This window comes from Drosophila willistoni (assembly GCF_018902025.1).
Source record: "Drosophila willistoni isolate 14030-0811.24 chromosome XL unlocalized genomic scaffold, UCI_dwil_1.1 Seg142, whole genome shotgun sequence".
Classification (NCBI taxonomy): Eukaryota; Metazoa; Arthropoda; class Insecta; order Diptera; family Drosophilidae; genus Drosophila; species Drosophila willistoni.
This window is the reverse complement of record NW_025814053.1, coordinates 4,532,536-4,820,893: the sequence shown is the minus strand read 5'-3', so window position 1 is coordinate 4,820,893 and position 288,358 is coordinate 4,532,536. Positions and strand designations below refer to the sequence as shown.

Sequence of the window (288,358 nt, the reverse complement as noted above, 5' to 3'; positions counted from 1 at the left end):
TATTTTTCAGTAAATTTTAATAGGATGCGAAAAAATAAGGAAAATAGTGGAGTTCCCAATATGGCAACCGATTAAATGTTCCTTGCATTTGCTCAAGTGTTAATTTGAGTCACTTTATATGATTTGTCGTTGTGGACTGGAATAGTATTAACTATTTTTCAGTAAATTTTAATAGGATGCGAAATAATAAGGAAAATAGTGGAGTTCCCAAAATGGCAACCGATTAAATGTTCCTTGCATTTGCTCAAGTGTTAATTTGAGTCACTTTATATGATTTGTCGTTGTGGACTGGATTAGTATTAACTATTTTTCAGTAAATTTTAATAGGATGCGAAATAATAAGGAAAATAGTGGAGTTCCCAAAATGGCAACCGATTAAATGTTCCTTGCATTTGCTCATGTGTTAATTTGAGTCACTTTATATGATTTGTCGTTGTGGACTGGAATAGTATTAACTATTTTTCAGTAAATTTTAATAGGATGCGAAATAATAAGGAAAATAGTGGAGTTCCCAAAATGGCAACCGATTAAATGTTCCTTGCATTTGCTCAAGTGTTAATTTGAGTCACTTTATATGATTTGTCGTTGTGGACTGGAATAGTATTAACTATTTTTCAGTAAATTTTAATAGGATGCGAAATAATAAGGAAAATAGTGGAGTTCCCAAAATGGCAACCGATTAAATGTTCCTTGCATTTGCTCAAGTGTTAATTTGAGTCACTTTATATGATTTGTCGTTGTGGACTGGATTAGTATTAACTATTTTTCAGTAAATTTTAATAGGATGCGAAATAATAAGGAAAATAGTGGAGTTCCCAAAATGGCAACCGATTAAATGTTCCTTGCATTTGCTCAAGTGTTAATTTGAGTCACTTTATATGATTTGTCGATGTGGACTGGAATAGTATTAACTATTTTTCAGTAAATTTTAATAGGATGCGAAAAAATAAGGAAAATAGTAGAATTCCGAAGGGATGGACTCTAAAATGTAGTGTCCGTTGAACCTAATAAACAAAATTCATCCTTTTGCGGATCATGTCTTCATTTTTGGACCATTCAGACTGGATGGACTCCAAAATGAAATGTTCCCTGCATTTGCTCAAGTGTTAATTTGAGTCACTTTATATGATTTGTCGTTGTGGACTGGAATAGTATTAACTATTTTTCAGTAAATTTTAATAGGATGCGAAATAATAAGGAAAATAGTGGAGTTCCCAAAATGGCAACCGATTAAATGTTCCTTGCATTTGCTCAAGTGTTAATTTGAGTCACTTTATATGATTTGTCGTTGTGGACTGGATTAGTATTAACTATTTTTCAGTAAATTTTAATAGGATGCGAAATAATAAGGAAAATAGTGGAGTTCCCAAAATGGCAACCGATTAAATGTTCCTTGCATTTGCTCATGTGTTAATTTGAGTCACTTTATATGATTTGTCGTTGTGGACTGGAATAGTATTAACTATTTTTCAGTAAATTTTAATAGGATGCGAAATAATAAGGAAAATAGTGGAGTTCCCAAAATGGCAACCGATTAAATGTTCCTTGCATTTGCTCAAGTGTTAATTTGAATCACTTTATATGATTTGTCGTTGTGGACTGGAATAGTATTAACTATTTTTCAGTAAATTTTAATAGGATGCGAAAAAAAAGGGAAAATAGTGGAGTTCCCAAAATGGCAACCGATTAAATGTTCCTTGCATTTGCTCAAGTGTTAATTTGAGTCACTTTATATGATTTGCCATTGTGGATTAGAAAAGTCAAAAAAATTTTACAATAAATTTTAATGTAATGCGAAAAAATAAGGAAAATAGTAGAATTCCGAAGGGATGGACTCTAAAATGTAGTGTCCGTTGAACCTAATAAACAAAATTCATCTATTTGAGGATCATGTCTTCATATTTGGACCATTCAGACTGGATGGACTCCAAAATGAAATGTTCCTTGCATTTGCTCAAGTGTTAATTTGAGTCACTTTATATGATTTGTCGTTGTGGACTGGATTAGTATTAACTATTTTTCAGTAAATTTTAATAGGATGCGAAATAATAAGGAAAATAGTGGAGTTCCCAAAATGGCAACCGATTAAATGTTCCTTGCATTTGCTCAAGTGTTAATTTGAGTCACTTTATATGATTTGTCGTTGTGGACTGGAATAGTATTAACTATTTTTCAGTAAATTTTAATAGGATGCGAAATAATAAGGAAAATACTGGAGTTCCCAAAATGGCAACCGATTAAATGTTCCTTGCATTTGCTCAAGTGTTAATTTGAGTCACTTTATATGATTTGTCGTTGTGGACTGGAATAGTATTAACTATTTTTCAGTAAATTAATAGGAGCGAAATAATAAGGAAATAGTGGAGTTCCCAAATGGCAACGATTAAATGTTCCTTGCATTTGCTCAAGTTAATTTGAGTCACTTTATATATTTGTCGTTGTGGACTGGATTAGTATTAACTATTTTCAGTAAATTTAATAGGATGCGAAATAATAAGGAAAATAGTGGAGTTCCCAAAATGGCAACCGATTAAATGTTCCTTGCATTTGCTCAAGTGTTAATTTGAGTCACTTTATATGATTTGTCGTTGTGGACTGGAATAGTATTAACTATTTTTCAGTAAATTTTAATAGAATGCGAAAAAATAAGGAAAATAGTGGAGTTCCCAAAATGGCAACCGATTAAATGTTCCTTGCATTTGCTCAAGTGTTAATTTGAGTCACTTTATATGATTTGCCATTGTGGATTAAAAAAGTCAAAAAAATTTTACAATAAATTTTAATGTGATGCGAAAAAATAAGGAAAATAGTAGAATTCCGAAGGGATGGACTCTAAAATGTAGTGTCCGTTGAACCTAATAAACAAAATTCATCTATTTGAGGATCATGTCTTCATATTTGGACCATTCAGACTGGATGGACTCCAAAATGAAATGTTCCCTGCATTTGCTCAAGTGTTAATTTGAGTCACTTTATATGATTTGTCGTTGTGGACTGGAATAGTATTAACTATTTTTCAGTAAATTTTAATATAATGCGAAAAAATAAGGAAAATAGTGGAGTTCCCAAAATGGCAACCGATTAAATGTTCCTTGCATTTGCTCAAGTGTTAATTTGAGTCACTTTATATGATTTGTCGTTGTGGACTGGAATAGTATTAACTATTTTTCAGTAAATTTTAATAGGATGCGAAATAATAAGGAAAATAGTGGAGTTCCCAAAATGGCAACCGATTAAATGTTCCTTGCATTTGCTCAAGTGTTAATTTGAGTCACTTTATATGATTTGTCGTTGTGGACTGGAATAGTATTAACTATTTTTCAGTAAATTTTAATAGAATGCGAAAAAATAAGGAAAATAGTGGAGTTCCCAAAATGGCAACCGATTAAATGTTCCTTGCATTTGCTCAAGTGTTAATTTGAGTCACTTTATATGATTTGTCGTTGTGGACTGGAATAGTATTAACTATTTTTCAGTAAATTTTAATAGGATGCGAAATAATAAGGAAAATAGTGGAGTTCCCAAAATGGCAACCGATTAAATGTTCCTTGCATTTGCTCAAGTGTTAATTTGAGTCACTTTATATGATTTGTCGTTGTGGACTGGAATAGTATTAACTATTTTTCAGTAAATTTTAATAGAATGCGAAAAAATAAGGAAAATAGTGGAGTTCCCAAAATGGCAACCGATTAAATGTTCCTTGCATTTGCTCAAGTGTTAATTTGAGTCACTTTATATGATTTGCCATTGTGGATTAAAAAAGTCAAAAAAATTTTACAATAAATTTTAATGTGATGCGAAAAAATAAGGAAAATAGTAGAATTCCGAAGGGATGGACTCTAAAATGTAGTGTCCGTTGAACCTAATAAACAAAATTCATCTATTTGAGGATCATGTCTTCATATTTGGACCATTCAGACTGGATGGACTCCAAAATGAAATGTTCCCTGCATTTGCTCAAGTGTTAATTTGAGTCACTTTATATGATTTGTCGTTGTGGACTGGAATAGTATTAACTATTTTTCAGTAAATTTTAATAGGATGCGAAATAATAAGGAAAATAGTGGAGTTCCCAAAATGGCAACCGATTAAATGTTCCTTGCATTTGCTCAAGTGTTAATTTGAGTCATTTTATATGATTTGTCGTTGTGGACTGGAATAGTATTAACTATTTTTCAGTAAATTTAAATAGGATGCGAAATAATAAGGAAAATAGTGGAGTTCCCAAAATGGCAACCGATTAAATGTTCCTTGCATTTGCTCAAGTGTTAATTTGAGTCACTTTATATGATTTGTCGTTGTGGACTGGAATAGTATTAACTATTTTTCAGTAAATTTTAAAGAGATGCGAAAAAATAAGGAAAATAGTAGAATTCCGAAGGGATGGACTCTAAAATGAAGTGTCCGTTGAACCTAATAAACAAAATTCATCTATTTGAGGATCATGTCTTCATATTTGGACCATTCAGACTGGATGGACTCCAAAATGAAATGTTCCCTGCATTTGCTCAAGTGTTAATTTGAGTCACTTTATATGATTTGTCGTTGTGGACTGGAATAGTATTAACTATTTTCAGTAAATTTTAATAGGATGCGAAATAATAAGGAAAATAGTGGAGTTCCCAAAATGGCAACCGATTAAATGTTCCTTGCATTTGCTCAAGTGTTAATTTGAGTCATTTTATATGATTTGTCGTTGTGGACTGGAATAGTATTAACTATTTTTCAGTAAATTTAAATAGGATGCGAAATAATAAGGAAAATAGTGGAGTTCCCAAAATGGCAACCGATTAAATGTTCCTTGCATTTGCTCAAGTGTTAATTTGAGTCACTTTATATGATTTGTCGTTGTGGACTGGAATAGTATTAACTATTTTTCAATAAATTTTAATAGAATGCGAAAAAATAAGGAAAATAGTGGAGTTCCCAAAATGGCAACCGATTAAATGTTCCTTGCATTTGCTCAAGTGTTAATTTGAGTCACATTATATGATTTGCCATTGTGGATTGGAAAAGTCAAAAAAATTTTACCATAAATTTTAATGTGATGCGAAAAAATAAGGAAAATAGTAGAATTCCGAAGGAATGGACTCTAAAATGTAGTGTCCGTTGAACCTAATAAACAAAATTCATCTATTTGAGGATCATGTCTTCATATTTGGACCATTCAGACTGGATGGACTCCAAAATGAAATGTTCCCTGCATTTGCTCAAGTGTTAATTTGAGTCACTTTATATGATTTGTCGTTGTGGACTGGAATAGTATTAACTATTTTTCAGTAAATTTTAATAGGATGCGAAATAATAAGGAAAATAGTGGAGTTCCCAAAATGGCAACCGATTAAATGTTCCTTGCATTTGCTCAAGTGTTAATTTGAGTCACATTATATGATTTGCCATTGTGGATTGGAAAAGTCAAAAAAATTTTACCATAAATTTTAATGTGATGCGAAAAAATAAGGAAAATAGTAGAATTCCGAAGGAATGGACTCTAAAATGTAGTGTCCGTTGAACCTAATAAACAAAATTCATCTATTTGAGGATCATGTCTTCATATTTGGACCATTCAGACTGGATGGACTCCAAAATGAAATGTTCCCTGCATTTGCTCAAGTGTTAATTTGAGTCACTTTATATGATTTGTCGTTGTGGACTGGAATAGTATTAACTATTTTTCAGTAAATTTTAATAGGATGCGAAATAATAAGGAAAATAGTGGAGTTCCCAAAATGGCAACCGATTAAATGTTCCTTGCATTTGCTCAAGTGTTAATTTGAGTCACTTTATATGATTTGTCGTTGTGGACTGGAATAGTATTAACTATTTTTCAGTAAATTTAAATAGGATGCGAAATAATAAGGAAAATAGTGGAGTTCCCAAAATGGCAACCGATTAAATGTTCCTTGCATTTGCTCAAGTGTTAATTTGAGTCACTTTATATGATTTGTCGTTGTGGACTGGAATAGTATTAACTATTTTTCAGCAAATTTTAATAGGATGCGAAATAATAAGGAAAATAGTGGAGTTCCCAAAATGGCAACCGATTAAATGTTCCTTGCATTTGCTCAAGTGTTAATTTGAGTCACTTTATATGATTTGTCGTTGTGGACTGGAATAGTATTAACTATTTTTCAGTAAATTTTAATAGAATGCGAAAAAATAAGGAAAATAGTGGAGTTCCCAAAATGGCAACCGATTAAATGTTCCTTGCATTTGCTCAAGTGTTAATTTGAGTCACTTTATATGATTTGCCATTGTGGATTAAAAAAGTCAAAAAAATTTTACAATAAATTTTAATGTGATGCGAAAAAATAAGGAAAATAGTAGAATTCCGAAGGGATGGACTCTAAAATGTAGTGTCCGTTGAACCTAATAAACAAAATTCATCTATTTGAGGATCATGTCTTCATATTTGGACCATTCAGACTGGATGGACTCCAAAATGAAATGTTCCCTGCATTTGCTCAAGTGTTAATTTGAGTCACTTTATATGATTTGTCGTTGTGGACTGGAATAGTATTAACTATTTTTCAATAAATTTTAATAGGATGCGAAATAATAAGGAAAATAGTGGAGTTCCCAAAATGGCAACCGATTAAATGTTCCTTGCATTTGCTCAAGTGTTAATTTGAGTCACTTTATATGATTTGTCGTTGTGGACTGGAATAGTATTAACCATTTTTCAATAAATTTTAAAGAGATGCGAAAAAATAAGGAAAATAGTCGAATTCCGAAGGGATGGACTCTAAAATGAAGTGTCCGTTGAACCTAATAAACAAAATTCATCTTTTTGCGGATCATGTCTTCATATTTGGACCATTCAGACTGGATGGACTCCAAAATGAAATGTTCCCTGCATTGCTCAAGTGTTAATTTGAGTCACTTTATATGATTTGTCGTTGTGGACTGGAATAGTATTAACTATTTTCAGTAAATTTTAATAGGATGCGAAATAATAAGGAAAATAGTGGAGTTCCCAAAATGGCAACCGATTAAATGTTCCTTGCATTTGCTCAAGTGTTAATTTGAGTCACTTTATATGATTTGTCGTTGTGGACTGGAATAGTATTAACTATTTTTCAGTAAATTTTAATAGGATGCGAAATAATAAGGAAAATAGTGGAGTTCCCAAAATGGCATCCGATTAAATGTTCCTTGCATTTGCTCAAGTGTTAATTTGAGTCACTTTATATGATTTGCCATTGTGGATTAAAAAAGTCAAAAAAATTTTACAATAAATTTTAATGTGATGCGAAAAAATAAGGAAAATAGTCGAATTCCGAAGGGATGGACTCTAAAATGTAGTGTCCGTTGAACCTAATAAACAAAATTCATCTATTTGAGGATCATGTCTTCATATTTGGACCATTCAGACTGGATGGACTCCAAAATGAAATGTTCCCTGCATTTGCTCAAGTGTTAATTTGAGTCACTTTATATGATTTGTCGTTGTGGACTGGAATAGTATTAACTATTTTTCAATAAATTTTAATAGGATGCGAAATAATAAGGAAAATAGTGGAGTTCCCAAAATGGCAACCGATTAAATGTTCCTTGCATTTGCTCAAGTGTTAATTTGAGTCACTTTATATGATTTGTCGTTGTGGACTGGAATAGTATTAACCATTTTTCAATAAATTTTAAAGAGATGCGAAAAAATAAGGAAAATAGTCGAATTCCGAAGGGATGGACTCTAAAATGAAGTGTCCGTTGAACCTAATAAACAAAATTCATCTTTTTGCGGATCATGTCTTCATATTTGGACCATTCAGACTGGATGGACTCCAAAATGAAATGTTCCCTGCATTTGCTCAAGTGTTAATTTGAGTCACTTTATATGATTTGTCGTTGTGGACTGGAATAGTATTAACTATTTTTCAGTAAATTTTAATAGGATGCGAAATAATAAGGAAAATAGTGGAGTTCCCAAAATGGCAACCGATTAAATGTTCCTTGCATTTGCTCAAGTGTTAATTTGAGTCACTTTATATGATTTGTCGTTGTGGACTGGAATAGTATTAACTATTTTTCAGTAAATTTTAATAGGATGCGAAATAATAAGGAAAATAGTGGAGTTCCCAAAATGGCAACCGATTAAATGTTCCTTGCATTTGCTCAAGTGTTAATTTGAGTCACTTTATATGATTTGTCGTTGTGGACTGGAATAGTATTAACTATTTTTCAGTAAATTTTAATAGGATGCGAAATAATAAGGAAAATAGTGGAGTTCCCAAAATGGCATCCGATTAAATGTTCCTTGCATTTGCTCAAGTGTTAATTTGAGTCACTTTATATGATTTGCCATTGTGGATTAAAAAAGTCAAAAAAATTTTACAATAAATTTTAATGTGATGCGAAAAAATAAGGAAAATAGTCGAATTCCGAAGGGATGGACTCTAAAATGTAGTGTCCGTTGAACCTAATAAACAAAATTCATCTATTTGAGGATCATGTCTTCATATTTGGACCATTCAGACTGGATGGACTCCAAAATGAAATGTTCCCTGCATTTGCTCAAGTGTTAATTTGAGTCACTTTATATGATTTGTCGTTGTGGACTGGAATAGTATTAACTATTTTTCAGTAAATTTTAATAGGATGCGAAATAATAAGGAAAATAGTGGAGTTCCCAAAATGGCAACCGATTAAATGTTCCTTGCATTTGCTCAAGTGTTAATTTGAGTCACTTTATATGATTTGTCGTTGTGGACTGGAATAGTATTAACTATTTTTCAGTAAATTTTAATAGGATGCGAAATAATAAGGAAAATAGTGGAGTTCCCAAAATGGCAACCGATTAAATGTTCCTTGCATTTGCTCAAGTGTTAATTTGAGTCACTTTATATGATTTGCCATTGTGGATTAAAAAAGTCAAAAAAATTTTACAATAAATTTTAATGTGATGCGAAAAAATAAGGAAAATAGTTGAATTCCGAAGGGATGGACTCTAAAATGTAGTGTCCGTTGAACCTAATAAACAAAATTCATCTATTTGAGGATCATGTCTTCATATTTGGACCATTCAGACTGGATGGACTCCAAAATGAAATGTTCCCTGCATTTGCTCAAGTGTTAATTTGAGTCACTTTATATGATTTGTCGTTGTGGACTGGAATAGTATTAACTATTTTTCAGTAAATTTTAATAGGATGCGAAATAATAAGGAAAATAGTGGAGTTCCCAAAATGGCAACCGATTAAATGTTCCTTGCATTTGCTCAAGTGTTAATTTGAGTCACTTTATATGATTTGCCATTGTGGATTAAAAAAGTCAAAAAAATTTTACAATAAATTTTAATGTGATGCGAAAAAATAAGGAAAATAGTTGAATTCCGAAGGGATGGACTCTAAAATGTAGTGTCCGTTGAACCTAATAAACAAAATTCATCTATTTGAGGATCATGTCTTCATATTTGGACCATTCAGACTGGATGGACTCCAAAATGAAATGTTCCCTGCATTTGCTCAAGTGTTAATTTGAGTCACTTTATATGATTTGTCGTTGTGGACTGGAATAGTATTAACTATTTTTCAGTAAATTTTAATAGAATGCGAAAAAATAAGGAAAATAGTGGAGTTCCAAAAATGGCAACCGATTAAATGTTCCCTGCATTTGCTCAAGTGTTAATTTGAGTCACTTTATATGATTTGTCGTTGTGGACTGGAATAGTATTAACTATTTTTCAATAAATTTTAATGGGATGCGAAAAAATAAGGAAAATAGTAGAATTCCGAAGGGATGGACTCTAAAATGAAGTGTCCGTTGAACCTAATAAACAAAATTCATCTATTTGAGGATCATGTCTTCATATTTGGACCATTCAGACTGGATGGACTCCAAAATGAAATGTTCCCTGCATTTGCTCAAGTGTTAATTTGAGTCACTTTATATGATTTGTCGTTGTGGACTGGAATAGTATTAACTATTTTTCAGTAAATTTTAAAGAGATGCGAAATAATAAGGAAAATACTGGAGTTCCCAAAATGGCAACCGATTAAATGTTCCTTGCATTTGCTCAAGTGTTAATTTGAGTCACTTTATATGATTTGTCGTTGTGGACTGGAATAGTATTAACTATTTTTCAGTAAATTTTAATAGGATGCGAAATAATAAGGAAAATAGTGGAGTTCCCAAAATGGCAACCGATTAAATGTTCCTTGCATTTGCTCAAGTGTTAATTTGAGTCACTTTATATGATTTGTCGTTGTGGACTGGATTAGTATTAACTATTTTTCAGTAAATTTTAATAGGATGCGAAATAATAAGGAAAATAGTGGAGTTCCCAAAATGGCATCCGATTAAATGTTCCTTGCATTTGCTCAAGTGTTAATTTGAGTCACTTTATATGATTTGTCGTTGTGGACTGGAATAGTATTAACTATTTTTCAGTAAATTTTAATAGAATGCGAAAAAATAAGGAAATAGTGGAGTTCCCAAATGGCAACCGATTAAATGTTCCTTGCATTTGCTCAAGTGTTAATTTGAGTCACTTTATATGATTTGCCATTGTGGATTAAAAAAGTCAAAAAAATTTTACAATAAATTTTAATGTGATGCGAAAAAATAAGGAAAATAGTAGAATTCCGAAGGGATGGACTCTAAAATGTAGTGTCCGTTGAACCTAATAAACAAAATTCATCTATTTGAGGATCATGTCTTCATATTTGGACCATTCAGACTGGATGGACTCCAAAATGAAATGTTCCCTGCATTTGCTCAAGTGTTAATTTGAGTCACTTTATATGATTTGTCGTTGTGGACTGGAATAGTATTAACTATTTTTCAGTAAATTTTAAAGAGATGCGAAAAAATAAGGAAAATAGTAGAATTCCGAAGGGATGGACTCTAAAATGAAGTGTCCGTTGAACCTAATAAACAAAATTCATCTATTTGAGGATCATGTCTTCATATTTGGACCATTCAGACTGGATGGACTCCAAAATGAAATGTTCCCTGCATTTGCTCAAGTGTTAATTTGAGTCACTTTATATGATTTGTCGTTGTGGACTGGAATAGTATTAACTATTTTTCAGTAAATTTTAATATAATGCGAAAAAATAAGGAAAATAGTGGAGTTCCCAAAATGGCAACCGATTAAATGTTCCTTGCATTTGCTCAAGTGTTAATTTGAGTCACTTTATATGATTTGTCGTTGTGGACTGGAATAGTATTAACTATTTTTCAGTAAATTTTAATAGGATGCGAAATAATAAGGAAAATAGTGGAGTTCCCAAAATGGCAACCGATTAAATGTTCCTTGCATTTGCTCAAGTGTTAATTTGAGTCACTTTATATGATTTGTCGTTGTGGACTGGAATAGTATTAACTATTTTTCAGTAAATTTTAATAGGATGCGAAATAATAAGGAAAATAGTGGAGTTCCCAAAATGGCAACCGATTAAATGTTCCTTGCATTTGCTCAAGTGTTAATTTGAGTCACTTTATATGATTTGTCGTTGTGGACTGGAATAGTATTAACTATTTTTCAGTAAATTTTAATAGAATGCGAAAAAATAAGGAAAATAGTGGAGTTCCCAAAATGGCAACCGATTAAATGTTCCTTGCATTTCCTCAAGTGTTAATTTGAGTCACTTTATATGATTTGCCATTGTGGATTAAAAAAGTCAAAAAAATTTTACAATAAATTTTAATGTGATGCGAAAAAATAAGGAAAATAGTAGAATTCCGAAGGGATGGACTCTAAAATGTAGTGTCCGTTGAACCTAATAAACAAAATTCATCTATTTGAGGATCATGTCTTCATATTTGGACCATTCAGACTGGATGGACTCCAAAATGAAATGTTCCCTGCATTTGCTCAAGTGTTAATTTGAGTCACTTTATATGATTTGTCGTTGTGGACTGGAATAGTATTAACTATTTTTCAGTAAATTTTAATAGAATGCGAAAAAATAAGGAAAATAGTGGAGTTCCCAAAATGGCAACCGATTAAATGTTCCTTGCATTTGCTCAAGTGTTAATTTGAGTCACATTATATGATTTGCCATTGTGGATTGGAAAAGTCAAAAAAATTTTACCATAAATTTTAATGTGATGCGAAAAAATAAGGAAAATAGTAGAATTCCGAAGGAATGGACTCTAAAATGTAGTGTCCGTTGAACCTAATAAACAAAATTCATCTATTTGAGGATCATGTCTTCATATTTGGACCATTCAGACTGGATGGACTCCAAAATGAAATGTTCCCTGCATTTGCTCAAGTGTTAATTTGAGTCACTTTATATGATTTGTCGTTGTGGACTGGAATAGTATTAACTATTTTTCAGTAAATTTTAATAGGATGCGAAATAATAAGGAAAATAGTGGAGTTCCCAAAATGGCAACCGATTAAATGTTCCTTGCATTTGCTCAAGTGTTAATTTGAGTCACTTTATATGATTTGCCATTGTGGATTAAAAAGTCAAAAAAATTTTACAATAAATTTTAATGTGATGCGAAAAAATAAGGAAAATAGTTGAATTCCGAAGGGATGGACTCTAAAATGTAGTGTCCGTTGAACCTAATAAACAAAATTCATCTATTTGAGGATCATGTCTTCATATTTGGACCATTCAGACTGGATGGACTCCAAAATGAAATGTTCCCTGCATTTGCTCAAGTGTTAATTTGAGTCACTTTATATGATTTGTCGTTGTGGACTGGAATAGTATTAACTATTTTTCAGTAAATTTTAATAGAATGCGAAAAAATAAGGAAAATAGTGGAGTTCCAAAAATGGCAACCGATTAAATGTTCCCTGCATTTGCTCAAGTGTTAATTTGAGTCACTTTATATGATTTGTCGTTGTGGACTGGAATAGTATTAACTATTTTTCAATAAATTTTAATGGGATGCGAAAAAATAAGGAAAATAGTAGAATTCCGAAGGGATGGACTCTAAAATGAAGTGTCCGTTGAACCTAATAAACAAAATTCATCTATTTGAGGATCATGTCTTCATATTTGGACCATTCAGACTGGATGGACTCCAAAATGAAATGTTCCCTGCATTTGCTCAAGTGTTAATTTGAGTCACTTTATATGATTTGTCGTTGTGGACTGGAATAGTATTAACTATTTTTCAGTAAATTTTAAAGAGATGCGAAATAATAAGGAAAATACTGGAGTTCCCAAAATGGCAACCGATTAAATGTTCCTTGCATTTGCTCAAGTGTTAATTTGAGTCACTTTATATGATTTGTCGTTGTGGACTGGAATAGTATTAACTATTTTTCAGTAAATTTTAATAGGATGCGAAATAATAAGGAAAATAGTGGAGTTCCCAAAATGGCAACCGATTAAATGTTCCTTGCATTTGCTCAAGTGTTAATTTGAGTCACTTTATATGATTTGTCGTTGTGGACTGGATTAGTATTAACTATTTTTCAGTAAATTTTAATAGGATGCGAAATAATAAGGAAAATAGTGGAGTTCCCAAAATGGCATCCGATTAAATGTTCCTTGCATTTGCTCAAGTGTTAATTTGAGTCACTTTATATGATTTGTCGTTGTGGACTGGAATAGTATTAACTATTTTTCAGTAAATTTTAATAGAATGCGAAAAAATAAGGAAAATAGTGGAGTTCCCAAAATGGCAACCGATTAAATGTTCCTTGCATTTGCTCAAGTGTTAATTTGAGTCACTTTATATGATTTGCCATTGTGGATTAAAAAAGTCAAAAAATTTTACAATAAATTTTAATGTGATGCGAAAAAATAAGGAAAATAGTAGAATTCCGAAGGGATGGACTCTAAAATGTAGTGTCCGTTGAACCTAATAAACAAAATTCATCTATTTGAGGATCATGTCTTCATATTTGGACCATTCAGACTGGATGGACTCCAAAATGAAATGTTCCCTGCATTTGCTCAAGTGTTAATTTGAGTCACTTTATATGATTTGTCGTTGTGGACTGGAATAGTATTAACTATTTTTCAGTAAATTTTAAAGAGATGCGAAAAAATAAGGAAAATAGTAGAATTCCGAAGGGATGGACTCTAAAATGAAGTGTCCGTTGAACCTAATAAACAAAATTCATCTATTTGAGGATCATGTCTTCATATTTGGACCATTCAGACTGGATGGACTCCAAAATGAAATGTTCCCTGCATTTGCTCAAGTGTTAATTTGAGTCACTTTATATGATTTGTCGTTGTGGACTGGAATAGTATTAACTATTTTTCAGTAAATTTTAATATAATGCGAAAAAATAAGGAAAATAGTGGAGTTCCCAAAATGGCAACCGATTAAATGTTCCTTGCATTTGCTCAAGTGTTAATTTGAGTCACTTTATATGATTTGTCGTTGTGGACTGGAATAGTATTAACTATTTTTCAGTAAATTTTAATAGGATGCGAAATAATAAGGAAAATAGTGGAGTTCCCAAAATGGCAACCGATTAAATGTTCCTTGCATTTGCTCAAGTGTTAATTTGAGTCACTTTATATGATTTGTCGTTGTGGACTGGAATAGTATTAACTATTTTTCAGTAAATTTTAATAGGATGCGAAATAATAAGGAAAATAGTGGAGTTCCCAAAATGGCAACCGATTAAATGTTCCTTGCATTTGCTCAAGTGTTAATTTGAGTCACTTTATATGATTTGTCGTTGTGGACTGGAATAGTATTAACTATTTTTCAGTAAATTTTAATAGAATGCGAAAAAATAAGGAAAATAGTGGAGTTCCCAAAATGGCAACCGATTAAATGTTCCTTGCATTTGCTCAAGTGTTAATTTGAGTCACTTTATATGATTTGCCATTGTGGATTAAAAAAGTCAAAAAAATTTTACAATAAATTTTAATGTGATGCGAAAAAATAAGGAAAATAGTAGAATTCCGAAGGGATGGACTCTAAAATGTAGTGTCCGTTGAACCTAATAAACAAAATTCATCTATTTGAGGATCATGTCTTCATATTTGGACCATTCAGACTGGATGGACTCCAAAATGAAATGTTCCCTGCATTTGCTCAAGTGTTAATTTGAGTCACTTTATATGATTTGTCGTTGTGGACTGGAATAGTATTAACTATTTTTCAGTAAATTTTAATAGAATGCGAAAAAATAAGGAAAATAGTGGAGTTCCCAAAATGGCAACCGATTAAATGTTCCTTGCATTTGCTCAAGTGTTAATTTGAGTCACATTATATGATTTGCCATTGTGGATTGGAAAAGTCAAAAAAATTTTACCATAAATTTTAATGTGATGCGAAAAAATAAGGAAAATAGTAGAATTCCGAAGGAATGGACTCTAAAATGTAGTGTCCGTTGAACCTAATAAACAAAATTCATCTATTTGAGGATCATGTCTTCATATTTGGACCATTCAGACTGGATGGACTCCAAAATGAAATGTTCCCTGCATTTGCTCAAGTGTTAATTTGAGTCACTTTATATGATTTGTCGTTGTGGACTGGAATAGTATTAACTATTTTTCAGTAAATTTTAATAGGATGTGAAATAATAAGGAAAATAGTGGAGTTCCCAAAATGGCAACCGATTAAATGTTCCTTGCATTTGCTCAAGTGTTAATTTGAGTCACTTTATATGATTTGTCGTTGTGGACTGGAATAGTATTAACTATTTTTCAGTAAATTTAAATAGGATGCGAAATAATAAGGAAAATAGTGGAGTTCCCAAAATGGCAACCGATTAAATGTTCCTTGCATTTGCTCAAGTGTTAATTTGAGTCACTTTATATGATTTGTCGTTGTGGACTGGAATAGTATTAACTATTTTTCAGTAAATTTTAATAGAATGCGAAAAAATAAGGAAAATAGTGGAGTTCCCAAAATGGCAACCGATTAAATGTTCCTTGCATTTGCTCAAGTGTTAATTTGAGTCACTTTATATGATTTGCCATTGTGGATTAAAAAAGTCAAAAAAATTTTACAATAAATTTTAATGTGATGCGAAAAAATAAGGAAAATAGTAGAATTCCGAAGGGATGGACTCTAAAATGTAGTGTCCGTTGAACCTAATAAACAAAATTCATCTATTTGAGGATCATGTCTTCATATTTGGACCATTCAGACTGGATGGACTCCAAAATGAAATGTTCCCTGCATTTGCTCAAGTGTTAATTTGAGTCACTTTATATGATTTGTCGTTGTGGACTGGAATAGTATTAACTATTTTTCAGTAAATTTTAATAGGATGCGAAATAATAAGGAAAATAGTGGAGTTCCCAAAATGGCAACCGATTAAATGTTCCTTGCATTTGCTCAAGTGTTAATTTGAGTCACTTTATATGATTTGTCGTTGTGGACTGGAATAGTATTAACCATTTTTCAATAAATTTTAAAGAGATGCGAAAAAATAAGGAAAATAGTCGAATTCCGAAGGGATGGACTCTAAAATGAAGTGTCCGTTGAACCTAATAAACAAAATTCATCTTTTTGCGGATCATGTCTTCATATTTGGACTATTCAGACTGGATGGACTCCAAAATGAAATGTTCCCTGCATTTGCTCAAGTGTTAATTTGAGTCACTTTATATGATTTGTCGTTGTGGACTGGAATAGTATTAACTATTTTTCAGTAAATTTTAATAGAATGCGAAATAATAAGGAAAATAGTGGAGTTCCCAAAATGGCAACCGATTAAATGTTCCTTGCATTTGCTCAAGTGTTAATTTGAGTCACTTTATATGATTTGTCGTTGTGGACTGGAATAGTATTAACTATTTTTCAGTAAATTTTAATAGGATGCGAAAAAATAAGGAAAATAGTAGAATTCCGAAGGGATGGACTCTAAAATGTAGTGTCCGTTGAACCTAATAAACAAAATTCATCTTTTTGCGGATCATGTCTTCATATTTGGACCATTCAGACTGGATGGACTCCAAAATGAAATGTTCCCTGCATTTGCTCAAGTGTTAATTTGAGTCACTTTATATGATTTGTCGTTGTGGACTGGATTAGTATTAACTATTTTTCAGTAAATTTTAATAGGATGCGAAATAATAAGGAAAATAGTGGAGTTCCCAAAATGGCAACCGATTAAATGTTCCTTGCATTTGCTCAAGTGTTAATTTGAGTCACTTTATATGATTTGTCGTTGTGGACTGGAATAGTATTAACTATTTTTCAGTAAATTTTAATAGGATGCGAAATAATAAGGAAAATAGTGGAGTTCCCAAAATGGCAACCGATTAAATGTTCCTTGCATTTGCTCAAGTGTTAATTTGAGTCACTTTATATGATTTGTCGTTGTGGACTGGAATAGTATTAACTATTTTTCAGTAAATTTTAATAGGATGCGAAATAATAAGGAAAATAGTGGAGTTCCCAAAATGGCAACCGATTAAATGTTCCTTGCATTTGCTCAAGTGTTAATTTGAGTCACTTTATATGATTTGTCGTTGTGGACTGGAATAGTATTAACTATTTTTCAGTAAATTTTAATAGGATGCGAAATAATAAGGAAAATAGTGGAGTTCCCAAAATGGCATCCGATTAAATGTTCCTTGCATTTGCTCAAGTGTTAATTTGAGTCACTTTATATGATTTGCCATTGTGGATTAAAATAGTCAAAAAAATTTTACAATAAATTTTAATGTGATGCGAAAAAATAAGGAAAATAGTAGAATTCCGAAGGGATGGACTCTAAAATGTAGTGTCCGTTGAACCTAATAAACAAAATTCATCTATTTGAGGATCATGTCTTCATATTTGGACCATTCAGACTGGATGGACTCCAAAATGAAATGTTCCCTGCATTTGCTCAAGTGTTAATTTGAGTCACTTTATATGATTTGTCGTTGTGGACTGGAATAGTATTAACTATTTTTCAGTAAATTTTAATAGAATGCGAAAAAATAAGGAAAATAGTGGAGTTACCAAAATGGCAACCGATTAAATGTTCCCTGCATTTGCTCAAGTGTTAATTTGAGTCACTTTATATGATTTGTCGTTGTGGACTGGAATAGTATTAACTATTTTTCAGTAAATTTTAATAGAATGCGAAAAAATAAGGAAAATAGTGGAGTTCCCAAAATGGCAACCGATTAAATGTTCCTTGCATTTGCTCAAGTGTTAATTTGAGTCACTTTATATGATTTGCCATTGTGGATTAAAAAAGTCAAAAAAATTTTACAATAAATTTTAATGTGATGCGAAAAAATAAGGAAAATAGTCGAATTCCGAAGGGATGGACTCTAAAATGTAGTGTCCGTTGAACCTAATAAACAAAATTCATCTATTTGAGGATCATGTCTTCATATTTGGACCATTCAGACTGGATGGACTCCAAAATGAAATGTTCCCTGCATTTGCTCAAGTGTTAATTTGAGTCACTTTATATGATTTGTCGTTGTGGACTGGAATAGTATTAACTATTTTTCAGTAAATTTTAATAGGATGCGAAATAATAAGGAAAATAGTGGAGTTCCCAAAATGGCAACCGATTAAATGTTCCTTGCATTTGCTCAAGTGTTAATTTGAGTCACTTTATATGATTTGTCGTTGTGGACTGGAATAGTATTAACTATTTTTCAGTAAATTTTATTAGGATGCGAAATAATAAGGAAAATAGTGGAGTTCCCAAAATGGCAACCGATTAAATGTTCCTTGCATTTGCTCAAGTGTTAATTTGAGTCACTTTATATGATTTGCCATTGTGGATTAAAAAAGTCAAAAAATTTTACAATAAATTTTAATGTGATGCGAAAAAATAAGGAAAATAGTTGAATTCCGAAGGGATGGACTCTAAAATGTAGTGTCCGTTGAACCTAATAAACAAAATTCATCTATTTGAGGATCATGTCTTCATATTTGGACCATTCAGACTGGATGGACTCCAAAATGAAATGTTCCCTGCATTTGCTCAAGTGTTAATTTGAGTCACTTTATATGATTTGTCGTTGTGGACTGGAATAGTATTAACTATTTTTCAGTAAATTTTAATAGAATGCGAAAAAATAAGGAAAATAGTGGAGTTCCAAAAATGGCAACCGATTAAATGTTCCCTGCATTTGCTCAAGTGTTAATTTGAGTCACTTTATATGATTTGTCGTTGTGGACTGGAATAGTATTAACTATTTTTCAGTAAATTTTAATAGGATGCGAAATAATAAGGAAAATAGTGGAGTTCCCAAAATGGCAACCGATTAAATGTTCCTTGCATTTGCTCAAGTGTTCATTTGAGTCACTTTATATGATTTGTCGTTGTGGACTGGATTAGTATTAACTATTTTTCAGTAAATTTTAATAGGATGCGAAATAATAAGGAAAATAGTGGAGTTCCCAAAATGGCAACCGATTAAATGTTCCTTGCATTTGCTCAAGTGTTAATTTGAGTCACTTTATATGATTTGTCGTTGTGGACTGGAATAGTATTAACCATTTATCAATAAATTTTAATGTGATGCGAAAAAATAAGGAAAATAGTGGAGTTCCCAAAATGGCATCCGATTAAATGTTCCTTGCATTTGCTCAAGTGTTAATTTGAGTCACTTTATATGATTTGCCATTGTGGATTAAAATAGTCAAAAAAATTTTACAATAAATTTTAATGTGATGCGAAAAAATAAGGAAAATAGTAGAATTCCGAAGGGATGGACTCTAAAATGTAGTGTCCGTTGAACCTAATAAACAAAATTCATCTATTTGAGGATCATGTCTTCATATTTGGACCATTCAGACTGGATGGACTCCAAAATGAAATGTTCCCTGCATTTGCTCAAGTGTTAATTTGAGTCACTTTATATGATTTGTCGTTGTGGACTGGAATAGTATTAACTATTTTTCAGTAAATTTTAATAGGATGCGAAATAATAAGGAAAATAGTGGAGTTCCCAAAATGGCAACCGATTAAATGTTCCTTGCATTTGCTCAAGTGTTAATTTGAGTCACTTTATATGATTTGCCATTGTGGATTAAAAAAGTCAAAAAAATTTTACAATAAATTTTAATGTGATGCGAAAAAATAAGGAAAATAGTTGAATTCCGAAGGGATGGACTCTAAAATGTAGTGTCCGTTGAACCTAATAAACAAAATTCATCTATTTGAGGATCATGTCTTCATATTTGGACCATTCAGACTGGATGGACTCCAAAATGAAATGTTCCCTGCATTTGCTCAAGTGTTAATTTGAGTCACTTTATGATTTGTCGTTGTGGACTGGAATACTATTAACTATTTTTCAGTAAATTTTAATAGGATGCGAAAAAATAAGGAAAATAGTGGAGTTCCCAAAATGGCAACCGAATAAATGTTCCCTGCATTTGCTCAAGTGTTAATTTGAGTCACTTTATATGATTTGTCGTTGTGGACTGGAATAGTATTAACTATTTTTCAATAAATTTTAATGGGATGCGAAAAAATAAGGAAAATATTAGAATTCCGAAGGGATGGACTCTAAAATGAAGTGTCCGTTGAACCTAATAAACAAAATTCATCTTTTTGCGGATCATGTCTTCATATTTGGACCATTCAGACTGGATGGACTCCAAAATGAAATGTTCCTTGCATTTGCTCAAGTGTTAATTTGAGTCACTTTATATGATTTGTCGTTGTGGACTGGAATAGTATTAACTATTTTTCAGTAAATTTTAATAGAATGCGAAAAAATAAGGAAAATAGTGGAGTTCCAAAAATGGCAACCGATTAAATGTTCCCTGCATTTGCTCAAGTGTTAATTTGAGTCACTTTATATGATTTGTCGTTGTGGACTGGAATAGTATTAACTATTTTCAGTAAATTTTAATAGGATGCGAAATAATAAGGAAAATAGTGGAGTTCCCAAAATGGCAACCGATTAAATGTTCCTTGCATTTGCTCAAGTGTTCATTTGAGTCACTTTATATGATTTGTCGTTGTGGACTGGATTAGTATTAACTATTTTTCAGTAAATTTTAATAGGATGCGAAATAATAAGGAAAATAGTGGAGTTCCCAAAATGGCAACCGATTAAATGTTCCTTGCATTTGCTCAAGTGTTAATTTGAGTCACTTTATATGATTTGTCGTTGTGGACTGGAATAGTATTAACTATTTTTCAGTAAATTTTAATAGGATGCGAAATAATAAGGAAAATAGTGGAGTTCCCAAAATGGCATCCGATTAAATGTTCCTTGCATTTGCTCAAGTGTTAATTTGAGTCACTTTATATGATTTGCCATTGTGGATTAAAATAGTCAAAAAAATTTTACAATAAATTTTAATGTGATGCGAAAAAATAAGGAAAATAGTAGAATTCCGAAGGGATGGACTCTAAAATGTAGTGTCCGTTGAACCTAATAAACAAAATTCATCTATTTGAGGATCATGTCTTCATATTTGGACCATTCAGACTGGATGGACTCCAAAATGAAATGTTCCCTGCATTTGCTCAAGTGTTAATTTGAGTCACTTTATATGATTTGTCGTTGTGGACTGGAATAGTATTAACTATTTTTCAGTAAATTTTAATAGAATGCGAAAAAATAAGGAAAATAGTGGAGTTCCAAAAATGGCAACCGATTAAATGTTCCCTGCATTTGCTCAAGTGTTAATTTGAGTCACTTTATATGATTTGTCGTTGTGGACTGGAATAGTATTAACTATTTTTCAGTAAATTTTAATAGGATGCGAAATAATAAGGAAAATAGTGGAGTTCCCAAAATGGCAACCGATTAAATGTTCCTTGCATTTGCTCAAGTGTTAATTTGAGTCACTTTATATGATTTGTCGTTGTGGACTGGAATAGTATTAACTATTTTTCAGTAAATTTTAATAGGATGCGAAATAATAAGGAAAATAGTGGAGTTCCCAAAATGGCATCCGATTAAATGTTCCTTGCATTTGCTCAAGTGTTAATTTGAGTCACTTTATATGATTTGCCATTGTGGATTAAAAAAGTCAAAAAAATTTTACAATAAATTTTAATGTGATGCGAAAAAATAAGGAAAATAGTCGAATTCCGAAGGGATGGACTCTAAAATGTAGTGTCCGTTGAACCTAATAAACAAAATTCATCTATTTGAGGATCATGTCTTCATATTTGGACCATTCAGACTGGATGGACTCCAAAATGAAATGTTCCCTGCATTTGCTCAAGTGTTAATTTGAGTCACTTTATATGATTTGTCGTTGTGGACTGGATTAGTATTAACTATTTTTCAGTAAATTTTAATAGGATGCGAAAAAATAAGGAAAATAGTCGAATTCCGAAGGGATGGACTCTAAAATGTAGTGTCCGTTGAACCTAATAAACAAAATTCATCTATTTGAGGATCATGTCTTCATATTTGGACCATTCAGACTGGATGGACTCCAAAATGAAATGTTCCCTGCATTTGCTCAAGTGTTAATTTGAGTCACTTTATATGATTTGTCGTTGTGGACTGGAATAGTATTAACTATTTTTCAGTAAATTTTAATAGGATGCGAAATAATAAGGAAAATAGTGGAGTTCCCAAAATGGCAACCGATTAAATGTTCCTTGCATTTGCTCAAGTGTTAATTTGAGTCACTTTATATGATTTGTCGTTGTGGACTGGAATAGTATTAACTATTTTTCAGTAAATTTTAATAGGATGCGAAAAAATAAGGAAAATAGTAGAATTCAGAAGGGATGGACTCTAAAATGTAGTGTCCGTTGAACCTAATAAACAAAATTCATCTCTTTAAAGATTGCCATGCCATTGTGGATTGGAAGAGTCAAAAATATTTTACAATAAATTTTAATGTGGAAAATAATAGATGTTGACTCTGCTGCGCCGACCAAATGAATGATTTTAATGCCACAAAATACTCATATTTATACCAGTCAAAGCCACAGCCTACTTGACGATAAAAGAAAATAGTGTGACTGTAGTCGTTCACAACGAAAAATGCATGGCTGAAATTTCAACGAACGAAAAATAACCTGGTCACTTTAATTTTTTGGTAAATATTTACCTAAGTCACTCGGGCCCAAAACGCGCATAAACTACATAAATTTGGTATCAAACGATAGAGAAAAATTCCACAAGCACGACCTCAGGTGTGCCTTGTCGATTTATTATGTAGTTTTTGTGTAATTAGCAACAGGAAAATTATGTTTTTAGCGGGACTATAGCTAAAAGTAGCTATTTCCGGCTAAAAGAAGCTGTACAATTTTGGAATAGTGTTGTCAGATGCCAAATTTGGGATATTCGAATACGCGGGCTTTTTGAAACTTTTGTTCGCACTATTCTCAACGAACGAAAATATTGTTGAGTTTACATTATTTCTTCATTTTAGAGAACAAATATAGTTCAGAATACAATATTCGGATGCCAAAGCAGCCGAGTATTCCCTAATTCAATAATTCAGAGTATAATATTTGGCTGCCAAGGCGGTCAAACAACGCGCCAAATAAAAAATAGCATTGGCCAACACTGAAATCTAGCTTTAGCCGATTTTTTCACTTTTCAACACTGAAATCTCGAGTAGCCTAAGTAAATATTTCAATTTTTTTTTTTATTTGAGAGTTTTTGAGTTTTGCATGAGATTTTAATAATTTGTTAAATACCAAAACGTTTGTCTTTTGCAGACCATGGCTAATACTATCTCAAGTTTTATCTCAGGCTATGAACGTTTTTCATGTATAAGCCATAGAATAAGAATCGAATAAGACATGGTTCTCAACTGAACCGATAACAAAGAAACTGAATATTCAAATACATTCCATTGCTAGACCAAAGCAGTAGTTTTAAGGAAGGAATTCGCTAATTTTGAATAAAAAGTTTATTTTAAGATCATGTCAAGTTTAAGTAAATAGAATTCGGAAAATTCATATCTAAATTGAATTAAACACAGATCCAAGAAAATCTCACAATCAGACAAATTTAATTAGTCTATCAGTTTTTGAACTGTTGTTCATGCTTATCAAATTGCTTATTTGTTACTAGACGTCTAAACTTGAAAACAATTTATGCGATTAAAGCAGCTGTACTCTGATCCTTTGCTTCATAACGTCGTCGAAGAATGAAATATACTTGATGAATGGAATGGAATGGAATGGTCAAATCCCTCAATTGTATGAAAAAAAGGAGATAGGCATTGCTGGCTACCTAATACGTGGAATAAAATGTTCCCTGCATTTGCTCAATTGTTAATTTGAGTCACTTTATATGATTTGTCGTTGTGGACTGGAATAGTATTAACTATTTTTCAATAAATTTTAATGGGATGCGAAAAAATAAGGAAAATAGTGGAGTTCCCAAAATGGCAACCGATTAAATGTTCCTTGCATTTGCTCAAGTGTTAATTTGAGTCACTTTATATGATTTGTCGTTGTGGACTGGATTAGTATTAACTATTTTTCAATAAATTTTAATGGGATGCGAAAAAATAAGGAAAATAGTAGAATTCCGAAGGGATGGACTCTAAAATGTAGTGTCCGTTGAACCTAATAAACAAAATTCATCTATTTGAGGATCATGTCTTCATATTTGGACCATTCAGACTGGATGGACTCCAAAATGAAATGTTCCCTGCATTTGCTCAAGTGTTAATTTGAGTCACTTTATATGATTTGTCGTTGTGGACTGGAATAGTATTAACTATTTTTCAATAAATTTTAATGGGATGCGAAAAAATAAGGAAAATAGTAGAATTCCGAAGGGATGGACTCTAAAATGTAGTGTCCGTTGAACCTAATAAACAAAATTCATCTATTTGAGGATCATGTCTTCATATTTGGACCATTCAGACTGGATGGACTCCAAAATGAAATGTTCCCTGCATTTGCTCAATTGTTAATTTGAGTCACTTTATATGATTTGTCGTTGTGGACTGGAATAGTATTAACTATTTTTCAATAAATTTTAATGGGATGCGAAAAAATAAGGAAAATAGTAGAATTCCGAAGGGATGGACTCTAAAATGTAGTGTCCGTTGAACCTAATAAACAAAATTCATCTATTTGAGGATCATGTCTTCATATTTGGACCATTCAGACTGGATGGACTCCAAAATGAAATGTTCCCTGCATTTGCTCAATTGTTAATTTGAGTCACTTTATATGATTTGTCGTTGTGGACTGGAATAGTATTAACTATTTTTCAATAAATTTTAATGGGATGCGAAAAAATAAGGAAAATAGTGGAGTTCCCAAAATGGCAACCGATTAAATGTTCCTTGCATTTGCTCAAGTGTTAATTTGAGTCACTTTATATGATTTGTCGTTGTGGACTGGAATAGTATTAACTATTTTTCAATAAATTTTAATAGGATGCGAAAAAATAAGGAAAATAGTAGAATTCCGAAGGGATGGACTCTAAAATGAAGTGTCCGTTGAACCTAATAAACAAAATTCATCTATTTGCGGATCATGTCTTCATATTTGGACCATTCAGACTGGATGGACTCCAAAATGAAATGTTCCCTGCATTTGCTCAAGTGTTAATTTGAGTCACTTTATATGATTTGTCGTTGTGGACTGGAATAGTATTAACTATTTTTCAATAAATATTAATGGGATGCGAAAAAATAAGGAAAATAGTAAAATTCCGAAGGGATGGACTCTAAAATGTAGTGTCCGTTGAACCTAATAAACAAAATTCATCTATTTGAGGATCATGTCTTCATATTTGGACCATTCAGACTGGATGGACTCCAAAATGAAATGTTCCCTGCATTTGCTCAAGTGTTAATTTGAGTCACTTTATATGATTTGTCGTTGTGGACTGGAATAGTATTAACTATTTTTCAGTAAATTTTAATAGGATGCGAAAAAATAAGGAAAATAGTAGAATTCAGAAGGGATGGACTCTAAAATGTAGTGTCCGTTGAACCTAATAAACAAAATTCATCTTTTTGCGGATCATGTCTTCATATTTGGACCATTCAGACTGGATGGACTCCAAAATGAAATGTTCCCTGCATTTGCTCAAGTGTTAATTTGAGTCACTTTATATGATTTGTCGTTGTGGACTGGAATAGTATTAACTATTTTTCAGTAAATTTTAATAGGATGCGAAATAATAAGGAAAATAGTGGAGTTCCCAAAATGGCAACCGATTAAATGTTCCTTGCATTTGCTCAAGTGTTAATTTGAGTCACTTTATATGATTTGTCGTTGTGGACTGGAATAGTATTAACTATTTTTCAGTAAATTTTAATAGGATGCGAAAAAATAAGGAAAATAGTAGAATTCAGAAGGGATGGACTCTAAAATGTAGTGTCCGTTGAACCTAATAAACAAAATTCATCTATTTGAGGATCATGTCTTCATATTTGGACCATTCAGACTGGATGGACTCCAAAATGAAATGTTCCCTGCATTTGCTCAAGTGTTAATTTGAGTCACTTTATATGATTTGTCGTTGTGGACTGGAATAGTATTAACTATTTTTCAGTAAATTTTAATAGGATGCGAAAAAATAAGGAAAATAGTAGAATTCAGAAGGGATGGACTCTAAAATGTAGTGTCCGTTGAACCTAATAAACAAAATTCATCTATTTAAAGATTGCCATGCCATTGTGGATTGGAAGAGTCAAAAATATTTTACAATAAATTTTAATGTGATGCGAAAAAATAAGGAAAATAATAGATGTTGACTCTGCTGCGCCGACCAAATGAATGTTTTTTAATGCCACAAAATACTCATATTTATACCAGTCAAAGCCACAGCCTACTTGACGATAAAAGAAAATAGTGTGACTGTAGTCGTTCACAACGAAAAATGCATGGCTGAAATTTCAACGAACGAAAAATAACCTGGTCACTTTAATTTTTTGGTAAATATTTACCTAAGTTACTCGGGCCCAAAACGCGCATAAACTACATAAATTTGGTATCAAACGATAGAGAAAAATTCCACAAGCACGACCTCAGGTGTGCCTTGTCGATTTATTATGTAGTTTTTGTGTAATTAGCAACAGGAAAATTATGTTTTTAGCGGGACTATAGCTAAAAGTAGCTATTTCCGGCTAAAAGAAGCTGTACAATTTTGGAATAGTGTTGTCAGATATTTCTTGATTTTAGAGAACAAATATAGTTCAGAATACAATATTCGGCTGCCACAGCAGCGAAATATTGCTTAATTTTATAATTTAGAGTAAAATATTTAGCTGCCAGGGCGGTCAAACAACGCGCCAAATAAAAAATAGCATTTGCCAACACTGAAATCTAGCTTTAGCAGATTTTTTCACTTTTCAACACTGAAATCCCGAGTAGCCTCAGTAAATATTTACATTTTTTTTTTATTTGAGAGTTTTTGAGTTTTGCATGAGATTTTAATAATTTGATAAAATATTAGTAGTATTTAAGCAAATTTGGCCCTTTACAACACTGTTTTGGAGTAAATTTAACTTCTTCTAGTACAAGAAAAGCAATGTAAAATTGTTGTCCCTTAAATTGATAGAATTCTTTTGCTGCATCAAAGAGAAACGAACAGCATGAGATTTATTGAAAATATTAATGAAAATTGAGTTTTTTATATTTATTTCGACGTGTAAAATCTTAAGAATAGTTCACTCTTAAATTATATACATATGTAAATACTTTTTAGTCCACGTTGGAGAATAAAGATATGAAACAGTTACTTAAAGCCAATAAAGCATGCCGTAAGTTTTTTTTTCAGTTATAGTGTATTATCCTGGCTCAGTTGTTTGCATTTGCCATTTTTTTTTCTATCAATATTTCCGTAACATACTTTATGCTGGAGCTTAAACAAACAAAGCAGTAAATATAAACACGCACACACACTTACATACATATATGTATCTAGTATATGGAAAAGGAAAAACCACATAAATAGTTGAAAATCCATTTTGTCTACACGCGCAATTATCTGCACTTTAAAATGTACATTGCTCAATGGTTCGTCGTGCGTTATGTCTGTCTATCTTTCAGTGTGTGTGTGTGTGTAGAGTTGGTAAACACACACACAGACACAGGGGCAAAAACTGAACGTGTAAACATAACCTTACCTAGGCTCTAGCCCGGCTCGGCCCGCATTAAATGCCTGTCACACACACACACACACACACACACACAGACACAGCACAGCAAGAATTAAAAAGATAGAGAGAGAGAGAGAGAGAGAGAGAAAGAGATAGAAAGAAACGCATACAAACATCTTGGACTCACACAGACGCACACACATACACAGTTACAGTTACTAAAAGACTAAAGTAAAACTTAGCAAAATGTTAATTAAATTCCAACAACGAATCAAGTAATTTACAACGACCAAGTAGAAAACCCCAAAGCATCGTTGGCTATATCTAACCATCCCCTCCACCCCACCTCCCCCCTCCGCCCGACCAAGCAATCCTCATTCTTGCCATCTCCTACGTCCTCTTGCCCTTCCTGTCATGACAGTAAAATACGGGAAATGCTTAAAGCTAACTGTATTTTCGTGTGCGGCCTGATGCCTCTCAACTGCCTCTTTCGCTCACACTGAGTCTGGTTAATACGGTGGCATGGAAAAAGGGGCAAATGGGTAATAGGTAAGGGGCCCGTTTTGAAAAGTCCTCTTCCACGTGCTTCCTACATCTCCCCACTCTACTTTATGTCTACTTCTACTCGCATTAGTCAGCCGACAAATGATAAAATATAAGTAGCAGAAAGCTTTAAAAATAAACGAGACATTCAGAACAGAAACCGCGTCGGAGAAGAAACAGGGAGTTATAGAGAGAGAGAGAGAGAGGGGAAGAGTTGGAAAAATGGAGAAAAATCAATCAAAAATTGTTCCAAAAACCATCGCAATATTATTTGCATATGAAATTTCATATTAAGAAATAGCAACAAAAGTTATAAAGAGTAGAAAAAGTGAGTTTTCAAATAGATTTTCTGTTGTTCTCCAGTTCGAACCCCGACGTAGGTGCAGCTTCCCCCTGATGAAGCAATACTAAAAGGTAGTCGGGGATAATGGAAACGATTGTGGATAACGAATAATTGTTTTCTAATTAAAAATTTGTAGATTACAGATTCATATACAGTTGAATCTCGATAATTTGAAATGACAAGGGAACAAAATTTTTCAGGAATTACAGTTTTTTAATTTACCGGGTTTTCCAATACCAACGAAGTTTTTTCTTTCTTACGAAATATTGAGGTTTTCGATTTAGCGGGGTACGAATTATCGAGACTTGACTGTACATATATATTAAGGCATGTTGAAAATCGTTCAACTAATATTGAATAGAGAACATATTAACCCATCAAGGAATGCATCCCTTATTTGTATGCCAAAAGATAATGAAACTACAGCCAAAGTTACTTGGAATGACATAATTTTTGTTCAACTTTTATGCCATTTTTCGACACCAAATCATTTTGGCGAGTTTTTTTTTAAATGTGTCAAATAAGAAAAGTGCACTTCTATTCCAGCCGAAAAATATATTAATTGTTAATTTATTAAATAAGCTAATAACCTTATGGAAGTCCAACATAACTTACCCAAATGAGTAGGTTAAATCAGTGTCTTATCTTATTTTCGCAAAACAATGTTTGTATTAATTAAGAATTCGTTAAGTTGCTTAAATTTTATTCTATTAATTTAGAATTTCGTAAAATAAAGGAAGTTTTTCGATTTGATTATTACTTGTTTCATATTATACGCGTTTTGGTTGATACTTTTACCCCATAACCTTGAGTAATTAACATTGTAGTGGTGAAATAGCAGGAATTTTCATAAATAATTATAAAGTACAATCTGATTGTGTGAGAGACATATATCCATATCCTTATTCTAGCTAAAATAGTCATATATGAGTTAATTAGGCCTTGATGTGTTGCAAATGTCAACCAAGTCCTTTTAGAGTAATATTTTTAATCATACACGGCGTGAGCCTTTACATTTTCTTATTATATGAAGAGTCATTTTTTGAAGCAAGTCAGACAATAATCATTTTTTGATCAATAAGAGGGCTCAGGCTAATTTCTGTACCAATAATCTTTCTAAATGCTGGGAGATCAGAATTCGACAGATTATGAGTAAATTATGTTTATATTTTTGAGGTTTGAATGTGGCATTTTCTATGATATTTTAAGATATTTACATATGAAATGAATGTGTTAACGATGGAATTAAAAAAAAATATCAAAGAAGCTAACATCGGCTATGCCGAAGTTTATATACCCTTGCAGTCCTTGGTAATAATAATTTTACATGTTCAAAATTTGTTTTCTGCAACTCAATTCATCAATATACAAACAAAACAATTTTACTCTCTATTTTACAATTTGTTCTTCTTCCTCGCTTATTCCCAAAGCAAAGCCACGCACGCATACACATACAGTTCATGTAGCGTTGCGTCTGTGTGTGTTATATTTATCCGATCACATTCATATTTTGGGATCTGGGGTTTTATATCCAATATTATCACATATAGTAAATTTCATAGCATACTCCGATTTTTATGAAAATGTTTCTTCTAGTTCTTCTAGAGCTATATGATATAGTGGTCCGATACTTATGGTTTTCATACTTTATTTTTCCCGGGTAATAAAAAACCCCGAAAAAAAATTTCAGCCCGATAGCTCTTAAGACGGCTGAGTAAAACGCATACGCACAGACGGACGGACGGACGGACAGACGGACATGGCTATATCGACTCAGCTTCTCATCCTGATCAAGAACATATATACTTTATAGGGTCGGAAACGTCTCCTTCTGTGCGTTACAAACATCTGACCAATTTTATAATACCCTCTGCAAGGGTATAAAAACAAGCAAAGATGGGAAGACTTTGGAAATAACAATTAGATGAAATCTAAAGTTTAAAGATTCAAAATATTTAATAGAAAAATAAATCAGCTTAAAGATACTTTGCCGAATCCTAGCAGATGTTCTTCTCTATTCCCTAATAGATTCTCACATGTACTGGGATAATCTGATTGTTTGGATTCAAATTTAATTAATCGCTTTGGGCTGAGTTGTCCAGTTGTACTTGTCAGCCAGTTTTCTTGCTGCTATGGTCCTTATTCGTTGTTGCCTTCGTTCATTGTTTGTACGTGCGAAATGAGTGCAAAAAGTCGCCTCAAGTAGTTTTTGGTTAGGTTATGACGGTTTTGCGCGGTGCAATGAACAGGCCCAGGACCAAGCTTCAGTTTCATCTACAGCTACAGCTCCAGCTCCAGTTTTAGCTCCAGCTTCTGTTTTGGCAGAGTGGGGGATAACTTGGGTGGGGGAATAAAGAGAGAGAGAAAAAAATAAGAAGTGATTTCCCGCCGGCGGCAACTGCTGCTGCGGCCTAGGATGGATTTTTATGTTGTCGCTAATGACGCAGCAGCAGAAGCAGCAGCAGCAAAAGTGGCATGAGGAGCAGGAGGAGACTTTGTAGCCCTGAAGGGAAAATTGAAAAAGGACAAAAACAAAAATATAAAAGAGAGAAAATAAACTACATTCCTACCTACCGCGCATCGTCGTGGCGTCGCTGCCTGTCGAGAGTCCGCGGAGTGTTTTGTCTGAATGCTCGAGGGTTTTTCCAAATGGTCGAGGCTGTGCGTTGTGTGTCAGGTCGGTGGTGGTGGGCTGGTTCTGGGAATGGGAAGGGGACTGGGACTGGGCATAGAGTCGGGGGAGGGTAATTGCTGGTCTGCTGGCCAAGCTAACAACACAGTTTTTGAACTGGAAAATAAAATACAAGTTAGTTAATCCCACAACGTGTTGAATTTAATCAGTGACCAATTTTTCAATGTTTTTTTTTTGTTTTAGCCATCTCTTGGAACATTTTTTTCGCTCAGATGAATTGGTCTCCAATCTCCAACCACTAACCTGATGAGGGTCATGTGTGTGTGTGTGTGTGTGTGTGTGCGCTTGCTAGTCCATTGCTCCATAGCTGTTGCTTTTGTGTGTTAGTTAATCCTCTTCCTCTTCTCGCCTTTCTCGATTTTTGCTCTTCTCACTGACTTTGAACACGATGCCTTTTCGCACATATTTGAATTGGGTTAGCCCTCTGGCTGGGATTTTGGCTCTGCGCCGAGAGCTTTGTTCTCAATAATTGCATTGATGACGATGATGATGATAATGATGCTGAATAGGCAACTGGGACGAAAGGGCGTACCAGACCAGCTAACAATTTGAAGGATTAATTGGGCTTTAAGCAGAGTTTAATTGGTAATTGACAGATGAGTTTTCTCTACTCTTTGTTTCGACCAATTGTGGGCAGAGATAGAAGAACTTGACTTGCAGAACAATGGAATTTTTTCTTTCTTTTACCCGCAAAGAGCTAACGAAATCAATTTGACTTACGTAAAAGTTGTAATTTAAGTGGTGAGAATCGAAATAATTAAAAATAAATGTGTTGGATTCCCTTTGAATTAAAGTTTTCGCTTCCAATAGAACTATATACATATTAGATAAATTAGATTAATCGATAATTTAGGTTTGTATTTTCAATGCTATCGATTAATTGCCATCTCTCAGGTTATGAGAGAAAGTTCTTGTTACGAATAGAATTATATATTAGATAATTAATCGATGTTTTCCATGAAATATTTTAGCTTATAGCTTAAAATCTCTTGCTCAAAGCACTGTCAAATCGATATTGTATGATTAAATATACCCAAAATGGCAACACATTTCGCACCCAACTCAAACGAAAGCCAGCTATCATCGTTGTATCGCAGCCGTTATGTCGTTCATGTTGTTTACGGTTTTACAATTCCGCTGATTGCCAATGACCAAACACATTTATCCCACACTCACAGCCATTTACTTCGCACAGGCATCATGGTACCGTCAACTCCTGTTCCGGTTCCTGTTTCAGCGCGGGCTTAGTGTCTCGTCAGAGCAAACACATGAAGCTGTGCTGGCTGAGAGGAGCTTCCTCCAGGTTATGGTAGAGAAATTAGTACAATAATCTGGCGACTAAGACTGACAATTAGATAATGCGGCCTGGCTTAGTCTTGGCTCTGCTGTGACTGCCGCCTTCCATCCCGTGTCCCCATGTGCCCTGTTCTGTTTCTGGCTTTTGTGTGCTCTCTTGTTACGCTTTTCGTTTTTACCCCGTGACCGTAGTAGACTAGAAGGGGTATATACGCCTTTTTGACTTTGCCATGGCCTCAATGTTGACCTGGTGGATCATTAATGGGTAACCTGGAGACGAGGCAGCGTTTCTTGTTTTCCTTTCTCACTTCTTGGCTTAGGTGCCAATGTCCCGCGGTGAGTGGACTATATATACTTAGTTGTATCCGCTTCCTTCCGTTTACTTTTTTTTTTTTTTGCCATCATCATATGGTTATTGTTGGTGTTTTGACAGCGCCTAATGAGCCATGGAACTTAATAAGCAAGCACTTCTAATTACTTTGTCATCTCTCCCTCCGTCTCGCTATCGGCTACTTGTTTTTGTCTGATGTCTGACCATAAACATATACATATATATATATATATATGTATATATAGGTATGTGTATACATATATTCATCTGTATATAGGTGAGGCCATAAAGTCTGAGTGTGCAAATTTTTTCGGATAGGTTGAGGGGGATCGGGGCGTGGGATGTTGCTGCGTGTTACCGGGTCTAAGCATGGGTAAGGGCAAGGCCAGGATTCGGTCATAAAGCGCGCATAGTAAATTGAATTTTGTAGCCTTTTGCGGCACAGTGTTTTGCCATCGCACTTTCTGTTCTGTACTGTTCTGTTCAGTTCTGGGCTCCCTACTTGTTTTTGTTAGTGTTGTTCGGCTCCTTCCTCCCTGCCTGCTCATCTTCCTGCCGAGGACAAGGACAAGTGACGCACAAGAGCAACAGCTGCTTTACGAGGGCTCTGCTACTTATGTATATACTTTATATGCCCAGGTTAGCTGGCACTTTTCGTTTTCGTTTTTTTTTTTTTTTTTTCAAGTTTATGTGAGGTTATGTTGAGTTTATGGTCGAGCATTTTCGTAGAGCTCTGAAACCGGGATGGGATTGTGGATTGTGTGTTGGGATTGGGACTGGGATTGTGGATTGGCAATGAAGTTGGAGTTGGGGTTGGAATTTTTAGAAAGTGGTTGCCATTTTTTTTGACAGCAAAGGTAAATGATATATGTATGTTGTAGTCATGTATTCCCAAATGATCAATACGATTTCATGACCAAGTACAGTTATGCACAATGCAAGTTTTGTGTAATTTCATTAAATGAGTTTGAAAATTAATTTGCTAAATCCAAGCATTAAAAATTAAATGTTCAAATTTTTAAGGCACTTAAAATATCTTTCGATAAAGCAAAACTTCACTTTTGGAAAAGTTAATATTAGGAAAACCCTTTACCCGACTTTCACTATAGAAAAACGATTATCTTCATTGCCAATATGTTGTTTATAAACTGACAAAATGTTGACTTTAATGTCGATTTGCAATACTAAATTACAGTAGTGGTCGATAAAGTGTGTACAACATGAGATTGAGTGCGATATAAATATCAAACTAAAACCGGGAAAACATTGACACTTAAACTGAAAATTAAGTAGCTTTTGAAAACTAATCAAACTGGTCAAAGTTATAGGTACAGAGAGCAAAGGGATATTAAATTTCTCATTTCACAATTTCTCGCTTAGGCAGCAGCCAAAGAAGTTGACACCTATTTGCTAATAAAGTCCTTGATTGCTGCCATTTTGCTTCCATTTTTTTTTTGTTTTTGGTGTTGTGAGGGTTCCAACTGTACCCGGGTATTGCATCAATTTGTTGCATACTCAATGACCCCCACGTTGTTTGAAGTTTTGCTGTTGTAGCTGGTTTCCGTCCAACACCCAATCGACAGCAACACGCTCGACAAATTTCAATAAGAACCGAATCAAGCCGTCAATGGTTGCCACTTTGCCACTTGCTCATTGCCACTTGCCCGTTGTCTGTGGCCCGTGGGCCCCCTCCCTCATTTTTGCTATTTGCAAAGGCAATGCTGATAATAGGGCAAAGCGTGGCAAGGTCGGGACATTTTTGTCCCAAAAAAGCGTTTCGTGTTCTCTATTGTTGGCAATGGCTTTGTTTCTGGTTGGCGCTGCTTCATGATGTTCATGTTCATGTCACTTGTCAGATGTCGGTTTGACGGTCGTTATGATATCCACCTGTTTTCCCTGACGACAGAAATGAGGCAACCAAATATTTACAAAGAACTCACAAAAATGCTTTTGCTGACCAATCAAAGTGAGACCATGAAGTCTTTCTTCTGTTGGCAATTACATCGATGTATTCAAAACAAGTGCTTCAGTCAGAATTTTCTATACACTTTATATAGACTCTGACTGGGGCTCCACAAAAAAAGTAAAAAAATGAAGACCAACTTACTTAAACATAAAGACGTTCAATTCAGCTCACAGGAAGGCTGGAAGAAATTGAAACCAATTGACTTTCGATAAAGGTAAACAACAATTTCTAATAGGCCATCTATAAATTGCTACTCAACTCGTATATACAAAAATAATTATATAAATAAATTATTCGATTTCAGTGTAACAACCTTGTGAACAACAAATTCTGAATAATTCATACTCTTCCCTCTTGGCTTTCCAACAGGCAAGAGCTACTCAATTGTCCGTGCCCGCATTGCATATGCCTGCCAATTGTTGCTTATATGTCATCATGTCTTTCATTTTCAATGGAAATGCAATGCAAAAGAAAAAAAAAAGTGTAAGAAAAAAACGGTAACAAAGAAACAAACAAAATTATTGTTCTTTTACAATTACAATAGTAATTGAGAATTTTTACTGCACACTTTTGGGGGCATGCCTGGGCAGCGAAAATGTATAAAAAACCAAGCAGCAAACAAAAACAATACAAAAAAAAAGAGGAAGAAAAACAAGGCAACTGCAAAAATGAATGTGAATGGGCATGGAAAAGTAAATGGGCCTTGCCTTTTTGTTGTTATTGTTGTCATCGATGTCGAGTCGCCGCCGTGTTATTGTTTCAATCACCCATCGCGAAACGGCTGCAGTTCCACTTTCTGGCTCTTATGCACATTCTACGGCTGCACATTCACGTCATTCGCATCCATATGTCGCCCGGCATTTGTACACACAGCGGGAAAAAAGTGTTTGCAAACCACAAACCATTAAAATGAAGGTAGACTCGAAAATTATTTAATTTCATTACCAAACTATAGAGCAAAGGAAGTAAATTGACAAAAATATAATTCGAAAAATTATGAAAATTCCAAAAAAAAACCGAAACGCTGCGAATCTGTAACATTTTCAAACTTTAATCGATTTTTAGAAAAATGAAATCTGTTTCTAATGTTAAATTTTAAACTGAAATGTAATCCGTAGTATAAGTTCAAGTTATATTTTCAAGCGACTTTTTAGTCTGCATTTGAAAGTTGGGAACTTAATTTTTTTCCAATTTTTTTAACCAGGTTGAAATTTATTTTTCAATTTATTCAAATGTTTGACGTCATATTAAAATAAATTGCAATAAAATTGAGAAAAGACTTTTTAAAATCGGCTAAAAATTTCCCAAAAAACAAATGAACCAAACAATTTAGTGTTAAAAAAGAAAAGAATTTCTTTAAAATCGTCTTTGACTGAGTTTTTTATTTCTGTTCTATCTAATTGATATTTAGGTAGATGCTGCTGACGGATTTGTTTGGAAATACAGTTTGAAGTACTTGAATATGAATTTCATTTAGGTATTTTATAGATTTACTTCGAAAAGAGGATAAGATTTTTGCATTTGATTTTAAAGGCTTGCATTCAGTGGATATTTAATTGTTAATATATTTCTCTCAGTGTATTTGATTGTAAAATCGCATAGTTGCAGACAGTTTCAGGATATCGTTTTGCTGTGTGTTGGTGTGTTTTCTCTTTTTTGGGCGGAGGTATGGAAATGTTATTGTCTCTCTCTCTCTCTCTCTCTCTCTCTCTTTGTCTTACTTTCTGTGTGTGTGTGTGTGTGTGTGTGAGTATTGACGCTTTGCACATTAACCGAACCCTGACGTTTGTTTTTTCTCCTTCGCGCCAGCAGTTGCTGACCAGCAGCAGCCCGGTGAAATGAACATTCCGATGCGGTAATAAAGTCAGTTGACTTTATGAATGAATTTCAGTGTCTAATGGACGAATACCGTTGTAGTACTGAAATTCTTCGATTTGTCATAGCATACTTTTCGGAGTAGTAGAGACAAACAGGTAAAAGTACGAGAACAAATTAAAGAAACGTGGACTTCACTTTCACGAATAATATATCTAAAATATATATTTGGCTTTGTGAACTAGATTAATCTCATATAAATTTATTAATATGTGTTTTTTTTTTATTTTGTGTTGAGGTGGGTCTCTCTCAACTCAATGCATGCATGATCACACACATACGAATATATATATGTAACTTTGTATACTCTCTCTCGAGATGCGTTAAAGAGAACAATGACTCGATGAGAGACAAATCGAAGTTAGTCGCGAATAAACTGCACAACCAACCACACGCATTCTGTTTTATTATAACAATAGGTTATGGACCCAGGCAACGTGCCTATGTGGTTGCTGTGGTAATTTCTAGAAGAAATTAGATTTCGCGCTGTGTTCTAGACGGTTTTTTCACAAAGTATATATAAACGAGTATAATGTCGGCGTTATATCAGATCGATAAACTCGAGGACAGTAATTATGACTCGTGGTGCATCCAGATGAAAAGTGTGCTGGTGCATGCGGATTTGTGGAATGTGGCGTCAGGCGTATTGGCAAGGCCAACTACGGGGGAGAACACCGGATGGACGACGCTGGATCAGAAGGCATTGGCAATGATCACCTTGAGCGTCAAGACTTCACAGTTGGGACATGTGAAGCACTGTGCAAGTGCACATGAGGCTTGGAAGAAGCTTCAGGAAGCTCATCAACCCAGAGGACCCGTTAGAAAAGTAGCTCTTTTCAAGAAATTGCTAAGTAAACGCATACAGGAGGGTCAAAGCATATCAAGTTATTTGTCGGATTTCAGGGAAATCTTGGACAAGCTTGCTGGCGTTGGAATTGAAATATTGGACGAGCTTGTAACGATTATTTTGCTATCCAGTCTTCCAGACGAATTCGACAATTTCGTTGTCGCCATAGAGACGCGCGACAGTTTGCCGAGTTTCGACATGTTATGCATAAAGCTGAGAGAAGAAGGAGAACGCAAAAGAGAGAGCGAAAAACCGATCGAGAGCGCAAAAGCGTTTACAGTGGTGGAAAAGCAATCGATGCAGAGAGACAATTGGAAGAAAAAGCAAAAAGTTTTGAACTGTTTTGCGTGTGGCGGCAAAGGCCATTTTAAAGCGAATTGTCCCAGTGTTAACGGTCGGAAGGTTGCATCGAACCCGAACAAGGCAGTACAGTCATCGTTAGGTTTGCTGAACGCGTTGGACGCGAAATGTGTTGAACGATCGAACTGGTGTCTGGACAGTGGCGCCACCAGCCATATGTGTTGTAACAGAGATTTGTTTTCAACATTTGTGAAACATTCGGAGAAAATTGTTTTGGCTGATAATAACTTTCTTCAGGCTGAAGGAAAGGGCGAGATAAAGCTCAACATGGTTTCACGTATACTTACATTAAAGAATGTATTGTATGTACCCAAAATGAGAGGTAATTTCGTGTCGGTGAGCAAAGCAGTTGAACATGGAAGCATCGTTGAATTTGGACAAAAGTATGCACGAGTGATCCAAAAAGGTGAATGCATTCTGAAAGCGGACAAAGTTGGCCGTTTGTATATTTTTGGAACAGCACCGAGCGAATGCTATGCCATTGAACAGTCTTACGAAGATTTGTGGCATAAAAGGTACGGACATCTCAACTATGGCAGTTTGGCTGAAATTGCACGAAAGGATTTGGCCCGTGGCATGGGAACGTTTGACTCAACGTCGTTGGAACCCTGCAAGATCTGCATGGTAAGCAAGATCACAGTACAGCCATTTCCAGATTCGACCAAGAACAGAGCTAAGGAAATCTTGGAGCTGGTGCATTCAGATGTTTGCGGTCCGTTTGATACAAAAAGCCTTGGAGGCAGCAGATACTTTTTGACATTTATCGATGACAGGTCACGTCGCATATTTGTATATTTCCTGAAGGGAAAGGATGAAGTATTTGGAAAGTTTGTCGAGTTTAAAAACATGGCAGAGCGGCAAACTGGAAAGAAGCTGAAGTGCATTCGGAGCGACAATGGTCGCGAGTACGTCAATAAATCGTTTGACGAGTTTCTCAAGGGCAATGGAATATTGCGGCAGCTCACGGTACCATACACGCCGCAGCAGAACGGTGTAGCAGAGAGAGTTAACAGAACTCTTGTGGAGATGTCAAGATGCTTGCTCATCCAGTCTGGTCTACATCAATCTCTTTGGGCTGAGGCAGTTTATACAGCTGCTTATCTGCGGAATAGGTCACCAACTCGAGCCCTGGTTAACATGACTCCAATGGAAGCATGGAATGGTAAGAAACCATCAATAAGTCATTTAAAAGTTTTTGGGTCTATTGCAGTGGCACTGGACAAAGGACATCATAAGGGCAAGTTTGATCCAAAGGGCAAAGAATACCGAATGGTTGGTTACTCTCGAAATGCGAAAGGGTATCGGTTGTACGACGCCGAAACCAGGCAAGTTGTTGAGAAGCGAGACGTTTTGTTCGACGAGCGTTTCGGCAATGGCGATTCGAATGGTGATATCGTCAAGTTTGATTTTCCATATGCGGATGATCAGGATTCAGGATCTGTTGATGCAGCAGATGACTTGAGCAGTACAGACGACTCTGATGCAGAGGTCAGCGAGAAGGGCAGCAGTAGCGAAGATTTCGACATGGCAGTTGAACGAGAAGTGGCAGAACCTGTGGTTGAACAACGTGTTGGACCCGGCAGGCCGAAGCTGATTCGAACTGGAAGGCCTGGCAGACCAAAGAAGCAGTTCAACATTTTAAGCGCATTGACTACAAGTGAGGTGATCATACCAGAGACCTATGAGGAGGCGCTTAGTAGTCCGTTTGCTTCGCATTGGCGTGAGGCTATGCAAAAGGAGTATGATTCCTTGATGTCAAATCACACTTGGCAGCTTAGTACGCTACCGGAAGGGTATAAACCTGTTGGCTGCAAGTGGGTCTACAGTGTAAAGCGTGATGCAAAGGGAGAAGTCGAGCGTTTTAAGGCGAGACTAGTAGCAAAAGGATGTTCACAGCGCTATGGAGTGAACTACAATGAAACATACTCGCCTGTATGTCGCTTGGAGAGTGTTCGATTCATCTTGGCCCTAGCAGCGCAGTTAAAATTGTATCTACACCAGATGGATGTATGCACGGCTTACTTAAACAGTGATTTGGGCGATACTGTATACATGAGGCAGCCCGAAGGATACGCAACTGAAGACAAAAGTAAGGTACTTCTGTTGAAAAAGGCGTTATATGGACTCAAACAGTCTGGACGGGAGTGGAACTCCAAACTCGATAGTGTTTTGCGAGCTAATGGGTTCATACCTTGCGACAATGAACCATGTCTATACAAACAGCAAGCAAAAGGTAATCTATCACTAATCCTTGTCTATGTAGACGATCTTCTTATAGGATGCCAGGAGAAATCGGATCTTGACAGGATTAAGTCAGCTATAATGGCAGCGTTTGAATGTGTTGACAAGGGACCTGTGCGTTTGTTCCTTGGCATGGAGGTTCACCGTGATGGCGAATTGGGCGAAATATCATTGGGTCATTCACAGTACATCAAGGATCTACTGGAGCGATATGGCTATGCTCAGTGCAGATCAGCTGCAACACCGTTAGAAGCAGGGTATCAGGTAGCCTGCGATAAAATGGAGTGTAAAAGGGTTGATGCAACTCTTTATCAGTCAATGATAGGCGAGCTAATGTGGCTTGCGTTGACTACTAGACCAGATATACTTCACTCAGTATCGAAGTTGGCTCAACGTAACAAGGACCCCCATAATGAACACCTTGCAGCCATAAAGCATGTTTTACGATATTTGGCTTCGACAGTTGGCTTCAAGATTCATTACAAGCAGTCGGATGCGGCGTTTACTGGTTTCGTGGACGCAGATTGGGCAGGCGATAGGATTGATCGCAAGTCTTATACAGGATATGTATATTTTCTGGCTGGCGGACCGATATCATGGAAATCGGAGAAGCAGCGAAGTGTTGCTCTTAGCAGCACCGAAGCAGAGTACATGGCGTTATCAACAGCGTGCAAAGAAGCCATTGTATTGCGTCGATTAATCATCGAGATTGGTTGCGGAGAGGAAGATACATCTACCGTTTTGTATGGCGATAACCTCAGCGCGCAGCAATTGGCTAAGAACCCGGTACATCATTCAAGGACGAAGCACGTGGACATTGGATATCATTTTGTTGGACAGGTGGTTGATGATGGTCAGGTTGTTTTAAAGTGTAAGTCTGCTAATGAAGTGATAGCTGATGTCCTAACCAAGAATCTTGCGAAGAAGAAGCATGTAGAGTTTACGAATTTGTTGGGTGTAAGATGGATTTGTGGACATGCTTGCATTGAGGAGGGGTGTTGAGGTGGGTCTCTCTCAACTCAATGCATGCATGATCACACACATACGAATATATATATGTAACTTTGTATACTCTCTCTCGAGATGCGTTAAAGAGAACAATGACTCGATGAGAGACAAATCGAAGTTAGTCGCGAATAAACTGCACAACCAACCACACGCATTCTGTTTTATTATAACAATATTTTGGGTAAATTTTTTTGGTATATTATTAGTTAAAATATATAATATTATTTCTTTTTTACTTTTTTGCAACATTTATTGCATAAAATTGTATGCAAATGCTGTATAAAATTTGTATAACTATTAATAATTTTTTTGTAGAAGTTTTGTGTGTGTGTGTGTGTTTTTGTTTATGCATTTATAAAACTTATAACTTTAAATCTTGCATATGGAAAATGTTTGAAACAAAATGAGAAATAGGAATATCTCTTTTATAGAGGAATAAAAATGATTATGATGCCCACTTTTCAATCAATTGCCATTTGTCATAATTTCATTTTGTCAGAATACCAGAGGCAATAGCAGACAACAGCAAAAGCAACAGCTTCAATCACAATCAGAAGCAAATGAAAATTTATACATTACGCATACGCAATGTGTGATATGATGATATATACATACATATATTTATACATATATATAAATATATGTATATAGCCAAGCATATACAATGTACATATGTATGATAATGCCTAATCAAATTAAGGTCCCATATGCCACAGAAATTCATATAGCACCACGAAAACTACTTATATTATGCACTCCTCTGACTGCTTGAAATGAATTGAATTGAAGGCCAATTCCATTGCAAAACTTTCATTAAAGTCGTAAAGCTGTAAATAAAATCCAAGTGAAATGCAAAACAAGCCAAGCCACGTCAAAAAAAGTAAGGGGAAAAAAAGGCAATCTAAAATGAGCAGCAGCAGTAGCAGCAGGCGGAGAAGTATAAGTAAGACATCGCGTATATACCACATACAGCGAATGGGAGTGTGGGTCGGCAATAATCAGCGGCAGTTTCAGTCTCAGTCTCAGCCTCAGTCTGAGTCTCAGACTCAGGGCTTGCTACCATTTGCCATCTTCATTTCCATCATCATCATTATCATCATCATCGTCATCTGCTGAGCATCTCTCGCATCATCATAATCAACATGAAAATCAAATTTGAATTTATGAAGCACCAGCTTCATTCAGTCAGACAGACAGTCAGTCAGTCAGACAGTCAGTCCTTTAGTCCTTCTGTCAGGGAGGACAAGGATGTAGCCTCAGTCAGGCAAAGCCATCATCATCTGCTTACATTTGCTCATTTTCATTTTCATTTTGTGTGTTTTTCGTTCTCTCTGAGTGTGTGTGTGTGTGTGCGTGTGTACACTTCTTCCGTTTTTGTTCGTTTTGCCAACTTTTGGGCCCATCTCCATTTGGATGTTGCTGTAGCAATAAGCGGCAAAACATGCGTTGCATTCAGCTGACGATACCAATGGAGGCCTTTTCGTGGTCTTAACCCACTTGCCATCTATCTCCCTCCTCCACCGCTTGCCCATCCCACATACATATGTGTCTGGCTTATTTATTCATTTGCTTCAATTTCATTTGTTGCTTTTTCTACCTCGATGGGCATATGTATGCCAGTTTTTCATAATCGAAACCAAATTTGATTTGAGACTCTTAAACAAAAGTGGTTACTAAAAATCAGTAGAAGTAGTAAATAATGATGGTAAAGTATCGATCATTTATCGATAACTAAAAATTGATTGTTACTCAGAAAAGTTAAAGAAGGAATACAAAGATATGAGTTTCATTTGACTGTTAGCTTAGCTACTGTTTCTTACTTTAGCAAATTAGCAATTTATGCTCTGAAAATGGTATTTTAATATCCTATTTTTAATACATTTGATTGAAATAGTACTTGAAACACTCTTGATATTTCAAGTACTATTTGGCAGTTGTTTTTCAATAAGATGTGACAACCTTTTAAGCTTTCAGTTAAGCAAAGATTTCTTAATATTATTGAATTAAATATATTGATATATTGACACAATTTTATATAAAAAGAAAGTCTGAGAAAGTTGAATTTTGTTTTGTGTGTTTCATTGTTTTACATGCAATTAACACGACTTTTGATAACTAGAGGAAAATAGAAATAAACGACAAAGAAGTTAATCGGCTTTAACATATCATCAACATAAATTGCAAAAGCAATTGTAAACAATTTCTTCCCCATAAGCTTATGTCATATGATGCAGTTTCTTAAGATCTTAAACGCCTCTGCCCCATCCTCATTCTCAATTTACTAATGCCGTATCTTTTTAATATCGTTTCCCCCTATTTTGTAGCCATCTCTCTCTCTCTGTGGTGCGCCCTTTCTCTCTCTCAAACTTTGTCTCCCCATCTCTGTTTATGTGTTGGTTTGATTCCATCTAATCTTACTTACTGACTACTGACTTTGGGTACTCGTTGCACGTTAACACAAACATTATGTAAGGATATACATATATTTGGGGGGGGGGCATAAGGAACATAAAGACGAAAGCGTATACATATGATGTATGTATGTATATGTGAGTGTGTGTAAAGCCAACTCTTTGTGCTATTTGTTGGGATCAGTTCGTGGGACCAAAGGATAAGTATCAACTAAGCAGTTGGGAAATCTGTAAGCTGGCTAACCCATGACCCCTTGTCTTGTACTTTCAATTCGCTTTCTCAGTCTCTATCGGTCTTCCCGTTCTCTCGCACTCTATCTCACTCTATTTCTAAACCTGCCACTGCCCCTGCATCTGGATCTATTCTGTTGTTGTTGTCGTTGTTGTCTAACTCTGGGCTTTATTTTCATTGTTCAAGGATGTGTGTATATATGTTCGTGTAGGGGCTGTTTGTGTGTGTGTGGATATGGGCTGGCCCCGCCTTTTAGCATTGACTTTGTTTGTTAAGTTTATCTGGCACTGCACTTGTCTGGTTTTGTCTTCATCTGCTTCATCTCCATTGCTTCTTCTTCGTCTTCTTCGTCGTATTCCTGTATTTTCTGTATCTTTCTCTTCTGTTTGCTGCTCCTTTGGCTGCTTTCAACTTATTGTAGTTGCTGTTGTTGACCCTTTGTTATTATTTATTTTACTCTTATTTCAATCTCAAGGCCCTTCACACACACACATACACACACACACACACCCATACAGTTATTGGCTCGTAAATTTCTTCCTTTTCTTCATTTTTTTTTGCTGTTGGTTTTATTATCAGTTTAAATTTAATTTATCTCAAACTGGTAGAGAGAGTTGCCTATAAAGCAAGGCTCAGGGTGGGAGACGAGAGATATATGCCTGAAGAGTGACGGCAAATGACTACATTGAAAATCAGAGAGCCAAGATGATGAGGATGTAAAGTGGGTGACCGCAAAAGGGTAAGGCGCTTGGCTTGATGTCTGGCATTTTGATGGTTTTCCATTGCGAGATGTGTTCGAAAAACCATCCTTTCTAAAAAGATCTTTTGAACTACTCAAAAGCTTTTTAAGGATCACTTTACTTACTTACTGCTCTCAGCGATATTTCATTTGTTTGTATCATTTTCTTTGATGATTGTTGTCTCTTGTTTTAATATCGTTTCTGTTGATTTAACCTTAGTATTTTGTATTTGCTCTTACTTTTCAAGTACACCTCGTTATATGCATATATTGAAATGGAATTTTTGAGGTTCTTTAGTTTTTTTTTTTTTTGCGTGCGTGAGTGTTTTTTGTTTGTTTCTTTTTCTGCTTTCAACTCTAACCATAGCATTTTATTGTTAAGATTGCGATGCCGATTGCGATACCGATACGACCGATTCCTTAACATTACGGTTTTTGGCCTTCAATTTGAATTTGTGCTTTTGCTGTGTCTTTTATAGCCCCATCGACACCTGTGGGATGTGTGTGTATGTGTGTGTGTGTGTGTGTGTGTGTGTGTGTGTGTGTGTGTGTGTGTGTGTGTGTGTGTGTGTGTGTGTTTGGCTTGTCCAGCATATACAATGTATGTGGACATGTGCTTGTGTTTGTGAGTTTATCGGCATCTTGCTTGGGTCCTTTGGAGTCCTATTACCACAAAGGGACGACTCACGTCCAACGCATACTTATTAGGCAGTAATCAGTTGCGGTTGAACACAATAATAGGCAACTGGTGGTCAACTTGAAATTGCTATTGCTTTGGCATTTCGATTTCAAGTCAATTGCAGTTTGTCGTTTTCGTTTAACCGATAACATATCTATTTCATTTATCGAAATTCATCAACGAATTTTGTAGTTTATTAGACAATTAACATTTAACCATAAACTTTTAATACTTCATTTGTAAACCAAATTTCTGAACTACATTGCGGTTAGTGTTGTGGTCATATAACAAAACTTTTACATAAAAATATGTACTATCTATGTACACAAATACAAACATACTTTGTAACAGCTTCACATCTAAATGCGATTTGTGGATGGTTAGCCAATTGTTGCTAAAATAAGTGATCAAAATGGAAACATTCTATTCTTATTCTTACTTCCAATCTATGGGTTAACCTCCCTTCATTTTAAAGAAATTGATTACAGAATAACTATGTTAATCAGTGGAAGATATATTAATAATTAATTAAAGACAAAGCCTAGTCTGACCGCTTAATATTTAAGTTGTATTTTAGACACCTTTTTTATCAACAAGGTATTTATTTATATATAAGTTATGGAAACTTCATTTATCAAAATTTAGGAAATCGATAATTTCAATTTTTGAAATTCCTTAAAATTCTTAGCTCTGAACTTTGCTAATCTGTAACTTACAATTAGTCAAATGTTCACAGTTTTTCTAAAGTAATTTCTCATTTTAATGCTTTGAAATTCAAATTCAAATTTTGAATTAAAATATACAATAATTATTGAAAAATACTAATTTTATTTCATTATGCTCTAATTAAATTTTGAGTATTTGAAAAATCCATTTCTTTATTTTCAAGTTTGAATAATGTCTTTCAATCTGCATGAAAATCTCGAAATCTAAATTATTTGTCCATTTTCACTGAAAATCGTGAGTTTTTTTTTTTTCAAAAGTTAGCTTCCAATATTTTTTTTGTACAATCTTTTTATATCCTTTTAAAATATGCTCAATTCCAATTTTATAGAGATATAACTATTTAGGATCGGTTAAGGAACTGAAAAAAAATTACAGAATAACCAAAACTTCATTTCAAAAATTCTAAAAAAAAGAAATTATCTTTGGGAATCGTTTTTGATCGACTTTCATTCGTGTTCACATTGGAAAAAGATCTTCCTATGACCCCGAAAGTTAATATTTTTGGTTCTCTAATTAGTCCGGCCTTGAGTTTTATTTAATTAATAGATTAGAAGATGTGTGCTTAAATTTATTTATCTCATTGATATGCCATTATCTAGAGATTCAGTGTTTTAAAAATTTATACACTATTTCAACTATTCGAACACAATTTCTAAAATAAATACTACATATGAATCATATTCCAATGATTCAATGGCTAACAATAATAATAAATATTAATTCATGATCTTAATAATTAAATTCCTCAATGATTTGTTGTTGATGACGAACAAAAGCTAATTTTAGAAATTAACCGAACTTACATTTTAAGAGCTCTATATGGTTTAATATCTAAGCGTATTTTCAGAAACGAAATTATGGAATAATGATGATTTAAAGTATTTAAGTTCTTAAGATGAATGATCCTACACCTATTTTATTTATCTTTTAAAAGGGTATTTAACGATAAATAGTTTTAATGACTCATTATTTGATTAATTGATCATTTATATTCTACTGATTGAAATGTTTGACAACAAATTGGAATCGTTTGTTGCTTAACAATTTGTAGTTCCATTGCAAATTCGCCGATTGTAATTCGAATCCAATACGATATAAACTATTCCTGAATTATACAAAAAATATTGATGCAAAATCTTCTGCAATGCCTGTTGGAAAAATAAACAAGAATAATGAAATGGAATGTCAGTGGAATAAGTTTTCTGGGCTTTGTTGATTGTGTTAGTGTTTTGGTTGTTGTTCTTCTTTTTCTTGTTGTTGTTGTTTGTTACTGGTGGTTTGTTCAACTGTACAACTGCAGCAGTTTCCGCACTTGAATTGATTTTGATGTTCTCCCAAAAAAACATACATACAACAAATCCTCTCTCCCTCTCTCTCTCTCTCTCTCTCTTTCTCTCTTACTATGTTCCCTTTTAAAAGTCATGGCTTTTATTGTTGTCGTCATTGTTTGTTTGTTGGCTGCTTCTGCTGCTGCTGCTGCTTCTGCTCTGTTGTCCATGTGCAATTGAAAGTCAAGCTATTATTATTTTTTTTTTTTTTTGCAGTTTGCCGTTCGTTGTTTTGCACTCGTCGGCAGTCAAAGCTCCGCCAACTGCTTAACAAGCAGAATAATGCAGAAAATGGTGATTCCCATCCAATTCTAACCTGCTCCAACACCAACAACCAACAACAATAACAACGACACTTGCCTGTTCATTGTTGTTTATAAAATTGGCAAGGAATTTTCAGCGATTTCATTGTAAAGAGAGAAAAGAAGAAAATACACACACATACATAGACGACGAGGGCTATGGCTATGGCTATGGTGATGGAGAGAGGAGAGAGGGTAAAGAAGATTACGGCAAAGAGGAGACAGTTGAGTGGTGTAGCTTTGCGTGGTCTAACTTAAGGCACAATAAACAACAAGCCAAAAGCAAAAGCAAAAATCCAAACAAAGCAACAAGCTGGCGCGGACAAGCTTAAAAATGGCGCCCAACGTGGGGACGCCCTGCTAAATCTAAAGATGTCGTCGGTCGAACGGAAACACCGCCTGCTGCATCCCTCCAATTTAAAAACCTCTGTACCCTGGCCCATCCCATGCCATCCAGACAGCACAAAGGCGAACCAGTGCGGATTATTAGGTTAATACGCTCGTGGTAACTCTCCGGGTGGGTCGATCCGAGACAAGGAATGATGGGGCACGTTTCATTGTTGTTGTCCTCGTCGTCGTCGAGAAGCTGAAAGCTAAGCATCCAAATTGTTGGTGTTCTTGTTCAACTTGTTTTGTCGCGATTGATAAGGAAACGGGACAAAAGCATAGATTCCCCCAAATCTAGACGAAAACGAGAAAAAGATAGAAAGAGAGAGAGAGAGAGAGAAACAGAGGAGCGAGAGTAAGTCAGCAAACAATAAAAGAACGCAGTTGACTGAACAAAGAAAGCTTTCCTTGGTAAAGTGAAAATATAATTAGATTAACTAAGTGTCTGAAGAGTCTAAGTAGTCTGATCTTTTGGCACCAATAAAAATATAACATACTTACACATATGTATGTATTGACATTAAAAGTGCCTTACAATACAATAAAATTTAACAACAAAAAGCATTGGCAATAAAAACTTTATTTCATTAATTTCAAAACGCTGTTGATGTTTTTTTGTTTATCTTTTTGTTGACATTTCAAATGAATTAATTATGTATTTTATTTCTTATCGATGTTATTCATTTGTTCAAGGAAAGGGAAACGATTACTTTGTTTAAATATACATAGTTGTTTACGAATAAATACTTATACATATCTATCACATATGTACATAAGTCATAACAAAGTAAAGTTGAATGGATGTTAAAGTTATTCTATTAATATTTAGGTTTATCTATTTCTCATTGGAAATTATATTTGTGATAGTTCTTGCTGCTGCTATCAACTTGTTCAAATTTTTTAGCTTATCCCTTTGGCTATATATTTCTTCCTACTTCTACCTATTAATTTCTATCTAATTGTTTTTACTTCTTTCCATTTCTACATCATTTCCCTTTAGTTATAACTCCTTCTAAATATCAGTCTAATCCTAAAATATATCATTTTACTTCTTTCTTTGTCTATTTTATATCTTCTACTATTATTACTACTACTTCTCTTTAATTCCATGTAATTCTTTCTTAATCTACTACATTTTTCTGCTTTTTCGTTTGCTCTTCTCTCTAATTCATTCTATATCTGTGTACTTCTTTCTAGTTATTTCTACTTCATTCTTATTCATTCTACAAAGTCGACACAACGACTTACATACTTACTTTATATCTTCTTTTTTCTAATTATTTCTACTTATCTCTCTAAATCCATTTTCATTAATTTTATATATTTTTATACTTGTTATTATTTCTCTATATTTTTCTCCAGCAATTATTTCTTCTATTTGACAAAGGTATACGTGTTAGTAGCACATTGCGGTTTCCAATTTAATTTAAGTCATTTTCTAGATACTAGATAATACAGATAGATAATACATGTACCTATATATGTATATGTATGTATATACATACATATGTATATAGAGATACAGGTATCCCTCGTATAACGCGATAGTTACGTTCCAGAAGAATTGCGCGTTATGTAATTGCGCGTTATCTAAAACATAGTTTTCATATAAATTTGGGGGTTATGTTCCAATAGGTTTTTTTTTAAATAAAATACATACAAAATAACAGATGCACATATATTTTAACTCAATACTAAAGTTCATACTTTCTTATACAATTAAATACACAAGATATGAATAATAATACATATGTACATACATATTTCAAAATTCAAAAAACAAACTAAAACAAATTAAAGGTTTATTAAAAACTTCATTGTTATTCTTCAAACTTCATATGGTATTTAATCTGTTTCACTGTCTTCAAAGATCTTTGCACGTGGGCGTTTTGGGGGAGCAATAGCTTCATCAGAAGATATTTCTTCAACATAGTTTTCGCTATTGGATAAGAAACTAGTTGTGGGACCTTGTGGTTCTTCTACTGGTTTTATAATTGCAAAATCTGTTAATTATGTATTTTCCCCTTCGCGTTATATAAACCTAAATTTCGCATTGTACTGAAACCCCTAATTTTTCCAAATCGCGTTATATCGAAAACGCGTTGTATAAGAACGCGTTATACGAGGGATACCTGTATATGTGTAATTTTACAAGTTGATTGAAATGAAATGTTTGCTTTTGCTTTCATTATTAAATAAATAATAATTTTACAAAAAAAATTTTTTTTTCCTGTTGATTCGAATAATTGATTTTTGTTGTTCATTTTTTTATGTTTTATTATTTTATATTGTGCCAATGTTAATTAAGATGGGCTAGCATCGGTTATTGTTTGACCATTCTCATATTGATACGCCCACAAACAAGACCAGACAGAGATGGAGAGAGAGAGAGAGAGAGAGAGAGAGAGAGAGATAGAGAGAGAGAGAGAGGGAGAGAGAGAGAGAAAATGGGAGAGTGAGCGATCGATATAAATACATCGCCATATATATATACCTATAAATATATATATTACTTTTTCCATATCTCTCACTTTTCTCCACATTTTGATGCAGGGAAGAGTCTTGCTTATCGCGGTTAAATCTCTTAATTTAAACAAGTATGAGTGTGTGTCTGTGTGTGTTTATAATATAATACAAGCAACAAAAAACGGGCAGATAATTAACGCTGGAATGTGAAATCAGTTGCCTAGCAATAGCAACAACTACGAAGAGAAGAGCCCAGTCAAACTGCTGAAACAATGTAAGCTTTACATTTATTTTGCATCGGTTAAATGATGTTCAACTATGCGTGTATGTAATATGATAATAACCATACACAGACACACTAACACACAAATACACATTTAAGTCGAATAGTATGAGAAATTCTCTGAACATGGAAAATCATATCAGAAATCGCTTTAAGTAACCCGCATTAAAGTCACCAAAAAGACAAAAACGGATATACATACATACAAATGTGTGTATGTTGTGTCCATGATGTTTGTTCAACAAAAGAAAAAAAACAACAACATGAAAACGAAGAAAATTTTTAAATCCCTTTACCAGCAGCACAGCGGGAACTGTTGCAAGGGGTTTATAGAGGGCATATTCAATAACAAAAGGCAAGCTGAATGTAAAAAGTTCAACAACCAAACGACACGTGTGTCCATTCCAGTCAACGTATGTGTGTGTGTGTGTGTGTGTGTGTGTGTAAGCTTAACCCCATCACATGTGAACCTTTTTTGCTTTCATTTACCTGGACAGACAACTGAACACACCTGCTGCTGCACCCCCTCCTCCATGGTCAGCCCCTGCTGCTCTTTTAGCTGCACCATATCAAATAATACATTTGTATATACACATAGTAGGTATCGATCGAATTACTTTGATCGTATCATGTTTCTATAACAACAAAAGTGTATTCAGCTTTCAATGTTTGAAAGTATTTATTTTTATCTATCCCCCCCCCCCCCACCCCTTTCGTTCGCTTTCGACCACCTCTCTGCTCAATTGGGATGTTTTTGTTTTTTTTTTTTCTTTACCTGTCATGCTAAAATTGACCAACCGCAGCCGGAATAAAGTTTTTCGGTTTTTTGTTTTTCATTTTCGTCTAGACTAAAGTGACATTTATTGTACTACCAATAAAGCAAAAATTCAAAATAGAATTATAAAATAGAAGTGGAAATAGAAATTCAAACTTGGCCAAGCTGTTTGCCTAGACTAAATGGAAAACAAAAATACAACAAAAATAAAGCCAATATCAGAGCCAAGATGTGCAATGTATAAGTAAAGTTAAAAAGATGACTTTGGAATACTCTATATAGCCTTAGCTTAAACTATTTATCTGTTTACTTTAGCTAAAGACTTAAAATTTTCTATGGTTATTGGCAATTTTTAAATACAATTTTTATTAAATTTTTTTAAAATTGATAAAAGATAAATTGAAATAATTGATAATTTCTTGTCATCATCAGATTGTCTTTAGGCATATTTAATTTATTTCTCTTTTAATCGACTAGAAGCAAGAAAATGTTCATTTTACTTGAGGAAAAAGTAATTAAAAGTCTAAGCTAATTGCCGGAAGTTATTTGGGGCGGCCATTTTGAGTCTTGCAGCAGCCACCTTAACTCTGGTTAGATGCTCAACTATCGCATCCGGAGCTAGCTAGCGGAAGTAACTAAGCGCCAATGTATGATTGAAAGCTTCGAGCTTATACCAGCATATATATTTTCAATATTATTTCTAATTGATTTGCAGCAAAGTGAAGAAAGTTTTTAAAAGCTTTAGTTTCCAATAAATGCAAATACATTAATCAATCTGTGTGACTTTTCACAAATACCCTGTGCGTTATTCATACGATTATTTGGTCATATAAAAAAAGAGAAACAACTTTACCATTCAGTTTTTATTTATATTTTACTTTTCCCCATTCTCTTGTATTTCAATGCTATGCAAATCGTATAATATTTTGCAATAGTTTGATGCATACTTATAGGCGGCAGCTGTTATGGGATTACTTCTCCTGTACTATGGGCAAAAAGTCAATTTCATAGCATTTACTACAAATTGAATGTTGGAGAATTATAAATTAACTGGTTATTTCTTTGAAATATACTGAAAAAAGCAAATGCTTTTCTATTTTTATTAACATATTTTACTTTGACAAGATGTAAAATTAAAATTATATAGATTATTCTAACTGACTTTACGATTTAAAAAAGCCTATAAAAATATGTCAGCACAGATAAGATTTTGTTCCTTTATTTGCAGATCAATTTATGTACACCAAATAATTATTTTTACCCATAGTATTTTTATTTCTATTTCCTCACAAAAGTTAATTACCAAAATATACTGAAATTTTGTACTGATGAGTACAAATTGTCAAAGGACTTAATGAATTTTTGCCAATAAGACAATGTTTCCCCATATTCGCCTCTTGGAATATCCTTTAAACGATTATAGTATCTATTGCCTAGTATCATGCTTAAAAGAACAAATATTTAAATCTTCTCGGTAGATCAATATATTCTGAATTTCAAAGTTGAATCTCTGCTACATTCTGTCTAAAAATCCCATGGAATGAAAGTCTGAGCCAGGCACACATATACATACATATGTGTACACATACACATACTGCGCGGTCCAAAGAAATATGCAATGCAAAAAATGCACTTGCAAAAAACAAAAAAAAAAAAAAAAGAAGGAATACGAAGAGCAATTACAACAACTAAAGGCCAGAGGTACCGCATAACAAACAAAATAGTTAGAGGGGGAAAAAATTAAAAAACAAGAAAAAAACTGGTACACTCTGCCTTTTTTTCCTTTGGTTTCTTTTGTTGTTGCTGTTATACCCTGTATCCACCATATGGGTTAAAACAAAAGTATATTCAACAAATATGCCAAATGGCAATCAAAATTTTCGGCAAACCGTTTCTAAATGAGTGAAGTCAAAAGTGTTTAGAATGAGATTTGAGATTGGATATTAAAAAATTTGTTTACTAATGGAGTATCAATGGAATAATCTTAAAAAAATGAATTGATAAAAAAAAAAAAAAAGGATAGATTGAAAAGCAAAAATGAAAAGGAATGATCAATAAGAAAGATAGAAAAGACACAACCACAGATTTCTCTCAGTGAGGGAGAGAATTTTCCACATTTCATATTAAAAGTTGGATACAAAATCAAATGCTAAATTTAATTTTGACTTTATCTTCCCGAAAGAGATTGATGCTGAGACGACATAGTAAGGTAAGGGACCTAAGTAACTTGGACAAATAGTTTTAAAGTGAGAGCAAAGAAGCTCCAATTTAAGCCATAAATATTAAAAAGTTGATCAGGGCAACCAATTTAAAGACTCCAATGATCTTAGTTCCTCCTCGTCTTAAGGCATATTTTCTTCATTATGATTTTATCTTGACAGTTCAATTTAAATTTATTTTTATAAAGGGTAACTTGTAGTCGTTTATTTTTAAATGTGTAAAGGGTTCACGGTTTTGTTGTTGCTGGATTCCAGCGAATTGGGGATTGCAGGCAGCAAACAAATTCTAAAAATGACTGAGCAAACACATTGATTTATGAAGTTATCGGGGAGAGAGAGCAAAAAGAGGACGAGAGGAAGGAATGAAAGAATGAGAGAGTATAAAGAAAAACTGTGGAGCGGAGGTGTGGTGATGGCCTGGGGTGGGGGGGTCAGCGTGAAAGCTGCTGGCAAATGCATCCATATCGAGTTCCTGTATACTCATATCGCTCGGCTCTTCTATCCCATGCCTTAATTCAATAAAATACAGCTGACTGAATGCTTGAATCATGACCTGCCGATTTGAAATGTTTGCAAATGCAAAAAGCGAGTTGGCAATAGAGAGTGAGAGAGAGGGCAAGAGAGAGGAAGAGAAGGAACTCCAACGAGTTGCTGAACACGCTCCATGGGGAAATCTCTTTTGTTTTTTCCTGTTCGCGCGCGTATTTTCCCTTTCCTCGTTCACGATTTCTCTTCCTATATATGTATGTATTTTTTTTCTTCCTGTTTTACAGCGCCGCAACAAAGAAACGGACGAAACCAAAACTCAGCGTTCAACTCTCAACTCTGAACTCTCAACTCTCTGGACTGGGCTAAAGCTGTACTCGGAATGGCTCCAGGATCGGGTGCGGACGAGGGGGCGGACAAACGATTTTGATTCAATAAACGTCAATAGGTTGGTCGCTCAGTCGACGGACAGCGGATAGGTGGAAGGTAGGATGGAGGACGACGTCAAAGGTGCTGCTGTTGCTGCCGCTGCTGTTCGGTTTGGGGCTGAGACTGAGGCTGGGACTGCTCAAAAGTTGAACTAATAAACCGACGTGATTCAACCAGCAAAAGTCTTTTGAAGTTGCCTGTTTTTTGATGTTGTTGTTGTTGTCATCGTTGGTGTATTTTTTTGTTGTTTTTTTTTTACATTTTCCCTCGATTTGTTTTTGCGTTGAAGGCTTCGAGAGTGTGGCAAGGCGAGGCAATCCTAAAGGAGCGATAAAATTGGCTCAGACAATCAGCGGATTGCCAGGAGCCGTAGCCGTTGCCGTAGCCGTAACCATTGCCGTTGCCAGAGTCAGATATGGGCATAAGTGATGCGATGCCAGAGCAAGCGATGTAGAAGGAACACACACAAGATAGATGTGAAAGATGGAAGGTGGAGCTGGAGGTGAATGGAGCCGATACCATGGTAGCATTAAAACTTTGAGTGTATGTGAAATTGTTGCAAGCAATTTAATGGATGCATCGATAAGTGCAAGAATGTATTCGCCTATGGATAACAAATTGAAAAATGAAATTGATATGGGATTGCAGCAATTGAAATCATTTCAAAGTATGCACACGAATTACTATGAATATTGCTCATGAATAATTCATAGATAATTAAGCAAACATGCGTTAAGCGTTTAAACATTACTCTAAACTACAGGCAAATACACCGTTTTCTGTAAGTATAAAGATTCTCGACTTTAAATAACCGAAAGGCAAAGTTGGTGAATAAATTGAATAAAAAAATTAAACTTTGTGAATGTTTTGGGCAGTTGAAATAAATGGAGTGAAGGGATTTATATACACATAGAAATTTTAAGAATGTCAATTTCTTTTTTAAATGTATAAATATTTAAGCATATATCCTTAAAATTTGATACAAATCAGATAAATATTTTTAGATATATAGCTGTAAGACCATGTCAGAGTGTGATTTAAGTGATTGCTGAAAGTTTAAACTATTTGTTTTTCAAAAGTATGTTATTCAAATCGGTGAAAATTACTTAACCAATTGCCTTAATTTTTCATTTTTAATATTTTTGGTTAGATTGCCCATTGACAGAACAGAAGAAGGGTAATGAATGCATTTAATTGGAGTCGTCCACCACATAATTGTATCAACTTACCTGCTGATCCTTAATCGCTCTTTGTGTGTCTCTCTCTCACTCTCTCTTTTTGTCTTCTTTTACATTTTACTGGGCGCTAACCCAATTAGTTAATTAGGTCCCATTCAGGTATTTCTTTTTTGTTAGGTTAAGAAAAAAAAGGATTTTTTTCTGATTCGTTTTGCCATACGAAGTAATTAAAAATTGTATGTTGAATTACTTGCAATTGTTTATGCAGCTGTCAGTTTCACAGCTCGAACCGAAAACTATGTAGCTAGTTAACATAAACACAACTGTACTTTTTTGTAGTTGTTTTTTTTTTTATTTTTTATTACAAGTTTTTCGCATATCTACACATTTTGTGGTTATGTTTGCCATTTGCTGGCCAATTGGGCGCAAAAGTTGCGTTGTCGGCCGCAATTAGCTGTGCTAAAAGCTTCACACACACACACACACACATGTACATAAATGCATACACTACTAACTAACATATATATATGTATACAGCCACGTTCAGTGTTAATGGGCATGCCGAAAAGTATGCAATCAAATTATAAAACTGCAAAAATAATGCCCAGCATATGAAAAAGAAGTAAAAATAAAAAAGAAGCAAGCCTCACACACACACACACACACACACACACACAGAGAGAGAGAGAGAGAGACTGTGAGAAAAAGGGGCAGAAAGTTGGATAGAGAAAGCAAACTAAGTTAAAAGCTGCAGCCTCATATACATGCATGTGTGTGTTTATGTTTCTCTTTGGGTCTCTCCCCTGCTGGGCCATGACAAACCCACAGACATTTTATCAAGTTGCATGCGGTGGACTTAAGTTGAAGTTAAAGTTAATGCCATGAATTTTAAATTGAATTTAATGCGTATGTGAGTCCAAGTACATGACTACAGTGAGCATAAGTGCATGATGAACAAAAGTATGTGTACACTGAATCTTTGTGGTTGTGTGTTTTGCTAAAAACTTGTTAAGGTATATGCCAAAAATATATTGTAAGGTTATAAGGACGCAATTGTTTTGGGCCAAGGAAGTGTTTACTGTGGTCAGAGAGACATATACAGCAGTAGGAATTGTATGTTACAACAACAGCAAAAGCAGAAGCAACAACAGTCATGACAATAACAACAACAACAGCAACAACTCACCAAGTTCGTCATGATGAACGCAAAAAGTTTAACTGCGTACAAAAGTATGCTACGGTTTTTGGTCACTTATTTATTATTGGCTCGACACACACACACATATATTGAGATAGAGAGTGAGAGGGAGAAACACACACATACAAACGCAAATGGACACGCACACACGTGTCTTGCGGTAACTCCTCAGCCCCTTGCCATCCCTTGTGCTCTTCAGTCCAGGATGAGGAGCCACGACAACTTGGACTAATAGCAACGGATACAAGCGGCAACGGCATCGGACGGTTCGGACAGTTCGTTGGCTTCTCCTCCGCTTTGGAATTTGGACGCCAGCGATGCTGCTTAAATAATTTAGCAATTTGTATGCATGGAAAGCGCTGCCCGTGGTTATGGGGGATAATACCAAAAGTCGAATAAGCGCATCATGGAAATACATAAAATCGCATCAACGCAAAAGGCGCTGGATACAAAGCTGCGTAAGAGAGAAAAAGATAGAAAAAGTGTGGCAGAGAGAGAGGAGAGAGAGAGAGAGAGGGAGAGCAAAAAATATGAGGAAAGGAGCAGCAAACGCCTCGTTGCCATACCCTTTTTTTCTTCTTTTTTTTGGGGGGATTTCGGAAGGGGAGGGAAGAAGAGTTGGATAGCCTGTTGGCAGACAGCAGACACCAGCAGCAGCAGTAAAATCGCACTGAAAGCACAGCAAATGAGCATTGCAAGGAATGCAATCGTGCATACGCACACACTAAAACCGAAAGCAATAGCAACCAAAAGCGTGAAAGAGAGGGAGAAAGAGAGAGTGAGTCCAAATGTTGCTAAACTGCAAGGGAAGAGAGTAGAGTGCAACATCTAGAGGGATGGCAAAAAAAGAGGTGAGAAAAGTGCAGGAAGCCAAATAAATACCTTTTAAGCACTGAAAGAAATTCTTCATAGATTGAAGAGTGTACAACTTTTGTTAAAAAGAGTTGGAAAACAAATAGATAAGTACTTCAACTCTAACTCTTCGTCTTCTTTTGTTAAATTGTTAAATAGTTTTCTAATTTATTTAATGAATATTGTGAAAAGTAAAGTAAAACTTGTTACATCAGTAAATAGTGTTTTCTAATATTAAATTCAGTTATAGAAAACATTGCAAGACGTTCAAGGCTGTGATTTTTCAAGGCACTTTATTTAAGTAGATAGAATAATCTTTATAAAGATGATCTCATCTTAATTATACTTACCTATATACCTATATATATATAAACATAACTCTATATCACTTGCGATCAATTAATATTTCTCTCAAAGGAAAAACTTAATTTAATTTGCCACTAAAAATAGCCGAAAAAATATGTTGCCTACTTTTTTGAAACATTTTTTCTTACAGTATATCACTAAGGAAGACAGTTGCAGATGCAATTGCAGTGGGTATGAATAGGGGGAGAGAATGAGGCTGGTCATTTGCAGGGGGTGTTGGTTTGGGCTTGCAGCTGAATCAGAAGCTACCAGCCCAAAAATGTTATCATTTGGCACATTTGTACTTTATGTGCCTTCTATGTCTCTCTGTGCTTGTGTGTGTGTGTGTGTGTGGCTGTTTGTATGCGTGTACGAGGTTGTGGGTGCTGTGTGTGTGTTGACAAAACCTTAAATTTGCCAACTAGTGCTAAGAACGAAAAAGCAAAGCCCTTTCCAGCCCTTCCGTTGGGGAATATACGTAAAAGCAAACGGCTAAACAACTGAAAGCTCAATGGGATTTGAACTTTTAAAGGATCTTTCTCTGATGATTAAATGGCTTTAGATGTCTACTTGAGGGAGAGAATTAAGAATGATCCACTTTGATCAATGATCATTTGACTGATTAAACTAAAAGCTTTTCAATCTGTCGCCTGAAGTGAGGGCCAGAGAGATACATAGATAATGCATTTCAGTGATCACTGGTGAAAGCTTTTTCAGCGAACAAAGACCATAGAATGTTGGCATAAGCCTTTTGAGAGCTATGGCAGCAGGCAGAAGCAGCTAAAAACGGGAATTGGTTGGTTCAGAGGGGGGCGCTGTGGGGGTTTATATATGGATTATTGTTGAGGGGAGGGATGAAAACACTTTGTTAGAAAAAAGTCACGTACTCATATTAAAAATAACCGAAAAGGCGTTCGTAAGTGGCAGGAGAACGTGCAGTGAAATATATTTCAAGAGCTGCCACAAACACACACATAAACACACACACATAAACACACACACACACACACACACAAACACACACATACATACAGAAAGAAAGAAGGGAGTGACGCAAAGTGGATAGAGGGTTTTTAGTGGATACTAGGTGAAAAAGGTGTAAGCGTACAATGAATAGTATAGAAGTAGAGAAGGATGGGATGAAGGAACAAGGAGGATGCCAAAAGTCAAAGTAGAGCAGTCACCGTTGTTGTTGTTGCTGTTGTTGTTGTTGTTGCTGTTGCGTTGTCGTCATTGCGAATAGTCCCCAGCGACCATTGACGATGGCTGACAAAGTGAAAATGTCCTCATTGAAGGCGACACAAACGCGCGTCTGTGAGGACGACGCGTCGTCGTCGACAACATCTTGGCGATTTTGTTGTTGAAAGCATCGAATCGACGCGCATATTTTCTGGTTCTGTTTGATTTTTGCCGCAGCTGTCAAAGCGTCAAACATCTTTTTGCCGTTTTGTCTGACAAATGCGTGCTCTAGCTGTCTTGCTAGCATCCTGGGGTCCTGCGTCCTGAGTCCTTTACATTTGGCACACACACACACACTCGCACGCATAGATACAGACAAAAGTTGTTGTAATATATTTTGCGTAATGGCGGCCATGTCAAGCAAACTGACTTTAGCATTTATTTATATATTTGTTCAATTCATTCAATTCATGTGTGTGTGTGTGTGTGTGTGTGAGGTGTACCTGTTTCCTGCCATTCAATCAGCTGATTTACGCCAAAGCCACAAAAAAAAAACAATAAAAAAACAGAATTAACAATAAAAAAAAGAAAAAATTCAACTTTGTTTCACATTTTGTTGAAAATGTTTATTTTTGACACATTTCACAATGTCATTTGTCTTTGTTAAGCTGAGGGCAAAAGAGCAACGAGACAGTTACACACACACACACACATCCAAAGCGTGAGAGAGACAGCTAGAGAGCTGTAAAGTACAGTCTAGCCCAAAATGTGCATGTCATTCAATGCAGTTCTTTCCCTTTCTCTCCTCCTCTCTTCTCTTATTCTCTATCCCGCATTCTGTGCACTTTGTGGTTATTGTTGTTGCTGCGGTTGTCTACTGCATTGTAAATTATGCAAACTTCCCTTCATATTCATTAGAAACTAACAAAAATAATAATGAAAAAACCAAGTGCGAATATGTATGTATTTGAATGTGCTCGTGTGTGTGTGTGTGGGTCAGAAAAAGAGATGCGAACAAAAAATGGCTATGGAAATGGTCATCAACGTCAAGCAATGTTGCTGAGTTAGTAAACCACAGCTTCAAGTGGGTCATCTTGTTGGTTTTTCATTCTTCTACCCCTACAACCACCTGCTTATCCCTTGGCCAATTCTTAACTGACAATTGCAGAGACCCTTTAAAGAACCCACATAGAAAAAATGAAGAGAGAATTGGATTAAGTAACAAGAAACCAAGGACCTTAATAAATTCATTAAAAAAACTAATGAAATCATTTGAATGCAATTAAAATGTTATTAATAATTAAGTAAGGAATTCCATTACGAATGATTTAAAAAAGTGAGAAACAGCAAAAAAAAAAAAAAACAGTTTCTTAACCCTTTCTGACATAAATTAAACTGGGGGGCAAACTGAAAATTATTATTATTAATATCAGTACTACTTTTAATTACCAGCACTTTGGCCTTCGGCTTATTGCTGGACGAAAAAGTACATCCATACACTACCCTGGGGACTCGAATCAGGATCCTCGTTGATTAGGCCACTTAGACAACTCATCTACCGAGGACCGAAAACTGAAAATTATTTGATGACAATAAATGAATCTAATTTTAAGATCCAAGATATGCTGCCTATGGGCAAGGCTGCTCTTCAAAGGGTGTATCTTATGTCATTTGATGTATAGTGCGCGATATTTGATGACCTTACCTTATCTAAGTAACATATATTAAACCTTCCATTATTTGGTTTCATTTGATTAAATCTGTCGCCACTCGGATCAAATGAGAAAGATAGAGAATGTATATTAGGTTGGTAAAATGTTTCAATTTAATATCAATTCAAGTTTTATTGTGGAAATTTAACAAAAAAAGAAAAAAATGATTTAAAATGGATGACAAAAGTTTATATTTTCAAGTTCCAAGTCTTTGTTATTTCACAATATAATTGACTTCATATCCTTGTGTGTATGTGTGTGTGTGCGAGTGTGTCAACTTTGACTCGATTGCATTTTGAAAAAGAAAAAAATAAAAAAAAAACTCTTTTATTCTGATCAAAAGTTAGCTCGCTTTTGATTATGTACCTGGTCTAATATAGTGACCTCCTGGATTGAACAATGATGCTCTTTCTGTCTTTCTGACTTTCTCTCTTCCTCTTGGTATCCCTGGACTGTCATTCCGGTTGAGTTCATGCTGCTCATTTCATTCATTCATAGTTTTGCATTGTTGTGTAGAGTTTGCTTTTGTCCTGACCCGTTCATTTCTATTCTCTCTTTAAATGGCAGATTTATATGGTATGCAGCAGAAGCTGGGGCAATGGCAACCAATTCCCTAAACAACTTAGTCGCAGTTTTGCTATTTTGCTGCACTGGCTTCAAGTTTCGAGTGAGTGACATGTTCAGCATTGGACAACATTGGTATGCAATGGCTAGTCTTGATATCTTTGGTGATAGAACGGGGATGGAAATGGAGATGGGGACAGGACAATTGTCGCCCAACACAGTCATAAACAGTGAGAGAGAGAGAGAGAGAGAGAGAGAGAGAGAGATGGGACGGAATGACGGATAAGGGCATGGAATAGAGGGTTTCATCGTAATCCCAAAACATATACTTTGAAGTGAGCTTAAGCCAACAGGCAGATAGAGAGAGAGAGAGAGAGAGAAAGACAGTTAGACTGACAGAGAGACAGGCACACAAAAACAATAATAAACAGGAAGCATAACGGAAACACATAAAGGGCAAGCCAAAAGGTGGAGAAGAAGGTAGAGCAAGATGCTAGCTGTGGGGCAGGGGTTTGCAAGTGACGCTTGGGTGTTGCACGAGTAATAACAACTGTAGCAGAAACTGAATAAAAATAATTAAGCTCCTGTTGACGCACTTTTTCGGCATGCTTAACACGTGATGGCAGTCAGAAAGAGAGAGAGAGACAGAGAGATATGACAGAAGGGCTAATGGGGACCTGCTAGGGGGTAGCCCATAGAAAGATTATAAAAAAGTTAAGGCGAAAAAAGCCGTGATAGTGCCACAGAGATGAGCAAAAGAGCCAGAGAGAGAGAGAGAGAGACGTATGTATGTACAGTATGCCCATTAAAGTAGTATAAACCAGTCCGAAGCAAAGATGACACATAAAATGTGCCACAAAACATAAAAAAATAAAAGAAAAAAGGCCAACCAAATAGAAGGAGAATCAACAGAAACAGAAAGATAAAAGGTCCAACAGACAGGTAACACCGTATATTGGGGTCACAACAAGGTTAAACAGCCAGGAATGGGGGTCGATCATGCTCTGGATGCGTAGCTACTACTTGGCATTAATGAAAGATAAGCCTTCTAACCAAAAAAAAAAAAGCCTACATAAAAAGGTAATTGTAATGGTAGCATTTGACTGCCAAAAAGGTAATTAAAACATTTTCCAAAGGTTTCCTTCTCTAACGATAGTTAGTTCCTATTTTAGTTTCCTTTAAGTAACCATAAGTTTTGGATCCAAAAATCTAAACTCTACAAAATATTTTGAAATGAGTCTTTTAGTCTGATACTCTGAAATCAAGTGTTTATCTTAATAGGGAAATGTAAATGGGCCGATACAATTTATTTACTCAATTTCAATATATCGTTTCTATTTTGAAACCATTAAAATGTTAGCTTTCCCATGAATGGCCAGGTAGGGACTATATATAGGATAGCCAATTCAATGATTTTCACATATACCGAAAACTAATCTTGTGACCAATCGAAAGGAATATTATCTCTCATTATCTTATATAGGACAATTCGTTACATTAAAATTTTGAATTTGATTAATTGGTGTCTTCGATTCTATTCGATTTTCATTTAGTTCTCAACTGATTACTGATTGACAATGGATACTTAATCCCTTTTGCGTCCTGTGATTGAAATTCCATTGATAGTCTCTTAATTGAGCCATCACTTTCACTGACACTGTCTGAAACAGGAAAGAAGAGAGTGAAAAAAAAGAGATGAAAAAAGAAAAAGAAAAGTCGAAACACCTGGCGAATAAAAATTTTGCACTTCCTAGCAAAGTGAACAGCAAGTGAGTAAGGTATAGGGTAAACAGGACAAAATGGAAGAAATTGTAAAACCTTCTACATCATTTTCCATCTATTACCCGATACAGTGACGAAAAATTGTTTTCTTTCACCTCAACTGAGTACAATTATACAATGGACAGGATGAATAGAGGAAAAAACGGGGGCGACAAAGAGAAATCGAGCAAGAGAGAAGTCAGTCGGCAACTAAGTCATATAGGAAGAAAGATGAAGTAGTGCAGCAGCCAGTGTGAGTCACTGTGACAATGATGATGATATTCCTGTTGGGGCAGGGGCATTAGGAGGAGAGAATGGTGCTGATGGAGTTGGTCTACAATTTTGCTGCTGATGCTGGCCGACGACAGCATGAAAAATATGGCATGTAATAGTGACAGAAACAAGCTAAAACAAAAGAAAAAAAAAGAAAAGAAACAAAAAAATCTCTAACAAAAAATTGGCAAGAAGAATAAAAGCTGCTGCAACAGCGAAAAAAGAGTAGTGGGAGCATCGAAGCTTAGCGAAAAGCGTGACAAAGTGCCAGAGGTTCCCTGGGTATGCTGTTGTGGCTCTACTTTGGATGTTCGGACAGACAGACGACCGATAACAGAAAGATGAAGGGAAAGAGCAACAGAGGAGATGCAGCAGAAAGTCGCTGGCGTTGATTGTTTGCACTTTTCCACACACTAAAAACTCTATGTGACACACACGCATCACGCAGAAACTAAAACAGAAACCAAAACAAAAAAAAAAAATATTAAAAAAAACCAAGAAAAACCCATCATATACATATGTATGTATGCACTCATGAGGGCTTCTGACATATGGTTAGGTTAAGAGGAAAAGGAAAAAACTTGCTGAAGATATAGAAAGAAAAACCAAATCAAAAATGACAGCAGCAGCAGTTGAAAATATGAATAAGAGCTAAAAATGTTGTTAAGTCAAACTAAAGTGATGGACAAATACGTGAACATGGGAAATATACATATATATACATACATTTGTATGTATGTATATAAATGTAATGAATATTTGGTAATCTAACTAATTTATTCAAGCAAAAATTGATGTCAATTCTGGCTGACAGATTATTTACATTCACATCGAATAAAATCAAATCTATTTCTATACCCTATAAATTTCATTTAGGTGGCTGGTATATTTATACACAAAAAGATGTACTAGGTCAACTGTCGTTTATTCACACTTCCAATAGACTATTTGTTAAATTTTAATATCCTAGCCAGCCTATTCTGCATTTGTCAAAGATCCTCATTAAACAGAGACTCTAATTCAGCATGGCTCCTTATCGAAGAGTGCTCAAAGTGTAGACGGATCTGGGTTGTGAAATTGGTGATATAATAAGTCTATCAGAGTATTTTTTGAAACATCTTGAAGCTGAAAAAACTTCAATTAAATTATTTCTATTCTTCGACTTGGAGTGTTGCATACTTTAAGGGAGTAAAAATTATTCATTTTTCACATGCCGCTAATAGTTGTGGTTCTGTCTTCACTTCCCAAGTTAAGAGGATTTATCTTGAAATACCATTTTCCTCTAATAGAACTTATGACTTGGACATAATTTAATGAACTCGCCACAATATTTGTTATATCAATTAATATATTATTTATTTATTTACCATAGCACTGCTTATTTTTAATCAATTTAATGGAGTTTCATCAAAATTGTTGCAACTTTGTTTGGCAAGGCAAACATCAAGAACCTACTAGAGACTCCTTTGGCCACATCTAAACTAGATCCTGGGTGAAGTGTATATACATATATATATACATATATATATATCTTATATCTTATATATATAAGATATACGCACTGTATGTACCTATGTATATACATACAAGTGTAAGTGCGTGTGTGTGTGTGTGTGTGTGTGTGTGTGTGTGTGTGTGTGTGTGTGTGTGTGTGTGTGTGTGTGTGTGTGTGTATGACCACTTCGTATGTTTTACGACAATAACTTGGATACAATTTGACAGAGCGAGGAATAATAAAAATGAAATGCGAGAAAAGAGAGATGAAGAAAAAAGAACCATAACCAGAACCAAATGTCTGATGCTGGCAGCTAGCATCACGACGACAGCTTGACGACGGGCCCGACTGAATAGTGCAAATTAAGTTGTAGCTACGTAGAGACGGGGGCGAAGGGGAGAAACTTTAGGGGGGGGGGAAAAAATAGTAAAAAAGGGGGGAACAGATGAGGTTATGTTGATGTTGGACGACTTGTCAACGCTGCAGTTTGCAGCTGTACGCAGGACGCAGGTCGGGGAGCAATATACAGCAATGGAATGGCCTCCCATGGCGTCTACTTGATGAGGAATGTATAAAAAATAGAATAGAAGAATGAAGGAAATAAGGAAATACCAAAAGGAAAAAACGAAAAGATGAAGAAATGAAAAGAGAAAATGACGATGAGTCGCCTCAGGCGTGGCGTCTATGATTGGAAGGAAGGTATTGCCAAGATGGTTATATGGAGGAGTAGTACTATGTGGGGTATTTAGGGTATTGCGCACGCCAGTCTTCAGTAATAGAATAAGTAGCCAAGTTTCAGAACAGTAGGTGGGTTGGTTGGATGAATACTTTCTTGATGACACGTCACCGATGGGGGCTAGAACATCATTTGTAAGAAGAAATAAACAGTTTATAAAGTGTTCGATTTGTATATACCTACAAACATAAAGTTTTTGGAACTGCAGTGAAATGAGATTTTTCGTTCTAATTAGGGTCCGCAAAATCCTTGACTTTGGTTGCCATAATTTGTATCTTCTTCTGCCTGCACTGTGTGCCTTTCTTGCTTTAAAGCCCATGGACAACTAAGGTCGAGTTCTAAGTTCTTGCCTTGCCTTTCGTTGCCTTTTCTGTTGCCTACTTTTGTGCGCTCGAGCATAAAACTTAATAAATTTCCCATGTATATTTATGCGCACACATAATCACCGAAACATGCAAGCCGAAACGAATATGCAAGTGACAGGAAAACCAACAGCAACAACAACAACAACGGTATCCTACAGACATCCTTACACAAACTCGCGACCAAGCAACAAAACTGGTGCCACACCTAAACCACAATCTCTGCACCACCTCACCGAGCTGACCGCAGAACTGAGGATACACAACTGTACCTGGTCTTCAGAGCCGCAAAATCAAATTACATAGTCCCCTCTGCCCGCACTGCCCGCACTGAGCCGAATATTGTGTCACGGTGCCTTTAGTTATTGTCGACGGAGCACTTAGCCATGGTAGTTGCCTTCGTCTGTGTTGTTGTTGTTCTGGTTGTCGTCACCGACTCCATATCCAGCTATATGTTCATCCATGTCGTCCATCGTGGTCTTAGTTTCGGTCGTGCGAGCTCTACTCTCTGTAAGAGCGACCGGGCGTAATTTCATACGCCGTGAAAAGCATTCGCACTTTGCACAATCTTTCACTTGGCGCTCAGCCTCAGCTTTAGCCTTAGTATCAGCCTCACCGTCAGCACCAGAGTCCACAGAAATGGCCTAAGTAGCGGTATCCATCAGCGGCATGCATCCAACAATGTCTCATTCTCATTTTCATCCTTGTTCTCGTGCGTAATAAAAAATGTGGTATGTCGTATGTTGCATGTCGCAGAACAGTGGGCCACATTTAGGTTAAAAGAATAATCTTAAAACAAGGTTAGTAGGATAATATAAATAAAGGAAAGATGATACGAAGATATGGAAATCTGTACAAGGATGAAAGCTTTTAAAGACGAGTTATTGAACTGCAATCTTAGAAATGAACTTACCTAGCTAGAGTTATCGATTCGGAAGTATTGAGCTAGAGTTAGCCATAGTTTTTGAATTCAAGTTTGTTCAGATAATTAATTTTCAAATTTAAAAAGCAAAATTGGAAGTAAAAACAAATAGGAAAGTGTTTTCAAAGGGAGTATCAAAATAGAGAAATGTGAAAAAGAACACAAGAGTTGGAATGATTTAAGGAAGTAAGAACAAAAAATAGAGACAATCCTATGACCTTTAAAGAGACTAGAAGATTGTTATAAATGGACAAGACATTTTTAAAGGCAGCAGGTCAAAGAACAAGAATGAGATAATAAAAGAAAAAGGAATGAAAGAAACCAACAAAAAAACAAAAAAAAACAGCCAAAGGACTCACGGAAGAAACAAGGAAGAAATTAACGGCAAAGGACCAGAGACAAAAAACAAAAAAATTAGAACGGGAAAAGTACAACAAAGAAACAATGACTGAAGAAGTATACAAACAACAAACAAGAAAAAGTGAGCGAAAAAAAAAACTAAACATACTTTTAAATGGTAGATGAAAACAATAAACAAAGAACATTTAAACAGAGAAGAAAAAATGGGGCAACACAATGCAAAGAGAGGAAGGGAGAACTCTCTCTAGAAAGTGAGTAAAACAAAAGAAGAGCAAAAAAAAAAAAAGAAAAACGGAAGGCTATATTAACTCTCCATTCGATGACAATGATTATGCCACTGTGCAACGTGTGTATGTAGGCATCCAGCTACACATACATACATACATAGGTATGATAGGTAGGCTGGTAACATGTGCCACCAACGTCATTATCGTTCCCCATACTGACGACTGGCGGTATTCGGTGCCGCCGTGCCACAGTTGCTATGTTGCGCTGCTGCTTCGTGTGGCACCATAAACACTCGCGGGCAGGCAGACAGGCAGACAGCAATTTTGATGCACTGTAACTGAAGATGAGAAGGAAGTGAAGCCAGCATTTGAAGAAGCAGAAGAGCAAGAAGAAGAAAAGCGAGAGCAACAACAATTACATTTGAGTGCGCCCTAAAGGACATTTTACTGATTTAATATTTGTTGCAAGTTGCAACTTGATATGCGTCGAGTTGCTGGGACCAGAGCAGAAAGTGAGCGAGAGCGAGAGCGAGAGAGATGCCAACGATAGCAACCGAGCCCAAGGATCTATCTGGCTGTGGATACCGTTGCTTAGCTAGTGGCATTTCTTCCTTTCCTTTCGGGCTTTTTGCCGTCGCATTTCTTGGCGTTTGGTTCCCTTCTTTTTTTTCTTTTCTTTTTGTCACTTAACTCGAAGCGCGCTCAAAGGACGCTAAATATTGCATTACGTATCCTTGCACTTTATGGCGGTTGGCTGCTGGCTTCGGTTTCCTTCCGCCGACTTCCGACTAGCGCTCTGTCTCTCCACTCACTCCATCTGACTGCTGCATGCCGTGATGTGTCTTGGGTGTGAATTAACTTGGCAATGATGCGAGGTGTGGCTGGCTGAAGATTGGCTGGGATACTCGACAACAATGATGCCTCCCCATACTTGCAACTCCTTATTTCGCTTTACTTTTTGATTGTTCACATCACTCATATGTCGTGTGTAACACAGAAGAATTTGATTTCCTTTTTTCCCTCTCATGCCTCGTTCTTTATTTTATTTAATAATTTTTCTTTCCCTTTTTTTTCGGTTTTTGTTATATTTTGCTTGTTCCTTTAGAAAGCCACATAAACTGCAAGTGCTGTTAGGAGACAGAAGACGACGAGTTGAGATGAAGGCGTGGCAAGTCGTAAAAACATTTTTATTAGTAAATGCCATAAACATATGCTCGCCCATATTTCTCCCTATCGCCCCCCTCACCCATTCTCCTGCTGCTGCTGCTGCTGCTGCTGTGTCTATCTAAACCGAAGAGGCGTGGCCAAGTGGAACATTAAAAATTCACAAATTTTTTCCATAGCAGCAGAAGCAGCAGCAGTTGCCCCAAAATGTTATACATATGACGGAAGGGAAGGAGATAACTTTGAAGGGGTGGTGGTGGGGGGAGTTGTTCGTGTCAGGTGGAGCTAGGGAGCAGTATTTACCTCCTCCTCAGCTGTTGCTTGTAGTTTGCATTTGTAATTGCTTTTGCTGCTCTCTCGTTTTTTCTTATTCTTTTATTTTATTTTGTTCTTTGTATATAGTTTAGCTTTTTGTTTTATAGTCCACCAAGTTGCTGATGTTGTATCTGTCTATGTGTGTGTGTGTGTGTGTGTGTGTATGTACAAAGAAGTCGAAACAATAAGCCAAAAGTTTGCCATGTCTTGGAACATGGCAAAATAGAGAGAAAATTGGATTGTTTTGCAAAATCAAGACTGGCGTTAAAATCTTTAGGGAAATATTTAGTTTTGAAAAGACAAATACATATATTTAAGCACATAAATGTGAGGAACAACAAAATTTGTGTTTATATTTATGTAGATTAAATAAATGAACTTTTAACTCAATTTTGTTTCTTCAAATTGCCATTGCAAATAACTTGTAAAAGTATCCGAAATGGATCCATCATGCAAATTACCTGTTCAAAATTAAATCATGTTTAAACTTAAAGCTTATGAAAAGTTTCGAGATAGAAAAAAATATTTGACCCAAAAGAATTTTATGTGAATTGGCTAGTTTTTGGCGAAATCCTAAAATTTATAAATTTAACTACCTCTAAAAGTTTTGGCAGTTTAAAATGACCGAAGTCGGAAAGTTGAATCAAGTTTAGCCACCTCAATTAGAACAAATCTGATTAGCAATCGGATGGATTTTCAACACTGAAAGAATCAAAGTAACTAGCAAATTACGAGTTATTGAATAGCTAGAGTAATCGATCGGAAGGAGTTTCCAAATTAAAGAAAAACTATTCGAATAATTGCTTTTGAAATTGTAAATTAATATTTAATGCTATTTCAATCGATCAATTTCCCTTTTTCCTCTGTCAAACAATAGAAGTAAACAAAACTCGTTTACTTCGCTTGGCCAATTTATTCGTTTTAGCATATGGGATTAAAATAGGTAAAAGAAAGGAAGATAAAAATAAAAAAAAATACAAAAAAAACTGGTCTTCTATATTTAGTAAGTGCAATTGGCACAAAAGCCTCTTTTATGCAAATTCAACTAGAAGGAGTGTCAGACCAATGCTGCTTCGGTCGTGGTTGACAGAGGAATGGATACAGAATAGGTAGGCATAGGATGGGGGCCATTGGGGCCGGCGAGGCGGAGAGGCAGTAAAGGGACTGCATTAGACTGACCCCATGGCAAAAGTGAAACAAAGTGCTTTCACTTATTTGCTAACGAAATTTTAGACTAGCAACTAAAGTGCCCAACGAGTATGAGTAAGAGTGTGAAAACGAATTGGCAAGGGGCAGTGGGAAATGTCGGTTAAAGTGGGTGTGGGTGAACAAAGGAGCCCAAGTGGGGGGTGGTGCTGCTGTGCGGCAGGGAATGTGCACAACTATTTTAACTTAAATCATGCAGCAGTCAACAATAACAAGAGTTTCTTTCGAGCAGCGTCATAGGCCATGGTTATGATAGTAACCAAACTATGAGAGCTCCATCATAGAGCAGAAAACCACTACAACAACTCTGCTTAAAGTCAGACAAAGACAAACAGTGTTAGATACCACGGCAAAAGAATAAGACAGAGAGAGAGTGGTGTGTGTGTGTGGGCAAAGTTCACTGTCAAAAGTATATGAAAAGTTGTATGCTCTAGTTTAAGCAACAAATGCAAAGGAATTCCGCAGTTGAAATTCAAAAAACAGAGCTGCCAACTTGTTATATTTTGTTAAATGAAGACTTGACATGGCAAAAGTTAAAGGCAAAGTTCTAAAAAAACAAATACTAATAACAATTCCAACCCTTTATTTTAAATTAACAACATTAAAATATATGAGATGTCCTAAATTATCGACGCTAACGCTAATATGGCAACCTTAAGATGATAGACTTTCGATAACCAATCGATAATGATAAGGAGACATATAAAACTGAAAACTAAAAAAAACAAAAATAAATTTTGAGTTCGTTAGATAATTTTAAACACCTTTTATTTTAAGCTATTCGATAGTTGTTAAGCCGTTTTCTGTTTCGACTGTCATTTACAGTGTTCTACAATTTTTTTTGCATAAGTTTTGGATCATTTTATTTGGATCATTATGTTAGAAATCATTTTTATTACTAATTCAAGGAGATTTTCAAAGAGAGTTTACAATTTTTAGAATTTATAGTCTACTATGCCTACTAACTTGTGAGAGTCAGTACATATACACCGAAATAGACAGGAAAGTCAAACTATCGCCTTGATAAGGTAAAAGCAGAACAATAAAAACACAACAGACTTTTGGCACTTGGCAGACAAGGAGAACGATGACGATGATGATGATGATGATGATGATGATGATGGAGAGAAATGTGGATGTTTTGGCTCTGGCACAACGGTACAACGGCGAGTAGTAGGAAGAGAGAGAGAGAGAGATATAGAGAGGAAGGAGGAGAAAGAGAAGAGTTGCACAAACTCTAGATGCCAGGGACACTGATTTCTACAAACGACTTCAACTCCGGCTTCAATTGTGACTGCAACTGCGAAAAGACATTTGAGTGTCACTTGTGCAGCAGTTTTGAATATTTTGTGAATAGTAAATTACGATCACGAGACGGAGAACGTTGTTGATGATGATGATGTTGCAGCATAGTGGAATGTGTTATGCTGGAGAGTTAAATGGAAAGTAGATGATGATGATGATGTTGTTTGTCTGGGTTTTTCGATTCAAACGACACGCATATTCATTTAGAGCAACTTTGCTGTTACCCCCTTCTCCCAAAGGCTGTATGTTGTCTTCATTTGGGCCACTAGCTCCACTCCTCCCTCGTGTTCTGTCATCTGTGTGACGCTTCAGACTTGTGCATATTTGCGGCATTGTTCCAGCATTTCGTCTAGCTGGAAGCAAAGCAATGCAATTTTTACAAGCCTCAGTGGCAGTAAAGGTGCCAGAAACGCCAAGAGGACAGACACTCAGAAGTGGTTGTGGTGGTTAAGGGGTGATGAGTCTTTTGATTGAAGCTGGCACACTAATTGCAAGACCCAGTACCCAGTAAAGAAGGGTCCAAAACCAAAGCCCAGACTTTGACTCGAGACTGAGACGTCGATGGAGACGCATACCATAATTGGGTGTGTATTGTGTCTGAAATTTCATTGGCAGTTTCCAGTTATCTGGCTTTTGCTTAAATCCCATTGTTATTCTTGTAAATGGTAAAAAGGCATTCTCTTACGACTTTTCCTAGTGCCATCCAAATTTCAGTTACAGCAACGATGTGATTCAAAATGCATTCATTAATTAATCATTGGGCCAGTCAACATAATGTTAATTGATCACATGGATCTCCCATGTGGAGTTAATTGCAGAAGTAAACAATTTTTGAATTTATTTCCACAATTACATATTAGATTATAACAGATTCTTCCATATATGAAGGGGATTATGGTTTGGATGTGAAAATGAATATGCAAGTGACATGAATAAAACCATTAAATTATTATAATAACTAAGGTTTGAATTTATATTGTTTCCATTTGAGTTTCTCTGGCAATATCAGCTTTATATGCTTTTATGTAGTTACTTAATTTATTTTAGTTTTATAACTATTTGATTTTGTTTCTTTTTTGTGTTGGTCTATGTGGTGAAATTTACAATGGCTTACCGGCTCGCATCCCCTTTGTCCGCCTCTCATCCATGTAACTTGCAGTTTTTCATGATGCAAGTCAAATATTTTGTTTATAGAGTGGAGAAATATACTATAAACCATATTCAATATGCATAACACATATGCAGTCAGACATACACACACACACACACACACACACACACACACACACACACACACACACACAACCATACACACAATGGTATGTACATACATATGTGATGTGCATGTGTCACATGAATTTAATTTTACTGAAATTATTTTCCTTACACGCACAAAGAGGGCGAAATAGAGCGAGAGCGAAAGAGAGAGAGAAAGAGAGTGAGAGAGAGAGAGAGAGAGATAGTGAAGACCTTAAACATAACCAATGATTTATTTGATTTTATTTTATGCTTTCGTCTATCGCTTTTTTATTTTATTTTAAATAATTTTTTTCCTAGTCATTGACCAAGTTAAGAAATGAATAAAGTTATTGTATAATATTTGATTCTATACGTAGTTCTTATACCCTTTTAAATGGCAAATGTTTCAATTTTGAATTAAATAAGAATTCAATTGATTTTTAAATTAAAACACATTAAAAGTTTGAAAATGTGCTAATACAATTACTATTGTTAATAAAAAGTGAATAAAAATATTATGCAATTTTTAAAAAATTATGTCATTGCCATTGTAAAGCTTTTAAATTGCTAATCCAGTTATAAATTGGAGAAATTCTGAGGAGATTTGGTATAATAACCCTCTTAGTCTCGAAGTCCTAGACATTCATATGCGGTTCTATGGTTGCCACCTGATATGAATCAATGTAAATCTTTGTTACTTGTGGGACATATTTACCTATTATGTATGGATTTTGATGATTTTCATTGAACTATATTATAGTTTAATTTTGGTCCGATTTAATTTTTGATCTGTAATTGCCAGTGTTGGTAAATTCTGTATGTGTAAGTCAGTGTTTTAAAATGTCTTAATAGTTAATATTAATTTATTTTACAATTTATACGGGCAACAATTTTTGCATCTCTCGATTGGCAATATCTTCCCAAAATTCTAAATATATTTGTAAATGAGTGTGTGTGTGTGTATGTGATACAAGTGCATAAATATGCAAAGGGCATTTATTATTATAAATTTTATTATATATTCATATAACTGCTACAGAATCTAATGCTATTTGAGTTGCATTATTTGAATTTTTGCTAGCAGTTTTCATTTTTGCCACTCTTAGACTGTTCTTTGCATTCTGTTTTCTCTCACTCGTTTTTTTTTTTTTTTGTGAAGCAAAATTTTCTCAGCTTGTGCCCTTTAATTTAATGACATTTTGTAGTACAAAGGCGAAAAATGAAATGCAAATTACAACAAGCAATAGCAACAGCAGCAGCAGCAGCAGCAACTATGGCAACAACAACAACAACTGACTGACATGGAATGGCCTCGACTTAACTGTTGGATGAAGTTAGTTTTGTTTAGTTTGGTTCAGTTTTAGATATACTCTGGTCTGGTCTAGTCTGGTCAGTTCTTTTATGGTCTGTTGTCTGTTGCTCTTCATTAAAGGCCAACAGCAACAAGAATTAAGCAACCGACTACGTGGCATGCAAATATCATACATACTTTTGTTGTTGCATAAATAACATCAGCTATAGATGCATGCAACACGCATAGTAACAGCAACAGCAACAGCAACAGCAACAACAACAACCATAATAAGAACACACATTTCACACATTTTGCATACAAAGCATTCACAACAGTGGAAAAAAATAGTTACAAAAAATACATGTGTAAAATAAATGTCCGCAACCACTTAAAATAATAATTGTAATAACATGATGAGTACAATATGTGAATGGAAAGGGGAGGGGAGGCGGAAACTGTTACCTCAAACAGCGACAAAGTTGAAGTAAATAATTTTTGAAAAAGGAAAAGTTTTGAATATGGTTTTTGCTACAAAATGAAAAATACATATATATAAATATAAAATATTAGATTAAAATCGATATGAAATGTATAATAATTTGTCGTCCAAGTTTTATGCAAAACATTTTCTGGATTTGTACACAATAAAAATGACTAAAATTTATGTACATATATCAAGAGGGGGATAAAACAAATATACATATGTATAAATTGTAAGGAAAATGCAATGAATTTAATGAGATTCACAGAAAATATAGCTCTTTCCACTCATACTATACTCCAGAATTACTCTCATTTAGTTTTAATTTATTAAGCATTTCAATTTTGAAAGAAAAAATATTTAAATTGTCATAAACCATTAGACCAAAAATTATTGTCTAATAGAAAATGATTTACTATTTAAATTATATGTTATTTTTTTTTTATTTGCATTAAGCCATTAGAAGTTTGGCTCTTAATATAAATAGATTGTGAGATTAATGTTTATTTCCAAATTTTCAGATTAAGCTCCATTATCATTTGGTTAGTAACACGTTTGTCATACACATATCTCTTTCTCTCTCTCTCTTCTGTGGGCATTAGAAATTGCATTAAATTGAATTTTATTATTCCAATATGAAATGTTTGAAATACACTCGGCCCTTTTATTCACCAATTCCACTTATTATCAACAAGATGCAGTTCGTGAAATGAATTTTAATTTGAAATTTCATTTTTGCAACATAAATTAATAATGAGCTTAAAAGTTGATGCATTTTTTTGTAACCTTCAAATCAACAGGCAACAATATGAGTTTAACAGAGCAAATGGGGAAAAAAAACAACACATAGATACCACAGGCTCTTCAAATATCCTCAGGCAAAGATAGAAAGATGGAAAATGAATATTAATGCAAACAGTCAGCGACATAAGCATATAATCTGCATTATAAAGAAAATAAAAACAAGCAAAGGGTGAGAAATTATACAATTTTAAATTTAAAATAAGAAATTGTGTTACAAATATTTTGAAACAAGAAATTATTTAAAAACCGGAATATTTCTGAATTTGCAGCTTAAGGATATTTCAATTGAATTTGTATTTAATATTGCAACAAATGAAATTGTACAACACTAGAAACTCTATCAACTCGAATAATGAAAAAAGATATCGAAACTCTTTAACCCTCTAAGGCTCGTAAGTTTTTAATAGATTGTCATTATATTTTATGAATACTAATACTGTTTTGAAAATTTTAAAAATTGATTTAAGTTAGGCATAAACAAATTAAACTTTTTAACATTAAATAATTTCCCAAATGATTTAAAAAATAGTCAGAAATAATGATTAATTATCGATATGTGCCTTGAGGCACGCTTAAGTCTTAGAGTCTCGTATCAACAATTAAATTGAATTGAAATCGAATCGGATTAACATAGATTTACTTTGAAACGAAGACCTTTGTTTTAGGTTTTTCGTCTGGTATTAGTAAAAAAAACTCTCATATACCTAATATATATCTGTAAGTTCAAGATTTCATTTTGATTTTGAAGTAAAATAATGTAGAATGAATGTCAATACAAATATGACGTTTACTGTGTGTGGGAAATGTATATAAATGCTTTAGTTTAACCATGGAGTTTCAGTAGTTCGTATTACTCCTTCTGGCTTGTTTTGCTGTGGTTGTTTTTGTTGGTTGTTGGATTGTGGCAATGTTTTTTTTCTTTTGTCCCTTTTTTTTTTGGAAAGCGTCGCGAGCAAATTGCAAAAACGGCGCCTCGACTCGCATTTTCGACACATTTTCCTTTAGTTTTTTGTTTTTCTTTTACCATACATATTATACAAATATATATATGTATATGTGTGAGTTTATTTTTTCATCCTTTTTTGCCAGACTGCTGCTTGTGTGTGTAGAAAGTTGTGTCATTTTGGCAAGCTCGAATTGATTTGCCTGAAAGTTGCCATCATTTTGTGGGTCTCTTTCCCCTCTCTACAAACTGACTTGCTTACCTCTTGCCATCATGTGAATCATCATTTGCATAAAATCAAACCGCAACGCAAAATAAACTCCTCTCCCGATGCTCTTAAAGTGTGTGTACCACAGCCAGCAGTCAAACCGGCCCGCCCACTACTCAAATTTTGTCCTTCACCCGCACTACACCGCACTTCACCTCAATGCCCTTTCACAATCATACACATTGCTGGATCGCCCCAGACCCATCCAATGTTTCTGTGCATTGGTTTAGCGTAAGTTTTATGTGAAATAGGCGTAAAGTGAAGCAAAGTTATGCGAACTACGTGGACGCCAACGACACTGACGCCATTTTTGCAATGTTTCTAGAGCTGAACATTGTGAACTACTAACTCATTGGGTAGAGAACTAGCTCAATGAACCGGTAGAATAGTTAAGGAATAGTTTGCAACCAAACTTGCTACAAGAACGATCAACTAATTGAGTGATAGGAATTAATTAACACTGACGTCATTGGAACTAGTTCAATAGAGAAGTATTTTGTAGATCTAGTGTCGATCAACCATTGAAACTAGTTCATTACTGAAGTTATAAACTAGCTTGCAGATCTGGTTTCTCTGCTAAGTGTAAACACTTTTTGTATCAAAGCAGCATTTTACGAACTAGTTCCATGGCACTTGCCACCACAAAACAAACTGAACGACGGACTTGGTGGGAGCCGCTGTGTCGAAAGAAGACACACGATGACGGCGGCTACAAGACACTACGACATGCCGCCATTTTTCGTAGAGTAACAGCATCAGCCTGTTTCCCTCCTTTCCCTACAGATATTGTCTGTGTGTGTGTGTATATGTATAGTGTACTCAGCCTTAGTACGAATCCCACATTCGCATCTCACATCCATATCTCGTGCCACCTTTTGGTGGTGGCAAGTAGTTTATCGCATATTTGCAGGAGAAGTTATAACAACATATGCAACTGTGTGTGAGTTTACATTATAACGAACACACACACACATAGAGAGAGGGAGGGAGACACAAATACAAACTGACATACCTTCTGGTTGTGTGTTCTGGGTATGTTGCCAGTCGTATTCGTCTCTGTGCCCGTTGTCCATGCCTATAACCATGCCCAAGCCCCAAGCCCCAGTCTATGCTCATTGCCAGCGGCAGAATCCTTCCCAAGCGTCGTAACGTACCAACGTCGCAGTGTCGACCTCCTCGCCGTTGTCGTCTACAGCTGCGGGCCATGGCCCGTGGCCCGTGGCCGAAAACCATTGCGAATGTTAATCGCACGCATTAGTATTGGTGTCAGGCCCCTGGAGGAGCCTCAGCCGGGACGCGCCATGGGAGCAGCTCGAGCTGGAATATGTGTGTGTGTGTGTAGACATTGGCGCGTCATTTGGCCAACGCCAACAACATTTGTTTTTTTTTTTTTTTTGCTTTTCTCTCTTTTTGTCAAACCAGGCAAAACCCAAGTCACAGCCAGAACAGAACTGAACAGGCAACCTAACAGCCTGACATGCTGTTTATGGGGCTTGGTTTTGCTTTTGGGTTTGCGTCTGGGTTTTGGGCAGTGGCTCTCCTCTTGGATTTGTCGGAAAGTGGCCTCGTTTACGTAGCTGCCGCTGCCGACTGTCGCCTCCGTCTTTGGCTAAAATGGGCTTAGGTGTAGGTGTAGGCGTGGAGGTGTAGACTAGGCGTTAGCGTGGGCGTGTGTTTTGCGGTGTGTGGCTAAGAAAACTTGAGGTGCTTAACAATAATTGAATGAAACTTGAGTTAAGTGTGCCGAGCTGTGTCAGCCGAGCCTAAGCCTAGCCCTATTCCCATATTCCACATCGTATACACACACACACACACACACACACACACACACACACACAGGGAGAGAGACTCACTCATTCACTCAAATGGCATAGGGGAATATTAGATAGCACATAGAACTTTGTCCATGTGCGTATATCTACATATGATGATTGGGTCTATTAAAACACAAGTTGTCCGCTTCGGTGTTGAAACAATTGTGATGAACGGAGAAAATAGATTCATTGCAAATGTCACCCAAAAAAAAAAAAAAAGAAGAAAGAACTGACATATTATAGCAAAGGTTCCACATTATCCTTCATTTATCCTTTTTTTTCATTTTTTCATATTTCAAACAAATTTCAACATATCTATTTTCCTATTAACGAGTTTTTTTTGGACAGCTTGTAAGCTTCTATCATGTTACAGTTGATACTAATTACGCTGTGCTTTCAATATGCCTTAATTTAATTAGACTGGGCCCTAAAAATTTGCGATATTCATGTTCATATTTAGGCAAGATACCTATTCTATTTGAACCTTGATGAAATTGTCAAATAAATACATACAAAGCTAAATATATTACTCATGCGACATGCTGTACAAACATTTTATGTTTCGGAATAAACATCGAAACACTATTAGTTCAATATAAATGAAATAAAATTTATAAAAATAATACAATTAAATAAATATTTGTATTAATTTATGCCTTTCGAAATGAACCAACTAAGCGTATGCGTAATAATAGTCAGTTAGATTAATCATTTGTTGATTACAATGATATATGCAGCAAAAGATAATAAACATAAAATAATTGTGATCCATTGTAGCAACTAGAATATTGTTACAAAAATAAAATCGTTTTATCCAGTCTAATTCATCCTAATGGTTTACCAAAACTGTCTAATTATACATAGCTTATTCTCATTCACATTTCATAAATTGTGAAAATTTGGCAATGACCAGATCAGACCATGTATGTATGTGTGTATGGCTATGCGTGTGTGCACATCACCGACCCCAAAACCCCAACCCAAAACGAAACTCAAAATCGCCTAATGACATTGAGCCTCTATGAGCCAGAGCTGATTTTGAGGCACAAACTATGGAAACGTATTCATACAGTTCTCTGATGCCGTTGTTATTGAATGCAATGCAAATACATTTCGTATTTGTGTGGCTTTCGCTGAGGTATGGTAGATGGTGAAAAGTTGAAATGATGGGCCAACACTACATTTTGGGTGAACAGTAGAGTAGGGTAGCAGTCCCTGCCCTTCCCCTGGGGAATTGGATAGTAATGGTATTCCGCCTGCTCTTGTGGTTTTGCCTCGCATAGCATCGCATCGTTAGGCGTTGTGATTTGGACGGTAAATGTTTCAAGTGCTCTGTGCTCTGTGCTCCTGTTCTGTATTTGAGGGTTTCTCTTTTTTTTCTATACTATTTTATTTTTTCGGCGCCCAACGAACAAGCATCACAACGAAAATTACCAATAAACTAAAATGTTTGCACAATGATGGATGAGTGTTCATGACCGTGTACAAGACACATTCGTGTAGAGACAATGAGTCTCTGGTCCAGTGACCGCAAAAGGCCCAAAAACAAAAAAAAACAAAAAAAAAACAAAAACAATAACAAAATGAAACCACAGCATAATTGCTGTACACTTTATTTTAGTATACACTGTTTACTTTTTTTTCTAGTGTTTTTTTTTTGCTGTTGACTGGTGGGAGAATGTAAGTAAATTGAATGACTGGCTATATAGTGTGTTTTGGATGCCGTTTACATATATATTGAACATTGAACATTCAACATCATGCTGTGCTCATTACAAAAGCCGCATTTCATTGCCGCCAGCCAACAAAAATGATAAACGCAGATTTTGAATCGGTAATGTAACCGGAAAGTGTGTGAGTTGTGGTATTATGATTACTGATGATTTGCCAAAGACAGGTGCGAATAGAGGACATAACAAAAAAAAAAAAAAAAATGTAAAGAATTTCCACTCTTTCAATGAAGTGAAAATTTGTGATTCATTCAAGTCGTTTGTTGATTGATTGTTTTTTTTGTTTTTATACCCTTGTTTTGTCATGAAACTCGGCAAAGTTCAATTTTCATTCAAAGATAATTTAATTTTGTTTCAGTTTTATGACAATATTAATCTTTTTTGACATTTACATTGAACCCGTTTGCAGAAACCCTTTCCTTATCATTATGTATTTAAGATGACTTTAGTGTTTTGGGGTAACAAGTTTTCCAGGCATTTCATAAGTTTTCCACAGAATTTCACACAAGTTCAAAGCACAAATTATCAAAAGGCAAATCTTACATGCTATTTCTCTGAAAATTCAGGATAAAAAGAATAATTACATTTAGGCCTTTTCTCGGATTTGAGACCTGTTCTCACTTCCGGTTCCCTCCACCTATTCTCCAGTTTCGAACCGTTTGCCTTCGAATCAGTTGAAATAATCGCAAGTATGTTGTTGTCCAAAGTTGTCTTTGGAGTATTTATCGTTATCTCCTTTAAGCTACTATAAGGGGGTATAAACAAATTATCTATAACGATGTATTGGGGCTTATTATAGATTAAGATATATATTCTTCTATAGCTCTTGCCCTATCAAGGCAAAACGAGATAATAACTTTTTAAATTTCCACTTATCGTCTTTTTATCGGCTGGTTTTTTTTTGTTTGATGGCTTATTTTATGATCGATGGCTAAACTCTTTATCAAAATGCTGAATTACTCTATTATTAAAATAGAGTTTGGAGAGGCTTTTAAATACATATTTCAATAAACTTTGATCGTTTCTAACCTCAAAATGTTTGCTGCCATGTTCGTCGAAAGCCACATAATCTACTTAAGATGTAGACTACCGAGAACAGAACTTACAACTCAATTTAAGCTTGTCATTTCACACAAACACACACGCACAAAGGAGTTCTCGAAAGAGACATAGCGAGACAAGGTGAAAGGAAGAGAGATAGACAGAAACAGAGAGAGATAGAGAGAGAGAGAGAGAGAGTTGGCAAACCTAACCTAAGCTTACTTACTTATTTTACCGCAATGTTGATCGTCTCAATATAGGGAATGATAGCTGATGCTTGGCTCACACCAATTTCTCCAATCGGAAGGCATCTCAAGAGTGGGCGACCGCAACTACCGACACCAATAGCAACAACAACAACAAGAGCAAGAACAAGAACAGCAACAATCATCAGGTGACAGCCGCTTGGTGGCTTTTCATCACAATCAGAGAACATCAGGCTATGGCCATGCCCACAACACTGTGCACGCCTACACACGTACACAATGGCGTTGGTGGCAACAACATCGAGTTGGAGTTTATTTTCATTTTCCGCGAACCAACAAACAATTTAATTTCACACGCGAGCGCCAGTGTTGTCGTGCGGCATGTGAAACCAGCCAGCCGATGCACACGCACACACTTATTCACTCACACACACGCACACACACACACACACACACACAGTGTGGGAGAAAGAGAGATGGAGGACACATACGTAGACACATGCAAATAGTAATGATGCTTAAGATTCTCTCAGGTGACACATAACTTGGGACACAGACTGATATCCAGAGACGTTGCCTGTTAAGTCAATGACTTTTATGTACATTTTGATGGACTTTTAATCCATTCACTCAGCCAACGAGCACACACACACACGCACACACATACAGGACGTATGTATAAGTGTGAGAGAGGTAACCGCAAGTGCTGTACTTTTGCGACCACCGAAGCCTTCAGGTCTTGGGCCCAATGTGCTTAATGTGCTTAAGATGAGTTACATTATATGTGTGTGTGTGTGTTAGTGAATGGCAAAGAGTCAGAGGCGTCAATTAAAACTTTATTCAAAGGGGTCATTTCCAACGAAAAACCGTTTATAATCAGAATTGAAAAATATATTGGAAATTGATTGGAGGTTCGCACAAGAAACTGATAGAACGAAAAGCAAAGGGGTCGTAAAATATGAGTTTGTCAGTGAATACATTTAGTATGATTTATCAACACTATCATTTAGTAGAGCACGATCTCACAGACATGCTGAAAGTTAATAGAGTGTGGGCAATGAATTTTGACAAAAAAATGCGATCATCTTACATATCAACACTAAACTATAAAACAAAATATTATTGTAAGCACTTGTATGATTTAGTTAAAGTTTAGTTATGCCACTGGAATTTGGCAGTTTGTATCTTTATCTTCATCTGTCTCTCTTGCACTTCCGCTGACGAGTGAGAGCGAGAGAGAGAGAGAAACAGAGACAGAGCGAGCAATGGTAATGGCAGTGGGCTTAAATGGGTTGGTATTGGGTAAAAGGGAAATTCCATTTTGTAATGTGGCAAAAGTATAAAGTGTACGAGAAGGAATATTGTGCTTTTGATTTCGTTCGTCGTTTTGCTCTTTGGTTTCCTTTTTGACCATTAATAGGTGTACTTATATGTTTAATGGAGTGCCACTCGACCGACCGACCGACCGACCGTTCCAACTACCGACCCACAATCTTACTGTGTGTTTTTGTGTGTGTGTGTTGAAGTTGCATGCACTATGGGTGGTCGGTCGGTCGATATATATATATACATATATGTATATTTATATGTAAGTAGGTTGAACTCTTCTTTGGAATGATTCTTCTCTAACTCAAACTAGTTTGTATATATGTATGTGAAATGTTTCATTATGCATCTGTTGTTGTTCGAATGTGTGGCAAATACTCGCAGTTTCCATTTGACTATTTGCCATACTTACATACACACACCCACACCCACACTCTCTCACACACACACACAGGTAAGTTGAAGTGGCATTGTCCACATATTCTGGCCTTTAAATTAGCTGAGTTAATTGCATTATACAAATTTTAATTGGTGAAATAAACTGAATTCAACTAAATGAAGAGCTTTTCATTAACCATTGGTCAATGCAAAATGCTAAACGACACATATCAGCCACTCAATGGCTACTTAACCTTACCATAACCTCTGACACTCGATTCTACTTATGTTCAGTCAGAAAGAAATACTTAGTCACCGATGGATCTAAGTTTTTATGAACAATTAAATTATTTTTCTCTCTTCATGTGTGTGTGTGTGTGTGTCATTAACTTTAATTGGATAGTCATTAGGTTAGTCAAGATTAAATCTCTCCAAGGGGGCTTTAAAGTAAATATTGAATGATTTATTTGGATTCCTTAGTTCATTTCATCAAAGATTCATGTGTATTTGATGTCTTCTTCTTATTCGTCTTATGGTTGTTGTTGTTCTTGTTGTATCAACATTTACTTGATGGAAATTATAAATTGTAGTTTGCGTAGGCTAATTATATTTCAATTTCAACATGGCTTTCGTCGGTCTTGTCATTTATGTACGTATACACATTGTCTAATTGAATGGAATCATATGAAATTGCGAAAGCCCCCTAAAATATGCAACAATACGTCATGTTGTTTGTTTGATTAGAACAACTAAATGCCCCAAAGTTTGAAATATTATTAATTAAATTTTGCTTAACCGTTTGGCCAAGACAAGTTTCACTCAAAACATGACCATGCACCCACTCATTTATACATATACACACACACAACACACACACATACACACTTAAGGCAATCAACAGCTGTGTATGCCGAAAACTTCCCCGAAAGGCAACATATCTTGTCCAAGTTTATCAATCTATGTATTTCACAACGTGGCATTCGATCATGTTTGGTCAGTGGCGTCCAATAGAAAAGGGTTTAAAAGGTTTAATTGAACGTTGATCAACTTATGATTAAAAATCTCAATAAATTTAAATTAAAGCGTAATTTTCTTTAATTTGAAAAACCGCCAAGCAGTGTGCCCGCCCTATGATTACATCTCGGACAATTGTTGTTTCTTGCACTGCGTTGTTGTCACTCTTTTCAGTCATCACCATCAGCAGCAGGACCTCTCCCAGCTCTAGCCACCTTACACTCTCAGCATGACCAATGCAGCGTTATTTGGCCCCTTCCTTTTACATTTTCACACTCTTCAAAGTACGTCTGTGCCTTGGCCAGGCGAAAACTTTTGTGGAAAGAACACTTTGACTTCAGTCAACACACACACACACATACATGCACACACTAAGGCCTGGAATACATAGCTTTCAATGTGTGTGCATATGGCACAGATAGCATTAAGATGGCCAAACTGGTGTCCTGAACCTCCTGCTGATGCTTTTTCTTTCGCAGAAGAAAAAATAAAAGCAAACAAATGAAAGGTATCACAACTATGGCAAACAATTCATTTCAGTTATAGCTTGTAACCATAATGTTCTATGAGTCTAAGATATTTATCCGAATAGGCTTAATGTGACGAGATCATCAATAAGAAATGGGAATTTCGGTGAAGAATTAATTAAATGTTAGTTTAATTATAGCACTGGACAACAAAATTACAGGCTTAGGTGACTTTTCTCATTACCAACTTAAAGTCACAGTTTAAAAAATGTAACTTCAATTGTTTCGTAACAATTATCAAAACTGTTCTTAGTCCTTAGTTCTTATTCAATTCTAAGTTAATGTTTTTCGATAGAAATAATAAATACTTACGGACCAAAACAAACTGATGTTCACTTTGAAATATGAATTGAAATTATTGTAAAAACAGTAATTTTTAACTCAATTCAAAGGTTCTTAATATTTGTTTTAGATTACTTTATGAATTGTATATGGATTAGCAGAGTTTTTTAAACTGATTGAAAAAAGGTCAGAAAAAACAGCTTCTGAATATATTATTGATATGGTGTAAATAAGGAGGACATGTGAATTATATGTATTGATATGTTTATGAATGATAGTACATTTAGAGAATCTGTCATTGCCATTTCTGGGATTTGGTTGTCCTGGACAACTTGGACAACAAAGTGAAAAAGCTTTTTACAATACCAACAAATCGCACTTTGACAATATCTATGTCGCTTTCTCTCTCTCTCTTGCCTTTGTTCCCTTGTTTTCTATCTATCTCTGTCTGGTATGTTTTATGTTTGCATATTGTCTACGGGAATGCCATGTGAATCCCTAAGCTTTGTCTACTCTTGCTGCTTCATGTCCTTGGTCCAAGTTTCTTGGTATTCCTAGTTCCTTTTCTATTTATTTCTTTTTTTTTTTTTGCCTTTTTCCATGATTCTTGTCTGAATTTGAGTACTCACAATACACAATACATAGGTGCGTGTGTGTGCGTGTGCGTGTGTGTGTGTGTGTGTGTAGATATTTGTATGTGTTTGCATTTGTTGTATGTGTATGCGATTTGTTCCCTTTCGACATCTTGTTCTTCTTGGTATTATTATTATTGGCATTGAGTTTGATTTATAGATTTTTTGCTGTGTTGAAACTCAATTCAATTTATCAGAAATTTTTGCCCCAAGTATCTAGTTAATAAGCTAAGAAGTCAATACTCTATAACAAGAAGCAGAAGAAGAATTAATTGTATACAAGCAATATTTATACCATACACCCATAGGGTAATATGCTATATTTATGTCGCCAAAAATGTTTGTAACAAGCAGAAAAAAGCTTCTCCGACCATATAAAGTATATAAATTATTGCTAAGAGTCATCGGACGAGTTAATTTAGCCAGTGCCGGATTAAGTTTGCGCGGGGCCTGTAGCAATTGAAAAGCCAAAACCATTAGCTTTCTAGGTCATAATGCAATAAGTTAGAATATAAATAAAACTCGCTCAAAAACGATTCGCAATGAAAATGTTTCCTTTTTTTTCGAATAAACATAAATTTCTGGTTAATCTGTTAGCCGATTTCAACAAGTTGTATCTCTATCATGATATGTTTAGAAGATTGAAAGACATTATTCTGACTTCAAACTAAAGTTATGAATTTTTCAAATATTCAAAACATTTTTCAATTTAGAGTATCACAATACTGCCCGTCATTGGCATTTGTTGTCTCGCTTGAAACTATAACTTAATAATTAGCGTATTTTATATTTTAGTTCAAGATTAAATTTAAAAGGCATCACGTTTAAAAAATCGCTTAAAAGTTTGGGAAAGTTACAGATTGGCAAAGTTACGAATTTTTCAAAATAAAAGTTTTGTAAATTTACTTTTCTTTCTCTGACTATTTTTTGCTAAACGAATGACTTAACTTTTGATCTAATACCGTGAAGCCCCAGAAGGCGCGGGGCCTGTAGCATTTGCTAATCCTGCTATGTGTTTAATCCGACACTAGCCATATCCGATCGTCCGGCTGTCCGTCTATGTCTCATAGACTTGAAGAGCCTAAGTTCACCAATTCATTGTAGACTCGTTTGGTGTTGACTTGCCTTTATGCGACCCCCGAAATTTAAACGACAAATGATGTTCTTAAATACTTTAGTAGCTGGGGACATCAGTTTTGGTATGCTTACTCATTACATCATTATTTACACCAACTTTTTAACTATTGCTAAACTGACACACTAAAAATTGCTCAGTTATAAGTAAAAGCGTTTTATCGTCTTATAAATTTGGTGCTTGGTATAACGAAGTCGGTGAAATAACTTACTTACTTCATTTTAATTAGCTTGAATGATGAAAGATTACGAAATGCTAAACATATTTTTCATTTTATTTGTTTTTGTTTTTTTTATTTTATTTTGATTTTTGATGGGTTAAGCAATTTGATGATCAATTCAAGTTTCAGTAAGTCAATTATTATGTGCATAAGCCCTTAGACATATATTATTTTAATAATTGATTGCTGTTGTTGTTGTTGTGGTTGCCTAAACCAATCAATTATAATGATAATTTAATTAATTTAAATAAACAGCTTACTGATTACATTGCAAATATCCATCCTAAAAGAAAGAAAAACAAAAAACCCCCAAAACGGAGCAAGAAGTGGGCTGAGTGTTGACGGCGAGGAGGCGGGGAAAAATTTTTGAGTTACTTTAAAATTTATGCATTTTATTTATGGTCTGATGTTTTTGCAAATTCGCGCAATTTTTTTTTCCTTTTTTGTTCATTTTTCTTTTATTATTATTATTTTCGTTGTTGCTGAATTTTTGCCAAGCACATAAAATATAAAATTAATTGTTTATGTCGCTTGGGCCACAGCAGCAACAACAGCAACAAGAAAAACAACAAGCGAAAATGAAAATGCTGACAAAACTTTTTTGTTGTACCTTTATTAGATACTTTATGTACCTACGCCCACACACAAACACACACACACACACACACACTCACACAAAAATGCAGCTCATCCTATACTTAAAGAACTGGCAGCCAAATAAAAGTTCAAGGCCCCTAAAAGAGAAACAAAAAAAAAACGACTTATAAACTTTAGTCTAAACTTGAAAATTTTACAATTAACAAAAAAAAAAAAAGAAAACACAGTTTACATACATGTCGTTGGAAGTCGATTTTAAGACACCCTTTAATAAGTTTAAACAGTCACTGAATCATAGAAGCTAATTACTTTAAATTCATCTCAACATAAAATAAAAAATAATTAAAAAATAAAAAAAAATTATTTTGAGTGGAATAACTTGGTGAAGATTTGTGCGAACCCAGTTATACCTCTTAGTTAATGAAAAGTTTTAAATAAATACCTAGGGGATAAAAAAAAAGGAAATTGACAATTAGAATTTTTTATTAGTTTTAAAACACGATTTGCTTAAATATTAAAAATGTGTTAGATTTTCCAAAGCTAACAAACTTGATTTCAGTTCTATCAGGGTTTTGGTTTTTGGTTGTAGTTTAAGTTTGTAGGACTTGTTAAAGTTGTTTATGGTTTTCCTTTGGAGTGCATATGATTTAATGTTCAATTAACGTTTTCATATATGTATGTAACTGAATATGCGGCTTATACCTCGCCTAAAACATTAGGCACGTGCTGGTCCTTGTTACATTTTTTTGTTTTTGTTTTTGTTCAAGGTCTTTGGTCTTTAACCGCTACCGTTTTCCCTTAGAGTCGGTCAATCATAAATTGCCTTAGCGAGAAAGCCTCGACACAAAAGCGTAAACAAGTCGACGACGCGAAGGAGGAAACCTGACATTATTATATTTGCACGAGAAACGATTTTAGGACCCTCTTGCTGGCGGGTAGAGAACCAAAGAGAGAGAGAGAGAGAGAGAGAGAGAGTGAAAATGCAATGAACAACATTTTCGAAAGGCCGCTACAGAGGAAGCCAAAGGAGGAAAAGACGCAGCATCGTGGTCGTAGTCGTCTACTTAGCGCGTCCTGGCGAAAACACAAATATTAAATGCCACAAGGTGTACATCAGGAGAAGTTTCGTGTGTTTTCGGGGCTCAAGCGAAAAAAAAGGGGCATAAATTGTGTGTGGATGTAGGTGTGTTCTGAGTGTATGTGTGTGTAAGTGTGTGTGTGTGTGTGTGTGTGTGGGGGTACGCTGTGTATGTTGTGGCAACGTTTTAGCTGATTTTATGCTTACATGAAAGAGGGGAGCGTCTACCCCAATAAGTAGGCCACGCTTTTTGCCAAAACGGCTGCTAAATCACATTGCAAGGATCTTCCTCTCCATGTGGGTGTGTTTGTGTGTGTGTTGGAATGAAAACTAACATATGCCAGCCGAGCTTGAAAGATGGTCACGATAATTAAAGAGAGAGAGAGAGATAGAGAGAGAGAGAGAGAAGGAACTTGACAAGGGAAGACAACGAGTGAATGAAAACGAAGAGAGTGAAAACGAGCTAACAGCATCTAAAACAATTGCACAAAAGGGGCTAAGACAGGCAGGGAAAGCGAAACAACAGCAATGGCAACGGCAACGGCACCGGCAACATGGTAATCATTATCAACATAAACAAATCAGCAACTGAAAGCACCGGAAACAAGCCCCAAAACAAGCCGCAAGTAAGCCAAAAACTGCCAGTTACACCCACCACCGCTGCCGTTCCACGCTAAGCGATAAGACCCAGAAAACAAGCCTTTGCCATAGCCAGTAGCCAGTTCACTTAGTTTGCTTAGCTTCAAGTTCAGGTTTAGATTTAGGTTTTCTGGGTTTAGGTTCGTTAGGTTCATTTTTTTTTCCTTTGTTTGTCTTCTTTTTTGTTTCGTTTTTTTTATTTTGTTTTGTTTGTTTCTTCTTTTTAGTTTAATCAAGATGAACTTATGTGGAAGCTACCCACCTGTTGTTGCTATTGCTTTTGGTTACTCTCGCTTCCTCTCATTTATCCATTTGCCACATTATCAGTTATGCGCTTTGATATCTGATAAGCCCACATCAAAAGGCAGTACTGAAAATCAAACAGAACACGGAACAAAAATGAAAATAGGCGGAGGCATAAAAATGAAAGAAGAAAAGGTTGCCAAAGTGGAACAAAACATAAGGCGAAGAAGTTGGAAGACAGAAATAAAGTTGAGCAAAGCAAACAGGTAAGCAGTGGCAGCCAAGTTAAAGATGGCAGATAGAAAGCGGGGATGGATAACAGGAAGAAAGGAAGGATGGAGGGCAGACAAACTGACTAGCTGACATGCTGCTGGCAGGCTTACCACATCTCTTGCCTAACGCGTTTTATATTATGAACGTGAATTTGGACTCATGTCAGGGGCCGATTTTTATGCGAAACGCGGCCCAAGACTGATGAACTGGCAACCAACTGTTAACGGTTACAAAAAGTTGCCAAATTGACAATTGCCAATAGACCACAAATTGGATCTTATTTTCTTTTTTCTTTTTTTGATTTTTTAACTTTTTATCCTATGCCATTAATATGACAAAAATGTATAATAAAGTGGCTCAAATTAGACACAAATACAGCATTTTACGATATGCGATTTACGGTGTTTTAAAGTCGACTCAATGTCTTAATTACTTCAATTTCTTTCTAAAGGGTATTAAGGGTGTTTAATAACTTACTTAAACTTGAAAATTATATCTCAATCTTTAATTATTCATAGTTCTGCTTGATTTATACAGATCAAAACATGCGATCGATTAAATAAATGGTTTAGTCGTTTTTGATTTAATTTCTGCAACCTTTTTCACGTCAATTTCTGCGAATAGCAAGCTGGAAGATATTAAAAATATTATTTTAACTATATTGAGTTTTTCCAACTTGTCGTATGTGTGATATTTTGATATTTAGAACTTACAATTAGATCAAAGATGAGAGCACTCTCTGACAGATAAATTAAAAGAAATTACTTAAATGCTTGAGGAAAACAATTAGAAAAGAGCAAAACTATCACATAGACTACAGAGAATATACATATGTATACTTCGAAAGGCAAAAATTATGTAATATGTATGTGTGAAAATTTACTTGGTCTGTGAAAATAGTAACAATCCTTTTGCTTTTTCAGGGAATTAGCTGACATGCTTTTTCCGAAATCTGACTTTTTCCAAAAGTTTTTGCACTAATGGCAAATGGAATGGTAGAAAAGTTACAGCTGTGTACATTTCTCGTATGTGCTAGGGTATATAAACTTCGGTTCAACCGAATTAAGCTAATGGTATTTGAGTATGTGTATTTTTTTCTCTTTTTTATACCCTTGCAGAGGGTATTATACATAAATTTGGTCAGATGTTTGTAACGTACAGAAGACTTTTTTGACCCTATAATGTATATACCTATATTCTGATCTGCATGAGAAGCTGAGTCGATATAGCCATGTCCGTCTGTCCGAATGAAATTTGATACATAAGCTACTTATAACCCCGGTAAGTTAAAGTATGAAAATCGTCAGGATCGGGCCACTATATCATATAGTTATATAAGAAAAATGGATTAAGAAGTTGGAGTAACCTTATGAAATTAACTAATATTATAGTTTGATATATAAAACATTCAGTCCCGAAATTGCAATCAGATTGGATAAATAGAACACAAGTTACCGTCAATATAAATCGGTTCTGCTCAAACGCTGCTGACAGAGCTGCCATTGAGTATACACACACAGACGCTACGCTACATAAACGAAATGTGTATGCGTGACAATCGCCGCTCGCATGTAAATGAGGATGGGGAAGAAGAAGAAAACGAAATGGAAACTATATTTTGGAAAAATATATATTTGGCAGGTTTTGTCTCTGCATTGATGAATTGAGTTACAGAAAAAGGACTGGAAGGGTATAAAAACTTCGGCACAGCCGAAGTTAGCTTCTTTGATATTTTTTTCTTGTCGCTCTGTTTGGTTGTGGTTGTTAGTATTTCCATTGTTTTAGGTGTGCGCCAGCTGTGCGGCCACTCAACAAAACAACAACAAAAACAGCAGCAGCCAACACAAAGGCACTTTGCCATGACCATGCCCACCTGTCCAGGCAATTCTTCATTTCTCGGAGAGAGAGAGACTCGGTCTCTCCCACTCTCTCTCACACGCACTCAGTGTGTTTTTATCTCCATCTCTGTGGGTTGTCCGTGCTGCTGTTGCTCCTGCTGCTGTTTGTAATCCCATTTTAGCTTAAGCATTTTTTACGCTGCCTTTCACACAATCCCCCTCGCTTTTTCCCCCTATATGCCCGCAACAATGCCGTTGCCAAAGAATTTTTGTTAGTTTTGTTTGTTTTCCGTTGATTTCTGTTACCAGAAAAGTAACTCAATGTTTTGTTTTTTTGTTGTTTTTTTGTGGCCGATATTTGCTTTTAGGTGGACGAAAACCGAAGAACCCGCACACGCACCCACAACATCCTGCCGAAAACAATTTGATAGCCGCCCATCCCAAAAGTGAAGGCATTTTTGGAATTCTCAAAACTTACTACAAACAAAGTAGTAGCCAATTAAATCATTTTTGCATTGGAGAATACAAACCAATTATTGAGAGTAATTCTATAAATGAATCAAATCAATTAACTTATTTCATGTCTTAATTGATCAAACTTCGACAAAACTATTACGAAAGACATTGCAAATTAAAGTTACTTTTAAAATTTTTTGAATTAAAGGCAACGAAGCAACTGTCCAGGAGAGAAAATAATGCAAGAGATGGCGAATATTTTCCGACTTATAAGTAATTCGTAAATCATTTAACAGTATTTTCGTTTTTGGTAGAATGGTTTTATGTAATGACACTTGACTACATGCGATTACGTGACTTTATGAAGCGGCAACGCAATTTCTTAAATGGGCATAACTTTGACGAACAAGTAACCACAAAATCATAGTCAAAGGAGAATTAATTTGTCATGACAACTAAGCGGTGTCGGTAGGCATGTTATACACTTGCAATTAGGGCATATTAATTTTGGTCAGAAGTCTGATACACATAGGAGGAAGCATCTTCGACCATATAAAGTCCGTCAGTCCGTTCGTACTTCTGTTCGTCAGTCTGTATCAACCAAAACGTGATCGTGAAAGCTATAGAACTGAAATGTAAATTACTGCAGAGGTGGTAAATCTCGGATTCGAACGGATCGGGCCACAATATCATATAGCTTTAATTTTCTCAATAACTTCATTATCATCTTAAGTATTTCAAAAATATTTGTTATTAAAAAGTGTGGAAAATTTCATCAAGATCGGATGTACATATCAAATAGCTTGCATAGAAACGATCAGTTACCATGATTAACATTAACATGTTTAATATATCTGCACCAATTTCATTAAGATCAGATTATGACCAAACAAGAGAATAAACTTATGCAGATAATAATCTACAATTCCGGCAATTCTGTTCAAAATCAGAAAACTATAATGCTCTTTGCCAGATGCGCTGCATTGCTGCAGTCTAACTCTTTTACTTCTACAAAGTAACGAAAGAGTAACAAAAAAAAATTGTAAGGGTATAAAAGCTTCAATAAGCGCCGAAGTTATCCTAGCCCTCTGGTTTTAAGTTCAAAATTAACAAAAAATCGTTGTACTTGAATAAGTGGCATAGTGATAAAATAGAGCTATAAATAGTTTCTATGAGACACGTGAACCGAGACCACACCTACTTAGTATCTACTAGTATTATCTAACTTTGATTTTTCGTTGTCTACGGATAATAGATATCTTTTTCTCTGGTTTTTTTTCTGTCTATCTCCTAGACACAGCTTAAGGAAACATTTAAAGCGAGCTTTGTAAAAACAAGAATGCCCTATGAAATATTTACTTAAATTTATAAAAAACGAAAAAGGTTTTTAAAAGTGTTAATTGATTACAAAAAAAAATATTGAGCTAAGAATCAAACTTTATCAGTGTTTTTAAATAATTTGGTCGGACACATTGTATGGCATATTAATCATGCCACATAAATCGTCGATAAACTGATTAAAAATTCATCAAAATACATAGATTTAGATTTAATTAGTTTAGTTAGTTGTTGGCTAATTGATTGATGTGCGAGTGTACACCTCAAATATAACGAAAAGAAATGTGTATATAGCTTCAACTAAAAATATGTATCTCTGTATATATATAAATGTATATGTATGTACTTAACCACCTGATGCCAGTAAGTTTGTAAGGTATCTTAGTTATAATCTGATTGCTTCGTTTTGAATACCCTGTGATCTTAAGATTCCAAGCGTATGCAGTTGTTTGGAGTTTCGATGAAAATTTTGCTAATTGTGGCTTGACTTTTCATATATGATTATTTTCTTTTTCTATTGCTTAAGTTAAAGTAATTACACTAGCTAATTTTTATTTTGCTTTAGAGAGGGTAACTCTGTTGTCCTCTCCTTTGGTATTGTGCTGCCCTGTTTACTGCCTGATTTCAATTTTCATATTTTTATTTTCTTTTTGGTTTTTTTTTTCTTCATTTTGCTGTTTCTGTTGTTGGTCCTGAGGGCATTTTCGTTGACTCGACACTGACCAAAGCAAGCAAGCCTGTTAGAGGTTGTTAGGAAGGGAAGGGAAGACATCATCTGAGAACTGTTGCCTTGGTTGACTGCACGGCTGGAGGGCGTCTCCTTTCATTTCTCTTCCATTTTTCCCGGTAACGTTTTGTCACCTGTGAACTAATTGGTGGCCAAGTCCAAGATGAATTTCTGCCTTATGATAAAGCATTGGCAATTTGACTCACAGAATTTCACTTCTCTTTCATCTACACTTGGCAAATGTGTGTGTATGTGTCTAGGCAATCAATTTAACACCATACAGAGAGAGAAAAAAAGTAGAACTTCAGAAGTTAAAAGTTGTGAAAAGTTTTCCATTTTCTTTTTTTTTGGCAAATTTAATGAGCCTCAAAATACGTTGGCACTTCTCCTCCCTAAACTCTGATCTTATCTGAACTGAATCAGGCGAACTGAGTGACTGACTGACTGACTGACTGACTGCCAGAGTGACTGACAATCAGCCTCAAAGCTCAAAATAGGCAACAGACTGTAAAATGTTTGCAAGTGGCAACACCAGCAAAATGAAAATGAATATAAAATAAAATCCGTAAATGGGGAAATAAAAAAGGGAAAATTGAAAACGCGACAAGGTGTAAGTTATATATGTGTGTGTGTATCTGTATGTGTGTGTTCTTTCTGGTGTCTACATGGAAATTACAAGCGAAACCCCTGTCCCAGGTCCCGGTCACCCCTCAATCACATATAAAATGCATGGATTGTTAAAAATAAATGCCAAGCGCAACAAAATAAAAAAAAGTTTCACTTTTTTTTTTTCGTTTTGCCGCTAATGTATATTTTATTCTTTGTCCTTTTTATTATATTTTGTTTTTAATTTGCGTGATGCTAGGGCAAATGGCCTGCCTGATGATGGTTGATGGTAAGAGGGAGTTGGGGTGGTTTTTCGGGCGGGGGATGCCTATCAGTGAAAGCAATAAATTTTTTAATTTTATATACGTATGGTACGTATGTGTGAGTGTGTGTGTGTGAGGCAAAGAAGTGCATTTATGTGCGCCAATTTGAATACCCCGCATATAAATGTCTGATAGAGGGTAGATATATATATAGCTATTTAAAATTATTTTACTATACAGTCTAGTGTCTCTTCTAACTGGTAGGGTATCTAGAAGTCGCTCACTTTGGTTTTGCTCATGGAATATTTTCATTAATTTTTTAGTGGCCAGTCCATGAGAGGGCAGCTTGATGTGGCAGGGACCATTGGACTGGACAAGCGCTGAGGGCCTGAGAATTGTAAGTGGGATTCGGGTCTGGGCATGGCGTGGCGTGGCGTGGGGCTTACATACATTCATATATGTGGGGTATATCAATAAATTTATAACGCTTAACTGACCTAACTTGATTAAAAGCTAAAAGAAAGCAACAACAACAAGGGAAGAAAATGAAATCGAAGGAACTAATTAATTGATTAAAGCGAAAAGTACACTAAAAGGTCTTAAAAAAAAACCCAAAAATGTACATGAGAGTGAAACTAGTTCATAATTTGTTGGCTCTTTTTAGGTCTAGAAAAGCAAAAACAAACTTGTATTAATTTCTCAGACATCTATAACCTTTGCAATTGGCTTAAAAGAATATTAATATAATATTATAATAATAACCAATTATTTGGCTTATAAACCATCATTTAGTTCCCACAAAACATTTAAGCAGAAGGTTAAATTTTTTAAGTTTATTAAACTTTGAACTTGATGTACTTTTCATCGATTGTTCAAACGCAATTTCAGTCAAATCTCTTTGATATTTAAATCTCGTTCTCGTTTTAATCTGGCCATCTCTGTAGTAAGCCTCTCTCTAATCCTTGTGTGTGTGTGTGTGTGTGCAATAATCTTGCTGCATTGGCGGTGGGTGGGGTGTAAGCAAAATGATATCAGCATTAAATCAATGCCCGTTGACTAACACTGTCGGCCAGTGTTACCACCTAATTTCGACAATAATCTGTCACAATTAAGCCATGGACTCTAATTTGTTAGGCTAAAGGACTGGCCACAACTCAAATCCTCACACCCATCATGCCACTTGACTACCCCGCCCCACCCTGGTGGTGCTCTACCCTATGCCATAGCGGATCCATCTACAAGGCTTGTTTATTTGTTTCATTTTGAAATGTTGTACATTATTTTGCTTTTCGCTTGTTTTTACGCTCGTTTGGTTTTTGCATTCCCCTTGCCTCTCCCTTTTGCTATGCTATTTAACGCTGCCCGTCTGACACTACCTCACCGACTACATGCCCCTAGCTCCTCCTACTGCTCGTCCACCTACTCATTTGCTCTTCCTCTGTTGTACATTCTTTTTTGTGGCAAATGAAAAAATAAAATTGCGTTTTACGCAAATCATTTTTAATGAATTTTAATATTGCCAACGTTGTTGTTGTTTTTCTTGTTTTTCTTGTTGTTGCTGATGCTGTTGCTCCTACTACAACATGCAAACATACACACTCACCGCATATAATATAACATTAACAGCTAAAAGAGCCACCGTTAGGTCATTAAATTTTAAATGAATTCAACGCTAGCAATTCGCGCTCAGCTACGCTATATAACATTGCCCAATGGGCGGTGTGATGCGGTGTGGTGGGCGTGGGCCCATAGGTAAAAATCGTAGTCGACCAACAGGCCACATCCATAGATGGGATGAAGTACAAAGGCATCAGATTCAGCATCAGTGCCAGCAGCTTTCATATATATGTACATACTTACCTATATACATACATATGTATAAGCCAAGAGCTATATATTCATTTATATATACACAGACACATACATACATATATATATATATGTGTGTTCAGCTATGGGCCATAAATGCGGTTTCAGCTTCCGCCCAAGAAGCAGTAAGAAACAAAAACCGCCAAAAAAAAGAGCAAGAAAAAAACTGAAAAGCAGGAAAAAATGAAATACAAAACAAAAAAAAAACAAAAAAACAGGTACAAAAACAACAACAATCCTACCTAGACACGGTAGCTGAGCTATTTTTCTTTTTATTTCATTTTTGTTGTTATTTAATTTTTATGGGTGTATGCATGTGCGTGTGTGTGTTTATATCTAACATACCCTGTACGAGAAATGAGCCCACAGGGCGGCTTATCATTATGTCGAACTATCTCCTTCAAATTGTAAGTAATTATAGCACATCTCAAAGCTAAATTTGCAAATTGAATGAAGAGTCTGGCAATATTATCATTTCAATTGAATTTGCAATATTGAACTTCTAATATTAAATATTCAATCATACATTTAAATCAAATTTAATGGTAATATCTTTTAATTTAATTCAATTCAATTATACTTACATAGTTGAATTAGCTTCTATTTCAATTTTACTCCTTCCCTGCTCCTTCGAGTGTTTTCTTCCAAAAAACTAAAGAAACCAAACAAAAGTCTGCTCACTAAATCTGCTAAATATGTGGAATCGGTACTCATAAGCATTAGAATATATAATTTTTATTTGTTTGCCACCTCGTCGATAAGTTTGTTCGGAATAATTCTGGCCAAACTATCCCCACATATCAATCGAAAGACTTTCAGACTTAACATATGTATATATGTATACGAAAAACAAAAACCAAGTTTTATCACAATACGATGCATTGATATAGACAGTCAGACAGAAGGACATCATCATATTAACTCTGTTTTTCAGGTTAATCAAGCCTTTATCTGCTTTATGTAATTTTATAATTCCTCTGCAAGGGTTTAAGTTAGGTTATCTATAAATGTCTTAACTTTGAGTTAAGCAAATCTGAAGAACAGTTTGTCTCTCTTCATTTATTCATTATTTATTTCCACAATAATAACATTTATATTTGTTAATACAAGTATTTTCTACTTAGAAGATGGGTAATAAATTACGTATACAGCTTAAGGATATAACAGGAAGAAAAGTTTAGCAGACATATTTTAAATATTTTATATTTTAATTAAATGACTAAACAAATAGGTACTAATACTTAGTTTAAATTTTGTATTTTATTTGCAAACGACAAAAGTTAAAAAATCAACAAGTTAAGCAACATTCACATAACAAATAATTAATTAAAATTTTGACTTTAACATACCTAATTAAAATCGAATAAAATAGATATTTAGGAAAAACTCTAAAATTTGCGGGAAGTTTCTACATTTTTTCAATATATTTTTTCGTTTCCAAAAAATCGAATGAACTCTTTAAGGATTGAATTTAAATTATTTTTTTCTCAGTAACTGCTTTTCGTATAGATTCCTTTAAGGAAACTTCAAGAGTATTGAATTTGAAATTTTTTACATTAAATGCCATTTAATTAAGGAATTTGTTGTTCTCACTTTGATTTAATTGCATTCCAATTGTATATTCCATTCAATTGAAAGAATATATTTTCAAATCTTTTATTATGAAATCTTTTTGAACCGCATTGACGTTAAGTCATTTGCGTTAAAACTTTTCTCCCATCTCATCACATCTAACTTGCCTATATTGAATTAAATTGTTGTTAGTGCAACTCTAATCAAAGGCAATTAAATCAAATCAAGTCGTGTTGAATTAAATGAAATCATAGCTAAATAAAATTAAAACAAAACGAAATCAATTAAAATAAATCAGCAATTAATTAAATCGTTATTTCTTTACTTCTAGTTTTACTTTTGTACTTTCTTCGTCTTTTCATGTTCAATTTTCTACTCGAATAAAAATAAATGTTGAAAATCAAGCGAGTTCGTTTACTCAGGGCTCTTCAGGCACTCCTGGATAACTTCATAGTCGACGACTTCTACCCTCGGTTTTTCCCCTCCACGGTGTAAGTGTGAGTGTGTGTGTGTGTGTGTGTGTGGGTGTGTGTTTGTGTGTGTGCCTTTTTTCGCTTTCTTTCTGCTGACTTGCAGCTGTTAAACAAATAGCTTACTTCTGCTCTCATTGTTGCTGCTGTTTCTTCTTGATGCTGCTGTTGTTGTTGCCTATTGTTAGCCAGTCGCCAATGTGAAATTGGCAGTTTATTTTTCACTTTTTTTTTTTTGGTCAAGGTATGAGGCACCCACCTAAGGTAACAATAACAACAACAGAAGAAGGAGAAGAAAAAAAAAAATACAATTATATTTTATGATGGCCAAAACGAAAATTGAAATGGGAGCAGTAAGGAAAACCCAGGACACAAGAAGATGATAAGTAACCAAGTGACCTGTGTTGTAGGTCAATGAGCGTGAAGGTGAATACTTATACGTTCGCATCGTTTCATTAGCACTTTAAGCTACTTAGTAATGACTCAATTCCTGTTATCAGCAAGAATGCAGGCCAATACACTGATTACTGAAAATAGAAATAGGTGAAAACGAAAATCAGCAAGTTTTTCCTCTGTGATAAAGCCACAACATAAATGTCACACACACACATACATACACAGGAAAAAAAACCGATTTCCTTAAGCGGCAAAATTGTCTGCCTTAGTCAATTGCCAATGTCCGACACATAACTTGACCACATTAATCAATATAAATCAGGCAATTCATTCAGAGATTGGCTATGAAAATAAAACGCCCACACACACAAACCGAAAACCAAACACAAGCACAAAACACCAACACCAATACAAAGCTAGGCAAAAGCTGTGTGAAGGGGCAAAATAGGATGGGCTGTAAGGGCATGGAATGGAATGGCTCGGAATGCGTTGTGCCAGGTGAAGCAAAACAAAATGAGCGGCCGACATTGCGAAATGCCATAGCGAAATTCCTTAAATGAACTTTGCCAGTCTCCACAGAATGCACGAGAAGAAAAATCAAGCAATAGCACAAATGGAGGGGCAAAACACACAGAGTATATAATAAAATAAACAACAAAACGAAACGATACGAAACGAAAATACGGAAGTATGCGGCATGCCAAAGGTGAAACTGAGGGTGGAGGTCGCAGTTATGACTGCGGATTGAGCTCCTCTTTCAAGTGCCATCAAGTGGTTTGGCGAATTGGCTTTGATTTGATATGATTTGTTTGATTTTGGGGTGGGAATAAAAAATAAACTGCAATCGAAACTTTCACCGTCTAAGTATTTTTAAACGTTAGTATTACCGATTCGAAATAATAATCAATCGAAATACATAAATGCTAAGAGAGAAATGTCCAAGGTATTTTATTGAAAATAACATTAGGCACATAAAATTTGACCATGAAGAATAACTAAATATTTGTAGGAATCTTTGTAGAGTATAAATACTTACGCGTATATATCAAATATCTGTATATATCATGTTATTATTCGGTATTATATACGATATAAAAATATTAAGTAAATCACTGTTCGATAGTCCATTCTAAAGTTTTACGATTATCAGTTATTAAAATAATGAAAAGAAAATTTTAATAGAGGAAGCATTCAAAATTTCATTTAGTCACATCTATGTAATAATTTTTTTTAAATTAAGTTTTTAAATCTAAACTACATTTATAGAGGATTTGATTTCCATTTGTTTTCTCGGTGCCATTTGCTAGTAAGTAATTTTCACAATTGCCTTGATCCTTTTTGGCTCAGCTAATGGCTTTGGCTCACTCAACCTTCGCTTATGGTATGTGTGTGTGTGTGTGCACATCATCCATCATCATCTATCAGCTGCTGGTTTCGGTTTTTGGGTTCTGAGTTTTGTCTCCATACATTTCATTTCATTTCATTTCAGTTCGTTTCGTTTCGTTAAGTTAAGTTACGTTTTGCAGCAGCTGCAGCTGTCCAATAGTTTCACATACATATTTAGAGCAACAACAACAACAATAGAAACCATAACAAGAAAACAACAACCACATCAGCAGCCCAGCAGCAGCAGCAGCAGCAATTGCATTTGTCGATGACGCAGCTGAAAAGTATGCTATGTTATTTTACCTCTGCCTCTGCACCTTCACCTCTTCATCCTGCCCGCGTGTGTGTCTGTGTGTTTGTGGCAGCCATTTTGTAAACTTAACAGCTCTAACAACCGGAAATCGTGCAAGTATTTAAATATAGCCAAAGTGGTAAGTGCTGCGGATTCTCAGCTCAAACTATGAACGAAGGACCCATAACCCAAAAACTGAAATAGATGAAAATTTATTTCAATTGCACTTGCCATTCCCTCTCTCTCTCTCTCTCTCTTTCTCTCGCTCTCTCTCTCTCTATCTGTCTCTCAATGTGTGGGTATGTGTTATGTGGCATGTCGTTCATTTCATTTAGTTGTTTGTTTTCCCCTATTTCACACCCTTACCCCGTTTCTCTGTCGCTCTGACTTGCATTTACATGCACTTACCGTTGTCATTGAAAATTTACATTTGCTTTGCTATGAATCTTTACCCCCACCTCCTCTACCCTCTCTCTATACTGTTTTTTCTCTGCATCGTCCACGAAAAAAAAAATACAAAAAACAAAAACACAGATGATATAAAAACTCAAAGTCTTCGCTGCGGGACGAGTCATCTCCATTTTTTTTTCAGGCATTATCGTTACCCCTTCACATTTTCATGTTATGAATTATTGATTTGATTGCTCGTCAGACCTTATAAACCCCTCACCAACATTTCCGTCTCTCACCCATGATTCCTGTGTCTGTCATTTCCTTGCCTCACTGCCCTTGTGCCACGGCCATAAGAGAGATTATACATTTTTAATTTGATTCCTTGAGCTTTTCTCCCTCTTTCAGTGTTTCATTTTTTTTTTTTATTCCAAATGTTTGTGTGTGTGTGTGTCTGTGTGTCGGAGAGAGATAGGCACTCTGCCGTGGGGCAGGACACATTTATGACAAATTAACATTGTTAAAATGCCATAGTCCACGCAATTAATCATAAATAGGAGGGCCAAGTGCCAGAAGGGCCTGAGTGAATGAAATGTTTATTGAAAGCACTTCAACTTATTGACTACAAGAGGCAACTGAGTTCAGCATGTCACGTCAAGATATTTCAAAATCACTGTACTATTAACAAGCGTAGGTAATCGATATAATCTTTCCTTTACGTTGCTTCAAATTTAACTAAATTTTATTGTATACGTAAAACAATAGAAATTATAATGAGCCAATGCTGTGCCTCAACCTTATTCATATTCAACTAGTTGGGACTGCCCGTCGCAGATTACGATAGTTTGCCTATTGATTCATCATAATGATGAGCAAAATTTGAATACGCCATTCAAATATCGTTAAACAATGCCTGTCAGACACAAGTCAAGCGTCTTCAGGTTAATTAACTATAATGCCATAATAATGGTGATGCTAATTATTCACATCAAAGAGCATAAATCTAATGCATTCAGATCGAAAAGCTAAAGTAAGCAGGTAATTGTTTTAGACCACACATTTTGATCGACTTATATTCTTGCAGGGGGCTTATAAAGATGGTCAGATGTGTGTAACGCAGAGTGGGAGACGTTTCCGACCCCATAAAGTATAATCTATGTAATATAAATTGGTGAAGGAGTGGGAGTATCTTTACCAAGTGAACTAATGAGATAGTTATGCATGTATAACATGATATCCCAATCGGAAAAATCGAAAACAAGTTATAGTCATTACAAATCGGTTCCAACCACGTGATTGCTCGAAATCAGCAGAGCACACACATTCAGGCGTAACTGTATGTGTATGCGTCCAGATCACTGATATATACATACAAACGGTTGCAAAGGGGATAGAAAAAGGGCGACGAAAAAGATATTGCGGGTATGGCGAAATACAAATGGACAGGGTGGGAGTTTGAAGGTTATGTAAATATGTTATAAATATGGGTTATGTAAATATGTTTGTATATATGACCATACATTTATGCAGTGAGATACGGAAAAAGAGTTTGGAACATGTATAAATATTATGGTATAGGCGAAGTTAGCTTCTTTGATATTTTATCACATTTTTATCAATTATACTAGATCGACTCGGCTGTTGATACTTATCAGACTCTATTAACTTTCGCTTCCTTCAGCTTGTTACACCAAATTTTTGTCAACTTTAATATTTCAATTTACCCGCTGGATGCATGGTACAATGACAACTATTAATTCCGAATTTCAATTATATTCAATTTCCTTTTTGAGTGTCGTTTAACGGCTTCTGTTATTCGCTCCCTTTCTCTCTCTCTCTCTCTCTCTCTCTCTCTCTTTGTCTGTTTGTTCTATTTATTTGCTCTTTCATACACTTGTGTCGAGCCTGTTTGGTTTTGGTCATAAGTCTTGTCTGGCTCTACCATCGACTTCATCAGCTGCTGTTGCTGCCGCTGATACAATTGCTTCGTTATTAATGTTAAGTCATCTGTTTCTGCTGACCAACTTGTCATTGAACCACTACCCCTCCACCACCCCTTCATAGACCATAGGTCTGCACATGTGTTTGTTTTGCTGTATGTATGTACATATGTATGTTGACCCAGTTAAATCTAATCTAAGGCTCACAGGCAGAAGGTCTAAGCTTATACTACTTGTAGCATTTTTTTTTTGTTCATTCGTTTCGTTGTCGTTGGTTTTTTCCTTTCTGCTTTTTTTTTTGCTTTTTTATTGTATTTTCCTAGAGTTTGTATGCAAAAATCTGTTTGGCAGCAATATTTTATAGATTGCTGGTATATGGCGGGGAAAAGTGTGGAAGTGATGTGGTAAGGGGAGAATGGTAGCACACCTAAAGCTTCGTCCGCTCGTGTGTGACCAAAGAACGCATGACTGAGTGAGGGATACACTGAAAGAAATCAGTGAGAAAATGAAATCCCCAATATGTTGACATAAACAGTCGTTAGTACACTATATATTATATATGGACAAACCACACTTATAGCAATACATATTTAGCTTAGATAGTCGTTATAAAGAATCGGCGAGATTTAATAGATGCTAAGGGATGACGTCGGGGTCACCCTTTGCAAAGCGTTGTTAATGTTTTCTGTGAGATACAAAATTTGTTAATGTTTCTTTTTTTATTTGTGGTCAATTTTGTGCACTGTATGAGTATTTTTCACTTTATGCTAGCTTAGATTCTAACTCACATACACACACCCACACGAACGGCCATGCCTCGGCCCCAGACTCTTTGCCTTGAGGGCGGGGCATGTGTCAAGAATCATTGACGGAAATCAATGTCGCACTTAAGCGGATTCGTAAAATTGGCTATATGTTACTTTTTTTTTTTTTGTTGCTTCTGACCTATTTGTTGTTGTTTTTTTTGCTTTTGGCACTGGTAACTATTAAGCCAAGTAAACAAACAAATACATAGACACCACACACACACAACCATGTGTCGGGCAGCTGTCGTCACTTGACATGTGTATAGGTAAGTGTTAACACCCACGCACACACACACACACACACAGACGACGACTTAAAAGGAAAAGTAACAAATGCCCGACGGAAATCAAGTTGAAATTTTATTGAGTGCAGAGAGGAAATACAAACGGAAAACCAAATGAGCGAACCAAGCATACAATTCCAGGCAATAGAAATTGAAATATACAGAAAACACACAGAAATTGCAATTGAAACGGCAATAGAAATAGAAATCGAAATAGAAATAGAAATACCACCATCAGCAATAGCAACAGCAACAGCAGCAGCAGCAGCAACAAATGGCAAATGGCAAAAACTATGAGGTAAATAAATGGGAAATTTATTCTCCAGATTCTTTCTACAAAACAACAACAACAACAACGTCAAATTTGCCACATCATTTGCAAAACTACAAAAAGGTTTTTCGCCAATATATATATGTATATACCTAGATATATACGTGGACGATCTTTAGCCCGCTTTTCTCGCATATTTCATTCAAAAGAAGAGATTGCGCAATTTATAGAAATAAACGAATAATTTCAATGTTTATTGAGTATTTTGATGGCAAATGATTCTTGCTTGCCTTTTGCCAATACCTTGTGCCAAATTTGTTCCATCACATACAATGGTAAGTATATACATATATATATATAGATGTACATTCATATGCCACAAATGAATTTAGTGGCCTCTGATTAAATTGTGCATTGATAAATGCATTTAGATTAGGCTAAAATAGTGTTTGAATGTTTCACTCATAGAATTTTATTCGATAACTATGTTGTAACATGACATGAGATTCACTATGCCATTGTGTGGTGAAATGATGTTTCTTCGTTAATTCCAAACCGAATTGTCTATATGCCATTGAAATTATTAAACAATTGTAGTCAAGTTTAAGCAAAACACGGCACTCAGCTTGTGGCTATTTACATACATATAGAACATGGCAACTTCTTGGCCTCATTATCAATCATTATTCTGTTCACACGCTTTAGCAGGCTGACTTTTATAATTGTTTTAGTTACCAGCCTATCAACTATCTACACTTTAATACCAATATTTTGTTTGGAAGGTTTGGTTTTTTTTTTTTTTTTAAGGACTTCGTTTCCTATTCGTGGTTCTTTCTGACTCATTTGATTTCTATATATTTTTAAATAGGGCTTCTAGTCTTTTTGGTTTTCAAGTTTTCTAGACTTCGTACTTAGTCTTCTGCTCTTACCAGTTTACCAGCATTGTATTGAAACTATCCAAAAGTGGTTCGAATTGAGATCATAAACTTTTCAGTTCTCCATACCAAATATTCACTAAATTTTTTCTTTCTCATTTAGCCAATGACTTGTTTATGTCATTACTTGATTAAAGTTTGTAAAAAGTACAGATATATCCTCAGTCCCCCATCAAAGACTTTTTCTTCAGCATAAAAGACGTCTCAATCAGACTTTAGATGAAATCATATAACAAATTTTTTTATCTCATGTCTTCTCCTTTTTGTCTTGTCGCCTTGCTCTTGACCCTTCAACTCTTTTGGCTATAGTAATTTAAAATATTTTGAATATCCTTTACCATGTGACACATTTCTGACCACTTTAGCTTTGAGTTGGGGCATAGTTGGCAAATGTCTCTTTTAGATTTTTGTTTTTTCTATGTTTATGTTAACTTTTGCTTTATGTATGTATGTATATGACTTATGCTGACATGGGCATCACTTATTACATCCCGAATTCATACAATTATTTTCAGGATATTTAGCATCAGTTAGTCACTTTTGGCATATTAAAATTAATGGTGACTAAAGTGCTTAACAAGCATGTCCTCAGATTGAGTTATAGGAGGCAGCTAGCCAGAAATTCTTGAAGCTAAAGTTATTTAATTTATTATTTATTTTAACCTGTTTTAGTTAATCTATTACATCAAGTTGATAAACTTGGTAAACCTGATATGAGAAAATTCAATTAGTGTTTTAATGGGGTTCATACTTGTATTATATAACCCAATTCGCTGTTTTCCTCTATCTCTGTCTTTATTGCTAACATTTCTATACGTTTTCCCTTCTCTAACGTATCCATACGCTCTAACAATTTTCATATTACTCACTCCATTAATTATGCTACGGAACATCGAAAATTCAGCACTAGAAGCCCCTCACAAAAGTGAAATCCGCCCATATACACACACACACACACACACACACACACACACACACACACACAAACACATATATAGTCATAGATGGGTGTAAATCCATAACCATATCCATATATTGTACATATATATATATATATATGCACCATATACCAAGAGTAGCATGTATTTAAGGTCACTTGGTGTCAAAATAAATAAATCAAAATGTCGCTGATTTGTTGTGCGGGCAGTTCTTGATTTCAGTTTCAGATTTGGCTACCAATACGCCTCCCCATTGTGGCACCACCCACAACTACTACTACTACCCACTACTAAACAGCACAGTGTTCGCTACTCATGTACGAGAGTTGATCCATAGATATGGGAGAGTGATGAGTTTAAACAAATCAATGAGCCCACATATCATTAGATTTCCTATGGATTTAGTTTAAAAACATCGAAAAAGAAAAATGCATCCTCTAGGTGCGGTAAAGTGCTTGAGCAAGCGAGTAAGCATGTGTTTTAAAGTTTTAGTAATTATTTCTTAGAAATAACTTAATGAACAACCCTCGTATTGTTCTTGCAGTGTCAATAAGCGAACTCTCGTCTATAGAGACTGAGGTAAAGTGCGACGGAGGTATTGAAGTGGGACGAAGGCTTTTCCTTTGGTCCCTTTAGTTTTTCGGCTAGTGACTGAGACAGCAAGACAGGGAGACAGAGAGAGAGAGAGAGAGAGAGAGAAAGAGCGACATAGAGTTGAGCTTTGCAAAAAACTTTTCTCTTGCGTTTGAATTTTATGCGAGTTTTTGGTTTTTTTTTTCTCTCCCCATTCTCCTCTTATATTCTCTACGTTTTTTTTTTTCGGCGTGTCGCATAAATTTAAGTTAGCAGCACATTTTCGCATTGCTTTCCAACGACACCACAGAAAAAAACACAGCAGAAAAGAAAGAAAAAAAGGAAAAAGAGTAGCAGAAATGGAGAAATCTAGCCGCCCTTTCCAGCCTCAAGGACAACCGCAGAGTCACAGTTTCTCTCGGTTTACTTAATGCGCCGCTAAAAGTTTTTCTATTTTATTATTTCTGCTTTCTTTTTACATGTACTCATTCGAGCAACCCCCCCTTCCCGCCACTTACCCCATCCTCAATCCTTTCTCCTCTCTCCTTATTTTCGTCTCCCAATTCTTTGTGGACTTTCTTCTTTTTTTGGGCTCGCTTTGGTTTTTCAATTTTCGCTACTCAAGCCAAACTATTTATAAGTTGTATTTGTCTTGTTTTTCGATGTGGTTCAAATGAAAGCGAGAGAGTGGAGGATAGGGGCGGCGCTGAAAGGGGGGGTGTAAAGTTTACTTGCTCTTTTGGTATGAGCCGCGGAGTGGGGGAACGGGATGAAGGAATGCCTTAATGAGCAAGTCGAAAATAGTTGAAGAAACTGTAAAATGCAAAGGACCAAGGAAAAAAAAAAGAAAAACAAGTTACCACTCAATGAAAAATGGATTAGAAGCAACTCCAACTCACGCGTGACTCACGAAGTAAAGAATAAACCAACTTTATTAAGCCATTCAATTTAGTCAATTTCGACTATATATAAATTTGGTAAAATGGAATTTCCATTGCTTTTGCTTTATTTGAATGATGTCGACAACAAAGGAAGCCACCTGATCCCCGAACCATAAAAATCAATTTATTAGTCTATTAATTAATTGATCAATTAACAAGTTAAATTAGCTGACTAGCTAAGGACTCTTTTTGGTATGTACTTCATAGTTGATTTTCTTTAATGCTCAGGTTAATTGTCAAAGGTGCCCATGAAGTAAAATTATCTGATGGCCAAATATCGTGGTCAATTAGTATGACCTTTATTGCATGTGTATGTATGAATGTATTGAAGTGTGTTTCTTATTGAGTAACACCGAATGGCATTATTAGATCCTGGAAAGTCTCGAAGGGAGAGAGACTGAGACAGAGACTTATCCAACAATATCTTGCAAGTCGTTTGAGGCATCTGGATGATAGTGGACTTTTTGACACCTGCAATAATTTAAAAACCCAAACCCAATATTAATTTTTTATTCAACTCTAAAGGCTTACATGCAATCAGATAACGATAAAGCGTGGCGACTTGACGTCAAAGTCTTAATGTTACATTTGTATGGAAGTCACATAAAGTTTTTAAAGTTTATCTATTGCTTATATTCAGTTAATATTATCTCAACAATCTATTTTCCGTTTACATTGCACATTTCGATGCAGTCTTAAAGTACCTGAAGTTCTATTTTAAGTCAATAACAACAAAATATAGATGGTAAAAACCATTTTAATTGTTAAGGGAAACCCTAGTTTGGATGTAAATAGTTTTTCTTTTATATAAATTAATTAAAAGTACATTTAGTTTGTCCTTACAAAGTTTTTTGACTACTTTGAGACATCATAAATTGCTCGAATTATGTCTTTCTTGTTGGAAGGTTTTTCCCTTCGCCCCCCCATCGTTGTATTGCATTCTGCTTCATTTCAGCATCACATTGTGGTTTTTTGTCTTGTATATTCCAAAGTTTAACCACATTTGTAGAAACACAAGTTAAGTTTCTACTTTGACAGTCATTAATTTCAAACGATATGAGTAGTTTTAAAATTTAAGAAACTAAAATGTTATCTAACCAAAATCTACAATCAACAATAACTCGCAAAAAGTCCTTGATTCCACAACTGGTTAAGTAGATATGTATGTACATACTGTAGCAATATGTATTAATATTAAGTATATCTTACTCTTTCCCCCAGTGCAATATGTTTAGAATTAAGTATATCTTACTCTTTTCTTTGTTACAAATTAGTATTAAGTTTTATGCAATGGTACAGTACGAGAAGCGTGCTGTCTCACTTTAAAGAAAAGAACAGAGAGGTTCAAATAAAAAGAATGAGAGCGGCTCAGTTTTTATGGAGAGCTCACCAGAGATAGACGTGTTTTACTCGCTATAATTTCAGAAGTGGTCATAGTTAACCCAGTGAAAAAACAGTGAAATAGCTATAATTTAGCAAAGACAAAATATATATTAAAAAACAATAATGGATTCAATAAATCCTGACGATTTTTCGAAGTCCCAGTTACAAATCTGGTGCAAAAACCTAGGTTTACCAGATACTGGCACTAAAAATGTGCTAGCCGAACGTTTAAACCAACTTAGCCCTGTAGCGAGAGGGCAACATCCAAAAGATGGAGCTGCTCCTAACGGAGGCCTAAGTAAACGCGCGGATCCCCCTGAAAAAGATAGCTTGGAGCACCTAAAGAGCATTTTGTATTCATCGGACGATGGCGCCGGTCAGACGCAAAATTTCGAGGAAGACTTGTTCCAAGGTCAACAGCAGCAAGAAGTAACGGCAAACGAACAGAACGAAGCAGAAAATGGACAGAACGAAGCAGAAAATGATCAAAACGATGCAGAAAACGAGAGCATTACGAATGAACCGCAAGAAATATCAAAAGCAACAAATGAGAAGTCAAATGAAAAGAGCAACAACGGAGAGCGCAACGCAACAAATGAGAAGTCAAATGAAAAGAGTAACAACGGAGAGCGCAACGCAACAAATGAGAAGTCAAATGAAAAGAGTAACAACGGAGAGCGCAATGGAACAAATGAGAAGTCGAATGAAGAGAGCCAAAAAGAAGAAAACATAGTAAAGCAGGGGTAGGCACAAAGAGAGCCAGCTCAAACTGTCAATGTATGCGTGCGCTTGCTTGTGTACGTAAGCTGCTTTACACTGCGCGAATCGTATGTGAAGAAACGAATAAAAAAATTAAACTGCAAGTGAAAAATAATAATTCCGACCTAATTGTTGTTCAGAAACTCAACTATTTCCTTTACTTCTATATTGTTTGGATAACTTTTTATACGAAGGAGATCTTCTAAATAGCTATCAGTAAGACTATTTCGAATTGAATCTTTAATTAATTTCATTGTCGAAAATGTGGATTCGCTTATATTGTAATATACTTTTTACCCTATTGGGACAAAATATAAATAATGGCAAAATATTTTTGTTGTTGCCATGTAAGAAAGTGAAGCATTAATTTTTCTGCGTGTAGCTGCGTAACAAAGCGACATAGTACTGCTTTCGTCAAAAGTCTATGCGACACTAGCTGTTTTTTTATGCACTCAACTTGTACTTCGTGCTCACATCGGCATGCACACAGACGGCCACACGAGCAATTGCCGAGCAAAAGTGCCCGCACGGGCTATGGGCGCCTACCTCTGTAGTAAAGCAGGGCCCGGCACAAAGAGAGCGCTAAAAAAGTTTAGTTGTATGTGTGCACTTGCTTGTATGCGTATGTTGCTTTACACTGCGCAAAATTAAACTTCATCAAATTCTGCCTCGAATCAAGAAAACGAGTGCAGCAAATAATCTTATGCAAGAAAAAGATAGAGAAAACAAAGCAGCGATCAATTTTTTCATGTGTGTTTTCTCAACAAAGCGACATAGATCTGCTTGCGTCGAAATGCTGAGGGAAACTAAATCAACCCTCATCCTCTGTGTGAGGACTTCGGCAGCCGTTCGGTTACACGCATACGAGGTGCCGTACGTGTTCGTCCCCCGGGGGATATGAGTGCCGGGCTCTGTAGTAAAGTACACTTTGGAAAAAAAGCTGGAACTACTTTGCAAAGAAATCGAACTGGTTCGTAGAGAGAACGAGTTTTTGCGCCTTGCTGGCAACCCTGAGTCTGGCCACTCAAGCAGCTGGCTGGCGACGAAGACAGGTGACCAGGTCTTGGCCAAAGATGTGAAAGATTTTGTACTCGATTTTGACGGTAATGGAAATGTTTATAGTTGGATATCTTCCGTGCTTCATTTGGAAAGATCATTCAACTTGAACGAAAATAATTTACGTTTGCTTGTCTTTGGTAAACTAAAGGGCAAAGCTTTGGATTGGATACACTCAAACCCTGAGTGTTTGTGTCAGCCTGTGAAAACCATATTCGATGCCATGGGAAAAGTCTTCGGATCAAAGAAGACCAATGTAATAATTCGAAGAGAGTTTGAGGCACGCAAGTGGTGCGTCGGCGAACCGTTCCTGAATTACTTTAACGACAAAGTTGGCTTGGCTGGCGGCTTGCGTTTGCCGGAGGACGAGATGGTCGAGTATATTGTTGACGGAATACCAGACCTTCACTTGCGAGAGATGGCTTGTATGCAGCGTTTTGGGTCTAAGGATGACGTGTTGGCAGCATTTGTCAACATAGTGCTGCAGCGGGAAAAACCTGTATCTCTGCCAAATGTTTCCGCAAAGAAGAAGCCCACATTCAGGTGCTTCAACTGTAACTGCCTGGGTCACCTAGCAGCCGACTGTAACAAACCAATAAGAGCAACTGGTGCTTGCTTTGGATGTGGTGAAATGGGTCACCGAGTGGCAGATTGCAGTCAAAATAAGAAGAAGCCCGCAGCAATATCAGTAAGTTTGGATAATATAAGAATTGTAAAAGTTCACATAGGTAATGATGTATTTTCCCTAGGATGCCTCATAGACTCGGGAAGCGCAGTTAGCTTAATTAAAAAGGAGTTCGTTTCAGATGAAATTAAATTGGAACCCGGTCCTGAACATACATATTTTGGTTTAAATAAAAGTAAACTTGAAGTCTTTGGAAGTATTTTATGTTACGTTGAAATATTAAATAAAAATGTTTACGTTCGACTACTGATTGTTTCTAACGAGTCTATGGGAAGTCCAATACTGTTAGGTAGAGATTTTATGAAAATATGTAAAGCTAAAATTGTACTGCAGCTTGACGATGATCTGTGTAAAGAGTCAATGGCCGAAAGTATTAAGTTAAGCCATGACTTGAGCAAAGAGGATAATTTTGAAAACCAAATGCTAAATATTGATTGTGACGTGGTAAATTCAAAATATTCTGTTGGCAAAAGTTTAAGTTTCAATGAAACGACAATGTTTGAAAATATTTTTTCTAAATTTTATCTGGAAAGAAATCGACCAAATGAACCAAAGGTTAAATGCGAAATGAAACTCACAATCAATGACATAAGTCCGTTTAGCTGTAATCCAAGACGACTTTCTTATAGCGAAAAGGCTGAATTGCAAAAAATAATTGACGAATACTTAAGCAAAGAATATATTAGGCCGAGTGAGTCAGAATATGTTTCCCCAATCGTGCTCGTAAAAAAGACTACAGGTGAACTTAGAGTGTGCGTTGATTTTAGAAAATTAAACAAGGCGACTTCAAAAGATAGTTATCCTATTCCACTTATTGATGATCTGTTAGATAGACTTGCAGGAAAAACCTTATTTTCGAAACTCGACTTAAAGAATGGGTTTTTCCATGTATACATGCATGAGGATTCAGTGAAGTTTACGTCATTCACGACACCGCTTGGTCAGTTTGAATTTCTTCGTATGCCATTTGGCCTCAGAAATGCGCCGTCTACATTTCAAAGGTTTATAAACAGGATATTTGCCGATATGATCAGGGATGAAAAAGTTATTATATATTTAGACGATATTATGGTAGCAACAAAAGATTTTGATACGCATCTAGAAATTTTAAAAGAAGTATTTGACCGATTGGTTGACAATAAATTGGAGTTGAGATTAGATAAGTGCGAATTTCTGCAGACGAGTGTTAAGTACCGAGGGTATTCGATTACAGGCAAAGGCATCAAAGCTGACGATAAGGGTATACAAGCAGTAAAGGATTTTCCAGTTCCGACTAAAGTCAGCGAGGTTCAAAGTTTTTTAGGACTATGTTCCTATTTTCGTAGGTTTATTAAAGATTTTGCTACTATTGCCAAGCCATTATATGACCTAGTTAGAAAAGACAAAAAGTTCATGTTTGGGAACATCGAACTTAGTACGTTTGAAAATCTAAAGTCTAAGTTAACAGAGGCCACAATACTTGCGCTTTATAGCCCAAATGATGAAACCGAACTGCATTGTGACGCAAGTTCTATTGGTTTCGGATCGATTTTGCTACAAAGGAAAAGCGATGGTAAATGGCATCCAGTTTTCTATTTTTCTAAAAGAACTACCGATGTGGAATCTAGATATCATAGCTTTGAGTTAGAAACATTGGCGATAATTTATTCGTTAAAACGATTTCGTGTATATTTGCAGGGAAAGCATTTCAAGATCGCGACAGATTGTAACTCGCTTACATTGACACTTAGCAAAAGAGAAGTTAACCCCAGAATAGCCCGTTGGGCTCTAGAGTTAGAAAACTACGATTATGTGCTAGAGCATAAGGCCGGCAACGAGAATGCAACATGTAGATGCTTTAAGTAGAAATACTAACATTATGGTTGTGGAAACTAACTCATTTGAAGATAACTTAGTAATATGTCAGAACCAAGATGATGAAATTTTAAGATTAAAGTCAATGTTAGAAAGGTCTGAACACAGTTCGTATGAAATGCGAAACGGTTTAATTTATAAAAAACTACAAAATGGTTGCCTTGCTTTTTACGTACCGAAAAATATGGAGTCACATGTCCTGTTTAAATATCATAATGAGTTAGGCCACACAGGCATAGACAAAGTTGTAGAAGTTATCACAAAGTCGTAATGGTTTCCAAAGTTACGGAAAAAAGTAGAACAACATGTAAATAATTGCCTAAAGTGTATAGTCTTTTCGTCAAAAAATGGAAAACAAGAGGGTCATATCCACAATATACCTAAACCTGATGTGCCATTCGAAGTGGTTCATATCGATCACTTCGGACCAATCGATGTCAAAGGAAGCACAAAGAAACACGTGTTAGTGGTGGTTGACGCGTGTACGAAATTTGTCAGACTTTACTTAGCGAAAACCACAAAATCTAAGGAAGCAATAGAAGCACTTAAAGAGTATTTTAGATCCTATAGTAGGCCAAAGTGCATAGTGTCGGATCGTGGAACGTGTTTTACGTCTAACGAATTTTCTAGCTTTTTAGAGTCTTGTAATATACAACATGTCAAAATTGCAACTGGTTCTCCGCAAGCTAATGGCCAGGTTGAAAGAATAAATAGAAGTCTAGGCCCTATGTTGGCAAAATTATTAGCCTCAGAAGAAAATGTTAGTTTTGGTCAGGCCATAGAGATAGTAGAGTATACCATGAATAACACTATTCATAGGTCATTGGGACAGCATCCAAGTGTCGTACTATTTGGCGTCGGCCAAAAAGGACGACAAGTAGATGAATTAAAAGACTACTTGTTAGAAGACAGGTCTGTGGAAAGAAATTTGGAGTCGGTACGAGCGAAAGCTAAAGAAAAAGAAAAGAAACTTCAAGAGTATAATGAATGTCTAGCGAATCGAAAAAGACGAGGGCCAAAAGTTTTTAAGCCAGGCGACTATGTGGTAGTTAAAAATTTTGACACTCACAAAGGGGTATCCAAAAAATTAGTGCCGAGATTCAAAGGGCCTTTTAAAATCGTTAAGTGCCTCGAAAATGATCGATACGTTGTAAGTGACGTCGACGGATTTCAGCAGTCGAAGATTCCTTATACTGGAATTTGGTCTATCGCAAATATGAAGCCATGGTTCAATTGGTCAGATGAAACTAATAAAGTTAACGTAAATATAAAGAAAGATGAAAATACTAATGAACAGATAAAAAATAAATACAAACCTAAATGTAAATGAAAATTCTATTAAAGAAAAAGTCAGTATGTTAAGCAAAGGTCGTCATAAAGAAGACTAGGATCAGGTGATCCTTAATGTCAGAATGGCCGAATTGTAGCAATATGTATTAATATTAAGTATATCTTACTCTTTCCCCCAGTGCAATATGTTTAGAATTAAGTATATCTTACTCTTTTCTTTGTTACAAATTAGTATTAAGTTTTATGCAATGGTACAGTACGAGAAGCGTGCTGTCTCACTTTAAAGAAAAGAACAGAGAGGTTCAAATAAAAAGAATGAGAGCGGCTCAGTTTTTATGGAGAGCTCACCAGAGATAGACGTGTTTTACTCGCTATAATACATATATATATACCTTAAGAACAATTTATATATAATTCTTATACATGTAAGTAGCTCTAACCAAAAGTAAACTCCATTCTTATTCTGACTATATATTGTTTTTTAATTTTATTTGATAATGATTTCTCTTATGCTATTTGCTTTTTCGGTATTCAAAACTCACATTGTCTTTTCTTTTAACACTGCAGAAGTATTTTTTTTTATTTATAAATCATATCCTTTAGATGATGATATACGTATATATCACTCTCACTCACTTTCTATACGAAACTATTTGAGGTTTATAATTTATCATATAATTGATTTCCCATTTGTTAGTTCGTTGTACACACAACACAACAAGGGCACTATGCATATATAATAGCAATAAACTTTAAGGGATGAAGCCAAGAGAAGGAGGAATGATTGAACAAAAAAATTGGAAACAATTACCCTCCATCAATTGGTCATGTTGCATAAAAATTAATAATCATAAATGGGCAAACTGGTAACATATGCACGCGTATGGAGCCCAACGGAGAGACCAGCAATCCATGGAGCGATGGCACCATAGATCAAGCCAAAAAAAAAGGAAAAAACAAAAAGAACGCAAACACTCAAACGCACATAGTATGAAAATAAAAAAAACCAAACGAATAAAATTAAACAGAAAACAACAATTTAACAAGAACTAACTGGAATGATACCCTAGAAAAATTTGAGATTTTATTTTGCTTTTTATTTTACTTAAGGTTATAGTATTAAATAGAAAAAAATAATTTTTCTCCTCTTTTAGTTGTAATTCCCAACTAGTTTTGATTATTGCGTTTCTATTGTCTTTGGCAAAATCTGTTAAAAACTAAGAAAAGTTGTTTTTGCTTTAAAAAACAGAGAAATACTTTTGGTAATTTAATCAACTTACCTACCGTACCTACCTTTTGTGTGTTGTTTGCGATTTGGTTTATCGATTTATTTTCCTCTAAATTCTGTGCAAAACTATGATTGATCGAGTCGAAAATACTTGGTATCCCTTTTGTATAGGGTATACTATAAAACTACGTTTTCCACGCTCTCTCTCTCTCTCTCTCTCTCTCTCTCTCTCTCTCTCTCTTACCCTCACTCTCGTTTTTTGTGTTGTATTATTTAAAACGTGTGGCCAGGCGGCATTTGCTTGTTATAGTTGTTACAATTGTTGGACATTTTTCATGTGTTTGACATTTGAAGAGAGATGACCAAAAGAAAAACATACAAAAAACACTCACACACACACAAACATATATATACAAAATCATTCCTCTCTGTAACGTCATCATCATTAAAGCAAAGACCTTCATATGGCTGGCCAAAAATTTCACTGCAGGCTAATCTATTTGTCATGTTAACGGAAAAACTAAAGCGACAAACGCCAGCGTAATTTGCTGCGATACTTTTCCGGTTATCCGTGGAAAAACCACCTACTTCTCAACCCTAGCCGCTTGGTCCGAAACCCAAAAGCGGAAAAGACATTTCAGAAATTCAAAAGCGTTGGCTTTGATAAACGAGCGCAGTGCTGCAGCAACTTGGACAAATCGAAAAACGAAGAAGCAGCAGGAGCAGCAGCAGCAGCAGCGGCCGAAAAAGAAACAGAGAAAGTCGAAGCCAAGGCAAAAGAAAGATAAAAAAAAAAAAGAAAAACAAAACTGAGCTGAAACTGGACTGGTCCAGGAATTGGTTATGTCCTTGGTCCTAGTCCTATTGCAATTCAATTTTTTTTTTCCGCCACCACAAATGCAATTTCTATAGGAATTTTACTGGTTTTCGGACTATACCCTATTATACATATACTTAGAAAAAAGGGGACCAACAGCAACATAAATTGAACAAAGAGTACAATTTGCGACACTTTTTTTTATCAAATGCATATTGCAAATTGTAAAATTAAATTTCCCTTTCTTTTAATTTAATGATCATGAATTTGTATAACATTTTAAGAAATAGCCTAAGAAATATATCTGAGATGGGAAATGTTTTTCTTATTAAAGGAATTTTCACCCATAAAGATATCTGCATGCTTAATAGAGAAAAAAACGGCTATCTAAATGAAGTAGTCAAACAATTCAAATTGTAAATCAGAGTTTAAGTTATAAATTTGTTGTTATTAAAGTAAAATGTTAAATATTATCAACTTGTACTTAAAAAGACTAATGTAAACAAACCGAATTTCAAGCCCTACTAAAACTTTTGACTTTGGTTGACTTTTCTTAAAAACTTATTGAGAGGCTTTGCCTGAATAGATATCTACTCAAAGTTGTTGTAACTTAAGCTTAACACGAATCAAATTTGGTTATCTAGGGTAAAAATTGGTCGATAAATGGTTTTTGCATTAGAAATCCATCGAGTGTCTATCATTTGCCTAGAATTTGTGCTTGTCTTTGGCAACAGTGGCTTGGATTCCACCATAAAAGAGGAATCTGTTTTCATGGCAAAGACTTTCATTTTGCAGTCGGGCAGTTGGGAAGGAAAGAAGGAAAGCAAAGCCAAAATCACATCGCATTGCAGCGTTTCAATTCGAGTTGAGTGTAAGCAAAGTTGCCTTGCCAAGGACAAAAGATGTGTTGCACTGCCAACACTCCATCAGATGTGGCGAATATGAGCACACACACACATATACAAACTTACGGTTACCTATAATAATGTATATGTGTGTGTGTGTTTGTATGCGCTAGTGCAAAAGTTCTGTTCTGGTTGCATTTCAACTTTTGTCGCTTTTGGGAGACTCAAAACAAAAAAGAAACTGAAAAAAAAACAAAAACGAAAACCTCGCAAAAATTGAAGAAAGTGGCACAAAAGTAATATACATACATATAAGTATCTATATGGATATAGATACATGTGTGTATGTATATGTATTTGTGCCTCTTGAGAAATTTAGCGACAGATTGAGAAAACACCAAGTAACCCAGAACAAGAGCACGATGATGGCCAGAGAAGGAAAGGGAGGCTGGGGAGGGATGGGTCATGGCAAATGAAGCCTGAGTGAAAAAAAAAAACATGAAAAAGTTGCAAGAAACAAAAACGATTTAAAAAGCGATTTCAAAGTCAGATTTGAAAATCGAATCAAAATCGATTAAAGATGCAAAACTTTCCTTATCACATCAAAAAGTTTGCTCAAACAGATTTATGGCCCAGCCCTTTCAACTGAAAGCTGAGAATTTGTTGATTTTTGCTTGGAAGCAAATCAAAATAAATGCATTGTAGTTTAGCAAAAACATTACCCACTAATAGCTAGGTCAACAAAACGATAAAAACAAACGCATTTCTCGTTTTTCAATCAGAAAAGGTTTCAATTAGAGAAAAACTTGTTCTGATCCTTTTATTACATATGTATAGTGGCTACTTATAAAAGTCTTAAACTAGTTACACTTAATACATAGTATGTACATACATGTAAAGCCTTACAATCGATAGCATTTTAAACGAATTTTCCATATATCATTTAGTAAACCGAATTAAAGATAACAAGTAGTTCCGAAATGCAGGGCAGTTTTTTTATTGCAAATTTTTCCAGCCGAAAGACTGTCATTACCAGTGTCCTTTGAAGTCTCTGAGTCTCAATGCAATCTCAACCAGTTGCATACCGATTTCCCTGCCATCCTTTCATACCATCATACAATGCCAACCTCAATCTCAATCTCAAGTTGGGTAAATAAACGCATATATCGTCATCTTCTTGGTGCTCTGGCAGCTTTCGCGTTCGTAATACTCGCATTTCCCATGCAATTGTCAAATGCCAGGGTAAGAATTTATGCATAGCAAAAGCCCCGGCATCTCCAGCGCCTTCTTCATCTTGTTTTTTTATCGAGACAGGGGAGACACTGACTGAAAGAGAGAGGAAGAGCGAGAGAGGAAGGAGCCGGAACGTCGCTGCAAAGTATAGACCAAAAAAAAAAACCCAGGCGGAACCAGCCCGTATCCAGAGCCAAATCACACTTTGTTTGCATACAATTTTTGATAGATTATTACAGAATGCGGCAGGCAGTCAGGCAGTCAGGCAGGCAGGCAAGAAGACGTCTCTGACAGTATCTAAGAGTCGCACAGCCAACAACGCCAACTTGACACTAACATTGAAGAGGGAAAGATGGTAAATTGGATGGGGGTAGATGGTTTGGTGTATTGGAGTGGGAAGTAAATCAAGTCAAAGTTGCCTTTTCACATATGAGAAAAGAAGGGGAAAAAAACGAAAATGAAGGAGCAAAGGAAGATGGCAAGATGTTTGATGTTGTAGAGAGGGAACGTAAAGCGTATTGCGCTTGTTTGGTCTACTCTGCTTTGCTCTGGATCATCTTCAGCATCTACTACAGGATATGTGGATATGGGTCTACATATGTATGTATATGATGCATCCCTGGCACCTTGTCATATAATCACCCACACACACACACATACTCGAACACACGAACACACGCGTACACACGCAAAGCATATATAGATAGCTAGCGATACCCTTGACAGTACTTAAGAATAAAGAAGAAGAGAAGCAAAACAAAAAAAATAAAAAATGAATATACCAACAACGAGGATAAAAAAGTTTACTTTTGTTTGCTCCAGCCATTGCTCCTTATCCTACTTCTACTTCGTCTACTTGTATTTTGCTTTTGGTCTCATCTCTTGCCTCAGCGATTTCTCTTACTCTCTATCTATCTCTCTCTCTCTTTCTGTTTGCTTAGCTGCGTTTTAAATTTGCTGCTGCTGCCGTCGATGCGCCACAAAAAAATATACGAAAAAAAAAACCAAAAAGAGATGCGAAAAAAAAACTCAAACTTTTCCAGCTTTCCCTCTGACTCTGCCTCTGCTTTTGCCTTTGCCAAATTGTCTTAATAGATTTATGGGCGTACGCAAAATGGCTGCACTTTGCTATCCGAAACGGATGGTCCTAGTGTAGGGTGGGGAATGCAGGGGTATACTGCTGCTGCAAAGGGAGGGAGGAGAAGGGGGGGTATATATACTTTTAATTTGCTTGCGCAATTGGCAATTGCTGTAAAGACTTCTTTGATACCAAACCAAACCGAACTGGCCCAGAATGGCCAACTCTTCATTAGCCTGGCTAGCTTAAATTTTCTCGTTCGTGCCTTAATTCAATTCAAAATTTTCGAGACTTCATAAATATGAATATACATACATAAAGATATGTATATGTATCTGTATGCAAATTATGCTTCGAAAACTAAACCAAAATGGAGTGAGAAAACCCTTCATTTCCGTTTTAGGAAGAGTTTTACTTTAGTTTTCGATTAAACCCCATACTAACCACAATCATGCAACTAAACAGTCAGACGCAATACGTATGAAAATGTATATGTATTAAGAGAGAGAGAGAGAGAGAGAGAGAAAGAGTGAAAAAGAGAGAGAGAGCTTGTAACACCCAAAATCTTAGAGGAAACTCAAAGAATCCCATGGCCCAAGGACTTTTTTAGGTCCCTCTAACTTCTTCACTTTGGTCCATATGCCGTGTGTTGTCTGACGTTTTGCTAACGACTTTTCAATGGCTGGCTGCTGCTGCTGCTGCTGCGTCAGGGCATAAGTTTTGTGGTGTGTATGTGTGTGGATGTGTGTGTGTGTGTGCAAGGATTGCTTGTTTCAAGTAAACAGTTTACTTCTTTTACTCTTCGCCCCTCGCCTTATATTGGCTGGTCTTGGGCCAAATGTGGCTCTTCTATAGCTATGCAAACAAACATGTGTGAGTGTACGCCTGGTGTGTGTGTGTGTGTGTGTGTTTCGCCTTCGTATAAACCTAAAAACTGAAGAACTGCCACAGTTGTAAAAAGAAATTAGTTGCTACTGCTGGTGTGGCTTGCTGTCTATTGATGATGAGAGTTTTCTTTCCGTTGACCTAGAGACGTCAACGTGAGCAGCAATTCCTTGGATACATGCCCCTAAAAGTATGCTGGCATTTCCAATGTGGCATATTTGATTTCTACTATGTGAATACCAAAGCTTACTGCCAACAAAATCTCATGATGTTGTTTTTCTATTCCAGAAAGGGAAAGAGAGAGGGGGAGATATATTTTGTATGATTTTGGCACGCCCTGCGTATACTTAAATTCTGTATCTGTATTTGAGATATAACTTAAGAATATTTTAACCGATTTCTGAAAGTTAAATTTTCGATTATATGTTAGATAAAATCTTCAGATAAAATCGATTTGAAAATCGACTACTCGGACTTAATATTAATTTTTAAATATTTAACTAAATGAATGTATAACAAATTATATGATTAACATTTGAAATTTCTAATAAAACAGTTCTTATCGAATAGATAGATGAATCTAATCTTATCAAGTGGATTTTACATTTTGTATGTGTTCATCTCTAGTTTTCAATTGTTAAAGGCGATATGAACCATGAGTTGGTAACCTTCAGGGATACTCGAAAGAAAAACCGCACACACACACACACACACACACACACAGTCACACAGATGCACACCCATGCTCATACACGAACAAACAAGGCACAATGTAACCGTTAATATAAAGCACCCAAACCAATCTCTCTTAGTAGATGCTCGCGAGCGAGTAAGTATATCATATAAACATCAAGAGGATGATAGGGGTGATGGGTAGATGGATAGATGATGATGATGATGATGGTGATGATGGTGAGAGATGGTAGAAGTGGAGGTAGGATAGGAGGGACAGTACAGGAAGGGGGTGGTGCTGTGCTCGTTCACATGCTGAAAATGAGTTAATAAAATGCGTATGCGTAATCAAATTATATGTCAAGTGTGTTGACAACAGCAACAACGACATTGAATGTTGCCAGCATCCTTCTTCATCCTTCATCCCCATCCTACATCCTCAAACTCATTCTCATCCTCATCCTCATCATCATCATCATCATTATGAAGCAAGACAAGTCAAGTCAGTCTCCTTTTCCAAATGCGATTTTAATGACTCGAACAAAAGAACATTTAAGCGAAATTTATTACATTGATGAGTTGAGTTTCCTCTTCCCTTTTTGGTCTCATCATTTGCTTCTGCTTCTTGTGGGACTTCTCCTTACTCCCACGGCTTCCCCTTTCGACCGACTGCAACAGCTTTGATAAGACACAGGCCAAGCCTTCAGGCTAAATTGTTGCGGCTAAAACATAGAACTAAAGCTGTCACCTGTCATCATCATCATCATCATCATCTACACCGAGAAATGCCATCATCATTATCGTTTACTTGGATCAGAGTTTGGCTAGAAAATGCTAATTAATTTCGTTTAATAGATAAGAGAGACAGCAAATTAATTGCAACTAAAACGTTTTTCAGTTAAATACATATACATATTCGTATGTGCACATTTATCTGTTTGTTTGCCATTCCATAAATGTTTATAAATAGAATGACATATCAATAAACATTTTGAACATTTCCAAATTAGAACAAATAAAATTTAATTTGCCATTGCGCCTGTCTGGCAATCAGGGACAAATGATGAAATTCAAACACATTATTATCAACACATCTGTCTCTTTGGCCACTCCTTCCATTGAGACATCCTGGGCTTCAATTTAACTCGAATTGAGTTGACATACTATGGACGCATTGCTATTATAATGTGTGAAAGATTTGTAATTATTGCTTCAGGCTTTAGATATTTGCTTGCAAGTTTATCAATTGAAATTTTCATGACACTAGACATAGTTTTGATACCCAACACCCAAGACAAAAGACCTAAAAGGGGCAATAAAATTCATTATTGAAAGTGAAAGCAATAAGTTAAATTGATTTACATTTTCGTTAAGGCAGCTCACACAAGACAACAGCTGGTCCATAAGTCCCTGAGAAATCGAATGAAACACAGTTGTTTTTTTTTTCGTTTGACAGAATAAGAATTGCTTTATTTGTAAATTCAATAATCCAACGTATAGTGTCTCATTTGGCGATAATTCCTTAAGTGAATTGGCTTCTTTGTAGTCCTTGGAGGTTAAGAAAGTTTTATGAAATATATTTTAAGTTCGCAGTTATATATTGTTGTCACGACATTATAAAACCTGTAGCTGAGGGTTCTGTTTGGTATAGATAAATTGGATCTGAAAGAAATAATCATTTTCTGATGGTTAGCAAATTTAATAGTAAAGGCCTGCGTAGCAATTATTGCCACCGTCTGTGACTTTACTCGGATGTATACCTAAAGAGTTTTAACCCATTTCTATGTATATATGGCAAAAGAAACCGGTTCATCTCTGGCTAATCGTTAGTAGCAGTAGCCATTGAGAATAGTTTTTTGACAGGTTTTCATTCTTGTTCAAACTTTCACATTGGAAATCTAATAGTTTTCTAAATTGCAATATGCCCCAAGAAACTTATATTTAGTTTTTTGGATTGCTTAATCCGGCACTGGGTAGCAGTTAATGACATATGGGATGCCATTTAAAGCGCCCCACATGATTCGTAGGTCCTTTTATATTGATTTCTTTGTATTCCTCACAGTTGTGACCTAAGTAGAACTTACCATAAATGTGTGATTTGAAACTCAATGTTACGAAATAACGACAGTAAAAATACATTAACCTTAATATGAATGAAAACTAATTGGTACACATAGCACAGTGTTTCATTTGTACGTGGTCCCATTTGTGCTCTGATTCAGACTTCCTCCACTTGTTTTTATAAAAGCATAATGAGAAAGAACAAGAGCGAAAGCGAGTAGAACAAAGAGAGCTGCAAAAGAGTATCAAATTTTTGAAGGTTTCAAGACCATTGCGATGTTATTCTTATAGATAAATGACCAATTAAGAATAATTTGTTTGCCTTGCGTGTTTATGGCTTTAGTAGATTCAATGCAAACTGTTATCCAGAAGACTTCGAGCAGCTTAAGTTCCATAATTTTCAAGTTTAAAATACTATTGGGCTTTGAGTATTTGAATATCGAACAGATTTCCTGACAAATCAGGAAGATTTTGCTAATCCATGTAAAATTTTTTGTTGGAACCTTTGATGGATCTCTACGTTTGAGTTGGAAGCTGTAAATTGATTTCCATAATAGTATCCGAATCGACTTAAGAATCGTATAATAGTGGCATCTTTGATAAATTGAGTTAAAATTCAATATATTATATTTATAAATGCCAAATATTACTTGTGTAATCTCTGCGAACCAAGCCACATAGAAAATCCAGCCAACGGGGCGTATGAATTAATTTATATTTCGCATATTTTGTGACATTTGCTTAATCCACGACTTAGAATTGAGATAAAAATAAAAACACTCATATTCACATACAAATCTAAAACCGCAACTATTAATTATGTTATAAAGTTATTAACCATAATTAAATGATTAAATAATAATGCAATAAAAAAACGCAATAAGGTATAGCAGAAGGAGAATGAAAAACAGAAACAACAAAAATCAAGCAAATAAAAATAGTAAAAACAAAAAAAAAAAAAAAAAATAGCAATGAGTTAATCATGTACAAAAATAAAAAATTTCCTTTATTTGCGGTTATCAATTAATCGCACACAAATTGATTTTGTGAAAATTTATTGTACAATATTTGTACGTAAATATATTGTATAAATAAGTAGGCAAACACACATACATACCTATATGTATGTATGAATACATACCTCTATAAGTGAATAAAAATGTATCAATATAAATTTCAATTGCAATTAAATGTGAAGTGAAGTGGTATAAGGTAAGCTGGCAATCAAAAGTGAAAGAGAGATGCAAGAGAAGTGAATCAGACATAATGAAAATTACCTATCGATCATATTTAAAAATTATTAATAAAGTAAGGCTTAACTTGAAAAGATAAATACAGTTTGAGGTTCGTTCAGTTTAGTTAGGTTCTCTCTTCATCGACCCTGAACGCACACAGTTAAATGTGTGTTTGTTATACACATACACATTCTATATACATATATATGTACATATGTATTCGACGTGTTAAGTAGTTCTGAAATAATTTGAAAAACGCAATAAAAATAGAAATACACACCCACTCTTAGTGCAATGTGTGTCAATTGATATTTGACTAAATTTTCCATGATGTATTTATTCTTCATTTGTTTTTTTTGTGTTTTGCTTTGTCATTGTTTTTGTTTATATATATGTATATATATATATATTTTTTGGGTTTTTGTTGGTATATGTAATGCGAACTGCGGTATGCTCTTATTTGCTTAACTTGTTTGATGTTAAATATTAAATTTAGTTTCGTATGTGTTTGTGTGTGTGTGTTTTTCTGTGTCTGTCTGTGTGTGTGTGGAAGTTTTTTGGTTTGTGTTGGTATTAGTGTGTGTGTGTGTTATACATATTCATTCATATTAACATACATAGTTTGACTAAAAGTACATTAATTAAATGTAGTTTATGCTCAAGTATCAATTATTTTCATCCACTTAATTTGCCACACCCATTTGAAGCCCTAATTACATTTATGTTTAATTATTTATGTATGTAGGTTTAGGCTAAAGTTCAACTTATGTTGCTAATCAAAAAAAAAAAATAGTTTTTCGTTTCTTTTTTTTTTTGTTTTGTTTTAACTAACATTTATTTGGCTTAATTCTAGAATTTTCGTAATACAATTTCATTATTAAATATGAAGGAGATGAAGTAGTTCGATTTTACATCAAATACATATATGTATATATGTCGGTTTTTGTTTTTGTTTTGTTTTTTTGGTTTGTTTTATTGGTTAATTAGTTAATTACTACATACATACAGTTTAGATATACATACATATATCGTAATTTGTTGGTTTATTTTATATTTATTATTAAATACATATACATATATATATATATATATATATTAGCTATATGCCTATTAGTAGTACTTGTATAAATTGAATTATGCTTGGAAATCTATGTGTGTGTGTGTGTGTGTGTATGTATTTGTGTTTATTTGGCAATTAAATGCACAGCTGCTCTATAATTAACTATAAATTTAGTTACGAGCATTATCCATTGATTTCTTTATCCCCTAATCGGGTTTGCTATATCGTTTGGTTTTTTTGTTTTTTTTTTTTGGTTTTTTTATGCCACAACCCATTTTAATATGTTAAAGCATCGTTTTTCCCGCCTTTTTATCTCTATCTCTCTCTTTCGCTTTCGCTCTAATTGTCTCTCTCTCTTTCTTTCCTTCTATTTTATATTACATTTTTAGCCATCTTGTTCGATTTGGCTGAATGTCACAAATTGAATATGGCAGCAGCAACAAAATTGAGAATGCAAAAATGAAAAAAAAATCAAATTAACGTATTGCCTGACCTGACACTAAAAATTTAATTTATTTTCAATTAAAATCGTGTTAAAAAAATCATAAAAAAAAAAAATAAATTAAATTCAAAAATGCAAAAGGAAAAAAAACAACCTCAGTTGAAGGGCTTTGCCGCCAGTGGTCTCCAGTCATATTCAGTTGACAGGCCATGGCCAATGCGCAAAACGAGTTGGCAGCTCGTGACAAACAGTAAAAAATTAAATAAACCATGTGAAAAGAAAAAAAACGAAAACCAACACCAACAACAACAACAACAAATCACAAAAATCAACAACAAATACCAGTTCATGCGCTCAATTACCCGCAATCAAAATGCATTTAAAAAACATTTAAACCTAATTGCCCCATCGTGCAACAGGAGCTTGCGGCAGGCCATGCCATTCCATGGCACAAACTCCAAACAAATCACACAAAAAACAACATACACCAAAAACCCAAAACAAACCTCTCCCACCCATCCAAAAAAAAAAAAAAAAGAGAAGGCAACTTAAACACAGATCAACAATTTGTAATGAGGAGCCGAACTGGAGACAGCTGGCAGACAAGCCCATCCCATCTTCTCAATGGGACTGTAATTAGATAGCAGCACAGCCCAAAGGCACAGGATAAAATGGTCAAACCCTGTCCAAAATAACATTTACATGAGAGACTTGTTATAATTTTCAATTAAATTAAAAGGCATTTGCAATACTACCCCAAGCAAAACTACTGAATTTTCAACACAAAGCAAATGAGCCAATTGAAACTGAACCAGAGGGCCGGGGCTAACTTCGACCGCGTCAACGTTTTTGGTAACTCTTTCCTTACCTATAGCCATCAAAGTGGAAAAACGTGTTATCGAAAAAGGCTAAAGAACGGCCTACAATCTAAGCATAGGTAAAACTAAGATATTGATCAAAGTCACTGTTTTCCACCGATCGTTCCTATGGGAGCTATATGATATAGTCACTTGATCTTGAGCTAATTTGGCAGAGAAGTTTATAGGTGTTATTACACCTTATTATTAACTAACCAATACTAAATTTCGACAACAGCTCAGAAACTAACGAAGTTATTGAGAAAAGTCACTGTTCGTATGGGAGCTATATAATATAGTGGTCCGATCCGGCTGAATCCTAGATATACAACCTGAGCAGTATATACAAGCCTACATGTAAAATTTCAGCTCTATAGCTCTAACGGTCTAGGAGAAGTTTGCGTTGATCCAGACGGACGGACATGGCTATTTGAACTCGTCTCGTCGTGCTGATCAAGAATATATATACCTTATATGGTCGGAAATGGTATAAAAATATCTCCTCTTCTGAAGATTGTCTTTGTCTTTTGAGTGGGGAGCACTTCATCATATTAATCCTCAGAAAAATCTCAAACTTTCCTCAATTCCAATGTACAAATATTAGTTTCTCTGTGTCTCTGATCAAAATTAATATACCCTTTTTGGAAGGGTATATAAAACACATTCCGATTTGAATTGTTAGGGATTATTGTAGGTAATAGAAGACCAAATCTACGCTTTATAGCAAAACATAGTTGTTTGTGATTAAACTTTCAATTTCGCTCTTCTTGGTGTGATTAATTTTCTTTCAATCTAAAATGCGGTTTTTTTATTTGGATTGAGAACCCAAAAAACAAAAAAAAATTGAAATTTTTTTTATATCATTTCGAATTGACAATAGCATTCTTTTATAAGTTTTAAGTCAAAACAAAGTAATTTAACCATTTTTGAAAAGTAATTATTTTCTTTTTCAAATCGTTGCTTACTTCGAAATCATTAAACAAATCGGTTAACCGATAGTTGCAATTGTAATCTATTGTGATTAATTTGAAATTTTGCTTAACTTTTATTTGCGATCTCTGATTTAGTGAAACAAGGAACATCATTTAGACAAGACACAATGCAACCAAAAAAAAAAAACTATGTACATTCAAAACTATATACAATTTAATATATATTTTCCCTAATTTTAAAGTTGTTTTACCTAAGACCTACTTAAAAAAAAAAAAAAAAAGCCTGCCTGACTTTGGAGCAGGGCCCTTTTAAATATACTTTTAGTTAGTGTAGCAGGGTGGTTTTTGTTTTTTGTATAACAACTCAAAAGCTTTTAATGGAAATTTCAATTTTATGGCAAGAAGAAGAAGAAGGAAAGACTCGTCGGCTAAGCCGCAAGTGCACTGTTGTTGTAGGTCTTTTAATTATTTATGAATGCATAAGAAATAACTTGAAAATATCAAAAGATTAAAATGCTAAAGGGTGTAGTATTGCACATACGTATATTTGGGTTCAACTATTTTTTTCTTGCGCCCCAAAAATGTTAGAATAAATAACCAAAAAGGCATAAGAATTCACTTAATGATTCAATGAAATTTAAACAATAAGATTTTAATTTCCTGTGTGTATGTCTGTGTGTGTGTGTGTGTCAATTTGAATGATTTAAATTCCTATGGAAATTGTTTTACAATTCCATACACAATGCAAACTTGTTTTGTTTAATCAAGAGCAATAAAATGCATTTGGCAATTGCATTTTGAGGTCTAACAACTGATTAACAAACATATTAACATTTTGCCTCAAGGTGGCAGGTCAATAATGCATACATCGAACACTGTAATACTCGATCAATCAAACAACTAACAATAAACAACAGCAATTTCGATTTCTTTCGAAACGAAAAGGGATACATAGATAGAAAGAAGGATAAACACAGAGAGGGCGAGGGAGAGGGAGAGGGAAATAGAAAGAGAAAGCGAGAAAAATCAATCATTGAATTTACATTTTCATTGCACGTTTTGACTGTTCGATTCGATTGCCATTTGAGAATGCCGCAAGAGGACAATTAGAGAGTGTCAAGAGGGGGAGCCAAACAAATTAGGGGAGTGATGAATGGTAAAGGAGGAGGATGGGAGAGGGGGTCCAAATCGCACGTTAAAACAACTAACTAACAAATCGCTTAAATAAACTTTGTCCTTCGGTTTTATACAATTTGTCATTTTCATTTTCATTTTCATTTGCATTTGCATTTTGTTTGCACTTCTTCTTTTGTGCTCTTCCTCTCTTGTCACTCCTTTGCTATGCCTTATTTGACTCTTTCTCTCTCTCTCTCTCTCTCTCTCTCTCTCTCTCTCTCTTTACGCCCAACAGCAACCTCAGGGCATTTATTATTCATAGTTTGTTATGTATTTATTAATTTCTGTTTTCATTTGTTTGGCATTATCCTGGGGCTGTTGCGGGGGCAACACAATTTCTTTTCCAATTATTAATGCAGCTTTTTCGATCATTTTTTTTTTGTTTTTTTTAGCGATTTTCACATTTTTTTCGTATTGTGTTTGTATTTAAATGTAGTTTCTATTAGTTAGCTTAGTTCATATTTACACACATATATATATATAATAATAATAATTGTCATCATAAATATTTTTTGTTTTAGTTTCTTGCTTTAAATTCAATAAATAACACGATGAAGTTTAGGTAGGAAAAGTGAGTAAAATAAGAGTCATTTTACTCTCAGTGTATCTGCTTGTCAAAAGGTGTGTGTGTGTGTGCATAATATTTAAGTGTGTGTGTGTGTGTGTGTGTTCATTTTTACAGTGTATATAGTATATGGATTTTCACTTAGACACGTATCACCTCACCTGGTGCTGGCTTGGGACACATGGCAATGCTATCTCTAAGACGTAGGGCTGCATTGAGCTCGGCTCCCTCTTCCAACAATATCTGCTGATGTCCGACATCAGTCTGATCATCATCGTCCATCATATCGCGATCATCACCTTCATCATCAACATCACCGCCATTAATATGTTGATCAGGATTATGATCTTTGCCGATCTCTTTGTCCTTTTCCTTCATTGATGATCAGCTGACTGGTCACATGAACATATCACCACCGATACCGCCACCGGATGCAAGGGATTTGCGCGGCGTTGTGGGCACACCATGGGGACAGGTGACAGCTTGTGAAGATCCATTCTGCTTGGATTCATCCTCAAAGGTGACCATTTTCTCGCTACGCGGTTTAAGCTGCACAATTTGCAATTGAGCTGGAGGCGGTGGAGGAGCTGCTGCTGCGGCTGCTGCATTGGGGCAAAGTAACGTTTGCGGTGGACCCAATTGGAGGCCATGTGGTAGACCCATTCCAGTCATACCCACACCCATGCCCATTCCCATATTAGACATACCCATGCCAGGGCCCATGCCCGACATGCCAGTCATTCCCATGCCCGGATTCATGGTGTTGATGTTGGGCGAGAAGCGTCTGGGTGGGGGCAATGCCAGATCCCCGACACCCGATAGATTAAACTCGCTTATGCTGCGCGGCACAAAGTATTCCATATGATGCTCGGGTATCCCTGTGGAGCGACGTATGGGCGTGTTTCGTTGAAAAGCCGAACCGGATAGTGGACCAGCTGCTCCGCCGACTCCGCCCATGGCGGCATGCAAATGACTGCGCCTTGGAAGCGAACTGTATTGGGTCAATGTGTGGGCCGGGCCAAAGAACATGGTCTGATGTTGGGCCAGGCTGCTGGCTGGCTGCACGCCCACCGTTTCCGCAGCACTGGGTCGTTGTCAGGAGGGTTTCGGTGTTACAGCCACCGAAACGAGAGCCAACTCCTCCGCCTTGGGCATTACATGATCTTGGACGCTGAATTTGCGCAACCACAAAACAATTTCCGTTTGTATCAGACTGAAGCACATGGCCACCACTGCCATGCCCACCAATATATACGCGGAGGCTGTATACAAAGTCAAAGGGCCGCTAGGCGCCAGCTCCCCGAATCCAATGGTGCCCAACGATGTGAAGCAAAAGTACAGCGATTCGAGGACACTCCAATTTTGCAGCTTGTGAAAGAGAATGGCTCCACTGGTCACATAGCAAAGCAGTACGCATACGCAAATTGAAATGGGAACACTGGGCGATCCGCCTCCATTCGATGACTTTTTGCCATGATGCTGCTGCTGCTGTTGGTGTTGGTGTTGCTGCTGCTGCTGCTGTTGCTGTTGCTGATAGACGGAAGGTGGTAATCCATATTGATGCAACTTGCTAGCGCCGCTACCACCAGCACCACTACCTCCGCCGCCGGCACCACCACCACCATGATGGACATAATGTTTGCTGCTCTTGTCCGATTTTCGCCCGCTGCCACTGCCGCTGGCACCACCTGATCCAGATACGGCGCTGCCAACAACGCCGCCACCGCCTCCTTTAACACAGCTGCGCTTACGACGAAAGAGGCAACGCATCCCTGCAGACAGAGCCTCACCCATGGCCGATAAGTAGAGCAGGACAATGGGTATGCCGAAGAGTGCATAAACTAGAGCAGCCACACGACCCCATTGAGTGCGGGGAGAGATGCCGCCATAGCCTAGAAAACACAAGAAAAGAAAGCGGCACGTTAATGAGTATAACAGTTACAGTTAGAAAGTAATAAAGATTTCTTCGATAAAATGGAGCAGGTTCATCCCCCCCAGGTTAAGGGTTAAAATCGCTAGAAAAGGATTTGAAATATTTAAAAAGTGAAAACTGATCCCGACTCTTATTATACCTTCAACCTTTGCAGTTTTCCCTGCAGCGAGCTCTTTAGTTCCCAGTATAACAGTGGCAGAAACTTTGCTGGCAAATGGTGTAATTGCAATCCCAATGCTAACCACAACGGACACACAAGCATCCAACCACCAATCTCATTAGCAGAGCTGACTATTCGGATTACCAACTGGATGAAAACATTTGCAGGAATGGCTCCTGCTGCAGGCTACTCCCCCAGTGGTTCAAACTCAACACAACTGAACTCAACATGCACACAAACATAAATGTTCATATAACCTTTTACCCCTGTTTTTTAAAGTTTTTTTTGTATTTTTTGTTATTTTAATATTTTCTATGACCAGCCAGGCAAACAAGAATACAAAAATTTAACAGTAAAATTTACAACAGAGGAAAAAGAAAAGAAAAAAAAAATAACAAAATAAATAAAAATAAGTGTGGAAAGGATGGCCGGAAAGGAACTAACTTTTCCATCGAGACGACTTGGCTTTGATGTTGTGTCAACGTAAACGTGGACTAGGCAAAGGCAAAAGCAAGACCAAAATAGGGAGAGAGAGTGAGTGAGAGGAATCGAGTAAATGGCAAGCGGATGATGGTGCCGCCTATGGGCACGACCTGACCCAACATGGTCACTTGTCTGTCTGTGTGTTCCTGCAACGTTCTTGTCGACGATCCCAAACGTTGCCTATCTGTCCGTTCTTCTGTCCTTTCCGTCTCCATGTCTGTCGGACCGTCTGACCGTCTGACCGTCTGACTGGTTGGCTGGTTGGTTCGTATGTTCGTTCGTTCTTTCTTTTCTGGCCTCAGCAATGAACTTTTAATGTGGAAACTTTTATAATTGAGTAAAAATGTGCGTCTATGTGTGCCTGTGTGTGTCTGTGTGTATTAAATTTTATTACTTAAAAAAAAAAAATGTAAGTAAAAAGCGAGCGACAAGAAGAGAATACGTATATATGTATGTACTTACATATGTATATGTTCGCATAACAGAATGAAAAACACAAAATGCTTTTGGCCCTGCCCTTAATGTACAAAATGCCTTAAAACCCCAAGCACGTTTAAGTGCATACATATGGAAGAGGGACATAAAGATAGATGAAGAACAGATGTAGCAAGTGGGCGGCAACGAGAGGAGGAAGTGAAGGAGGGGGCGGCAAGAGGGATTGTGGATGAATGTTGGAATGAGTTGAATTGCAGGAGGCAGAGGCAGAGGCAGAGGCAAAGGAATGGACCAAAAAGTAAAACGATGCATGTGTAGGCCGACGCTGGTTGGCAGGCTGGCGGGCTACTTGCTCCCTCTTAGGGCTATGTACGGAAAAGTTGTTGAAAATTATCATCATCGTGCTTATGCTCACATCTGTCCTCTTGTTACCCGGTTCCCGCCGCTCTTCTGTTCGTTAAAAACCCTTGACCAAAAAAAATGTACAAAATTGTTAGTGAAAATTATAACATTTGCAATATGAAAGGAAGGCAACGCAATGGATGCTGGCGGGGGGTAGGGCTATTTGGGGGTTATGAGGAGGGTATCCATAAAATTGTATGTAGTTATAACTAACTAACTAACTAACGGCCCACACATGTCGACCGGATCCGGACTCAACTAGCCGACTAGCCTCGAACTGTTGGTCCTTGTACCCTCAACCCTCAACCTCAACCCTGGACTTAAACCTTTCTCAAACTGGAAACTCATGAAGATTTGTAATGAGAGACAAAGGATGGGCTGGATCGGAGATAGGAGAGAGTCATGGCAATGGGCATTGGACATTGGACATGGCCAGGCTAAACCAGTCATAAAGTAAAGTCCACCAATGGTAAAATGGTGCAAAACTAGATACGGCCCAAAAAGAGGCAATTATGGGTCGCAATTTTCAAGCAACAAAAAACCAAAAGAAAGACTCTTGTATTGTCATTTGCTGCCGAAATTGCTGCAGCTTTTGTTGTTTGTTGTTACAATTCCAAAGCTGCAAATATATTCATGAGTAGGCGAATTGGTTTTCTCCATGTTGCATACAAAGTCACTTTTCATCACCTCGATTCTAAAGCAAACTTCACCCAAAAGTAGGCAATGAAACAACTAACTGAATTTTTGTTGATTACTAAATCGAAAAATTTTTGTATATCGCACTATGGGATAAAACAAGGTCGATTTCCTGGCATAAATGGATAGTACTGTTGGTCTCTTTTGGCATTTATATGATTTATATTTGAAATCTTAAAACTTCAGAGGGAATGAAAACAATTTTTATTTTTATTTTTGCGGCATGCCATCAATGTTTGACAGCTTGTCAAAATCGGACGATTTAGAGGCGCTACGAAACATGTCAATTTTGCTTTTCTTCTTTGAGTTTAAACATATCTGACGCCTTGATGTGGCAACAAAATGTTACGGAAAATATGAAAAAAATTCGTGTGGTACGCTATATATTCTTAAGTTGATTTTGTTTTTGCTTTCTTATAGGTGGATCTCACTAAGAATTGGTGGAAAATTGATTCCAAAAGTATGCAATAAGCAGTCTAAGAATTCGCTTTTTTTGAAATATTTAAAGTAGTTTTGAAATATTCTGTGGATAAAAGAAAAAACCTCAAAGCAAACATTGCTTATGGACAATTTTGAAGTGATAAGATATTTGAAATTTATAATTTATTTGTTGCAAATTATGAATATTTTTCTAGACTATTGCATACCCTATGGAGGGAAGTTACCACATTTCACAGTCCCAGATCTGACGATGGCTTTCTTAAGTATATCTTTTGAATCCTCTTGTTGGTCATTTACATAGTTTAGTTTTGACTACTTCTATCACTTTTAACAAATACAGAAAACTGTAACATTTGAAAAGTGTTTCTGGATAAACACAATTCATTTATATCTTATAAGCAGTTTAAGGTTCTAAGACATTTTTTAGAACAATTTGTAAAGATGATTGGAATGAGAAAGTATTCGAATACAAATACTTGGTGGTTAGAGCAGGTTTACAATATGTTTTGAGTTTCTCTTTTGTCATGTTTCACATTGCGAAATAAGGACATTTTGTCCAAACCCGCGCCGCGTCCTTAAATCGTCTCCTTGTGCTGCGCAATTTTAGCTTTTTGCTACTTTTGCCAGCTTAGCAAGTCGTTTGATTTGATTAGTGGCCATTGATTACAAAATCACCCATTCCTCCGACCCCACCGCAATTTGGCCACCCGCTACTTGCCCTTTGCTTCTGCTTTGCCACACAATGCCCCAGCGGCAACGCCAAAAAAGGGCAGCCCAGCCTCTGGCGTAAGCCCCAAAAACAGAAAACCAAAGAAGAATAAGAGCAGAAGAAGAACAATATTACCGCAAAGACTTTTTGATACCCTCGAATTATTTATTTTAACTATCATAAACTAGATCTGACAGCACAAAAAGATTTTTAGCTCATCACTAATATAGCGGACAAACCTAACACGATAATTTTTCATCGATTTTATAGACGATTTATAAACCTCTAAAGCGTTAATTACAGGGTATTTAAGCAAAGAAAAAGATGAGAAAAAAATGAAAGAGAGAAATATTTTACTATGGCAATTTTCGGGGGCATAAAGTAATTACAAAATACTCGCTAGAGTCTCTCAAATGGCGGCAATGTAGACGAAAGACAGATGGGGTCAGAAGGTCAGAGGAAAGTGGACAAAAGTGTGGTGTGGTGAAGGTGGGGGGAGGGGGTCAAGAGAAAAGGGAATCTCGACAAGAGTCTCGCTGTAATAGCTAAGAAATTAATTTTCACAAAAAGCTATTAAGAGAGTCACAACAATTTTCAAATATAGAACTAAACAATGCGCATAAATGGATGGGGTGGAGCTGTGGCTGCCTTCCTACCTAGCCAAAAGCAGCCACCCACCCGCCAATGGCCTTGGGGTCAAGTAGCAATGGCTGACTGACTGAGTGACCTAGCTCCTAGCTCAACCAACATCAGGGTACCAATTTTTTTTTTCCTTTTCGAATTCTCCCAGCCCTCAACCCCCTGCGAACGTTTTAATTACAGATTCTAACAAAACAGATACTCTCTTTTTCTCTTTCTATAGATGTGTGTGTGTGTGTGTGTGTGTGAATGCGTGTGTGTGGGATGCTTAAGATCTTTGAGTAATGAAATTGCGGCACAATCACGCGCCTCATCGCGTCATAACATAGACAAATCTTTAATAAACAATGGGAAAATGAACGAATGGAAAATATCATCATAAATAATAATAATCATCATAATAATGATATGCAAAAGTGGTGGCGGAAGGGACTACAGTGGGCGATGGGCGAGATACAGAGAGAATGTAACGGTGGTCGCAGCAAAAAATAAAGAGAATAAAACAAAACATGTCATTAAACGCCCCAAACAACCACGGCAACATTGACAGGGAGAGCAACAACATCATCAACAACATGAAAGCAAACATTTTTTTATGACATGGCAACTGGCGCTTGAGGAATTAATTAAAAATTAAATGGCCTATTAAAATTGTTATCGAGACGCGGCGACGCCAACGCAAACGCCACTGCCAACGGCAACAACAAACATCGGCGCTGGCCATTTAACTGTCAGACAAATGCCAAATGGTAACTAAAGTCTGCACTGTCAGAGACAGAATATGAGACAGAGATACAGGACTCGAAGACAAAGGCAAGTGTGCAAACGTTTAACGGACCAGCCCGGCCAATCGCAATCTTTGTGCGTGTGTGTGTGAGTGTGAGTGTGAGTGTGCGTGTAGGAGAATATGTGTGTTAGTCATAAAACGACATGGATGCGCTTGGAGACATTGTGAAGTGACGCCAAACGATGCTCAAATATGTCAAAACATGCGTAAAGTGCGGTTGACTTCAGTGTGGTGCGGCGCTTGTGTGGTTAGAACGAGAGAAGTAAAAGAAGTATATATGTATGTATGTATGTATGTACATATGTATGTATTCGCTTTGTATACACAAAGATGATGAATATATTTTGTTAATGGCTTTCTTAACTGCTGCATTCAAGAACAGTTTGCATGGGAAATATTGACACGAGTTAACAGTTTGTATAAACAATTTCTGTTATGTATGTTCATCATGCTATGAACGCAAGCCACAAAAAATACACAAAGAGAACTAAATCAAACTACTAGTAAAGTTTGTATAACAGTTTGTATAACCAGGTGTATTACAGATTGTATAACAAAGCGTATCACAGTTGTTATAAAACCATTTGAATTAGAGTGTGTATGACAAATTGTACTACAGTATTTATAACAGTTCGTTGTATAACAGTTAATATTTATAACAGTGTTTGAAACTATTGTAACAGTTAGTTATAACAGTTTGTAGAACAGTTTATAGAACAATTTATAAAGCAGTGTATATTCCATATTTCTCCAAAGTTTGTATAACAAACTGTATAACAGAATTTATAACAGATTATGTAAGAAATTGTATGACAGATAATATAAGCGATCACATAAAAGTGTGAAAAGTCATTCAATTGGGTTGTTTTGATGAGCAATTTCAAATGCATTGCAGCCCAGAAATAATATTACTCATACGACAAGTGGTTCACGATAAATGTTCCCTAATCTCTCCCAAAGAATTTTGCAAAGTTCATCAATGGAAAAAGTTGTCCTAGTAATGGATAAAAACTCTCTCTCTCTCACATATACATATGTCAGTTTTTTTTTTAAGATAGGAGAATATATTACGTGTACGTCAGTTCAATTAAGGCAAAAAAATATTGATCATACCAACTGTTGTACCAAAGACTACACTGCATACCATTCGCTTATGTGTCATGTAGTGGGCATATGTACGATAAGTTTTGTAAAAAGCATCATATAAATATTGCACATACGACATGTTAATCAATAAAAACATTGCTCATACGCCCTGTTGTTCACTTTGGTTATACAAAATGGATCATTTAATTCATGTAAGCAGTTTATTTTTGTTTGATTTATATCAGGTTCAATAAATAGCAAAGGGTTTTATTCATTTTCTATATGCAATACATTTTGCTTTCACTACAGCAAATGTCTTTAGGGCCAAACACGTCATCACCGTTTAATGAGCAGTTTTTGTCAACAAACGGTGTTAACGTGTAAAATATTTTGCCCTGTGGACAATAAATTAGCAATTTTACAATTATTTTACAATTTAACCTCAAGCCGAATGAACATCAACATAAACAGTAGAAAGTTTGCTAAGAAGCATCTGTAATCAGTTAATGGTTTTATCTGTATAACTATTTTGTTTTGGCCATCTTGTCCAAGCATATTTCCAAGTGTCAAAATAATTTAATGTTTGTGTTTTTGTTTCGTAATAATGGTCTATATAATAGTCTTGCGTAATGGTTAGCTAAGCACTTGAAGTAAAATTCAGCTAGGTCAAGATTGTGCTCTTTCTTTTTGTTTGTATTACACTAGAAATGAAATATGCATAGTGCATGGATGTATGCACAAAAATTGCAAGTTCATTTTTATGAAGAATCATCGCACATATGTATGTACGTACAGTCGAGATGGCAAAAATGTGTTGACCTACACACCCACACACAATCGCGCACACACACACACATATCGATGTCGTTGCTACAGTCACAACAGTCAGTCAAGTCAGTATGATGGCTGCAAGGTTAAGGAGACTGAGTGGCCACTCGAATGGCAAATGGCGTCGAGGGTGGTTTGGGCAGGCAGACATCATTCCATAAAGTATGCTATGCAAAAGGGCATGACATACAAAAACACATACACACACACACACACACACACACACACACACACCAAGTCGTATCACATTAATATGGGTAACATATGACACAAAATGCCAAAAGCCAAAGCCATTGACATTGTTGTTCGCCGTCTTATTGCCGGGTCTGAGGGGTTTTTTTTTGCGATTTTGATTTTATGACATTATTAAGCATTGATATACGAACAATAACAAATGGTCGGAGTGGCAAACCAGAACACAGAATGTAAATGGAAGTGTGAGTAGCGCAAATAAAAAAAAAAAAAAACACAGAAAGAGACAGAAACATATTACACAAATCGGATCGGAGCAGGTTTTTCCCTACCTTCATAATCGGTTTGACAATTTTAACATTTTAACTCATACATCTGCCACATGTGTATGTACATAAACCATTTGTCTTCCAGCTATCAAGCTTTAAATGCCAAATGTGCAAAAGTTGGCGAAAATCTGCTCTTTACTTTTTGGTCACCATGTCTATTTGGTTCATCGTCTTGCCTTTCTTCTAACTTTTGTGTGAGATTGATTGCCTGCACTAAACCGTTGCAGGAGATGAAAAACTACCCAAAAAAAGACGGTTGGAGGCAGGAGAATTGAATGGAGGCAGGCCATGACATGGCATGGAGATGTGGTTTGGGTTGACACACATATCTCAGGCCTCTCATGATCATCGTCAAGCGTCGACATTAAAAAATGTATGTATGCTTGTTAAGGGGCCTGCCATTGGGCGTTCCCCGTCCTATTATGTCAATATATGTATGTGTGCGTGTGTTTGTGTACACTACACACACACACACACACATAATAGACATGGCCTAGGCGGCACATAGGGCACTCATTCAGTCATTCATTCATTCATTCGTTCGTTCGTTCGTTCGTTATTTCATTCAGGCATTCATCCTCGTCAGCGGAATGTTGACTTATCTGTGATTACCATTATTGTTGTTATTGTTGTTGTTGTTGTCCCAATGCTTTTGGCATTATTTGTTTTATATATTTGACACTATATAGCAGCCACTTCCCGCCCCGAAATTGCTGTTCACCGCTCGCCTTAAACACAAAAACAAAACAAAAAAAAACAACATAAAGCCTCAGCCCACATAGTTGCCATAAAAATCAGTGTGAATTGCAATAAAATAAAATAAACTGCCACACGCACACACACACACACACACAACCACACTCATACACACACCCATTAGAGAAGAGGAAGAAAAATGTGAGTTGAAAAATCCCATTAAACGCATTTTTGGAACCATCAGCGTTGACATTACTTATGGTCTTTGATTAACCCCACTAACAAACTGCATAAATGTCTAAAATAATAATAAATATCTAAAAATTGTCTTTATTTAATTTTGATTTAAAGTTTTGATTAATCCACTTATCTTTTTTTTATAGATCAAAAGGTTTTTGATTAAAGTTTTACATCGTCTTAAAAAATATATAACTATTTCCGCTTGTCTTTAATTAAAAGAAAATTAAGAGTGATTTCTTAAAACTACTACTTAATATAATGTTTATTCCTATCATCAGAAACTAGTAGTTAAGCTCGCGATTAAATCAATAATTTAAATGACCAAAAAAAAAAAATAAATAAATTAATAAATAAAACGCAAACAACGACGACCAAAAAGTCCATTAACAGCTTGCCAAGCAAATTGCTTTAATAATAATAATAATAATAATAGTAAAACAACAAAATTCCTATATATCATGGGTTAAATGGATGCCACATATAGGTTGCGAGGGCAATCCAGTTAGTTATGATGAGAGCCTGCCATGTGCAGAGAGAGGAGTCGCAGCAACAGCAGCTGAATCAGAGGTCAATATGTTTAATAAAGTTATCAATAATCAGACACACAAAGGCGGCCAATTGACATGGTTGTGTGTGTGTGGATGAGGCAAGCGAGTAAGCCCCATAACAATGACAATGCAGTCCATAAAACTAGGTAAAGCCATAAACAATCCACACCCTCACCCATACACACACTCAAAGACAGGCTGTGGGTGAAAAAGGAATGCAATTGACAACTTTTCCGCAGTTGAAGACAATTTTTGCAGTATATACGAGCCATATACAATGCATTACTATACATGCGTGTTTGTTTTCACTTATACGTATGTTTGTATGTATGTGTTTGTATTTGTTTTCTGCGCAATTTGTAATTCAAAATGGCAACCGGAAATGGCAGACAAAAACAAATGGTCGAAAAGAAGCAGAAAAAGATACAGACCATTACATATGAGTAATTTCATATACATACATATATGGACTTTATACTATATTTTATGGCTCTAACAATTGAAGGTCAAGCCCATAGAAAATATACTCAACAAAGTTTCTCAAAATTCGAAATCTTTATTGTGTGCACTTTATTGATCACTTAAATAAATTGGCTTCGTACGTATAAAAACGAGATTATTTGTTCAACAATGGTTAATGGAATTATCAGGCAACTTGTGGGCGAGTATTTACGTGTGATTAAGCCTATAAAAGAGCATAAATGCCTAACCATAAGCAGATAGAGCAACATATGGTTAATATTTATGGTTAACTCCAAACAAAAACTTAACATAAATCACAAAATGGCGACAAACGAGGACTTAAGAATGCAAAATGGTTTCAATGTGTTAATTTTATTGCTTCAACTTCAAATACAATATGTAATTTGCCATAATCTGGGCTAATATTCAAATTGAAATACGATCTAGTGTGTGAGAAGAAAGCCTAAAATCCTTAAAATAGATAGATTCAACATACACACACACACACACACAAACGATATGTATATGCCTGCTCTTGGGTACCATCAATTAGTTGGGTAAATCATATGGGAATAAAAATGGAAAACCAAACGCAAATGCTTTAAGTGATAGACCATGGTAAATGGGAAAGAGAGAGAGAGAAGAAGAGTATACGATATGCAATTCATTATCAGATTGAAATTTGGATTACCCTTAAAAGTAGACTATTTAATTTATAACACATTTCATTAAGCCAAAGGCAGAAACCGTTAAATATGTTCCACATTTCGCGTTGATCATTGAAATCACCTACTCCATTTTGTTATTCGATTATTTCTTTATTTATTTGCATCTCTTATGGCAAAAGTAAAGCATACCTTTAGCTAAGTAAGAGAGAGAGAGAACTCTAAACCGTGAAAAAGATTGATGCAAAGAACTCGATTGCCGTATAAACAGGAATTAAGTTGCTCTTTCAGTAGCCAATTTCAACATAAATTTTATAGTCATTGAGAGAAGTCAAGGCAAATGAAAGTTTTCTTTCATAAGTTCCATAACATTAAGGTGAACTCTATACAAAGTATTTGCAGAACATATCTTTAGAAAGAATATTTATACTTAAAGATATTTTTAACCCCTTAGGATTGCAAATTTCTTTTTGCTAACATCGCATAATGAAAGAAATTACATTTTATGAATGAAATCTAAATTTTAATCTAAGGAAATGTCTTTTAAAATATGGGAAAGGAATTATGTATTTTAATTTATATTTCTGCAAAGGCTATTCATTCTATATTAAAATACTTTCACCTCAAAGGAGTCCTTTTATAGGATTTCAAAGATAACAAATTTGGTCTCCATGCACATGGCAAAGGGAAATTAAAAACAAAAAAGGAAAAAAAGAGTATTGTTACTTTAACTCTCTATTTAGCGATTGTTGCCCCTGGCAGCCAATCAAAAATAGCTTTTTTTCTGTTTGCTTTCTTTTCTTTTTGTTTTATCTGTTGGCTGTTGTTGTTGGCATTTCTTTTGCCTGATTTTGTAATTTTAGTTAAATATATGTTCATTACTTCATAAAGAGCTTAGACCGACTGGCTAACAAACTGATATGCAAGTGGCCAGAGCCCCAGCTCAAGACAGCCACAAATAAGCGGATAAAGAGAGTCTCCTTCCTTTCTTTGAACCATTATACAGGACAACAACAAAGAGAGAAAGAAAACGTTTAGCTGCAATTGAGGGGAAAAGTTTTTCTACCAGCTCAACGTCAAGCTCAATGGATTTTTTTTCTTATTTTTGTCTTGTGGCAATCATAAATGTCCCTTCTGTATGCGTCTCTCTCTCTCTCTCTCTCTCTCTCTCTCTCTCTCTCTCTATCTCTCTCTGTCTGTGTGTGTGTGTGTGTGAGGTCATTTATTATATTGTATTTATAGAAAACACATTAACTGGAATCGAAGCGAAAAAAAAACCAAACTGAGCGTATTTTGTACAAATTGTTTCATAATTGATTGATGTGCAGGCCGACAAAAAAAATTCCAAGTTCTGCGCCAGACAACAAACTCACTTCGAAGTAAAATGGCAACAAGAGCTTAGAAATGCTTCACTGACTCGTATGTATGTATGTACTTTCTTCCATCCTTCCCCGTGCTACTATTATCCTTGCTGCTCTGTCTACACTTTTCCACAGCTGACTAAAATGTGTTATTTTGGTTTTTGGCCTGCCAAACCAGCTGCCATTGGCAGTAGTCGTTCTTCCTCTTCACCCATCTCCCGTCACCCAAACCCTCCCCAGTTTAACTACATTTTCCGGACTGATGTCAAAATAATTTCAATGACGCCCACAAAATACACAAAACACTCAGAGGAACAGAAGAGACAGAGACACAATGAGAGAATGAGGTACATATAGAAAGAGAGATGAGGGAAAATGGTAGGACCAGAAAGAGGTTGGCAATGGGGAGGCCGGGGGGAACACATCGAGTTATTTAGACAGATTTTTGATAGCCACCCCACAAAATTGAGTTTTGATTTGAAACTCAATTCCCCCATCATACATATATATATACATAGATGGTTGGTTCCGTAAAAGTCTGTGGGGCCAATGTGGGGGAGCGGTGGTGGGGCTATCAGGGGCTGTAAAATGAGTGGTAATGGTAGGAAAGAAAGAAACTTGACAGAGCTTGTAGGTGGGAGAAATGGTGAGCCTACGCTGTCGCTGATTGCTACAAATTCAATTGATTTGACAGCCGCGTTTATTGTGGACAAATTCTTTGCCCCTCCACATCCCCACACCCTCTCTATCAGTCTTTCTTTCTGCTCGTTCAGCCTGTGTCTCGGTGTGAGTGTGTGTGTGCTGTCTGCTTTTGATATGTTCCTTTTTTTGCTTTTTTCGATGTGTCAACCCAAAAAATGCGTATGCGAGAGAGGAAATCATCAATTGGTCATAGTTCACTGAACTACAGCAAAATTGTTTCTATACACTTTCCAAAAAAAAAATAAAGCTAAGCCGATTAAAAGTCGCACAAACTAAACAAAATATATAAAATATATGTATGTAGATTTTCAGTTAGAAAATGAATAAAGACATTTGCCATAAAAGTGAGATAGACTGAGTAAAATTAGCTCCTTCCCATTCAGTTTTAACCTGACTTAATTCAAATTTGAATTTATATTCTGAAAATATTATAGACTTAGAATATATTTGTCATGTAGTCCAAACAGGATCTTTGGAATATATGTATAAGATAGATAAAATATCTGAAATCTTGCCAGTGTATACAAATTGCGGTTCGTGGCTTATTTAAGATGACTTCTGCTTTATTGTTTTTTTTTGCTATTCCATTCTGTGATCACAATTTTCGGACCCACAAAATCAAATTAAGACCGGAAGATTGTGGCTTAAGGAGAAGACGGGAACGGAAAGCCGAGAGAATGTAGAAAGTTAATTACATTTTGCCTGTATCTTAATTGTGTGTGCGTCTCACTCTCTCTTCTCTCTCTCTCTCTCTCTCTCTCTCTATCTTTTTATGTATATTCCAATTTATATTTCGTTTGTGAAATCTTTTAACCACAGAGTGATACTTTTTCTTTTACTTTATCTTTGGCTATGGCTTCGGTTTCGGCTTCTTCTGCTGTTGTCAGTAGAAAATGTGCTTAGCCCTGAGGATATTTATAATTTATTGAAATCTGGGCAACAAAAAACCAAATTGGCGTTAACATCAGAGAGTCAATGTGGGGAATGTTGGAGTGAGTGTATGTATGTATGTAGATGAGTGAGGAAGATGGGCGACGCGTTTCGCAAATTGAAAAATGCTTTTTCAAGTGGTTGTTGCCCATCGACACGACGACAACAACAACGTCAATAAAAGTAGAGAAAAAGATGCAGCAATCTGCTCATTCTTACTCCCACAATTGGGTTGACAGTTTGTTAATTAAAAACAGCAGCCGCTTGGTCAGGCTGTTGGTCATGTCCCTGGTCAGCAGGCAGCTCACTCAGGCGGTCACTCAACGTCTCCTCACACACACACACACACAGCAGAAGAGAGAGCGAGATAGAGAATCACACAAAGAAACACACGTGCCCAATGCAGACACGATGGCAAATGTCAGACAGGGCTAATAAATAGCCCAGAAAATCGAACTGGGAAAACAACAACCAGAGACAGATAGATGGAGAAAGACAGAAAGGAAGTAAATGCAAAAAAATAGAGCGACCATTTCACTCACCTATCGTTGTAATTAATGTCAGGGAGTAGAGAAAGGCTGAAGCGTAAGTCCATTTGTGAGTTGGCGCATTCATTTGAATGCCTCCCGGCTGATAGACCTTCGACTGCCTTACAGCACGCAACAGAGTGTCCTAACGAGAAAGAAGGAAATTCAAGAGAGTTTTCAAAGAGATCCTTGCTATAGCTAACCTGAAAAAGTTGAACTTCCTGGGCAGCCAAACGTGTCCAGTTCTCCTTATAGAGTATATTCAGATCCTCAGTTATGGACCACAACCGATCAACAGTTCTAAAAGACAACAATTGTTTACAAATCAATCACAAAAAAAAAAATAGGATTGAGTGAATCTCACCTTGAGCGTATTTCGGCATTAGCCAATTCGGTACGTGGATAGGGTTTTGAGGCCGCCACTGCCGTCTCCAAGGCGGTTGCATCCTCTAATTCACCTTCGAGTGTTACGAATATAATTGAGCCCATGGCCGTGTATAGTAGGACCAATAGAAGGACACCTGTCACATTGAGGAATTCATTTTTAAGTATATATTTACTTATTTTTTCAATTGATTTCATCTTACCTGTCGCTGATATGCAATGCGATTTGGGGGCCTTCTGGCAACCGCACAAACTAATACCCCCCGAGCTGGACTCTCGATTTGTTTGTTTCTCCGTTTTGCCATTGGCTCCTGTGGCCGATGTACCGGATGTGGCTGATGATGTTGATGAATTGGCAACACCTCCACCACCTTGGGCACCATTTGCTGGACCGCTGGCAAAGCATAGGGCCGAACTGCCGCCACTTTGTCGTCCCGATCCACGTCCTCCACCGACGGTGACGCCGCCAGTTCCACCACCACCACCGTTCGATGCATTGGCAATATTGTTGCTGCCATTGCCATCGCTGCCGCCACCCAGAAAGGCCGCCAGCGGCAATGGCGGCTTTTTGTTCATTGTATTGCCGACTCTCCCGATCTCGGTCGAATGCTACTTGTGCCTAGGTTTTCTATGTCCTGGTTTCTAGTCCTGGGCCTCTCTCGCTCTATGTCTATGTCGTCTTGCCGCTGCGGTTGGTCAATCAATCAGTTAATGTGTGAGTGAGTGACTGGTACGATTGTTGGTGCTCCGGTTGCTTTTGCTGCTATGCGTCGGGTGTTGGCAATCAAATCAAAAGCTTTGACGCTTCATATGGCACGTAATTTGCATCGTTCGTTCCTGTTGCCGTTGCCGTTTACCGTTTGGTTGGATGGTTGCTTGTTTGTTATTATGCGACCGTCATAAAATGTTGTGTGACGACAGCAAGCAACACCAACAACAACAACAATGACGATGCTGTTGATGACGATGATGATGATGATAACGACGATGATGATAATGACGATGTTAACGCCTACGTTGCCGCCTCTCACGTTGTGTTGCCTTTTATGATGCTCGGAAATGTTTTTGTCGCTCTTCAAAACTCTGTATCCTCCGCCTCCTCCTCCTCCTCCACCGCTGCCGCCGCCTTCTTTGCACAAATTTTTGCCGGATGCTGCAAATGCAAAATATTTGCGTGAAAAACTGTCAAAAATGAAAATGAAAATTGCGATTCTGCACATACAAACATATGTATACCCTCATAAACTCAAGTGTGTGTGGGCGTGTGTGTGTGTGTGTGTGTGTGTATGTGTGTATGCGTATGGACAAATTGCATGGCAAATGCCATGTAATTGAGTCAACAACATTAAGACGAAATGGAAAGAGTGGTAAAGTGAGTGAGCATGTGAGTTTACTTCAATCAAATTATTACACAAAATTTCCGAACAATTATTAGTTTAAAGTAAAAGAGAGAAATAAAGGAAAGTACACTCTGTTGTGTATCAATTGAAGAATAACAAATAACAAATCACATCCATAGATATCTAACCTAATTGCCCTGTCACACTAAACTCATTACACATTGAAGCCTTCAACCCATGCTAGGAATTTTCCTAATACACATAGAGAAAATATGAAAAAGAAATACTGAAATACAATTCTATTTCAATTTTAAACACATTTTTTACCACAAGTCATTCCAACTAATTGTAGATTTTTAATTAAAATAATATGAATCAGTATTATCCGAGTTCGCTCTGCACAAAATGTGTCCAACATTCTAATCCTGAAAGTTTAGGCAACGTTTTCAGACTATAACAGCTTTGAGCCATCTAGTTAATCTGTATAGAAATGTGCTAAAACCTATTGGGAATTACAAATTTATAGCAAGTAACGAAATTCAAGAAAATTTAAATAATAATCCATGAGAAATTCCTAAGCGAAGTTGTTATTTAAATTTTATTGTAAAAAAATATCAAAGAAGCTAACATCGGCTATGCCGAAGTTTATATACCCTTGCAGTCCTTGGTAATAATTTTACATGTTCAAAATTTGTTTTCTGCAACTCAATTCATCAATATACAAACAAAACAATTTTACTCTCTATTTTACAATTTGTTCTTCTTCTTCCCTTATTCCCAAAGCAAAGCAACGCACGCATACACATACAGTTCACGTAGCGTTGCGTCTGTGTGTGTTATATTTATCCGATCACATTCATATTTTGGGATCTGGGGTTTTATATCGAATATTATCACATATGTAAATTTCATAGCATACTCCGATTTTTATCAACTCAGCTTCTCATGCTGATCAAGAATATATATACTTTATGGGGTCGGAAACGTCTCCTTCTGTGCGTTACAAACATCTGACCAATTTTATAATACCCTCTGCAAGGGTATAATATGTAAGTGAACAAAACTAATTTGAAATTTTTAATTTGTATGGTGCTTTAAATTACGTATTCCTACTATGTATTTTCTTCGAGTGTAGGTGATTTGAATGGAGGCCAAAGAAACAATGCTGCGTGTGTGAATTTTGTTTGTTGTCCCGCGTAATCTGATAAACGTGAAGATGGCCAGGCATTTAAATTAAAGATTGCCTCAGAACCAACCAACCGCATACACTTGCCCAAAAATTGTGACTGTTAGTGTGTGTGTGTGTGTGTGTGTGAAGAAGCACGTGCCATACTGCAAATAGCTATAGCTAGTGGTCCTGTGCCTAAACAATGGCACTTCAATTAGCAGGAACACCAACACAAACAGACTTTCGTTCGTTGGTTCGTTTTGTTTGTTGCCTTTGCACCTCCCTCTCCCCCCTCCTCCTTTATCTTGTTGTATTTTGTGGTTTTTGCTTATTACTTGCAATTTTGCTGTCTCGGCTTTCAATGCTAATTATGTGTAGTGGAGTTCTGAAATGCCGTCGGCACGTTTGGCATACTCATTCCCCACAGGAAAACAAAAAAAAAATATATATTTCCAAAACTGTTAGATCTCTGCACTAAGATAAGTGGGTGAGTCGAAATTGTTATAACCATCGCAAATCAGACAAATCATCCAAGTTAATTGGTAATTGGATCTGCACAGAATTTTGCTCCATCTCTCTCTCTCTCTCCATCACTTTCTTTCCTGCCTCCCTGCCACCCTTTATCCCTTTCTCTCTGCCACTCATAGACTCTCTGTATTTATCGATATATATGGTTTTGAAAGGCATGTCTGGAGTGAAATTGTAATTTATATGCCTTTTTTTTTTGTTGTGTCTCTTGCCTAAAGCAGACAATTTTTGATTGCCTCTGTCAATGCAAAATTCATAAAGGCTTCGCAGAAATTCGCCTTAATTTAAGAATTTCTATTGTTGTTTCTTTTCAAAATTTTAGGCCAATTTGTAGTTCAAATTGGAATGAGTGAAGGCATAGATAGACAGAGACAGAGAGAGTTGGGTTGTCTGCCCCGACTCTCTCTGTCTGTCTTGTAAAGAAGATAGCAATAAATTTTTGGAAAAACTTTCAAAATATTCATGTTGGAATTTAAAGTAAGGACCAATTTAGTTAATAAAGCTTAAGCATTTAATTTTCATTTGAGTTAGTAAGCAAAGGAATTCAGAAAATAAAACAAGAAGCAATTTATCAACTCATTGCAAGTTTGATTTTGTTTTCCTCGGATTTTCAAACTGAATTTCAACTGTTTTTCTCCTGGGCCGAGTTATCACACACACACACAGAGAGACGTCCTTGGGAACGCCAAAAGCAATTTATTACACAGAGTTTATGCAAGTTGACCTTTAATCATGTTGGCAAAGTGAATTACAGAAATTCAAAATCCAAACAGTTCATTCATTTCTTATGTTCCCTTTACCGATTTTACATATTTCAAATAAATGACAAGTTCATACTTTATCTTACTTTATGCAGAGGAACAGTTCAATCAATTTCAAAACTTCATACTTTAAAAATTGTATGCTTAAATGGACTCCAAAATCAAAATATTCCATTAAAAAGGACGAACTTGCATATAGGAATTTATGGAAAGGAGATGTCGGTTGCATGTATTAATAAAATGCTTTATAAATGAAAACTATTTTTTAAATACATAAATCAGATTATACAGGAAACACTCTTTAGATTGAACTGTTATTGCCAATAGATTCATCATTTATTATTTCAACTAAAGAAAAATTAAGGCTGCCAACTTACAATTACAGAAATTATAGATCATTATATGGCAACTTTTTGGTTAAGAGTTCATAAATTAAGAAGGAACTAATTAACTGGCAGTAATCGCAGAGTTTATGATAAGTAGCCACTATAATCGGTGTCATTTTACAAAATGCTCTTTGATATATTTTGGAAAGTTTTTGTTTTAAATGAAATGAAAAATTTCCGTTTGTACGGTATTTTTATTGAAGTAAAGGTTATAATGAAGCAGCTTATGGCCAGATGGTTAATCATGCATACGCACAGAACACACACACACACCCACACACGCACACCCACTGCAGAATATCTGACAAGGACGATAGGGATGTCGATACAACATTCATTGCACCTTTTTAATTGCTGACATTTATTGAACACCTCGCCGTGCGTTTAATCTACCATAAAAGTAAAGAAAGGGAAGAGGAGCCGACATATGGTTGATGAGCTAAAGGTGAAGTATGGCGTATAGAGGAGGAGGTGGAGGTGGAGGTGGACGTGGAGGAGGAATGCTTTTGCTGTGTGTGTGTGTGTGCCTTTGACTTAAGTGCAAACTTATGCCAATTATGCGCAGCTTTTGCCTGCCAATCCTTGCTTGTGGAACTTTTTCGCTACACCTTGATGAGGGAGAGAAAGTGAGGCAACCAATAAAAGTAAAGGGGCTAGAAACAGAGGCACGATAAAAGGGAGAAGCTCAACCAGATTACACGGATCATTAGCTCAAATGAGAAAGTTCACATATTGTATATACATATACGAATGTGTGTGTTTGTGTGTGTGTGTGTATATATATATATATATGTATACTTTCCTTTGCACTAAACACGACACGACTACGTCCAGCACTTAATCAAAATGCAAAAGGAAAGGGAAGAAAAGTCAAAGAATAGAAACTGGAATGGTTGGAAATCGAATTGAGGGGAAATGAAGATGGCATGACAACCAGACGAAGCTTTTAAAAAATACTCCATTTGATTGAAACCAAGTAACTTTCTTGCGACATGACATACATACATACACACATACATAGCTACCCACACACAGACATTCACAATCACATTCACATGACACGTGCAGTTATTTGCGGAATTTTGATAGATTTTCACAAACTGATTTGCGCACGTACATTTTGGAGTAGGAAAAAGTGAAAGAGCCGGATGTAGGTGGAACCAAGTATGGAAAGACTTCAAGTAAATGGAGCGTAGTCTACTAGCAGTGGATGCATAGTATAAGTCTTCCTTAATTCTACTTTTCAACATTCGCTACCCTAAGTATTTCATTTTACTCTGGCAATTTCACATGGGTGGAGTTTCTAGGGGGGATTCCAAGAAGCAAACATTCAAAGATAAATTCAATTTAACCGGAATTCGTTTGTTCACAATAATAGTTTTTTGTGTTCCATGAAAATTAAATATTGCTATATTGTTGACAAATGCCGCGAAGACTTTAAAAATGTGTCCGATGAGAACTCTCTGTGACACTTAACAAGTGTAATGGGTTTTTGTTTCTCACTCTCTCTCTCTATGTCGGATGCTAAAGGCACATCATCAGGCCCGATGAAAACCCGGCACCAAAAAAGCACAAATTTTGGAATTTCGCAGAGAATTTTATCTGCTGCATGCATAAGAGTGAGTGGTTGGAGTCAAGGTAAGAGCCAAAATACCCATTTCTCACCCATTGCGTTTTTGGCAACTTGCTGCACAATTAAACGGCAAATCATGCCTAGGAGTTGGTAAAAGCATTCAAACATGCAACAGGAACAACACTGCGAACGAAAACCACAGAAAAAGCAATTGGGGAAATGGACACAAAAACACAACCAACACACAAAAAACAGAAAAAACAGAAAAAACTTAAAAGAAAAAAAATGAAATACAACCCACGTACATACATATAAGCTGCAAAAAGAACTGAAGCATGGCCAAAGGCGTAAGGCAAAATGAGAACAGAGATGAGGGGAGATAAAGAAAGGCAAACCCGTAAAGCAAAACAGCGCATTAAGAACGACCAACGGCTGACTATTCGACTAACCTGACAATGGCAGAGCAACTGCAAATGATTTGAACAGACAAATTGAAAGAACAGTAATCCAGAGATCGGTTAGAGAATTTTTTTCTGATAAATTGAATAAATGGATAATTCACTTTAGCAAATGAAGCGGCAGGCAGACAGAACGAAAAAGAAGAAGAAAGAGAGGTAAAGGCAGACGCTAGATGGTTACAATCAATTATATTGTATATATATATTGTCAAGACATAGTAAATCCCCAAGCAAGAGAAGAAAACAATTGGTAAAATGGGAAGAAACATCTGGTGATACGATTAAAGAAGGTAAAAAAATAATAAAACATAATAATTGAATGAGTTGCACTTACATCTTCATTAGACTTTAGCTTAACTTTAGACACATTTTTTTAAATCTTTTTTAATATCTCAATATAGGCAAAGCAAACTCTACTTTTTCAATAGCATACTTTACAGCATACACAAATTAATAGCATTTCGCAGGAAAATCTCTTGCACCAGGGCAAGTTGTTCCCAAACCGCAAACACTGGACGTTCCAGGATTGCAGAATTCTGATGCCCCCTTAACAATATTTCAGCAAATTCCATCACAAATTTGCTTTGGGGAAGCAACGCGCACACTAATCGCACCATATTCCCCAGCATTTCCACCAACTTGCCAAACCCACTGCAAGTTGAACTTGAGCCTTGAGCTTGAGCCGGCAAATGCTTAGGCTTAACCCACTTGAGCGGCCCTTGGGTTAGATTGTAACAAACTCAAGTTAACCCATTAGATTGTTGTAAAAGAAGCCAGAGCTTGGTGCTCAGGGCATGGACCTGAAGGGGACAAAGTGAGAGCAAAAATTGCATACAAATAGAAGCTATAAAGTGGAAGAATGGCGAAGAAATGGAAATAAGCGAAGAAAAAAATAAACAAACAAGAGAAGAAAAACAATTTCATTGCAAAATGAAACGTTGAGGCACGTCTGCCCAAAATGGAGGAAAACTGAATGGCAACAGGAGACGGGAATGGAAAGTTAAAGCGGGTTTGGATTGGTTAAGGAGAGGCGGGGGTATATATATAGGGAAGAATGTCTTTTTACTTGTTGTTATTGCTTAGCTGGTGATTTTGTAGGGCAAGCAAATAAATTGAAAAACAAGCAAAAACGAAAAGAAAATATAAGAAAAATCAGTCAGAGTGAGCGACGTTTCCCTCTTGCGTCAATCCTCCAATCCTTGAGGCATGTTGAGCTTGAGTCTTGCAATGATTGAATGCCCAGACTGAAATACACACACACACACACACACACAGAGGCAGAGACACATACAAACATACATATGCAGAAGACTCTCTCGGGTTGGTCTAAATTCAATTGAAACTCTCAGCTGAAAAGCAAATGAAGAATTTTTCTCTGCATTTTTACCAAAACAACCATCACACGTACAAAATGTGATATCCACCAAGGGGCTGGCGAGAAGAAATAGAGAAGTAGAGAGAAAGTGGAAAGGCTAGGTGAGAGGAGGCCGAATTGCCGGGTGTGGTTGGTGGTGCTGATGCTGGTGGTGGCATGCAACAAAACCAACATAAAATTTGTTGTGCAAAACATAAAAACCAAAGAGAAAACGACATGAAAATGTGGCAAAGCGAAAGAAAAATAGACGCCAGGCCAGTCATGAAAAATGTAAAAGGTAAAGGTAACAAAAAAAACCCACACAAAAATACAGTAAAAACCCAAAAACAACAACTAGATGATATCGCAAAAAAGCAACAAAACTAAAAGGGAGTGCGAAAGAGATGACATCAGAAAGACATACAACAAATAAAACAAAAAATAAAACAAGATACAAGTCCAAACGTCCAAAGAGTACTAGGAATTTTGATGCACTTACGAATATGTGGACCAAGTCCTGCGTCAATGTCGTTTTCTTACACATTTATCTACCCACACACACACACACACACACACACACAGACACAGAGAGAGAGAAAGAGAGAAAGAGACAGAAGCATCACAATAAAGATGCCAAGCACAACAAGACAGCGACTAAGGCTAGGTCTGTGGGTGGGTCCAACTGCCACAAGTGGCGTTGAGGCTGATTGGCACAAGGCCAGACACGACGACGAAGAGCTATGGGAAAACCAGAACAAATTTCTTCTCTACGTCTCGCTAACAAACTCACAAGTTTCAAGTGTTGTTCAGAGAATGAATGCGAATGCGAATGCCAATGCGAATGTGAAACTGAGAACTAAGGGAAGCATCAAAGATAATGACCAAGGACCCTCAATTAGTGAAAAGGCAAATGTCCAAAATGTTGGCCATCATCATCATCATCATCATCATCATCATCATCATCATCATCATCGTCAGCATCAGAAGCGCATTGGTGAAATGTCTGGAGAGTAGTAAAGTGGAGTGCAGTTTGCTAGTTACTCGTTACTCGAATAGGCAGCAACTTGAAAATAATTTATTTTGCCAAAGCTCAAAGTGCACAAAATAAAACAAGTAAAATATAACGAGTAGGTGCCAATGAATATAATCAGAGAGTAATGAGTAGCTAACAAACGAGTAAATATCTACTCGTTAGTTTAGGTTTTGAAAATACTGGGAATATCTTGCCAACAGATGAATTAAATATAATTTGTTTCTTTTAAGATATAGTCTTTTTTATATTAATTGTTAACTACTCGTTGTTTGTAACTTTATGATGTATTATCGTTACTCGTTACATTCATACAATCTTTGGTAAGCAGTAGTAACTACTCGATATATCTAAACGCTATGCGATTCGTATTCGATTGACTCTATAAGTAGCTGAATTTACTCTTTCACTGATCAGACGTCAATTACACTCGTTACTGTAACTGCTATTTTACTGTTAGCTGTCCCCCATTTCGTTTTTTTTTTTCTTTTCTTTCTTTCTCTCGATTTCCATCAAAACATCAGAAACTTTGGCACTTAATCGCCAAATTACCCTTCACTCACATCAATAACTCTGCCCCACCATTGGCACTTAGCGCCTTAAATCACTGATTGACGTCAAAAAAGCATTGGGGGGCCGCAAACTTGATGGATACCCAAGCACCCAAATCTCTAAAAACGAAAAACCCAAACAACAACAACAGCAAAATGAAATGGAATCCAAATTTAAAAAACCGCAATAAATAAATGTTTTCTTTTGGCCCAAGTCATGGATACGAGAGATCAAACACTGAGAGCCATCAGGCTATTGGCCATGGCCAATAGGCATAACACTGTGCCAGTATGCTATGCCTGTAACTGGACTTGGTTGTGTTGGCCATGGACGTGGATGCGGATGCGGATACGGATACGGATAAGGATGTGGATATGAATGCGACGCTGCGGGGCTTGCGCCTGCATAATGACCCACAAGCGTACACAAAACTTTTTTTTTTTTCGTTTTTCATTTCTTTTGCTCCCTCTTTGGCTCTGCTCCTATCGTCGCTCGTTTTCTCAACCACATGCCAACAACTTGGTAATCTTTTGCATCATCGAGAGTGAATGAAGTACGTGGCCAGGCAAAGAATGAGCATGGCGTTATTTTTAGAGAAGAGTTCTCTGTAGAGAAATGGTCGTCGGCAGGCGGTCGGGTGAGGTGTCAGCAATGGCAATGGTTTGTATGGCGACTGTTGCTTTTGCTGTGGTTCTAGAAATGCATAAACAAACAGCCTGGCCTTAGCCGGGTCTCCTCAGTCTGCCTCAGCCTGCCGCTGGCAGACGTCATTTGAAATACCCAAACGACGTTAGTAGGGAGAAGTCAAGAAAACCGTAACCGAAACCCAAACGCGAACCGAACCCAAGTCTGATGGCCAACTGATGGGTGGGCTTTGCTCGAGCCCGTCCAGTTAACAGTCAAAACTGGAGAATTGGGCAGGGTAGGGCAGGAGGGCAGGAGGGCAGGAGGGCAGGAGGGCAGGGGAGCAGTGACAGTGGCAGTGGCAGGAGGAAAAAAATCCATTGCCTGGCACGGACAGTTTTTGGTTGCCGAACGCGTACAAATTTTTGTACAGAGCATTTCGCATATGCCGGCACGTTCTTCATTCATGCCCATGAAACATGTTAAGGAGCCTGTCGAGAAGCAGCAGCAGCACCAGCAACAACAACAACAACAACCACTGAAGGTGCGGAGAGGGGGTTGTCATTTTCAATGCAAGTCCTGTCGAGAAATACTTTTTCTCCTCACACGTCTCCATCTCCTAGTTTGTGTGTGTGTGTGTGTGTGTGAAACAAATTTAATCAGTATAACATTTCGACAAGCAACCTGAATTTAGATAACAAATTATGCCCCTTCACAATTGTTGCACATGTGTGTGTGTGTATGTGTGTGATAGACATAGCGGCAAGCGATGGCTTTTGTTGTAAGGGGGAGGGAAAAGAGGTAATAAAAAGAACCGATTGGACTGTGGACTTACGCAATGTAAGCCTCTCCCCCCTTTTTTTTGGTTGAGGGTAAGGTCTGGCCTTTTGTGGGCGCGTAAGGCTTTTAGGCTCGTTTTCGCATTTCTCTTTTTGCTTGTGTTTTTCTTTTTTGAATCATTTTCTTTTCTGTTTTGGCAGAGGTCAGCAATTCTCATTTTGACTTCATGTTACCGAACCAGTGGTAAATTTAGTAGGTCGCCAGCAAATGACAGTTATTGCCCCACATCCTTTGTCCTTACCCGGCTGCCTGCCAGCCATTGCCATTGCTCCCGTTTCTGTCACACACACACACACACACACACACTCACACAAGCACACACACAGACGAATGCCAAAAAAGTAAAGTTCGTTTTTACACCACAATTACGAGCGATGAATGAAAATGCAATGGGGAAAATGCCTTTTTAAATGGGCTGCTGGCCAGACTTGTCTCCCCTTTTTTTGCTACCACTTTTCCGTCCCGCCCCCTTATCTCTTTCCGCTCCGTCAACAACGTTTTGTCCGTGTGGCCTCCCTCTCTCCCCGTCAGCCCATACCAAAGCATGCTGCGGATTTTTTACAAAGCGAACGCTCAAAAGTATGCTATGTTTTGTATTATTTTTCATTCTACATCTTTCTCTCTTTTTTTTCTCTCTCTCCCTCTCTTTGTGCCGTGCCCACTGGCCTCCTGTCAGTCAGTCAGTAGTCACGTGTTGACGCAGTTTTTCGTTGGATGTCTGTGTGTGCCTGTCTCTGTGTGTGTGTGTGTGTGTGAGGGGTTTGATTTCACTTTGCTTGAGTTTGTTGTTTAAGCTGAAATTGAGTTATATAGGCAAAAAGCCTTTTAAAAAGGATGAGGCCTCAAAACGAGAAGCAAACGGGATGGCAATCGGAGGTGAATGGGGCCAGAATCAAGTCAAGTCATCTGGAAGGTAGCCTTAAAATTGAGAGAACGTAATTGGACATACACAGTGATTGGTGCAAAAAAAAACCCCTTACTACAACAACAGCAGCAACTTAAACGACAAACAACAAAAAAATCAAAAAAAAAGGCAAAAAAAAGAGCAGCAACTGCATGCACAAGCTAAGTGAAGTGAAGTGAAGTGTTGTGATGTGGAATCAAAGCACAACTGTACCTTCAATTGATACTTTGATAAATCTGCGCAGATTTAAGAAATCTCTCAAAGTTGGGACAAATCTGTTGCAAATTTACACAAATGTTCTGTGTTTTAGCTGTTTGCCACCAAATGTTACAAATGACAAAATTTACTTATGTCTTACCTAATTGGGAGTAAAATTCATGGAATATTGATTAAAATCCTTCTTTGAATATAATTTAATATCTAAAACTAATAGCTTATTTTAAGCTTTCAAAAAAAATTTCGTATATATTATGTGGATTGAACTATTCCATGAAAAGTCTCATACTTTTCGAAATAGAAACCTTTGAAAACGATAATAATAATCCTACATAATATATATGTATGTACATTGTACTTTAATAATATTTCCAGCCGAAACATGAACTCAATTAAAGCTTTTGTTTGGCCTTGATGTTTCATTTGGCCTACTGAATACAATTGAAATCCATATGAATATTACAATAAAATACTTTCAATTACTATTTTCTATTAATTGTTTTTGATTTTAAATATTTTAAAATTGTTTCTTTAGTGTTTATGCCCATCAAATCGGCTTGTTTATTTTTATTTGGATATTTTAGTTCAATTCATTTTATTTCGTTTTGTTGTTTTTTTTTTATGTTCAAACCAAATGTTCGTCATAATCCAAAGCCAAAAAACCAATAGACCGAATCACGCATACACACACACACACACACACATGCTCACAAATACCCACACATGTTCGGCTACAGCCACAGAGCGATCTACTGGAAAAACTCTCAACCCAACACTCTATCCCTTTTCGCTAACGGAAAAACCACAGCTGGAATCGACCAAAAAGCGTTACCAACAACAACAATAACTTTTTTTTTGCCTAGATTTCTGTTTTTCGGCCAAATAAATGAAATGAAATGAAACTTTTTAACAATAAATGCAAATTTAGCTAAGCTGCCTATTGGCGGCAACGACAAAAGCAACAACATGAACAAAATACACGCACACACACACACATACACACAGAGAGAGAAATCGAAAAGTCTATAAAGCAAAGCGAACACAACGCAAAAAAACGCCATGGGCTAAAAATAACTGTAAAGATATATACGACATAAAGTATACCCATCAGAAACGAAAGATAAAGAGTCAGCAGATATTTTGTTTAAAAACAATAAGAATTTGCAGCAAACTTGCAGATCAACTTGATGTTAATATACCCATTAAAATGTCCTACATAACGGGTATAGAGAAACACCAACCGAAATAAAAGCAAAAAAAAAAAAAAAATAAAAAGGCATGCAAATTGTTCGCTTTATTTTCACGCGCAGCTGATACAAAGCTCTATTTCTCGCTTTTCCCTTTTTCCATAGCTCTTCTACGCCCTCGCATCCTTTCCCTGTGCTATGCGTAAAAAGTGAATGGGGAAAATGTGTCAGCATGCGGCATAGCATAGCAGATGAAGAGAACGCAAGAAGAAGTGAGTTTCCGAACCGATTTGGTTTACGGTTTCCAAAAATTTGTTGCCCGCTTTTTTGGGACGCTGACCAATTGTATGATTTAATATGACAATGTGTGCATGTATGCGTGTGTGTGTGTGTGTGTGTGTGTCAGTGTGCGTTTGTGTGTACAATGGACTGACTAAGCTGTTATTCAATAACAAACTCAACACATACGGGCGGTTGCCCTTAGGCATAAAAAGGCACAAAAACCCACACAAAATCAAATAAAATAACAACGAAAAAAAAAATTTTTGAAAATGAATTAAAGAACTAAAAAAGTTTACAGAGTCAAGTAACATTTGTATACACTATAGACAAAATAAAAAACTAGGCTAAACGAATTTCGTGCATTTGTATTTTGATCATATCTAAAATGATCATACCATAAATTCGTACATATGACCGCTCGAAAGCAATTCATCACTTTAAATTAAACCTAAATCTATTTGGCATTTTTGTTTTTGGCCCTGTCACATTTCATTTCTATCAGAACTCACGAGTTTTGTCTATTTCCTTTTGCCATCCTTTTCTCTTTTATTTCATCGAAAACAAATTGGAATGAAACCGTTTTGTGGAAAAATATTGTAAAAGAAAAAAAATGAAATAGTAGAAAGAGAAAAATGAAAGAAAAAAGGACTTGAAATTTGAAAAGTAAACGAAATGACGATAAACTAATACAAACAAACACTCTTCATATGAGCAGCAGCACACACACACACACACTTATATAGGGTTGTACATTTTGTAGTGTATTGCTGTGTGTGTGTGTGTGTGTATAGGTAGGTCGCTGCTTGTTTGGTAGTAAATGAATGGGGGGAGGTCGATTCGTTTTTGGTTATAGATGGCTGCATATAAACTGAAAATCGAAAACCATATTTCAATTTGCGGCATTTAGCACACACACATACCCACACACACACATAGACCCATAGAAACGTGGAGTGAGAAAGGACACGCATGATCAAATTGATTCGCTCGCCGTAGCGAGTAGAAGTCGCATTCACAGTCGCAGAAGATGCTAAAGTAAAAGTGGAGAGAAGATTGTATGTGAATGAGCGAGTAAATGGGTGAGGTAAGCTCTTTGGGTAGATTTGTTAGAGTACACGTAGCTGGAGTTGGAGAAGGCAATGGTAATAATGAGAAGGGGTCGAGGGTAGGGGTCGAGTGTTGCAAACTAATCGAAGCAAATGCCGCAAATTACAACTCTCAGTCTCAATCTCTCTCCCTTTCGCATTACTTCAACATGTAAGAACAGACGTGTTTTGTGAGCTACTTGAAAGGCTTTCAGAATGTTTGCAATTTACTCACAAATGCAATGGAAATAACATTAAATTGGTATTATTATTCCGTTATTGTAGTAGTAGTTTTAAGTTAGGCATTCATATGTCTAAGTGTTAGAGAAGCTCACTTTGGCTGCACCAAATATACCCGTTTATATAATTAAGTTTTTACATCCTTCAATAAATTTTCTTAAAGAAGTTTCATTTCAAAAAGTACTTTTGTATTTCATAGGATTTTTCTATGTTATGTAAGGTGAATAAATATTCACAATCTTCCTTGATATAAATGAGAGAGTTCTTCCGACGTGATGAGAAGAAAATCATCCATTTCGAAGGATTAATTTAAATCTCTAAAATTCATTGATTGAGTACATTACTTTTAAAACTATTGATTTGAAAATTCAAATCAATTGCAAGTTGCTTAAAAATTATAAGTAGAGCTTCTGGTTATTATTCAATCGATGGAATTGTTGATTTGAAATTTCTTTTTGAGTTTGGTGAACATAAAACTGAAAGCCAAATTCTTTTTTTGGCGCCCAACGTGGCGCCTCAACAAAGTATGTATGTAGTTAAGCTGTAAACGAAGAAAGAAATAAAAAGCAACTTGAATTTAATGTCAACATTATGTTTATGTGGGGCATTCTTAGCATAGTACTTATATCGATTCTATATCAATCGTATATATACGTATGATCTATGACTCTTCTATTGCTATTGCTAGTTTATAGCACAAACTTTCAGCAGGGAAAAGCAATCTGCACATACATATTAACATCTTGATTGATTTCCACTGTAAATAGGTTTGTTTGTATGTATATATCTAGATATGTGTGTGTGTGTATATAGTGGCTATATATGTACATATGTATATTTGCTGGACCTTTTGTTGGCACGATTTTACACCTCGTCCGCAGCCCGCACATTGCGGTATTTGCGTGCCTGCTTCTCTGTTTCGCATTCCCTCTCTCTCTCTCTCCCTCTTTTCATCAGGCTTTCTTTCTGTATTTTCGGTTCGTGTTGGGAGGTTGCGAGGGTCCGCATGGCGCCCCAAGTTTCATACATCATTCAACAATGAACGGTCCCGGATAGGTCTCAGCATCGTATCTGGGTGTCTGTGTGTATATGTGTGTGTGCACCGGATGTCATTTGTATAAGTTTATATGGTGGGATTTTCGACTGACTTGACTAAACCTCAGTCCATCTCTCTCTTGCCCATCCTCTGATTCGCCATTGCCCTTTTCACTTTGCTTGTAGCTATGTGTGAAATGTTTGGGCCAGCGAAGTGGAAAAGTGAAATAAGCGCATCCTTTAACATACATATGTATCTATATCTACATACCTATACATCCATATGTATCCATCAAATATATACATACATACATATGTACATATATACTACTAGCAAAGTCAATTCTTGTTCTGCGGAATTCAACGTTTCAACGCAGTTTCCATCACAGCCAAGCAAGTAATTAATACTAATGAGTTTATTATGCACACAATTAAGATATCCTCGAAAATGGACAGGTGAATATAATTGAAAATCAAGAGACCGAAACATGGAAAGCTTTTGCAATGCTTAGGAAAATTTTCATTTGCCATCTGCTTAATTTTTCAACAACCACAGTAACAGGGCAAAATTTCGTAGGCTTAAACTATGTAGATATAAGAACAACAACCTAAAAATATCTTATGTTAATAAACTATTCATTTTACTCTGCTGGTGTCCTTTGAGATTTTCTTGATTTCGGCAACGATGACCTTGGGATTAGAGCTTCATTTTGGCTGCTGTTTTGATCAAAAAGTGTATGTACATACAAATATTAATTTTATTCAAAACCTTGGAAAGGTGAAGCAATTTCGACAATATACAAAATACAAAAGTATACTTAGATAACATAATGAACTGAATTTATACACCTTGCAAGCTTTTGTTTGTTTCACTTAGTATAGACTATAACCAACAAATTAAAGATTTAATATCTAGACATGTATATATATCTTTGAAATCGGTCAGAATTTACTTATATCAAATTAGGTCAGATCAAATTCAGATCGTTTATTCTAACTGTACAGTTTCAGAAGAGAATCTCTTTTGGGGGGTCTTCCAATTCTTGTCGTATGTTTGTAATCCAGCGAAGGAAACGTTTCTGACCCTGAACCATAAACTATCTACATTGTTGACCAACGTGAGAAGCCGAGTCAACAGAGCTATGTTTGTCTCTCCCTTCATTTCCTCTATTTCAACTAGCTACTGAAATTAAACTTGGTACTTTAGCTTTTCATTAGCTAGTTGAGATTAAGTTTGACAATTTATCGGATCGTACCACTATGTATAACATATAACTTTCAATGAAACCAGCCATCGAAGAGTCTACTTTTTTGAGAGATTTCTTAGTAGAAATATAGCAAAATCTTATTAAAGTAGGTTTATTGAGAAAAATCGTATAATATGGAAAGATAAAATTATATAAAATATTTGGAAAAGGAAAATAAATGGTAAACTCATATTGAAAGAAATTTAGTAAAGAAATTAACGATTTTAAAATGAAATGCATTACAAGAGTAGCCAAAGGTAGTTTATTTTTAGTTTTATTCTCATATTTCTATCTTTCACTTCTCAGAAATTCAGTTAACTCTGAAAAATTAAGTTATTGCATTTTTTTAACATGCTCATTTTATTTGCTCTAATTTGATATCATTCAATGTATCAGATGCATCAGTATCAGATTAACTTTTTCTTTAACGATTTTCATTTGCTTCTATCGAAGCCATTCAATAGCATTTTTTCATATTCATTTATTTCAAAAATTTTTCTTTTTTGTCTCTCTAAGCTGGTGTCTCTCTTCGCTTCTCTCTCTTACTTTCTTTTTTTCTCATGGGTGTCTGTGGGGCGAATTATTGGCCACAATTATGAGGTACTTTTAATCATATTACCTTTATCCTCTTTCCCGACAAAAGTAAAGTCCATCAACCATCACCAATTCCTGCACCAGTTCGTGGTCTTTCTACAATGCTTTCTGCTTGACGAAGCGTTGCCAACTTTCACTCATTTTTTTTTTTTTTTTTTTTGGCCGGCGTATTTTTAGCTTCATTTCTTTGGCTTGGTGGGGCTACCCTTGACCTTCAATTGGCAAAAAAAAAAAAAAAGAAAAAAAAACAGCCACCACATCCCATGACGACGGTTTTTCTTTTTTATATATATTTTTTGTTTCCTTTTTGCCTAGGTGACCTTTTTCAATGGCTCTCAATGGAATAAACGCGCTCAATTCAGTTGAATGCTAGAATCCTGAACACAATGCTTATCGCTTTTCTGAATATTAGACACGCACCGTGCCCCGACCCACCATGCCACGCCCCGACAGGCTGCTTATCGGAGCGCCAAAGCTTCATTGTTTCATCGAAAAGTGCGCAAAAGAAGGAACTTGAACTTTTACTGTGCAATTTGAGGAGCATCAGCCATCTAGCCAGCCACAAAAACAAAACAATTCAACCAAAATGCCAACTGCTGACCACCACCATGAGATCTTCATTTCTCTCTTTGCCTTCCAGTCGAAACCAAGCCAACACAATTCATCCCTCCATCCCTCCATCCTTTCATCCATCTATCCATTCTCTGTTCAGTTCTGTCTTTCTGTAACTGTAACTGTAACTGTAAGTAATTCATTTGTGCTTAAGAAACAAAATGATTTTGTTAAATTCACATTCAACGTTCTTAAGTAAATAAGTCTTGGGCTCAAGAAGTTTTGAATTCCGAAACCGCAAAAATGTAAATGTAAAGTGCGCATAATTTTACGAGACATTTGCGGCAAATGGAAAGGATAGGCAAAGGACTTCTTAAGCACTGGCAATACAGGTGAATGGTTGGTTGTAGGCCAGCAAAAAGAAACGCAAAGGGGACAGACGAGAAGGGAACGGTTGACAAGGTAAAACAGGACACTGACAGTAAAGTCGCTGCTGTGCCTAATTGACTGCCATTTGAAGTGGGGCACGGGTTATATTATGGAGGTCTTTGGACAGTTTTTTTTTTAGTTGAAAACTTGTTTTCGACTTTGCCTTGTCCAGTTTTTATGTCACCATTTTGCAGGAGCAGAGCCAAGAACAGGGACAGATGGAGATACAGGTAACTGACACCGAGTATAATATAATTTATATTACAGCAGCCGACTATACCAGGGAAAGGGAATTTATATAGACGTATATATGTATGTACAATATGTATAGTAGTATATATGTACATACATATTTGCGAAAAACTTCTCATCAAAACACAATGGGAATGAGAATTACAAAGATTTTCTAATGAGCAAACTTGAAAGCCAAGCAACAGCTCAGACAAAGTTTTTTCCCCCAAAAACCGCTCCTTCTACCCAACTCTCTGTGTGTGTGTGTGTGTGGGTGTGTATTAAGCTCATTATTGCATTAAGCTTTCTCATTGAAAAGCTGCCACCTCCCCAACACGGATTGTCGGATCGGTCAGTGGAAAAGTAAAGAAAAGGCTAAAAGCGAAATTAAAGCCAAAAAACTTGTAGTTGGGAGTTTCAATGCCCTATCTCAAAGTTATGTGCAAATTATTGAAGCGATAAATACATTAATTAAAGTCAAGTTGCTCATAAATAAATTATAACAAAAAAAAAAAAAAAAAAAAAAAATGAAACTGAACAGAAACAAACAGAACAAAAAATATGCTGAAAGCTGAAAAAGCAACGCCCCAAAAAAAAGAAACAACAAAAAACAGAAAATGAATATAAAAAAAAACCAAAAAAAAAACCATGAAACTGAAAGCTGAACCCATTTAATGAGCGCCCGGAGAGTAAAAGAAGCCCATAAGGTGACATTTTTGTGTGTGAGGTGAAGTGAGATGGGTGGTGAGATGAGGTGAATGGAGCTGAGCTGAGATGGTCGGAGGTGAGATGCGGTGCGTGTATTTATGCCTGACTGGAGCTGAAGTTGCGGTTAGGTTTGCGGCTTAAGACCAAATTGATTAAAGCGTAACCCGAACACAAAATGCCAAAGAGTCAAAGGTAACATGAGAAGAAAATGGCAAAAATTGCAAGAATGAGCTAAAAAAGAGGCAAAAGCAAGGCAAAACAAAAATAGAATATAAATCAGAGATCTATGAGTGTAAACATAATTTTAAGATTAATTAAGTAACCACATAACAAAACTAAAATGTTCCGAAATGAAAATGAATTTAAGAAATCAAATAAAAAAAAATGACACTATGTTTAAGTTCGAATATCTTTCCCTAAAGTATGCAATAGAGAGACAAAAACTTTGAGAGTCCTAAAGAACTTTTGGAATGCCCTGTCGAAAACAGAATTGGATGTATCTTCAAATAACAACATGTTAGCCACATGTGTAACATCGTTTGTTACATACATTTTGTTGGATTTGGACAGCCTAAAGCATACTTTAGGGGGCTAATTTCTTTTAATTTATATCTCTGCAACTAATTCTAATATGGAACTTCATAAAAGCCACTGACATCAATAAAACTTCCTCTAATAAAAGATCTCAATTTCCTCAAGCTTTTTAATTAGCCTTGATGCTATTTGAAATGAAAATCAAAGCATGAAAAAGGATTATAATTATAGGTACATACATACATATATTCTCTATGATTTGCTAGCAATTATAAGACTTTGCACGCGCCCACAATCAGCGATGTGAATTGCAATAAAACTTAGAAGTCGACAGTGCGCCAAAACATCAATTAAAGTGCCACAAAATCTAATATGGCCCCACTTAACCCATAGCCCGGCCCTTTTACACTACCTTCTTTCGTGCTCAATTCAAGCTGTGAACCGAAAAATCTACAGAACAAACTTCTTCTCTGTCTTGCTCATTTGGTCCTTGCAGTCTTTGGATGCTTTCAAGTTGTCGCCCCAAAAATGAAAACGAAAGTTTTCTTGAGCTCCAACGCAGACGTGCAAGTCATAAACAGGGTGAGAGTCAAAAAAGAGAGACTTGTGACTGTGCGGATAAGATGGGATGAAGTGAGGTGAGACCAGAGCCAAATACCCGCCACCTGTCTTGATAATTATGAAAACGCGCTTCGCCGCCGCTGCTGTCGCTGGCATCGCTGCCATCGCCATTGCCATCACCATGTTTGTTGACAGCTAAACAAAAGCGCTGAGAGACATCTGTCTCCAACCCACGAAGAATTCTCGCGGGATATTATAGCCGAAGTCAAACTGAATAAAAGAAAAGTTAGTGAGCAAATAAGAGTGAGAGTGAGGAGATGGATAACCAACCAACGCACCACCTTCACCCCTTAGAAACGTATTACAGCCACGTAAATGTAATTAAACCATACATCAACGTGAAATATGCCGACAACGAGCACGACAACGGCGGCAGCGATGAAGAGTTGGAGGTGGCGGGTTCCCTCAACTTGGTTGTGTGTGTGTGATGTGATGACGAGGATAACGACATCGAGGACGACCATGATAATGATGATGATGATGATGCTGCCCTTTAAAAAAAGGGTAAATGGAGTTGCCATATAGAACCATGTACATTACTTTCAATGAATACTCGCTAAAAACTTGTAAAAAGAAACTGCATGCTCTCCTTTACCCCGAGTTGTGTTTCTCGGCTTCTTTATATCAAAGTTTCCCTTATTATAAGAGGTATTTTAACTTTCATCATATGTACTCTCTCTCTCTCTCTCTTTCTCTCTCTCTCTCTCTCTGTCTTCCATTTGCTGTTGCTCTTATAGGCCAAGCTTAGTGATGTTGCGATGTCGTCGTTACAAGAAAAGGTAATATAAATACACGTAAATATAAAGCAGAATTGTAATTATGTGCTTAAGGTGAACGATGCTTTCGCACCAAGCCTTACAGGCCTTACTCCCTGCCCAGGCACATACACACACACACACACACACACCATCGCACACCACCAGACCCTTGTCCAATGGCAGTCCCAGTTGCGATATATAACCAGCGAGATCCGGTAGTCCGGAGAGTTTGGAGGCTCTTGGTTTTTGGCTTTTACTTCCAACCAAACAGCAGGCAGTTGAATGGCATCAAGACAAGTTGCTTCTAATTTAATTCTTTCGCTGACTTTTTGTGTTGTTGTTTTTGTTGTTAATGTTGCTGTTCCTTGGAATAGAAGTCACTGGTGTGAGATGAAAATGAGGCAATGAGCTTGGTAGGTAAATCCGTACCCACTCAGTTAAGCCAACCAACAGAAACAAGCAAAAACGATGGGGGTGAAAATGGACAAATGGCTTGAGGTGGGTCGCAAATGTGTTAAAGTGAAGTTAAATAGTAGCGCACACCCACACGTACACACACACACAGACACACTAAATAAGTGCTATGGCTTAGTTTTACTAGTACTAGTAAGCGTCATCGTCAACGTCGTCATTAAGTTTTAAACATCTAATTTTGTTGTGCTTGTACTTTTATGATTAATTATGAGAATTCTAGGAAATTTGATTGTCCAATTAGTTTTAGTTAGCTAATCGAGATTGACTTATTATTATGGTTACAGGGTACAGGTCAAAACGCAAGCAGAGATAACAAAGCGAAATGAGATGATAATTTCATGGAATTAAAAAATAATAATAAATACTATATAAAAATTAGTATTTTCTTTATTTTTTTGGATTATTATATTTTTGTTTGATACCCATTTGCTACACAAATATATTTAAATACATATATAGAGAGAGAAAGAAATAAGGGAAATTTGCTCACGAAACCTGCCCAGGAATTCGTTTTTCAAAACATATAAAAAGTTTTAGAATATTCTGTTATTAAAAATTAAAAATCCTTAAAGCAAACATTTCTTTTAGACAGTTTTTAAGTTAAACAAGGGTATAATAATAAATATTTTGCCAGCCTACATACTTGAAATTTTCCATTTCATAGTCCTAGACCCACCTAAGCTATAAACAATTACTACCTTATTGTAAAAGAAAGAAGATGAAATAGAAACTTTTGTTGCATACTTCTTGGCATCATTAAAATGCATTCTTAGGTAAGTATATGCAATTTTTGATTGATATTCAATAATATGAAATAATATTACATGAGCAAAGTGAGTAAGCTGAGAAAATAATATAAAATAATATTACATAAACAAAGTGAGTAAGCTAAGGAAAATGTCTGTCCAATTATTTGGACAAACTGCAGAAAATAGTCCATCAAGATCTGATTTTAAAATTATTAAAATATTTTAAATATCACTTCAAATTCTTTAAGGAAAATAAAAATTAGAGCATCATAGTTACAATTTAAAAGCGAGAGAGTGAGAGGCAGAGAGAAAAGATACTCCTTGTGATAGCCACATCAATTTCATTTGGAAAAAGAAAAAACAACTTTAAGCAAAATTCCTTTTCGTTCGTTCGCTCTTGGGATGGAACGCATGAATGCCAAGAACCAACTATTTTTTGATGCTGCCCTCCACTCCACTCTACTCCACTCCAAATGCCACCTGCAGCAGCACTAGCGGCACTCATTGCCATAGTTTTTAATCCTTGTTATTGAGAGAGAGAAAAAATTGAGGGCGGAGGCTGTGAGAGGTGAATCAAAAAATAAAAAAAATAATGAGCTACTTAAAAGAAATATGTATGCGTGTGAGTTCTGGTCGCAATACTTTTTCTCTGCGTCTCCTTCTCTCTCCTCTCCCGCTTTCCAGGCTGTCAGTGTGTGCACAAGAGGAAAAAATGCATCGAGCTCAGCCAGAACTAGTGGGGGTCGACTCACGCTCTCGCTTTCTCTTTCTCTCTATACTAAGCACTGCTAATGCGCAATTTACCTACGGTCCCGTCTCAAGACTATAAATTTCCGGCTAGGGCAAGAGCATTTCGATGGTAGGGGCCTAGGGGGATCGAAAAGTATGGGCATAGGACACATTTCACGGAATACTTTAGGCATGGGGCAATAAAAGGAGTGGAGGGAGGGGAGAGAGTAAGAAGTGAGCAGTCTAATGATGCTGCGCCGCCGGATTTGAACAACGAGAGTTGAGTAGGGAACCAAGAGCGGTTGACAGAGGTATGAGGAACTAAGACAAACTAAAGGAAGACATGAAAATTTTCGATATCCGTGCCTAACGACTGCCGGGAATCGTGTGTGTGTGTGTGTGTGTGTGTGTGTGTGTGTGTGTGTGTGTGTGTGTGTGTGTGTCTTAGTTTGGGTCTATGCGTTTATGTAAGTAGAGACAGGGTGACATGGGGCGGCAATGAGATTTCAAGAGCTTCCACTTCCGTTTAAGCAAAAATTTGTTATCGCCATACAGCAGCAGCAGCAGCGCCGGTTGAAAAATGGTCGGTAGCAACTGGGCCGCCACCGCCTACTCTACACTAACGAGCCGAGGGAATAGCAGGGCAGGTAGGATGAGAGGTACCTATCCACTCCACCTATCCGCCAACATACCGCACAGGGCCCGATACCCTTGAGGCGCCCGTTGCCCGATTTGCTGCTTGTCTTGCATTTAATGTCACACGCTTCATTATTTCTAATTGGCAAATTTTCAATCAGCAAGCGCAAGCAATGACGATGAAAGAGGGACCGATAGAGAGGAATGAGAGATCGGAGGATGACGACAAAGAAAAGGAGGTGTAGCTAACGTCGTTGTTGCTGCTGTTGTTGTTGTAGTAGTCTATTCCCTGCGCGTAAATTTGGCTGCGCTGTGACTTAACAACTTCAGAATTCAATTATGCGACACACAGAGTGAAATCAACATTATTGATAAGCCGCAAGGACAACAGTAAAAAAAAAAAAAAAAAAAAAACAGGAAAAAGTAGGGAAAAGGCAACGAACAAAAAATAAAAGACGAAGACGCTGCTGACGATGATGATTTGAGGGCGGGCAAGAGAGTCAAGAGAGGTAACTAAAATATAGTAGTAAGGCCTGCTGCTGCTACCAACGTTGGTGTTGTTGTTGTTGTTGTTGTCGTCACCAAACAGAACAGAATGGAACGAAACAGAAGAGTACAGAACGAAGAGACGCGCAATCAGCCCAGCGGCGACATTGGAACTAAGTCAGCTTTTTCAACTAACCAACAAAAGTTTTGTACCCACACCTCCTTCCCCCTCTGTTTCTTTACCATCTTTTCTCCCTTCGACCCTCCCACTCCCACTCACACTCTATCTCTCTCTCTCTCTCTCTCTCTCTCTCTCACTGCCTCTTTGTCGCTTTCTGTGGCTGGACCAAGATGGACCCAGGGCCAACAAAAGAAAACGTAACGCGCAAATTATCGTAATTATAAATTAAGTCGACGTCGGCCAGGCGAGAAGTGGATGCTAGAGAGAGAGGATCGACTACTTTGACGGATGAAGGGGAAGAACGAAAATGAGGCGGGAGAGGACAGTTCTTCTCGTTGAAATGTGGAAGCAAACGTAATGAAAAATACTTTTTTGCTCTCTGTCTCCCTCTCTCTCTGCTCTGGGTATATGTGTGTGTGTGTGTGTGTGAAGCGACGAAGGGAATTGTGCGAAGCCTGACTGGCATTCGAAAATAGATTTTCACTATAAGAGAAAGCATCCCAAAGACGGGGAACTTCTTTGGATCCTATAAAGTGGAAAAGTTTTTACTTCGTTTATTTGTTGTTGTATTTTTTGGCGGGGGAGTAGGCGGAGAACAAGAAAAAGAGTACAAAAATGAAAAACCAGTCACTCGAAGATAGAGCTGTGAACCAACAGCATGAGAAGAGGGACCGGTACGGGTTGGGAGGTATGGGGTAAGTTTTCTACAGTTTACTGAAGCTATAAATGAAGCCATTTTGCGGCAGTCGAACCAGAATACAAGAGCGTTATGAGCTGAGCTCCGCTGAGCTAGGCATTATTATTTTTTGTTGTCAGACTGACTGAGTGAAAATGGATTGGGGAGGGGGGGTGGTTGGAGTTGAAGGACTGAGGGTAGACGAGCCGCCTAATTGTTGGAGATTTAAACAAAAGTGTTGCCTCCTGTCAGTCGAGTCGAGTCGAAAATATTCTTAGCTCATAAACCAAAAGCGTTAATTGGACGCTTGGCGAAAAGTTTTGCGCCCAACCGCCAAAGTCTTTTGCAGACAAACAGTTACATTAAATAGATACAAACTCGGTCCGGAGAAGTTCAAAGAAGTGTATAGCGGACAACAGGGAGCAGGGGAAGTGGAGTACTCTGAAATGAATGTAAATGCCGCTGGGCATGTAAAGCAGCAGGAGCAGCAGCAGGAGGGCGGAGGAGCAGGCGTAGCCGGACGGAGACGAGTGTAAGAAAAATTTACAACTTCCATGTCCACATCGAAGACAACGGCAGAACGACAAGAATAGAAACAAAATGGCGGCTATTAAAAATGTCGTCGGAAAACAAAATGGTTGGTGGGCAGGGGTAGCCCAAACAAAAGAAAGAATGACATACATTTACAATGTATAAAAAGATGAAAACAAAAACAAACAAGACGAAGCCAAAATGTTCTTTTCTAACCTAACCCTTTGAATCTAAGAGCAAAACAATTAACACCATAAAAGACATGAAAATATATATTATAAAAGTATTACAAGAATATTTAAAAATATTTGAAAAAGATAACGTTACACTTACAAAATTACCTTGAATTTCAGTAAGATTAGTCAAAAACAATCGATTAATCTGCCAAAACTCTAAAAAAAAGCGATCAAAAATGCCAAATTGGCATAGTCTTTGAATGAATTAGAAATGTGCTCACATTGTATACGGAATTTTTTAGTAAATCATTTAATGTTTCCGATAACCGAATTCATTTTTTCAATTCAATTACCAAAAGCTTCTTTTCACTAGCATTTTAGCTAGACACTTTGGTGAGGGCAAGAGAATAATCTTATTTTTTTTGGCAGCCTGATAGATGTTTCAAAGACGCCCCCAACCAACCGCCCCATTAGACTCGCCCCCTTGTAGCAGCAGCCTAATCTACCATTCGACGCCCAACTGGCCCTTCCAGCTACTGGTCTTGCTTGCCGCATAAGTAGCTGTGAAATTAACGCAATGGGGAAGAAATTTTAGTTGGATTCCGAAGTGACAATGGGAGTGGGAAGTCCTTAGAGGTGGGGTGGGGTGGGGTGGCAAGTCAATTGCTTTAGCCTTGGGAGGGAAATTAAATTTAATGGTTATAAATTGAAAATGACCAAATGAAATGCGTAAATATTGACTGATTGACTCAAGTTGACTTCTCTCCTCTAATGCTCCAGTTCATGTAGGCGGCGGTGGCGGAGGAGGATCCACTTGAAGTTTGACAGCGCTAATTTGTTGATTTGCTTTAATTTAATTTTTTTTTTTTTATCTAAGCTTGCTGTCCCAGGACGAAGCCAGCCCTCTCTCGTTCAAGCTCACTTTATCCTCCTCCTTACACCCACGATAACAGTAGCGAAAAGTTTTGTGAGCCAACTAATGAGCTTAGGAGTCCTTAGACCCTAACCATTCACAGACCGAAAAATGCCCGGAAGTAATTATGATTGTTTTCGACATGATTTTTGCCATTCTAATTGAATTGCGTAAAAAGGAGGGAGCGACCCGGGTAGAGAAAGGAAGAAGATGAAGAAGAAAGAAATGCGCAGGACACCAGCACGTGCAGGATTTTATATTCTTTCGGTGGGGTGTTAGAGCATTTTTGGGCAAATATTTTATGACAAATGCCAGACAAGTCATAATTTCTGACATTTTTTGAAGGGCAATTAAAGTTTACTTCACGCTCTTTCTGTTCTTTTTTTTTTTTGTTTACGAAACGATCTGTTCCAAAATTAGCATGAATCCTTAGTTAAGACCCAATGGGAGGAGACCCATTACCCAATTCGGGGGTAATGTCAAATACACTTGAAATGGCTTTAATGAAATTCCTTTCCATTATTTTTTGGAGTATATTCTATAAGTTAATATATATGTGTATGTGTGTGTGTGAGTGTGTACTTTACTCCAAGGTCAGACACATATTCTTAAAACATTGTCATACATATGTATGTATATATTGAAAAGAAAGTATCCTAGATATACGAATGACTACAATAAAACTCACTCATAAATGACAAGAAGGGCGAGAGAGAGGGAGGGAGAGGTAGGGAGTGATAGTGTATATGTGTGTGTGTGTGTACATATGCCTTGTGTCTCAATGGTGATTTCGTGGGTGGGGTGGGCGGTGTTTTGGGTTTATCTCTAGGCACACATCTAACTACACACTTTACATATACATATACATATGTACATACATATACAGATATGGCTATGGCCATATAATAAATCGAAGTCACGACAAATATAAATAATAAAATTTATTTTATTTTATTTCTATATAGCGTTTGTCTCTCCCCGACCCCGCCCCCTCTCTTTGCATTTCAACGTGCTTTTAGTACATAAATCTCGAGCTTAGCAGCGGACAGGCGAACGAACTCCGCATACGCAGCCAGCATCAGAAGCCTAAAAAAAAGGCAAAAGCAATCCAGCATATTAATTTCAGTTGTCGACTAACAATATACCCTGTATTTACTAGAGAAGTCAATAAAAATCTGAAGTTAAATCAAAAAGATTACTCTAAATGTACATATTGCCTACTTTTCTGCGCTTTATGCAATTATAATTCTTAATTGGATCTAGTTCTCTCTCAATCTATCTCCGTCTTTAATGTAAATTTATACGATTTCAATGCTAGCCTAGATTACTGGGTATGCATAAACGAAAGCTGAAAAAATATCAATGTTAGGGCGCCTATAACAACCAAAGCGAGCCATAGAACCGTGGGCGTAGTATAGTCAAAATACCCAAGTACCAAACACCCAATCGCCCAACCGCTTCTACTCACATCTAAAGCCATTCGCATGCCCAATCCCAACTGGTATATGAATATTGTTTGTGCATATATAAAACAAAAAAAGCAGCAGCAGCCAAAGGAAGAAGTAACAATAACAAATCCAATATTAGATGGCTATAACAACAATGCGAAGTGAAGTAGGAGGCAAGTAACATCGTGTCGTCTGGACGAGTAGAGCAAAGGCAGCTGGTGCCGGGCACTGGGAAAGACAGACAGACGAACTGCTGAGTATAAAGATGAGAATGAGAATGACGATGAGGATGAGGATGAGAGAGTTTTCCAACACACACACATATACAACACATACAACACACAAATACACACACTCGTTTGTTCATGAGCTACACAAATATAAGCACTTGGAAAAAAAAACGAATTGAAAGCAAAATACAAAAAAGGGAAAGAAAAACACAACAAAATGAAATAAAAGCAAAAAAGAGAATTACACTTCAAAAGTTGCTTCTACAGGCAAATTAAAGAATTATGCAAAAATAATTGTCAATTTCCGTACAGTTTTCTTCTTGTTCTTCGATTTTTTTTTTTCCCTCACATCTTTAAATGTAAAGCTATAAAGATGTAATCGAACCGAATGATTACTCAGATTTAAAAAGAATATGGAAGAATGGCCAACAGATTTTCCCCTAAAGATATAACTTAACTTTATGATGCATAAATTGTTTGGATATAACAAACAAAAGTTTTACTACCCAAATGTTAGAAAATATATAAAACAAAAAACAAAGCTAGACTACAAAAAGACTGAGTTCGATCATTTGAAAATGATAAACTCAAGAATAACTCGAATGATAGATTCAGTGATTACATATTCAAAAGAAGAAAATAACTAAAAAGGGATTGCAATGCCATAAACCTTTTTTGGTAACTTTTTCTCTCAGATATTACAAATTAAGCAGCTTATTTTTGGACTTACCACGGGAGCTAAAGTCTTTTTATTGTTCATTTAAATTATGCTTTGCCTTTCAAAAGTAAACACAGACATTGTTTTTTTGCACAATATGAAAGTCAAAGCAATTTGCGGTCTATCAAACACACAGTACCTTTGGCTTTCAATAAGACTATTGCAAAAAAGACAAAATAGAAAGTTCTTTCTGAGAAGACATTAAAATAATTCTCCAGACAATTTCTTTATTATGAGATGTACATTTTTGTTGCCTACTTCTGGGAGTATATTTCAACAGAAAATTACTTTTGTTAAGGACACCGGAAGAGTTTTTCGTTGACAATCTACATACCTATATGAGAAATTTTAGGCAGTTTCAAAAAGAAAGAAAGAAAGAAAGGATACGTTTAAGATAAATTCAACTAAAATATCTCAAAATTTCCATCTAACGAACTTCAAAAACTTACAAAATTTCTCAAATGTTAATTCTAAAACATTTATGTTTTACATTTAAAACATTTTAAGCGACATGGGATTTTTAAGGTAGAGTTTATAAGGTGAAGTATGACTCTGCCTTCACAGTCCTAGATACGCCACTGAGAGTTTAATAAAATTGATGTGAGATTCCCTATTATGAGCAATTCAGAACAGAGAGCTACATTGAAATTTTTGTGTAAATAAATGTGTAAATTTTATACAATTTGCTTTTTGCCTGATTAAATTTCTTCTAAGCTTCTGAATGTGTATTATGAGCATCTCGAAATTTGCCATTTCTTTTAATCATTTCCGCACACAAGCACACACACACACACATGACTAATACGTAGGCAATCGAAGCGAAGAAACTAGTTTTACCCAGGTTACCCACAAATAAGCCTGACAAGTGGATGGTGATGGTTGTACAGGATGTGGGATGATTGATAAAAAGGGACCTTCAAGCACAATTCAAACCCACCACAGTCGACAGCCGTTATCTATATATATATATATATATATGTATATATATATACATATATAAACACCACCTCCCCCACGCCACGCCACACCCCACTATCCACTTCCCTCACAATTTAGGCTTAGACTAGACCATTAACTATATGCCAAGTGTTGCCAAGTGTATCTAAATTTTCTGCACTAACACCCAAAATCTAATTTATATCACGTTAATGAGCTTTTACGTCAAATTTTTCGGGCACCAAAGTTTTCCCAACCGAAATTCTCTCTCTCTCTATCTCTTTCACTTTTTCTCTCTCTCTTTCTTTGTATCACTCCCACTGTGAGGTGCGGGAGGTATGTAAAGGGGTGGGGTTGGGGTGCAAATGTATGTGTGTAAATGCGGGCTAGTCTAAAAAGGTTGAATAGCAAACGAGTAAGAGCGATGCTAGGGAGAAGGCCAACTGGTATAAACTGCACGCAAGAGAGAGACCGATATACAAAGAGAAAGAGAGATGAAAAAAAAACTGTCAACTGTAAAAAGTTTGGCCAGGGTTATCAAATGAAATTTGTGGCAATAAAACGAAACGGAATGGCATAGCGAATTCGAAATGCGACAAGGAACACAAGGCAGAGGGAACAGACGGACAGAAACGGGATTTTCATCGGGTTGTATAGCGAACGAGAGCGACAAAGAGGGAGAGACAGAGAAGAGCTGCAGAAGGCAAAAGCAAGTGGTAGAGAATGAGAATATTCGAAAGTGAACAAGAGCGTGAGATGAGTGAGGAGAGAGGTAGACTAAGCCAATAACCGAAAGGTTATTTAATATTTGGCTACAGTTGTTGGCCTACACTCAGTCAGTCAGTCAGTCAGTCAGGGAGTCAGCCAGTCAGTTGGTAGGTTGTTTCGTTGTTTCGTCATACTCTTCTCATCCTTTTTATCCTTATCTCCCTCCCCTCATACACACACACACACACACACACACACACACACACACACACACACACACACACACACACACACACACACACACACACCCACAGATCCGAGCCGGTTTCGCTTGGCACTTTTTTTTTTTTTTGGTTCATAACAAACATCAAACAGCTTCAAGGGTGTGGAGGGGGGCGTGGTCCCTTTTTTATTCTTGTTCGCTTCTTCTTTAGATTTTTGTTCGGCTCTTTCTTTTTTTTTTGAGTTGGGTGCTTCGACATTCGGCGCCCTGCGGCCAAATATTAAACAAATCTAAGCGAAACGCATTGCAAAGTTGTCAACTTGCTCTGATAACATGCCTCCACGTCCACGCCCCACCGGCAGCGCCGCCCCCGTTGGTCGTCCCCTGCCCGTAGTCACAGTTTGGCACCACCTTCATACGCCTCCCTTACCCTTACCCTTACTCTTCATCTCATTCGCAACTCACGCGCCTTTCGTTTTGTTTCCTCTTTTTGTTGTTGCAGAAAAAAAAACGAGAAAAAGGCAAAACATTGGCAAATTTAAATGCAAATTACCAGGCACAGACATTGAGCGCAAAACGCTCTGAGTGGAAGACGGGGGAAGATGGAGCCGGGCCGGGCCGGGGCATCCTATTATAGACAGCATTTGAAATTATGGCTTAAACTAAACCGGCAAGTAAGTAAGGCAAAAACATTCAGGTAGCAAATAATGGCCATCTGGCGGTGGTGACTGGAGGAAAACCAAAAAGTGCTGAGCGCAAACTAAACTGCAGCATGTGTTACGCATTTAAGCCAAATGCCACGCCCACGCCCATTGACAAAAACACACAATTGACAATTCGCATGATGAGATTTTATGTAATTTTTTTCTTTTTTTTTTTTTTTGGGAGAATTTGCACACATAAAAATTGTAATTGTGAATCGTTAGAATACATAGTCCATAAGAAGCTTTGAAACTGAAACCAAAATCGAACCAACTGAAACTCAAATCGAAATGTTAATTGGAAATTCGAAATCGTAATGGAAACTACAGCTAGTTACAGTTATAATTCGTATCGAATGTCAGTTGAATTGAAACTGTTTAGATATTAATTTCACAATTTCTCGACCAAATTATCGTCGTTTCCAATTCCAGCAACTAATATACACATCATATTGTGGAGCTTTCACAGGGATCCACTGTCCAGTGAGCAGCCCCTCACGCAGTTTGTACAATTAATCATAAGCAAGCGAGCACAAAGATAAAACCATGAAGGCTTTCTCAATGCATTCCTGTAAAGTGAGCAAGACACATGGCCAGGCACCAGGACCACCACCACCACCAGCACCACTAAGGACTGAGACTCTGAGCAAGGCCAAGAAGACCAGAATCAGTACCAAAAAGGGGGATACCTGCAAAACGTCCACCCAGTCCGACATTTGGGCTATAAGGCTAAGGGACTCTGACTCTGTCATGTTGTCATCTGGCAACAAAATCCCAGCTCATGCTGGTGATAAGTTGGCGCAATGTCAGTGGACGGGAGGGGGGTGGAGGGAGGAGGGCAGAGGTGTTGGAAGTAAAGATACAGACAGACAGAGGGAATGTGAAAACAACAGCAAATAGCAGCGAAATCATTTGGCGAGCCACAAACTTGCAGCAAAATATGGCATATGTGCGTGCCCAGCCGTAACAAGAGATCCGACCTGTGTGTGTGTGTATATGTGTTGGTGTATGTGCGTAGGTGTGTGTGTGTAAGGAGGCGCTTGGGTGTGGCAATGTAATACAAACTTAGATAACTTCATAGTTTCCATTCTACGCATTTTTCTTTTCACAATTTAATCTTAAGAGGATAAGCCGAAAGTGAAAAAGTTATTTAATATGCTGATGCAATTGTTTTCTAATCGTTAATTAATCGAATTAATATTTCAGGCTTAGCGAATTTCATGTTTACCCAAAAGTTTCAAGTACTTAATACCATTTTGAAATATGCTACATTAGATTTTAATTGAGATATGTTTATTACTTAGAATACCGCAACGATTTCATTAATTGTATCAAAAAGATTTCGTTTAAAGAGAATCTCATTTTGGCCAAAAGTCAAACGGAATCGTCTGTTAAGTTTAAAAAGGATTTTCTTCTTAAAAGGTGAGCGAAACTGTTTTCAATACCTTATTGTTCTATTATAACCATTTATAACGTTTGCCTTTTTCTATATAACGGTTAATGAATTCGGTCAACGGTTATGCTAGCATGACCGTAACAAATGAGTTAATGAAAATGACAAATGTGAAGCGAAAGTCAGTTAAACATGGACCATAAAATGAAACAAAATTAATGACAAAATGAATAGTTCCAATAGGACGCTAAGGGCACAAAAATGGACACAGACAAAAAGAGAGAAAGAGAGAGAGAGAGAGAGAGAGAGAGAGAGAGAAAGAGCGAAGAAGAGTGTGAAAGTTGAAATGGAAAAAAGCATGAGAATGAGAATCGGCAGAAAAACTGTGCAAAGTAAAGGAATGATGAATTGAATGATTGCACAATTTATGTACATATATATGGAGAAATGAAATAAAGTCATACATGTACATACAAACGTAGTGAGTGAATGAATGAATAAATATTAACATACACTCACTTTATTTGCGTCACATATTCATTCATTGAAAAATTTCATTATGCTACACTTTTTCCCTTTACAGGAACAAGGACCGAGCATGAGAGAAGAGAAGATAGAGGAGGAAAAGAAGAAACATTCATAACTCAGGCCCTTGACTTTGTCTTTCGTTTCACCTCTCCTGCCAGTGTGTATCCACCCTCGACTACTTGTTATCCCCCTGTATGACTGTCTTGCTGTCTTTGGGCCAAAATTTATGCACTCCTCTACTTACTTACATACATATGCCGCAGTTATTACATTTACACAGCTTCGCATTTTTTGGTCAAATTCCCTTGAAGCGAACCAAAAATTTCATGCCACCCACCAGCCCGCTTTACTTCACCCACCAAAGCCAAACCCAAAAACCGAAACCCTAGACTAAACTGAAGCTGGACAGGACGAGGTCCAGCCAAGCGACAAACTTCATGTGCAGGAGCAAAGCAAACCAAAACCTTTTGCCAGCTATTTATTTATGGGGTAAAGCAAATAACCAAACAAAAGCATTGAAAATAGAAAACAAAAACAACAACAACAACGAAACAGCAACGAAACGAATCCGAAAAGCGAAAACATAACAAACTTGCTGAAATTCAAAAGCATAGAGACTCTGCGCTCTGAAATAAAAAGGAAATTTATTATTTATTTATTTCGTTATCACTTTGTATGCGACACAAAAACCGCAACGGCTACCTCGGCTAACTCGGACCTAGCAATCATTTATGAACTTTCGCCCCAAACGGGGACTTAAACCACGAAATGACTGAGAGCATAAAACGAAATGAGTATACTCATACGAATTTTGTATGCTCTATCTAACTAATAACTAAATTATAATTAAAAGAGAAATTTCATAACTCCAAGTTACCAAACTTTACAAACTTATTGGCCGAAAAATTAAGTCACTATCAATTAAGGATATATCCTTATTACTAAAAGGATGTCAATTGACGGATTTTTGATATTTTTGAACATTTCTTCAATCTACAAGACCTTTTCCTTTAAAAACAAAAAATTGTGACTTTATTGATATGCTACCAAACTTTTAATTTCCAAAACTATTTTGAAACTTTGATTTTAGCCAAGATTTTTGCAGTGCAAGAATTTTACAAAATCATTTGAAATTTGTCACCTTTTTTGGTTTGTTTTCGAACTACAATAATTTCATAAATTTTCATTTTTATACATAACCGAAACTCTCAAAATTTGTGCATAGTTTTTGTTTTAATGGCCTTCTGATAATCAAATTGTAATACCTTTTGGGGAAAGGGTAACCGAAATGTGTGCTCGCATCCGCACATATTGCAAGCCGCAGAGGAAATAAAAGTAATAGTTCGTTTCGTCGGCGAATCATCATGGCTCCATGGCCCATCTCCGCAGCCTATTCCCACTTGTATGTGTGTGTGTGTGTGTCTGTGTCCCATGTCCTATGGTCTGTGTCCTGGACGCACACGCATTTGTGATTAGAAAAAGGATACACGTAATTTTTATCCAACATCCCCTTTTACGAGCTTCTTCTTGTGTGCCCATAATAAAGGTTAACTCTAACGGTGGCAAGGTGACAAGTTGGCGGTTATTATTATGCCACACAGAGCGCCGACCCAGCGACCCTTTAAGTCCCCATCATCCCTACCTCCATCCTGCTGTCCTCTCTCTCTCTCTCTCTCTTGCTCACTATGTCGCTGGCATTTACAATGGATTTGTTTTTGAATTGGAATTGGTTTCGCTTCCCTCACTTTTCTTTTTTTTTTTTTTGGTTTGATTCTCTTCTTTTTTTTGTTGTTGTGTTGCTTGGGTTCGATTTTGGTTTTGGCATTGGTCGCTGTTGTTGTGGCTGGTTTAACATTGATAGCGTTTTTAATGGCCTTTGTCTGTGTGCAAATTCGATGAGGTTTGAGGTATGGGGAATGGAGAAATGTTGGTTGGAGGTTTTTTGGGATCACATTTTAGATGAGCAGGAGGCAGGTTTGGAGGAAGTGTGGATTTGCTAAGAGTGACGCTAAAGCACATCCAAACACACACACATACACAATGGACACCACTGACAAAGTGTGTTCATAAATCAATGTTTAGTTATTATCGATAACGATTATTGAATGATAATAATAATAATAATAATGTCAAAAGTTTCGTTTAGCTTCTGCTTGGCCTTTGTTCTCATTCTCATTTTGGTTGATTTGGAATCGGATTTTGGTTTTCTGGTTTTTAGAGCAAATGGTAAAATCAAAATAATGACAAGAAAGATTTATGTATGCATGATTTTCCATAAGCAACAAATTTATGACCCAATTAAATGTGGAGAGTGAAAGACAGGGAGACAAATAGAGAGAGAGAGACACACACTTAATAGACAATTATTAGAATTAGGACCTTAGAATATACTTATCGGAAAATTAAGAGAAAAGCTTTGTCAATCTGTCTAATTTATTGTTGACCCTATGATGATTTACCTGGTCATCTTGTCTACGATTTATTGCCCTGCATCGCTTATCACTAAATTTGATTCATACTTGATATGTATTCATATATATATTTACTTATAATTTACAAATATCTTTTCAATTGTCTACAAACAAAACTAAAAGTAGTACCAAGTCAAATGATTTACAAAAGCGTTGGAATTTTTTTTTTTTATCGATTTAGTTATTGTGATTAATTGCTTGCCTCTTTTACCTCACAAGTTATTATGTTATTGTTTATAAATCTTTCGCTTTTCACTGTTGTGTATGTACAATATCGAAACAGGTTCACTTAATTTTTAATGGTATAAAGATTTATTGAAAAACTTTTTAATCAAGTGCAAATAAGTACTTTCAATTCAATTTGAATTTAACAAATTTGTTGTCACGCCTTTAAAGCGCATTCTTCAGGCTCTTTTCTATTGGATGGCATGAAAACTATTTGAGAGTACATCAAAGTTTGCCTCAAATTACCGTTGCGCTACATAATTCAGAGAAACTTTTGATGCCGCTAACCTAAATGAAGGTACCAACCTCTATACCACCTTCTACCAAAAGTAGAAGGAAACATACACGAACTGGACTGAAGACTGGGGATTAGGTACTGGGGACTTCGTACTGAGGACTGAGGACTGAGAAAAAGCAACCGGATCAGCGAGATGGTAGCAGCTGTTGGCATTCGTTGGCTGATTAGCACGACAGCCGCCAGTTTAGTTCCGACGAGTTTAAGTTCACTTTGTCATTTTGGGGGATTGCCATTGGAATGAAGAAAGTGGAGTAGCAAAACGTAAACAGGAGGTGGTAAGTGAGTGGGAGAAGTTTTAAGAAACTGTAATGGTGGGGAGCTCTGACATTTTGCCTGCCTGCCAGCCACCCAGCCTGACTGCAACTTTACGCTAAACGTGTGCGCAACGCCAAATGAAAACTTTTCAATAAGCTAAACACTTCACCAGACAGACTCAGACTCCTTGCTTCTTCACTCCAAATGTCATTCTCCTTCTCCTGCTGCTACTTCTGGTGGTGGTGCTTCTGTTGTCTATCTCGCTCATCTCATGGGCTTCGTTTTTTTTTTTCTTTTTTTGGGGTGCTGCTAATGAATACGAGCATGGTTCTGGTACATAAAATTGTTGTTTGCCAGTCGACTAAAGAAAAAGTCTATATCTCTTTCTCTCTCTCAGTCTCTCTTTCTCACACACACATTCTCTGTCTCTTCGAGCAACTTGAAACTATGCATTTAATTGATTTCGAGTGCTTTAAGCAAATATAAACTGGGTGAAAAGAGTCAAAGTTGGTGGGCAGGGGAATAGAAGGAAGAGAAAGATCCCTTCAAGTCGGTGGAGAGTCAGCATACGCTTCAAGAAGCAAACACATTAAGAAAGAGATGCAGAGAAAGAGTAAAATGAGGCAAAAGAGGCAAATAAGGTGGAGAAGGAGAAAAATACTGTGGCAGTGAGAGAAAGAGGGAGAGAGAGAGAGAGAGAGTGCGATTGCAAGTCGTCTAAGTCGTCTTCTGTCTATGGGCTTTATGCAAATACTTGGCATTGCATTTAAATTAATCATACGCACTGTGTGATGCTCGTAGCATCATAAGAAGGAAGGCTGAGAGAAGTTGAGTTGAGTTGAGGGAAAGGGTTGGCCAAGGCAAATAGAGGTAAACAGTTAACATTTCGAGAAATTGGTGTGTGTTCGTGTTGGGTGTTTTTGCATATGTATGTATGTGTGTGTGTGTGTGTGTTTGTGTGTGTATTTGTGCAATTTGCAAAATTGCTTTGCGCATCAGTTCCAGTTTTTTTTCTCCTTTTCTCATACCCTTAAAACAAAAAGATGCCTTCGAGATGTAAATCTCTTACACATTTCTGTCTGATCTGTATTTATTAGCAAAATTATTCCCTGGATGGTATACAAAATGAGATCAGCCGATCTGATTGGCAAAATATACAAAGTATATAAGTACATTTTCCTTATTTTTCTGACTCACTAAGTTTCATCTGCTTTCTTTTAAGGAGATGCAAATAAAATTACTATATTATCTAATTCCGATAGTATGATTGACCGATTTAAGCCAAGCAGTTAAAGTGTATACACTTGTTCGTTATGTAGTTTTTGTCCTACAATATGTTCCCCTAATACAGTTCTTTTTCTGGTTTTTGGCGTCAGTTTTATTGCATATCCTGTAGGCAGCAAATGGCAATCGTAATCTTGTGTATGTCTGTGTGCGTGTGCCTTTAAGTAGTCCCTAACTCTAAAAATAGGGTTAGCAAGACACAAGCATACACAGACATAGACATAGACATTCAGTTGGGTTAAAGCGAGTTGCTTTACCTTAATTTATGTGCTCACAGTTTGAGAAGCATTGAAAATGCGTTTATGTAAGCTTATGCCAGTGTGCGTGTGTGTTGGTCCTTATATGTCTGTGTGTGTGTATGTGCATCATCATCATATAAATCAGCTTGGCAAACGGGAAGCGCTTAGCTAAGCAAGCAAACAAGCAGCAGCAGTTATGGGACAACAACAACCACAATAATAATAATAATAGCAGCAACAACAACAACAACAAGAATAACAACAAATAAACACTAGACTAAGTAAGACACAGTAAGCAAGTAGTTAACGAAGTTTTTGTACCCTTTGAGGGAATAAACTTTATCCATCCATTTTCATGGCAACGTGAAAATAGTATAGCATACTTTTTTGGGACCACTCAATTGAAATTGAATAAAACAAAAGGAAAGATTTGACTGAAGATAATAGACAAATAGTGATTAAATTTATTACAAAGTAATATAAAAAGAAACAAGGTTTTGCTTTCGATTTTTCAGCCATTTAACCGATTTGCCATATAAAACATTATCGTTGATTGGCCAATATACCGTGTAATATATATTCCTTAATATTAGCCACTTGATATACCCTTTTAGCTGTTTCCTTCATAATATTTTACTTTGTTTTCTTAGAGGGTTCTTGGTCTGCATTTGACAAGTGCAAGTATGTGGATTGTGTGCGTGTGTGTGTGTGAGTGTGTGTGTGTAAAATATCTTTGTTGTTGTTTTGGCTGTTTGCTGTTGCTGGCATAATATGCCAGCAGTTTGTCGTGTCCTGTGCATGACTATTACCGTTAGTTGCTGCTGTTACTGTTAGTGTAACTTTTCTCGTTCGTCTGGTTGTCGTTGTTGTTGCTGGTACCCACTTGACACTAAACGAAAATGAAACGAAAAATTGTTGGTCTAGCCGCAGGCGGCGACGAAAATAGAACAACAACAACAACACCAAAAGCAACAGCAGCGACAACAAGTACTCTATGAAAAGCCGTCGAGTTTTTACAGTTTCACAGGCACTTGAAAAACAACAACATATAACGCAAAACTAAAAAGAAGTATAAAAAAAGGAAAGCCAGAGGCAACGTCTAACTTGAAAACGTAGTTGAAATACCCTCGCGTTTTTCAGCATAAAAGTTACAGTAAAAACCATGTAACAATTACCATGTAACCAGTTGCTAGAATGCCAGGCTCTCCCATAGATTCTCATCATAATAATGATTGAAAGACTTATGCTTTAAAGACATTGTCCTAAATTAGCAAGAGATTCCCTTTCAAAAGCAAAATACGCAAAAATAGAAGATCAAAAGTTTCATTAATTTTCATTCATTGTATGCTTTATTTCCAATAATATAAATGTTTCATTAAAGCTAATATTTAAGTAAGGATAACAGTGTTTTTAGGCATAGGCTTTTCATCTGTGACATTCAAATGTCTGTTCGATTAAAGGCTTGTACAATAATTGACATGTTATTATAAAGGAACAAGGGAAGAAAACCTTTAATGTTCTTATACCTATATCATATAAACATTTTACTCGATTCCAATGCCCGTTGAATAGTTTCGTATATGTATCTTTTTCTACCAATAGAAATAGAATACATAGATACAAAATTGCTAATCTCAAATGTAAATTTTGTCAACATATTATCACCGCGTATATATGTACATATATATATAGTCCCTGAATTCTTTTAAAATAGATGGTTATTTCACTTGTGCTAATGATCATCTTTAGAAAGACTCTTAGGTTCCTTTTTTTGTTGAAGGGTATAAAATGTTCTGCTCTCTCTCTCTCTTTCTCTCTCTCTCTTAGACTTGTTAGTTTGTGTGTGTTCGTTGGTTATTTATAGTTGTCGCTTGTTTGTTGTAACTGGTTGTTGGTTGTTCGTACTTTTATTATTCTCTTTTTTTTCTGTTTTGTTAATAAGTTGTTGTTACAAGATTTTATGCATAAATTATGCAGCGGGGCTTCGTGTCATTTGTCTGCCAGAACGTCGACGACGGCGACAACACTTTAAAGTTTGAACAGGACTGCCAGAGTTGCCATCTCTTTTCAGTTGGCTATATCTCACTCGCATTCCATCCCCATCCCCCCACTCTTTTTTACTCACTCACACACACACACACACACAATGTTGTTTTATTAATGAGCTGTGCCAAATTAAGTTTAATATATGTAAGTTTAAATGTTTCAGTCTATCCCTTTTGCTTCATCTCCACTCTCGCTTTCTCTCTCTCTCTGTCTCTGTCTCTATCTCTTTTTCTCTCTTGCTCGGCGTGTCGCGCGTTGTCCATATGACATTTATCATTTATAATTATTTGACCGTGTGGTCAAAAATGGAGAGAGAAGGCTGCTGGGCCGTTTGGGGCGTGGTCTGACGTTTTCTTTGTGCATGCATATTTTGACATTTTGACATGCATTAAATCAGTCAAGTGTAGACCACTTTGAGCTACTCTTAGTCACTTTGTGGTGCGTTCCCTCCATCATTCTATCCATCTTGCATTTACTCAATGTACTTCTCTTTCAGCCTCTGTGTCTTTGTGACTTTTGGTTTCCCTTTTTATATGTATATGTATGTATATATGTATGTACTTTTATGCGGTTTGAGGCTAACTTTTAAGTTAACCGCATTTATTTAAATACGAAACCCTCATCTGCAACCTTTTGGAGTTGCAGAAGTTAGAAGTTGCATCGCCCAACCTACCGTTTCCCCTCACTAACAAGCCTTTTAACGCTCTTTAGACATAAGATTTTAGTTAAATACTAAAACGACATTTAAGTACTTTTGAGAGCACACAGAAATATAATTTTATTCCTACTAATTGATCTTTTTTAACTCATCGGCTTCATTCGTGAGTTAATTTTTAGTTATATTTCGCTCTTTTGTTGCTCTTAGGAACTTTCTCACAACTCTAACTCTAATAATTATTTATATTATTAATATTTTTCTATTTTTATTTCCATTATGTCCCAAAAAGCAATTTCTTTTTTCAATTTCTTTTATGCGTAAATGAATAATCTAACCTATCCTGGAAATGGTTTTATGCTCTGGCATTTTTACCTTTAATTCAATCAAAGCAGTTATCATCTAGGAAGATGATCAGTCAGTTTGATCAAGATGAAACTCTTATATGTTTAAGATCGGCTCAATGATTTATAAGTGCCAGATTAGCCATAAAGCAAGAAAATAAAAAATATATGATCATTGAAAGCTTTATTTAATGACAACAAATTTAAAACTATTTTAAAATATACAAAATTCTGATTTTGAATGAAATGCTTAAAAATTCGAAAAAACAGCATTACTTTTGCAATTTGTTTTTGACTGTATTTCATTTATGTTTATCACCCCCAAAACTTATATTTTTGATTTGTGATTGCTACAGGCCCCGCTCTTGCTTAATTCTGCACTGGGTTTATGGTTGTATTTATTGGATTTACCTGTTCGAAAGGATATATGTACATAGTTATAGAGTTTGTGTTCTATGCTATATAATCTGATATATCTTCCATTGGTTATGACTTTGTTTGTTTGCTTTCTAGCATTTTTCAATGCTCACTCACTCTCTCTCTCTCTTTTTGTCTCTCTCTCTCCCTTTCTCTCTCTATTTCGGTGTTGCGAAATTTATGAATTGTTTAGTGATTTATGTGGTGAGAAATTTGCTTATGTTAATTGCTACAAGGCGCATTATAGCGCGACTAACGGTATGGACAACGCTTTAACGGTACAGCGAAGCAGTTTCGCCTTAATTTATGGATAAAATATTGAATTTTGCTACCATTTTTCAATGTTTCTGCTTTTAGATTTTACTTTTTTTTTGTATTTTTATTTTCAAATTCAGCTTGTAGCAATTTTTCATAATTTTTGCCGTTGGCATAAATCAAACAACAAAAGTAGGAGAGAAACAGAGAGAGAGAAGGAGACACACAACAAGAAAAAGTGTGAGAGAGAGCAAAAGAGAAATGGTGAAAGCGAGCAAGAGATAGGGGGATAGGGAAAGCATATTTTCTACTTAGTTTTGTTTTGGCAACAGTTTTGCAGTCACCGCTGCGACATAGTTAGACATTTTCTATTTGTGTGCGTGTGTGTGTGTGCAAAACCTAAAGGAAGCATACAACAAAAATGGGCAAAAAAGGGACACCAAACACCGGAAGCAAACAGAGAGAGGAAGGGAATCCATGGGAATCCATGGGAAAGGAGCCTTCGCGACGATGTCTGGCACATTTAACAGGCGCCCAAAGCAAAGCCACAGCCAACTGACGACGACGACGACGACAACAATATGCAACGCCTTGGACGTTGTTGCCATCAATCCCCATTCCCCCAACACCCCAAACCACCCTCCGCCAACAATACATGCCCCTAACCATCAGAAGCTGGCAGCCTGCTCCATGTTGCAGCGGCTGTTGGTGTTGTTGGTTATTAACATTACTCTTTGGCGTCTTTAATTAAAGTGCGTTGCTCGGATGAGATGCGAGAGTTTAATTTGTTGTAATTAATATGCGGAGCCCCATGCTGAGGTTACGCATTTTTTCGCTTATCGCTTTTGGCACACACACACACACCCATACATACATATTTATGTAGGTACAAATGGGTTAAGATGGTGGGCGGTGGCCATAAACCATTCGCAAGCTGGGGGACCATGCGGAAAATCATTATTTTCCAATATCACCAGCTCAGCAGTTGCAACTGGAGAAGTTCTGGTAAAATTCTGTTGATGAAGTGGTCATTAAATTTATAGGTATATATAAATAGAGTATTGCAGAATGCTCATCAGATAAGTATATTCGCAAACAATGCAAACACTCTCACTCACAGGATAGATCAACTTTGAAATGCAGAAGCAGTCGAACTGAATTGGTGATTTTAATTAAAATATAAGTATGAACTTAGAAAATTCCTTCCTACAGAAACTAAGAAATAGTTGGCTGATCCCAAACTAAGAGCGATCATGGATCATACATTCAAAAGGAAGATCTTAAGACGCCAAACAGGCGTCACTCCGAAAGCAAGTAATTGAGTTTTTTGCAAGTACTAGACATTCCTAAATAACTTAATGAAAGGATCTACAGATCTGGTCACACTCGGCACTAACAATTTTGAGAAATCCTTAAAAAAATAAACCTAAAATTATTTTAGAAAATGCAAATAAAGCATTCGAGTTCTTTAGACCTTAAATTTCAATGTACTAAATCATCAATTCCCATTTTTATATACACCAAGAAGAAGAGCAAATGAATCCTCTATAATTTTGGTAACTCTAAAACATCAGCAATTATGGAGAGAATGTGGAAGGAGGAGGATCAACAACTGTTGACACCACCTCTGTATATATGTATGTATGTATAGGTTTTTATGTATATAGCTTAAATTCTCATGCAAAAGGACTCACCTTAAAGCAGTCCGTTAGTACTTTTTTTTTACGCGAACGGATGAAGCCAACTGTTGGCCAAGATGTGTACGTAATGTATGGGCGTAAGGATAAAGGACACAAAGACAAACTCACGCGCACACGGACACGCGGACCCAAATACCGAGCGACGCTTGCAAATGAGTTTCTGTTCTTTCTTTTTTTTTTACTTATTTTTTGGTTTTGTTTTGTGCTACAGCTTCTCTTCTTTGTGCTGCTATTGCTTGGTGGTTCTCTTTGGCTTTCGCTTTTCGTTTATGTCACTACTTGATTTATGGGGGAGCACAAGAATCAGCGACGCCAGTTGCAGCTAATGGAACGCGGCAATTTGTTAACACTGTCGCCGTGGCTGTTGTTGTTGTTGTTGTTTTGGCGATGGTATTATTGTTAGGGTTGGGGTTGATGGCCAAGCCGCTTGCACGTGGCTTTGGCCTGCATTTTGGCCTCGATTCTGGGCGGCTTTTTGTTTTTTGAGGTTTATTTTTATTTGAACTTTGCACACTTGTGGCTTTATCTTCTTTATTTTACTCTAGCACTGACAACACTTAACAAAAAGAAATAAATTCTCACAATGCGAACGACATTTGTTTATGGCCTCTTATCAATCAATTTTAGATAAATGCTTTGGCTGAATATTAAATAGGCAAATTGCAAGCGCGCAGGACAACCTTTGGGCTAGGAAATTGGTAAACAACTAAACCATTACTCTGGTCGAGGACTTTCCATACGTTCGCAATGAAAAACTGGCGCAAGCGCTTTTCCAATTCGACAGTTACTACTTAAATTTTAAAAACGATAACATTTTAACGTAGCACATGACGTAACGTAATGTAATCGGAATGATGCCAGACTGAACAAATTGCGATCATGTGGCAACGCTATTGTTTGCCCATAATTTGTCTGGCAGCACTGGTTGAAACTGACAACGATAACTACGTGGCCGCAGCTGGTATTGTTAAATTTGTTTAAAATTCCTGTAGAAAAAGTGAACAAATGCCAACAATGCTGGGAAAAATTATATTTACATTGACCAGCCTGTTACTGCTGGCCGCACAGTTTGGCGAGGCCTTTATAGTCAGCGTGGACGCGCACAACGAAGAATGTTTCTTCGAGAATGTTGAAGGTGGCACCAAGTTTGGTAAGTAATAAAGTTGTTGAGGAAAACATTCAACGAAACTAATGTTTTGTGTGATTTTAGGTGTTACATTTGAGGTAATCGATGGCGGCTTCCTAGATGTGGATATTAAAATCACTGGGCCCGACAACATTGTTTTGCACGAGAGCGAAAAGGAGTCTTCCGGCAAATATACATTTGCTGCCCCCGCCAAGGGAATCTACACGATTTGCTTCAACAACGAGCGCAGCAGCATGACCCCCAAACTGGTTATGTTCTCCATAGATGTAGGCGAGACACCCCAGCGGGCACCCGGCGCTCCCGGTGAAGAGGAGGCTGGCCACACCAAGCTGGAAGACATGATACGCGAGCTATCGGGCACATTGACCAGTGTCAAGCATGAGCAGGAATACATGCATGTAAGAACTTCATCGCCTCAAAAAACATTTGACAAAATGTTAATGTACTTTTTATATTATTCCTACTTAGGTTCGTGACAAAATTCATCGATCGGTGAACGAAAGCACCAACTCCCGTGTGGTTCTGTGGTCCACATTTGAGGCTTTGGTCTTGGTGCTGATGACCGTCGGTCAAGTGTACTATCTGAAACGTTTCTTCGAGGTCAAGCGGGTGGTGTAAATGTGAAAAGAAAGTGTGAATTATGTTAAGAAGGATGCTAGTAGATGGAAGGACGTATAGAACGAGTAAACAACAAGTCTCAGCCTAATTTAAATGATTAACTAAATCCTCTTTTTTTTGTAATAAAATTTAAAAGTAAACAAAAATATGCAGATGTTATGTATTGGTTCACATATATCGTATAGAGGTATATCTGTTTATACTTGATTTTGTCACTTGCCTTAGATCTAATTTTTGCCATATCTGGCAAATGCCTGGCTCACGAAATACAGTTCCTAGGGATGATACAAATTCCGATAGGTTTACATTAACAGTCGCAAACGAAAAGTTCATGCATACATACCTATAAATTAAAAACTACTGCTGACTAATAATGTAAGTTGATTCTTGTGAAGGAGCATATATGCAGTGCCAATTAAATACACGACTCCCATATATTCCACATTACCTCGAAACCTTTTTGGCCATAGTCTGTGCAAGAACAATGTCTGTTGCGGCGACTTCGTGGCCACCAGTTGAATTGCCAAATATCAGCGATGCTGCTTATCAGTTGTTGATGGAATGCTCATCTGTTGCCAAGCCGCAGATTGAGGTTGATCTCGACAAATTTAAAGAGGTCTCCCAAAACTTTCCCATTAAGGTGAGGCAGGGTCAATCTTTCCCTTTAACGATTTTCTTATGAGCTTCAATTCGCAGTTTGGCATAGATACTTGTCGCGTAAAATCACAGCCGGCAAGTCGATATGAAGTCATCCAGGAGCAGATAGCATCTGCATATCCGGTCATACATGAGCGTACATTGTTGTTATACTTAAATTTTTTGGAGCACAAGAAAAAGTTTGGTGAGTAATACATACATTTGATTTGGAGTGTTGTTATAGTTAATGTTCTAGGGAATTCCAAGGAATTGCCGATCTATAAGGATTTATCCCTCACTGATTTCGTGCAACGTCTCTTAAGCAAAAGATGTGTCTACTTTTTCGGCGGAGGTGATTCTTACCTCTTGCTTGACGGGCAGAAGGGCCATGGCGGCATCGAACAGATTGGCACTGAGGACCAAAAACCACCGCTGATCCTTCAGAATGTTCTTAGCTATGATGAGATAAAGCTTGCAGCTCTACTGTATGCCTCAACACATTCTGAATTCATTAACAACGGCAGTCGATCCAATGCGGGCATTGTGCAGCCGGATAAGAGTACAATTGAGACTGAAGGTGTTATAATTGGCATGATTGGAGCTCGCTTCGAACGCGATGCGGTGATGGACTGTGAGGATGTACTAATAACACCGACGCAGAACACGGCAGCCCATGGCTACGGTTCAATGGAGAATGGTACACGTGCCACGGACTATCGTCTGCTGTGGCGTAATTTTTACGGAGAACCAAAGGACTTTGTTAACGATCAAGTCATAGTAGATGGTAAACGTTTTATACAACTGGCTCGTTACGAGAAATTCGATGCAGTGGTCATGCATAAACGATATGCCATTACTTTTGACACTTTACTGCTGGAGGCTCAGGCAAGAGCCAAGAAGGCGGACAAACCCGCCTACATACATTTGGTTGGTTATGGCTTGGGTGTATGGAAGATCTCCGACGAGCAGGAGAGAATTTTCTTTGAAGCGTTCGAAGAACGTTTGCTAGCTCTCATCGAAATGGATCTGCTATCGCACATTGGTGTTGTACACTTTTCGTGGTTCCATTTGAAAAAAGTCGGCGGACTATATAATGGCGCTGTGATTCCTCAGAAATCTCATAGCGGCATTAAAATATTTATTTCGGTGCGCAATCCGGGGGATAAGTTAATGGAAAATATGTTGCCTGTGGTGACCTATGCTTGGGATGGCAATGCATTGCCTGGCAATGAGTTCTGGGCTGTAAGTTTGTCTTCTTTAATAAGGTGATCACATGGTAATTTCTTCTTTTTTTGTGATTTACAGAATATGCTAGTAGGCACTGGGGATCCAGCTGCTGCTTGTTCCACTCTGATATCAGAGCTACAAAATCCTCACATTAATTTAAAGTACATGAGTGGCTCCAATTTGCATATTGCCTCACTCCGTCATGGCCTGCTGCACATTGGAGAATTTGCCCAAAAAGTAACTCAAAAGGGACACAACTAAAATGCATTTTGAATATGTATAAAAATGTATAATCCATTGGAAAAGAATTTTTTTTTTAGTATTATATTATAGAAATATACAACTTTCTCCATTTCTTAAATGGCTTGTTAAGTTACTGTTTTAAGACAACATGGGGCAAATTGAAAATTCGGTAGAATCTTTATAATTCATTTAAACCTATTTAATTTTATAAAAAAAAACCGTTAATACCATTTACTTAATCCAACGTTTACCAACACTGCCTTTTAAATTTAGTATTTTTAAATTACAATTAATTAAATCAATACGTTACACAAGTTTTATAAGGAGACCATTTTACCCCACGAGCTTGTACAGGCGAACGGGCATGTTGAATGATCAAAAATATATTTATATTGGCAGATTATGGCCCCCTTTGGAATACTATAAATATTTTGCTACACTCCACTGACACAACGTGTTATCGATGTTGGTATCGTCATTTCGCCCACCACTAGTTTTGTTGTTGGGACGGGCGCAAAGGCGACTTTAGCTATTAGCAGCTGTGCGAATTTAATTAAAAAATAAATAAAACTATTCACAGATGCGGAACAAGACAACAAAGACGGGCGCGATAAGCTTTCGTCTCGTGCGAAATTGACAAAATTTAAATAGTGGATAAAATTTTTTAGTGCAAGCATTCCGATCATTCGATTCGATTGGGCAATTACAAAGTACAAAATTCAAAATAAAATAAAACCAAAAACCAACAAAATCAAAGTATAATAAATTTCCTGTGTTTAAAAAAGTTTTTAAATATATTTTCAAGTCTGTCTTGTATATACGCACACACATAGACACAGACACCCACCCACACAGTGATAGTTGTTCCCCCTTTTGATGCTGATAAGGCGACAGCAGTAGCAGGCAAAGCAACAGGCAGTAGTCGATAGAAATCTGTGAAATGCGCATTGCAAAATGAGTGACGAGGAGACCTCAGACAAAGTCACGACTCAGCTGATTGGTAACACAATGGCGTCCACACCAGCCGCTGTTCGTCTGCCCATTGTGGGCATGACATGTCAGTCCTGTGTCCGCACCATTGAGGAGCATATTGGTCAGAAAGCGGGCATACTCAAGGTCCGTGTCCAATTGGAAGAGCATGCCGGCTACTTTGACTATGATCCGTCTCAAACCAGCCCCACACAAATAGCCAATGACATCGATGACATGGGCTTTACATGTAGCTACACGGATCCCTCATCAGCACCCACCAGCAGCGACACCAGCGGCAGCAGCAGCAGAAGCACAAATATCCGTGTTCTGGGCATGACATGTCAGTCGTGTGTTAAAAATATCGAAGGCAATATTGGCACCAAGCCTGGCATTCTCCACATTGTGGTTGATCTGGCCAACAAAAATGCTAATGTCACCTACGATCCTGGCCAATTAAATCCCGCCCAGATAGCCGAGTTAATCGATGACATGGGTTTTGTGGCCAGTGTGGCAGTGGGCACCAATAGCCGTCCAACCAGTCCAACAACCACAAATCACTCCAAATCGCCCGTCCCAACGCCCAAGGCATCGCCGCCGCACGCTCCATCGAATGGAACAGCGGTTTGGGTGCCCATTGAGAAGGAGCTACTCACAAAATGTTTTCTACGCATACGCGGCATGACCTGTGCCAGTTGCGTGGCCACCATTGAGAAGCATTGCCGCAAAATCTATGGCCTGGATAGCATACTGGTGGCCCTTTTGGCTGCCAAAGCTGAGGTTAAATATAATTCCAATGTTCTTACCGCGGAGAATATTGCCAAATCCATTACCGAATTGGGTTTCCCCACCGATGTCATCGATGAGCCCGACAATGGTGAAGCCGAAGTGAAATTGGAAATATTGGGCATGACCTGTGCATCCTGTGTGAATAAGATTGAAAGTTATGTACTCAAATTGCCTGGAGTTACCGCTGCCTCGGTGACCCTAATGACAAAACGGGGTAAGTTTCGGAAAGTCATTAGTTCGTAATAACATCTTTTCCAGGGATATAAAACTTAGAGATCCTTTAAGTTCTCACCCCTCTCGTGTAACATTCTTTAAAAGTTTTCCGTTGTCGTTGCCAATTTCAACTCACAACGTATCTAAGATCACGTACGGCATTATTCGAAGGGACGCGACCCATTGTAAAGCTTAATTTTTAAAAGAAAAACCTTTTCTTTTAATTAAATTAACCTTAGCTATTAGCAGATCGGCCAGACTATAGAAAACTAAAGCCTTATAGCCTGGTATTGAACGACTAAACAAAAAATATTCGGATCGTCTTCAATAAACGATAAATATATATGTTTCCACAATGCATACGAAAAGTTCAAATTACTGAGAATATCTGAAATTGTAAACCTCTCACGTACTGGCAAATATTTCTAAGCGACGCTTTTATACAATAAACAAACATTTACTTCAAGAATTAAATATTGTATTATATAAGCTAAACAAAAAAAACAAGAAGTGAAATGCCTGGCAACCATCTGGTATTTAGATTTACTACTATATACCCGTATGTCAAAATACTTATCTTTGAGCAGCTGCTGGTTATTACAATTATCTCCATCTCCCTCTCGCTCTCTGCTCGTCTCACTCTATCTCTATGAATGGGGACAACAGCTGGTTCCTGGACACCAGAAATTATGGGGATTGCGGGGAAGCTAGATATGTAGGTCGGTAACCTGATAATATTTCACTTTTTTTAAAGTACTTTAAAATACGAAATTCGTATTTTCTTTTGTCGTCTATATAATCAGTGTAATTTAGATCGGAAATCGGTTTTATGCTTCAAGTTAGATTAGAGCGATAGCCAACGGGGGACTATATGCTCTTATTTTAACAAAAATAAGATTAAGCATTTTATTTATATATGCGTATGTTTATATAAACGAATAAAATATATGTTATCTGGGCTGTGAGTATATACATATGTACATACATGGGAGTGGGTGCCGCTTGTGTACCCCACAATAATCTCCTTTCGTCAGACAAAGGCAGCAACAAAATAGAGTGAAATGAAACTGAGTTTCATTGACTATTGGATGCTAAATGACGAGGGGAAATCTCAATCCATAAATGATAAACAAAAAATGTATATATCACATCGTCATGAAATCATTTCAGTGATGTGTAATTGCAATAATTATAGAAATATTGCATAGATCACGCAAAGAAAATACAGAAAACTATTATATTTTGAACTATTTAATTATTTTATTGAGCTGAACCTTATTTGTATATATATATTGTTGATCTTCACATCGTTATAGTAATATTTTGAAAGAAGTTTAAGAGGATCTTGTAGCATTTGTTAAATAAATGTACAAAAACCTTGAAAAATCAAAGGTCTAGGCTTGAGTTATTCATATTTTGTGAATGTGTGTATAAATGGAAAAATTTTACAAACAATGAGTAGTCCAACAAATAAAAGGTACAATGGAAAGTGAAAGACCTACCTAACCAACACACACAAACACACATACAACAATTGTTTTATACATATATTCAAGTATATATATAATCTGACTATTGTTTTGGAATTTTTCTCTCAACCTCTAATGCTGGTGCTCCAATTTGATTTCAATTCTCGTCAAGCTACATAAGGAAATCCGTTTAAGCCAAAACCAAGACAAGACAAGTCAAACCAAACCAAACCAAACCAATCCCTCCCCTTCTCATAACTAAAAATCAAAACTTGTTGGCTTACGTGCAAAATATATATATATATATATATATATAGATACATACATATATACATATATTTATGTATACAACTCAAATAGAGTTTCATGTATAATTATTGCAATCGAAACTGGTTTTCCTTCAACCGCTCTCTTTTCGAGCACTTTCCCATTTGCCTTAAAAAAAGAGAGATAGAGAGAAAGAGAAAGAGATTAAACCATATCTCTAATAAAACTCCAAATTTTATTAGATCAAATCATTGTTTAAAACATTTAAATGTACTTGTTTGTTGTCGTTGTTGTTGTTGTTGTTAACTGTGAAGCAAAACATATGTTTTTCTCTTGTTTTTGGGGGGCGATGCTTATCAGCTGATAAGTGGGTACAACTAGAAATAGAAGTCTTACTAACAACAACTTCAAAATGGACAAAAGAATGCCATACAAATGGTACAAAAGGAAAGCAAACAAAAAAAAAAAACTAAATGAATGGGCAAATTGTTAAGGCCGATCGATCGATCGATGCGATGTGATCATATTTCGATTTCAATGATAATAAGCATTAATTGTTACACACTCGTTGACCAGTCAGTGACTTTCATTTTGCACACGGCATTCCTTTCAATTAAGTCATAGTCAAGTGATTGAACGATCGATCGGATGGATGGATATATCGATCGATCGATTGATCGTTGTTTGGTGCTGTGCGAATCCTAGGCATCATCATTGTCAAGGTTCTCTCGAAGAATTGCACAAGTTGTTGAAATGTCATTATCTATTAAACAGAATTTTATCTGACAAAGCAAATAGTTGGCACTAAGATGATAGTTTAGATGTCATCTCTCTCCCACTCTCTATTTAACTACGATCACAAGATTGTTTTGGTGTTAACCTTCACTTTGATTGGTAATTCCTTTCTGCATGTTTATGTATGTATGTATGAACAATATATGTATGCTTGTAATCGACCAACGATAGCAACAGTTAACAAATTTGAAAATTATCTTATCGTATCGAACACAACCACCAACAAATTGCGCTATGTCAACCCAAGCTTCTGGGCTTAAATGGCAAACGCGAAAAAAAAACACAGAAATGAAAATGAAAAGAAGCAAAATTCTATGTATTTCTATACAGGGTACTTTGAAAGTTCATTAGCCGCGCAGTGTCTCACACACTTGTGTTGACTCTACTAGATACATATGTATGTACATATAGACGTAGTCTGTCTATATATATATTATTAGCTTTTTGCTTTTTCTAGGGCATCACAAAATTTATTTGCAATTCAATCTACCAAACTAACCGGTTAATCACTTTGTGTCTCTATGCAAACTAAGTAAATCCCAACAACGAGCATGAGGAATTCATGAACTGATAGCCAACTAAACTGCACACGACGGCGACGTCGACGCCGACGCCGGTGCCTTAATTTCCATTCTCAAACTAAAAATAAAATCAAATTATATAATACATTTTTGCTTATACCAATGCCAAAAATATCCAGTTTTAAATTCTTGAGTCAGACTTTAGAAAAGCAAATAAAAGCAAATAAAAATGCATTTAAAAAACCTTTAAATGGTTAAAGTTAATGTCGTGATCGATATTAAGAAAAGAGGGGACTTACAATTGCCATTATTGACAGACTTTTTCAAAGAAAAATCATTGGAATGTAGAGATGGGATTGTGAAAGAAGTAAATGAGATGCGACAAATAGATTACACAGAAAAAAAAAAAAAGAAAACATGATGTGATGAAATTCTAAGCAAAGTTATGGAAATTTCCTGAGAGCGTAGTGAACCCCCATTATTAACTACACTAAAGATAAAACTTTATATGTGATGACTAGGTTTTTAGGATTTAGGATTCTAACAATCATTTCCTCCATTTCTTAAAACTTGTCACGATGCAGCATTTTGTCAATTAATATCTATGAGTTCTACGTTTTTCAACATAGTTGAGTTAATATAATGTATAAATATAATAAGTATACAATAAAGAATGCTCGGTAAATATGTTTAGTTGGCCAAATGTGAACCTAAATATATTATTGAAAAGTTACTCAAAGTTTTCTTTATATATATGTATGTAATATACTTTCTATATTGATTTTAGCAATGGAAGAATACATAAAAATATATGAAGCCACAAAAACTTTAAAATTATGCAATTTGAAATTTTATCAAAGATTTCTCTAACAAACTTTAGAAAAAAAAATTTTCCTCTTCTTTTCTTCCGTTTACTGTTGTTTTTTGGCTTGGGTGGCCAAAATGGGGACTCTTTCTTCTACAGGGCAACCCTTCTTATTCGTCCGTATTCTGCTGCAACTTTAATATGAGCGTTTAACTTGAAACATTAAGTTGATTAAAATTAATTTACGCTATAATATACCGATGTCCTCTAAAAGATTTATTTAACTCATAGTCGTAGCGTCTTTTTTTATAACCAAGATCTACGCTATGCTAGCATTCTGTACAAGACTAGTTTATTGCATACTTTTAGGAGGAAAAACAGAGAGAGACATTGTAAAAATTGTCATTGCTAGTGCTTTAAATATTCTATTCTAATCTCAGTTGTGTTCTTATCTTGTTGCAGGCAAATTTCGCTATAGTACAGATGAGACGGGACCAAGAAGCATTTGTGAGGCCATCGAATCGCTGGGCTTTGAGGCCACCCTGTTGACAGGACGCGACAAGATGACCCACAATTATCTGGAGCACAAGGAAGAGATACGAAAATGGCGTAACGCATTCCTCGTTTCATTAATATTCGGCGGTCCCTGCATGATAGCCATGATCTATTTCATGATGGAGATGAGCGACAAGGGTCACGCCAATATGTGCTGCATAGTGCCGGGTCTATCGATGGAGAATCTAGTGATGTTCATCCTGTCGACGCCGGTGCAGTTCTTCGGGGGTTTTCACTTCTATGTACAATCGTATCGGGCAATTAAGCATGGAACCACCAACATGGATGTGCTCATCTCGATGGTGACGACCATATCGTATGTGTATTCGGTGGCTGTGGTCATTGCCGCCATTCTCATGGAACAGAACAGTTCGCCATTGACCTTTTTCGATACGCCGCCGATGCTGTTGATATTCATTTCACTTGGACGATGGCTAGAGCACATAGCTAAGGGCAAGACGTCAGAGGCGTTATCCAAACTGTTGTCCCTCAAGGCGGCCGAAGCGTTGCTCGTAGAAATTTCCTCGGATTTTGATATTGTAAGCGAGAAGGTTATATCGGTGGATTATGTGCAACGTGGCGATGTTCTAAAGGTCATACCCGGTGCTAAGGTGCCCGTGGATGGGAAAGTACTCTACGGTCATTCCACATGCGATGAATCACTCATTACTGGCGAGTCCATGCCCGTGGCCAAGCGCAAAGGTGCTGTAGTAATTGGTGGCTCCATCAATCAGAACGGAGTCCTCCTTGTCGAGGCCACGCACACCGGTGAAAATACAACATTGGCCCAGATTGTACGCCTCGTGGAGGAGGCTCAGACCTCGAAGGCGCCTATCCAACAGTTGGCCGATCGCATTGCCGGCTATTTTGTGCCTTTTGTCGTGGCCATATCGAGTATAACACTTATTGGCTGGATTATAGCCGGATTCGCGAATCCCAATTTGGTGCCAGTGGCCATGGAGCATAAGATGCATATGGATCGGAATACCATTATCATAAGCTATGCATTTAAGTGTGCTCTCAGTGTGCTGGCCATTGCATGTCCGTGTGCCCTAGGCCTGGCCACGCCCACAGCTGTTATGGTGGCCACTGGAACTGGTGCCACCAATGGCGTACTGGTCAAGGGAGCCACTGCCTTGGAAAATGCCCATAAGGTAAGTCATATCCATCATATCCAGCCACATGGAAATCACAACGTCTCTTGCCTTCCTTTCAGGTGAAAACTGTTGTCTTTGACAAGACTGGAACCATTACCCATGGCACACCGATGACCAGCAAGGTTACACTTTTCGTCTCACCCCAAGTTTGCAGTCTCGCCCGCGCTCTAACCATTATTGGGGCAGCAGAACAGAACAGCGAGCATCCCATTGCGTCGGCCATTGTCCTGTTTGCCAAAGATATGCTCAATCTAGACACCACAGTGGCCAGTTTTGGCAAATGCTCCAATTTCCAGTCTGTGCCCGGTTGCGGCATCCGTGTCACAGTCTCCAATTACGAGCAGACGTTGCGGCAGGCGTGCAACGCTGAACGAATTATCAACTATGAGAACCTTTGGCGTACCCAACCAAACAGTGCCGTCCATGTGGATAATGGAGCCAGTATTGATCAGCTGATACCTCATGGAGATGTCCGGCAATCGATGGAGCTGGCCCACCAACAACTGCTGTCCCTCGAGCCTAATGGAGTCCCAAATAATGGTCAGGTGGAGCAGCAGACGATTATCGATGGTCCCGAAATTCACGTCCTAATCGGTAATCGGGAGTGGATGCAGCGCAATGCCATTGATGTGCCGCTCGAGATAAGCGATTGCATGACACGGGAGGAGCAGAAGGGTCACACAGCTGTCTTGGGCGCTCTCAATGGGCAATTGGTGTGCATGTTTGCTGTCTCTGATATGGTTAAACCGGAAGCTCATCTTGCCGTCTACACGCTCAAACGCATGGGCATTGATGTGGTCCTCCTCACTGGTGACAATAAAAACACAGCGGCCAGCATCGCCCGTGAGGTAAAGATTGCTTTCTTCTTGGATGATAAATTGTTTACCCACTATCTCTCTCTCTCTCTCTAGGTTGGCATACGCCATGTATATGCCGAGGTGTTACCTTCCCATAAAGTAGCTAAAATTCAGCACATTCAGAAGAGTGGAATTCGTGTGGCCATGGTGGGCGATGGTGTCAACGATAGCCCTGCCTTGGCACAAGCCGATGTGGGTATCACAATAGCAGCCGGCACCGATGTCGCTGCCGAAGCATCCGATATTGTGCTCATGCGAAACGATCTCTTAGATGTAGTGGCCTGTTTAGATCTCTCACGCTGCACAGTACGGCGTATACGCTATAATTTCTTATTTGCCAGCATGTACAATCTATTGGGCATACCATTGGCCAGCGGTCTGTTTGCCCCATATGGCTTCACACTACAGCCCTGGATGGCATCGGTGGCAATGGCCGCCAGTTCGGTCAGTGTTGTCTGCTCATCGTTGTTGCTGAAAATGTATCGCAAGCCGACAGCTAAAACCCTACGCACACCCGAATATGAGGTACACTTGGCCGCAGAACGAGCGCGGCTCAATGGCTCGGAATCGGACTATGACAATCTATCGCTGCATCGCGGTCTGGACGATCTGCCCGACAAGAGGCAGCAGATGGCCTTTAAGCGTTCCAATACATCGCTTATATCGCGCATCTTTTTAACCGGCAGCAATATGGCCGGACATGTTACAAAGTCACAGCATGAGGAGGGACTCCTCGACTCCAGTGATCATCTCGATGGACGGGCCAAGATAGTCAAGTCGAGATATTTGACTGATAGTACAGAGCTCCAGAAGCTCTAACAATAACGACTAACGAAAATTTTCAGTGAAATTTGTGAAATTAAGCAACAAATCAAAATCATACATACATACATGCACATAAATAAACATTGCATATATATCTATCATTTTATATACATACATAATAAAGGTGGTATATTTTGGCAGCTAATGAATTAAATTGTTCAAATTGTTGCTTAAGTGTTTCCACTTAACAATATTATTTTCTTCATCTCCTAATATTGTTTCATCAACAGCTAACCATCTACTCCTTATTTTCTTTATTTTTTTTTTGTTTTTGTTTGATAAATATATATATTAAATTTTGAAATCCCATCATGTATTATTCATTTATTTTGATATACATATATCCATCTTTTTTTTCTTGATTGTTATTGTAAATTATAATACGTTAAGTGCAAGCAAAGGCATCAACTATTGTTACTTATTGTTAAACTATATATTACTACGAATAAACAGACACAACATACATGTTTAAAAGCGATTTGAATTCACAATTGAACATTTAGAATCAAGTAATCGTATTACATACATACAAATAGTTATTGTAAAATAAAATAATGATTTTTTTTTTTTTTTTGCTTTTTTACAACAAATGATTATAAGGTTTATATACCAAAATGATGTTAGTACTGTATATGAATAAAGCAAGAAAAAGAAAAACAAGGCGGACCCTATACCAGCAAATTGAATAAGTGTATTATTTTTGTGTTACTTGGCGTCTTATCTATAGGACAAATAGATCATAGGTCTTTATGTGTATATATCATGCATATCTTCATCTTCTTCGTAACTCGACTAATCGCTGTTTTTACTCAAGTTAATGTGATTCAGTTAATCCACACAGTTCTTAGTTACGTGGGCGTCTTCTTAATTGGGAACCCGTTTTTAAAAAATTTTTTTAGGACAATATCCCAATAGTCCAAAGCACCAAAAAAATTACAAACCAAAACAACTTTTCAACCAAGAAGGTCCCCTTAAGGAGTCTTTCTCATTGTCATTGGATTTTTCAATAAAATCCCCGAAAGCAAAAGGCGCAAATTTCACCCTCGGCTAATGTGAAGATCCCAGTAGGTTAATCTTCTAACAATGTCTTTGTTCCTCGAAAACCGAATATAAACTGTTCACTTAGTTGGATATCCATGTGTTCAGGTTAGAGCGAAATTGCATATTTTTTTAATTTTCAACTATGATTAGTAAGCATTAATATTTTAGTAGTATTTTAAGTTCGGCAGTAAAGATGTCAAATAAATAACATGGCAATTTTGTTTTGTAGGCCCACCTAAAGTTATAAATCTAAAAATAGATCCAATCATTGACTTTTCTCAGTAAAACATTAAACTATGACACATGTCTATCTGATTCATCTTACCTCATACTGCTTCTACAATACTCAATATAACACGCAGTAAATATTAATTCATACCCCTTCATTTATTAAAACATAATTACACAGTTCTTAATATGTATAACTTATTCCTCATTTCGAATGAAATGAAGCGAAACACGTCTTGTCATTGTGTGAGAAAAAATAGCTTACGAAGTTGAAAGAAAAAATATTAGAACGAATACCTATTGGTTCGCAAAATTCAATTTAAAAACAAAAATGTAGATGTACGACATAAGTTGCGGAGGGAAAAGGGCAAAGCGATGGGAGGATAGTTCACGCATTACTTAGAGCGTCTTCAATACGTGAGGTTCGAGTTGTATCATCAGGATTCGTCTTGACTTTTGGATAGACATCTAAATGGCTTTTAAAGTCCTCGATGTCCACAATAGTCGCAGCATTGCCTTCTTGTGGCAGGAATTTGACATCTAAGGAATTCGATAGAGCTATAAAAAGATCTTCATCTTCCTCCTCACTGGATGCCACGCCCGATTCTTCCCCATCATCAGAGTCGTCTTCGGATTCGGCAACTTGATGTCCAATCACTTGCACTGAGAGTTTACGCAAATTTGAGACTTCATTCTCCAAAAGAAAGTCGACAATCTCACTTTTGGCTAATGTGCGCAGAATATCAATTTGTCTGCGGCGTCGATCAAAGAGATATTCCTCATTGGTAATCTCAGACCAATTGCGATGCACTTCGGTGGACAGTGCCGTGTCAGTGACCAGATTTAGCTTGATCAATGAATCCCTGGTGTGGTCATAGTCCTCTTGTGACATTGTCTGCAGAATCTGCAGCATCTTGCCACGGAAAGCTTCGATACGAGATTCGACATGCTCGACAGTGGTTTTCGTCTCCTGTGAATTGACCATTATGGAATAACCAGCAATGCCATAGTTAGTGCGCACCGCCGCGGCCACATGATAGCCCAATTGCTCTTTGGTTCTCAGATTATCGAACAGTGGCTCATCCACAAACATCATAAGCATATGCAAAATACTTTCCACTCTCACAGTATTTGGGCCAATTTGATAGAAATTCGTTACCACCGAATTGGTATCAGATTCGTTTAATGCATGACAACGAATGTAGTGGGCACCCTGCGGCAATTGAACAGTTCGGTCCTCGATAAAATGACGATCCTTGATCACCTGGCAGTTAAGGCGAGAGAGAACGGAATTTAGCACATTGTGCGCCGATTCTTCCGTATAGTTGCCCTGAATGAGAGCCTGAATGTATAACTGTTGTGGGAACTTTACTGCAAATTCCCTTAGATCTTCCAGTGTGATTTCGTTAAGGCACTTGTATTTATCAACCAATTGCCAGCGAATCTGCTCCAAGACGCAAAGTCGAACATCCCTAAACAATTAAAGGGGGAGAAAAGAATAACTTAATAAGTGGACCCTTTAAAAATTTTATAGATTTTTTGTCTTACTTATTTAATGCCCTTGGCTTAATTAGTGTATTGAATAATGACTTCCGTTGATCCTTTTTGAAAGTATTCAACATCTCCTCGTTCAATGTAGATGAGACTGTCATCATGCCCTCTGCAATGGCCTCTACAATTAAATGCAGCTTCTCATTGTATCCGCTGACCTTCAAAACGATACCCTTTTCGCTGGCATTAAAGCTGTAAGAGAGCCCAGCATTTAAGGCCGGATACAGCTCCTCGGCGACATGAAATTTAACCAACTCTTCGTACATGGTGCACATAGCATCACTATATAGACAGCGAATGGGAATGAAAGATTATTCAATTGACGGGAAAAACAAATTTACTCACTTTTTGACACTCTGACGTTGCAATGGCGATATAAAGTAGAAATACATAAATGCCTCAGGTAGTTCAAATTTATCATCCTGTCGGAACCAGAGCTCACATATATCCGTTTTAAGCAATTTCTTGGGGGCCGTTGGTATATCTGGTTTGCCCTGCTGGTGCCAAAATAATGTAAAATCATGGGTAACAAAACGATTCGATTCGGGTAAAAAGAGTTCGGAAATCGGTTTTGATTCGTTCCACAATTGTTTCCACTTATCCGGCATATCAATGCAGCAGTATTCGGTGCCAAACCATTTCTCTTGTTTATCGTAGGTTATTCCTTCATACTTTGTATGCGACGTAATCATGAGATTGAAATTGAATTTATTCAAATGCTGAATGAGATTGTCCAGCTGACTCTCATTGTACTCAAAATAGAGCTCATTGCCAGTAAGAATATCCTTGGGTGGGAAATATTTGCAACCAAATACCACCTCCGTAACATTATCAAAGGCAGGACGTTGCGCCTGAAAGCGAAAACCATTAGCTTCAATGCTTTGCTGCTCTTCATAGACCTGCTTAAGAGATGGGCAAATTTCAAAGAGCTTGGCATAGGCAAATGTTGCGGCCAAAACTTCGTCAATATGTTTGAAACCTTCATCGGTGAGATAAATGCAGATGTTGAATAGAGCAAACATGCTGTTGTTATCGAAGCCATTGTCATCAATTCCCGCTATCAGCCGCAGAGACCACAGACGCTTCCTTAGGTATGCACATAACGAACCCTTTCCCTCATAACCCATCAAATACGAAAGGAAACCATCTGGCTTGCTGCGATAAAGCGGACGCACTGCTGGCAGCACCCAAGTCAACTCCAACTTGCATTCGTTCTCCACTGGCTTTACGAAAAACACTTTCTCATGAAACTCCTTGCGGAATGCCTGCCGGTAATCAAATTTCGTAAGATCTGGAGCCTTAATATCGTTTTTGGGAATATCGGCGAAATATCGCAACACAAGTGATTCGAGATCTTCGATGGGGAGCCGTGCTTGAAGGCACACAAAAAGGCGATTAGCTGCATAATGATCCTGTCGAATCTCGTGAAGAAGCTTATACAAGGCATCATCATCGACGTTGTCCTTTAGTGATTTCATATTGCCCCAGGTGAAGGTCCCATGCGGAAATTCTTCATTGGCTAAGCTGGCTAGCAATTGATCGCGACGCGTTTCATCGTCCTGGACTATTTGTTGGAACTCCGATTCTACAGCACAGCGCTCTCGTTGCATGGCCTCCTGCTTCATTAACGGATCCTTCAATAGGGCAGTGAAATAATCTAAACTGGAGTCCAAATGCTTTTCAGCCACCTCAAAGTAGAAGTAGGTATCTTCGCAATCCGTATTGGCATTGTCAAATCCGCCACATTTCTTGATGTGCGCATCAAAGATATTCTCTTCGGGATATTTCTTTGAGCCCATAAATATCATATGTTCGAGAAAATGAGCCAATCCTTGATAGTTACGCGGCTCAGCGAATGAACCGAAATCAACCATTACAGCACAGGCGGCCAACTTCTCATCGCCCTCTTCGCTATCGCCAGACTCTGAATCTTTGCTGCCGTCCGAACTGGATGATATAGTGCTATCGCCACTGCTTGACTCCGATGAGCTGGCGACTTCACCCGACTCTCCAGATCCCAAGGAGGAATCCGATGTGGTAAATCCATCATGTGGCATTGGAGTAGGATCAGAGATGATCAGTGCTTTCAGGCCATTTGCTAAGAGGAGAGTTCTGAGGATAACAAGTGCAGGGTTAGAGAAGATCTGATAGCCGAAGGGGCAAACAAAACAATTGATAACTCACTTGTATATTTTCTTGTCTGTTTCCGATTTATCGGGTATATCCAAATATTGGACCTGATCTGACATCTTGGTCAATCTTTGTTGTGGCACGTTGTGGGACTGAAAATGCTTTACAGATAATTGTCGAGGTAAAACTAATTGTTGGAAAACGAGTCTTAGCCTTCTCTGTGATCTTAGAATTGCTTTGGTTGCCGTTGCCGCTGCCGTTGCTGCTGATGTCGTTCGTCTCACCTACCGAAACGATTCAAGTTGATTCTTCTATATTCGTTGTGACGTGAATGTGACAGGAGTCGGAGGCAGAAGCATTAGCCTGTTTTATCGGAAAGGTTTAGTTGGTAAGGTTTCCGCTTTCGTTGCGTTAGCTGGTTATTTGAACTGCTTGTGTCGGCGTACTAAATCAGTTTGTAGAGTCCGGTAGTATTATTTTGTTTTTTATTGTAACCTATTTGGTTACTGCCCAGACGTGGGCTGGAGAGCAAGTGTGACCGAATGAAAGGAAGCAGAACATCAGTCACAGTCGCAGTGATTGATAGGCATGGATTCACCGGCTTGAGTCCAAGGAGCTGCCAAATAAATATTGTCAGTCCTTTGACTCGGTAGGATCGTGACATCCAATTCTCTCGCTTATATATAGTTCTCTATGCATATCACAAAGCTTTTGGGCTCTCATTTTGCCAACCCCTAAACCAAAGAGCTAGAGCAAGTGCTTACATACATATATTCATAGGTACATCTCTTACATATTCTACAGAGGAATACTTAAAAGTAATCATAATGATCAACTCGATTGTGGACCGTGCACAAAGGTTACTACCTAAATTTAAATTTAACTTTAAATTTAAAAACAAGTAACAGTCACAGTGAAAGTTTAAAATGCGGTCACGCTAAACAAATTTGTAGTTTGGTCACACTAAGAAGCAAGTGAGTAGTGTGTGTGTGTGTGTGTTTGAAAGAGTGAGTGTCATGTGCATCGGTGTGTGTGTGTGCATGTTAGTTAGCATATAATTTTATAATTTTTAAACAAAAAGCCAAATGCACTAATATGTGTGGGTGTATATATGTGTCAATATGATTAATATTTAGGCATAGATGATGCACACAGATGACAAACTTAATCAGATGCTGAAAAATCAAGAGCAAAAGGAATAAAAGCTGAAAACATTCAACACTCAAATTGGTGGGTGACAGAGTCGGTTAACAAGAGAGCGTAGGTGCAGGTGCAGGTGGGGGGCAGGTAAACCGTGAAACGGTAAGTGACTGATAAAGGTGTTTTTGTTGTTGCGTTTTTTTTTTTTGTTTAATTATTATCAAACCCCAAAAAACGATAATTCCAATGGCATATGCATATATGTATGTGTGTCACACTCTCTCTCACACACTCCGCCTCCTTCTTCTACGTCCTCTATTCATGTATCCCCCTCTTTCTCACTCTCTCTCCCGCAGTATGTTCGTCTGTGGTGGACAGGAAATCAAGTCGAAGCACACACACAATAAATCAATTTAGTATTCCAAAGACGTGCCTAAAGAGATGGCCACTGGCAGTGGCAATGGCAGCGGAGGCAGCAGCAGCGGAACTGCCAGCACCAATCACCATCATAATAACCATCACCTCAGCATCGATATGCCAGAACATCGGAAACGGAATACCTTCACTAGTTATGTAGCACCGTTACCAGGAGATTTACGCTTAAACGAATGGAGCTTGCCCAGCGATCAGAGGGATGTGCACTTGGCGAAGCCGCGTTTGCTGCTGGGCGAGCAAATAGTGGCCTCGGCACCAGCCTATATGTATTCACCCATTGATCCCATGGAGAGTGCGACAAGTTCCAGCAATTTGCTTCACAAGGAGGCTATATTTGGCCTGCTAAGTGTTACCAATTTCAAATTGGCCTTTGTTCCCTTACAAATGGCTCGACAGGCAGCACCAAATTCATCTGCTTCAGCTGCCCCACTAAGTGATCTTTATCAGGAAAATACATACTTGGGACGAAATGAAATTACTCTCAATAATATTGATCAAATCTATACTGTGGCTGAACTGGGAAGAGCAGCCAGTGCTCTGCAAGCAGCACGTATGACCAGCAGTCGACGGAAGAAGCTTGAACCGTTTAAGCAACAGACAATTAATGGACGCATTGCTGCCCTCCACATTGTGTGCAAGAATTTTCGACTACTAAAGTTTGCCTTCCAGCAGCAGGATTCGAAACTGAGTGGAGCGAGTGACTATGGCAAACTGATAGCCTCGGCTCTTAATCGGTTTGCCTATCCCACTCGGCATGATCTTAGCTTCGCCTATGCTCATCGTGAGGCTTACTACTATTCCTCGCTGGGTGTGAGCGGTGTCAGCATGTATCAGACAAAGAATGACTGGGCACGGGAGCTAATTCGTTGCGGAGCCAGTGAGTGGCAAGTGGTAAGCAGTGCGAATGTTCCGCTCTTGCAGAATCCCCTGCAGGCGGGCAAATATACGGTACCGCCGCATTTTGTTATACCCAAATGCTGCAGCATCGAGAGATATTTGGATCTTTCGCGGGCGTTTTGTGATTCACGTGCAGCCTTTTGGGTCTACAGCTATGGTAGCAGTGGAGCCGCCTCCCTGGTCAGACTGGCGGAATTGCAGCCAGCTGCTCAGCAAGATACCAAAGTGGAGAATATTATGCTGGAACTGGTGCGCAAATGTGATGAACGAAAGCAATTGAAATTGCTACAATTGACCGATCGTTTGCCCAGCATCCAGGATGTTCAGCGTGCCTATCAGAAACTGAGGCGTCTGTGTACACCGGAGACGCCAGAGAAATTTATGCTGCAGGATGACAAATATCTGGGACTATTAGAGAAGACCAATTGGTTGTTTTATGTCTCGCTATGTTTACGCTTCTCAAGCGAAGCTGCTGCCACTCTAAGATCATCGATAACCTGTGTTCTCCAAGAGTCAAATGGCCGGGACTTATGCTGTGTCATCAGCAGTCTGACTCAACTGCAATTGGATCCATATTTTCGCAGCATCGATGGCTTCCAGTCGCTCATTCAAAAGGAATGGATTGCTCTCGAGCATCCGTTTCAGCGACGTTTGGGTCATGTCTATCCATTGAGTGCGGGCGCCAATGATCAGTTCCATGATAGTGAACAGAGTCCAGTATTCCTTCTCTTTCTTGATTGTGTTTGGCAATTGTTGCAACAGTTTCCCGATGAATTCGAATTCACTCAAACGTATTTGACCACGCTCTGGGATTCGTGTTTTATGCCCATATTCGATACCTTTCAATTTGATAATCATGCTCAGCGTGCCCGAGCTGCAAAGGATGGACAATTGGTCTTACGTCCGGTTTGGGATTGGAGTGAACAATTCTCCGATAAGGATAAAATGTTCTTTAGCAATCCATTATATCAGAGGCAGCGAGCAAGTGATATGGGATCCTCTGGAGGCACAGGGGGCAATCCATCGGGCTTGCGACGCTCTTTGGCTGTGGGACATAAGCATGCGGCATCATCGGCTGTAACATCAACGCCATCGCGTTATACCATTAATCCTCAACTGTTTGCCACGCAATCGACAGTTCCGCAGGATCGTTTCCTAATGCCAGCTCATCGCATTTTCGACTTGGCCGTGTGGGATCAATGTTATTACCGTTGGCTGCCAGTGCTGGACATTCGAGGTGGCGGACAGCCTCAGGTAAGAGAACCAAATCTTATTAAATGTTTTCCTGTTTCTTATCTCAGATTATTCAGTGTTTGTTTAATATTGTTTATTTTTAATATTTATTTTCATAGATTGATCTCTTCCATCGCCTACTGTTAAGCAACATAGCGAAAGTTCAGCGTTGTCTTGATCTGCAGAACTTTGATGAGCTACCCGATGCCTACTACGAAGCCATAGGGGAGGCGAAACCAAAAAGATCACCAATTGCCGCAACAGAGGAAGCTGTTGCCGATCAAGAGCCCATTGAGTATGTGGATGGTGTGGAGCGTCGTCGGAAATCAATGCCGCCGCCACCATCGACACCTGCCAATGGCCTGCATACGGCAGTTAATGGCCAATTGCAACTGTCATCGCTCTCGTCATTCTTTCCCTTTGGCAATCCCATTGCTGGTGATGCGCCGCATCAGCTTTACGACATTCTAAGTAGCAGCAATGAACTGTTACTCGAAACCTCTTCCATACTGGACAAGTCATCTATTGTGTGAGCCTAGCTCGCTGCTCGCTTATTCGTTACTCGTTACAACAAGTCACAAGCGAGCCGGAAAATGCCACGCGCACAACCTGTCGGAGGAGAAAACACTTGTTTTGATTTCAATAAAACTAAAATGAAACGCTGAACTCTAGATGTATTATACATAATCAAGCCTTTTTTTATATACACCCATATACCTATACATATATATATCACGTTAACACACTTTATTATTATTTACTAATAAGCAAAGTTTATCTACTATAAGTTATTTTTTTGTCCTGTTTTATTTACCAACTCCTATTACATACATATAAATATACCTACAAAAGTTGTTTACATGGTTAATGTGCAACAAAAACAAGAAGAAAAAACAAACAATTACAAACGCTAAGCAATTTAATTATATGTAAAACAAAGGAAACACCAACTAAACTAATTGATAGACAACAAAAACATGTATTATATTGTATCTAACTGAGATATATAAAACAAAAATGTTTCCTTGATTGTTTAAATGTCCAGACGAGGGAAACCGAATTTTTTAGAATTGCGAGTCCGAAATTCGGAAATATTTTCGATCACTTTCGGATACCGATCTCAGTATTGGGATGGGGCCTTGATCAATAATTTCTATAATTAACCTGGCAATACCCAAATTCAGACTTCGATCTCATCAGCTGTTCAGCCAGCACTTATTGACATCTGACCCCGTTAGACGTAGAATTGACAAATGCAATGACAGTTACAAAAAAATAAAAAATTTAATACGAATGTCGTCAGAGCAGCAGGAACAAGAGGAATCCACTCCAACTATTCGACGTGGACCGCCGATGCCATCAGAAGACATGATGCGCAACTCTATTGCCAGCAATCTTACCCAGATATTGTTAAATATGAGAAATGCAAATTATCAGCAACAATGCCGAGAAATTTTGCAGGTGGATGATTTGTCACAAGGGGCTTACAGCAAAATTCTGAATATACTCAAATACATTGATGAAAAGCGCCCACATCCGCGCACACGTGAGACTTAGTTAAATCGACAAAACGTTTTCTTAATGTACATACATATGTTTAATTTATCATTTAAAACAACAACTAATAATTAAAACGGCAAACGAAATTTTCGTTTACTTTGTTTTCTTTTGGTCTTCTTTGGCCTGTTCCGCCTGCAGGAGTTCAGAGATGATGCCGACTTTCTTGAGTTCCTCAATGAGATCGCCGCTCTGATGCATTTGGAGGAGTATATCGCAGCCACCCACAAATTCACCATTGATGAAGACTTGGGGAATGGTAGGCCAGTCGGTGAAGTCTTTAACGCCTGTAAAATTTATAAAGAGGATTAGCATGAATCGGCATGTGGGCATTTCATCTTACCTTGACGCAGGGCTTCATTCTGTAGCACATCGTGAGCATCGTACTGTACGCCATGCATACGCATTATCTGGACCACAGCATTGCTGAAGCCACAACGTGGTTGTTCGGGATTGCCCTTCATAAATACCACCACTTTGTTGGTCCGCACCAGCTTATCTAGCGTTGCCTTGTCCACGGCAGCAGGTGCATTGTCCGCACTGTACCATCGATTTGTGGTTGCCGCCGCAGCCAGATTAAAGCCATTATAGCTGCTCGGCGTAGACCGGGATTTGTAGGTCTGTCGCAATACATTTACCCAAATTCGGTTCATTTTGTTTGAGTTTTCACCGTTTCTCTAAAGTCTTACCTAATTTCTAATTACTTTTTGAAATGTACAAATCAGAGATGTCCGATATCTCTCATCTGGATTAACTATCGATATCTCGGTCAAAGGTGGCCAGTTCGATAAGTCGGCCGCAAGGTGGCAACTCTGCTACAAGTGGGAAATTTGAATTTAAACTAAACATATCTTTAAAGTTATTTAAAGTTTTTACATTTATGAAAAGAAAAAACAGACAAACGTTTTTGTATATATGAAGTGAATATATTGTAATCACATTTCAATTAAACTTTATTATTCATTATCTTCAATTAACATTATGATTTTTGAATACCAACGTATTTGCTCTCTGCAGCGTTTGGCAATAAGTTTTTCGCCCACGCTTGAAGCTGAAAAGTAACATCTGCTTGTCGGCCGCCCATGCGCAAATAAACAAAATAATTTTGCTCAGTCTTAACTCAACTGTGTGACAGTGTGGACTTGAATTTAACTAGTCGAAATGAACTTGTTGTCATTGATCATAAATGGGGTTTTACTAGGCTTAATATGCGTCAGCATTGAAGCCAAACCATCACCCATGTTGTATAAACGTAATCCTGACGAGAAATACGAAGCCGGTTGGTCACAGTTAGATCATCATTAATCCCAACTAAGCAGCGACAGCGACAGCGACAGCGACAGCTACTCCCCACTCCTCACTCCCACACACTGATTTACTCTTTAACATTTTGTTTCCAGATCTAGTTGCTGTCTCGTCAACAGTCATACCACTAACTGTGCTCGAGGTTAGCTACGGCGTGGGCGGTAAACCCAGTGAGGCCTATAAGGCAGCTTATCTACGTAAGTTGCGTAAACAGGTGCTCCAACGAGCCCATAATAATAACAACCAACAAGACGAAGATGACCAAACTGTGCCAATTGTGGTATCAGTTCCAGCTCCAGATTCAGCTCCTAGTGATGCCGATGCCCTAATTACTGGTAACCAAACATACATATATAGAGTTAGTTACCCATAGAAACGAATTTAAGTTGTATTTTCCAAATCACAGTGAAATCGCAGCATACGAAGGCCGAAGTCAAGGCTGTCTAAAGCAAGAGAGAGACCTCACCTCTGGATGGTGAAACGTAAGGTGAGGCGAGGAGCGGCGCTGATGTCATGGCGAATTTTGAACAAAAAAAATAATAAAACAACAACAAGAGCAACTCAATGTCTTCGTATTAGTCTTAGATCTAACAAAGTGGGCGTGGATGTAGTGCAAGATGGTCAAGATTTGTAGCATCATTTCCTGGAAGGAAGTACAAGTTTTTCTCCCCCTCGTGTGTGTGTGTGTGTGTGTCTTCTCAATAAAATCAAATCAAATCGTTTTGGCAATACAATTTAATGAGACAACAAGAGGCTAAAAGATAATTCTTGCTCCTTGTTCATTCTTTTGTTGATGCCATTGTTATGTCCCAGTGGTGGTCGTATGCTTGTGTGTTTGAGTGTGTGTCTGTCTGTGAGCAGCAGAGAAAGGGGCGTGGTTTTCCTCGAAATTATTATTAAATCAAACAATAGTGACAACAATAACAACAAACGAAATCACTTCAACAGTCTCTGAGAAAATCTAAAGCAAAACAGGACACAAGAACAACAAACAAAAAAACCAACGAACAACCTAATTGAATTTACCATTTTATCTCTCTCTCATTTTTCTTTTTTGCCCCGCTCATTTTGGCCATTCTGCTCTTGACCAATAAAAAGCCTTTGATTGATTGTTCAAAATTGTAGCAGAACAATTTTTATGTTCTTTATGATATAATCAATATAATTTGAAATTTAATAACTGACGATCTTATCACATTTCTTTTAGGGTATTAGCGAAATTTGGTAACTATATATGTATATATGTACCTACTGAAAGACAATTTATGCTACAGAAAAGACAAATTGTAAGTTGAGAAGACTAATAGACTAACTAAGACTGTAAATACAATATACATGAAACTTGGCTCCAAATTGCTAATTTGTTAAATATCATAAATCGAAGTGAGAGAATCTGAAAATTAAGTTGCCAAAAATGAACTGAAAACAAACTGAGAAGTTGCGATTTATACTTGAGTGAGCTAATTAATTGAAGTTAGACAAAATCATTGTGTATCTTAAGGGCGTAGTTAGGTGCAAGTAAAAGGGGTGTACTGCCCCCTCTCCCAGCTTGAATCATGGCTACGCTCTTAGTGTAATTCATTTGCTTATAACAATAAGATGTGAGAGAGTGATAGGATCGTATTAATAATTAGTTGAACAATTCTTGGGATAATATTCATGTAAATATAAATGATTAAGATGCAATGTCCTTACCTACATTCTGTCTCCTAGAAACAGGAATTTTGTATTTAAATTAAATACGTGCCTGTGGGAAATGCATAAAGAGCAGAAATAGTTAGCCTGTCATGCACATTTCACTCTGGTTAATCAGAATAGCAATGCTGGTAAGTATGCGCACATATGCATGTGTGTAGGTGTTTGGGTGTGGATTTCTGTGTATGGGAAAGACAGACACAGAGGTAAGTGGTGAATAGTCTGAAAGCATAGCATACTTTCGAGCGCCAATCTTCTGCAACTGACAACCTTGTCCTTGTCGTCATCGAATGAGAGCAAAACAACAACAAAAAAAGACAAAACAACAAGAAATAGCAGCCAAAAGACTTTATAGCATTGACAGGAATAGAAGCAAAAGGCGCTAACCATGAAGATGAAGATGATTATGATGATGATGATGATGATGATGATGATGTCGTTGATGGAGGAGAAGAAGATACATGGAACCATTTTCAATCAGCAATCACGCAAACAACAAAGAGAAAAACATAAGGACTAAGCCTCAACTCACGTGAATTTTGAAATGATAAACTGACTGACTGACTGACTAGATGACTTGCTGGCCAGTTGGCTAGCGCCTAAATGGCTAGCAGGCAAACAGCCAGGCAGGCAGGCAGTCAGTCAGTCAAGCAAGCTTGTTGTATGTTTGCCTAGCACGCACATGTGCCAAAGGCCAGTGGGATCATAAGTCCTTGTCAGGTCCTGCACAATCAGTTTATGTTTGCTTTTTTCTTTTCTTATCTTACTCTCTCACACTTTCTCTCTTTATTCTTGCTTTTATGATTTTTCTACCACAGTATTACTTTTATTTACGATATGTAATTTTTAAAAACCTTAAATTAACATTATCGAATATTGAGTTAAGAATTGAAGGAGACATATTAGAAAGAAAGCTTTTTAAAATCGATCCAACAACTAAATTGAAGCCTGTTGATAAAATTTCTTCAGAAATTTCAGACGCAAATTATATAGAGTTGCGAATACCAATTAGTCACTCCTTGAAATAGCTGAGTTAGGACGAATATTGTGGTCCAAACTTTTTGTGACATACTTTTAGGGAATTTTTTATTATCTCGCAGAATCCTTCTTAAACTTTTCAAAGCTTTAAGTCAATAATAACACTTTGTGACAGCACTTTTCTTGTATGGGGCACTTATTGGTGGATAAGAAAAGAGTCAGAAGAACTTTATAGTCGCTATTGTCAGGACATTACTAGAGTTAAAACATCTTTTTTTTTTTTAGATATTTGTGTTTATTTTTGGGCATACATTGAAAACCGGTGATCCGATTTTGATAGCTTTTTTTGGGTTAGATAGAGAAAATGTCATCCTATCGAACAACGTGTCTCTTCTTCCCTATACCAAATGCTGTAGCCAAAAAAACTTGGAATTTTCAATAATTTGTTCAATTGTTTTGCCTTTGGTGCCATTCTACGATACTAAATCATATTGGCGACCTTTCTCAAACGTGTTATTAAAACAATTACACTTCTTTCCCCGTCAAAAGACAATAGAGAAATGACAATATAGAAATTCAATTCAGATGTATACTTTCAAACTTAAATTTTCTTTTCAATAACAGTTCATCTGACAAAGTTTTCCTATATGTATATATCGATATCTTTTAAATATTGTGTCCTTATATATGAGACAATTGATATATACATACATAGTTTAAAAAAACACATAATTTCAGTTTTTTTTCGAGCCATGTAAAATGAAGAGTTTAGTAGAAAATATTGATGAAAATTTTTGGCAGTGGACTTACTTGCGATGTCAAGCTTCGCACGAGCCTTTTGTCATTGTGTTTGAGTGTGTGTATGTGTGTATGTGTGTGTGTGTGTGTGTGTGTGTGTGTGTGTGTAGAAGTGTAAACTGCATGTAAATGATGTTGTCATTGCTCTCACTTCATCGGTTGTGCCCCGTTGCTTCAGCCATTCAGCTCTTCACACCAGTCGAAACGTTTTCCCCCTTTTCAGCACTTACTTCATTTGGCATGCCAATGTTTTTGCTTGCCTTTTAAATTTGATTTCTGTTGTTGCCATTGCCTGCAGCAACAAAAATGTTTGATCTGTACACACACATACCAGAAATTTCTATAAATAAATTGAATATGTTGAAAGATTTCATTTATTTCATTCAACCAAAACCAAAAAAGAGCTTTTAATGGGAACATTTTCAATTTGATATCCACTCAATTTAGAAACAATCATATTGTATTTGAATCAGGAATTGTCATTGAACAAACTGTACTAGTCCTTGTGACACAGGACTAATACCCGGCAAACATGACATAGAGAAACTTGAAATCATAATTTAAAATTAAAACATTCTAAGGAATACCTTTTTTGATTTATATTCGATTGATGTCGGGCTGAAATTTGAGATTTGAATTTGAATATATTGAGATTTCCAGTAAAAAAAACTGTGAATTATTTCTCCCTGTGTAGAAGTTCAGTTCCATTTTTCATCAAAATCAAATGCAAATAAATCTAATCTGTCTAGCTTCTAGGGAATCTGCTTTCATTCCCTATCCCCCTAGCCCTTATAAAATCCTGCCCCTGCCCTTGCCTCCTGCCCTTGACACAGTGTCTATGTTGGTTTCTGTCTCCGTTCCAGTAATCGAATGTCAAATTTGCTTAACGCCAGATTATGATTTCAATTTTTATCTCCATGCGAATGAGAAAAAGCCAGAATTGGCTAATGGAGCATAGTCGTAACCCATGAAACTCCCCTTGCTCCTTACATATCTTTCGTGACTGCCACGCCCAATGGTTGCCCTTCTGGTCGTATCATCCTAATTGCAAATCAAATGCATTTTGATATTGTTATTATGCTTGAAGGTTTTGTTATTTTTGTGTGTTGTGTATTTTATGTTGTTGTTGTTGTTGTTTGTTTGTTTGCCTATGCAAATATGTCTGAGGATGATAAGGAAGATGACGACGACTATGATATGATGATGATGATGATGAGGAGGATAATATGGAGAATATGTCAAGAAGTGCTAGATGGCATGGGGTAGATAAGGGAAAGAGACACCTAATTGACGCACGTCCTGTTTGGGCTTTTTGGTTTCCTAGTGACTTGAGCACAAATCAATGATGTGGAAAATTACTTTAAACGTGGTCATCAAATGATTTCTCAAGTCAACCAGCTCCGGCTCTTCTCTGGATGATGCTAATAATGATGATGATGATGATTCTCGTGCAGGATGCTGAACCCAATGATGATGACCCTGGCCTGGCCCCGAAGTAACCATGCATGAGTTTCTGTGTCCCAAAGACAGAGAGAAAAAGTATGCGAAACAGTGAAAGGGAAAAGGAGAGAGAGATAGAGCGAGAGAGAGAGAGAGCGATTAAGAGAGAAAGAGGGCAACCAAAAATGCTTTTTTGTACAACGCCCAAAAGGAAGCAACAAAAAAACCAAAAAAATACATAAAAAATGGGCAAAAAGGAATAGAAAATTTGTTTTAAACGCTTCGAATTTTGCCAAACTATGATGATGATGATAATAATGATGTTCCTGCTGCTGCTTATGCTGCTCTCTTTCAGCCAATATGAAAATGTTTGTGTGTGTGTGTGTGTAAGTGTAAGTGTGGGTGTGTTTAGCGAGTTCCCTTTGATATAAGCATACTTTAAGGCCAAGCAAAGAAGGATAGCATAAAAATGCCCTTTAGACTTACACAAACCTGCCGACAGAATAGAGCAGAGTTCCAATAAAATCTGCGTTAGGCAAACAACGCTTACACCCACCCATCCTCACAATCACCCACATACACACATACACACATACACACACACACACACACACACACCACACACTTTAAGAAAAAGAGAGACAGTTGGTTAAAACAATGCAAACGAAATTTGCATGACAAAGGAAAATTTCAAGTGCGAAGTAGAAGTAAACTGTGCCACGCCCTCCCGCATCCTCTGTTCATTAAGAGACACCTCTTAAACTGTAATTAATCGAATTTCAAGTAAATCACAATAAATCCATTAAGAACTTTTTCGGTTTTCTTACACTCAAACCATTTCATTATCACCCCTCAAATCCACTGAAGACGGAATCTATCACAGCTACTACATGAATATATATGTATGTATATGTATATATCTATGTATGTATATGTGGATAGCTCCCGCCTTTTTCTGTAACACCAGCGATCTGACACCCATACATTTACCCCCACCTCATAAATACTCACCCCCCAACCTCCCATCCACACAACGTTTGCCAAACTCAACTTCGACACATTCAAATCTAATCAAGGAACGCGCCTTGTACCATCTTCTTATGCGGGAAATGCCTGAGTGGGGGAAAAAATGTAGCTGCGTTTTTACAGCCAATTTATTAATTTGCCAACTTAGGGAGTAGGCCCAGAGACAGAGCCAAAGACAGTGGCACAAGCAGAGCACAGTAGGAGAGACAGTGGCAACAGCAGAGTCAAAGCCAAAGCCAAAGCCACAAAACGTTTACATGCTCAGAAACAGGCAAAAGCCAACAGAAATCCTAAAAAAAAAAAAAACACAGCAAATGCAAAACGAAAACAGAAAACGCCGAAAACCCCAAAAACCGAGACAACATCAACGACAGCCAACGAAGCCAAATACTAATATGCACAGAAAGGAAACTACGGCTGCACAGTGGTTAGAAAACTTGCAACAATTTTACTAACTTGTTTAGGTAATTCAAAAAGATTTAAATAGAAAACAAACGTTTTAGACCAAATTTAGATCGATTTGAAATTTGTTCTTTACCTTTTCGCTTAATCTCGTTGTAATTCCCAACTAGTTTAAGGGTCAACATTCAAAAAGGGGCATAAGTCTCACATAAGTTACACATATTTACAGTCTACTTAATTTTTTCCAAGTTAACAGACTAACAAACAATTGTTGGCTACTTCTATTACAATTATGTGTAATGGATACGTGTTAGGCGGTTATTAGATACATAGTTAAGAAATTGTCAGGCTATTTATCATTTAAATATATTTCACAAAATTAAACTTTTTCCCTTGGGCTTAGCGTCACTGTTGTAGACGATAATGATGACGACGAGGACGAAGACTACGATGGTTGGTGTAATGGGAGGATGGGGCGGGGAGTAGGCGGCGGCCTCTTAGCTTCAAGTTTAATATGTAGGAGGTCTTGGGTTTGGACTAAGTAAGTGCGAGTCTGTGACTTTGCCCGCCCGACTGAGCTCGTCTCGGGTGAGACAGAACTACCGAGGCTCGCAGGCAAGTTGTATTTTTTTGTTTTACCAGAGTTTGCCTCTGCTTCTGCCTCTGCCTCTGCATGCTGCGCAGGCCAAAGAAGGGAGGACGCCGCAAAGGATTCAATTAAGAAAACTTTGCAAAGACAAAGTGCGCACAATCAAAACAAATCAACACGTGGTTTTTCCTAACACATTCGGGCCTGGCCTGGCCTGGCCCGTGCCTGTCCTGGCCACAAGGAGCAGCAGCAGGAGCAGCAGCAGTTCGGTTGAGGGCGACCAAAGGCCCGGAATGGATGCTGTCGCTGTTCTGTCTGGCGCAGAAGCAGAAGATGAAATGGCAATAGCCTTGCCAGATTTTTGAAATTTCATCTTTAAATGAAAAGAAGAGCTGAATTTATTCTATTTCAACTATTAGGAATAAAAAAGAAAGGAATTTGGTAAATAGAAATATACATTTTTGTTAGAGTCAGCAGATATATAGACTTGGAGACTTTTGAATTAATGATTAAATGAGAATGGCTTTGAAAACAACTCCTTTTGAAAATTTCAGTTGGATTTTTCCAAAAATTGAAACTATCTGGCAAGACGGATAGCGATAAACGAGTGGAAAAGCAATAACAAAAATGGGTTTGGCTATGAGACAGATGTAAAGACGCTGAGAGATAGACAGAGAGAGCGCGAGAGAAATAGAGTGAGAAAGATGATAAAGAGAGCGAGCGAGAGAAAAAAAAAGAGCATAGATGTTTGACGCAAAGTTAAATCGGTTATATTACGTATACGCAACGAAGGCATCGCATGGTCTATATGAGGGCGTATTGCAGGCCTCTTTGACGCAAGCCGATGATGTTGCTGATGATAATGATGTTGCTGTTGCCGTTGCCGTTGCTGTTGCTGTTGCCGAAACGAAAACCGACTCTAAAACGGAATCTCTCCTTTGACATTGACAGAGGCTGCCATTGCCAGTGTGTGTAAGGGAGAGCGAAAGATAGAGCGAGAGAAAGAAATTCTCTCTCATTCTACGACAAACGGACACACGGACACACATACATTGTAAATTTCGTAATCAGCATTCAGAGTTGCCTCCTTGGCATCGGCCTGATGTCTGATGCTGATGCTCTAACTCTGCCAGTGCCACAGTGTTACACAGTGCCACAGCCACAGCCACTGACACTCTGGCACACACACACACACACACACACACACATTGACTGTGCTCCCCACTTTTGGGCTAACTGTTGTGCTTTGGGGTCCCGGGTTGGCAGTGCCATTTGGTTGCTCAACGCATTCACTCCGTCGAGCGCGCATTTCGCTAACGGTTCACACAATAGTAACACAAAACAGACAGAAAAAAGAAATATATATTAAATAATATAATTAAATAACGTAACAATATAGTAAACATAATAAAAAAAAAGTAAAATTGCCAAAAAAAATAAATAAAAAATATTGATATACAAAATAGTCAAGAACAAAAAAAAAAACATAATTCCAACCGAAAGCAGTTCGCGTTAGACGCCAAAATTGACGACTCCGATGACACCGAATCTACTTGGTCATTAACTCTAGGTTATAGCCAAGAACCGACTCGCCCCACCCCTAACCATTGAGCTTGACCAAACCGAACTGAACGAACTGATCAACTAACGAACTGACCAACTGACCAACTGGCGACGACGGCGACGACGACGACGACGGCGACGACAGAGACGGCGGCAACAACCACGAACAACTCGAAGTGTAGGCCAGCCAAGTGAACGTAAGCAAATGTCTAACGACCAATCCCCCCAATCGTATCCTAATACCGCATTCCCCCGCATTCCACACAGTTTTCGACAAGTTTTTTTTTTGTTTAATATTGTTAACAAAAATAAGAAGAAAAATAAAAACAAATTCAAAGAACAAATTAAAAAGGAACAAAATAAATATGTAACTAAAAACAGTTCTTAAAGAAAAATATAGGAATTTAGTTTTTTGTATGTTTTTTTTGGGCGTGTGTGTGTGTGTGTGTGTGTTTGTGTGTGTGATGCTGCGTCGTCGTTGTCGTCGTCATTGCTGTGCGTGTCTTTGAATTTTTTGGGTGTGGACTTGTGTTCATGTTACAGTTTCAGTTTTATGTTGCTGGTTCGTTTTTTTCTTCCTTATTCCTTAGTCTCAGCCTCAGCCCCCAGACCCAGTCCCTGTCCACAATCTATCCTAAACACGTACAAACACACACAAACACACATTATACGCACTCACTGGTTTTTATCCTCAGGCTTCAGTCATAGAAACAAAATTTATTGTAATAGAATAATAATCATTAACAAAAAGTGCACCCAAAGCATTTTTTTATATATTTTGTTTTTGTTCAAGTGAAATGAGAAAAGTGAGCAAACAAAAAAAAAACAAAAATAACAACAGAGCAATGAAAAAAAATGTGAAATGAAAACTTTAACCAACTTGGAAACTACCACATACATTCTTACACACACACACACACAGACACACGCATACACAGAGACACCGACGCACAGCCTCCAAAAATTCACCGACCCTGTCACATTAGGTCCTCATGTCCCAATTCCAGCATTGCCCTTCGACCCACATTTTACTTAGTCAAGCAACGCCTAGATGTATGCAATGGGTTTTCGTTTGTTTTTGGTCCTCCCTTCATTATTATAAAATTTTGCGCTAATTTACCATAACAACAAGAAAAACCACTAACACAATGGCAGGCAGCATCACTGAGAATGAAGGCCATCAGAAAAAAAAAAAATATATATATATATATACGTATGCCCGTTGAAAGATGTGATGAAAAGCAGCCTTGAGTTGGCTTTTGGCGCGTTTTCTTTCTTCTATTTAGACTTTCGAATTGCATATTGCAAGTGGGACAACAGCAGCAACAACAACAACAACAACCTAAACATCAACAAAAAGAACAACAACAACAACAATAACAACAGTAACCTGACTTATTTACTTTGGCTTAAAGCGTTAACAGACCAAAACTAAGACTACCAAAGTTTATAATCAGTTTTTGGCCAACAAAATTTGTTGTATAATCATTATGTGTGTGTGTGTGTGTGGGTCTCTTTGTCTATGTGTATCTGTGCACAAGCACTTAAACAAAGAAACTTTCAAAAGCTGTTAATTAATATATAAAAAAGTTAAGACTATGTCGTCGAAACTATTATAGATTAAACTGAAAAAACAAGAAAACACTTGAGGCTATGTTGTTTATGCTAGTGAATTGAAATAAATTCTGCAAGAAAACTTCAAGTTAATTAAAAGGACGCGCCATAACTTACCAAGAACCAAAAGGAATAGAAAACTAGGCATTTTGGGAACAATTACTTTCTAGATTATCCCGATAGATAAGAAATTGACATTAAAATAGTTCTACACCAAATTTGGATGTTTAAACTGTTGACATTTCTTTCGAGATTAGTATGAACTGAAATGGCTAAAAGGCATTCAGGGTATAAAAGGTTCTAATCAAAGAAAAATTATACAAAAATATTAATAGTTAGTAAAGTTGTTTAAAGATAGAAAATATAATTTTTAGTACTTTTACTCAATTCTTAACTCAACTAGGTAAGACTTTGAATAACAAGTCTTCGAGAAGTATTAAATTTTTAATTTAATGAAAAATAAAACAAAAGACAAAAACCAGGAAACAGAGAAAAATTGTATGAGAGAATTGGCAAATAAAAGGAATGAATGAAGCTGAAAGTAAAGTTGTTGCAGCCATGCAAAAGCAGATCGTAAACTTTTGTTGGCACACACACACACACACACACACACACATACACACATACAGATAGGGATTCGTGCATGTTGCCACATTTGCATTTTCTTAATGGTGGTTAAAGTGTTGGCCTAGACGGGGTTAAACGGAGAAGCAGAGGAATTGAAAGAAAAAAGAAATACGAAACTTTTGTTGCCCAAACTTTGTAGCGTAGTTGTACACACACACAGGCACACACACACCCACACACATACAAATGGAGGGAGACAACGACTAGCAACCACTAACTTGAAGTTTTGATCAAATGAATTAAGTCGATGTAGGTAAATACTTGGACTTGGTCGCTTGCCAAACCAACAAAGAAAAGAGGCTAAAATAGCAACGACAACAGGTATTGCTCTAGCTATGGCAATCATATGCATTAAGGGTTAAGGTGATAGAGGTCCAGAGAGGTCGTGTCAAATTAGACAACAGAAATCCCCATTTTAGGGCAATCTGCCTTCTTCGTTCGTTTGCCTTCTTCATTTTCATCCTTTTACTAACAAGGCTAACACCAATGATGACGATAAAGCACGAAAGGCAAGACAAGCGAGAAGCGAGAGAGAAAGCCACCCAAATAAATAAATAAATTGCATTTTGTTGTTGTTGTTGTCGTTGTTGTTTTTGTGTTTTGTGGACATTAACTGGTTTTTGGTGGTGGGCGTGGTCCGAAATATTAGGATAAGCACGTGAATGAGAGCTAGAAGGACTAAGGTTGTAGCTTGTGGTAGGAAAAGTAAATAACTGTCAAAGAAGAACGAGTCGTGGTGGCAAAAAGCTGAGAGAGCTGAGGAGATGAACCCTTTTTTTCCGCTTCCTTCGGTTTTTATTTTTCTTTCCTTCATTTTTTGAATTTGCCCTAGTCCCGGTCATTTTTGGTCCCCCTCCCCCCATTACACTGAACAAAAAACGATAAAGAAAGTCAAGTTAGTCTATGGGGGAATTTGCCTTAAATTTTCATCTTCCTCTTCTGTCAATGGGCTACCTAATATGGCAAAATGTATTTTCTTCCCTCTGTGTGTAGTGTTTGCTCTGTGCTTAAATCTAGAAAAAAAAGAAAGGAGAGCAAAAAAAAAACTTGAGAAGCCCAAACAAAAGTCATAAACAAAAGGCAAACAATAAACACACATAGAGAAAAATGAGAAGAGGGAGATGTAAAGAGAGATGGGTGGGAGTATATCGCTTTCTCTCTCTCTCTCTGTCTTTCCCTCTCTCTTCCTGTCATCTACCTCCTCTTTATACCGTTGATGATAATGCCATTGTTGTCTCACCCCTCACAATGCAACATTTTCAATCAAAAGTTTAATACGCCGTGAATTCATTACACGTCCGATGAAACGACGAACTAGCCATAGCCCTAGTCCAAAAAGAGACAGACAGAGGCCAAGCGTGATGGAGAGAAAGAGAGATAGAGAGAGAGTGAGAGTGGGAGTGGGACATGGGAAAAAGGAGAATAAGAAGGAGAAGCGTTGGTAGAAAGGAGATTCCTGTTATTTGGTTTTTCATAAGATAAAATTTATTGCTGCCGTCATGTACAAAAAGCAGTGAAACACATGTACACATATACAAACAAAGAAACACACACTCACACACATACACTGACACAAACACATAGACAAGACAGACAAGAAGAAGACATTTTACGGCTGGCCTAACACATGTGAGTTAAGTTAAGTTGAGTCGAATGAGTGTGGAGAATCTAGCGAGAACCCAGAAAAGTAGTGGGAAGAGGGAGTCTAAGAAGAAGCAAGCGAGGGAGTGATGGAGAATAGAAGTGCGAGGGCTCGTGAAAGGCTCGTGACCTTCTACGTCTTTGGCGGCCAACTGCATTTGGTTGTTGTTTGTTTCTATGCCTACAATCCGGCTAGGAAAAGTAATCACTCTTTTGTCCCCGGCACACGCACACACACACCAGAGAGTGAGAGAGAGAGAGAGAGAGAGACATTGACATACTGACACACACACACGTATATCTCTACTTATTGACAGCCCAGGCAGTTAAGTGGCAAAACACAGTTTAAGCCAAAGCCAGAACCGAAACGAGACGCAACGCAACGCAACGACCGACAAATTATAAGCCAAAGCTTCTTCAGACCTCCGAAGAGAAACGAGAAAACGAGACGAGAAGTTGAAGCCGATGTGAACTTCCACCGAACTTCCCCAACTTGATTCCCTTTAACCCCTAAACAGACCGACAACATGCTGACGTATGTAACGCGCACACACACACACACTCACCACACACACATAGTCATAGAGAAAGGCAAAAGACTCTGGTCCCAAACCATTTATAAGCCTTAAGCTGCGATATTTGATGATGACAGAAGAAGATGAAGAAGAAACCGCACCCAAGCCTAAAGACATGCACACACACAGCAACACACACACACACACATATTTATGGGCACATTTATATGTATATGTTTAGATATATAAAACTAACAAAGAATAGCCCATATGTAATAATCATAATCATCATAATGACAACGGAATGAGAATATACAATACAAAATCAACGCATAAGAGCATATTTAAAGAGCCACACCCATCATACACACACAAACACTCGCACAAACACACACACACACAGAGACACAGACGCACAGATAGATCCTTTATATAAACATACATACATACATATATACATATATTAGTTCCAAATCCAATTTTAAATTTAAAATACATTTAAAACTCACCAGCTGCATTTGACAATAAAATTAAAACTCAAACAAGCAGACAGAGAAAAGCATTTAAAAATCAAAGTGAAAAGTTCTCGAGTGCTGAGTGCCTGAATGCTGAGGTAGTTAGGGTAGGTAGAATAGAAGCATATACATACACATACACATATATATATGTATGAATGTATGTATGCCCGCTCGTATATGCGATTATGCGAGCCACTGCCACATTTAATTTATAAAAAAAATGAAAAAAACGAGAGAAAAAATGTTGACTTCAATTGAATTCAAGTGAAAAGGCAACTCGTTCGGAAGGCAACAGCATAAACAACAAGAACAACGATAACAAGTGCCACCTGTGTGTGCATACAGACATATACACTTACACCGACACACTCACACACACACACACACACACACAGACATACAGTAACTACATTTATATGTATGTGTATGGAGTTTCACCATTTGATGCACTGTGGGTAAACATTTTCTTTTTTCCATTTTTCTTTACTTGTCGGTATTGAGCTCGCCCAATATTTGTAGCATACTTTTTAGGGCACCAAAAGCATAAAATGAGAGAAAATTAATTTCTCGTCCATTCATTCATTCACACATAAAAACCGTATTAAAATATAATGAGAATCGAAGGCAACTTATAAGTGCTAGAAAATATGAGAGCCATTAAATAAAAGAAAAACGATGAAAAGAAACGGAAAAAGATTGATTAGTCCAAAGATCGATGAGGCTGACAAGGAATAGACCAAAAAAGGAAGCAGCTCACTTGCCAAAAAAGAGAAGTAAAAATTATGAAATTTAAATTAGAGCTAAACTAAACAAAAAAACTAAAATGGGAGGAAGGGGGGGTTCAATTGGAGCAATTAGAACAAGAGGAAACATCAGAGAGACAACGACCATAGATGTTGAGGTTAAGCTTAAGTCTAAAGTTGGGTCAGATTCCAATGTTTTATATTAATTAAATTGTTCCACTGTTCCGGTCGTAACAAATTAGTAACGGAAACGGAAAACGTCAACGACAACGACAACGACTGCTGCTGTTGTTGTTGTTGTGGCTGCTGTTGCGCACGTGTATGTGTCTGCGTCTGTGTGTGAATGTGATTGTGAATGTGTATGTGCCTGTGTATATTTCTCTACATTAATTTACAACAACTGTGACACTCTCTCTCTCTCTCCTCTCTTTATGTTCATTCCCGTTTGCCCGTTTTGCTTCATGGTTAAAATTAGCAATGCGCAACAACGGCAGCAACAACAACAACCATTACAATAACTCCTTAGGGGCGAGGCGAGGTCGCGGATAGCAAAAAGTAACATAAATATAAAATAAAGGAAACAAAACAACAGAAAAGAGAAAATTGTTTCTTTGAACCCAATCCATCCACCAAAATAAATAACAAATAAAATACAAATAATTAAAAAAAACGATAAAAAAACAAAACAAAACGAATAAAAGAAAACGAAAAATACAATAAGTATAACAACAACAACAACAAGTTAATCATAAATGAAATGAAAAGGCTGCGCAAAACCAAACTAAACTGAAACCGACAACAACAACCTTAAAAACAACTCAAATTTAATTAAATTAAATTAAATCGAACAAGAAAAAAAAAACCAAAAAAAAAACACGAAAGGCACACAAATCGGCAATTTAGGACGCCAAGGCGAAACAAAGGGAAACAGCAGCTGCTGTTGCTGCTGCTGCTGCTGCTGCCAATAGAAAAATGGTTGAATTAATGCGTCCAGCTGTGAAGGAGCTGAAAAAAAATTGCAAAAACAAAGTAAAACTGAAATGCAAAGTAAACGTTTGCCATCAAACGGAGAATGTCGAAAGCAGCAACAGCAATAGCCGGATATTATATAGAAAGGGAGCAACAATGTCATTGTCGTCGTCGCTGTCGTCGTCGTCGTCGTCGTCGTCGTCAACAACACTAGCAACATCATTGCCAGCAACAACATCGGCAACAACAGTCGGCATCAGTTTAGAGCAAAGGCAAATCATCAGTCACAACAACGGCAGCAGCAACAATAAGATGACAGCAGCAATATTAACAACATTACCAACAGCAACAATCACAAGAACAACTACAACAACAACTACAACAGCAACAACTACCACTGCCAGCAATAGGAGCAATACAAAAGCCTTCCCCACACTAGCCTCAACAACAACGTCAAGTTGTTGCCGCCAACAACAGGAACAACAACAAAAACAGCTGCTTGTCTACTGCCTTTTGTGCATTTTCCTTTTTGCGGTAACACAAAAATTGCCAACGGCCAATGGCCTACGTCTCACCAATGGCGGCAGTAGCCTCAGCAAGGGCTCATCCGCCAACAAGGAGCAACTGAATATCGGCCTTATCGCACCGCACACAAATTTTGGTAAACGGGAATACCTGCGCAGCATTAACAATGCTGTAACCGGACTAACTAAAACCCGCGGCGCGAAATTAACCTTCCTCAAGGACTATTCATTTGAGCAAAAGAATATACACTTTGACATGATGTCCCTGACACCAAGTCCGACGGGTAAGTAAATCATTTCATTCCACATGCCCCACTTAAGCTCTAAAAATTTGTTTGTTTTGTCCCTTTCTCCTTGTCTCTATTTGAATTAAATATTTATAAATAGACATTTTGATTAACAACCGACTTGGATATACACTCTTGATAAAAGATACAAAACAGAATACAAATAAATTCTAACACCCAAATATATATAAAATCTCAATTCTTGTTAAAGTTTCTTCAATGAAAAAGACACCAAATGTTTTTCACTTGCAAAATGAAAAAAAATGAACAAATATACTCTTAATGTGAAGAGTATAAAAAAAATAACTCGGAGCAAATTTCCTTGGTTGATGCGGTAACAGACTCGGTGTTGGTCTTGGTTTCTGTTCCGGACTCAGTTTCTGTTTCTGCCTCACTCATTTTGTGGTCGTTGTCGGTGGTGAAGTGTTGTGGAGTTGAGGAAATGGGGGCGGCGGGATGGCAGGCTCAGCTCAGGATTTGGTGGCCCACCCATGGTGTGGTATCTGCGTATTGCAGGCAACTGTCCAGGTAGGCATTTAATTGCGTGCAGATTTTTAATGAACATTCATTTTGAGCTACTTAAACGCTTAAGCGGTCATTTGGCGAAGCATTCAAGAAACATCAGCGATGCCGCCTCCACGATTCTCCCGTACCAACCCCGCCCAAAATCCTCTTGTGATTCGCCTCGGATTTCTTGTTCTCTGACCCTTCGGCAAAATGAAAAATGTGAATTGGGTAAAAAATAAAAAAAAAACACCTGGTAATCTAGGATTTCAAGACTTGTAATTTTTTCGTGCCACATTTACATTGTTTCCCGCTCTCCCCTAAAAGTATGCAAATAAAAAATGTTTTTATTTCTCAGAGGCCAAGGAAGAAAAAATAACAAAAAAACACAAAATAACGTAATAAAACGTAAAATTCTTGTTAACTCAGCTTTAACTAGGTCCATCGTAGTGTTCTGTTGGAAGTGTTCATTATTCTGCAGAGCTTCTTTTGTTTCATGTCCTTGTTATATGGATTCAATGATCAAATCCTTTAAGCAAAATTAAAGCTTTAAGTCTGACATTCTCTATATTTCTTTGCCAAATCACACTTTCTAATACAACAACAATTTTTTGATCTAATTGTATGATTTATTGTCCACACATACATATGTATGTAATAAACTTTATTAATGCTACTTCAACTTTCTATTTAAGATATAATGCCACAAATATTGGCCTAAATTGAAGTCATTTAGAGTTTTTAAAGAAACCCGTAAAATTATATTCTTTTGCCAAGCTTCTGTGGCGTCCTTAGTCTATAAAACTAAACCAATTTGTCTCATCACTTTTCCAAATTAGCTAAACTCAGTTTGTCATTTTGTTGTATGTTCTGGCACTTTCGTTTTTGTTGAAATTTTAGTTAAATTGGTTTCAAAACACACACACACACAAACACCCACAAAAAGCTAACTATTATATCTTGTTATGTCTAAACTCTGTTCCACCTCTTAAGTTGGCCAAAGCTAAATGGAAAATTGAACTCAGCAAAAGTTTTGCGTTTCTCATAATTTTCCACTATTTGATTTTGGAAATGGTTTGACGCAACAAACTCACACATACATACATATACACGTAAAAGTTACTAACTAACTGCAAGACAAAACTCTGAAAATTGAACAAGTTTTGGCAAATCAAATTTTACGAAAATTGTATAACTAATCCGATTTGTTGCGTTATATGCGTTAGTGAATGATTTCGAATGTGTGAGTATGGTGAATACAATAAAGCATTTCAAGTGTGTTCAAAATGTTTGAGTAAATATTTCTGCATGCCAATTACAAATTGCATCGTCTTTCTCACTCTCACTATCACTTGGTGTCTCTGTCGTTTGGAATGCAATCAGAAAATCGCATCTACTCAAAGTGAATGGTAGACAACCCACCCAAGATGTGTTCTGAGATTGCCACACGAACAAATGGTGATGGGTGATGGAGATGGAGATGGAGATGGGCCATGTGTGGAGTGAGGTTGAATGGGGTTAGATGGGGTTGTGGGGTAGGTTAACATGAAAAAGGAAAAATATAATATACAATATTATGAAATATGAGGTAAATGGTCGGAAAATGCTTGAGGGAAATGTAAGGGAAATACCTGCCACAACAAACACGAAGACTGATTGCCATGACAAGCATTGACGATGGCTCCTTCTCTTCGACTCCCGCTTCTGTTAGCTCTCCTCCTCTATTCATCGTCCATTGCCCATTCGCTACTTCTCAGTCAGCTAGTCAGTCATGTGAATGAATGGTGAATGTTTTTCGTTTTTATTTCTTTTTTTTTCACCCCCTCCCCATCGCACCATTCCCCTCTCTTTGAGAATGTCGACCATATTGAAATTTCATTTTACATTTCACATTTTAGTACATATTTCTATTCCTTCATGGTCTCTGTTTCTCTGCTCTTTGCTCCACAATCTATTAAAGCAACCAGCACAAATTGTTGCTGTATAAATTGATAAAGTAAACACACATACTCACACACTTACACACACATGCACACACACATATATACACACTCAAATAGACAGTAGCGGGAATCGGTTGGTTAGGGCAAACAAAACCGAAAACGAAATTTAGATGATGTTTAAATGTTTATTGTGGCATATCCTTGAAAGCAAGGGACTAGCATATATATATGTATGTATATATCAACACATGTATTGTGTCTGTGTGTGCATGTGTGTGTGTGTGTGTACGCAAATTACAAAACATAACAAATGTCTGTCTACTGATTGCCAAACCAAACTCAAACTCTCTACATATGTCCCTCAGTTGGGAATTTATAATGGTTATAGCCGGGACAGCGACGGCAACGGCCCAAAAATAGGGTATATCGAATTAGTTGAAAGAAAGAGAAAGATATAGAGAGAGGGAGAGATGGAGATTGAAGAAGAAAAAGAAGAAAAGACAGAGTGGCTCCTCTCCACAATTATTGTCTGAAAAGGCACATATACATATATCCCACATACATATGCGAATATGTGAAACGAATTTTTTTCATTTATTTGCATAATTTTGCAAAAATCCAAAAAAAGGAAAAATTAAAGGCCTTTCCATCTAGAATTCAGTTGGTTATTATCATAAATCAATGACTTCAGAGGCAAATTGTTATAGAAACAATTTGTTATTCAATGCACATTTATTTTTTATATCCTTCTTTTATATCCTTTTATATCAATAATCTTCAATTCTGATTTCGTTTGAGTGGGGAGGGGAATGGAACTTAAATGCAATTAAAGCGACGATTATCATTATCAACTAAGGTCACTTTTGGGAATAGTTTATTAATTACTTTTTGCTATTTGAATTTCAAGTCCATTGGTAAAATGAGAAACGATTATTTCATTTTATTATTATTATTATTATTATTGTTGTTGATGTTGCGTGTCTAGGATATGTTTGTAGTCGTGCAGCTGGGATTTGCACGGATTTTTAACCACGCCACAGATGGAGCACAATACGACTGTTACGAGTGCTAAACAATAAGCGCGCCTATACACACATACATATGTAAGTTAACAATTAACACTTAACATAGGATATTTTATAAGTTCATAATCTACCCTCGCTATCGCGTGCTCCATAAGTTAAGTAGCAGCCCTCGCGATTGCGACATTGCATAAATTGTATCAGCGCGCTATAGCTGCAATGGTCAGCGACGGTAACCGGACACTTTTGTTTTGCTGCAAGAGTTTCCGTTATCGCCGAAGATTTGCTGAGTCGGCTTGCCGACCATGACATTGTGGCATGATGCGAATTTTGGGCTTAGCTTAAGTGAAATATTCTATGTATTAAAAAATCAGTTTGAATACAGCGCTCTTCCAGTAAGTCGCTTAAATAAATATTCACTCCGGCACTTAGCCGTAAAATAATTTGTTTTATTGTCTGAGCCCAAGGCCAGCAATAAGAGGCTCAGTTTGCCTCTCAACCTAATCTTCACCCTTAACAGGACTGGAGCATTGTAATTAACAAGAGGCTCAGTTTGCCTCTCAACCTAATCTTCACCCTTAACAGGACTGGAGATTTGTAATTGGCGCCCAACTAGTGGTCGGACTCCACATCCACCAATAACCAAACAGCAGCACAGGAGCTGCAACAAGCAAAAAGAAATAAGACAGCAGCGAGGGAGCTGCAAGTGACCAACAAAAATTAAGACAGCAGCGAGGGAGCTGCAAGTGACCAACATAAGAAAGAAATATTTTTTTTGTGTTAGTGGAATCATGTAAGTGGATACTCTAGCCAAAATTTTTTCTTATACAAAAGTCTTAATTTTTTGTAAAAATTAGTTTAGTACTTGTGAGTGTTTAATATTGCAACAGATAACAATTAATAGCAGTAATCTGAACTAGGTGAACTTGTGAGAGTGACTGCCTTGAGAATTCTAGGTAAAACAATTCGTCATCCAGTTCGTTAATAAAATTAATTTGTGTTACTTTCTGTGTCTAAAATTGTGCTATATCAATACATACAGTTCTCGTGGTTCAGAGCTACAACGTAATTCGACCCGTTTTGCTTTTCGCGGCCACTGGCCTGCGCATGTTCAGCCAATACAGAACACCTCGCAAGCACTTTAGCGACTCAGATTCCGACTGTGACATTCGCATCGAAGCCTCGGCTACAAATCCTCTCCCTGCAGTTTCTCCCCATTAGGTAAAATGGATCCAGATCAGCTTAGGGAAATAATAAGGTCAGCTGTCAGCGATGCTTTAGCTGAACAGGCCGCTGCAAACGAGCAGAGGGATCGAGCATTGACTCAAAGAATTAATGAGTTGGCTCAACAAATAGCAGCAGCAAACGCTGCCGCCCCACAAATAGCAGCAGCTAACGTTGCCGCCCCACAAGTAGTAGCATATGCTACTATAGGAATTAGAAACGACATTCGCTGTGACGAGCCACTAGATGCCGTCACAGGAAAAATACCTGAGTTTCCACAGGAAAATATTAAGCAGGTACTCTCGGAGTACTACTTTCCAAAAATGGCAAGAATTGCCAATGAAATAGTACAAAATTGCAAAACATGTGCTAGGGCTAAATATGATAGACACCCCAAAAAACAAGAGCTTGGAGAGACACCGATCCCCTCACATGTAGGAGAGATGTTACACATAGCCATTTTCTCCACTGACAAGAAATACTTTCTAACTTGCATCGACAAGTTCTCTAAGTTTGCTATTGTCCAACCGATCCCCTCAAGAACCATTGTGGATCTGAAGCCAGCTCTAATGCAAATCATGAATTTTTTTCCAAAAGCCAGATCCATTTACTGCGACAATGAACCGTCATTGAATTCAGAGACCATAGTGACTATGCTCGCAAACAACTATGGGGTCAGCATTTCAAATGCACCGCCATTGCATAGCATCTCGAATGGACAGGTTGAGCGCTTTCACAGCACCCTGTTAGAGCTAGCCAGATGCCTAAAAATCGATAGAGGCATAAATGACACTGTAGAAGTCATTTTACTGGCTACAACTGAGTACAATAAGTCGATCCATTCGGTCACCGACCAGAGACCAGTCGATGTGGTTCAGGCTCACCCAGATGAGCCACAAGGAAAAATACAAGAAAAGATCAGAAACGCTCAGACGATGCTCAGAGCTAGGGAGAACGCAAATCGTCAGAATAGGGTCTTCGACGTTGGTGACAGAGTTTTGGTCAAGTCCAACCGACGGCTCGGAAACAAACTCACACCTTTATGTGATGAGAAGACAGTGGAAGCAGACCTGGGGACCGAGGTCCTCATTAAAGGGAGGGTGGTCCACAAGGACAACCTAAAGTGACTCCCTTGTCTTTTTTGTACACCTTTTTTTACGCCACTAGGCAAACTCGTATAAGTTAGATATAGTTATTCAACTTACCTCTAGCCACTTGGCATAGTTTAGAGCACGCTAGGTTTACTGAAATGCAATTGATAAACGCCAATAATAGACAGATAGAAATAAACACTAGAGTTCAGGACCAGCTTAATCAGTTAACAATTACTGTCAACAAAATTCTCAAGATAGCCAAAGACTCACAGGTTGACACTGGCCATTTATATGAAACACTTCTGTCTAGAAACAGAATGCTAATGATGGAGTTGCAAAATTTAATGCTTGCTATTACTCTGGCAAAGGCCAACATTGTTAGCCCAAACATTTTGGACCATTCAGATTTGAAATCAATTTGGCTAGAGGAACCCACCAACACTCCCATAGGAGATCTTATGTCCGTTGCGTCCGTAAAAGTTCTTCAATCCATTAACACGATACACTTTATAATTAAATTCCCCAAGATTAAAAGAACTTGCAGAAAGATCACAATTTATCCTGTTATCCACAAGAACTTCATAGTGCGATTGTTTGACAACGTCATAGCCGAATGCGATGGAGAAACCCACACACTGCAGAGTTGCGCCGCTTCACCTGGAGCCACATTTTGTCGTCTGGCTTTGGAGAGTTCATGTGCCAAAGAGCTCCATGCAGGTGTCACGGCACACTGCGAGATCCAGCCGAGCAACCTGGAAATAATCACCCATGTAGATGACGGAATCATAATCCTCAACGACGGGTCCGCAAGGATTCAGGTGGACAACGGCACTGAGATCCAGGTACAAGGCACGCATCTCATCACGTTCGGAGACCGAGTCGCAATTAACGGGACTCTGTTTTATAATCACAACAACGTGCGCAATAGAGTCCCGGGTATTGCCAATTCTCCCTTGCTGAACATCACTGCCACCCAAGATGTCCTCAGCCTCCCTTACCTTCATCGTTTGAATGAACGTAATCTGGAGGTTATACAGCAATTCCAAAAAAAAACGCCGGAACTGATCAGGCCTATCGTGTGGCATTCATCATCGGAGCCATATGCTGTGCTTTGATCTGCATTGGCCTCACTCTTTGTCGACTCATCGGTGCAAAGAAGTCTGCAATGCAGTTACGAGAAGTCGTCGCCGGCATTGGGTCGGCCGAGGACGGCCTTACACTTGAAGGGGGAGTAGTTAACAATTAACACTTAACATAGGATATTTTATAAGTTCATAATCTACCCTCGCTATCGCGTGCTCCATAAGTTAAGTAGCAGCCCTCGCGATTGCGACATTGCATAAATTGTATCAGCGCGCTATAGCTGCAATGGTCAGCGACGGTAACCGGACACTTTTGTTTTGCTGCAAGAGTTTCCGTTATCGCCGAAGATTTGCTGAGTCGGCTTGCCGACCATGACATTGTGGCATGATGCGAATTTTGGGCTTAGCTTAAGTGAAATATTCTATGTATTAAAAAATCAGTTTGAATACAGCGCTCTTCCAGTAAGTCGCTTAAATAAATATTCACTCCGGCACTTAGCCGTAAAATAATTTGTTTTATTGTCTGAGCCCAAGGCCAGCAATAAGAGGCTCAGTTTGCCTCTCAACCTAATCTTCACCCTTAACAGGACTGGAGCATTGTAATTAACAAGAGGCTCAGTTTGCCTCTCAACCTAATCTTCACCCTTAACAGGACTGGAGATTTGTAATTTGTACATACATGTATGCATATACATATATGTACATACATATATGTTTACTCCTCTCTGTCTATCTGTTTCTTTTTCTGTTTCTGTTTCTCCTCCATACGTTGGCAGTTTGTTCCCATGTCGGTTACTTTTGGTTTGCCTTGATTGCTTGTATCCATGACTGAGTTTGAGTTTGAATCGAGTTCCTTCTATTGTATCCAAATCAAATCTTGTTCCTCTTCATCTGTTTCCTGTGCTTGCTCGATTGCCAGCAGCCGAAAAGTTTTCATTTGGTTCATTTGAAAAGAAATTGTACAATAATTGTATGGAAATTGAATGGAATTCGATTTTGTGGTCTCACATCTTTGGCATTGTCATTTTGTGTCTGACTTGAAGCATTGTGTGTCATCGAAAATCGAATCGGAATTACGAATACCATGGTTAGGCAACACAGAGAGAGATAGAGAGAGAGAGAGAGGTCTTTGGGTGAGGTCTTGCTCTTGGTCTTGGGCTTGATCTTGGGAATTGGTTAAGTCAACAATAGCGGCGACCTTCTACCGCCTGACTTTGCCTTCACTTGACTTCAATGGAAAAGTGTGATGGAGCCACAAAGCAAATAGTTGAAAATCCATTTTACATGATGTTCAATTGTGGACATTATCGTTTCAACAGAAATTCTAAAATTCCATTCCAACCATTCTCAATGTAGTGTATGTATGTGTGGAGAAAGTAATTTAGGCCGAAGATAAAATTATATTACTTTAACACATTATCATTGGGGCCTAGACACAACAAACGTTACACTTGACCAGACCGTACCAAACCGAGCCAGACGAGGGTCAGAATTGGCCTGGCGCATGGGCGAATGACATAAAAATGAAATTCTAAGGTCGTGCATGAGTGTCTACTATGTGTGTGTGTGTGTGTTTAGGGGTGTGTGGCAGTATGTGGGTATGTGGGTATGTGGGTGTTTTCCCCTTTTGTCTCCTCTGCCTAACCATAAACTTTGATGACCTGATTATCGAGTTTGGCTCATTTGTGGTGGGCGAAATATGTTAGAAGGCGGGTCAAAATTGAGCTTTGGGAACCGACCGCTTACCATTGTTATGTATCCTCTATACACATGGCCAAAAAAAAAAAACAAATTAAACGAGGCCAACTAATCGAAATTGTTCTCAGCTAATACTTAAAATAAGCAATGACCTAAAAGCATTAAAAAAAAACAAAATAGAATCATTGAAATAAGTAACAAAGTCATTGTATTAGATTACAAATTGTTCAATATTAACTCAATTTCTCAATTTCTTACCATGGGGCAAACATCTCATTATTGGACATTAAATACTAGCGACTTATAATTTTTTATGCTCTGAAGTATTTTAATGATGGAATTTCAGTTACTTTTCTGCTTTTAATAATCATTTTTATCACTTTTCTTTAATGAAATAATCATTAATATTTGTTTTGTTTAAACAAAAATGGTGTGTCTTTGTTTTTGATTTGTTAAAATATTGTATTAAATTTTTAATTCGAATAAGAAAAAATATATTTATATTTTTTAAATAGATCATTGACTCTGCATATACATACACTTGTATTTTTAATAAGATCTATTGAAATTAATATCAAATATTTTGTGCTTTTTACCCATTGTGCCAACTATGACAATTAAGATAATTCCATTTCATTATATTTGTGCGGTCTTGTTTTCTCTCAGTGTTCATAGCTTTTGTATAAATGGCATTTTATCTATCATTGGCATTATCAAGTTTCCCGAGCTAATTTGCAATTATTACATAACTCAATAATTGCAAGAATAGCAGCAGAGGCAGCAGAGGCAGCAGCAGCAGGAACGACAATATCAGATAATTGAGTGTCCTGTGCATTGAACCGAATACCGTAAATTTCCCATTTTCTTTTATACTTCCTTTCTTCATCTGTGCAGGTCCTTTGCTGGCCTTCTCCTTTACATTGCCCACCCACATTCTGTTTTGATTGTGCCTTCAGTTTCGGTTACGCCTCGAAAAACAATTTGCCATAAATTGAGCTGCACTTTGTGTTGATGTTGTTGCTGTTACTGCTGCTGCTGCTGCTGCTGATGTTACTGATGTTGCTGCCGTGGTATTGCTATTGTCATGCGGCATGCCCAATAATCACAATACAAATTGCACTACTATTATTATTACGGTTATTGTGATATTTGCTATGCGATTGTTTTGTGTGTGTGTGTGTGTGTGTGTCTGTGTGTTCCTTTATTTCTGTGCCATTTACTTTGGTTTATTGGCCTAAGACTAATTCAGCTGAAATCGAAAGATATCTGTATAGAGAAATTGAAAGAAAATAGCGAAAAAGAAAGAGAGAGAGAGAGGGAAGGGGTAAGACATAACAACACACTCAAAAAATTGCCTTTAAAAAAAAAGAAATTTGCAAACAGAAATATGCCAAAGGCAGTCAAAGAATGCTCCACGATATCACCAAAAGTGTTATATTTTTTAAATACAGTTTATTGCATAATTTAGGGGGCAAAAAATGAATTTTAAATATGGGTAATTAGTAAATAATGAAAATGCTTGTATGGGAAACAAGGGAAAACATTTATTTAAATACTTTCCATGCTTTGCAGACAGTCCTTAAATAAAAGACTTTACTTGACGGCCTCCTTGTACATATATACGAACATACGAATGTGATTCGAGTTGCCAAATGGCTGGAATTTAGCGACTTTGAGTTGCCTAACGTGTTCAGCATGTAAGAGTAATATAATACTTCCCAGCGGGTTACCCGACACACTTAATAAAGCTTGACGTCTTTCATATTTATTTTCGGCACCTAGCGGCACACCTTCCGCCCTCATGTGGACTATTAATCTGTCTGTCAGTCTATCTATCTCTTTGATTCAGTTTTTCAATGCTTTGAATTCTTTTCTGCCAGGTTATCTAGACTTACTAAATGGGCGGGTGAAGTTTTTCTTCAAGTGTATAGTAGTGAGCTAATGGCCACAAATGTTGACCCAGGAACCCAAGTCAACCTTTTGATTACGTCACTGGCATTGTGGCTGTCCAATAAATGATTGAATGTCCTTGCAATCTTCTCTGTCTCACTCATTCTGTACTTCCTTCCACGATGGACTTACTTGGCCGGCTAAATGATATTTTCTCTTCCTTTATGCAAGCATTCTCCGTATATTCCGACTATATATCACTCTTTTGTCCGGGCTTAAGTCATTTTTCTTGTCAATTTATATGGGAGGAATAGACCATGGCAAGAGGGAAAGAGAAAAAGAGAAATGAATAGGAGAGACATCAGTCTCTCTACAATAACAGACAGGTGTGCGTCTAATCTTTTACTTTTTTTTTTGCCTCTTCATACCCACAGCTTCACTCCACCTTCTGTTATTATTAGCCGTTGTAAGCGTGATTATCCTGCAGGCCACAGCCAATACTCGATGTTCATTATCATCACAATCATCATCGACGTTGTTAACATTGTTTACACTTTGTCTACATGGCGGCATTACAAACACCTGATTTATACCCCTTACCTTTGCTCCCCGTTAACCTCTAACACAACCTGAACACACACACACACAGACACACACACGCCCCCAGTTCGAGCCATTTGGCAAGAGCCAGCTGGCCAACACCCACAACAACAACCATCAATGTGCACATTAATAAGCTAGTGAAGCATGTTCTTGCCGTTAAATGCAGGTGCCAAGAGCAAGAGACTAACAGAGAGAGAGAGAGAGAGAGAGAGAGAGAGAGAGAGAGAGAGAGAGAGAGAGAGAGATACACAGAGAAGAAGTGAGGAAAAAGAAACTAAAAGACTGATGAGTGCTGAGTGTTAAGGGCAGGATACCCAAATGATTTGTCTGCCCTTCATTGGTGTTTCCGCTCCAACTCACTCCATGAATACTTCAAATCGTATTAAGACCCAATGCATCAAAACGATGCAACGATGGAAATTGAATTGCAGATAATCCTTTAGGATACATATCTATGATAATTCAATGAACCGGGGAAATCATTCTCATCCTGCTCAATGGTTAATACCATGAAAATAAGAAAGACAGAACAAGCCACGGAGGCACAGAGTAAATGAATGAATTGAAGTGAATGTTAGGGAGCAAATGTCCGGAGTAAAGTGCAAAAGGCAATCCATTGAGAATGAGCAAGACCGAAAACAAATGAAAACGAATGTCCAAGAAATGGCCACAAAACAAAAGAAGCTCACAAAATACCAACCCAACCTATAAATAAACATACATACATACAAATATATATATATATATATATGTACATATATCTGTATATATATATAGGCATAAATACTTTGTACTTAAAGCCACGGCCCATTTTAATTGACGCCCAAGGATAAAGAGGCAGCAACCAGTCCTGGCTCCAGTCATCGTCGTCGTCACAGTCATAGCCAGGGCATCAGTGCCCTTTGGCCATAACCAAAAACAAAAAAATAAGAAAAACCAAAAAAGCACAAGGAAATTTTAACACAAGCAAACGATAAAGCTTCGACTTTCAGATACCCTATTATCAACTCTCTCTCTCTCTTTGATACGCCATCTCCTGTTCTTAAATAAGTTATGGCTAATAAATATTTCTACACAGGTATAAATGAAAGATTCGTACACTTATCCTAATAGATATCCTTTGATTAGGCAAGTTGCAAACTAGAGAACATATCATTGATTTTTTGCTTTAAATAATAAATGAATATGCTTTTTAATCCCGCTGGAGGAGGATATGTAATTTCTGGGCAAAATAAGCGACTTAAAAACCAAAGGAAAACTTTTGAACTTGGTCGGCCCTTTGAATGGGCTGTGGTTTTTCAGACTAAAGCTGCCACTGGCTTTGTGGCATTTTGTATAACCAAAGCCATCAAAACCGCTGCGTCACTCCACTCCACACCACTCAAGGGGACCGCACAGTACGATGCCTGCCATATAAACACCGGACATTGTGTGGCTGCTAATGATGCAGTTTGCTGCAGCGTTCCACCGGGATACCCAACGGAGGGACCCTTACCAACCTTTGCGGTTAGAGCCTAGTCCTTGGCTTTAGCTACTGCATCAAGCTGTTACGAGTGTGGTATTAACACAGAAATTTCAATTCATTGCCAGAGATATATTCAGTATGATAAGTGGTGTAGGGGTGGATTGGGAGGGCTTAGGGCCAGAGAGCATTTATCACTACTACAACTTCTTCTTCTACTACCACTACTAACAATAAGCAACTTATCAGATTTTCTCCCTCTCATTCTCTGAGTGAAATTCGACCAAGTGAAAGTGGAGCAAGTTGTTGTCTCCCAACCCATTCGGCAGAGAGACCATCTGCTTTTACTCCATTCCATCCACTATTTTGCCACTCTTTGGGGCAATCCTTCCCTATCGTGTAACTTGGCTTGTCAACAACTTGTAGAGAAACTCGATGTGGCGCCGCCTTCTTCTTACTGATGGCTCTGTGACGCGCGCATGTCCTTGTTAAAGGCATCAGGATGCGGGCACACGGACATGTACGAGTGTACATGGACGGGCAACTTTTTGTATTGCCTTTCCTCAAATGAATCACTTTTAATTTGACGCTAACAACATCAACAGCAGCAGCAACAACAACAACAACAACAACAACAAATTAAAATCCAGAAGAGAATTCCAATACTTGGCAAGTTGTCCAAAAACAAAATACCCTTGACCTGGTCTCGCAATTTTCACCATGTTCTGTTCTTGAACCAACCAACCCACCAACGACTTACCCATCAACACCATCATTTTCCAGCAAACTTTTTTTAAGAAAGAATGTACAATATGAAGGATAAAGGAATTAAGTTGATGTCACCCAACCCATTGGATGAACTTGAATTCCATTATCGATTGAATATGTATGTTTACACAAACAATATATAGGCAGATAAAGGTATAGGAATGTTTGACTAGATTTCAACATTTGAGGCAACATTTTAGCCAGCTTTAGACAATCCCTGCCGCCGTTTTTCTCGCTTTATTTGTTTGTAATTTCCAACTAGTTTAAGAATTGTGTTTAGCTTGAGCCTAACAGAAAACCTTCTCAACTTGATTGACATTGAATTTTCATCCAGAAAGAAAAAATTTCATGATCTGAAGTTATTTTTTATGTGAAACTAAAATGTGACTTGTTAAATTCAATAACCCAGCTGCCCCAAAAAGTATGCTACTTTTTTTTTGGTACATTTTAAAAGGCTTGAACAAACTGATTCTGAAAGTAGGAGGTGGAGGAGAGAGAAAAATTACTCATGCTAGATCTCATACAATCAAATAGCTATTACAAATACAATCATTAAATACAAAGATAGTCGCTAGGACAAACACAAGTGTATAAATAAATAACTAAGCGAACATATTTCACACACTTTTCAAATCTAACATTTTTTAAAATATTCGATTTTTTTTTGTCACTTTGTGGTTTAAAAGTGAATAGTAAATAAAATAATTATAGAACTCATAGAATATTGTTTACCTTTTGTTTAAATAAATGGCGTACACATATTTAAAAAAATATAAAAGTTATGTATCTACTTCTATAATTATTTTATTTATTAATGCATTTATATAATATTATTGCATTTCTTTAGATTTTTATTTAAAAAATGGCGGCATTAAGACCCAATGCATTTTGATGCATTTTGATCTTTTCCCCTTAACTACACTTTCATAGTCAGTTTTCGTTGCCGTTCAGAATGAAGTTTTAACGGAAAGCCCTACTCTTTCTCTTTACAGAATTGCTCCATCATTAGATTTGCTTTGTTAAGCTTGATTGAAAATATTTTAAATTTAAGTTTTTCAAGTTTCAATCACAAGAAAAGTCAAATGCATGTGAGACTACTAAGAGGCAAAAGTTAAGAGGAAACATAAGCCAGTCTAAAATTTAATTTAATCTTCTACTTCTCCTTCAAACCAAATTTTTGAAAATGTTTTTCAAATTATTAGAAATGAATTTGAAATCTTGCATAGTTTAGAATCTGGCAGAATGAGAGTGTGAAAAAGATAAACTACTCATAGAAACTGCATTTGTCGTAACTTTCCTTTCATTCGATTAAAGTCAACCTACAAATTGAGTAGTTAGTTAACCTAAATTGAATAAATATCTGACTGACTACAGCTGATTGAATGTAATTTTAAACGATTTAACTTTTAGTTTCGTTGAGTTTCAGCTTTCAGGCGATTATGAATATTTTTGCTCCCCCTCGGGTTGTTATTTGAATCGCATTGTCACTTGTTGACATTTGTAATACGAATAAGTTGCTAGATTTGTGTGTTTATAACCTAACGAATTGTTAAATTGAACACTCATTATTTGGGGCCAGCCATTATTTATCGATTACATAGGATAATATTGGATAAGCGTTTTCCCAAGTATTTCATTTACCAATAAGCTTACACGATGGAATCAATGAAATGAAATGAAATGATTTGCTAAGAAATTGTCAGTCATGAATATATGTAGGTAGACCGACAGGTGTGTCTTAACCAGAGGGTGGGCGAAGGTTTTTTATGTGTCCCCCCCAAAGGTGGGTAAATCGAAAAAATTGGGAAAATATGAATCAAAATAAAAGGCGAGGAGCATAGGCCACATGGAAAGTATTCAGCAGGGACAGTAAATAAGAATTATTTTATTTTTTATTTTGTTTTTTAATTGAACAAAATCATATACTTCTAATAAATCTAATTAAACAATCATTTGCTTATTCAATTGCAATTAACTAAAAATGTAAAATAATTAGTATTTTGTTATTTTTAAACTGAATCTTATAATGTTTACAGTCTCTGGTTTTCAGAATTTTCTCACTTAAGGCCAAACACTATTCCTAATCTGTTCCGGGAGATAGATAATAAGTTGAGAGGCTTATATACTATACCGTGTAGTAAATAAGAAGGCAACCAATTTTTATAGATTTCATTATGGACCATGATTATGAACGGCATCTTGCTTACATTCGTTCGACTCTCTTCCGCTCCGTATATCCGTCTCTGTCTCTGTCTCTCTCCCTCTCTTTCTGTTCGTCTGTCTGTCTGTTAAAGCAGCGATTAGGTTAGCGAAAGGAAAATCTTTGATGGCAGCAAAAATCTGAGAATCTGTTAAGCTTGCCATACTCACCCACACAGTATCACAAACACATGTGTGTGTGTGTGTGTGTGTATGTAGCTCTGCCCTTTTTCTAAGTGCATATTCACACATGGGTGTGTGTGTCTGTGTGTGTGTCTATACGTGTGTTAAATATTTCACGTGTAAAACTCATCTGACAACGGCATAAAAACCGAAAAATCATCTTAGCAACACTTTGATATTCGATAAGACGTTACGCTACAGCAGACATCCAGTTGAAGATGCAGACATGAAAAAAGTGAAAATACCCCTCCCCACTACACACCCACACCCCCATACACACCCACCCATCCAACCAACAACAACATACGCTACATACGCATCCGCATCCGCATCCGGCATCCCACATTTCTCACACCCGTTTCTTATGCTCAAACTAAAGCTCCAAGAGACCGAGGGTCCTTGTCATTGTCGTCATGTGTGACGTCGAGTTATAAAATATGCGCCAAGTTTCCCATTTTCTGTTCCCCATTTCCCATTGCCCTCTTCCTCGTACCATATCCGTTTGTGTTTTGCTTCTTCATTTTAGTTTTGTTTCCTTTTTTTATTTCTTCTTTTTGCTATTTTTTGGCGCTTCTTAGACCAGCCACGCCCAGTTTTCTCTATCTCTGTCATAGGAACTGTAGTTTTTGCTATGGTTGACATTTTTCTTTTTTTTTTGTTGCGCTTACTCTTAGAGGGCGCGACATGGGGGATGGGGGAGATAGTGAGGTGCTGACGGTGTGTCGATTTAATCGGCCGGAATTATCATTCGAACTAATGTTTAATTGTCTGAAGTGGCGAAGCGCATTGAAACATCGATGTAGCCGGAGCCAAACCGGAGACAGTGAAAGGAGCAAAAAGTGTTTGGTAAGATAAAATATTAGATGGGCATCCAGTCGCCCTCATATTCAACCCGTATTTTGTATTCAAGGTATTTTTGCATTATCGAAAGGACACACACACACACATAGACACACACATACACAGAGGCACAAATAGACAAAGCAAACAAAATAGAAACAAAAAGCAATCGTAATTGTATTTTATGCCACTAACGGACAACGGCACGTTCCATACATAGAATCCAGTTGAATATACATATATCTATCTAGAGTATGGACAGAACGGAATGACTATACTTCTAAAAGACACACACACACACACACAGTCAGTGACTACTGTACCATACTTACTTTGGTATATATATTTTTGCAAGCTTTTATTTTTATTTAGCTAGTATTGAGCAAAGTGAGAGAGAGAGAGAGAGAGTGAGAGTGAGATACATTTGTGGTCAGACACAATGGTTCCTCCATATAGATTTATGGAACTTTGTAAATGTGAAAATATATATATATACATAAGTATATTGAAACAGTGGCACTGATGTTGGGGGTGGGGTGGGAGGGGTGATGCTGGGTGGTGGCCATTGCTGTCGGCGCTATTTCCACTTGCCTGCGTAAAGTGTAATGCAAAAAGTTTGCTCAAGTATGGGTAGGAAAGGTGGCGAAGGGGGGGAAAACACACGTGGCCAGGCAGAAGCACTTTGGTAGCACTGTGTGAGGTCCTTAGCGCTGCATCGTTGGCAACTTGTGATAACTTGCGATAAAAATGAAGGCAATTGAATGATGCTTAAATGAAATTAATGGATGTTATAATAAGTTGACAGACTTTGCCAACCAAAGCCAATGGGCAAAGGCAAAAGAGAGGCAAGAGTGAAGCAAAGTAAAGTGAATGGGTTGCCGCTGCCATCTTTTTAGCTCCCTTCAGTTTTCAGTTTCATCACTTTGTTGTTTTCTTGCGCTGTTGCCTGTCAAGTGTCGTGGCATGTCGACAACGACGACGAGGACGATAGCGACGATGAGGACGACGACGACGACGACGAGAATGATGATGAGGACGAATACGAATACCAGCAAACTCAAAGCCAAAGACAGCCGGAGTCACAGCTGACAGCATGACTATGACAGCAGAGCAACAGCAGCAGCAGCACAACAATAAACACAATGCTGGGTAAGGGGAGATGAGAAAAGCCCTTTTTCCCTACCACTCTTCACTTCATTCATACACCCCCTCCCCACCACACAAACACATACTTTCCTCTGTCTATGGCAGTCAAATTGAGGCAGCTCTGTGTGTCAAAATTCAATTTGCATTCATTTTGTGCGTACACAAACACACCAGCACACCAACACACACAAACAGAAGCACACCCACACATACACACACAAGAATAAAGCAAAAAGGAATTCCAGAGGTAAATGGTTAAATACACTGAACAAAACTAATAACTAATTTCGTTTGCTAATCTCTAATTCTTTCAAATCTTCATTAAAATTTTCAAATCTATTTCAAACAAATGCCAAGAAAACTTTCACAAAGATCTCAAGTATTAGGAAATAACAAAAATATTTCATAAGTTAAACATTCATTATATTTAGGCATCGATATAAACTTATTATTTACAACTTTAAACTTTTAATTGACTTCTAAAATAGACAAAAAGCTAAACAGAAAAAAAAACAAAATCTCAATTTGTTAATTGCACTTTTTAGTTATTCTTTGCAATATCCTTAAGATATAATTAAAGTGTAAAACTTATCCTTCGTGTATCTGTTTCTCTACCCCTCCCACTTTTCATATCTTTATCTCACACTTTTTGGCTGTCTATTTCATGCTCGCTCTCTTGCAATCAACGCAATTTTTGACTACTTTGGCAACCAGTTCCGGTTTTTGTTTTGTTCGAATAGATTCTACCAATGACTGGTTTGACAGGAGAGGTACCCATAGAGAAAGAGAAAGACAGACACACACAGAGAGAGGAAGAGAGAGAGAGGGAGAAAGGGATGTACAGATTGAACAGAAAGAAGGCGGTTTTGGTATTCACATCAAACGGTAGCTGAGCTTGTTTTTGTTAGTATGTAGTAGCAACTCGTCATAGACTTGATGAATTTTGTCGGTTGATGGCATGGAATGGAATGGCATTGGACGCCATCATTTCACCTCATCCTTATCCCTATCCCCATTCCTATCCCTTGTGCTTCATTCACATCGGCATTCAGAGCAAGATACAAATCTACACGCGAAGCGTTCTTGCGTAAAACATTATGAGTTACGGTTTTTTGGGCGTTGGTTAATCTGGAAAGCGAACAAAATGTGATTACATTAAAAATCTGTTAGCTGGCACACGGAGTTATATGGTTATGTGTTATGTGTATGTACATAGATTGAAATTAAAGTTGGCTCTCATAAGTATGCTATAGAATGTTGGAGTCAGCGTTGGCGTCAGCGTCGACAGCGGCATAAGGAGGCGTCAACAAGCTTTTTGAAAATGCAATTAAAAAGTGTTTAATTGCATATAATTAAAATTGTAATGGACAGCAAAAAGTGTTGGCTGTTTGGCAAGAAGGAAATCAAATGTTCAAATGAATTTAACGCAGCTGCAAATTAAATTCTTGTCGATTGTAAAAATGGTTTTGAATGGTCTACAAAAAGGATGGCATAATTTTATTAAGTGATTTTCCATCAATAGAAACTCAAAAGATAAAGAGAAGGACGAGAGAGAGAGAGAGAGAGAGAGAGAGAGAGGTGAACATAGGTTCAAGTCATTGCTATCATCCATCATTCTGGGCGCTAGTCGATATGATCGGGTCTCGGTGTATCTCAAAACCCGTCAGGAGTACCCTCCTCTTTCGTTCTCTCCTTCTCCTGCTTTCGCTATCGCTTTCGTTTTCGTTTTCACTTTCACTTTCGCTGGGCAAAGTTCCTTGGTAATGGTAATTGAATGCATGCTCTAGTTGGGCGGCCGGGTGAATGGAAGAATGTGTTTGGAGTGTGTCAAGGGAGGTGGTGGTGGTAGGTACGGCAAATGTATATGGTAAATTGTAGTAGAAGAAATTAGCAGCTGTCCCTCTCATCTACTCATCAGCCATAGAATGCAAAGAGCAAAAGTAAAGTGATGAAAAAGTTAATTAAACTTTTTGATGAGATTTCAGAATTTCCAGAGACATAACATTGACAGACGACAGATGACAGATGACAGCAGACAGACAACAACAAGCTTAACTATAGTCCATATACCTATATATATATACATACATACAAATGCCTCAATTCTTGTACCTATACACACTTTGTCAAAAAAAAAGGAAAACTTTCAATATAGCCACTCCCTCTGTTTCTATCTTTCTCTCTCTCCCTCTCTCTCTAATACATCAAGTCATCTGTCTAGATTTTATTTGTTTGGTGTTTGTGTGTTTGCTCAAGTGTCGGCCCTTTAAACTTTTGACATGTCATCCTGTTCAATGATATAGCTTCCATGATTAAGCCACTTGAGATTTTATTATCATTTTTCATTGTTTTAGCAAATAAAAAAAATGCAAAAAAAAAACTGCTATCGATAGATATAAATGTTGTGTGAGATAAGGATGGATGGCTGGATGGTGGTGGCTCTTAAAATTAATGCCCCAGAGGCTTCAATAAGAGAAAATGAGCGAAATTCTTTCAACAACATTCAACTCGCACCGCAACACCTTTTAAGTAGGTCAATTAGCGGTGAGGCCTTTGTGGTTGCGGTTCCCCAGTGCCCCATACACCCACACACCCACACACACACACACACACCACCCACACACACCCATACATGTAGGCTGTAAAATAAAAGCTGACACCAGCCTCCAAATCTCCATGTAACCTCCTCCTTCCCAGCGACACTTGGCAACCTAATAAAATGCCTTACACCTAACCCAATTCGCTGCCATGTTCAGACGGTGGCTAATCTGTAATTAATTGGCACACATCTGTATACAAGACACGCACGCAAATAGGGAGTCGAGGATTAAGGGAGGTGGAGTAGGGGCGCGGCAATGCGGAAAAATTAGGCCAGAGTTGGTTAGCAAAGTACAAACAAAAGCGAACAGAGATTGAGAGTTAACCCAAACAACTGAACCAATTTGCATGAGTGACCACACATCCAGAAATAGCAAAAAAGAAAACCACCAAAAACGATCAATGTCAGGATAAGAAAACAGAAAAAAAAAAAAAACAACAAAATCAATAATCATAACTCAACTCAAAACCTCAGAAACCAAAAAGACTAGAAAATTTCCATTAATTGGTCGGGTATATGTATGTATGTATTAGTCTGGAGTTCAATATACTGTATCTCAGTGCCGGATCCGGAAATCGAAAAACCCAAATATAAGTTTTTGGAGTCATAATGCAAACTGGAAGATAACTTTCTAATTTGATAATTTTTAATACGAATATGAACGAAAATCGATCAAAAACGATTCCCAATAATGTTTTTTTTTTAATATTTGTAAACAACAATTTTTTGTCGATTTGTCTACTTTTTTTTTATCCGTAATTTTCCCAATTTCTAATCGATTTCCAAAAGTCTTTTCTTCATTGAATTGTAATTTAGTATATTTCAAAATGACATCAAATAATTGGATATTTAAAACATTTAACCAAAATCCAGGCTTAATGCAACTACTATTACCCTGGACGGTTCCAGTGGGAGAGTCTTGGGGATCTATACATCCCCCTAAGGATCGACATTTTATTTCATGATCAAATAGATAATTTTTTAGTTATTTTGCGTGTCTTTATAAAAATTAGAAATCTTCGAAATGGTACAGCAGTTTTGATAAATCCCTAAACCCCTTTTACAAATATCTGAATATCCTAAGCCGAGAATCCATTAATTTTTTTAGATCCCTTCATGACCATGACCTTAAAGAATATACCAGCTTGATAGGAATAATAATAATACATAAATATCATTTGGATCTAATGGGAACAATTGGATTTTGAAGCTCTTATGCAAGACAACTTAAGAGCTTGAGAGCTATTAAGGTTGTCTATAAACAATTTTTACAACAAGAGCATTTCAAAAGTTTTTTCATAGTTATTAATATGGGAATTCTTTAACTGCCTGTTGCATACTTTAGGGAGCGAGCCCTCAGTCACTTCTGCAGTCGACTTTTCTCTCAGTGTACATAGCCACACATAGCCGACAGACATTGTTGCAGTAGTAAAACCTTCAACTAACTTTTGTCCATTTCTACTCTGTTGCAGCCATTCTCAGTACGTTATGCAAGGAATTCCTACGCGTAAATGTGTCAGCCATATTGTATATGATGAATAATGAACAATTTGGCCATAGCACAGCCTCGGCTCAGTATTTCCTACAATTGGCTGGATATTTGGGCATACCAGTTATCTCCTGGAATGCGGATAACTCTGGCCTGGAGCGACGTGCCTCACAATCGACACTGCAATTGCAATTGGCACCGAGCATCGAGCATCAAAGTGCGGCCATGTTGAGCATATTGGAACGCTATAAATGGCATCAGTTCTCGGTGGTGACATCACAAATAGCGGGACACGATGATTTCGTGCAGGCGGTGCGTGAGAGAGTGGCCGAAATGCAGGAGCATTTCAAATTCACCATACTCAATTCAATAGTGGTCACACGGACCAGCGATCTGATGGAGCTGGTGAATAGCGAGGCGCGTGTTATGCTCCTCTATGCCACACAAGCGGAGGCCATTACCATTCTGAGGGCGGCCGAGGAGATGAAACTGACAGGCGAGAATTATGTATGGGTTGTCAGTCAATCCGTGATTGAGAAAAAGGATGCACATTCGCAGTTTCCGGTCGGTATGCTGGGCGTTCATTTTGATACCTCGAGTGCGGCGCTAATGAATGAGATATCGAATGCCATTAAGATCTATAGCTATGGTGTGGAGGCCTATTTAACGGATCCAGCCAATAAGGATCGCCGATTGACCACACAATCGTTGTCCTGCGAGGATGAAGGGCGCGGTCGTTGGGACAATGGTGAAATGTGAGTGCATGTGCCTAACCACAAGGATAATACAGTTTAATCGGTTTTTTGATTTAGTTTCTTTAAATATCTGCGCAATGTGTCGATCGAGGGGGATCTGAATAAGCCAAATATTGAGTTTACCGCCGATGGTGATTTACGTTCAGCCGAATTGAAGATCATGAATCTCCGGCCCAGTGCCAATAATAAGAATCTTGTGTGGGAGGAGGTAAGTATAAAGGATTGATTTGCATGCACCATAATCACACACAGATCACAATAAAATTAACTATAAAATTTATGTGCACAAGCTCACTTGATCTCTATCTTTCTCTTTCCGATCTTATCTTTATCTTTCTTGCTCTTGCTTCTGCTCCTGCTCATCCTGATCCTGCTATCTCTCTCTCTCTTGCTCCTCAATGCACCACAATAATATGTAATCGTAACCACCATTTATTGACACGCTTATTCACCATTTATTTAACCACCCAAACCACCCAACCACCTAACCACCACCACCAATATATGTATATATATATATATCTATCATCATCTCCACAAATCCTTCCAAATGGAAATGGAATGGAACAGATTGGCGTTTGGAAGTCATGGGAGACTCAGAAATTGGATATACGTGATATCGCTTGGCCAGGTAACTCACACGCTCCGCCCCAGGGTGTGCCCGAGAAATTCCATTTAAAGATCACATTCCTCGAGGAGGCACCCTATATCAATCTGTCACCCGCTGATCCAGTCAGTGGCAAATGCCTGATGGATCGCGGTGTACTGTGCCGCGTGGCGGCCGATCATGAAATGGCCGCCGATATCGATGTCGGCCAGGCACACCGTAACGAGTCGTTCTATCAGTGCTGCAGCGGCTTTTGCATCGATCTGCTTGAGAAATTTGCCGAAGAGCTGGGCTTCACCTATGAACTGGTGCGGGTTGAAGATGGTAAATGGGGTACACTTGAGAATGGTAAATGGAATGGTCTGATTGCCGATTTGGTTAACCGCAAAACTGACATGGTTCTCACATCGCTCATGATCAATACCGAACGCGAGGCGGTTGTTGATTTTAGTGAGCCATTCATGGAGACGGGCATAGCGATTGTGGTGGCCAAACGGACGGGCATCATATCACCGACAGCCTTTCTAGAGCCCTTCGACACGGCCTCATGGATGCTGGTAAGTTTGAAATCTAGAAACAAGAAACAAATCTTCTTCCATCATCCCAAACAAAACGAAAACAATAAGTGGGTAAGTTCTTAATTGAATTATTTTTTGCTTTCTCTCTCTCTCTCTCTCTTTCGCGCTCTATCTATCAATCTTGCCCCGCTGTGTCCTGCTGTCCTTGCTTTGCTCCTCAATCATCTTAGGTGGGTATTGTGGCCATTCAAGCGGCCACATTTATGATATTCCTCTTCGAGTGGCTCTCGCCCAGTGGCTATGACATGAAATTGTATCTACAAAATACAAATGTCACACCATATCGGTTCTCCTTGTTCCGTACGTATTGGTTGGTCTGGGCTGTGCTCTTTCAAGCGGCAGTCCATGTGGATTCACCACGCGGTTTCACCTCACGTTTCATGACCAATGTCTGGGCCCTATTCGCCGTGGTCTTTTTGGCCATTTACACTGCCAACTTGGCCGCCTTCATGATAACCAGGTGAGTGAGCGATACCAAAGAAACTTTCTGGCTTGGACTTGCCACTCATTTACATTCCGCACGCGCATCCCACATTCCACAGAGAGGAATTCCATGAGTTCAGTGGACTGAACGATAGTCGCTTGGTGCATCCCTACTCGCACAAGCCCTCATTTAAATTCGGCACCATACCATATAGCCACACGGACTCTACCATTCATAAGTATTTTAAGGACATGCACTACTACATGAAACAGTGAGTACCGTCAACAATTTACATAACGAAAATTTCTATGTATAATATGTATGTATATGTACCTCTCTACACACATTGTATGAATAATAAACCACAAAGGCTATAAGCATAAACAGAATAGAGCCTGGGCCAAAATGCTTATATCATATTTCCATTACGGATGTGAATCTGTTTTTCTGTCTAGTTGAATTTATGAATCTAAGATCCATGAATGCATATACATACATACAATAGCCCCAAAAAAAACGTGATTTCTACTTCAGTTTTTAACTTTATCTTAAGATATGCTGAAACAGTCACTGTATTTATTTCTAAGTGATGATAATTCTACGATTATCCAAGCGATAGGCAACAACACGAAAATTTATAAACCGTAAGAGAAATATCAGTCAAAGTTAAAAACAAAAGTTTAATGAACAATCTACAAATAAAACTAAACGACGTTTAAACGTCCAGCAAGCAAAAATATAGTAAAATTGTATATAATTTAGTTCAATATTCACTCAAATAATCTCAATTTCTTATGCATTAACACTAAATTATGTCATCAATATTAATTAGAGTCGTAAAATGACACAGAAAGTCTAAAAATTTGAAGAAACAGTTACATATCAATGTCGTTTAGCTATCATTTCGGTAGATTTAGTTTTATTCATTAACTTATTTATTAAAATCCAAGCTGTTAGCTATATCTCAAGAATTAGAGAGAATCAGAACTAATGATCTAAAATTCAAATGGTTTCATATTTAGATCAATTCTCAATCTCTTTGGTTTGATCAAATTCTCCTCAAAAGAATAAATGTTACACTGAATTAAATATTAATATATTTTAGGTTTAAGTTTCTAATCAAGGAGAAGAAGTCATCGAATTAAAGCAAATTCATTAACAGACAAATCCAAAAATTTACCCTAAAAGAACAATAAAAAAACTGAATAACCTGATTTATTTTCTTTAAAAGAAACTTTTATGGTAAAACTTTAAACTTTGGTTTTGTCTGACAGTGAGGCAATGTATCTCACTGAATTGGGTCTGCAATTAAGTGCAAAAATATCGACACCTGTTCGCCTGGGGCGCGTAGTATAGACCTCATTAGTATGCATATTAGTTATCGTTTGAATTGACTAACTGGGAGCACTTTCCACTCTTTAGATATAACAAGACTAGTGTGGCTGATGGTGTGGCCGCTGTGCTAAATGGCAATTTGGATTCATTTATCTATGATGGGACTGTGCTGGACTATCTGGTGGCCCAAGATGAGGACTGTCGCCTAATGACCGTGGGTAGTTGGTACGCCATGACGGGTAAGTTGTTAACGGATAACTGTAAATCGTCGTCATTTTGAGGCTTCTGAAATGTGTTTCGTTTTTCGGTTTTGCATAGGCTATGGTCTCGCCTTTAGTCGCAATTCAAAGTATGTGCAAATGTTTAATAAGCGTCTACTTGAATTTCGGGCCAATGGTGATTTGGAGCGTCTGCGTCGCTATTGGATGACTGGGACTTGTCGTCCTGGCAAACAGGAGCACAAATCATCCGATCCACTGGCACTCGAGCAGTTCTTGTCCGCCTTCTTGCTACTGATGGCTGGCATCTTGCTGGCCGCCCTGCTACTTTTACTCGAGCATGTGTATTTTAAGTATATACGCAAACGTTTGGCCAAAAAGGATGGCGGTCATTGTTGTGCCCTTATCTCGCTATCGATGGGTAAATCACTAACCTTTCGCGGCGCTGTATATGAGGCCACTGAGATATTGAAGAAGCATCGCTGTAACGATCCCATTTGTGATACCCATCTTTGGAAAGTGAAACATGAATTGGATATGTCCAGATTACGTGTACGCCAGTTGGAAAAGGTAATGGATAAGCATGGCATCAAGGCACCGCAATTGAGGTAAGTTATCAATAAATTGAATTCAAATTCAATTCATAGTGATTGCTTGAATTGCTTCCATGCAGATTGGCCTCATCGTCCGATTTGCTGAATCATCATCATCTCAAGGAGCGGCCACCATTGTTAGGGAATCTTAGTTTGGCTGCCAGTGCTCAAGATCTATACAGGTGGTAAGTTTTCTATATACGCATGAGTAGCACTCAGCACCTGTCCAATCACTCTGCACAATCACTTCCCCCCCGCCCCCCTATTCCTTCTTGCTCTCTGTTATCCTTTGCTTGTTAAATGCCTTGTTAGACGTTTTTGTCAAGTTTAAACCATTTTTATTATGCATCCTGCCTGCATTTTTCCTCCTCCCCTAACAGCCCATAGTATTCTCTGTGTGTGTGTGTGTGTGTGTGTGAATATCTAAATTTCAATCTGCTCGCTGGCTGCTCATCTGTCAGCCAACTTAGACACCAAATATCCCATGCTTCTTACCCAGCCATTGGCTGTCCTCCTCTTTGGTCGTAATTAAATTAAGCAATTGCTTAAGATAACATTTCAGTCTACTGTATTCAATGTTCACCGTGTTGGTGTTGGTGTTCTTTTCGCCACATCGGTTTTGGGCTTTGGCTTTGGCTTTGGCTTGGGACGCGTTTGGCCACATAATGATACTTCGCAACTGCTGGGGCCCAGCCCCCCCTCTCTCCCCCCCCTCCTGTCAGACCTCTCTCCTCCTTTTGGCGGCTCAGCCAGCATCATTGGCTACTGCTCTAATATAAATATATGGAAATGACTTTATTAAATTACTTTATCTTGGTTCCTGATTTGAAACGGACTGCCAAGAGTGAGAGGGAGGCACAGATATAGAGAACTGAGCGAGAAGAAAAAAGGACAGAGGGACAAAGAGGAAGACAGGAATAGGAGGAGGAGCAGGAGCAACAGCAGCTACTATCCTGTCCCTGGTTATACATAGTCCGTAGTTATAGCACAATTTCCGACAGTTCCTGTTGTCATTCATTTGGTTAGTATGCCAGACATCAGCCGTATAACAGACGAATGAATATACGGGTGACTGTGGGTTGGATGCTTGGTTTCGATGTTGGCTTGCTGGGCATAATGGTTTGGTGGGTGTCCATTTGCATATCATTCACAATTGGCTAAATTGCCCTAGGTTGAAATGAGTGGGGTGTATGTATGTGTGTGTGTGTGTGTGGAATGTCTGTGTGGATATGCGGAGTAAACGTTTTACGAGTAGAGAGCAAAGTAACAAAATTTACCTCAGGGCATCATTTAACGTATCAACACGGATACACGACATACATACAGACATACATAGATGCAAATATGCATGTATTAGTTCCATTTGCATCTACAAAAGGAATGAACAGAGAGAAAGGAGTGTAATTTTTCAGTATGATTACATAATTGGATGTATATGTACGTACATATATCAATCAGACATTTAGTCAATCATTAAACTCATTTGACTTTGATTCAAAGTTTGCTTTAAGTCTAACTCTCGATGTTAGCCATGGCCAAATATATATGTATCACTTAAACAGCAGTTAAGAGGGAATTTTGCAAATTACGATTATTACATCATCTCAAAGCATTTTGAAAGCCATTAAATCTTTGGCCAAAGCAATATACCTGTAGCTGAGCACCTGTGTTTGTTTGTGTGTGTGTGTGTGTGTGTGTGTGTGTGTGTGTATCACTGTTTGTGTGAGAAAGGATAACATGTGTTTATATTACTTTTTGTGCTCTCACCTTGCTATATATCGGTTCTTTACTTACGAAGGATACCCTCACATTTTCACATTCCTTTTTCATATTATTTTTATTTTTTGGTTTGCTTTTGGTTTAGATTTTTATACCATGCTCCTGAAGTTGAAATAGTATATTAGAGACAATGAATTTTCATCTCGAAGGCAAAGGTAATGTCAACTCTGTTTCGCCCGATTGAGAAATCCTTTTAAAATTTGTTACACCATTATTTTTTTTTACAAATAATAAAAATCGCTTACAAAATACCCAAGCTATTCAGTTTAACAAAACGAGCAAAATTGGTCGCTGGGTGCGCTAAAGTGCTAGTAAGACTGATTGTGAGTGCATGGAATATTGAAGTCGGCAGGATGACTCAGTACTTAATTTTTATATATATTTTTTGTTTTCCTTCAAGAATGAAAACATTGTGTACGTGCGTGTGTGTGTGTGTGTGTGTGTAAGCTTTTACTCACTTTATTTTATATGACAATAGATGTATGTGTGGGTGTGAGTCTCTCTGTGTGTGTGTGTGATAGTGCTTGTGCTTGTGGAATCTCATACACGCACAATAATTACTGCTAAGTAAACTCTGACCGAGAATAGAACTTGGCTAACCAACTCTGTATATCTCTCTCCCTCTATTCCTGTCTATTGTGGTTATGAACTGTTTTCTCTCTCTCTCTCTCTCTCTTTGTCTCTCTGTCTCTCTGTCTCTCTGTCTCTCCATCTCGCTCTCTACCATTGTGTCTCTCATCTCACCTCTCACGCTCATTCACCGACTCCTTCCGCTGTGGTCCAGGAAATGGAAAGTTATTTACATCGGCTTTTGTTAGCCAAACAACAAGTCCATGGTTTATTATTCCAGTTTAGATGCAAGATGCAAGAACCCACAGCCATTTCCAGTCACCACCCAACCACCCGCCACCTTCTTGAACCGACGATGTGCACACCTCTCACCTTACCCTGCCTCAGTTTGGGACGGGGAATGAAAAGTTTGTAAGGTTTTTGGTAGCTGAAATTAAGTATTGACTGCAGCTCACACTTTGCCAAGCTCGATTTTCACTTCTCGTCCTTTTTTTCTGCCATAAAAAAGGTATGCATAATTCCAATCACACATCCAGGAAGAAGCCCACAAACTTTGTTCTTACGTGTTTCTCGTTTTGAGGTTTTTTTTTGCTTTGAACTAAATTGAATTTTGCACACAAAATTCACTTGTAGCATTTTTGAAGTCGAAACTAGATTTGTAATTAAAGTTACTCAGTTGCGTTTTATTGGCCTATCATTGGTCACTTAAATCAGGCATCAGGACAGATTTCGTTGGTTTTAAATTTACTCGCTTTGGCGGAAATATAAACGGAGATGCTCATTAAATGCATTAAATGCAAAAAAGAGAGAAACTTTTCAGCAAATTGAATATATCCTTTTGTGAAATTGAGAACAACTGAATGCAGGCAGCAAAATGTACAAGTCCAACCACATACATAGACCAAGAGGAGTTTTGGCGGAGGGATGGACTTTATTGTTGCCTTTATTCAACAGACATCTGCATACATATACATACATACATATGTATATGTATATGTACGTACTTATGCATGTATGTACATATATATTATTTTTCATATTCATACAACATGAAAACAAGAAAAACACTTAAAAAGTTTCGACATCAACACCCAAAAGCTTATGGGGGCCAGGGACGAAGTTGGAAATAGAAGTGCTGGGCAAGGGCAAGTTAATGCAAAGAAGGGGCAAGAGATAGAAGGATGGAAACCAAATAAAAATGTGTTGGATAGGTCAAAGAGGCAACATGTGTTGTACATCAAAATGGTCGTAGAAAATGGGGGGGGATAAGAAAGCCGCCACTGGATTTGCAATTGAACACCATTTAAGCCCCCCGTTGATCTCTCGGCACGCCCATGCAACCCCATATGTATTTATATATATACTTTTGTGTAACTTTTTGTTCATATAACAAACTTTTTGCACACCAACAAAATAAAAAACAAAAAAATTGCCAATTGCATTTGAAAATCAAAAGAACAAAATTTATTTGCACATACCCACATACAAATGTGTATATATATACATATATATGCATATAAAAGTTGGCATAAAAAAATATATGTTTCCATATCAAATTATATACAATGTATCAATAAAACAAAGATGAGATACACATATGAATGTAAATATATATAGACATATACCCAAATGATTGAACAAGTTGAAATTCTGAAAGGGCGACCTATGGATAAACTTTTTTTACACACACACACACACGCATAGATAGACATAATTTAGGTAAAGACGGGCTTATTGTTAGATATATGTACATTAAAGGGCATTTAAAAAATATTTTCACAAACTTTAGACAATAATTTATGAGATTTAGTTTGGAATCAAGAGTTAAGCTTCTTAAAAACCATTTCCATATAGAATTGTTAATAATTTGAATATAAATTCGTACAATATGCGATTATATCTGATCCGCTTAAGTGGTTAAAAATCTTGTATAAAATATTAAATTACACTCTTGACTAAAAAAAATCGTTTTGCATGAAGAAATTTGACAAGCGATAACATAATAGATAAAAATAAGGAAACTAACTAAATTTCGCTTAGTCAAGTGAATGAAATATAGTATATAGATTGCATATCATTAATCTTCATCTTTTTTGATTTTATTCTCTCAAGATGGGCCCGTTTTCCAGTTTTGCTTAGACTTGGCCTCGTTTCCAAAAAAAATTTGCCCCTTTTTTTCGTCTTCGTTTTGATTTCGATTTTGGTAGAAAAATCAAATGATAAATGATTTTTCTCAATGCCTGTCAACGCCATAAAGTCATTCGGTTGTATTTTTTTTTTCCTTTTTCAACAATTTGTGAGAGTCCTTAACAAATTATGAAAATAAAAAATAAACACACAGACAGATGGTTACTAGAATTCCCTTCTTTTTACTCGATCGATCCACTTGAATTTAAAAGTAATGACAAGAGTCTGGGCAAAATGAATGGGCTGCCGCCTTCTTCTATGTGTGTCAGTGTGTGTGTGTGTGTGTGTGTGAAGGATAACGTTTGCCATATGTTGTCGGTTACTTTTCGACCAATTTACAAAGCAATGACAGTTACAACTTTAAATGGGTGTCATTACTTTCTTTCCGATATCGTTTTCAGTATCATTATTCATGTTACCCTCCATATACATATAAGCTTGTGTTAAGGATGTCATTACTCCCTGTGTGTGTGTGTGTGTGTGTGTGTCTGCATGTGTTTATGTGTGTGTGTTTACAATTTTAAAATACAGAGTTTAAGGCGAAAAGCCATCAAAAATTTAATTGTAAGACTAGTTTAATTAAGTCTTTGCCTTATGTCTTGGTTTCTCTCTAAATTTGTTTAACATTTTGCAGGGCATTTTTCTAGTCGTTGCATATTATTTCTATATTTGAGATGGCATATCATCATGTCATGACTTTTTTTTTACGTTTAACTTTTCTTATTTTTTTTCGTTTTTTTTTTGTGTTGTGTTTTTTGGTTTTGTTGTTGCACATTTTACTTTATTTTTGGCACTAATTTATTTACATGCGAGAACCCTTGAGTGCTGCTCGGTCGTTCATTCTGATTGATTGATGATGCTCTCGCTGTGACTCTGACTCGGCATTGGGGCTTGTGTTTTGTGTTCAACTAGAGAGCTACCGCACTACAAATCCCCTAACCCCCGACCCCCCTGAAACTTCCAGGCCCCCCTATCCATTTCACAATCTTGTATTGCCCCTTGTAGTCCCTGGGTTCCTTTGCTCCATTGCTGCCCGTTAGATCCTTGTATATTTGCTCTCTAATGTGCTTGCAGTGCCCAGACACAGTTTCACAATAATGACAAATGCTTTCGATATATATATATGGCCAATGCCGCCATTCCACCGCCATTCACCACAATCCCACACCATTCCATACACCTCCTTCCACCACACACACACACACAGAGAGAGAGAGAGAGAGTAAGAGATGTATGTATGTACACGCAGGAGACGTCTGTCCTTGCGTAGAATTTCCATAGTCCCTTGTCTTTTTATTTATTTTTTTGTTCTTTTTTTTTTTTTGTTTTTTTTTTGCCTTCACTGACTTTACTTGGGGTTTTTATTATGGGTGTCCAATGTGTTCGAGCTTTTGTTGTTGTGGTTCATGTTTTATGTTTGCTTCGAGTAGTGGAAAGGGAAAGCCATTGGAGCAGGAAGGATGACACAACAACAAGAACAGCAATTACAATGAGCCTGATTACAATTTGTCTGTTTCAGTTTTAGTTTAGTTCGTCTTTTTGTTGTTGTTTTTGTTTTCTGTTTTGCTTCTTTTTTTTTGCTGTTTTTTGTTTGCTTGCTTGCTGGTTTTATTTGTTGCTAATTAGCGTGGAGCCCATGTCCATGTCCAATTAGCCTGTCCACACGTACATAGTTGTCTTGTCCAGAATGAGGAAAGGGAAAAAACCACCACACAGATCCCGCACACACACACACACACACATAAACAAGCAATCACTATTCAAAGTGAAAACTTGCTGCTTCTTTTGTGGCCTGAATGAGATTTTTGTCCTTTACAATTTAGGCTTCTGAATTCTTTTCATCCTTTTCTGCATGGTTTTTATCTTTTTGTTGATTTAATTGTCATGTGTGGTGTATTTACTTGAAAAACGTCTTAATATCTTTATATGTATGTACCTCTGTGACATTCTTTTTTGGTGACATTTTTCCTTTTTTTTTTGTGTGTTTTCCCGAAATTATTTCCAAAAGGTCTTACAAAACGGAAATAGCCGAAATGGAGACAGTCCTTTGAAGTGTCTGCGTTTGAGCCAAACAAAATTGTCCCACAAATCGCTAAATCTAATAAATCTTTAACTAAATCAGCAACAACAACAAAAACAACGGCAACAACAAGTCATATGCATTTCCAATAGGTAATATTCGCAACTGAATAAAACCAATAAATAATTAAACAAGAACAAAAAGAAGAATATACAAAAAACCAAAAAAAAAAAAAAAAGAAATACAAAACATTTTTTTTTTCTTGGAAAACAGTAAAACTACTTAGGCTAAGCTGCTAAAAAGAAAAGTAAACCAAACAAAAACCAAAAACGACAAAACCAAAAGGGGGAAAAGTCAAAAGGTAAGAAGAAATCTTCTCATACCTTTTGTGGGTATGTCTAATCAAAAGATGTTTCAAATGAATGTAAACTGAAAGCTTTTTAAAAGTAAAAAAACCAAAAAAAAAACAAACAAAACAAAAAACAAAATAATACATTAAAGAAGGTAAACGAAACAAGCCAAAAAGAAAAAAAAAACTGAAGATAAATCCAAAGCGCCTCACATCAAATCCGCACACACTAAATATATAAAACATGAGTGTAACTAAAAACAAATCTAACTAAACTTAAAACAAATGTTGTGTAAAAAGTTAAAAACCAAAATTCCCAAAAAACAAGAACAAAAGTCATCAGAACTTAACATTAACAAATGAAATGAAATGTCATACATATATACACACATATATTAAATAAGTTTTAAAGGCAACAACTAAATAGCAAAAGGAATTTGTTATTAACTAAATTTTTTTCCTTTTTTTGTCTTGTTTTTGCAATTGAACTGTGGGAATGTTAACAATGCAAATGCAAAGGATATAACAAAAAAATGAATGGAATTCCAAAAAAAAAAAAAAACTGTTGTATTTATGTTGTTGTGTTTTTTTTTTTTAAGTATACTTAACAAACAAAAATATGGTAAATGGATATCTATATACAAGACAAAAAGCAACATACAAATAAAACAAAAAAAAAATGGGAAGAGAAAGAAAAAAAATAATTGGAAAAAATGTAAATTATGCATTAAAATTATACACATTAAAACATATTTATATGTATTTACTTATTATTATTATTGATTATGAAAGATATAAATGTTATTGCATATACATATACACCTATATACACTATATGAACTGGGGCCTAACACCAAAGAGAAGCAAAAAAGAAATCGATTTGAAAATAACCGAAAATAGAAAGCATTTTCAGCCCGTTATTTTGACATCGATATACACCATATACATGAATATATATATATATATATACATATATATACACACATTTTGATTTCTTTGTAATCTTGTTTATTCGGCCAGTTTAATATACACAAACATATACATTACAAATATATATATATACATATATTTAACAGGATGTCATACAAATGGCTGAATGCCTTAATCCACCTGCCCAAAATTATGCCATACATATACAATGAAGATACCAGGCTAACTCCGAAATACACAGAAAAGCATACTATGCGATAAGTATAGCATACTTTTGGGCAGGCAGGATTAAGGCATTTAGCGATTTCTGTGACATACCCAATATTGATTTTGATAAAAACATAAAATTCAATGCTTATGTGCCGCCAAAAATGACACAAACCAAACAAAAACTTCGTATTAAAAAATCTAAAAACAAAAACAAAAGTTAAACAAAAAGTGCTCAAACAAAAATAATTATGGAAACGCCAAAAAAAAAAAACAAAAACAAGAATTTTATTAGCAAAAAGTAAGCTTTATTTTATTTGCTCTGTTTAAAAACTAAACAACAAAATAACTAAAACTAAATCTATTAAACTATTAACTATGTAATTATATTTTCAAAATGCTTGCTCTTCACTTTCCATCTGGCTTCTATGTAGAATTATTGCGTTTTTCGTTTCCCCCCTCCAAACAAAAAAAAAAAAACAAAAATCCAACGAAAAAGAACAAAAAATAAACAAAACAAAAACATCACCAAGTCACTATGCAACAAAAATCAACTTTGATTTGTTTTTCAAATAATATGGCAACAATTTTTCAATGTTTTTGAATCGATCTATATACATATTACCACCAAATGACCACAACTAACCACCGCTGGTTGGGATTACTATCACCAACACCAGCAATAACTGTCGATGAGAAACCAACAATGGATAATGGCCAATAGATATAAATAATAACTAACAAATAGTTAACCCTCTCTTGTTGAATATACTGTTAATTTGTTAACTTCAACTAGATGAAATCGCTTAAGCAACACAGCAATTATTGATTGTAGATGATTGATTACTAATAATGGCTACCTACTTAGTGCCGGATTAGCCATATCGAAAGTTGATTTATTCTCAATTAATTTATTAGGAAAAGTTTAAGTTGAAAAATTCGCAAAAACTCCTAACTTTAGGAATTTGCAAATATGTCAAATTTTAATGGAGTTTTGAAGACAATATCTCGTTTTAATGCTTTTAAATTGGAATGTCAGTCATTTTAAAGTTTGTTGAAAGTTGAAAAGTTTCAATTGACACAATTAATGCCAAAGTACATCAATTTTATTCAACATAATTATGCGCTAATATGGATTTTTTTAAAAATGTATGTCTTTATTTGAAAGTTAAATTGATTTTCTTCAATCTGCATTAAAATCTCAAAAACTACATATTTTATACACGTCCTTAATTTCAAATTGAAAACAACGAAAATTTATATTTTCTGGATTGCTCTAACCCGTGCTGGCTTAATCCTGCACTGTACCTCATTTATTAATAATAAATGTCTGAAACTTCACAAACACTGAATATTTCAGTAACTAAGAGTATTTAATTTTGCTTTTAAACAAATGGAACAGCAACAGCTTCAGCTTTATGCCCAATATTGTTGTTTTTGCTGCATAGTGTCATTTATTTATTTGCTTTATGATTGGATAATTATCTTTACACACACACACACACATACATAAATTTTAATAACTAAACTAAAATTATAAATGTGCTTAAATAAGAAGTAATTAAAAACAAAATAAAAAGACAATTTAAATGTGTACAAAAACTTAAAACTTAAATTTTAAACAACAAATATACAAATACATTAAAACCAAATTCACTAACTAAAACTAAAACAACAATTGTTTGTGTCAATATTTGTTTATGTGTGTGTCTCTTCTAAGTGTTTAGCATTAACAAAAAAAAAAAAAAAACAAAACAAAGCAAAGCAAAAAAAATATTAAACAAATCAAATCAGATTAAAAACAAAATACATAAATTTAAAAAAACACAACCTAAACAAACATTGATAAGCATTTAAGACCACATCAACAAATTTCTTTGGTTTTTTTTATTTTTTGTTTTTTTTTTTGTCCTGTTTTGAATAGCTTCTTGCTTTATTTTCAATTTTATACTTTAAAAAAACGGAACTTAAGAAACTAAAAACACACAAAAAAAAAAAGACAAGGATATTCCTTTTACAAAACAAACAAAACAAATGTTAACAGTAAACAAAAAGAACAAAAGAAAAGAAAAAAAAAACAAAAACAAAATGAACATAACAAAAACGAAACGATTGAGTTTTATTTGCAAAAAGAGTGATTTTTTGTAGTGAAAATATTTTATACACGTAAAAACTACGAATGAATTTTTTCGGTTAGAGAAGAGGGGGGATAAGTAAAACAGAAAAAGTAACAACAAAACCAAATGAATATAGCAAAATGTTAATTATTACGTATATATATTTTTTAAGACAAATTGTTCAAAAGAGAAAAGCGGCAAGGAAAACGGCGAAAAAACAAAAAGAAAAAAAGAAATGTTTCCATTAAAACAGAGAGAAAACAAACAAACAACAACAATTTAGTATTAAACAAATGCAAAAAAAAGAAAAAAGGAAACCTTTACGGACAAATTAAAACAAGTAAAACAAGTTAACATTACATTATATAAGTAGTTAGTAATAATAATGAAGACAAAAACTTACACAAAATAAGCTAAAAGTCACAAAAATGAAAAACAAAAAGTATAAACGTTTATGTATACAAAATGTTGTTTTTTTTATTAATGTTATTAAGTTACACACCAACACACACTTAACGAGTGCATTTTGTTAGATGTTTAACATAAAATCGAAATCAATGTAAAAAAGAAAAAACCAAAAAAAAAAAAAAAAACACTGAATCGCTAAAATAAAACAAATTCTTCAAGCATAACGAATTACATAAAATTGAAAACAAAAACAAGATGGCAAAAACCAATATGTGTAACAAACCTAAAATGTATTTCGAGTTACTAAAATGAACAAAAACAAAAACCTAAGGAAAAACAAACACATAACGAAGAAAGCAACACTTTTTTTAAACAAAACGAGGTTCACGTCTGTATTGATGTAAAATTAAGTGGGAAAACTTAAATTAAAAGCAAAGTAAAAAAAACTATGAAATATACATAAATACATACATTGTTGTGGTAGTTACAGTGTGGGCAGATGCGAGTGGAAAAAAAAGAAGAAAACTTACACATGAATTAATTTAAAAAGAACAAACAAAAACGAAAACAGAAACCAAAACTTGCAATAAATGTGTATACAAAAAAAAATTAACGACTTTTCTTTAAATCTTTCACATTTAACCGCCTAATTTTTCACTATTGTCTATCGATATAAAATCGATTGCTAATTATCGCTAAGAATGATACGATAGAAAGCGATGACAAAATCATCGATCTATCGACCGGGATATCGAGGGAAGCCCCAGCGCTAGGCTCGGCCATTTTGTCAAAACTCCCAACGGCATCCAGACGTAAGTTTTTGCGCTAAAAATTAAAATAAACCTTAAAACGTTTCGGATATGAAAAATAAAAGCATATTTTTTTATATTAAACACTGATGTTCATCACATTGTTAATTGAATATGTGTTGTGAAGAAGTTTCATTGAATATGATAATACTTGTTGAAAAAACGAAATCCACGTGGACTCGGTTTTAAGGTTTTTGTGGTTAGGTTGAAAAACTGTACGGTTTTCCATTAATTTTATTTAATCCTCATTTCTCATTTACTTTCCCAGGTTCCGTAACTCTGTCCACGTTAAAATGTCGGGAGGCTTAGATATATTGTCCCTTAAAGAGGATGACATTACCAAGATGTTGGTCGCCACCACCCATTTGGGTTCGGAGAACGTCAACTTCCAGATGGAGCAGTACGTTTACAAGCGCCGTGCTGATGGTGTGAACATCATCAATCTGGGCAAGACCTGGGAAAAGCTGGTGCTGGCTGCTCGCGCCATTGTGGCCATTGAGAACGCCTCAGATGTAAGTTATAGAAACTGCTTAATATTTGTATTAGCAAAAAGTATGGTTGAGAGGGTGAGGCGGCGTGTCATACATGATGAGTTTTACACTAATCTTTCGGGTATGAAATTTAATGATTTCACTCTTTACTACTGATTTATGATGCCAAACCTAAATCCTCAACTCAATTTTTGAAGACTTAATACACTTGTAGTCAAGCAAAGAGCTAATTTACAATCTTTTGTTAGGTTTTCGTCATCTCATCGCGTCCGATTGGTCAACGTGCCGTGCTGAAGTTCGCCAAGTATACCGATACTACTCCCATTGCTGGCCGTTTCACTCCTGGTGCATTCACCAATCAGATCCAGCCCGCTTTCCGTGAGCCACGTCTCTTGGTTGTCACCGACCCCATGACCGATCACCAGCCCATTATGGAGGCCTCGTATGTCAACATTCCCGTGATTGCCTTCACCAACACGGACTCGCCTTTGCGTTACATTGACATTGCTATCCCATGCAACAACAAATCTCCCCATTCTATTGGTCTGATGTGGTGGTTGTTGGCCCGTGAGGTGCTCCGTCTGCGCGGTACCATCTCCCGCTCCATTGAATGGCCCGTTGTGGTCGATTTGTTCTTCTACCGCGATCCCGAGGAGGCTGAGAAGGAAGAGGCTGCCGCCAAGGAGCTTCTGCCACCACCAAAGATCGAGGAGGCTGTCGATCATCCAGTTGAGGAGACTACCAACTGGGCCGATGAGGTTGCTGCCGAAAATGTTGGCGGTGTTGAGGACTGGAACGAGGATACCGTCAAGACCTCATGGGGCAGTGATGGTCAGTTCTAAATGTCTGACTAAGTAGACCAATCCACTTGAATGTAATGGTGGTTATCAGGCGGTTACACAGCATAAATAAATGCCATCATTTATGTTTCTTTAAAAATTCTTCTGTGCAAGTCACGTGTTTTTCGTTGGTTTGGGGTGCGCCACTTAGTTGCCTCACAAATTAGAGCGGGATGGACTATATGCAGGCTGGATAAACAAATACCAGAGAGGAAAATGCCTTGAGTAGTTGGTATTTCTCTTCACGCTGGATATTTTTCACCATAGACAGTAAATAAATTCTACAAAAAGATTACAATAGATAAACTCAACTTGCTTTATTAAAATTTCCTTAGTACTATGTTCGGAACTTAACACTCTTGGTAACAGTTGATTTGATACCAGAGATTTCGCCACCGTAACGCTGCACCTCCTTGCGTACAGCACGAACGGCACCCTTACGCCGAACAAGAGCCTTCCGATATTTGCCGCGATGTTTGACACGAGGATTGCGTAGCTCCCGCTTGCGATGTGGTGTGAGGCCCTTATTTTTAGCAATTTGGTATGTGATACCTCGTCGTGCATCACTCTCTGCATTATCCTCGTCTTCTTCATCATCATCATCATCATCTTGGTTGTCGTCTTCGTCTGTAAGATGCTTTTCGGTCTTTTGGTTATCCTGCAGCACTTCAGTTTCATATTTATTCAGTATTTGTAGTTTTGCCTTTCGCTCGGCAACATTTAACACTGTAAAAGCATCGCCGTCCTGAATGCGTTCCAGCAGGGCTTCCAACTGGGGTCGTATATACTCCTCGTAACGTGGATTAAGCTGCTCACGAAGCTGCTTTAACTGCACCAAACGCTTGACTACAGGATGAAATTTGACATTGACACGCTTTGCCTTTAATAGCAGGTAGAAAGACACATTCGAACAGTAGGTAACGAGGACATTATGATAAAGGCTGGCAAACTGAAGAGCCGGCACCATGGGAACATTATGATTGCGTACATAATTGAGCACAGGTGTGATTAGCTCCTGCACTTCGACAATATGCTGCTGAAAGTCGTGGGTAAGGCCCACAAACTCAGGTGAATCTTTTTGAAGTAGTTGTAGCCGCTCACGCTCATTTAGTCCAGTTAGATCGGTGGTGATTCTAATGCCTAAATCATCAATATTCTCATCATCGTCGTCTTCGTCTTTGCTGTATTTGCTGCTAGGCACGGGCACATCATCCAGTTGAAAATCAGCCTCGCTCATCTGCTTGGCTAAGCGTAATTGTATCTTTTTGGCCTCCTCTTCCTCAGCCTTGGCCAGCTCTTCCTCCTGAACATTGTAGCTATTATAGTCTGGATCCACAAAATCAGTATTGTAGTAGGTGCTGCGTTTACTGCCCCAGTCCATGGTGTCCGGCAAGTCGCCATCATCGTCCTCGGCCCCCTCAATGTCACTGTCCCGCATCAGATCGCCTACATCATCGTCATCTTCTTCATCCTCACTGAAGGCAAGAACCTCTTGCTTGGGATCCTGTTTGTTACGTTGCTTACGGTCTTTGCGCAAATCCTCTAGTATTTCCCGCTCCTCATCATCATATTCCTGCTCGGATCCAGTGATATCATAGTCATCTCCGTCGCTATCCATTTTAAATTTTGCAATTTAAATTAAATCAAATATATCAACACGTGCGGTAAACAAATTAGTGATGGGCAAGTATCATAGTCAACTATCGCAAAAATAATGAAATGTTATCGACATGATAGTATGGCAACGACATACAGTTACAGTTATTTTCCAAATAAATCCGACGCCTTGAGTAATAAGCACGAGTTAGTCTTACGCTATAATTGTTGACATCAAAATCCGCAAAATGCAGGAGAATCACGAAATTGATGAAAATGATGAGGATCAACCCAATCGTAGAATGAATGCCTTTCTGAAGCGTGCCGAATCGCACGCCGCGATTCCTTCATACGCATTGGTTAGATGGCATTTATCCATTATATATATGTACATATGTATAGTGATATGTTTAATCTACAATTCTTTTCCCAATCTTTTCAGACTGATGCCGTCTTTTCAGCAGACAGACCAAAAGACGCAGCTACCCTAAGCAGTAAGATATTGCCGTTAAAACTGTTTGATACAGGACAAGAAAATGCAGGAATAAGGATTATTATAACCGAGATTTATACTCCTTTCCAATTCTGGTTCCGATTTGATGGCTACATTGATGAAGTTATAAACAAATTAAGCGGCGATTTATAGTAAGTATCCTGGTGTCTTTAGAATTCTGGTTTTTTTAACCGTACTACTTTTTGCAGTGAGTTTTACAATCAATCCAGCAGGTATTTAAAAAACTATGGCAATCAATTGCCCAACTATTTCATTAAGCCCGGTTATATTTGTGCTTCGTGTTATACTATAAACATGTCATGGCGCCGTGTTCGCATTTTGTCGGAGCCTATGATAAGTAATGACATTGTCTCGGTTTTCTATATAGACTATGGTTCCGAGGCAGAAGTCTCACGCACAAACCTGCGTTTTCTTCCTCAAATGTATACTGAATTGTCGTCATTAGCTGTTCGCGGCTGCCTCTCACATGTACATCCCCTCGGTCCGCATTGGCCAATGAATTGCATTAAAAAATTCAGACACTCTCTGCTGAACAAACAGCTTTATGGCCATATTGTCGAATTTGATCATGAAGAGAGCATCGCTTTCATGAGAATTTCTCAAAATGAGAACATGTCACCATCGATCAATAAGCAAATGGTGGAGGCTAAACTAGCCGGTGAAAGTGATCACTACACCAAAAAAATGAGGGAATTCCATTGTGGACGACGCATTCGATATATGCGAGAGCGTTTACCAAGGTCAGTTGATTGGTCGTCCTTGATGAAAGCAACAACTCTTATAAACTTTGTCCAATTTCAGCTTTGACATGCTCGAAAATGGTTGTTATCCAATGTGGGGTGAAGATTTTGAACAGAAATTTGATGATATTATAAACGATCCAGAGTTTTATGTGAATTACCAGCCGCCGAAGATAAAAAATCCATTTTTATGGCGCCTCGAAAAGGCTTTGGAATCATGGTTGGTCAAATACAAAGAGGAAGAGGAAGTCTGGCGTCAATTGTATAAAGAAGCAAATGTCAAATTGCTTAAGGAAAATGAACAGCATGTCCAGAAAATAATGTCGGCCTCTAAAGCAGTCGAAGGTAAAGATAATAATGGGTAAGAGTCTAGAAAACTAGACAAAATCTTCAAAAGAGAAATTCTTGACTTCACTTTTTTTTGTAATTGCCTAGAAGAGCTTTTTGTTTTTGTTTTGTTTGTGAATGCTTTCTTTTGTTTTGTTTATAAAAATATAATGAGGTATATACTTATTATCAAGCATATATCTATATGTATAATCTAGAGCTAAATGAAAACTTTTATTTTATTTTGACATGTATAATTTTTATGGTTATTTCATTTAACAACCCGGTCTTGGACTGCTGTTTCAATCAATCTCTCTCGATTAAGGTCGTCGTCTGGTATCTATTCTATCGTGGGGGCTGGGCTGCAGTTACAATAGAAATTTTTTGCTCTTTTCCTTGGGGTGGGGGAGGATTTGCAAAAAAGGAAAATTGTAGCCACCTACAACCACCCACCCATAGCGACAGCTTGCTGGGAGGGAAAGGGGGGGGACATCGACATATATATGTGGCAATGTATTCCTGATTAGTGAGCGGATTTATCGGATTTTCACTGATCGAATACGGCTCGACGCAGCTGGGCCAGATCGTAGCCCTGCGGCATTTGGCTATAGCTCTGGTCTGTCTGCTCGGTGGGTCTCTGCTCGGAGGGCAGAATAAACTCTCGATGGGCGCGCTGGGGGCTATCTGCTTGCCAGAAGACGTTATCATGACTGAAGTCTTCGTAACTGCTGGTACTAAATCCTACTGGATTTGGTCCAATGATTCCCATGCGCCTAGCAGGCTGAGACGCAGTTATTGTGTCTGATAGGCCATTGCACGAAACACTGCGATGATTCTGAAAGCGTGCTAACGTGGAGAGGTTTAAAGAGATTTGCCGCCAGAGGGCAGAGGCTCGACTACTCGTGGGCCGTGGTTGAGTCATACCCACACAATCCTCGTGATCAGTACGCGGTGGAACAGCCAGTGGTGGTTGATAAGCAGCTATTGTGGTGGACAAATGGATGCCATCCTCATTCATATTGGACACGAAGCTATTTTCTTCCTGTCGACGCAAAACGCGAGGTTCCGTGCAACATAGGGCCCGGGAGTCCTGGTTGCTGGCAGTCTCAGTACACTCTGTGCTTGGAGCCAATGGGGCTGTATGCATCTCTGTGTCAGAACCATCATCCAGTATTGCCAAATTTGGGATAGTCAATTTATGGTATTCCATTGGGGTAGAGCTGGCCCGCCGACTCATTTGGCGCAAGTCCTGCTCCCCCTCGGAGTCGGAAACTATTATGGGGCTCGTGGGCATACTATGGGACAACGGCTGAACTCCATGCAAGCTGTTCAAATTTCCATAGTTCAGACGCCTCAGCAGCTTAGCCCGTTGCTGTTGAGTACAGGATGAGTTAATAGAAGGCACAGCCATTTGGCTACTCGACGATGCTCTGTCCCCTTGCTCTACAACAGCGGAATTCCCTCCCAATCCCTCCGAAAAGAGGCCACCGGTCAAACGCCTTTGACGTCGCAGAACCTGACGCTGAATATTATGCTTGGACTGGGCATTGCCATAGCTAATCCTTTTGGCTGCTCTTTCGCGCCGCTCGACAACTTCTCGCCGAGCATCGGCCACCGCCTGCATCTTAGCCGTCATTCGAAGTTCCGTGCGCAAGAAACTACCTGCTCCGGTCTCGGCTAGCTCGGCATTGCGTCGCGATATCTCCTGACCCAGCTCCTTGGCACGTGCCAATGCCTCTAGCCGTTGATTGTACTTTTTTCTTTCAAGATTCGGACCACCCACCGTCAAATGCTGGAGGCGTCGGCGTGTCGCATTTCTCAATTGAATGCGTCCAGTGGAAGAGTTGGAACTTGCGCCGCAGCCATTGCTACTGCCACTGCCTGAAGGGCTTGTCGATGTCATTGCCGTCTCTTTGATGTCCTCGATTTCGCGGAATAATCGCTTCAAACGCACCTGCCGCATCTTGAGCTCAATGGTCCGATCGTTGAACTCCTGAATGCGTTCATATTCCTCACGGAGACGCTGCAATTGACCGTTCTTCTTGCTGTTGTTGAACATTCGCCGGAAATACGGCGTCGACCTGATCTGATAGGACATCTTTTGGGGCCGGGTCGCTTGCCTAAGAAAGATTGGAGGATCAGCAGAGAAATACGTGTTTACGTTTTGGTTACACACAATAATTTAGATATTTCTATAAGGTGATAATGGTTCAAAAATTGGATTTTGTCCCGTTCTTGTTTTCTTTTTGTCGTTTTGTTTTTTTTTTTGCGTGCACTTGGGAATTTAGCAGTGTCCTAAAATTTTTTGGTGAAATGTTGTACAACGAAAATTATTTTTCATGTGTATGAGTTTAAGTTTTTTTTATCACTAAATTAAATGGAAAATAAAATTAGAAGACATGTTTCGTTGACGAAAAATGCCAAGGCCTGCTAAGAGAAAAACTATTTTCTTTAAAAACTAACAATTTTTGTAATTTCTAACATTACCCGCCATACACGGAGTTGCCAGAAGATGAAATTTTTAACTACATTTCGATTGGAAACGAAATTTTGTAATTAGAATACTAAATGAAAGAGACAATTATTTACTTAACAATTATAATTCAAGTATTTGAGCCCAAACAGCAATATAAATAAAAATGTTATTTGGATATGAACTTGAACTTCAGGAGATACTTGCGCTTAAAAAAATGTCGTGTTTAAACATTTCTCCCAAGGAGAACTGTTTAAATTGATCATTATATATATTTAAATTTATCTTAAATTATTTAGCATGAAATAATAGGAATAGTAAAGGATAATTGAAACTCTTAAAACAAAAAATAAAGACATTATGAAACTAGATACTAACATCCATTTTTTGTAACTGACTTTGAAAATATTGATTGAAAATGAATTTTTATTTTGGGTAGTTTTTGTTCAGTAGTTTTTGAGAAATTATGGGCATTGATTTGAAAAACATGGTTTTGAAAGAAAGAGTTTAAAGTATGATATTATGACATTATCCTTTCTTACAAAAATGCTTATCTTCTTCAATTGTAATGGACATATTCTTGGCAAGATCTCCCACTAGGGTCTTCTCCATCTGATTTATACTCATGTTCCAAAAGACTTAAATTTGAAAAAACTCCCACAAAGAAACAGAACAGAATTTGTTTTTACACATAAATCATTTTGTTTATTTTTTGTTTTCGGTTTTTTTTTTGTTTTGTTTTTATGTTTTTGTTGAATTGAATTATTAATGGTAATTTCTATATAGTTTTTGTTTCTTTACTGAAATGCTTTGCGTTTCCCCACATTCTCTTCTTTCTCTCTGTCACTCGCCTAATTTATAGCTTTATGTACATATGCAAATATATGTATTTATCTCTTCTTATTGGCGCTTAGCTTTTGCATGCTCTTTAAAATATTTTTATTATTACTGTTAAGTAGTATTTTTATTATTATTAAGTTTTGTTTTAAACACTACAATGTAATTTATTAAAAGGGCAAAGGAAAAAGAAAACTAAAAAAAAACCGAATCATTGGTTTTTAAATACATTTTTTTAATATTTACTTTTTTTGCCTGTATTAAGTATTGTATGTTATTTATTTTATTATTTTCTTTGAATTCAACAATAAAATCATTAAATTTTTCGGTTTTCTTATAGTATTTCTGCCCATTTTTTATATAAATAATAAATTTTTTATATGCATTTGTTAAATATTATTGAAATTGGTGCATATTCATTTAATGCATTCACATACATGTGTTCTGGTTGTGAGTGAGTGAGACTACGCTTGGCTTGCTCTCTCTTTCTCTCTCTATCTATTTTTCTCTTTCTTTTATTATACCCTTGCCAAGGTCTTTCGATTTAGCTATGATAATTATTAATTACATAGTACATATTTTTCTTTCTCAGTGTGTGTGCATCGGACTTCTTGCGTCTTACATTAGGAACAATGAATAAAAAAAAATAAAAATAATCTATTGTGATTTACAATTGCATATAGGCGATAAGAAATGATTATATGCACGTAGAAACTATTTCACTAGCTTCTTTACAATCGGACATAGTTTATCTTTATGTGTGTATATATATTAAGGATTAAACCTATGCAAGGATACAATATACAGATATTAAATTCGAAATAATCGAAATTTGACCTTTGCTTTTAAGCACTTATTTCATTCAGATGGCAACTATGATTTGCATTTTGAATTTAAGTTAATTATAATAATTTATATATTATAAACTCATTTCATTTTGTGTGTGTGGGTTTTTTTAGTTTTGTAAACTTATACATTTTTGTTGGTTTTTTGCTGTTGTGGTTTTTGTTCTTTTGTTTTTGTTTTTTTTGTTTTTTGCAAAATTAAATCATTCACAAACAATTACTAGAGTGTTTAAAATAAAGAAGTGCAGTTTGCGCCTTGGTTTGGGTTTCTCTTCTGTTTCTCTATTTTTGTTTATCGCTTCTTGTGTGTGTTTTCATTATTTAGTATTATGATATTCTTTTTGTTTTTCTTTTTTGCATTTTTATGTATTTTGTTATTAGATTCTTTTCTCGCTCTCTTTAAATTCTCTCATGCTATTTCCTTCTATTACGCTCTTTCTTGTATGTGTGAGCTTTCTTCCTTACTCTGTTGCATTATCTCGCTCGCTCTCCCTCTCCTTCTCTCTCTCTCTCTTTCACCCTCTCTGTATGTTCCTCTATTGACGACGTCAATTCAATGATGGCATATGCATATTATGCCAATTTATTTCAATATTAGGCCATTTCGTCTGTAGGCAAGTGACCATGGGATTAGAGGTGCATATGGATTTGAGATCACCTTCGAGCAATATGGCTGATCCGTAATAGTAGCGAACCTAGTTTGGTAAAGGAAAAAAAGGTTAATAATTGTTGCACTTTCGAAATGAATGAAGAAGGGTTAGCCAAATTGTTAACTATATATGCCATAGAGGCGGGATTGCCCATTTTTTTTTTGTATATACATTGACAATGACTCACTTTTACTACGCAGTTCAATTGTTCAGCAAATGACGAATGTTCTATAAGTTAGATCATACTAAATGTAAGCTAACAAAACAAGTGATGGAATTCTAATTTGAATGTCAGTCAAATGAAGCTTTACTTGCTTTCATCAGTTCATGAACAACCTAAACAAACGTAGACTGGGATGGATACGGCTATTATTTGTGCCTACTATCATTTGTCTTATATATGTATGTATGTATATATTTTTTGTATGATTTTGTTATCATATTCTTTGTGCTCACCTTGTTGCCTTCATTGGAGCCAGGAATGCCATTATAATGCATTAATTCGAAAGTATCCGGTGTTGAGCGACTTTCGAGTGGGAAAAACTCATCCATGAACGCATTTAGCAATATAATGCCCAAATTTTCAGGATCCAGACGCTTTTGCATTAGACTGACACTGTAAATGAAATATAAATTTGCCAATTTAGATGATCCAGGGACAATTGATCACATTTAGGAAATATATTATAATGAACTTACTAGCCTGGCTCGCTAACCAAATTCAAGGCAGCTAAAACATCCCTAAGCATGGTGCTTGATATGAAATTGTTACCCTCTGGATCGTAAGATTTGAAAATTCGACGACCCGTCTCGGATGGTGTCTCTGCTGAGACAAGCCTCTTTTCGTTGCTAAACAGAACTGTAAACAGAACATTTAAATTGTTAACAAATTTAGAACACTCTACTCTTTGTTTTTTTTTTTTTTGGGATTATTAACCTACCTGTTAAATGCGTATCAGAGCCCATTACCCAAACGGGAAACCGCGGATTCTTGAAGAATGAACCCACCGTACAGTAGCGCATCTGTTCCATTAGGGTAATGAAACCGATATCGCTTTGTTCCGAAATGCCACGCAATTTTAAACCGCCAACATCTTGCTCATTGTCCCATACATGGGCCACCGAACGGCCAGTTAACATTAGGTTTATCAACGATTGTGCCCCATAGCCGTAGGTGCTATGAATTAGCGGCTCCGATGTATCCGATATATCAGCAGTAACCTGTTCGATGCCTTTGGTAAGGAATACTGAATACATAAAGACCAATACGCCAAACGTATTCGATAGTTGACTATAGTTTTCGGTATAATAACGCGCCACCTCATTAATGTCATCAAAATGTATGGTATGAAGACGCTCATGGAATTGCTGGGATGTTATATCCATGTCCAATTGTCCGGTGGCATCATCGTCATTTAGGCTATTGCTGTTACTATTGCTGCTGCCGCTGCCGCTGCTATTACCCTGAATTATATCGATCACCGAAGCTGGAGTAACCTCAACACCTTGCTCTATTTCAATATCGTATGCTGCATCTCCAGCACCAGCACCGGCAGCAGAACCACCAGCCACCTCCTCTGCTATGACCTGCGACATTGGTGGAGGTTGCGCCGGCGGCGTACTTTCTTTGGTGATCCTAGCGGCAGAGCTGGGATTCGGCTTTGGATTACGATTACTTTGTGTCGTCTCTGTTGTGGTGACAGTGCTGCTAGTCGTATTGCTTGATGGCAACACTGATCGGCGCAATAGATGAACAATACGATATCGGCGTGTTTGGCAATTTAACAATATATTGCACAAAGCTTGAATAAGCAGACTCTGGCTTTTTCCAGAAGATATCTGGAATGGAACAACAAATATTTACTTATAAATTAATTGTACATGTCGAATTGATTTTACTATCGTGTCTATACCATGATTTAATTGGAGGACAAGAAGTATATAAAAACATGTTTCTAAATAAATCCTATTAGAATTTCATGACTCAAATGAGAACTAAGCTCGGGAATACTAAAAGAACTCATTTAACATCTCCAATAGGATTTTCAAATTTTCAATTCACTCGACCAAAGCATTCGGAAACTTAGAGGGAAAGGCAATGTTAGCTAAAGTTCACTTAAATGATTTCTTCTGTCAGCGCTTTTTGGAAGAATCTAGAAGCAATTGGTCCTTTAAACGAATGCACATGATGTTCATGAAAATTTAGATGCAAAACATTATCCACAAACTAATATTTAAGAATACTATTTAAAGTGCTATTTAAAGTGGCTCCTCCATCTGGCCGTAGTTTTTCTCTTGCCTTTTTGTTCTTACCTCTGCCAACTTGATGCCTGGCATATCCATGATAATTATCTTAAGCAAATACGCCTGGACGGGCGCTATCACAGCACATGGACCGCCCTGTTTTTGCACCAATGCCGACGGTTCCACATCACTAAACTCGAATCCTGTCAAGAAAGAAATGCAAAACCAATAAAGTGAATAACAAGACAGCACTAGAAATAGAGTCCGAGGGGAAAATGGGGAAGACAAAAAGGAAAAACGCGCGCATTTTCATCAGTGAGCAGATGCAAATGGTTGGGCGGACAAGTAGGTGGGAGTGGGAAGTTAATGGCTGAGGGTGGGTATGGTGGTTTTATAGTTACCTTGAGACCAACGCTTAAATACATCTTCGCGCACGCCGTCGCCCCATAGCAGTTGTATTATATCACGAAGTTCGCGGATATCTTTCACATTTGGCTGCATTAATTGTATTCCACCACTTCCTTCACCGCTAGCAACAGATGCTCCTGCGGCTCCTACTCCTACTCCACTCATGCTGCTTGTGGTAGGTAATTCCTGTTGCTGTGCACTCGCCGATGCTGCTACTGATATTGGTTGCGGTGCAGCTGCTGCCCCCACTGTCGGTGCCCCTGTTGCCGATGCGGTATTGTGCGATTCCAAGGCTGCCGACGCCAATGCAACGCCCGTTGCTGGTAGTGCAACTTTTGGCGAGACAACAGATTTGCCACTGACTTTGTCGCTACAGCTGCGCTCCCGTTCAATATCGTCGGACATTGCTCTCGCTCAACTCTCTCACCTGGTGTTTGTGTGGTTGCGTGGGTGGCTGCGTTTTTGAATTTTATTCTGCGATCTAAGTATTAAATTTTCCTATTTTCAGGCCGTTTATTTTTTTTTTATTTGTTTGTTAGGTATGGGGTCGAAGTGAAACACATTCGATTGGTATTTATCGGCAAAAAAAAAAAAACATATTTGTCAGCTGGACAATACTGTTGCCATTTTTTAAAAAAAATAGGGGCATGCAATAGTAGGTATCGATAATTTAAGTATAAGAGGGGTAGGTAACCCTTGAAAATTGACAGTCCTATTTAAAGGGATTTTAAAATTAAAGGTGTTATTAAATTAAAGGTAAAGGTTTTTACAAACATACCCAAACTTTTTTGAGACCCTTGGAAATTCCTATCGATAGGTAAAGTCTTACCGTAAATATCAAAACTTCTGGCAGCACTCAACGCGCGAGTGGCAATTGCAAAGTGTTTTGCAGTCGGTCAAAAAAGGAAGAAGTAAATTAGTTTTTTTATTAAACGTTTTAGGCAAATTTTAGAATGACCAACGAAACAACTAGCACAAATGTGGCCGATCGCCTTAAATTAGGACCTCGCGATGGCGTTACCTATCCGATAATAATGAAGTACTGCGGTCATTGCACCATGCCCATAGAAGTAAGCAACAACCAAAAACATTCTATATTACCCGTTCTATTACAATTCACACTTTCAATTTTAGTATTGCGAATATTATCCAGAATATGACAAGTGCAAGGATTGGCTGGAACGTCACATGCCCGAAGATTTCGAGCGTTTGAAAATTGAGGAGGAGCAGGCAGCTGCTGATGGCACAGATGATGACAAAAAACGTCAGAAACGAGGAGGCAAAGGGTTGCTGCGTGTTAAAAAGAAGGAGGATGTGCCTAAGAAAATTTGTGTCTCACGTGCGGCACGTGGCAAAAAGAAGTCTGTCACTGTGGTTACCGGCCTGAGTACCTTTGGTAAGATAGCAACTGCAAGGGATTTCTTAAAAAACTTTTTTTTATTAAATTTCTGTATTTTCCTTGGCGGCGGCAAACAGATATTGATCTCAAAGTAGCAGCAAAATTCTTTGGAACCAAATTTGCTTGCGGCTCGTCTGTCACAGGTGATGACGAGATTGTTATCCAAGGAGATGTAAAGGATGAGCTCTTTGATGTCATACCTGAAAAATGGGCTGAAATTGATGAGGATGTTATTGAGGATTTGGGCGATCAGAAGCGTTAATCATTCATCACAAGCAAAATATTCTCAAAAAAGGAAAAAAATAAAGATTTTTTTTTCATAATATATATATAAACAGAATATTAAATGTTAAACAAAATACATATGGATTTAGGAGGTACTATTAGATTGTGTTGTCTCGGCGACAGCCACTGATGGTGGTCCGGGATCAAGGCCATGGAAGTGTTTGTAAGTTAATTCAATAATTTTGCCATTCTGCTCATCGGTCAGAGGCGCCTTGTTATCATCTATGAGCTGTTAGTGGAGAAAACAAGGACATACAAATTACAAGGAATAGATTAAACAAAGGAAGATAGCTTACTAGTTGTGTGTGAAGTGCACTGGTTGGTGGATCATTCACCATTTGCAGGATTTCATATGACTTTAAGCGATAGGAGCTCAGATCTTTAACGTAACTAGTAATGGCTTCGCATGTCTGGGTCTTACACGGCGATTCCTCTAAGTATTGTAGGGCCTGGAATTGCAATTTATTAAAATAATATTTCTCTCACAGTAAAGTTGTTGAATGTTGTACCTCGTAAGTTACTGTGGCTAAGTTGCGCATGCCAAATTTCTTTTTGGTACTCTTGATCTTCTGGAGCAACTGCATCACCTCAAGATTTGTCAGATACGACTGGGTGGCATTGACTCTGGTTAGAAAAGTATAAGTATGCCTTTATCTTCATAATTTGTTGTCAATAGTGAGAATTATACTTACATTTCCATGCTATTTTTGCATATACTTAGCCTATTTCACTGAATAGTTCAAATTGTCTCAGCCACCAGTTGAAAAACATCGTGTATAAACGAGGAATGCAGAAATATCGATATATGGCCAGACGATTATACTATCGTATGAATATAATGGCGTAATACTCAATTTCGTAAATGGAAACATTTTTTGTTTGTAATTTTAAATAGTGGCCAATGAAATATCTATATGTCTATATCTAAAAAATTGTTTTAGGACAATTTTGGATTTTACTGATAAGAGGGCTAAATTAACCGATAGTTTATCGAAACAGTCTGGCAGCGCCGTATTAAATGCAGGTACTTTTTCAACACTAAATTTCGAAAAACACAAAAAACCATTTACCGGTTTTAAACACGAAATTATTTCAATTACTCAGGAGCTATGACAACGGACAAGGACAAAGACAAGCTTAAACAACGTGCCGCATATATAACACGGCGTCGTGGTTCATCAAATAGAATTAGTAAGTACAGTGACTTTGCATCTTTTAACTTTAGTGAACAACAATTGTGTTTGCATTAGACCCACTTGACGATGCAGCTGCAGGCGGCATGGGGAATTGGAAATCCAGCACCGATGGACAACGGCAAGTTCATCGTCGACGCCTGCGTCGTCTGTTAAAGAATTCCCAGGCCAACGATAATGACATCAGGGGAATCATCAAATCAAATAATATGCCGTGGTCCCTCAAGCGGCAAAGCCATGCCCTGTTCCTTCTAATTTCTGCGATTTGCTTGGGTTGCACTCTGTCGTATTACAACCAGAGCCTGACAAAATTCCTGCAGAGCTATACAAACCAATATCAAGATATTGTGCATAACAAGTTGAACTATTGTGATGGTTCATTAGCTTTGGGTGAAATGTTTACTGAATTGCGGGGACATGTTCTTTATCAGGACATTGCTTTAAATCAACTGGAGCGTGTTATGGCCAACAATCAATCATTTCAGTCGATTGCCCTGGTGGGCTCATCAGGATTGGGCAAAAGTTTAACTGTTCGACTGCTTCGAGAGCTATTTCCTTGGCGCGAGAATGTGCACGCGATAAACTGGCATTATCATATGGAAGAGGAAATTGATACAATTTGGTCTAAATTCCATTTTTCACACTGTGGACGTAATCTTGTGATTATCGATAATATGGCCATGGGTGATCAAGATTTTGTCAAAATTATTAACGAGGCTGTGCAGCAGCGTGCCTTGTCCAATGGCACACCAGAAAATAGTGCGAATTCCCAACATGTGACTATGATATATGTATTTAATATGAATCGCATGATCCTATCTAATCAGGAATACGACGAACAATTGAATCAGCTGCAGCAAGAGCTATCAGAGCCAACTCAAATGATTTCATATAGCACGTTTCAGCGTCATCATTTGGAGCAGTGCATCCGTCACGAGGTGAAAATGAAAGATTTAAATTTATCTGAGAATTATATCGAAGAAATGCTCAATACAACAGATGTTGAGATTTCAGGCTGTAAGACTGTCTATGCCAAAGTTCTTATTTATGGAACAAAGACTGACAAGGAATAGAAAATTACATTCCACAAATAACAAATCTACATTTAATTAGACAAAATGAAGAGAAACTTAAAATTTTAATATGTAGACCAATGAATTTATGTAAAATGTGTTCTCCTTTGATATATATACAAATATGTATACCATATATATCACAGGCAATACCTATATCCATGACATTTGTGTAGTAATAAGCCGATACTGATAATTGTAATTAAAAAATAAGTTATACAAACACACGACATATACAAAAACAAAACGAAATTAAAGCTAAGATCTTAAGACTTATAGTAGTTATGACCCGATTTAAAAATAGTTTTTAGATTTGATATTGATCTTGCTGATAAATTAAGGTCAGTGGACATCCTTAACTCTTGTGATGTGTGCTCTGTGAATGACCGGCTTAGGTCAAATGTGGCAAAAGAAAAGAAGGCGTTCAAAGTTCTTGGAAGCGTTATCAGTGTTCGCATCCAACAATCATGTTAATCATCAAGACTAGCTAAACGGGCCACGCGCAGCGTGATGATGACTGGTTGACTTGATTTGGTGTGCTTTTGTTTTTGGTTCTCTGATTCGGTTTATGGCCCCCTCAAAACAAAAAAAAATGAAGAAACAACAAAAAACCGACACCATATACATACATATAATCTGTCATCCCCCGTATTTTGGATTGCATGTGGCTTACTCCACATACTCTTATCGGGCGTCGTTTGGCGCCGCCGTCGATTTAATATTTCATTTGTGCTACATACAAAAACACAAAAAAAGTAACCATGGCCCACAAAAACTACCTATTCATATACATATAGACGTGGGTATTTGCTTTATTTTATGTGGCCCAGGGTCAAGTCCGGCTCCGTCCGTGTTATAGTTAATTTTTTGCACTCGCTTCCGTCTGGTGACCTTGCTGGAGGCCTATGCCGCTTGCATATTCCGAATCTAAATTGAAATCGGAGTGAAATCAATGTACCTGTACCTACTACTGGGTGGGTGGGTGTTTCTGTGGTTAGATGTTGGTGCCTGATCAGAAATTTAATAAAAAATATAAATGTTTTGTTGTATTGTAATTTGTCAATTAAAATGACAAAATGCATAAATGGCGATTAACTAATTGCTCGCCAATTAAATTACAGTATTCAGACACAGTTAAAATTGCCATATAAAATGGTACGAGATGAGACTATTGGATGAAGTGCATCATGATGCTTCTCTCATTGCCATTAAGCAGAGTTTTCTTTGTCTCGTTAGGACTCATCATTGGACTGGCAAGCATTGGGGTAAATAAAAAGAAAAAAATATGTTTGGCAAACATTTTAATCCTCTTTCTTGCTCTTGTTCCCAACTTAGTGTACTGTCTATGAGATCATTGGCGATGAGAAATCTTTGCTGGCCACTTGTGATCCATCTGAAGATATGGGAAATTTGGCAATGAATGATATTGTCGACTTGAGTGATTTAAGTTTCACATTAGATGAGGATATGGAAACTGTCTATGTGAGTGGTGATGTAAAGGTTCTATTGGATATTCCCCATAATGCCCCGATCAAGATGGAGGTGGAAGTGTTTCGTTTGGAGCGTGGTACATGGATGCCAACCATTATAACAATCAAGAGGAATAATCTATGCGAATCTCTAAAGGATCCACGGGAATTTTGGCATGTTTATCTCATGCAAATATCAAAAGGCCAGATAAAATGTCCACCCGATCAGGGAGTAAGTATTGATTTTCAGAGAAGTTATTAAACAGTTTCTCACCCCCCTCTCTGGGTCTTTCTCTTTCTCTTTCACCCCACAGGATATATACACACTAAACAATTTAACCAATCATTTGATTATTAAAAATCTACCGCGTTGGGATATTGAAGGCGATCTTAAGGCTATAGTTCATTTCAGTATCGATAAGCATAAATCGTGTACAGCCGTTTATAGCAAGGTTTATGTAAAATAAGAAGATGCGGCAAGATATTATTCCTTCTGACTTCAGACAATATATAGCACATTAACTAACAGTAGCACTAGGGCACCAGTGCCTTTTACGTATCTACATATATCTTAATGGTTTGCAAATAAAAATGGAATATAAATATATACATACATCCGTACATACAACACGTATGTACATACACATATCAAATATATTTCATTCTTCCGTAATCCCATTAATCCTCATGCGACTTAGTTGACGTTTTCTTTATTTATTTGCCAAAAAGCTTAAAAATCGGGCGCCGTGCTCTCATTATGTGGCGCGTGATTTTATTGTCCTTGGTGAAAATAATTTTATCGTTTTGGATTCCCTAGTTTTTAGTTATTTAATTTCTAGAATCTAGATTGCTATCTTTTCGCAGTGCTCCTCCCATTTTCATTCTCCATCTTTCTCTCTTACCAATTATTCGTATAGACTTAAGTTTGATTGAATTTAAAGATTTTTAACCTTTTGCTTATTGTTTCTTAGTTCATATAGTTTAATTTTTCAATTTTATTATATTATATCAGTTATGAGAACTCTGAATTTTTTAAAAATCTTACAACTTTTTTTATGACAAAGGAAACTTAGAATAATATGCAAAAACGTATTGCTATTATTTACATGCGAATCGTTTTTCCCGATTTTCTTCCTTTTATACTTAGCTTGTTTGATAAATTATTAAAAATTATTGTAAAAATGATTGTCATATTACGTAAAAAAGTTAATATAAAACTTGTTTAAAGTTTAAAAAAAAAATTCGATAAAATTGCTGCTAGTATTTTGTTTGATTTTCTTAATACCTAAAAACCAAAATTAGAAACCTTTTTTGTTACAAGAAAGTTTTAAAAACGTTTATGTTTTATATTTAAATATGAAATTTAACAACCATTTCTTGTGTTTACATAAAATTGATATAAAAACTTTGACTTTCCTGTCTATTGGACGTTTCATTCAGGGACCGAAAATAATTATTTTTAAAATGATCGTTGAAAAAATCATCGATATGAAAGCTTCAACTCTTATTTTTGAACTTAAATTAAACCTAAAAAATAGCTTTCATTTTCGATTTCATTGCAAAAGCCAAATGTTATGGTTAACAATGTGAGTGCATATTGCATGATTGTTTTCTTTTTTTTTTTTTGGGTTTGTTTTGTGATCTCCTAACAATGTTGGAATCTTGAAAAAATAAATACAAATAAATTTCAAAGGGTATAAATAATAATAAAGTTTGTGTCAGTTATGGCGGGCCACAAATAACTGGCAAGTATGTAGATCCCTCTCCGCAGTTGTTATCGAGTGCCCAGTACTTCTCCTAGAGGTATATCAAATTGTTGGGACCTCAAATACATCATATATAGACTTAAGATGGCATCATAATCATAAATCAGATTAAGAAAAAACTTAAAAAACCGTAAAGTTTACTCTTTCCAGAATCTATTTATTGAGGTAAACGAGGGTAATATATTCGGTATGTATAAGGAGTACTTTTACGTCGATCCGGCATAATTTTACATTAAAAATTTATTGAATGAAAAAAAATAGAAGAAAAACTTTGCAAATTGTAGGCGTTAAATGAAGGTTCTTCGTAACAATATTGTTTTAAGATCTGATTTATATTATTTGAGCTGGTTTCGTAGTTGGGCATATGATAAAATTAAAAAATGAACTACTGTTTAATACTATCATGTTTTCAAGGTCTTTAGATATATGAATTTTGGTTCAAAGAAAGCACATCCGTCCTGTTCATATTCTCAATCAGCACGACAATACGAATTTATATAGCCATGTTCGTCCTTCCCTCATCCTCTTTGACCGTAAAACACAACATGGCAAGCTTATAGAAGGCACTGTAGGCATTGTTTATCTCGAATTCAGCCAGATCGAAGCACTATATATAAGTATATAGCCTCTATAAGAACAATGGACCGCAAACAGAGACCTTTCAGAATGACTTGGATATTTTCTAAGCTCTTGTTACAGAAAAAACATTTTTTGACAGTTTAATGTAACTGCTATAAGAATTTTTCGTGGCTTTATGTATAAATACATTTGGAAACACTTCATGCTGCTCTCAAATGGACTCTCTTTTGCTAAACACACTCATAGTCTAACAGATATATATGGGTATTCCATTAAAATCCCATACTTGCCTTCAGTTGTAGGATTCTAACCTACCCCTATAATACAATACCTTTGTAAGTTTTTTCATTCCATGACAAGATACTATAAATTAGTTCAACTCAAGTATTTGCATTCCTTTAAATGATTAATTATTGTTGGA

The 288,358-nt window shown here is 36.9% G+C and overlaps 21 protein-coding genes and 1 long non-coding RNA gene across 28 annotated transcripts; 14 read left to right on the top strand and 8 right to left on the bottom strand.

Moving 5' to 3' along the window:
- Positions 1–30,732: 30,732 nt before the first annotated feature.
- On the bottom strand, positions 30,733–32,227 carry LOC124460560. 2 transcript variants are annotated; one of them, XR_006954460.1, is made up of 4 exons: positions 32,154–32,227; positions 31,677–31,973; positions 31,316–31,529; positions 30,733–31,078 (listed from the first exon to the last, which is right to left on the bottom strand). It is a non-coding gene; the product is annotated as an uncharacterized LOC124460560 (long non-coding RNA). The 2 variants fall into 2 exon arrangements; XR_006954461.1 differs by lacking the exon at positions 30,733–31,078 and adding an exon at positions 31,185–31,244.
- A 77,707-nt stretch (positions 32,228–109,934) lies between these two features.
- Positions 109,935–110,558, top strand: LOC124460554 (myb-like protein X). Its single transcript, XM_047011583.1, has one exon. The coding sequence runs from the start codon at positions 109,935–109,937 to the stop codon at positions 110,556–110,558; it is 624 nt and encodes a 207-aa protein (XP_046867539.1).
- A 933-nt stretch (positions 110,559–111,491) lies between these two features.
- Positions 111,492–112,774, top strand: LOC124460562. Its single transcript, XM_047011604.1, has 2 exons — positions 111,492–112,314; positions 112,376–112,774. Exons 1-2 carry the CDS (start codon positions 111,850–111,852, stop codon positions 112,385–112,387), a joined length of 477 nt encoding a protein of 158 aa, XP_046867560.1. The 5' UTR covers positions 111,492–111,849; the 3' UTR covers positions 112,388–112,774.
- Positions 112,775–130,937: 18,163 nt separating this feature from the next.
- LOC6652829 lies at positions 130,938–190,195 on the bottom strand. The gene is given in 6 exon segments (XM_023181395.2): positions 130,938–132,433; positions 145,808–145,937; positions 145,996–146,092; positions 146,157–146,313; positions 146,380–147,329; positions 190,033–190,195. Coding segments are annotated over 5 exon segments (2,253 nt in total). The 5' UTR covers positions 146,753–147,329; positions 190,033–190,195.
- A 755-nt stretch (positions 190,196–190,950) lies between these two features.
- LOC6652828 (transmembrane emp24 domain-containing protein 2) lies at positions 190,951–191,960 on the top strand. Its single transcript, XM_002075507.4, has 3 exons — positions 190,951–191,188; positions 191,249–191,583; positions 191,654–191,960. The coding sequence occupies exons 1-3, from the start codon at positions 191,044–191,046 to the stop codon at positions 191,801–191,803; spliced, it is 630 nt and encodes a 209-aa protein (XP_002075543.2). The 5' UTR covers positions 190,951–191,043; the 3' UTR covers positions 191,804–191,960.
- Positions 191,961–192,101: 141 nt separating this feature from the next.
- Positions 192,102–194,027, top strand: LOC6652827. 2 transcript variants are annotated; one of them, XM_023181333.2, is made up of 5 exons: positions 192,102–192,178; positions 192,274–192,443; positions 192,500–192,644; positions 192,696–193,681; positions 193,745–194,027. In XM_023181333.2, the coding sequence occupies exons 2-5, from the start codon at positions 192,288–192,290 to the stop codon at positions 193,925–193,927; spliced, it is 1,470 nt and encodes a 489-aa protein (XP_023037101.1). In that variant the 5' UTR covers positions 192,102–192,178; positions 192,274–192,287; the 3' UTR covers positions 193,928–194,027. The 2 variants fall into 2 exon arrangements, with proteins under 2 accessions (XP_023037101.1, XP_002075542.2); XM_002075506.2 differs by lacking the exon at positions 192,102–192,178 and having other exon boundaries at positions 192,183–192,443.
- Positions 194,028–194,402: 375 nt separating this feature from the next.
- On the top strand, positions 194,403–203,280 carry LOC6652826 (copper-transporting ATPase 1). The gene is made up of 4 exons (XM_002075505.4): positions 194,403–195,881; positions 200,200–201,446; positions 201,509–202,297; positions 202,361–203,280. Exons 1-4 carry the CDS (start codon positions 194,864–194,866, stop codon positions 203,123–203,125), a joined length of 3,819 nt encoding a protein of 1,272 aa, XP_002075541.2. The 5' UTR covers positions 194,403–194,863; the 3' UTR covers positions 203,126–203,280.
- A 1,260-nt stretch (positions 203,281–204,540) lies between these two features.
- On the bottom strand, positions 204,541–208,625 carry LOC6652825 (nardilysin). The gene is made up of 4 exons (XM_002075504.4): positions 208,136–208,625; positions 206,297–208,063; positions 205,949–206,233; positions 204,541–205,872 (listed from the first exon to the last, which is right to left on the bottom strand). Exons 1-4 carry the CDS (start codon positions 208,198–208,200, stop codon positions 204,789–204,791), a joined length of 3,201 nt encoding a protein of 1,066 aa, XP_002075540.3. The 5' UTR covers positions 208,201–208,625; the 3' UTR covers positions 204,541–204,788.
- A 464-nt stretch (positions 208,626–209,089) lies between these two features.
- LOC6652801 (myotubularin-related protein 10-B) lies at positions 209,090–212,573 on the top strand. Its single transcript, XM_002075503.4, has 3 exons — positions 209,090–209,383; positions 209,578–211,807; positions 211,906–212,573. Exons 2-3 carry the CDS (start codon positions 209,663–209,665, stop codon positions 212,317–212,319), a joined length of 2,559 nt encoding a protein of 852 aa, XP_002075539.1. The 5' UTR covers positions 209,090–209,383; positions 209,578–209,662; the 3' UTR covers positions 212,320–212,573.
- Positions 212,574–212,756: 183 nt separating this feature from the next.
- LOC6652800 lies at positions 212,757–213,343 on the top strand. The gene has a single exon (XM_002075502.3). The coding sequence runs from the start codon at positions 213,080–213,082 to the stop codon at positions 213,341–213,343; it is 264 nt and encodes an 87-aa protein (XP_002075538.1). The 5' UTR covers positions 212,757–213,079.
- Positions 213,344–214,062, bottom strand: LOC6652799 (glutaredoxin-related protein 5, mitochondrial). The gene is made up of 2 exons (XM_002075501.4): positions 213,687–214,062; positions 213,344–213,630 (listed from the first exon to the last, which is right to left on the bottom strand). The coding sequence occupies exons 1-2, from the start codon at positions 213,994–213,996 to the stop codon at positions 213,440–213,442; spliced, it is 501 nt and encodes a 166-aa protein (XP_002075537.1). The 5' UTR covers positions 213,997–214,062; the 3' UTR covers positions 213,344–213,439.
- Positions 214,063–214,483: 421 nt separating this feature from the next.
- On the top strand, positions 214,484–215,199 carry LOC6652798. The gene is made up of 3 exons (XM_002075500.4): positions 214,484–214,622; positions 214,744–214,983; positions 215,055–215,199. The coding sequence occupies exons 1-3, from the start codon at positions 214,505–214,507 to the stop codon at positions 215,093–215,095; spliced, it is 399 nt and encodes a 132-aa protein (XP_002075536.3). The 5' UTR covers positions 214,484–214,504; the 3' UTR covers positions 215,096–215,199.
- Positions 215,200–229,659: 14,460 nt separating this feature from the next.
- LOC6652797 (glutamate receptor ionotropic, NMDA 2B) lies at positions 229,660–263,585 on the top strand. 2 transcript variants are annotated; one of them, XM_023181425.2, is made up of 10 exons: positions 229,660–230,574; positions 252,307–253,078; positions 253,136–253,286; positions 253,649–254,242; positions 254,434–254,723; positions 254,806–254,958; positions 256,110–256,261; positions 256,341–256,848; positions 256,914–257,015; positions 263,378–263,585. In XM_023181425.2, the coding sequence occupies exons 1-10, from the start codon at positions 229,770–229,772 to the stop codon at positions 263,418–263,420; spliced, it is 3,570 nt and encodes a 1,189-aa protein (XP_023037193.1). In that variant the 5' UTR covers positions 229,660–229,769; the 3' UTR covers positions 263,421–263,585. The 2 variants fall into 2 exon arrangements, with proteins under 2 accessions (XP_023037193.1, XP_002075535.3); XM_002075499.4 differs by having other exon boundaries at positions 256,914–257,018.
- Positions 263,586–268,141: 4,556 nt separating this feature from the next.
- LOC6652795 (40S ribosomal protein SA) lies at positions 268,142–269,641 on the top strand. Its single transcript, XM_002075498.4, has 3 exons — positions 268,142–268,212; positions 268,478–268,721; positions 268,949–269,641. The coding sequence occupies exons 2-3, from the start codon at positions 268,503–268,505 to the stop codon at positions 269,540–269,542; spliced, it is 813 nt and encodes a 270-aa protein (XP_002075534.1). The 5' UTR covers positions 268,142–268,212; positions 268,478–268,502; the 3' UTR covers positions 269,543–269,641.
- A 190-nt stretch (positions 269,642–269,831) lies between these two features.
- On the bottom strand, positions 269,832–271,233 carry LOC6652794 (something about silencing protein 10). The gene has a single exon (XM_002075497.3). It carries the CDS (start codon positions 271,155–271,157, stop codon positions 269,877–269,879), a length of 1,281 nt encoding a protein of 426 aa, XP_002075533.1. The 5' UTR covers positions 271,158–271,233; the 3' UTR covers positions 269,832–269,876.
- Positions 271,234–271,306: 73 nt separating this feature from the next.
- On the top strand, positions 271,307–272,933 carry LOC6652792 (tudor domain-containing protein 5). Of its 3 annotated transcripts, none has more exons than XM_023181429.2 (4): positions 271,307–271,494; positions 271,578–271,780; positions 271,838–272,389; positions 272,451–272,933. In XM_023181429.2, exons 1-4 carry the CDS (start codon positions 271,384–271,386, stop codon positions 272,752–272,754), a joined length of 1,170 nt encoding a protein of 389 aa, XP_023037197.1. In that variant the 5' UTR covers positions 271,307–271,383; the 3' UTR covers positions 272,755–272,933. The 3 variants fall into 3 exon arrangements, with proteins under 3 accessions (XP_023037197.1, XP_046867600.1, XP_046867599.1); XM_047011644.1 differs by lacking the exon at positions 272,451–272,933 and having other exon boundaries at positions 271,838–271,861; positions 272,017–272,141; XM_047011643.1 differs by lacking the exon at positions 271,307–271,494 and having other exon boundaries at positions 271,720–271,780; positions 271,838–271,861; positions 272,017–272,389.
- LOC6652863 lies at positions 272,925–275,092 on the bottom strand. The gene is made up of 2 exons (XM_023181428.2): positions 274,893–275,092; positions 272,925–274,836 (listed from the first exon to the last, which is right to left on the bottom strand). Exon 2 carries the CDS (start codon positions 274,812–274,814, stop codon positions 273,264–273,266), a length of 1,551 nt encoding a protein of 516 aa, XP_023037196.1. The 5' UTR covers positions 274,815–274,836; positions 274,893–275,092; the 3' UTR covers positions 272,925–273,263.
- A 2,113-nt stretch (positions 275,093–277,205) lies between these two features.
- On the bottom strand, positions 277,206–280,754 carry LOC6652862 (ubiquitin carboxyl-terminal hydrolase MINDY-3 homolog). Its single transcript, XM_002075493.4, has 6 exons — positions 280,167–280,754; positions 279,835–279,968; positions 278,463–279,360; positions 278,221–278,380; positions 277,978–278,137; positions 277,206–277,566 (listed from the first exon to the last, which is right to left on the bottom strand). The coding sequence occupies exons 1-6, from the start codon at positions 280,576–280,578 to the stop codon at positions 277,420–277,422; spliced, it is 1,911 nt and encodes a 636-aa protein (XP_002075529.1). The 5' UTR covers positions 280,579–280,754; the 3' UTR covers positions 277,206–277,419.
- Positions 280,755–280,943: 189 nt separating this feature from the next.
- On the top strand, positions 280,944–281,899 carry LOC6652861 (density-regulated protein homolog). Of its 2 annotated transcripts, XM_047011663.1 has the most exons (4): positions 280,944–280,990; positions 281,115–281,243; positions 281,308–281,569; positions 281,650–281,899. In XM_047011663.1, exons 2-4 carry the CDS (start codon positions 281,127–281,129, stop codon positions 281,832–281,834), a joined length of 564 nt encoding a protein of 187 aa, XP_046867619.1. In that variant the 5' UTR covers positions 280,944–280,990; positions 281,115–281,126; the 3' UTR covers positions 281,835–281,899. The 2 variants fall into 2 exon arrangements, with proteins under 2 accessions (XP_046867619.1, XP_002075528.1); XM_002075492.4 differs by lacking the exon at positions 280,944–280,990 and having other exon boundaries at positions 281,022–281,243.
- An 11-nt stretch (positions 281,900–281,910) lies between these two features.
- Positions 281,911–282,648, bottom strand: LOC6652860 (DNA-directed RNA polymerase III subunit RPC9). Its single transcript, XM_002075491.4, has 4 exons — positions 282,550–282,648; positions 282,367–282,481; positions 282,154–282,306; positions 281,911–282,086 (listed from the first exon to the last, which is right to left on the bottom strand). Exons 1-4 carry the CDS (start codon positions 282,555–282,557, stop codon positions 281,943–281,945), a joined length of 420 nt encoding a protein of 139 aa, XP_002075527.1. The 5' UTR covers positions 282,558–282,648; the 3' UTR covers positions 281,911–281,942.
- Positions 282,649–282,832: 184 nt separating this feature from the next.
- LOC6652859 lies at positions 282,833–284,404 on the top strand. Its single transcript, XM_002075490.4, has 3 exons — positions 282,833–282,881; positions 282,962–283,048; positions 283,108–284,404. Exons 2-3 carry the CDS (start codon positions 282,967–282,969, stop codon positions 284,121–284,123), a joined length of 1,098 nt encoding a protein of 365 aa, XP_002075526.3. The 5' UTR covers positions 282,833–282,881; positions 282,962–282,966; the 3' UTR covers positions 284,124–284,404.
- A 72-nt stretch (positions 284,405–284,476) lies between these two features.
- LOC6652858 lies at positions 284,477–286,199 on the top strand. The gene is made up of 3 exons (XM_002075489.4): positions 284,477–285,388; positions 285,459–285,824; positions 285,907–286,199. The coding sequence occupies exons 1-3, from the start codon at positions 285,299–285,301 to the stop codon at positions 286,057–286,059; spliced, it is 609 nt and encodes a 202-aa protein (XP_002075525.3). The 5' UTR covers positions 284,477–285,298; the 3' UTR covers positions 286,060–286,199.
- Positions 286,200–288,358: the final 2,159 nt, after the last annotated feature.

Coding starts and splice junctions, on each gene's coding strand:
- LOC6652825 (XM_002075504.4), bottom strand. CDS start 208,200: ATGTCAGATCAGGTCCAATATTTGGATATACCCGATAAATCGGAAACA. Junction 206,234..206,296: donor CAACGTCAGAGTGTCAAAAA/GTGAGTAAATTT, acceptor CTGTCTATATAG/TGATGCTATGTGCACCATGT. Junction 205,873..205,948: donor AAGCCAAGGGCATTAAATAA/GTAAGACAAAAA, acceptor TTAATTGTTTAG/GGATGTTCGACTTTGCGTCT.
- LOC6652799 (XM_002075501.4), bottom strand. CDS start 213,996: ATGAACCGAATTTGGGTAAATGTATTGCGACAGACCTACAAATCCCGG. Junction 213,631..213,686: donor GAATGAAGCCCTGCGTCAAG/GTAAGATGAAAT, acceptor TAAATTTTACAG/GCGTTAAAGACTTCACCGAC.
- LOC6652800 (XM_002075502.3), top strand. CDS start 213,080: ATGTCGTCAGAGCAGCAGGAACAAGAGGAATCCACTCCAACTATTCGA.
- LOC6652792 (XM_023181429.2), top strand. CDS start 271,384: ATGCAGGAGAATCACGAAATTGATGAAAATGATGAGGATCAACCCAAT. Junction 271,495..271,577: donor CGATTCCTTCATACGCATTG/GTTAGATGGCAT, acceptor CAATCTTTTCAG/ACTGATGCCGTCTTTTCAGC. Junction 272,390..272,450: donor ATGCGAGAGCGTTTACCAAG/GTCAGTTGATTG, acceptor GTCCAATTTCAG/CTTTGACATGCTCGAAAATG.
- LOC6652862 (XM_002075493.4), bottom strand. CDS start 280,578: ATGTCCGACGATATTGAACGGGAGCGCAGCTGTAGCGACAAAGTCAGT. Junction 279,969..280,166: donor ATTTAAGCGTTGGTCTCAAG/GTAACTATAAAA, acceptor CTTTCTTGACAG/GATTCGAGTTTAGTGATGTG. Junction 279,361..279,834: donor CAGGCATCAAGTTGGCAGAG/GTAAGAACAAAA, acceptor GTTCCATTCCAG/ATATCTTCTGGAAAAAGCCA.
- LOC124460554 (XM_047011583.1), top strand. CDS start 109,935: ATGGATTCAATAAATCCTGACGATTTTTCGAAGTCCCAGTTACAAATC.
- LOC6652798 (XM_002075500.4), top strand. CDS start 214,505: ATGAACTTGTTGTCATTGATCATAAATGGGGTTTTACTAGGCTTAATA. Junction 214,623..214,743: donor TGACGAGAAATACGAAGCCG/GTTGGTCACAGT, acceptor TTTTGTTTCCAG/ATCTAGTTGCTGTCTCGTCA. Junction 214,984..215,054: donor TGCCGATGCCCTAATTACTG/GTAACCAAACAT, acceptor TCCAAATCACAG/TGAAATCGCAGCATACGAAG.
- LOC6652863 (XM_023181428.2), bottom strand. CDS start 274,814: ATGTCCTATCAGATCAGGTCGACGCCGTATTTCCGGCGAATGTTCAAC.
- LOC6652860 (XM_002075491.4), bottom strand. Junction 282,307..282,366: donor TAGCCACAGTAACTTACGAG/GTACAACATTCA, acceptor TTGCAATTCCAG/GCCCTACAATACTTAGAGGA. Junction 282,087..282,153: donor GTGCACTTCACACACAACTA/GTAAGCTATCTT, acceptor CTCCACTAACAG/CTCATAGATGATAACAAGGC.
- LOC6652828 (XM_002075507.4), top strand. CDS start 191,044: ATGCCAACAATGCTGGGAAAAATTATATTTACATTGACCAGCCTGTTA. Junction 191,189..191,248: donor TGAAGGTGGCACCAAGTTTG/GTAAGTAATAAA, acceptor GTGTGATTTTAG/GTGTTACATTTGAGGTAATC. Junction 191,584..191,653: donor ATGAGCAGGAATACATGCAT/GTAAGAACTTCA, acceptor ATTCCTACTTAG/GTTCGTGACAAAATTCATCG.
- LOC6652861 (XM_047011663.1), top strand. CDS start 281,127: ATGACCAACGAAACAACTAGCACAAATGTGGCCGATCGCCTTAAATTA. Junction 281,244..281,307: donor ATTGCACCATGCCCATAGAA/GTAAGCAACAAC, acceptor TTTCAATTTTAG/TATTGCGAATATTATCCAGA. Junction 281,570..281,649: donor TACCGGCCTGAGTACCTTTG/GTAAGATAGCAA, acceptor GGCGGCAAACAG/ATATTGATCTCAAAGTAGCA.
- LOC6652795 (XM_002075498.4), top strand. CDS start 268,503: ATGTCGGGAGGCTTAGATATATTGTCCCTTAAAGAGGATGACATTACC. Junction 268,722..268,948: donor CCATTGAGAACGCCTCAGAT/GTAAGTTATAGA, acceptor ATCTTTTGTTAG/GTTTTCGTCATCTCATCGCG.
- LOC6652826 (XM_002075505.4), top strand. CDS start 194,864: ATGAGTGACGAGGAGACCTCAGACAAAGTCACGACTCAGCTGATTGGT. Junction 195,882..200,199: donor GACCCTAATGACAAAACGGG/GTAAGTTTCGGA, acceptor ATCTTGTTGCAG/GCAAATTTCGCTATAGTACA. Junction 201,447..201,508: donor CCTTGGAAAATGCCCATAAG/GTAAGTCATATC, acceptor CCTTCCTTTCAG/GTGAAAACTGTTGTCTTTGA.
- LOC6652827 (XM_002075506.2), top strand. CDS start 192,207: ATGCAGTGCCAATTAAATACACGACTCCCATATATTCCACATTACCTC. Junction 192,444..192,499: donor CCCAAAACTTTCCCATTAAG/GTGAGGCAGGGT, acceptor TTCAATTCGCAG/TTTGGCATAGATACTTGTCG. Junction 192,645..192,695: donor GGAGCACAAGAAAAAGTTTG/GTGAGTAATACA, acceptor TTAATGTTCTAG/GGAATTCCAAGGAATTGCCG.
- LOC6652859 (XM_002075490.4), top strand. CDS start 282,967: ATGACAACGGACAAGGACAAAGACAAGCTTAAACAACGTGCCGCATAT. Junction 283,049..283,107: donor TGGTTCATCAAATAGAATTA/GTAAGTACAGTG, acceptor TGTTTGCATTAG/ACCCACTTGACGATGCAGCT.
- LOC6652801 (XM_002075503.4), top strand. CDS start 209,663: ATGGCCACTGGCAGTGGCAATGGCAGCGGAGGCAGCAGCAGCGGAACT. Junction 211,808..211,905: donor GAGGTGGCGGACAGCCTCAG/GTAAGAGAACCA, acceptor TTATTTTCATAG/ATTGATCTCTTCCATCGCCT.
- LOC6652794 (XM_002075497.3), bottom strand. CDS start 271,157: ATGGATAGCGACGGAGATGACTATGATATCACTGGATCCGAGCAGGAA.
- LOC6652797 (XM_002075499.4), top strand. CDS start 229,770: ATGGTTGAATTAATGCGTCCAGCTGTGAAGGAGCTGAAAAAAAATTGC. Junction 253,287..253,648: donor AGAATCTTGTGTGGGAGGAG/GTAAGTATAAAG, acceptor GGAATGGAACAG/ATTGGCGTTTGGAAGTCATG. Junction 254,243..254,433: donor ACACGGCCTCATGGATGCTG/GTAAGTTTGAAA, acceptor CAATCATCTTAG/GTGGGTATTGTGGCCATTCA.
- LOC6652858 (XM_002075489.4), top strand. CDS start 285,299: ATGAAGTGCATCATGATGCTTCTCTCATTGCCATTAAGCAGAGTTTTC. Junction 285,389..285,458: donor TTGGACTGGCAAGCATTGGG/GTAAATAAAAAG, acceptor TTCCCAACTTAG/TGTACTGTCTATGAGATCAT. Junction 285,825..285,906: donor AATGTCCACCCGATCAGGGA/GTAAGTATTGAT, acceptor TTCACCCCACAG/GATATATACACACTAAACAA.
- LOC124460562 (XM_047011604.1), top strand. CDS start 111,850: ATGGGAAAAGTCTTCGGATCAAAGAAGACCAATGTAATAATTCGAAGA.